Raw genomic sequence first — 267,265 nt, 5'->3', positions numbered from 1 at the left:
GAAAGCATTCTTTAGAAATGTTGGCCCATATTGATAGGATAGCATCTTGCAGTTGATGGAGATTTGTGGGATGCACATCCAGGGCACGAAGCTCCTGTTCCACCACATCCCAAAGATGCTCTATTGGGTTGAGATCTGGTGACTGTGGGGGCCATTTTAGTACAGTGAACTCATTGTCATGTTCAAGAAACCAATTTGAAATGATTCGAGCTTTGTGACATGGTGCATTATCCTGCTGGAAGTAGCCATCAGAGGATGGGTACATGGTGGTCATAAAGGGATGGACGTGGTCAGAAACAATGCTCAGGTAGGCCGTGGCATTTAAACGATGCCCAATTGGCACTAAGGGGCCTAAAGTGCGCCAAGAAAACATCCCCCACACCATTACACCACCACCACCAGCCTGCACAGTGGTAACAAGGCATGATGGATCCATGTTCTCATTCTGTTTACGCCAAATTCTGACTCTACCATCTGAATGTCTCAACAGAAATCGAGACTCATCAGACCAGGCAACATTTTTCCAGTCTTCAACAGTCCAATTTTGGTGAGCTCGTGCAAATTGTAGCCTCTTTTTCCTATTTGTAGTGGAGATGAGTGGTACCCGGTGGGGTCTTCTGCTGTTGTAGCCCATCCGCCTCAAGGTTGTGCATGTTGTGGCTTCACAAATGCTTTGCTGCATACCTCGGTTGTAAGGAGTGGTTATTTCAGTCAAAGTTGCTCTTCTATCAGCTTGAATCAGTCGGCCCATTCTCCTCTGACCTCTAGCATCAACAAGGCATTTTCGCCCACAGGACTGCCGCATACTGGATGTTTTTCCCTTTTCACACCATTCTTTGTAAACCCTAGAAATGGTTGTGCGTGAAAATCCCAGTAACTGAGCAGATTGTGAAATACTCAGACCGGCCCGTCTGGCACCAACAACCATGCCACGCTCAAAATTGCTTAAATCACCTTTCTTTCCCATTCTGACATTCAGTTTGGAGTTCAGGAGATTGTCTTGACCAGGACCACACCCCTAAATGCATTGAAGCAACTGCCATGTGATTGGTTGATTAGATAATTGCATTAATGAGAAATTGAACAGGTGTTCCTAATAATCCTTTAGGTGAGTGTATGTATATATATATATATACATAACAAGTGCTGTCAATCGATTAAAAAAAAAATAACTAATTGCCCATTTTTCTGAAATTAATAGCGATTAATCGTGATTATTCCCACCTAACATTAAAGTTTTTAAATATACTTTTATATTGCAAATAATTTCACATTCGATCTTCAAATTAATGTACAAACAAAGACAGCATATTTTTTTATATTTGTATAATGACATCTTTTTTTATGACTGAAGGCCAGCACCCCTTTGATATCTCTGGAATAGGTTTTTCCCCAGTAGCTATTTAATAATTGATTAGCCATTCAACATTAAAAAGCTTTCAATTTTAACATTAGACTTAAAAAGAACTTCTAATTTAAGTGAACTTAAAACAATCTTCACATGAACCCATAATAATAAATGTCATATTTACCTGTGCTCTTCAGCAGAAATATACAGAAATTGAAGTTATCAAACACATTTTAATTTAAATATAGAAGAATCCTTAAAGCTATGAAAGTTCTTTTTTCCTCTTTTTTTCTTTGTCCTTTGATTAATAAGACATCACAGCAGCTGGTTAGTATAGCTGGTTATTTAGCCAAATCCTAGATATTTCAGGCAATATAGAAATCCTGGCCAGAATGAGTCTTGGAAAACTGGCACGTATGATCACCCTATATAAAATATATTACATGCATGCACAGTTTTAAGGCTATAATCGTCTTTTTGGTAACTTCGTGACTTAACTGACCACGACATTGCATGAACGTAGTTTATTTCACGCTTTGATATGAAAGGATACAGGCTACAGTGCACGCCGGTGTCTTTGTGCGTGCAATTGAAGAGCACAGTACCGTTTCCGCGCTCGTTTGACTCGCACCTGGCGCTGAAGGGAAGTGGAGCGCGTGTCTGAAACGTCTCCCGTTTGATGTGGTCGTATTGTTTGAATAAATGCACTTCTTGTCAAGAGAAAAAGTGACAGAAACAGCAGTTGTGAGTGGGGACGCAACCTTAGAGTTCACGAAGTTTGAACTTTGGAACGCAGCGAAATGCGAAACTTTTCGCACGGGCTTGAGTTTCCGGTTTGACGCATGCGTATGACTGGAAGTCAATGGAATGAAAAGTGCAGTGTGACCGCCCCTTTAAACTAAAAAAATGAGTCGCATGCGTTAACGCGCTGTTGTTTTTGTGTACATTTACAAAATACAAACCATAGGCATGACCGAGGTCATTTTTCCTGTTAGTCTATTGATGGAACAGATCAGGATGACTCAATATGTCACTATGTGTCTCAAGTGCTCCTTGTTCATGATGAATTATTCCTGATATCTTCCTATGTTGAAGCCCTGGTTCATTAACTAGACACTTCTGGCACAGAGCCACTCTAATGATCCCCGAGTCCTTATCTTCAACCAGAAGTCATTCTGAGTCTGGAAGGAAACACTCAATGTCTTATTGACTAGACTGGATGAGTGACATCTGCGTGTGTGTGGACTGATAAATGCTTTTCAGATTTGATACTAGAAGTAGAACCTCGTTTTAAAGGTCAAAATGACTATGTCATTCTGCACCTTTCATTTCTCTAAAATGAATCACTGTTTGACTGAAAATCACAACTGGGCTGCGACTCACCAAGAGTTACAATTTTCTGCCTTTCAGTGTAGTGTTGACATGCAATCATTCACACTCTCATACAATCAACCACAGCGACAGACTGATAAAAGAACTGCAACGATGCATTGTGCTCTTTGAACTTACTTCAAACACAGATATATATATATATATTATTTATAAATGAGGAACTGGCCTCATTTAGAGGCCATAATGTTTATAATTAAAAATAAGTATGATTAATTCACATATGCATTGAAACACCTACTTCCCTCACAGTTGAGCGGGGCACGACTGTTCATACAATCTATCAACTTGTGAAATTGACAAGGAACCAGTGCAGTGTGATAATTCTGATGACTAAATCTGCTTTGGGCGGCAAGACTGAAGGATGGAGAGAGAAATCAAGACGGCACGCATGTCTGCTGTACCATTATTCATATTTATTACGACAACATTGGCAGAGAGAGAAAGAGAGAGAGAGGTCACAAAATTCAATGAAAGATCTAGTTACAATAGTCTTGCCAAACTAACAGTTAAAAAGTGTTTTTTTTTTTTTTTTGCATTTTAAGAATACAAGGGCATGCAAAGTCTGAATAAGCAGAAGTGAGAGGAAAACAAAAACAGGACAGAAAATCCCAAATCCAGATGCAGAACCCAGCATTGAGAAGGCACATTCACAGATTAAGATTAGTTCTCATTGGTCAAAGACACACTGTAGTCGGAATATAAAAGGAAAAAGCAACCAGAAACAAGGAAAAGTGATACAGAACATTTAAGCAAAGATCAAGGTGATGCTAATATTGGTTTTATGCAGCTTATTAAAACCCTTTGAGAACCTGGAGAGACTTGTTCTGAGATTTTGTAGAATATATTTGCAAGCCGACCAACAGCTCATCAAATCTTCAAACTAGGGCTGCACAATTAATCCAAAACATTATTATGAATAAACATCAATTAAAGTGTTAATTTGGGTCTACTATCACTGAACATTGTGACCAATCACAGATGGCATTAGTCACAATAAACACTGCAAACAAATGATGCAACAAAGCTAAACTGCAGTTAATCAATCAAATATTATTACATTAAATACATTATTAATTTAAAATAAATAAATTTAAGTAAACAGCTCTTATATGACATGCAGTTTCTCCACACAAAATAATTATTCATATTAAATTCTATCAATCAAAATTGATAATCGTGATCTCAATATTAAGGAAAATGATCGACAGTTATTTTTGTTATAATTGTGCAGCCTACTTCAATCCAATTCTTCTAAATCAACCAGGGTTTGCATCAGTCTATTAGGTGCTCAAAGGGTTAAAAGAAAACAGAGAAATCTATCCTAGAGCATTTATTGGTTTGAGTGACAGGTAAAGAACGACAAAAAGAGATAGTACCCTTTTTCTCTCGCCATCCTGTACATCTCGGTTGGAGCTATTTTTGACCCAGCCAAAAAGGTAACAATTTCATATTACGGCAAGCAGTATGCTCTTCATAAATACAAATAATATGCTTTCTGGCATAAATGCTTCAACACAATCAGCGGTACTAATCAAGACTATCTATATTCAAAATAAATAAGAGTTTATTTTCCTGTAATAAAAATACACTATTAAATTTGCATGTATACATTTCCATTGTTGATAAAAACAACCTATTTTGTAAGTCTGCCAGAAACATGGACTAATCCTACTAATTGTTTACTGCGTGTAAATACTTGTCAATTTCACAAATTGAATGCTGGCACATATTGGAGCATAGAAAAGCAAAGTCAGAGAGAGTTCCACCATCAAGTGTGGTCTACAAGAGCAGATGAACCGCGACAAAACTTGAAACAAAGTTACCTTCTCGTGGAAGGACCACAAGAAGAGGCTCTGGCCTGCAAAAAAGATACTCTAGGGTGGTTAGCTACACATTCAGGGGCGTAGTGCAAGTGTTAGGAAACCCAACACTCTCAACCCGCTACAATATTTATGCTTGGGCTCTAGAGGTGTCCAGTAACTGAACTAGAAGAATTTGATGTAACTAGAACAGTGTTTGACAAGATTTAGGTAATGTTAGTATTCACTGAAGCTACTATGGAAAGAAGACAAAAGGATTCCTATAGACCTCAATCGGAGCGGATAACATGTTTAGCATGATGTAAATGAAAATGAGACTGTGAGGGACAGAAGTACAGTTCATTCATGTTGTATTCTGATATCTGCTTGCTGAACTTTCAGAGAATGAGAGTGAAAACCGAGGACTAATGGGTCTTAAAATATGGGTTGTGAAATTTAGAAGGGATGCACCAATATTACAATTCTGGTTGATATGGTCATTGATGTGCTGACATGCTCACCAAAAGGGTCAAAAATGATTATTCAATAATAAAATTTGATATTTTTTTTATAAATAAATTTAAAATAAAATAATACAATCAGTTGTTTTAAATCCCATAAGTTAATTTATGCATGACAAAAGGTACAGAATTCATTGCTATTTCTAAGATTTTATAGTGTCACTAAATTAGTATTTTCTAAGACTGATATTAAAAGTATAGCTCATCCAAAAATTCTGTCATCATTTACTCACCCTCAAGTTGTCCCAAACCTAAATGACTTTCTTCTGTAGAGCACAAATGAAAATATTTTGAAGAAATGTTGGTAGCCAAACAGCTGACGGTAGCCAATGACTTCAACAGTATGAAAAAAATACCACGGAAGTCCATGGCTACTATCAAATATTTGGTTACAAAGGTTTAAAAATGTAAATTTTTGGGTGAACTATTCCTTTACGTGAGCAGTATATAACAACAAATGTAATTTAAACTAGACAATTAAATATCCAATGATTCCCGACTCGAAGTAAAAAAAAAAAAAAAGATAATATTGGATGATAACTGACATACTGTCATCTCTATTAGAGAACACAACATATTGATCAAACTACTTCCATTCCTCACAACCTTGTTTCATTCACATCACAACTAAATATGGCATCTACTCTTGCTTCACTCACGTCATGTTAGAATTAGCATCAATATTACCATATTTAACTATTAAATCTGCAGCCATTTCAGTGGTTTTCACATGATGGTACAACAGCCTAGAGTGAGAAGTCAAAGCTTTACATGTTTTTCACTAGTAAAAACTATTTCATTAAATTTAAAATTTAAAATTAATTTTAATCAAATGGTATTTACTAGTCAAAATGTGTAATCACTTGTGGGAAACAAGGCAATTCTGACAATACGTGATGGTAACAACAGGTCTGGTTGTTGGCTCTGGTGAGACCACACAAGTTTATGGGAACTCTTCCTACTGTGCTTCCTCAATGCCAACCAGTCTACGCACACGAGGGCTGATACGATGGCTGAAGCTGACTGGATGAAATACTGTGACTGTGTTCTCACCCTGATACATTATGAAGATGAATGATAAAGTGAACACAAGCACATACACACTTGCAAGATGCTTTTCATGCAGAACAGATAACATAAAAAGCAAAGAATGAGTGTAAATTAAGGGTGATTGACGTTTGGAAAAGACAGTTGATTCCAAACAGGCCAATCAGTCCTTTAAGGAGAAGATCTCACTAACTTGGAGCCCCAATGTGCTCTCAGATTTTCTCGGCATGGACTGGTATCTGATGCTTGTAGTATACAGCTCAAGTACAGGGCAGCCGGTTCATGCGTGTGTGATATGACTCGGGTTAAATAAGGTAGTGCTTTGTATTTTTTGCTCATGTATGCACTGAGGCACGGCATTGAGGATTCTCCATGCACATGCAACACGGATAACCATCACATGAACGGATGAACGCTTACATGCAAAACAAGTGTGACCAGAACGATATTAACTACAACACCTGCTGGCTATATCAAGAGAGGCCGTTTTATGACTTGATATGAAGGTGGAATTGTAGCTCAAATAAAGGACAGAAATGTCAAGATCATTTCTCATGCTTAGACAAATCTAGTCGCCTGCACTGGAAAAACAGCCAAGACTTCAGCGTTATTAGCATATTAATCTGGCTGTTTATATATCCCATTTGAAATTCTGATGAGCGCAAAATGGCTCTGAGTCAAATATCTGAACGAATGTAAAGTCAGATGTGTAGTGTTGGCAGAATTTAAATGAACATTGCCATTGGTCTAATCTCATAATAACAGATTTGAATGTGAACATTATCAAGTCAAATGTGATCATTATAAAATTTGGCTTTGCACCAAAAATACACTTTTTGGTACATCTGAGTCAAATCAGTTTAATTGTCTGTTGTCTGAAATAATGAAATCAGATTTTTACAAACCTGATTCAAAAAACATGAAATCTGATTAAAATCTAATTTTTTCAGAAATTAAATTCAGTCTAAATGGTCGGATCGGATTTAAAAGGGATAGTTCACCCAAAAATGAAAATTCTGTCATTGATTACTCACCCTTATGTCGGTCCAAACCCGTAAGACCCTCGTTCATCTTCAGAACACAAATTAAGATGTTTTTGATGAAATCTGAGAGCTTTCTGACCCTGCATACACAACTCAACTGACATGGCCCAGAAAGGTAGCAAGGAAATTGTTCAAATAGTCCATGTGACATCAGTGGTTCAACTTCTTATTATGAAGCTACAACAATACTTTTTGTGCACAAAGAAAACAAAAATAATGACTTTATTCCATTTTTTCTTCTCTTCCGTGTCAGTCTTTGACATGTTCACAACAGTACCACAATGTGTGTGCAGTCTGCTTGTAAACAAGGTGCAGCGCATCCAGGTTCTACGTCGGCTCCTGCATCAGCAGCACCACACGCATGCGTCATGGTACTGTCATGAACGTGTGTCAAAAACCCTATTCGCACGGGATTAGAATTATCTGGGGACCATGTGTGATTTTGAAATTACCCCCCACATCTGAATTTCGTGTGGTGCATTCCCACGGGATAAGCGAAGCCTGTGATTTTACTCGAAATTTACTGACTTATCTCCCGGATACCCGGATGTCAAGGCTTTGAGAGCAGCAGCATGCGTGCCGTCAGCACAGCTGAAGAGTTCTGCTTTCAAATACACGCAATAGGCTAAAATGGCTAAATTATTTACTAATAAACTAGTGTTTTCTGAGTCCGTGTCGCAAGGATGAAGTTGCTGATCCTGACTCGCCATCTCCTCATTAGATGCGCCTTTAGAGAAAAATGCATCTATATGGATTATGATTATAATAACAGTTTTTCTTTTCAATTTGTTTTAATTTCATTAAGTAGTAATTAATGCCGCTATGGCTAGGAACTATACTCTCATTTCTGTGTAATAATCAAGGAACTTTGCTGCAATGATATTACGCAGCGCCTGAAAGTAGTCACCAGCTATATCATAACTAGTTACCTAGCTGGGGACTACTTTCAGGCGCTGCATAATATCATTGCCCCCGCTGCACCCATGGTACGGCAGCAAAGTTCCTTGATTATTACGCCGGAATGAGAGCATAGTTCCTAGCCATATCGGCCAAGAAAATCGCAACTTTTCATTTTCCATCAGTCTTAGTACATGATGTAACTACAGAAGAGTCAAGTTTTAAATAGGAAAAATATTGAAACTCTTTGTTAATTTTTGAGCGAGATGCTAATGGTCTAATCAGATTCAATGATCTATGCTAAGCTAAGCTAAAAGTGCTACCGCCAGACCATGAGATCGGCTGAATGGATTCGAAAAACGGTAAAACTCAACTGTTTAACTTTTGGGGAGTTGTAAAATGAGGCTATTTCCAAAAAAAGTGGTGTTCCTTTAATAAAAAAACAAAATGAAAAATCATCACTTTGCCATTACATACAAAGAAAAAAGACGGGCTCGGGCCGGTAATTCTAAAATTCTAAAAGCTGTTGGACACGGGTCCGGCTAGGGCCTGAGCGTCTCGGGCCAGGGCCGGGCTAGGGCCTAAATTTGAGGCCCATGCAGGGCTCTATCAGAAAGCTTTCAGATTTCATAAAAAAATATCTTAATTTGTGTTTTGAAGATGAACGAAGGTCTTACGGGTTTGGAACGACATAAGGGTGAGTAATCAATGACAGAATTTTCATTTTCTGGTGAACTATACCTTTAAATGTTTTTTTTAGGCATTTGGGGAAGGTACATTGTCAATAAATTCGACAGCTGTGTCCAAATCATTTTCGCGGTTTTTTTTTTTCTTTCTACTTTTTTTAATATGTATTTTGTTTTTATATTTACTTTCAATTTTATATTCATTTCCCCATATTACAAATGACAGTATATGGCTCTGTAGTAAACAGTATGATTTCAGACAAAGCATACTATATGTATTCAAACTCATGTTTTAAGCACTACCTTAATGCCTTTGTGTTGAGTTAATTTGAGTTCAGTATGTCCCAATGTAAGTAATGGACATGAGAATCCAAATTCGGGAACTTCCGGTCCAAATTTCTTCTCTTTCCACATTATTTTTCCAGCTATTCTCATTCTTTTGGCACTATGCTGAATTAAGTCATTACTACAGCAAGCGATGTAGATATTACAGTGGTAACTGAAAAAATGGATCTGATTTTATCAGTTGCGAAATGTCAGTGTGGACAGTCAGTTCTAATAATCAGAGAAATGAATCAGGTGCAGTGTGAACAGCTTTTGTGCATTCCACCATTAATACGAGCTGCTTTGGTTTGTGTTCAAGATACATTGACATAATCAAAGCAAGGGAAACAGGGAAACCAATGAGAGATTACGTCAATGACAACATGAACAGACGGACGACAGGGGAGAAAACCAAGTCACAAGCTATTAGAATTAAATACTATATATAAATGTGCTTCCGTAACTGCCTGATCACCTGATAACACTAGGAGTTAATAATGCCAGTTATTGTGCTGTTAGCGATAATAATATCTTATGAGATTCAAATCCACAAGCACAAGTTTTGACTGGTAAAAAATAATAATACATAAGCTTAATAAATAAATATAAACAACAATAAATACTGTAGGTTTACAATTGTGCATGATTCAACTGGAAATGTATATAACTTGAACGGGAATGACTGCATGATATGATGTGTAGCAAGTTTTTGATATGTAACTAACTCAGCCACACTGAACACACATACTGTGTTCCAACTACGCGTCTGATAAGGCGGTTGTTCAGCCTTTGAGAGGCCCGAGTGGTCTGAGCATGTGTGAAAGAGAGAAAGTAGCGACAGACAGAGTCGGCCAGACTTCACCAGAGCAAGCGTACTAATTCCTCACCTGCAGCTGGGGGTTGATGGGATGACAAACCAGGGAGATCTAGGGAGCTATCAGACATCACATGCTTCAGGTCTCCACCAATGTCCGACAACTTCATGTCTAGCTGTACTGAGAGTGCATCCTCTGAGTCCTCCTTCCCTACGCTACTGCCCCCAATGGACGGGAGGTCTAAGGATTTCACGGACGCAGAGTCCTCTTTGGCCTGCTTGAAGGCGGCCACTTTGTCCATCAGGCTCTTGTCGGACGCACCCAGCGCCGTACAGAATTTGGAGGACTGGAAATCTGCAAAGTCGTCGTTGTCGCTCTTGAGAGATGAGAAGGAGCCCCCGCCGCTTTCTTTGTTATCGTCGTAGGCCAGGCCACCTTCTAGGGAAAGCTGCTTGAAGACATCGTACTTATCAGTGCTGATTTGCTGCCTCGGCTGGGACGTCTCCGCCTGGGCCTCTCCACCACCGTCTCCAGAGTTAGTCTCGTTTCTCTGATCTCTCGAGCTCCCGAATGCCATGAAGTCAGCAAAGTCGTCCTGAACTGTCGTCCCAGTTCCTCTCCCTACTGTAGAGGTGGTGGGAGCTACTTCGGAGGACGCTGAGGAGCCAAAAAGGGCAAAATCGCCAAAGTCATCACCCCCTACACTGGGAGGTTTTGCAACTGAGGGCAATACCAGGGATGGCGGCGCTGAAGGGAACAGGTTGAGTTTGGAGTCAACAGTGGTAGTGGGAGCAGGAGGAGCCATTGTCGTGAAGAGGTCCAGGTCTGCCATGTTGAGAGTATTTCTAGGTTGAGCCAGAGAAGTTGGCTGCGAATGGGACAGAGACTGAGAAGAAGAGAAAGGAGGAGGAAAAGTTGGCTGGAACTTGGCCTGGTCTGGTGGGTCTAGTGGAGAGACGGTGTCGGCTGTTTTAAAGTCTGTGAAGCCATCGTCGGCACTGACAGACTTGAAATCAGCAAATCCCTCCCCTGCAGAAAAACGAAAAGAAAACAATTGAAGGGCATGGAGAACTGCATTTCACACCAAAAAAATACGGCACGGCACAATACAGAGTTTGCCAATAAGTTGCCTAGAGCTAATCCAAGAGAAAAATGGATTAGCAATGCTTAACGCAAGCTGCTTTGACTGCTGAATTGAAATTAAAAAGGTGGCACAATGGAACTGAAGACTTTTAGTGTGAAGATATAAATCAACCTGACACAGCATATATAGCAAATTTACCAGCATATTTCAGTCTCAGCACACAATCACACACTCCGGTTTAGCCACAATCAATCCATTCTCATTTCACTTGTAGTGAAGTGACCAGTGGTTGACCAATTAATTGGACAAAATGTTGTTGATTTGAATTTCTTTTTATCATGTATATTGTGGTATGTAAATTTATCAGTGCAGTGTAGGACTGCTTAAAATCGCTGACATATTCACCTGACGCATGAAAAATGCATAGGGATGCACGATATTGGATTTTTGCCGATATCCGATATGCCAATATTATTCAACTCATTTTGGCCGATACGATATATTTCCTTTTGTTTGGAAACAACAGCAAGTCTCTCACCAAGAAATAAGCAAAATATTTTTAATTTTGGTTAGTTTTTAACAAGAAATTATTTGTTAGAATTAAATAAATAATGAAGGGTTTTTGACAGTGCATTGAAGCTTTGAAAATAACTATAAATAAACTATATCTCAATCGCTCCATTTTTCCCCCGGAAAGATGCAGTGTTAACCCTAACATTTTATTTTAAAATTTAACATTTATAGATGGTCTAAAGCAAAAGAGTTAGAGCTTATGATTTGCCTAAAAAATAAAACATTACACATTAATGAATAAATCAGTATATATAAAATTATTTAATTTACAAGTGTCATATTTTGTGATTATTTTTTTCATGTAAGCTATAGCTTCTGACCTTTAAATCAAAACGGGGCGGGGTTGGATCCACATCTAGGGGGTGGAGATTGGTAGGTTTAGGGGTGGGGATGGGTGGGTTTAGGAATCAGGGGGTGGAGACAGGTATAGGTATATGTAAGGTAGGATGAGTTGGATCTAGATCTAACCACACCCCCTTGGATCTTGTGTTCTGCAGTGAGGACCATCTCTACAGAGCGGGCATTAGGACCCGAGGGAGGCTGTCACTGCTGCCGCTGCACATGCTATTACTGTTACTCTATCACACACCGAACGTGTCATTTTGTATGCGTTCACAGATTAAATGCAGCGATCCAAAAGAGTCTAATCATCATTCAGACAAATTTTGCTTCAAGAATGAGCCACACTGCCGACGAGATGTAATCACTAGCACACCCTGAGCACATGCAAGTTAACGTATTCCTCTTATCGGCAAGACATATCTGCATAATTTTTCATATCAGACTGATGCCGATATTTAAAGCCATTATCGGCCGATTCCGATAATATCGTGCATCCCTAAAAATGCATGATTGAAAAAATAAAATGAGGGATGTGCTTGATGTTAAAAAACATTATTAAGTGCAATGAGCCATTAAAATAAATATTTGACAATTACGCAACAACATGCAATCACAGATTCAGTTTTTCTTCGCAGGATATTGCACTTGAACGCAAAAATACACACAAAGTTGTTAAAAATGTCCACCTTGGAAAGCATTCACGTAAACACAGTCAGTTATAATCAGTCTTAAGTAAACTAAATAGTTTTTTTTTTTTTCTGTCATATGTCCAACCTTTCTGACTTATAAATCAGCCACTAAATACTGTGAAATAAATATTAAATTGATTATTAAACATTGCGTGACAAATGTTTTTATTTTAATTTTTTTTTATTTTACGTTTCCAATTCAATTTTGCATTAACTAAATTGTATTATATCATAAATACCAGCAATATATCAACCATTAACCACTGTGCCATCTCAATATAGGCCAATAAAAAACCCATTTTGATGGACCACTAGAAGTGAATGACACACAGAAGACAAACTTTTTTTTTTTTTTTTTTCAGCTGCAGCCTATAGGAATATAGGAACAGAACTACAGGAGTTCTGGAGAAGAGATCACTGCAACCATTGACTTACTGGCTCTCTCTGAGCTGTCCCCACTGGATTCTGCTCTAGTGAGACAGGGACACGCATACATGCCTACATCAGTGTACGGAGCCCTTCAATAAACTTAACACACTATAGGCCGGTGCAATTGTATTAAATTTAATCTTGTAAAAAGCAGATCTAGGTTGTGTACTTGATGTGTTCATGCTGTGTCAGAAATGCATCTGCTTACCAACTGGTTTTCTGTCTGAAGGCTGCTCAAGCTCTCGGAAAACACTGTATTTGTCCCCTGAATCTGGAACAAAACAGTAAACAATGCCTGTGTGTAGAAGCAGTAACTATTAACTAGACCATAATAATGATAGAAGGAGCTGCAGGAATGTGATAAATAGCAGGATAAATTTATGCAAAACACATCTGCGGGCCACACAGCCTTATCGCAAATTCATTTAGACAAGAGAATCTTAAAAGTTAACCCGATATGACAGCAGTCTTTTGAGAGCTCTGCCTTCCTCAACGGGCTAATGAGGTGTATAGTGCTGAATGTGTGTGTGTGTTTTACCTGAGACAGGAGGTGTGGGCTCTGCAGGCTGCTCCACTGGCAACTGTTTAAACACTGCGTATTTATCAGAGGAGGAGGAGGATGAAGACCCTGACACTGGAGTTAGCATGGCAGCAACACTGCATGAAGCAGACAAAACATACAGCAGTCAGTCCAAACAGATCAAAGTGCTTTACAAGCTACGAAGAGTTTACAAAGAGAGTTCACAAGCCAAAACATTTTATTTAGTTTTGAGATACTTATTTTTGTTCTTTGATGCCCCTAAATGTAGACTAAACACACAAAGCCTGAGGCACAATCCTAATTTGCATACCATCCCTGCTATAAAGTTTGCAAGATTAGTATTTAGTAAGTCCCATTTTAAAACGAAATGAAAATAAAAATCCAAAGTTGGACAAATATATTGTACCCCATAGACTTTCAGAATTTCAGTTGTATAAGGATGGTAAGAAATGGGAAATGAGTTCAGTGATTTTTAAATTTTAACGTAAATTTTTTTAAATCATTAAAATTAAAAATCATTCCTTCAGAAATCATTCTAATATGTTGATTTGCTGTTCAAGAAACATTTCTTATTATTATCAATGCTGAAATCTGCTGTGCTGCTTGAAATAGAAATCTTTTGTAATGTTAGAAATGTCCTCACTGTCACTTTGGATCAATTTATTGTATCCGTGATGAATGAAAATATCAGTTTCTTTCAAAGAAAGCAATCTTAATGGCCACATTGGCAAAATGCATAATTTCAGTGTGTGGTTCAAATATAGTATACGATTTGAAATTCAGCTCAAGTTTTTCTCTAAACAAAAGTTTCTTTCTTCCCCTTCTCTCCGTCTTGGATCACTTCCCTCATAACAGCGATATTCCCAGCACAGAAGAAAACCTCTGCTCTCACCCTCACTTCCTGTATTATTCTCAACACTTCTCATTTTCACTGATTTAATTAGCGAGCAATCTGACACATTCAAGCACCAAAATATTCTTCTAAAACAAAGGATTCTTTGTGCTCAGTGAAGCTGATCGACCGGTAAAGGCCGTGGCACTCAGCAAATATCCTTTCCAACTTCTCACTCCTTGCTTTTCATAATTGCCTTTCACCATTTTTCCCTGGGAGCATAAAATCGTGCAGATGTGAATAGAAATAAAATGGAATGAGCTTATCAGCTGTCCATTGAAATGGGTTCATTAGAAAAGATGGCAGGGGTTTAATTGTTGCGCTGGGCAGGTTATTACAAGCCATTACAAAGCGGAGAGCGATTCCATGCTCCAGATGAGCAAACAGAGTCTAGAGGAATTAACAAAGCATAAAAACAATATCAGAAACTACTAATAATGAGCGATGACAGGATGCTGATTTACGATGAATTTCTCCAAGCAGTTTGCATTACATAAAAAATATGCTTTTGCCAGGCGTGCAACAATATGCCATGACGCATAGTCTGCGCTCGTACCCGCTTTGGGATGATGATGTCATGCTGGGAAACGCTCCTGCTGTTTCTCCTTGGAAATCTGTGAATGAGTCATCTCCAGCGCCGGCTTTGGGGGCTTCCTGGAAGTCCTGGAAATCGTCATCATCAGACTTGGTAGCCTAACGCAAGCCAACAAGATGAATCAGTTCAGCGATAACAGTTTAGTTATTATCCATAATAAAGTGTCTGATGTTTACCTGAACAGGAGGGAAGTTGGGGATGAAGCTAGCCGGTGGTTGTGCGGGTGGGTTTGGGTTCATGCTCATGACAGGTGGCGCGGTGACCGGCATGGCCATGGACACAGGTGGCTGGGTCATGATGGGCTGCTGGTGTTGAGGCAGGACAGCAGGAATAGCCATAGCGGGTAGATTGGGCACAGGCGAAGAGGGGAACTGACTCAGGATGTCCAAACTCATGACTGTAAGACCACTCTAGAGAATACAACCACAATATGCAACTTAGAGTGGTTTAGCTAAGGATAAGTCATTTAAAGGATTAGTTCACCCAAAAATGTAAATTCTGTCATTGATTACTCATCCTCATGTCGTTCCAAACCCGTAGGACCTTTGTTCGTCTTCGGAACACAAATTAAGATATTTCTGATGAAATCTGAGAGTTTTCTGGCCCTGCATAGACAGCAACGCAACTGACATGTTCAAGGCCCAGAAAGGCAATATGGACATCGATAAAATAGTCCATGTGACATCAGAAAGTTTTCAGATTTAATCAAAAACATATTAATTTGTGTTCTGAAGATGAACAAAGGTCTTACGGGTATGGAACAACATGAGGGTGGGTAATCAATGACAGAATTTTCATTTTTGGGTCAACTATCCCTTTAATGTGACTCAAACCAGATACTGGGAAACAAAAGGCTGGGGTAGTAACCGACCAAGCTATCAATGGAATGATAGAAGCAAAGTTTTATCTAGGATCTGTATCAAACAGTCTAATGTAACACTGTTGCTTTTTGTTCATTAAAAATTCCAAAGAAATCAAATCATAAAGTGGACAAGCAACATTCGTAAATAATCATAAAAGTCATACAGTATACACCTTGATGTATTTATGTCCTCATTGAGACGGCAGACGCTGAAATCACCGCGAGCGCCACATTAGTAAACACAACCGCAGGTGCAGCACATTCACACATAGACGCGCAGAACATGCAGGATTCATATTTAAATCGACTTTTGCAGCTTAATATTTACAGATACTAGTCCATATCGCGATTTGATTTAAGTGTAATGACCTACTTTTGATTAATTCATCCAAACTTTGACAAATTCCGTGACATTCCGCGTTAAACTGTAAATTCTGTGTTTATGACTGGATTCCGTGCGGGTTCTCTGCATCGCGGAGATCATAGATCCCTACAGATAGCGCTCCTGTTGTGTTCTTTAACAACCAGAGCAGTCATCTTTCTATTCACTTCACTTTTGCTATTTAACCAGAGCGAAGGAGACGAGTGCGGTCACGTGTGGTGCTTGTCCACGCGCCTTTGGAGAGAAGTGAAAGTGACAGCTCGACTAGTATCGGTGTATCGATACTTCGGGAAATTAATATTGGTAACGTTCAGATATTTCAGTATCGATATTTATCGAAATATCGATATTTTTGACAACACTAATATACATGAACAAACATTTCTAGCTATGCAATCTTGACTCGATGTGTCGTTGCATTCCAAATTGTGTTGTACAACAGGATCAAATGCTTGCAAGTTGCAACCTGTTGGCTCTCATAATTTGTACACTTAGATAGGGCTGGGTATCGAGTTCGATACTTTTTAGGCACCGACCGAATTGCCTCGATACCACAGAGTATCGAAAAACGTTTCGTCGTTCGGTACCAAATTTCGATACCTAAGGGGTTAATCTCATTAACGTCAGTGAGCCAATAAGCCTGCAGCACTAGGTGTGTTTGACTAGAAGTGACGCGGTGCTGGTTGATCAGTGTTTGACATCCGCGAGAGCGTTTCGAAAGCGCACGGAGCAGTCTGCTCTCTATATCGCGCAGTTTCGCTTACTTGACACAGACTGAAGCTCGCGTGACATTTCAGCGTCTGCCGTCTCACTAAATGAGGACATAAACACATGAACAACATCTCCAGAACTGCTGTGAGAGTCAATTAATGAGCATTTTACCGTTTGATTCGAGTAAAACTTGCGTCATATCATATACACACAGAACTGTAAAGGTATTCCTAGAAACCCGTCAAAATAAACGTTCGGTTTAACTTGGAAGACACTGCGGCAGAAATAAATTAATATTGTTCAGCAGACAGTACATACTGCTACTACTAGGCTACTATTAAAATTATTAAAACTATTATTTTTTAATTAATGATCACACAACATTTCTTCCATGTTTTAATTTTAATAGTAAAATTTTGTTTGCCAAAATAAATAAAGTTTTATTTTCAATAATTTAAAAGAAAAATGAAATTAATGTTTTATGCCTTCATTTAAAAACCAGATACAGAACACAGAATTTCTGAGGAAAAAGACAACAATTCATAAGGCTGTTTTAAAAATAAATTTGAATAAACTAAGTAGTTTTTATGCATTCAAATAATTAGACATACTACAACATATAATTTAATAACAATAAAACATATTGTGAAAGAAAATAAAACATCCACTTATGAAAGTGGATAAAGATTTTACATTTCTTGAAGTCTTTAACAACCTAGAATAAATGAATAGAAATGATGATTCTGTCTGAGCTATGGGTTTTAAAACGAGCATGCACTAGTGTAAACTGAAAACCATTTGAGCTTTATTAAAATTATTTGTACTGATTTATTATGTTGGCTATATTTTGTTCCTTTGTGCAGTGGCTCAGGAGATGAGTCTTTGAGTCTGTATACATGTCAACAAGCTGAAAAAAATAAAACCAAAGTTTTTTTAGATAATGTAATTTGTTAAAACTGTTTTCATAAAATTGGTATCGAAAAAAGTATCGTTCAGGAACCGGTATCGAACTCAAGGTATCGGTATCGATATCGAACATTTTTGAACGATACCCAGCCCTACACTTAGAGAGATAGTTCAACCAAAAATGAATTTACTCAACCTCATGTCATTCCTAACCCATAAGACTTCTCTTTCTAGCTTGGATTAAACAACTCAATTCATATGGATTAATTTTACGGTATCATTTGAACCTTTATGAATCTTTTACATATTGATTACCTGGACTTTCAATGGAGCGACAGAAACCACTCAGGTTTAATTTAAAGTGCCCCTATTATGGATTTTTGAAAATTATCTTTCATGCAGTGTGTAACACAGCTCTAAGTGAATGAAAACATCCTGCAAAGTTTTAAATCTGAAAGTGCACCCTGTATAAAGTTAGTGTCTCTCAAAAGAAAGAGTCGACTCTGAATCATTGAAACGAGTGCTTTTTTAAAACGAGCGCTGTACGCAAAGCAGCACTGTGCTCACAAACGCGGCTTTATCAGGCATTACAGGCATGAAGAAATGAAAAAGAGACCAATCATCGCAGATTAGTGTCAAAAAATTATTCGTTGAACAAATTGTTTGGGAGTCGTTGAGCAAGTAAGGTAAAAAATAAATGCATATTATAAGACAATGAAAGTGTTTTTTTGACCTTGCATGCATGTCAACCTGTTATTAGGGACTCCCAAAACCAAAATATAAACCTTTCATTACCCATAATAGGGGCACTTAAAAAACCTTATTTGTGTTTTGAAGATTAACCAAAGTCTCCTGGTACTGGAAAGACATAAGGGAGGGGTATATGACAACATTTTTATTTTTTGGGTGAACTATTCATTTAAGTAGATGGATCTAAAAGAAGCTATTAGAATACCAGTCCAGATCTTTAAACAGTACACCAGGACTCTTCAACTCAAGTCCTGGATGGCCAGTGGTCAGGTTAATTTGGGATTGATACATAACTCTGCAGGATACTAGCCCTCCAGGACTGGAGTTGTACACCATACCATCCCCTGTTAACCAAACATCTTTAAAGAGAAGCTATAAAAGTGAAGCATTAAAGCAGAATGATAACGTCGATGATAACAAGTAGCACAGATCTTTGAAAGCCGACTGATAAACGCTGATTACTGACAGTCATTAAGATGAGGCACTGCTATAAACATAAGACACAATTAAAACTGATATTCTTCCTACATATAACAATGATTTAGTGCTTGAGACTATTGAGTCAATAGTCCTTGAGCAGGAACATTGAATTTACGGCACGTCTTTCATCAGGGAAACAAAATTAAAAAGCAGGCCTGTCAAACAATAGACCTCCTTCTCCATCCAGATGTCTATTTCCCCCTCCACCAAGAGGGTGTCTGATTTGTTTGCCTAAAATATTCATTAAAGTCAACTTCCATTTTCAATGCCATTTCTGGCATTCTCCAGAGCTTTTCCTTTCTTTATTGCTCTACAAAACTGAAGCACTGGAAGAGTGGCTCCTCATTGAGCTTTTCAATTTGCATAACAAATGCGTTATTACTGAAAGGGTCCCATGAGTTGCTGAAAGAGCTACAGTTTCTACTCACAGGACTGCCAAGAGCAGCAAGGGCAGATGATAAGATCCTCACCCCTCTGGCCTAAAGATGCACCTAACTTCCCATCACTGCAAACCTACATACTCTTTAAAAGTTAATATGTGCGATTTTTGAAATTGTGAAATCTACCTGGGCGACTCCAATCAAAGCCAGTACGGTGTATAGCTCTTCCTTGGTCAGCTTGCCAGGTGTGGTGCGGTTGGCCAAGGCCCAGATCTGTCCGAGAGCTTCCCGTGGCAGACCAGATGATATCAGAATTGGGTAGAGTTTGGCTGTGTCAATACCTGTTGGTGTTATGGTGAACTCAAGGACCTTCTTGAATAACTCTGTGAAGAGCAAACATTTAGCATTAAATACTGTGGAATGCAGAACTATGAAATGATGCAAAAACCATTGTCGTCAAGAGCATTAACCTGGGATGAGCGCGTCATTGTACAACCAGGCTGGCACCATGGGTTGCATGTCTTGTTGGGGGTAGACACCCACACCTGTTTGTGATGGACATGAAAACAGTGAGATGTTGTTTGTGGACTCTTATGCTAAGAGTGCTTGCTCAAGCATATATCCCATGTGCCTACTGCACAGTCAGACAACCCCCACACCTGCTGTCGGCAAAGCCCAGCACGGATGTACTACTGACACAATGCACAGACACACTAAAGACTCCCACTGCTTCTGCCGTCAGCTCAGCTGTCTTCAGCCGAGAGCTGGTGGGTTTGTAGGACAAACAGTTTGACAACATACAGAGAAGAGAGTTTTGCTTTGTATTCGCACTGACACTCATCTCATTATATGCATTGCCAATGTGTACATTGAAATCTGTGCTAAAACTGTGAGTCCTGTGGAGAAGGAAATTAGGCAAATGATTAAAATGGGGCTACGGCGATTAAACCTCCAAATAAGCATCATCAGCAGTGAATCATGCAATTGATCCCCTCCTTTAATGACACCAATGTGCTCAGTTGACAGACTAAGCCAGGGGTGTCCAATCTTGATACAGGAGGGCCACCTTCTTACCAAGTTTGCTCCAAGCCTAAGTAAACACACTTGAACACTTGAAGTCTTCAGGATTACCAGAAAAAAAAAAAGGCAAGTGTGTTGGGTGATAAACCCTGAAGAAAGGTGGCCCTCCATGACAAGGACTGGACACCCCTGGACCTAAAAAATCCCAGAACCATAATTTCAGAGAAATTGGAAAATGTGCAAGAAATGCAAGAATTTATAGAGCACCACGTTAAGAAATCAAACCCAGTAAATACATGTTAAATCCCATACAGTCACATATTTTAGATCACGTGCACAATCAGTTAGATGTCCAGGACAGAAAATAAATGTTTCGGAGACAGTAGGCAGAAGATCTGAATTAGACATTTCTTTATGCAGTAGAGATTTTTATTAAGTTATCTTCATCTTAGTCAATTTTTCCATTCAACTTTGAACATTGTTCATGCTCAAGAGCACATTGTCTTCAAGGGTAAAGCTTCTAGGCCCATGCATTTTCTCCAGTTTAATGCCTTGTATCTGCTTTAGCAAAGACAGCTGAAGTAAGAGGACAGATTTGGTTACTTGGATATTCACTGAGAAGTGTTAGGTATAACAAGATTTGAAGATTTTTCAAACAAGCTCAAGATAAGAAATCAGCCCTTCTAAACCAAGCATATCTCATGATTAGCAAATACAGGCAGGGCAGGAAGTCTCGAGCTGAAAGTTTTGTTAATTTTGAGAAGATCGAAAAAGAGGCGGGATTGAAATCACAGATGTTTTCTTCTCACCGCTGGTGCTAGTGGGCTGGAAGGGCGGGTTGTCTGCTGCAGGGGGTGCCTGAGTTGCGGGTAGAGGCTCAGGTGCCATCTCTAGGATGAAGGCTGAATTGAAGTCATCTTGAGTTTGGGCCCAGTTTCGGGCTCTGGTGCTGCTGTGAAACTGAGCTGTGACCTGAACTCTGGGACTCAGCTCAGACAGAGCCTGGAGTGGCTTAAAACTAACCTGGGCTTTCTTATCAGCTGTCAAATCGCAAGATGTGAACATCTTCTCCTCCAGAGATGGGCCTGAATCAGTTAGGGACAGAGGCCATATTGAACTGTAGTAGTTCATATTTTAACTATGAGCAACAAACATGACTATGTGAATGTACAAGTCCAAAACCTACTGCATTTAACGCATTAAAATTGGGATGCAGATGCAAAAGCTTTTCCAAGAGGTAGGCAACATTATTCTGCCTTTAAAATAAGACATTGCTACACTTTTCCTTTGCGCAGAGTAGAAGACAGAATCCCAGAATATAGGGCGACAAAATTAACAAAAAAACTAAAACAAGATGTAGGACAAAGTCAAGAAAAATCTGAATATTAATACTTAAATGCCATTAAATAAAGTATAAATATAAAAAATTCTAATTAAATCTAATTTAAAAATGCATTAGTCATTTATGATATATTTAACTTTAGAGTATTAGGTTAACAAGATGCTCTGCAGGAGTACATAGTAAGTTGAGTCTTTTATGGCATGTTCGCCGTCCATGAAGTTGCTGACTATGTTGTAGGGTGTTCCAGTTCCAGTCAACAAGATATGTTATACTGTCTATTACATTTATTCATTTAGCTGACGCTTTTATCCAAAGCGACTTACAATTGCTATATATGTCAGAGGTCGCACGCCTCTGGAGCAACTAGGGGGTTAAGTGTCTTGCTCAGGGACACATTGGTGTCTCACAGTGGATTCGAACCCGGGTCTCTCACACCAAAGGCATGTGTCTTATCCACTGCCATCACCACCCCATATGCGCCACCCACCACCCCGTCTATACAGGGAACATACAGCAAGGCAGCTCACTAGCTTTTGGAACAGATATAAAGTCCTACGGTTTCTTTTCTGATAAAATCTCCAAAAGAGCCAGGTAAGAAACCGCTTCATTCTAACAATAAATTAACTTTTACAATGACTATTCTATTCACTGACCTCTTCACAGTACCAGAGGTGGAAAAGGAAATGTTTAGGCATGACATAATTGGCTGATAAATGTTGTACGAGTAGTTAAATGCCTTGAATTTTACTCCAGTGACAGTATGTTAACAGTACGAAATATGAGCCACAGTCAGTACTAGATGTCCCTCAGAGAACGTCATCTCTAAGTTTTAGTTCAAATCTTTTTATTTCTATGGTAAAAGTCACCATGGCATAAATTCTGTCCAAATGCTTTTAACTTAATCGGGAAAGCCGATTTGTCACCAGAAGAGACGGACTACAGCTGCGTAAGTGTTTTGAATAACTTGGTTGCAGTTCTGTTGTTTAAATAGTTTACTTGCTACTAGGAAGGAATAGTTCGTTTCCTACCTATTTCTACTCTGCCTTTTCGCTGTTTTTTCTGTTAATTGCACTTACTGGAAATTAGAATAATTTGCGCCTCAGGTGAGAACGAGCCTTTGTGTTTGTGCAAAGTGTTAGTTTCGTCTTGAGCTATTTAGCAGTCCTTTAACCTCATTGGCTGGGCTGATCAGAAGCCGACAACAGCGACTGTGAAAGTATTTAAACTGCTCGTCGCTGCTCTAAGGTTGGGAAAGCCGATTTGTCACCAGAAGAGACGGACTACAGCTGCGTAAGTGTTTTGAATAACTTGGTTGCAGTTCTGTTGTTTAAATAGTTTACTTGCTACTAGGAAGGAATAGTTTGTTTCCTACCTATTTCTACTCTGCCTTTTCACTGTTTTTTCTGTTAATTGCACTTACTGGAAATTAGAATAATTTGCGCCTCAGGTGAGAACGAGCCTTTGTGTTTGTGCAAAGTGTTAGTTTCGTCTTGAGCTATTTAGCAGTCCTCGTTTCCTACCTATTTCTACTCTGCCTTTTCACTGTTTTTTCTGTTAATTGCACTTACTGGAAATTAGAATAATTTGCGCCTCAGGTGAGAACGAGCCTTTGTGTTTGTGCAAAGTGTTAGTTTCGTCTTGAGCTATTTAGCAGTCCTTTAACCTCATTGGCTGGGCTGATCAGAAGCCGGCAACAGCTGTTTTCACTCTAGTTTCTTAGACTGTATTTAGTTGATGTCAGAGCGCTGACGCGGAACCGTTCAGCCTCCTCGTGTGAAGACCAACGAGTGTAAAGACAGACGACTTTTTCCTGCGCGACTTTGACCGAGCAACGACACAGAGCACACACTTAAGTATCCTTTATATCTTCCCTCACGCTTTCCTATCCTCTATCATGTGTTTCCAAACCATTCCGGTTCTCTCTCTACCTCGCTCTAAAAATACATGCAGAAGGTCACGTAACCCTGCTAACCTGCGCACTATCTCTACATCTTCCACTGCACCTCTTTCTTTCTCTGTAGGTCTTTGGAATTGCCAGTCAGCTGTCAACAAAGCCGACTTCATTTCTGCATTTTCCTTACATTCCACACTCAGCATCCTGGGCTTGACTGAGACCTGGATCCGTCCAGAAGACACGGCAACCCCAGCTGCTCTCTCTCACAATTTCTCTTTCTCTCACACCCCTAGGCAAGTTGGCCGGGGTGGGGGCACTGGCTTGCTCATTTCTAACAATTGGAAATACTCTACCCACTCTCCCCTAGGCAATCTCAACTCATTTGAATCGCATGCTGTTACTGTGACAGCTCCTATAAGACTCCAGATTGTGGTAATCTATCGTCCGCCGGGCCAAATACCACCAACCTTCCTAGACGAGCTGGACGGACTGCTGTCGTCTTTCATGGAGGATGGCACTCCACTCTTAGTCTTCGGCGATTTCAACATGCACCTAGACAGGCCTTATGCTACAGACTTCCAGTCACTCCTAGCTTCATTTGATCTCAAACGCCTCACCACTACTAGCACGCACAAATCTGGTAACCAACTCGACTTAATTTATACACGCAATTGTTCTACAGATAACATTCTGGTACAACCACTCCATATATCTGACCATTTCTTCATTACATTTACGTTACATTTTGCAACTCAGGTGCCACCATCTCCCTTACCGGTTACTTTCAGACGCAACCTACGCTCCCTTTCCCCCTCCCTTCTTTCCTCTGTAGTATCCTCCTCTCCTCCCTCGCCTACCCATTTCTCTTCTCTGGATGTAAATGCAGCCACTGACACTTTATACTCTACCTTAACCTCTTGTCTAGACGACATCTGTCCTCTCTCCTCTAGGCCAGCACGGGCTGCTCCTTCTAACCCCTGGTTATCCGATGTTCTTCGTGAGAATCGGACCAAACTCAGAGCGGCAGAGAGAAAATGGCGCAAATCAAACAATCCGTCGGACCCGAGTAGGTATCAGTCTTTGCTTTCATCTTTCTCTACTGAAGTCCACACTGCCAAATCCTCACATTTCCACAACAAGATCACCAGCGCTCCAGACATGCGTAATCTCTTCAGAACATTTAATTCTCTCCTCTGTCCCCCTCCTCCACCTCCCACCACTTTGATAACCGCTGATGACTTTGCCTCTTTTTTCACAGACAAAACTAGAACAATCAGCAACCAGTTCTCAACTCCGCAGGACCTCCGATCAACCACATCCACCGCTCCAGCTCCCATCTTCTCCTTCTGTCCCCTCACCGAGGCAGAAGTATCCAAACTTCTCCTCTCCAGCCATCCTACAACATGTCCTCTCGACCCGATCCCCTCACATCTTCTCCAAACAATCTCTCCCACACTCTTACCGGCACTCACACACATTATCAACACATCTCTCCTCACAGGCATTTTCCCCACAGCATTCAAGCAGGCTCGGGTAACCCCACTGATCAAAAAACCTACATTAAATGCTTCTCTTTTAGATAACTACAGACCTGTCTCTCTCCTTCCATTCATAGGGAAAACACTCGAACGAGCTGTCTTCAACCAGCTCTCGCGGTTTCTTTCACAGTACAACAAGCTGGATGCTAAACAGTCAGGTTTCAGGAGTGGCCATTCAACAGAGACTGCGCTACTCTCAGTCACTGAAGCCCTGCGAACTGCAAAGGCTGATTCCAAATCGTCAGTCCTCATTCTGCTGGATCTCTCTGCTGCTTTTGACACTGTCAATCATCAGATTCTCCTGTCTACACTCTCTTCACTGGGCATCACTGGAATTCCACTTCGCCGGTTTGAATCCTATCTCACCGGTAGATCCTTCAGGGTGACCTGGGGAGGGGAGGTATCCAAACCACATCATCTGATCACTGGAGTTCCTCAGGGATCGGTTCTTGGACCCCTCCTCTTCTCCACGTACACTACATCGCTGGGTCCCATCATACATGCACATGGCTTCTCCTATCACTGCTATGCCGATGACACGCAGCTCTATCTCTCTTTTCAACCAGATGACCCAACGGTAGCTGCACGGATGTCAGGCTGCCTGGCGGACATCTCGGCATGGATGAAAGAACATCACCTACAGCTCAACCTGGCAAAGACGGAACTTCTGGTCTTCCCTGCCACTCCGACTCTACGGCATGACTTCACGATTCAGTTCGGCTCATCAATGATTACCCCATCAACTTCGGTCAGAAATCTTGGTGTAATCTTTGATGACCAGCTGACCTTCAAAGAGCACATTGCAAAGACTGCTCGTTCCTGCAGGTTTGCACTACACAACATCAGAAAGATCAGGCCCTTTCTGACAGAGCATGCTGCGCAACTTCTTGTCCAGGCCCTGGTTGTTTCTAGACTGGACTACTGCAATGCTCTTCTGGCTGGTCTGCCATCAAACGCAATCAAACCTCTACAAATGATTCAGAATGCAGCGGCACGACTGATCTTCAACGAGCCCAAAAGAGCGCATGTTACACCTCTCTTCATCTCTTTGCACTGGCTACCAGTGGCAGCTCGCATCCAGTTCAAGTCACTGATGCTTGCGTACAGATCTACCACAGGCTCTGCACCCTCCTACTTCCACTCACTATTACGAACCTACATCCCCTCCAGAAGTTTGAGATCTGCTAGTGAGCGACGCCTTGTGGTACCATCACAGAGAGGCTCAAAATCACTCTCCAGAACATTCTCGTTCACCATTCCTGGCTGGTGGAATAATCTTCCCACTCCTATCCGGAACGCCGGATCTCTGGCAACCTTCAAGCAACAACTGAAAACTCATCTCTTTCGGCAGTACTTGACTTCATCCTAAACTCAAAAAAAAAAAAAAAAAAAAAAAAAACTTTCCCTCTATCTTTCTCTCCACCTACTAGTTTGTACTTATTTGAACAATGACTGAGACTTGGTGTTACGAGCACTTCCTCTGTCTGACTGCCTCTTCAAGATGAATCGCTTTTTGTATTCCCCAATTGTAAGTCGCTTTGGATAAAAGCGTCTGCCAAATGACTAAATGTAAATGTAATAAATGTAACTTGAACTGGTAACACTATCAATCACATGCTTCCATGCAGGCTTCACTCTGAGCTCCTTATCAGTACGCTATCACAATCGGCATAGTGTGCATGTGCTGGTGTGCTGATAGAACTCCAGTTTAAATTATAAGAGCATATGGGACGCCATCTGCAAGCCGACAAAACCGAAGGGAGGTGAAGGGTGATGGTTGAGTCAGAATCACTGTGCAAATCTCACAGATGGTGACCATCATATCTGAATCAGAAACCTCGACAGACTTTTGACTCTACGTCAAGAACACAGCAAGATAGCAGTTATGGGCAAAAAGGTTTAAAAGATCTGAAGAAACGTATCCATCACCATTCACATTCAAGTCAATGGGAGTTGCTTGGCTGGCACATACAACCCCAGACACGTGCTAGCTTTTTTTTCTTACATGAGCTGCAAATGCAACTCACTGTTCAATATTACAACTAGTTTGTGTAGTTTTTGCACACTAAGTAGTGTAGTTATGGCATCTAACCACTGATTATGGGTACTAACAAGTGATGGCAAGGCAAAGTGAGAAACTGTGAGAGGGTGTTACCTTGGAATGCAGATTGGGAGCTGGAGATGAAAGAAGAGTGTTGGATGGTAGGTGAGACAGGGAGAGATGTAGGGACAGAGTGAGGGAGAGGGGAGGAAGGGGGATGCTGGCCAGGCCCCGTCTCTAATGGCTGGCTAATGTGAGCGGCTCTCAGTGAAGAGGAGGATGGAGGGAGGGATGAAGAGGGGAATGAGGTGGAGGCATCGACGGGGCCCTGCACAAAGTCACTAAACTCATCGTCGTCATCAGGGAAAGCAGGAGGAAGGGTATGAGAGGTGACGGAGGAATGAGATGGCGATGAGTCTGCAAAAACCAAACAAGAGAGTGAGACAGACAAAACACACATTATGTGTTTGACCACACAGACAGACTGAAAAAATGAGAAACAGTTTTACAAGAACAACAGGAGGGTACTGAATTTCATTAGGTGTGGTGCTGCTGTTTTAATATACAAAAAAAAAAATGCAACCTTTAAATGAAAATGTCAATGGAAATGTACTTGTTTATACATTTTTTAATTTCTTACTATAATTACTAGCAGGGTTCAAAATTCAAGTCAACATGAAAACAAAATTGACCTTTTTTTGTTTACTTGACACTCTTTTCTGATCTGTCCATAAATGATTGACTAAGAAAATGTTTTTCTGCTAACATGACTTAACTATTCAAGTATTATTTTAGCAAAGTCACATTCTCATTCATCTGACTGCAGTCAGCTATGGAACCAAATCAGAGTTAAAATTGGCTTTGGTGAGTGAATAAACAAAGTTATTTGCCAATTGGCTGGTCTCAACAAACTGCAACATTACATGGTTTATGTCCAATTTTAAGAATGACAATCTGACCTCCGACTGATGACACATGCAATTCAAATCCAAAACCATTTTTTTTTTACATTGTACATTTCAAAAGGTACCATTAGAGGTTTGTATTAGATACAGAAAGTTTTCTTACATATATACTACCTTTTAGAAATTTGGCGTCAGTAATATTTTTTTAAAGAAACAAACCATTCAGCAAGGACACATTAAATTAATCAAAAGTGACAGTAAAGATATTTGTAATGCTACAAAATATTTCTATTTCAAATAAATGATGTTCTTTTGATTCATTCTGGAAAGAAAATGTATCGCAGTTTTCACTAAAAAAGAAAACTGTTTTCAACATTGATAATAATAAGATATGTTTCTCAAGCAGGAAATAAGCATATTAGAATGATTTCTGAAGGATCATGTGACTCAATTCACCTGCAACTGGCAGAGGTGGCAACAAATACATTTCGGACCCTGACTACTAGTTTTCTTTCCAAACTAAACAATTAGAGCAGAAACAGCTGCAGCAGTTGACTAAAAACAGTGAGTGAAATGAAGCTCTGCTGCAGGTGTGAGGGGTGAAAATGCGCTACATAGAGGATAAGGAAACAGCAAACACTCAGTGGAAATATCTGGAGGGCCTCCTGGTGGCTGCTGGGAATAAACCAGCTATTTGACTCAATGATAAAGATGTGGTGTGTTTTTATTGAAATAGAATAGAAACACTATAAAGGGATAGTTGACTGAAGAAGTAAAATTGTGTCATCATTCACTCACTCTCATGTCAGCCCAAACCTGTATGAAAATGCACAGAAAACAGCATCCAGTACAAATCTTCAAATCCTCATTCTGTGCTCCATGGGAAATTACATTCAGAGATGAGGGTGAGTAAATGACAGGATTTTTATTTTTGGGTGAACTATCCCTTTGATAATAAAGTGAGTGCACCCCTGGTAATGTCCTTCAGCACTCGACAGTTACTGTGGCCTTGTCAAAAGCTGTCTGGGCCACTGATGCGACCCTTGACGTCATGAGCAGGGGCTTGAAAAGCAAACGGCCTGAAGGCAGTCAGGCAGCTGGAACGTGTCACTGGATGTACCTGCTTTCTTAGACTGTGAAGATGGTGTTGGATGCATCTTGGCATCTCTGCTGAACCCATCTAGATTTCCTTTGATGGCCTCTAAGGCATCGTCACGACTCTTCTCCCCAGTCTGTACAAAAATAGCAATTTTGTTTTGAGTTTGGAGAAGCTCATATGCAAGAAGAAGTACATATTGCAAAGTTATTATAGTTAAGTCATACTAAACTAAAATTACAAAAAATATATATACTTTTGTTACTAGAAATATTTTAAGTAACAGAAGTTTTTATTGGTTTTAATTTTAGTATATATTTATAGTATATTTGTATATTATTTACACATATTTATACATTATATTTCAGTATACTAAAACTAAATTATAATTAATAAAAAAAAAAACATACAGATATTTAATGTTATTTAATATTACAACAAAAACACCAATAATAAAATTAAACTGAAATTAAAACAAAAACAGGAAATATAAAAATAAAAACTTATTTAAAATATTTATGAAAAACTATTATAGTATGTCTGATACTAAAATAGCACTTTGTAAGACAGACAGTGATATAGTAGCAATAATAATAATTCAATATTACTTTAATAAACCTCTCAAACATTTTGTTGCGTTTATATTCCCTTTCAAATACCTTATTTGGATGCCAATATATTCTTGGAAAATAAACTGCACAATAATCATGGTTAATCCAATCATATTCTGTTGTGATTATCCACTTTATAATCACATCAGGTCTATTATTTAGAAAGTAGAGTCATTTTTATATCACATTAACTTGCTCACTTTGGGTTTGACGCTGCTCAGTAGGCGTAGTTTCTGTTTCTGCTCCTCAAACTGTCTTCTCTTCCGGTCCTCCTCCAGCATCCGCTGCTGCTGCTCCAGACGTTTACTGTGGACACACTCTGATCAGAGACGAATTCTGGTGTACAAACAACTTTCCGGCAGTGTGAATATGTAAAGCCTTACTGATGCTCCTCCGCCATCTGCTTCTGTAGGTCTGCCGGGAACTGTGGCCCCGGGCCCCTCATGCCCATGAATTGAGGCTGACCCATGAACTGCATCCCGGGAGTCTGCATGCCCATCGCCATCCCACCCTAGAAGCACAAGATCAAGACAATGAGGACATCCCAATCATGAGAGATTAGTGATTCTGGTGTCCAAATTTTTGATGGCTAAGATATATATAAATCAAACCTGTATTGGCATGGTACCAGGCATCTGTGCTCCAAAATTCATTCCCATCATGCCTTGCATGTTGGGCTGCATGACTTGGACCATGGGGAAGCCCTGCTGCTGTTGCTGCTGCATGGGCATCATTCCTGCCATTAAAAAATGACAAGTTTAATAACAAATATTGTTTTTCCATTTAAATTTTATACTGGAGAAACGTTTCCAACAAAATTATCTAATGTAAAAAAAATAGGCAAAATATAGACAAAATGTCAGCTGCTTACCTTGCTGTGGTCCAATGCCCCCTCCTACAGTGTACATAAAACTAGAACAAAAAAGATAGACATATTCAATATTGTAGTCATTTACCAGGCTGCCCATTTTAAAGCCCTGAAGTTCATTTCAGTGTGAAGCTAATGTCTTTACACTATTGCCCTCCGCATTCAAAAGAAGGCAACCAATCAATCACACAACGGAGAAAACATTTATGAATCAGCCCAAGTCCATTATTCGAGAAGGTACTTCAAGTTATTGCGCCACAATGGAAATCAAAATCATTCCAATACTGGCAGTCCATTATGTTGCTTTCACAGGTAAGAAATAAAATAAATCAGATTCCTTATGGCGTGAAGCCATGAAGTATGACTTTACAAAAACACTTATGATCAGTGGGAGAACCTATAAAAACAACTTTAATAAATATTAGTGATACTTGCTAGGGGCCAAACGTTTCAAGCAAAAATTGGCAACAAAAATATTTAGCAAAAAAAGAAAAAAATAATAATTTTCAGTTTGGATTGACCAAAACAGTGATGTTAAATTAGCCCTTCTCTGAAGACGAGGTTTCTCCGATGACCTTGGATGGGCTACACCAACAGGTAAAAATGTCAGATATGTGGACACACAACAGGTAAAAATGTTGACCAAAAATTATCCTATAGAGTAGCAATATGTCAAATGTGGCATCTTGCTGCCAAAGAAATTTACTACAACTGGTTTAATTCGTCACCTGAGAGCACAGCATCCTGAAGAGCATTCAGAGTTGAATTACCCCAATTTTCTTTCAGAAAAAAAAAACACTCTGTAGTATCACTACTTTACCAGCAGGTTAAATAAACTTCCCATTCAATCCCATTCAATTTGAAAGAGGAACCAGACCAAAATCAAGTCTTTTTAAGTCAGCTAGCGACTGCCGAATTATTATAATAGTCATTTAAAAATACTTTAAACAATACCACAGAATTACTATGGTACATTTCACATGATAAATCGGTATTCCTTTTATTGAGGGGACAAAGTATTCAAAAAGCACTATTGAGAACTGAAAAAACATTCGAAATACAAAATATTTCTAACTCATCCAGAGTTAGCCTAGTTTTGTTTGCTTTGCCAATAGTCTGAAATGTGGGCTAACACTCCACTGAGGTTCTCTGGCTCAGAGCGATGTGTCTGTCTGTGTTGCATCTGTTCGCCTGCAGGCTCACGGCTTTGCAGCGCTCACAGAGACTGAGATACAACAGAGGGAGAAGAAAAAATAAAACACTGGATTAAGGCAGATTAACATTCAAAGAGAAATCGGCTGTGACATCAGGGTGGTGAGATCACGTAGCCACCATTTTAAACTGTTAATGCCAACATCCATCCATCCATCCATCCATCTATCCATGAGCAAACCTGGTTATAAAACCTGAGAATGAACTTTACTGACAGCACTTTGTCTTTGAGAAACACATGTAAAAAGCATATTTAATACAGAATATGAATGGCTCCAAAACACTTTATAATAGACTACACCAGCTGGACACTACAATATTTTTTTCTAAAAATCGAACAATATTATGTAGATTTACGATAAACTGGCATTAGCAGATAACAGGTAGATAAAAATATTATAAGGAATAAATTTGCAAACGAATATAAAAATCAACAATCAAGTAGCACCATTTAAATTAGTTCATCTCTGAACATATTTGAACAGTTATGAATCATTTCAGTTCAAAGAGCTGACTGCTTCAATATTGGTCATCTAATATCCAATAACATACACCAAACATCCCATCTCATCTTATTAATTCATAATAGTAAAGTGCTGATCATCATCATTAATAGGAAATCAAAAGTCTCTCCTAGTCCTTAATTCCCAAACATCTTTGATTCTTCAATTCCCAAATAATTATTTGTTTTTGTATCAAAAAAAGACTAACTCTCCATCACAGCTCTTAAATCTAATTATATTGCTTGTACATAATCAATTTTAATATATTATTATTAATTAATAAATATTAAGCCAATCCATTAGTGATAATGAACGCAATATTGTGTAGCTTCTCTGTGTATTAAATGCCACTCAATTTGAAAGCAGGTGATGGAGATTTACCACGAATCACGGAACCAGCTTTACTGACGAGATGCGCATGATAATCGTGTTCGATATATCACCCAGCCCTACTGAACTTTAAAAAAAGTTCCAAAAAACAAACAAACACAAAAAACATAATATGCATCAACAACAAAAGTGTTGGCAGAATTTTCATTTCAGGATGAACTATTCCTTAATTTTTTATTATTTTTTCAATTTTTCCCCCCCTTCACTTTCTCTGCAAAAAAAGACAAATGTGACTGATCACAAACCATAAATCATTCTATATATTTGAGTATTATAACTTGTGCCCGAGAGCTCCGTGTCGCAAGTGCAATGCTTTACCAGGTGAGGTATCGAGCAAGTTTACTATATCAGACGAGCCATACCAACGCCATCTCACAACCAATTTGTTTGTATTTTACGAGGTGGCTAATTCGTATGAATTCGAGCAACCTCACTCATACGATTGTGTCGAATTGCCTATTGGTTTAGGGGTGGGGTTGGGGTAGTTCATTCGAACAAATTCATATGAATTGGAGAACTCGTAAAAAGTACCACCTGCGCTGTCAAATTAGCAATGCTGGAACTGATATGTTTTGTGTGTGTGTGTGTGTGTGTGTGTGTGTGTGTACGCGCTCTGGCGCGATCACTTCAACCGTTTCCTTATACTAGCACAAAAATTAACTGAAACTAAGCATATATAGGCTACGTTACATGTCGCACTGTTTTTTTCCCTTGTTTCCCTAAAATTCATACGAGAGAGGTCGTATGCATTTGTACAAATTAGCCACCTCGTAAAATGTGTATAAATTGCCATGAAATCAAGTTGGCCCAGAGCTAGTTTTGTAATGCAATCATCAAAAAAAAAAAAAATCGAAGTCGTGCAAAGAAACGCAAAAAATAATCTTATGCCGTGATCAACATTTGTGTGAAAAAGAATTAAGGTTATTGGTGTTTTACTGCCTCTAGTGTTTATTTCAGCTGAAAAACTGCAGTAAATTGGATATATAGTTAGGTTTTTTTAATTTTGCTAAATTTAATGGTAGAGGCACATTTTTCCAATGAGCCTAGGTTGAATACTTAATATTCAGCTTTTTAACCAAACAAACCTCTAAATATAATATAAACCTCCAAAACGCAGGCGTCCCTAAACCCTTTTTACGCCGTCACAGATAATCAGCCGTTACCTTCCAGCACTCGATATGGGAATTTGAGAACTGTCAAAACCTTTGTGTTGGCTCCATGTGGGTGGGCGGGCTTATTTATTTAGTGACTTCCAAACAGAATAACAGATTGCATCTCTGACATTGCGGTCTTCAGTCCTTTTTTCAGAACTCTTAGACCTGATAAGCATCTTTTAGGGTGTTGGCAGCAACAATACAGTTACACCTGTTTCAATAAACTTCCTATGCCCTCCACTGCAGCTGTTTGAGAGACGCAACCATATGGAAGATGCCTATCATGACTTGAGCCACCAGACTAAATCTAACTTCGAGCTGTTTCTTCTGCAAACTGCTAAATTCTGTCATATAATTATTGAAAAACTGCACCAAAATCTAAAACTTATAAACAATTTGCAATTGTTCTCCTTTAATACACAGCTTTAGGAGCTAAACAGCATTCAATTTGTCACATTGACTTCACATGAGCATGTTCCTCATCATTTACAGAAGTGCCAAAAGACTTGAAAAGTCCTTCCACATAAATTCGGATTATGCTGTTGAACTTTTATTATAACGCCAAAATAAAGCAGCTCTATGTAGAACCCTGTGGTTATTTAGTTTCACGGCAGGTATCAGCATTACCTGGTGCTGCGCCGTTTGAAACTAGACATTCATTATTCAAGCAGTTCAGCAGAGACTAAAGCCCTTTAGGTAAATAAAACATGAAGTTGGCCTTTCGATCCTTTCTGACAGTTATGTGGTCTGCTTTATGAAAACTTTGGTACATTCAAAGTGATGATATCAAAATCTGTAAGCTCAGTGACACCCATGAGGGCGATACGATGTTGATCCGGTCAACTATAAGCTACAAGAAATGCAGCACTGCAGTTACAGTACAGTCATGAATATATTTAGGAGCTGTTAAGATCCACATCACAGTCAGGACCTGATGTCTCATCTGCATACATAAATCATGCTGGTCAAGGTGGCTCTGGTCTGGTCTACCCTTCCTTTTAACCTTGATATGAACCAAAAACAACGTGGAGAATCTGAGATGTTTTTCAGCTACCAAGAAACAATTTTAAACGTATGAATCTAATTTAATTGTTGTACCTCAACATTCAGATGCAAGTTTTTGGAAGCAAGGATTCATTGAAAAGTTGAATTTTCTGGATATCAACCATCAAATCAAATTTTGTCAGAATGGACACTTTCAAATGATCAAATTGAATATTTAGGCATGTTAGAACATTCCCAATGGTTCCTCAATTGCTTTGGGTGGCATGCAAAAACAAATATACTGCGCTAACTGTGAAGTCCAATTCATCAACAAATGACTCTTACAAACCAGGTTTTTTCTTTTTTGATTACTCTTTGAAAACACTCAAAGACTTCAAAGAAAATTAACTGAACCAACTCAATGAATCAACATTTGACTGACTGCAAATTCTCGGAAAATTTTGCATACTCAGGGTTTGTGAAACTTAAACCTGTATCCTTACTTGACTGGTTTTCATATGGAAATACGAAGTTAAAGATAACAGCAACGTTATTTGCAAAAGAAAAAAATATTAAAACACATGAATACATTTGTGTGCGTTTTTATATTGTATTATCAAAACATTTTGATATGGAAAAAACAGCGAGGAAGCAATGCGTTCGAATAAAACTGTCAGGCGTCATAAACGATTAGAACGTTCGAACAAACCTATAGACTCCAAAAGGCTGTCTAGGAAGACAGTACACTAGGTTTTGAGACACGGCCAACAAATGCTCATCTCTGGGTGCTAGTCAGTCCGTTGACAAGCGGTATAATAATAACAACGTTCCAGCATCAATATCGTTATGTATCCCCGTGTATGACAAAGGAAGGAAAGCAAAGGCAATATAAACGCGACGGCTGATCATTGCGATGCAGTATGACAAGCGTCACATCACCATCACAGCTGACGCTGCGCTAATTAAAGTCAAACTGTGCGCCACCAACGGCTGAATTTTCAAGCAGGCTCGTGAATTAACATATACTGACTTTAGCAGATGTAGACAACAACAGATAAGAGAGTGTTAAAGCGTTAAATCGAGTACCTGCCACCTCCTCCTGATCCGGGCCGAAGCGCCATCTTAAACAGCTCAGTGAAGTGACGTCATCCGAGAGGAGAGACCTGCGCCACTTCCGGGTCACTCCATCAGCTGCGTCACCTTTAGACGGTGGGCCGAGGGTCCGTATCTGCTTTACTTTTCGAAATGGATGATCCCCATGGAGGGAGAACCTGGATTTGTAAAGTTGGGACGGTTGTTTTATTCTCAACGATATGAAAAGTGTTGCCACTCCCATTTATTGCACATTTTCCCAGAAATCATAATGCACGAACCGTAAATTTGCAGGCAAACGCGGTTGCCTACTATATCAGTTGAGCCAATAGCGCGGCAAGATACTGACATGGGATTATTATTAACCAATCAGATGTAGTTTATTTAGAACAGCTGTTACACGTCACAGATGATTTAGCTATCAAACATGAGCAGCAGCAGCGCATTGATCATCGTCAAGGACATTCTTTGTGTGATTGTAAGTATTCATTTAATTATAATATATCTATATAAAATGTTTGTTTTGTACACCGTGTTGTTCAAACATGTGTAAGCGTCTCGTTAGTGTCGTTTTAAGTTGGGTAACGTTTCAGCTGGCGAACTAGTAGTAGCCAGAGCCGTCGTAGAATAACATATTTATCGGCTCTGGCAGTAGCTAGCATCATGCGATTACATATTTGATTTGGTGTAAACATTCCATTCTAACGGTAATACTTCGTCCAACTCACATAGACTACAGCTCCACTGTATGTTGGCGGATAATTACCTCAGACCGTTTTGCAAACGTTCGCCAAAAACTCAAGGCAAACATGAACCTGTTGATGTTTTAAGACAGTTAGAACTGTATGTAATAGAAATAAGATTATAACTATCAAATAACATAAACTGCATGTAAAAGACACAAGATTATAAGTATAACTATCAAAGAACATGGGCTATCAAAGAGAGCTGAGTTATAATGTACATAAACATGTCATACAGATTTACTTCTGCAGGAGTAGCCAACACACAAACACACCACTCCCCACATGTGTACATGCATACACGCATGTGCCCTAGTCATCTTCAAGTGACTTATTGTCACAGTTTACACACTGACAGAGGTTTGTACATGGCAGCTCATGCAGTTTACATGTGCATCTACCCTTAACACAATTAGTTTTTTTTTACATGAGCAGTGCACAAGTTCCAGTATGGCCTCTGGAGCTGGCGGAAGTGTCATCCAGTCCACTCCGTAGAAATCTCCTAACATCTTCCAGCCATGATTTACAGGAGGAGGAATGTCTGGCATGCAGGGGAAAACTTATGCTCCATATATTGGTTCCACCTATTCCCTTAACATGGGTAATAAACCAGTTTCACAGCGTTCAGGTGCCCGGCCTTGTTAATGATGCCATAATTCGAAGGGTAAATTTTTGCAGGGTGTTTTTATTATATTACTGTTAATTGTATTTATCTATATTAAGTTGGCTTGAAGTTTCTATATCTTTTCTAACTGGTTGGACTTAGTTTTCCTAAAAATGACGACTAAAACTCTGGAAAATCCCATTGACTTCCATCGCAGAATGTTCAAATTGAGCCAAGGCTACGGTGGCCCAGTAGTGCCCAACACAAACTCAAATCTAAACTCCCTGAGGTCTTACACTCAATTAAACTTCCTTCCTTCCTTCATATCTATCTTTTTTCTATCTATATTTCTTTCTAACCTTTCTTTCTATATTTCTTTCTAACCTTTATTTTTTATCTATTATTTTTTTCTTTCCACCTAATTTATTTTATTTTTATTTTTTTTGACCCATATATCGAACTGTATTGCCTTCACTTTCGGGCTAGGCCTTTTCAAGCCAACTTAAAAGTTTGCCAACAAATTTCATCTAGTTTTTTGTACTAATCTTATATTGTTACTGCAACTACACTGCGCACATCTGTATATGTTGTTCATACTGTATATCTATTCTGCTCTTATATATAATATATTTAATTTGTATTACTGTAACCTATACTACTTTCTTAACTGTATACTACTGTCCATACTGCACTGTACAGTACAGGTCAAAAGTTTGGAAACATTACTATTTTTAATGTTTTTGAAAGAAGTCTCTTCTGCTCATCAAGCCTGCATTTATTTGATCAAAAATACAGAACAAAAACAGTAATATTGTGAAATATTATTACAACTTAAAATAATGGTTTTCTATTTTTATAATATAAAAATAAAATATTTAAAATATCATTTATTTCTGTGATGCAAAGCTGAATTTTCAGCATCATTACTCCAGTCTTCAGTGTCACATGTGACATCCAGTCTATCACATGATCCTTTAGAAGTCATTCTAATATTCTGATTTATTGTGAGTGTTGGAAACAGTTCTGCTGCCTAATATATTTGATGAATAAAAGGTTAAAAAGAACTGCATTTGTTCAAAATAAAATATTTTCTTATAATATAAATCTTCTTTACTATCACTTTTTATCAATTTAACACATCCTTGCTGAATAAAAGTATTGATTTTATTTAAAAAAAGAAAAAAATTACTGACCAGTAGTGTATATTGTAGTTACAAAATATTTCTATTTTAAAAACATAGCTTCTTTTTTTTTTTTTTACTTTTTATTCATCAAAGTATCCTAAAAAAGTATCACGTTATGAAAAAATATTAAGCAGCAGAACTGTTTCCAACTTTGATAATGAATCATATTAGAATGATTTCTAAATGATCATGTGATAATGATCCTAAAAATTCAGCTTTGTGTCACAGAAATAAATGATAATTTAAAGTATAATAAATTGAAAATCAATTATTTTAAATTGTAACAATATATAACAATATTAAATTTTTTCTGTATTTTTGATCAATTATAACAATTTATTAAAAATAGTAATGTTTCCAAACTTTTGACCTGTACTGTATGTCTAATACTGCACCGCCTGTCTATACAATATAATACCAACCTTCCTTTGCAGTTTCTTCAACTAATACTGCCTTCTCTCTTCTCCTTTGTGCTCGTTTTATCTTCGTGATATTTGTGAAATGGCTGTAGCACTCCCTGTGTTAGCTGGTTTGACTAACTGGTTTGTAGGTTCCTGGCTTTGTAACTTGTATGCCTGTACTGCCTCTTCTGCAATGATACCTTCTCTGCCCTCAAGGTCTTTCCACAGAAACACTGATTTAATAAATTTCTCCCAACTTATGTCTGTGAAGGGAATGGTGGGTCCACCACTTCCCTCAAATAAATATATGCATACAGCACTTCATGTTTTGCCATTTCTTCCAAGTAAACATGGGCGGGAAAAAGAGTTGTCTGTCTCGTTTTTTCATGACGTTGTGTTTCCAAGCAAGCCATTATGTCAAATGTGTTAAATCAGAAGGGTATATTTATTAAAGATTACAAAGAAATGACAGGACATCGTCTGACAAAAGGTGGTTACATAAAATAAAAATAGTACAAATGGATAACGTTACTTCTACATTCTCATTTTGTCAAACTGAATATGTAGCAAAATTAGGTAAAATAGTTCTTATCTTAAATAGAATAATCTGAAATCCTGGGCGCGAAGCGCGCCAGTGTGTCGCGTCACCAACACCGACACTTTCCACGCACGCTATTGGATGAAGGCAACAAATACGTCATGCAGGTCGGACCCCGCACGTAGCTGCTTGCTCTATTCGCCGGGAAAATAACCTGGAAAAAGTTACCGATATTATAGTAATGGACAAGGTGTGTGAGTGGCAACAATTTTTATTTGCTTTGTTGAAAAGCGTAGCGGTTACATATAAAAAACTGGGTTATCCCTCACCACAGATCGTTTGAAAACACGAAATCTCCCCTCGGCCCACCGTCTACTTCATATGAACTATAATAATATATCAATGATACTAAAATAACACTTGTCATGTTCCACATTTAAAAAAAAATTAATTATGATTTGTGTGATTGTGTTATTTTAGTATCATTGATATACTATTATAGTTTTATTAATATTTCAAATCAGTTTTTATATTTTATATTTTCCGTGTCCATTTTAATTTTAGTAAAAAAAATGAAATTTGTATGTGCTTTGTAATGTTTTTAAAGTTTTTTGTATTATTATTAACATATCTATATGATCTAAAACAAAATAGGTTATTATATTTTATGTAATTTAATTTCTTTATTTTTAGTAAAAAATTTTAGACATTTTTATGTGCTTTGTAATTTTTTTTATTATTTTTAACATGTTGGAAGCATCTAAACTGATACATTTCAGTTCAATACATTTTATATTCATTTTACGTTTCGTCTTAACATTTAGAAAACGTTTTCCTAATATAATGATAACCGTTGACATTTTTGTACATTTCTTTAAGTTGTAAACATCAATTTGAGTCATTTACATGTTATTAATATTTGGATAGTTTATGAATGGCACAGTTTTTGCACTTGTTCCACCACCTGCGATCGTTGTAGTTCCTATATTGCACAGGCGATGGCGCCATTGTATAGTTTGTCCCACACATAGACATAATAAATAGTATTTGTTGTGTCTATGGTCCCACAGATCTTACAGTAACTGGGCTCTGGTTTGTCACTTTGAGCATCTTAAACAATTCCCACCAGCGGGCCTGAAAAGTTTTATCTTTGGGTTTCAACCAATAGTCAGTTGTATTTTTAATTTCCATTTCATTTTGTTTTCATTCTATATGCACTTGCAGCCCTGTTACTAAAATGTGGAACATGACAAAAAAATAATAATAATTATGATTTGTGTGATCAAGTGTTATTTTAGTATCATTGATATATCATTAAAGTTTTATTAATATTTAAAATCAGTTTTTATTTTATAAAACATTTTAATTTTAGTTAAAAAAACTGAAATTTATATGTGCTTTGTAATTTTTTTAAAGGTTTTTTATTATTTTTAACATGTCTATATGATCTAAAACAAAATAGGTTATTATATTTTATGTAATTTAATTGATTTATTTTTCTAACAAGTTTTAGTAATAACCATAATAATACTGATTTGATCTCTGTGTTTTCTAGCAATAAACTTTAAACAAATTAATGAATTACAAAAAATAAATAAATAGCCTATAATAAGAAATATAGCTATAAATAAACTAGGCTATAACTGAATAGGTAATATAGTTGCAAATTTTGACTAAATTAAGTTATCGCTCAGAGCTAGTTCATACCAAATTTCCAAATTTGATAAACACATATTTTGCATATTTATTAGATAGATAGATAGATAGATAGATAGATAGATAGATAGATAGATAGATAGATAGATAGACAGACAGACAGACAGACAGACAGACAGACAGACAGATGATAGATAGATAGATAGATAGATAGATAGATAGATAGATAGATAGATAGATAGATAGATAGATAGATAGATAGATAGATAGACAGACAGACAGACAGACAGACAGACAGACAGATGATAGATAGATAGATAGATAGATAGATAGATAGATAGATAGATAGATAGATAGATAGATAGATAGATAGATAGACAGACAGACAGACAGACAGACAGACAGACAGACAGACAGACAGACAGATGATAGATAGATAGATAGCTAGATAGATAGATAGATAGATAGATAGATAGATAGATAGATAGATAGATAGATAGACAGACAGACAGACAGACAGACAGACAGATGATAGATAGATAGATAGATAGATAGATAGATAGATAGATAGACAGACAGACAGACAGACAGACAGACAGACAGACAGACAGACAGACAGACAGACAGACGATAGATAGATAGATAGATAGATAGATAGATAGATAGATAGATAGATAGACAGACAGACAGACAGACAGACAGACAGACAGACAGACAGACAGATGATAGATAGATAGATAGATAGATAGATAGATAGATAGATAGATAGATAGACAGACAGACAGACAGACAGACAGACAGACAGACAGACAGACAGACAGACAGACAGACAGACAGACAGACAGACAGACAGACGATAGATAGATAGAACTCGAATATCAACAGTTTAAAGATTTTCCCTCCTTTTTTGTTGAAATAATTGTTTTTTGTGAACAAGTTGATAAAAAATAAACTACTATTAAAATTTAAAAACTGCTAATAATAAACACTATATATATTAATACAGTTAAAAAACATAATATTACATAATATATCACATAATATTACATTATATTACATTACATATTATATTATATTACGTTACATTATATTACATTACATGTTTTGTTTTGTTTTTGTACCATGGAAAGGGGAGGTGTACTGAGTTTAGCAGTATTAAAGCATTGGACAAGATTGATATTTCTCTTCCACCCGAGCCCATTCAGCTTTTTGAATAGCCACCTTACATAACCATTAGGATCCATTGAGGAGCTATGAAGGACGCTGTTTCCCCACTGAGAGTGGTGGGTTTAGCTTGAGGCCAGTCTCGTCAGAGGGCCTGATGTGAATACAGGCAGGTTCCAGCAGTGGCTCTGTGACCCAGGTGAACATTAACCCACAACTGACTCAGAGCATCCCACCAATCACCATAAATCACCAGATCCTGCAGCAGCAGCCACTGCTATCTGTCAGGACTGCCTTTTACTGTATGATCCGTCTCTGAGCTGAAAGGCCGAATGTATTCGCTCCCGTTTAGACACAAAGCCCGAATGGATCCATTCTCATTCCAAAATCCACTATGCGTGTCTGTGTAGAGAATCGATCATTAAACTACCAAAGCATCACAAAGGCAGGAATGATAAATTCCTTCATACAATTGTGGGGTCATGAAAATGTCTGTTAACACACAGTTTCTCATCTGTATTGATTTCATTTAAATGCAGTATGTTTCCCCTTACTAGATGCGGAGCAATGAGTGATTAATAATGACATTTTTATTCCTCTCTGCCACATTTGCCTCAAGTCTCCCAGATGCTGTCAAGCTGTCAATGCATTAGGCGGTTTATTGTTAATTTCACTGACTGTATGTTTTCGAATATTTATGAACTGTGTGAATTCAGAGGGATTTGTGAACTGTTTGACAGTGGAATTTAAGATTAATAGTTATGGATAAGAGATCTATCTATCTATCTATCTATCTATCTATCTATCTATCTATCTATCTATCTATCTATCTATCTATCTATCTATCTATCTATCTATTTAAAATCTGTTTAAAGAAATTATACAGTTTATATATGCAAAAATGAAAGTTTTGATATTATGAACTTCAAAGGTTAATTTTGATCTCAGTTTGAAACAGTGTTACCAATTAGCCCTGGCAGAGCTTGGCCTCCTGACCTCTGACCCCTGCTGTGTTCTTCTGCCCATTAAAACCCTTTGGGGCCCAGCTGGAGTTGATGTAGTGCCCATTCTCTTCTGACCACTAAACACACAGCTACATTCAGTTTGTAACTTCCATTTTCTGTCCCTTTGTCCTTTCTCTCTGTTCTCAGTGTGTCCATCTTGCTCTCATGTTGACCTCTGAGTCTTGTTCGGAAGTAAAGATCCAGTCCTTCCCTACTGTGTCTGTTGAATCATACAATATCAAGAAACGGCCACGGGAAGATAACAAAAAAATTTTTGTTTTTTTGTTCTCAAAATTGCGTATAAAATAGGGCTTAATAAATATATATGTTGAGATTGAAGTAAGATATATTTATCTCCATATAGTCACTGCAGTTGTGTTTATGTACTCATAATATTGACTGACAAAAAATTGACAAATCATCATGTGCTGAAAAACGTAATTAACAGCAGAATATTGGTAAATCATTTTGCCAGTTTTAGCACTTAATTGTGTTTATGCCAATAGCCTTGTTAAAATACAAGAATTACAGGCCTGCATTTACAGTGCTGTCCTTGAATTGAATTAAAACAATAGTTATAATCATTGTTGTTGCTGTATTGTTGTTGTTGCATTGTTAACTCAGCACCTCTTCAGAATGCTAATAAGCATTTGTGTGTCTCTCTCTCTCTCTCTCTCACTGCTCCTCTGCTCTTTTAAGGGCAGCGCAGTAAAAGAGAGCAGCAGTAAGATCTTTAGTGGCTCCCTGGGAGCAAAATCAAAGGCTTCATTGATAACCAAACAGGCCATCATTGGGTTACAAGTGTATACTCAGCAGGACGCTCTCTTTCATAACATATGAGTGTCTCTAATGCACATTCAAATGAAGACAAAAAAGCTCAGAACAAGGTTTTAAAGTCAGAATAAGTGTAACATGGCTAAGAGCTGCGATCAGCATTATTTTATTTATATACGACTGTCCCACATTTGTCTGGTCAAACTCTGAAAGGTTAGTAGACTTCATTAACAAGGAGACAGTTTAAGTGAGATGTGAAGTTTGAAGAGAAGAAACATCACAAAATATTATTTTATTTAATGAGCATAATTTACAGTATGAAAATATAAGAAAACACAAAATGCTAGCTATGAAATTACCTTTAGCAAGACGAAAGTGTCAAATTATTACAGAAATTTTCACCACCATCTTTTCTGCCAAAAACGGGTGATTAAACAAAATGCAGATGAGATGATTCCAGTGATGGAAATGAAATTTGTTAGTTCATTTAATTTGTTTGTTCATTCCATGAAGACCTATTCTCACAAACACCCACCCAAACTCCATCCTGGTGGCCAAACTGGAGTAATGTACATACACAGACAAAATGTGTAATTGTGAATGAGGAATTAATTAAATAAAAATAGAAGACTATCACTAAAATTACAATTCTGGATTTATTAAAAAGGCCCCTAAGTAAATGTTGTGTGTGTTTTGTTTGAACAGAATGAGGTAAATTCATCTAATTACAGCATCATATTTGTCTTGAGGGAGCCATGTTTTCCCAGCATACTCTTCCACCCTATGGCATTGGCATGAGTTTCATTCCCATCAACAATATGCGGCTCATCCTGCAAGTTTAGCCTTTGTGGGGAATTTTCAAAAATGTTGTTTCAGACCTGTAGGAGGAAAACAAAAAGCAACAGGGAGGTTTTCTTCCAGACATGCACTCGATCCTCACTTACGCTGATGGACAAAATACAACACAACATATTTGAAATATCCAACATTTTTCAACTAAATCTTAATGAAAAGCACCTGGACACACAATATTGTCCATTTTAATTCTTAAAATGGACTATTAATGTGATAGTTCACCCAAAAATGAAATATTGGCATCATTTACTCACCCTCACATTGCTTGTGTGACTTTCTTTTGTTGTACACAAAGAAGAATGTTACAGTTGACGGTAACCATTGACTTACAATGAAAAATACAATGAAAGTCAAAGGGTACTGACAACTTTTTCAAAGTTTGGTTGCCAACATTTTTTTAAATATCTTCTTTTGTGTTCAGCAAATTAATGTAAATGACAATTTTCATTTTTGGGTGAACTATGCCTTTAAGTTTGAGATCACCACAAGATCTTCATCCTTAGGTTTACATGATTTGAGAAGATATATTGTTGCAGGAAGGAGAGCTTGGTAACACCCATGTCGTAAAAATAAAATCGTCTTGAAAAGAAAAACTATGCAAGAAACAATAAAATTGCATAGTTGGGCAAACACTAGTATAATATTTAGCATGAGGAAATTCATACAATATGATTTACTTTTACATCTGAAATCAGAGACACACCACAGTTATCAATCTTGAGAAAAAAAAAACTTTACTTGAAACTTAAAAGCATAAATAATGATTTTAAAAGATTGATTTCATTTTATACAAAAATAATACAATGTGGACAGAATCACATTTTGTATAAATCCAGCATAAAACAGGAGAATAAACCAGCACTGTTACCTCAGGTCAACTGGCAGTGGGAGCATAGTCAACAACATTAAAAACAATCATTGAAGTGACCTTTTGACATGTATTCAAACTCTTAGACAGGGACATGTGCACTAGTTTCTTCAGTTTACCAAAATTACAATGTCAGTTTTGAAATTGTGGACATACATGCCAGCAAATGTGTAAAAAAAAAAAAAAAAAAAAAAAAAACTAAGTCAAGAGCCACAATAAATGCTATTTCACAACGCTTCCTGGTGGTTCAGAGTGGCGTGAGCAGGTAATACCGTTTAAAATGACGAATGGGCTCAATTTCCCAACTTTTAGGAAATTCCTATACAGCAAAATCCCCAGAATTAAATCAACTCTGCTCAGAGTACATATTGTCCCAATCTACAGAGTGTTAAAGTAACACTGAAGCAGAGTTAAAGTTAATGGGATAATTAAGTGATTAATTAAGTGATGAGTGAGCATTAGAAAAGAAAACCCGTTGTTAACAATGTTGAAGATGAACAACTACTGCTCTGGCTTTTAGACATGAAAACTTATCTCATAATCCTCAACAGTGGTAACTCTGCTTCAGTGTTACGTTAACACTCTGTAGATTGGGACAATATGTACTCTGAGCAGAGTTGATTTAACTCTGGGGATTTTGCTGTGCTGATAACCATTCTACCGTTGAATTCGACAGGACACTCTTTTCCCGTATCTCTTCACGATGACAATGACAGTTTGATTGTAAGTCAATATTTAGATTAGAAAGGCATGTCATGATTCATGGCCGTTCCTGTCGATTTCGCAAAGATGGTGAGCAGCTATGCGGATGGAGTTATCCGTCTCTCTGAATCGACTACTTCTGGCATACTGTGCTTTAACATTTATCTCACTTTTTAAGATTGGACGTCAACAAAGTAGTCAAAAAAAGTGTGAAATTGCATATTCCAATACGTCATACCTGTTCCATAGATTGTCACATCGTGTATCACAGTTTAGAGAGATAAAACAGCACACCACATGGACAACTGAATATGTACATCCTTCATACTAACTATATAATAATTGCTTGTATTTACATTCAACTGTACAGAAGCGTTGTCAGATCTCACGGAAGACATCTTTGCATCAGTTACACGTTACAGAAACTCCTACAGATGCTTCTAACATTGGCTGATTGTCATTATATCCACACAGTTCGATTATAATGTCTTCGCTGAGCACACTGCTCTTATTCCAGGTCTTTCTTCTCCTTGTATCCGTAGCTTCATCTTGTGTCTCCTATTGGTTTGTTCTTCAGGATCACCCATGTTCCTCGATACGTTTTGTCCATCACTGAGAAGTAAAATACTGTCACTAAAGTGTGTACCCTTGTTGATCGAACAACCTAACAGTGTTTGTTCTCGTCAGTCCTGCATCCCCTGGTTTATTGACTAACTCTCAACCGCTCAGCCGCACTTATTATGGGTTTCCACAGATACGGGCATGATGAGGGGGAATGGAGGTGGGGACAATGTTCTTGGCGTCAAGTAAGTCAGGTGCTCACCAGGCCTGAAGCGGACACTGCAAAATAAAGATAGAAAGAGGAAACGGTCACATAAGCATTCTGTAAGAGTGCGGAATTTCCTTATCAGCCACACCTGACCAAATATACACCTCATCCCTGAGCATTCTTTCCCATTGTACCCAAGATTTTCTCGTATTGTTTGGGTGTTTTTGCTCTTTCTTTGGAGAGGGAGAGGCAGGTGACCCTGTCGTGACCCACTGGCCGACAAACAGCATCACCTGATAAAGATGCCGGCCAGCTGCTCAGACTACACTCATTAGATGCAGGTCTCCAAATGGAGGTGAGTTTTTGTGGTGGAAAGCTCGGCAAACAGGAGGGTTATAAAGACTAAGCATGGTTTGTAATGTCCCCCTGAGTGCCAACTGCACCGCCCAGTCCAAATACAGCAGACTGATAAGAGTTTGAAATTGCTGTCTCAGTACTGGGGGGTTGAGGAACCACATACCCGAGATATCTAAATGCTGTGTTTCCAAAAAGTGTTTCCATATACCTCGCACAGGTGAAATGTTTAGGATTTTTGCAATTTATCCAGAATTAAAGACAAGATGTTTATAAGTGAAGCACATGCTGGTAGGAAGTTCAAGCCGTCAGGATTGGTGCTGCCAGTTATGTGGCAGCATGGGAAATCAGGCATGTGAAAGCGGTGACTGCAAACTGTATTTCAGGCTAGAGTGGTCAGAGAGCAGGGGAAAAGGGAAGGGGAGCCGAAGGAGCATGATGGCTTTGATTAACAGTGAGGATCATTTCCTGACCGCACTGCTAAACTGGACTCAGAAATGACTTTGCATTGAAAGTATGGTAAGCGTGAAAATATAAAGAAAAAGTGAAAAAAAGTAAAAATAAATTATAATAAATACATTAACACGTATCTAAATATAAAATAAAAAAATAATTAAAATACAAATAAACATACAAATAAATGCATAATAAATGTAATATTTAAAGAAAGAAAGAAAGAAAGAAAGAAAGAAAGAAAGAAAGAAAGAAAGAAAGAAAGAAAGAAAGAAAGAAAGAAAGAAAGAAAGAAAGAAAGAAAGAGAAATAACAAAGAAAGGGAAAGGCGGTTTCATCAATCATGCCATGCTCAGGCTGGGATCACGGGTGACTGATTGGTCAAGCTGTTCAAAGGAAATAGGAATTCTGAGGAGTATCCACATGTTGACTCGCTTCACTGATTGAGATGTGCAACAAGCCCAGCCAAACAAAAGACAGTGAAGCTGATTGGGTTTGTGCGAAGACTGAAACCATGTTGACTGAAAACTGTCATATTCAGCCCACTCTGGAAATATTACACTGATCACAGAAATGCTGATATAAATGTTGTTTAGTCTGGTGATCATTGCCTAAAAGCAATATTTTGAGTTACATCAAACTTACATTAATATTAAATTTACCGAGAGCATGTGTGATGCATGTCGATAACCTGAATATAATTTTGCCTTATTTCGTAAATATAAATTGTGCAATCCACAATAGGGTCTGCCCTAGTGGAAAATAAACTAAAATGTTTTTAAAATACATTTATATCATGTTAAATGCACTACAAATATATTTACATATCTGTGTGCTTAATAAAAAGTCTCTGCAATTGTACTTTTGGTATACTAAACTGGTATACTTAAAGTCTGCTAAATTGGAAAATGAAATAAAAGCAGTTAAAATGTGACCCTGGACCATAAAACCAGTCTTGAGTCGCTGGGGTATATTTGTAGCAATAGCCAAAAATACATTGTATGGGTCAAAATTATCGATTTTTCTTTTATGCCAAAAATCATTAGTATATTAAGTAAAGATCATGTTCCATGAAGATATTTGATAAATTTCTTACCGTAAAGATTTCAAAACTTTTGATTAGTAATATGCATTACTAATCGCTATTTGGACAACTTTAAAGGCGATTTTCTCAATGTTTTGCACCCTCAGATTCCAGATATTGTATATCGTAACATAGTTGTGTCTCGGCCAAATATTGTCCTATCACAACAAACCATACATCAATAGAAAGCTTATTTATTCAATTTTGAAAATTGACACTTAAGACTGGTTTTGTGGTCCAGGGTCACATATATTACTTTTTTATTAGGGTGTGCTAACTTGAGAACTGTGAAAATGTTTTCTAGGACCTGGTTTGAAACAAATCTAATGAAATATAATGTTATTGTTTTTCATGTGTGTTATTGTATTCACCGGTTTTATTTTGCCCTAGTGTTTCCAGCATAAACTGAAATAGATACATAGTAGACGGCTTAAAAGGTTTGTGGATTATGTGATTGCTATCTTTGGAGCATTAATGAAGCTCAGAGTTTACAATTTCATCCCACGTGGCTTTATTTCCCAATAAGAAGCATGCAGAAGCCTCACTTTCCATATGTAGGACATGCAGATAGACCTGAGAACCCACTGAATAAACCAATCAGCTCTGTTAGAGCGGATCCAAGAGACGTTAATGCATGTTGGTGAATGTTGTGGATGACTGACCTGTTTGCTGGAGGACATTGCGCTCAGGGTACTGAGGCTGTTGGCATCTGTCACCACCATGGCAGGGGGAAACCGAGACGAGTGAGAATACTGGGGCGGCTCCTGCTTGTGTGGGTACACTGTGAAGATAACAAATAGACGGTCATTTGAAAGTCTTGAAAATGAATTGATCTTGACAAGATGAATAGATAGTGGACAGAGGACGTGGACTGACTGTGTGAGTGTGAGACGGAGGCCATGAAGGGCTGCTGGCTCATGTGGCCAGATGACTGCTGCATGAGCTGCTGGTGCGAGACATTCAGCTGCTGCGAGAACTGCACCGGCTGCAATGCTGCCAAACTGCCTGCAACGCTGTTGATGACAGGTACTGTCTGTGCCTGCGACGTGTTCAAACCTGGAACAATGACGTGTCAAGTGAAGAATGCATGACAAATCTGAAATGGAAAGCAAGGTGGTTGGACACTCACTTTGTGCGATGGCCATGACTCCAGAAAGAGGCATTATGAGGTTGGGTGTCTGTTGGTGCATGTGGTGGGATGCATGGATGTTGGTCAGGGTGCTGACTGGAGGAAGACCTCCGCCTGATACCGAGATCTGTGAAGAAAATGCACCAATAGAATGACTCGAATGCTTCTGTCACAGCTATTTCAACTGTACTCTTATCTTAAGAAGGTATCGGATCCCTGACAGAGACACAGAGCTTTATTTGAATAAGCCGAGTTGAGGGGAGGCCATGCTCAGACAACCGTCTGACTGCTCAGATAAGCTGCTGTCATACTCGCTTCCTCCTATGCTGACTTCCGCCTCCCGTTGACATAAATGCACCCTAAACCATGATGAATTTGACCTGTAATGTAACGCCACAGCCTTGCCAGAAAAATTAATGCATAGAAAATTGTCCTGAAACAAAAAGCTACATGAACATCTCGCCCAACTCAAACATTAGTATTCAGATAAGCAACTCAATTGAGCGCCGGTGTCACTCAACCGACAGAGAACAAGCACAACTCCACCCTTCCCCTCCTCTGCAGGCCATTTAATCAATACAAACAGAATGTTTCTTTGTCAGGTTTGTTGGCACAGCCATGGCCGTGCCCCTTTCTCACTACCACCAGCTAACATTTGCTAAGATCGGCCCTGCGGAGCAATGTGGGCCAAGGCCTACCGTCTGCTTCTAGGTTTAGCACAATGCAGCGTTTGTAAGCCCACTTTGGGTGAAGGTAATATCTGTGTCAAGAGCAGATGTAGTGTTATCTTATCAGGACTCAGAAATGCTCACCATCTTGACGTCAGGTGACAGGAGGCTGTGGCTAGGGTCCAGAGCCCCCGGAGAGACCTGCTGTAACACTGAATGGCTGGTTGACATGGCATTGCTGCTATGGTGGTTGATCGTTGTGGAGGAACTGACTTCACCAGGACCTTGCTGGCTGTACCGGATACCTGTTGAGGGAGAAAGCATGAGAGAAAATGGTCAGATTTAGTCTCCTGACCTGTCTCCGGTCCGTATCTGTTGGTCGCAGACAAGTTAAGGCAGAGCAAACAAACTGGGGCCTCTGCACCTGGTCCCGGAATGGTCAAGGTCATTCGAATTTGTACATGTGGGTTGTCTGCAACTCTAAAAACTATGCCGTGCTGACCTTATACTAATATACGTCATGGTCCAAACCTTCTCCTGGAGGGTAACATTCCAGCACAGAAGAACCCACACATTAAGGTCTTCTGGATTACCAGAAACCTCCAGGGAGGTGTGTTGGCCCTCCAGGAGCACAACTGGACATACCTGATCTACGTGAAATAAAGCTTTGAGGAAATTATGCCTTAATTCTCTGTTTTATCTTCTGGGCCAAAGGAATCCAGCCTGTCTCCTATCGAATGGATGTTTACCAATCCAAAGCGCCACAGATATGAACAAGGTAAACATTACTCAATTAATGCTAATGTTAGACAGATTTTTCAGTCCTAAAGATCTTCACTCCTAGATTCAAATAGCAGAGTGACCAGCCAAGCAAGATGACGGCATGGCCAAATGAAATTCACCTTTATTTGTGACCTCTTTATTAGGGCCTCTTTCCCTGAATGATGCACCAATCAAAAAGCCAAATGACTAGCAAATGTCTTATAACAAATCAATTGATCCATCTGTTGTCTTTCATTGTGCAGGAGAACTCTGCAGACACAACTTTGTCCTCCTTTGCACACTTATGGCATTGCCAGCTCTCAACAGTGTCTTGTAAACACCAGCACAGGACAATAAAGCACTCCATTGGGCCTACAACCTGCTCAGCACACAATGGGCCAGAAACTATAAACAGTCTTTACTTTACTACCGCGCGCCCACTAAATGTGTCAAGGAGAGAGAAGGCTATTGTCTGACTCCGTCAGGCATTCACTCGGACTGCAGGGATCTCCTCTCACGCTCAGTCATTTAGGTCTGCGCTGTCTGGGCCATGCTGACCAGCAGGAGGGCTGTTTCTCAGGGAACCAGGAACCAAAATACAACCTCTGAGAATGTGACATAAAAGTTACATGGAATGGTATCATAAACTAAGCCTTAATTATGCTATTCAGAAAAGCAACCAATGCTGATTGCAATATATAGACAATGTACAAGGTTATCAGCTGGTGCGATATTCTCAAAACAGCTAAATATTGACCGATCAGTCACCCTGGGTTGTGATTCCTAAAAGCATTGTTTGCAAACTATGGTCGCAAGTTCCACTTAATGGCAGAATGAATCTATTTTCTTTTGTTTAACAATGCGCTTTGTAATTGCCTTTTGGTATAGCTAGATTGAAATGTAAAGCAAAAATTGCTACCTTGGTTAACCTTGGTTAAAGGGCAGAGGGCGGTGGGAAATCCTAAAGGGGGGTGGTAGCAGTAGACTTCAGCAGGTTTTAAAAGGTTCAATTCTCCCTGGGACGCATGTAATATCAAAGCCTTGCTCTTCATCCCCAGGCAGTGCTCATTATAGCATTGCCGCATATGAGAGGCCTCCTGGGTCTTAGCAGGACGTACGTGGCCTCTCAGCCTTTCCGTGTCCCCCAATAGACCAAGCAAGGACAGTTGAACTCTTCTGTCTTCTGCTTGTCCTTTGCCATTACATTCAGGGGAGGGGCCATATAACTTAAAGGCTAAATTTTCTGGTTTCCTTGCTCATGGGGTGACAGTCTCAAATGAAAGATTCTTTAGTTTCAAAGATTAATAGCTACAGTTTTATTGCTGATGACAACTGCTCCAACATATTTTCACAACACAAAACACAGGGAAGATCACAGCCAGCCCCCAAAAGCACATATCGGTTGACCTTCCAGCAGCGGCAAAATGGCCTGTCTGTTATCAACAGGCCAAACCAGTATCAATAAAAAAGTAGTCTCTCTCTGATGTGACCTAGTAACGACCTTTTTAACATAACTTGGGTTGCATAGTTTCCAAGAGGGGGGCTGAGACCGGGAATCACCCGGTACCCTCCATACCTTGAGCAGAAGGAGCTCATCAGTCCTGTCTGGCCCAAAAAGACCCAATAGTCCAGCGGACAGCTCCTGCTGTTCTGCTCAGAGCCCAGCCACTGCCTCTATAAAGGTGAGAGGGGCTTCGAGGTGTCCCTCCTCCTGGCCCAGCAGAGATAAATGAACCTCGGTTACAGTTACTACAATCTTCTAATATGCCACAAACAATAAGATTCCCTGCTGGGAGAGGTTAAAGAGATCAGGGAAGAGGGGAGTCCCTTATCAAAGGCCTGGGAGATGTAGTAGCAAAGGATTTTAATTGTCAATTAAGCATGCATAATACAGGCCGTGCCCTGGCAACGTGATGAGGGGTCCTGCTGTGCCATTCTTGTCAGGCCAGCTTCTGACACCAAAAAACAGCTGATGATGCTGGCAGGGACACCTTGTAAGTCCCTCGACTAGGAGCACGGAAGAGAAGACCGACCCCATTTCATTCCTCCCCCTTCCTATCCAAATGAACACACGAACCTGAGGTCACTGACTGGTCAGGTGTGCAGAGGGAAACACCACACGCAAACAGACAAGCCACTCATTGCCGTGCTACAGGCCCAGAAACAAGCAACACACCCACGGCAAGAGCACTCGGACTCAAACATGAAGGAGCAACAATAGATTATAAACTGGTTGAGTCAAAGAGTGTGTTGCTTTTACTGCCCAAGTCTTGCCATATCAAACTAAGTCAATAAATCTTTCTGGGAATACAATTCATTAGATAACAGAGGAGTGGGGCCTGCAGTAAACCGCAGTGACTCTACAGGTAAAACTAGGCCTCGAGAGTGAGCTGAGCCGCATGACCCAAGGATGACCCTGAGTCCTATCCAAGGGTGGATGCTCTTTGTGTCTGACTCTTGCCTGCTGACTTCAGTAGAGCTGAGATTGCAGGTACAATGCAGATTGTTCTTGGTGTGTGTTTCAAAGCTGGGAATAACAATGCCATTTGCTCAGCTCACGCTGTCACTCTCATTGATCACTGCCGCTTTCCCTCTGATCTCATCAACTACGCCATCTCTTCTTCAACCACTGGAATGATGATGATGAAGATTGTCCTAATTATAATAGCCGGACTATACCGTCAAAATTGTATTGTATTTTCAAACCTTTAGCCACATTCGCAGGCTAACAGGAATATCAAATAATATATGCAAGATTACAATGAATGTGTCAGTACCTTGCATCTTACTTGGTGGGGAGTTGCTGGTTTGTGGGTGATGCGGGGAACTGTGTATAAGAAGGGAGTTCAGATTGTGCGTTGGCCCACTATAGGCATCCATAGCCAGTTTTTGTCTAAAGGCCTCTTCTTTTCTCCTGTTGGCAAACCAGTTGTAGACTCGCACCTCCGTGACCAGGTTGGAGCCAAGCCCGTGAGCTTTAGAAGGCGATACTCCTCTCTGGAGGCATTCAGCTCTAAATATAGTCAAGAGAAACATATTAGCATAACTGGGATGAAAGTGAGCAAGTAGTTTGGACATTCATAATCCATCCGTACCGGTTGCACTCCTCCACCAGTGCCTCCCTCTCCTCTTTGCTGGGGTTCTTCTGTCGTTCGTAAGCCTGATAAAGGATCTGTTGGGATGCAGGCCCCCATTTGAAGCGGTTGCGTCTCAATTTTTTACATGCAGGTTCAATGCCAGCATCATCCCCTGACTGCCCCATGCCCTGCCCCATGCCCTGCCCCATGCCCTGCCCGGACTGACTGAATTCGGAGAAAAAAAGTAGCACCTGATCCTGGTTGGCTTTGTCGGACATGTTGCATGAGGCTTGCGAGACCTGGTTGAATTCTGAAACATAAAAGTGAGGGATTTTGGTGTCATTTGCAGAATTTTCAATAAACATTCAGGGTGTGATGTTACACCACACAACCATGTGTGATAACCTTTGACCCTTGGTCATAATTTTATATGACTGTACTCTTTATAAGTCATTGTGCTTTTATGACAACATAAAAAATGGGTGACAAAGGGGATGCAATAAGAAAAAAAAAAAAAAAAAATATATATATATATATATATATATATATATATATATATATATATATATATATATATATATATATATATATATATATATATATATATATATATATATATATATATATATATATTAGTATATTAGCAACACTTTAGCAAAAAACAAAAAACAATATATATATATATATATATAGTAGGCATCTCTAGAAATCTAAAATTGCATAATTTTGAAAAAAAGGAATGGATTTTTTTTTTATTCTACCTAAAGTGGTGCTTGATACGGTTCATTTTCATTTAGTTGAAATAGTAAGTTTAATATTATTCAAACTATAAAATAGAACACATGAAGCAAGAAACACAAATATTAACTTACGCCGCAAGATCTCCCGCTGTTTCCTGACGTACCAGGTGTAGAGCGCCGCGCGTTTCTGCGTTTTCATGGGCGTGCCTTTATTCAGGTGCTGCGACAGGTGCGACTGATTGAGGCCTGTCACATCCACCACCTCGCGCTGAGGGATATTGTGCTGCTGCATGTAGCTTTTGATCATGCGGGCCGCGCGCCACGGGTCCTCCCTGAAAAGATAGGAAACACAAAACATAACACACTCTTTTTATATCATCTTATTAGTCAGCTTTTAATTGCTGGTCTCGCTTATTTCACATTTATGATAGCGTATTTATAATCTGTTTAACATGTTAAATTCTGTAAGTGCGGTCAATTGTTCCCAGCGCTAATAAACAATCGTTCATCAATGTATTCAGTAGGCTGTAAATAATACCAAAGGTTAAAGACTTCGTTGCGTGCGCGCAATTCAACCACTAATATAATTACAACAGGACAGAGACAAGCGAAGGACTTAACGGCAACTGTATATTGTTCACCACGAACATTATAAAGCCATTTCAAAACAAAATAGCCAACTCGATCCTAAAGTGTTGCTTTAGAGAATGAGAAAATAGCCTATTGCATCAGTCGAAAATGGTTGGTTTAAATTAGAAAACGAATTTGATATTTCTAGGCTAAATGTAGCTTCATAAAAATGTAAATATGGTATTATGATATTAGCTTCAAAATAATGTTTTACTCATCAATAGCCTACAAAGGTGCTGGATACTAATAACTTTATTCATAATACGTAATGAATAAAAAAAAAATAACATACAGCTATTTATCTGGTGAATTTGAGGCTAATAAAAAGAAAATAGGCTATAAGAAAGAAAGCAAGAAAGATCTGAGTGCGTAAAGGCTATGGATGAGATTGCTGTTAATTCAACAAACAGAATTAGCCTATATTACGGATAGTTTATTATATAAAGCGGTGTAATGTTTGCTATTAGTTAAGTAAAAATCAGACTCAAACGGTAGCCTATTAAAACGAAGAAAAGCGAGCAAAGCATTGTCGAAAAGCGGCTATTGCCTATTTAGGTATAAAACGAAATAAAGCTCTTACCATTTTGTAGGTTCGGCTAAACTTCTGCTCCTGAAATCTGTCCAAACGGTTTGATTTGCAGACTGACAAGAACTTGGTTTATAACTTTCGACAATGAATAACTAGATCTCATTCACGCTAATCACTCGGTAATGTGTGTCTTTCAGTTGATGATTTATAGGTTTAAAATTAATAACAACTCCACGTGCTTTAGTTTTGATTTTCAACTTTATTTCGTGACGTTGATACTTCTGTAAATAATATAGAAATATGCTTAAGTATAAAAAGTGTAGGCTATTAGGCTTATGCAATTAGATTTTCATTCATAGCCGGTGTGATATTTTTCAAAGTATTGTTCTTAAATAAACCACATTAAAATAATTATAGTGACAAATAGGCTAATAGTAATATAGTAATTTTTGCATGGCCTAAAATAGGCTAAATGTAGGCCTAATAGCTATTCTAGTGAAATCAGACGACAGTGTGCGCTTTTATTTTCTTTCGAGAGTGCAGAGGTGGTTAATAATAAATAGATCTTCTTTAGTTGATATATCTCTAAGCTAAAGAAATAACTCAGGTAGATAATTAGTAACCAGATGAATGTGAAAAGAGGAAACACTGGCGCGTGCTTTTAAATTTGTAAACACAGGTAACCGAGGCTTAGAACTTCGTTTCCTTGATTTCAGGCAAATGTTAGGAACTACATTGATTCCATCTATTTAACCTGTCTCAATAATTTCTGTTATTTATAGGCCTGCTAAATGTTAAGGGTTTCCAAAACTTCAGTCAGTATAATTGGCCTAAATTAAAAATGGTAGGCTATATAAAAAAAGGGTTGATTTTCGGAGGCAGCAAGTAGGCTAAACTTTTCTATTTTAGTGGATTTTACAGCGTGAATTATATTCTTAATTATATTAGCACATTTTTAGTGAATGTGGATTTTCTCATGATATTAGTCAAACGGCAAAAAGTTGACAGTAGTCGGCCTTTTACTGCATTACAGTGCAATGTCAGTTCAGCTACTCCTTGCTTGTTTTTTAACATGTATTTCTTTCATTTGTGTATAAAGCAAGCCGAAGTAGAAACTTACGCCAAAATTCGCTCTATTTCTGCCCTCTGCTCCGCTGCTTCCTCTGTGTTTTGGGACTGCAGCTCTTTCAGTATCGGCGGTGTATCGTAATCATCCCCGTCCTCTGAGCCCTCATCCCCTGATAACTTCTCTTTGCCGTGTCCATTGGTCAGCGTGATAAGCACCGGCTTTGTATCCGTGTCACTGAGTTTGGAGCCGGAGGGGGACATCTGCAGACTGTCCAGTTTAACTCCAAAAGCGCTCGGACTCGGGTCCAGGTCTTCCAACGCTTGCAGAAGCACATCTTTAGTAACTCCAGAGTCCAACAATGCGCTCAGAAGCTCCTGTTGCAGAGATGTCAACTTAGAAACCATTTTTGCAAACATCTAAAAGTTTATTACGCAAGGGGGTATAATGAGGGAAATGCAGTAGGCTACCCTCCTCACGCCTCCAGTGAGATCCTAGAAAGACACCTGCTCCGAGAAGTTAGGCCACTTCCCTGTCGGACTGAACGATATAACTTGCCATGATGCTTCCAGAGGGCAGGCGATATAAAATATGGTAATGAGTGGGAGGCTGCTCAGGGCCTTTATTCAAATGAGCTGTCCTGGGCCATATTGACTGTTTACACACTGCCTGTTATCAGCACAGCTCTGAAGAACTTTGGACTCTGTCGACTTTGGTTAATGCACACTATAATAATAATAATAATAATAATAATAACAAGTTTAGAACTATAAGAATATATAGCTGTATAAACCCATAGGTGCCACTGGGATCAGATGACGAACATCAAGTGATGTTTCAGTAATCAACCAAATTATTTTTTACATATGTTTAATAACATTTAATCAAAATGATAAATTAATCAATTGCTTGATTACGTCTCAGCTCATGAAATTATATCTGTTCTCAATCAATCTGGGATTTTGTCTTAACATATAGGGATAATGACAAAGTATCTATCACCAAAACTCAAGGCAAAAGTTAAAAGCTTGCAAAGTAATGTATGTAGTTTAATGTCACTGAGCAAAGCACTGTGCACTTTTCACTTCTAAAAACAATCAAGTGTTTCTTAGAAAATGTGATTAATTTGTTTTAGCTATATTTCTTTTTATTTAAAGATGCAAATTCTGTCACCTGCAAATATGATAAAACTTAGTTTATTTTGTTCTATCAGTTGCCTGCTGAAGTGAATGGAAATGAAACAAGCTTTTATATATATAATCAGAGCACTTTCAAACAATAGATACAAATTAGGATTACAGTTTTTTGTTTGTTAAGATTTTGTTATTCAGGCAATTTATTTTTGCTCATTAATCATCATTCATTTACTTAATCAAACCTCCCAAAACATATTTTAATCCACATAAAGATTGGACAAGTAATTGTCTATGGCTCATGCCTTCTTTAACCATTAGCTAATAACAAATCATTTCAAACAACAAAAACTATTCGTCAAAAAAGAAGAAGAAGCTTAATCAGTGTTACAGGTAGCAAAGAATGTCAAGAGAGAAGATTGACCTAGACCATATTAACACCACAAAACGCTAAAATGCTTGCCATGCTGAAAAGAAAAGAAAAAAAATCTAATTGGTCTTAATTGGTCTCTTGATCTGGGCTGCGTTTGCCAAAAGAATTGTAAGCTTATCGTAGACCCATTGAAAGCCCTGGTCAGTTAGCTGGATTTAAATGTGTTTTGGACACTTTTCTCCTGGTAAATTGTTTCTTAATTGGTTTAAGATGATTATTCATTAGAAAGAACTGAGAAAAAACATAATGCGTCTCTAACCATTTGCACTATTAAACATTCAGATAAAAAGCACAAAATTGTCATACATGCATGCGCCAGCAGGGACAGTTTGAATATGTGCGTTGTGGAGGCTTGTGGAGCAGCTGGAAGGGCAGTAACTGTGCATGCAAATACTCATTTACAGCCTGACTGCTGCCAGGTGCCTGAGACTCACTCCATAACTGACATTCATGATCACAGGAACACATGATCTTAGAGACATCCGATGATCAGTAATTCTGAAAGTTTGGAGAAAGAGAGCGGAACAACAAAGTTTCTCTACTCCTAACAGTTCCTATGAAGAGGCTGATATTTGAATATAGATTTGATATTTGTTAATGAAAATGATGTGGTAAAGGAATAGCAATAGCTGGCCGATCATTTTCTTTTGTATTATAGTTATAGGCTGTGTGTTTATACTTTCCGTGATTTGTGTTTTATTGTTTACTCTTAAAAATAAAGTCTCTTTATTGGCATTGATGTTGAAGAACCTTTCCATGAAGAACCTTTAACATCCATGGAACCTCATTGCACAAAAGGTTCTACATAGTGGAACTTTAGATTTTTCAAATGTGTTTCACACTAAGAAAAAGAACGGTTCAACGAAAGGTTCTTTTAGGAACCAGAAATGGTTCTTATGGTGTCGCTGCATTGTTTTGGAACATTTATTTTTAGGACTGCAAGTCACTTTAAGAAGAAACTGTTTGGTAAAAATGAAAATGTAAAGAAAAAAAATGTGATTTCTAAAAATCTGCCGATTTCAAAAGCAGGTTGAATCCAGTTTAAGTCAGTTGTTGGTGGTTTCAGTGTGAATGGAATGAAGCAAGAGGTTTTAGGTTAACTATGAGCATTGCAGGTTGACCCAAACTGTGCTTGGCAGCCATTTGGATATGTGACCCTCCTCCACCCTCAGCCTCCCTCCATCACAGTCTGGGGCACAGAGCGGAACGCTTGGAAACTTTTTGGGCGAAAAGGGCAGAGAAGGTATGGTGTGTGTGTGAGATTCAGCAGCCGTTGATCATGTCTCGTTCCACACAGTAACCCGGACCTTACCCCCAGCATGCACCCTCCAACCGTTCCACTCTGAAGAGCTTGTTTTTCTTATGAAACAACTAATGTGTTGTCTCATTCTGGTTTTGTGGTTGATTATGCAATTAAAAAGGTAAATTTGGCCATTTTATTTAATCGAATATACAGTAAATATTGTGAAATAGTATCACAATTTAAAATAAAATTTTCTATTTTAATATAATACAACTGTAATTTATTCCTGTGATGCAAAGCTACATTTTCAGCCGTCATTACTCCAGTCTTCAGTGTCACGTGTTAAAAAGAACAGCATTTATTTGAAATAAAAACCTTGCACGTTTTTATTGCCACTTTTCATTTTATTATATTTTGTTTTATGTTGTATTTGTCCTTGCTGAATAAAAGCATTAAGTTTTACAAATAAATAAATTAAGAAGAAGAAGAAAATGATTCCCAAACTGAATTTTTCAGAATATCTTTCAGTATATCTTCATAAACTTGATGAATATGCAATTTAAAAATGGCTTATATGCACTGGAAGAACAAAAATGAGTAAAAAGCATATTTGACCAAAAATCTAAAATTGTCAGTTCAGTGTAAAACACTTCAGCAAGCTATTATTGGGCATGGCAAACATTCTGATATGAGAATCATCAGCTGATTTAATACCTGGGAACAGTTGATGGAGATGCTGTTACTGTGAAACGTTCAGTGAAGCATGAGTGCTGCTGATTAAGACCCCAGATGATCTGATTGGATCAGAGTTTCCACTGAAAGCAAATGAAGCTTTGATCTGTCCCATGCAGAGGAAACTTGGCTGCCCTCGGTTGTGTTTCGTTTAAGGATCAATTTTGTATTTGATGTTTCTCCTAAAATTGCAGAAATAAAAACAGACACAAATCAAACAATAGCTGTCATAACATAACAGTGAAAAGCTATAAATTCAATCTATATAGCAGATAATTTGGTAGTGAAGCAATGTCAGGGTTCATACTGAATCTGACTTTAGGGAAGTCTTAAATCTGAAACTTTCCAGAGACTCTAAAATAGTTGTGAAATCAGTCTAAAAAGTGAGTTGAAGCTGAAGCCTAATATAACGTAGTTCAGATTGCAGGTTCTCCTCCCTCTGCACAAACACAGCCTGTGATTGGCCGTATTGCTGTTCAGCGAGGCTCTCTCAGTCTCGGGCCTTGACCGACTGACTGACACACTGTTGGCTCAGTCAACACACACTAGAGAGTAAGTGTGTACACTTTTCTTGAATGGTGCCAAAGACATGAAAGTCTCTGTTGTGTTTATTCTTACAAGTACTAGACGTGTGTGTAGAGCCAGTGAATCAAATGCCTTTATTTGTTAAGACCTGTCCAGTCGCACTGGCTTTGAGCTTGCTTGCTGAATTATTGGCAAGGCAAACCACTTGTCGCCTTTTCTGCCTCCTATAGTGTTTCTTTAAATTCTTAATATGCTGTACTGATTCAAATACTGATTCGCTAAAGTGATTCATGACTGTGAGACTGATTCTTTCTTGTGGCACACAGGAATTACAACAGGTGTTAGGAATCAAATCCTTTCCAACAGATGAAAGCTCACGTATCTCTGAGACAATAAGGGGAATTACTCTGAAGATAAATAAATGAAGTTGGGTTGGGAGGCATCTATGGGGAAACCTGGTCTCAGTTCAGGGTCAGGATGGCCTCTTTAGCTCCTCATCAGGGCTCCATGACCCCATGCGTACACCTCCCTTTCCTTTTTGCCTGTCCCACTGCAATTCTGAATCATTACATCAGCTTTAGAGTACCGTTCACAAGGTTTTACTAAAACAAGCTTGTAATTCCCTGCAGTTTGTGCTATTAAACATGCTCTACTCTTGATGAACATTCAGGTTTGGCTTCAAAATAGCCTATAATTCTTAAAGGGATAGTGCGCTGTAAATAAATGAATGAATGAATTTCTATTATAAAGCGGTTCCAGACCTGTATGAACTGATGTCTTCTGCCTCTGTGTTGTTGGGGGGGGGGGGGGGGGGGGGTTCCATTCAGTGAAAATCAATAATAATAATAATAATAAACTAATAAATGGAAATAAAAATATCGATATAAAGTCAAATGAAATATAAAATGAAATTATCTGAGTGATCAATCCAATCACACATCAGAAGAGAAGAGAAACAATAAAACCCTGATTCAATAGTAAAGATTCCTCAATTTTGATAATTTTATGATTTAATCTGAAAACATGTCTCCTCATATATTTGACGCGTATCAGTTTCATCAAACAGCATTTAATCTCTTTAACCCTCATGTTCTGAAGAGACTGGCTTGCTGTTGTTATGTTTGGGGCCAAGAGACTCCAATTATGTTAAAAAATATATATATAATTCCAAATTATCCTCTTATTTGCCCTTCAAATTGAAATTTAATAATGTATTTTGACCTAGTAGGCAGATATTTTCTCAATTTTAACTCTGTTTTACCACAAAGTCGTCATACACTTTTCAGGATTTTGAAGTCTGGAAACTTCTTCCAACTATCTGTTTGGAGTCAGTGGGACCCCTTTTAAAACCAAATTGTAGAAAAATACGGTAAGACTTTAAAATCAGGTCTCATTAGTTAGCATTAGTTAATGCATAAACTACCATTAACTTGCATAAGCAGTACATTTGTTATAAAAAGTAAAGTAAAGTTGTGACGTATTGTCAAGTATGGTGACCCATACTCAAAATTGGTGCTCTGCGTTTAACCCATCCAAGTGCACACACACAGCAGTGAGTAGTGAACAAATGCACACACACACACCCGGAGCAGTGGGCAGCCATGCTGCGGCGCCCGGGGAGCAGTTGGGGGTTCGGTGCCTTGCTCAAGGGCACCTCAGTCGTGGTACAGAGAGAGCGCTGGACATTCCCTCCCCCCCACCTACAATTCCTGCCGGCCGGGGGCTCGAACTCGCAACCTTTCAATTACGAGTCCAACTCTCTAACCATTAGGCCACAACTGTTGGCCCTGTTGTTATGTTTGGGGAATAGTTTATCAAATAAAAATACAACTATTCAGGCCATTAAATAAAATTAACAAATACAATATTTGATTTTATTAATGTATTAGTAAATGTTGAAATAAATATTAAGATTAATAAATGCTTTATAAATGTTTTTCATCGTTAGTTTGTCAACTAATGTAGGTAACAAATATAACCGTTAGTGTAACCAAAAATTCAAACTTGCAAAGAGAATGTGTTTATAATACATAAAACATTTGATGTGAAATTGATAATCAAGATTAGAAAAATGATTAATAAACCTAGACACTTCAAAACACGTGGGTTCAATAGACCCTACTCACAGACTGTGATGATGTGTTTCCATTAAACCTAGTAAATGTTTTATATTTTAATTTATAAAAAATTGAATGTGCATTTATAATTCTATAGTTTGTGTTTCAGAAATCTAGTTGAGTGTTTCCAACACAACGGCTGAGGGAGTGATAGCAAATTTGACTTCTTTCTTACTTCTGACTATACCGTTATCTATCTCTTTATGCTTTTTGGGAACAGAATTGTGGATTTTTCTTTTGCTTTTGGGGAACCGGGAACAAAAAAAAAAAGATGTTTGTTGTAGTTTCTGTTTCCCACTATAAAAGTTTCCCCAACTCTGACGACTTTCGCTTCTGATAAATCCCTGGAAATGTGAAAAGGCTACATTGTTTTGTTTTTTTTATCTTTTAACCAACCCTGGACGTCTGTGTAGTCAGGCACTTTGCAACGGATAGTTCAAACTGGCTGGAAACTAATCGGCACCATTGAAGCTCAGCAGTTTTGGCGGTGGAGAAAGAGGTGTGAATGTTGAGTCCTGTCCACCTGACTAGAGCTGGGCAATTCATCAGACAGCTGGCGCTCAGGTTAATAGCTCGCACATATTCAAACGGAATGACTCCGACAAAACAAATGACCCAAAAACACACATGCAGACACAGTGAGGCATGAAAGCAAGGAAAAAAGACGCCAACCAAATCCCATTTCGTCCTCCAGCCTAGAGGTGCACATCAATGATAGCGAAAGGTCACACGAGACAAATGTGTTAGCTTGGCTTTTGTTTGCTGTGAGTGGTTGGAAGTGGAGGACATTCACTTTCCAGATTGCAACCTTATCCACTTGCAGCTTCCGCAATGTTCTTTGGTGGTTGGAATGAGGATGGTAGTATAAATCAGGTTTGTGTGTCATAAATGAAACTCAAACTGAAAGAAAAGGATATATGTTTAGTCTGCCAACACCCTGCCACTCCTAAACATTCCAGCCGTAAGAAGGCCAAGGCCTCCGTACCTGCCACAAGCCACAAGACTGCGTGTGTGTGTGTGTGTGTGTGTTAGGTAGTCATTAGTGTTCCCTGTGTGCTGCGTTTGGTGGCGATTTGCATGTTCTGCGGCTGTTTTAAGAGTTTCAGTAGTCTGGTGGAGTTTCAGAGCTTTTTACTCACTGGCCTGTTGTGTGGAGCAGTCTGTTAAAGTTTCACTCACTAGTGCCTCCCAGAGGTCAGAGAGAGAATTAACAACATATAATACACATATTATGTAAATAGGGTTATTGCTTATTTTTGATGTTGTACTAGTTTAAATATATTCTCTATATTTATTTTGTTAAACAAATAAAACTATCTTTTTGGGGACAATTATATTTTTAGATGTGTATCCCAGTGTTATTTTAGTATTATTTATATACTATTATAGTATTTATTATTATTTTGAGTTAGTATTTAGTTTTATGTTTTCAGTTTGTATTTTAATTTTAGTTAATATTTTAGTAATTTTGTTATGCAATGTTGTCACTTTTATAAGTTTTGGAGCTTTTTAAAAAATGTATTCTACAGCTTTAATTAATTTGTATTTAAAGTAATTTTTGCACTGCAGCTTAAACATTTTATTTCAGCTACACTGAAAAAATAAAAATGATGTAGAAACTATTTTCACTCAGAAATTGCAAGTAATTTTCACAAATAATTACCAAGAATAGACAAGTAACACATTCAAATAAATGTGAAGTTTTCAAGACTGAAATAGTATATATTTATTTATTGATCATACTCCAATAATCTTTATTTACAACTTAAAAACAAAACAAAAACAAATTTACCATGTAGTTGCCCAGGCAACATTTCAAATGTTTCATGGATTTTTGAAGTTTATGTTTTATTCATCTAATATTTATATTTTATTTTAGATTTATTTAAAATACCTATTTTAAGATATAAAGAAATTCACTCAGGAATTGCAAGGAAATTTCACAAAGAATCAACAATCAACACATTGAATGTGAAAATGTGTGTTTGTTTTTGTTTTTTGTAAAATGTACTTTTAATTATCTCCAGTTACAACTTTGAATCATCATTTTTACAGCATATTTTAGCTAACAATATTTATAAATCTATACAAAAATGCATTAAAATGCAGTTCAGTCAAACATTGGCCGAAATTTACCTCTTCTATGATCAGCATGTTTTTATTTCTGATTTAAGGCATCATTCTGTCTATCTGTGGGACAAGTTATTGGATTCACCTTAAATCCTGAATTCAGGCCTAATTTTTCCTGCGACTGGATCTCCAGATCTTTTCGGAAACATACTGAAACCAGGTGCTTGTGATTTTGATCCCAAATTCACTCAATGTCTCCACCTCCCAGCAGCCACCCAACATGCACACACAATTAAACATTCAAAGGCAATTACCTGCATGGGTTCCTCTGCGATGAAGGCTCGGTTTGGAGCTGCTTCATTAATGCAGCGGCATGCAGGACGGCCATGAGAAGTGGAACGCTCTTACCAAAAGCCTGCAAAGCAAACACAATGTTTTCACAAAAATACGCTTCAGGGCATTTAAATTAGGCTCATTTGAGGGATGCTAATTAAAAATTATCTGATTTATTACTTCATTTCTTAAGTGTTAATGCAATCTATACAAAATCATATGATTAAAAGATAAAAAAAATATCAAGTTTAGATACTGATCAAAACTGTTTAACCCATTTATTCAAATTAAATCCAATCAAATATACCATCGGGATGTGAGAAGTCTAAGTCTGAAGGCTGACAGGCCTTTATGAAAAGTTCAGAAAGATGCTTTTACAGCCTCCTCCAACAAAAGGCATTCGACCATCAAATGTACAGTCTTCTGTCGTTTATAGGCAATAATGTCATAGCCTACTTTTATGACCATGTAAAAGACAGCAATGTTTAGTATGCAGCATGCAACTTTTATGTCTTTTCACCTTCAAGATCTGTTCAAGGACACCCAGCATTTTTACACCACCAACTCAAACACATTTGACTATATGATTTTTCCAAAGATAGAACCATTGTTTGTATTCCTATAAATCTAAACTGAATATTTGACTTTGGTTTGGTTTTCCGGTTTACACACACATAGTTTTTCTCTGATGATATAAACCTACTGATCCTAAACAGGGTCTCGTGGGTTGATTCTTATTGCACCTATTAACTGCGCAGGTAGGCCAAAACGTCACAGAAGTGTCGAGATGTTTTTTTCTGTCAGCAAATTGTCATCCTGTTCTGATGGCAGCAGTAGCAAGTTATCTATTTCCTCTTTATTTCATTTTTTTGCCTGCTGTTAATGAATAACAGATATAAGGTGAGGAATCAGCACATTTCCCTCTAGCTCAGACACTAATCACTGTTGTCGTGGCCAGTGTAAGACAGATCTAAATGGAGATATTGTTTTATGCGCTTCACTGTAAACTGTCCTACAACTCACACAGTATTATCTGAAACACAGTATATTGTATAAAACTAATGAGGAGGGTTAAGGTGCTGTTTAATAGTAGTACATATTTTTGAACATGGCTTCCAGTAAAAGTTCAGAGGAAAATAATGTAATAATAATAATAATTTAAAATTAACCTAACTGAAATACATTTAAATAAAAATGTATTTTAATAATAAAATAATAACATTAAACAAATAATTATTAATAAAAATGTAAAATAAATTAAAATGAATGAACAAACTAATCACAAATATTTTGTTCTATTGAAAGTCATTTTACAGTACACTTAATGGTGAGATCAGCAGAAAAAGCTAATTAAATAAATATTTTACAAATAATACTTTGATTACATTTATATTCTGAAAAAAAAGTTAAAAAAAAAAAAAAGTTATAAATATTTTTTAAATGTTTTTTTACAATATAAATGTCTGTATACTTATAAATTTATTTATAATACTTATACAGTTGCCTCTAAATATTAGAAATAGAAAGGTCAATTTTGACATGAAGTTTGTGGCATCAAAAAAGACTGAAAATACCTTGTTTAGGACATCTCAGATGTTTATCCTAAAAACTTACAAATGAACACAAATGAGATTCGCAGGACTCAAAAAACAAGAAATTGCTCACAGTAAAAGTACAATTGTTGCACAGTAAAAGTATAAACCTATACACACACAAAAGTAGTTCTTCAGAGGTTCTTTGGGGTGATTGAGGTATGTATAAAGAACCTGTTAAGACCAGTGAGGTTCTTCATCAGTTCTTTGTGTTGGTTAAGGTGCTTTATAGCAACACTGTTAAGTCAAAGTCGTGACGTATTGTCAAGTATGGTGACCCATACTCGAAATTGGTGCTCTGCGTTTAACCCATCCAAGTGCACACACACAGCAGTGAGTAGTGAACAAATGCACACACACACACACACACCGTGAACACACACCCGGAGCAGTGGGCAGCCATTTATGCTGCAGCGCCCGGGGAGCAGTTGGGGGTTCGGTGCCTTGCTCAAGGGCACCTCAGTCGTGGTATTGAGGGTGGAGAGAGCGCTGGACATTCCCTCCCCCCACCTACAATTCCTGCCGGCCGGAGACTCGAACCCGCAACCTTTCGATTACGAGTCCGACTCTCTAACCATTAGGCCACGACTTCCCCACGGCCACGACTTCCCACGAAAGCCCCAGTTCTTTAAAGGTTCTCTAACTCTCTCTTAGTCTCTTAGTTTAATTGGAGAAATGATTAAAAAAAGACATTAAAATACAGTGCATTTCCTGAAGATAAGGTGGTTCTCAACCATTTTGCTCCCAAGGAAATATTCCAGGGCCCCCACACTGGACTTTTTGACCTCAGAAAAGCATAAAAGTGGTTCAAAACAGCTTTTGCCATTGTAGTAAATTCTCATTCATAGCAAACTGTGAGAGTGGAGTAACATATCTAAAATCTAAGGAGAATGGGGCTCCAATTATGGTTCATAGCACCATTTGACAAAGGTGCTGTAGAGCATAGTTCACCCAAAAATCTAAATTTTGGCAATTTCCTCACCGTCATGTCATTCCAAACCTGTATAAGTTTCTTTCTTGTGTTAAACATAAAATAATATATTTTGAAGAATGCTGGTAATCAAACAGTTGATGATCCCCATTGACTTCCATAGGGAAAGAAATACTATGGAAGTCCCCATGGTATCTTCTTTTGTGTTCAACATAAGAAAGAAACTTATACAGGTTTGGAACAACTTGAAGGTGAGTAAATGATGACCAAATTTTCATTTGAGTGAATTATTCTTTTAAAGATAGGTTTTATATAGCATTTTAAAGTGGTTCCCCTATGATTATAAGCCAATGAATAACTTCTAGTGCTATTTAGCACCATTTGTGTTTAGAGTATGTAAAATTACTATGGAAAGCAGGTCAGAAAGTCTTGGAGAATTTGTTAAAAAGCACAAGCTGACATTGAGATATCTGACTCGAGTTTGCACATATTTGCCAAGATACCATATTTGAGATGAATCTCTTTCCTGAGGAATCTGGAGAGCTGAACACAGAGGCAGACAGTATTGAAGTATTTTTATTTACTCAAGTACATTTTAAAAGTATCTGTAGTTTATCAGTGTTTTTCTTTGGAAAACTTTACTTCACTACATTCCAAAGCATAATGTCATACTTTTTACTGCACTACATTTCATAAATAAAAGTTGTTTGTTTTACATTAAAAATGTAGGACTTTCTTGTACTCAAGTGAATCTTTGAATTACTTTTACTTGAGTAAAATTAATAGATTTCTAATGTAATTAAGTATTAAATGATATTTAATATGAAACGTAGTGCAGTAAAAAGTACAATATTATGCTTTGGAATGTTGTGAAGTAAAGCTTTCTAAAGAAAAACACTGATAAAGTACAGACACTTGAAAAGTACTTTTAAAGCAGAGTAATATAAATATAAATATACATTTTGAGACATGTCTATGTATTCCAGAGGGGCTATGGAATCACCTATTTACTTTTTATGTGTCCAAAAAACACATCTGATCTCAGACAACACAACCAGGTTGCATTACCGGTGTCAAGATGTTGAGTGTATCTGTTTGGCATGTTCTTTCGATGCCCCCCTGAGATCTCAATCTTGTGCAAATACCTGGCAAAATGCCACCTAATGTTAAACCCAAAGTTATCCATTATTTCATGAGTAAAGAGAAAAACTTCACACTCAATCAACCATGGCGTCTGTCCTGACATCTCGAAACACCTTCGCCATCATCACACATGTATTCATGTGCTTAATGTGCTGTCACGTAAAAACCAAAAAAGTGATTAAAACAGAGGGGTGTTTGCACGACAGCACCTACAGTGAGAATGAATCGATCGGATCTTATCAAAGTGAGAATATTTGGACAGTCTTGTTGTGTTTTATGTTGTCACTATGGTGCTGGTGGGCCCAAACCGGCCCCCCCCCCTTTTTCAGAGTGGACTCTGCCTTTTGTCCCTTTGCCTGTCCGTCTCCACGGTCCTCTGCTCCTCCGCTAATGAATTCATCTACACATCTCCTTGCCTCAGCCAGCACATTAACCCCGACCACTGGAGCCATCCTCATGGAAAAACGGTCCCTCTCCAAGCATGGAGAGGAGCATCGGATTGACCTTTCCACCTCAGCCCCCCTCTCGACCCCTGACTCTGAGTCTCAGCCCATCTGCATTTCAACACAGTACCAGCGCATACTCAACCTCCTGCCCCTCACTCACTCACTCACTCTTGCCAACCATGACACATTGTCAACAGCCCACGGGGTGCTCAAAAACTGCCCTCCTGGGTGCCCCGACTGCATGCCATCATATCGTTCACTACATTTAGGAATGAAGTTGTGGACATGCTTGGATGATTTCTGTGTTTAAGAATGAGGGAATGAAATTGAGAGCCACTGACTTGTTCACCTCCCGCTTCCCAAACCCCCTGCTGAGATGGTCTACCACAGTTAATATGAGTTCAGTGATGTGATAACAGATGATTCATGAAATCATAAATTACTCTAATGATGCCAATTTTTCAGTAAATCATAAACAAACAGCACAATCAATGCGATTGCCAAATGAATGACTCTTCTGAGTCGAATCTTTTAGTGAATCATAGACAAAGCGCAATAGGTGCAATCCAATTGCCAAATGAGTGCAAGTGCAGACTTTTAATGATTCATATACAAAGTACATCACGTGGAGTTTTATTCCTAAATTAATGACTCTTATGAGCCCGATCTTTCGGTGAATCGTAAATATAAAGCACAACCAGGAGTCAGATTTCCAAACGAATGACTCTTATGAACCAGATCATTCAGTGAATCATAAACGAAAGCAATAAGTGCAGTCAGATTCCTGGATGAATTACTTCTCTGAGACAGATCTTTTAGTGAATTACACACAAAATGTGACAGGCACAGTCAAATCTACAAATGAATGACTATTACGAGTCCAATCTTTTAACGAATCATAAAGAAAAAAAATTATATACTGCAACAAGTACAATATCAGCCTGATTTTGAATAAATGATTCTTTAGAGTCGGTTCATTTTAGTGAATCAAAACCATACAGTGCAGACAGTGTAGCTCAAACAATTATCTAAATGAATGGCTGCTACGAACCACTAATTTTAATTAATCAAATAACTGTGACTCTTTCTGGTTGCTGAATGGTTGTTTACATGACAAAATGTAGTTAAAAACTGTAAAATTGTATTTATATTGTTATATAGTGCAGTATAAGCCAATTATTGGATTACATTTATCTCACTTCAAAAAAACTATTTTAGATATTTTCATATATTAAGTAATAATATTTTTTCTCAATAATACTAGAAAAAAATCAAGATCCCTCACACTTTACTCAAGTTTGATTTTCTAGTTTATATTGTAATTTCATCCAGTGCACTTACGGTTGAGTCAGGTGTGCGATGCACTATACAGGTACATCTCCAAAAATTTGAATATCGTGAAAAAGTTCATTTTTTCTTGTAACTTATTTCAAAAAGTGAAACTTGCATATTTTAGATTCATTACATGTAAAGTAAAACATTTCAAAAGTTTTTTGTTTTAATTTTGATGATTAGAGCTTACAGCTCATGAAAGTCAAAAATCAGTATCTCAAAATATTAGAATATTTACATTTGAGTTTCAATTAATGACCATCCCTACAGTATAAATTCAGAGTATCTCTTGTTCTTTGAAACCACAATAATGGGGAAGACTGCTGACTTGGCAATGATCCAGAAGATGAACATTGACTCCCTCCACAAAGAGGGTAAGTCACAGAGGGTCATTACTGAAAGGGGTGGCTGTTTACAGAGTGCTGTATCAAAGCATATTAAATGCAAAGTTGACTGGAAGGAAGAATTTGGGTAGGAAAATGTGCACAAGCAACAGGGATGACCGCAAGCTTGAGAATACTGTCAAGAAAAGCTGATTCAAACACTTGAGAGAGCTTCACAAGGAGTGGACTGAAGCTGGAGTCAGTGCATCAAGAGTCACCACGCTCAGACGTCTTCAGGAAAAGGGCTACCAAGCCACTTCTGAACCAGAGACAACGTCAGAAGCGTCTTACCTGGGCTGTGCAGAAAAAGACCTGGGCCCGTATTCATGAAAAAATTTAGTGCTAAGAGTTGCTCCTAGTAACAAAATTCTAAGAAAATTCTTATAAATGTGGGTGTTTCCTCTTTAAATTAAAGAAAAGACCCTAGTAAAGAAAAAAAGTAATTCAGAAAGCATTCCTAACCTTTTAAAAGAGGTCTTAAGGTTCAAAATTGTTAGGAGTATGGACGAGGACTTTTAAGGGGCTTAAGAGTTTCTTTAGCAGTGGAGAAAATGGACGAAACATGAAGAGGGAGAAGAAATACGTTGCACACAATGCATGACAGTGAGTTAATAAGACGCTACACATTAGATCGTGCAGGGATCGTGTTTGTGACTGATCTTATTAGAGACACGCTAACAACTCCGACACAGAATTTTGGGTTTTCATTATCTGTAAACCATAATCATCAAAATGTCAAGAAATAAATACTTGAAATATTTCACTCTATGTGTAATGACTCTATATAATATATGGGTTTCACTTTCTGAAATGAGTGACAGAAAATATTTACCTTTTTCACGATATTCATATTTTTTGAGATGTACCTGTATGTATTTTTGGGCTTCTTAAAAATAAAAAGTCAAGTCAAGTCACCTTTATTTATATAGCGCTTTTAACAATGTAAATTGTGTCAAAGCAACTGCACAATATCAAAAAAGGAAAATAGTGTGTCAATAATGTAAAATGAAAAGATTAAAAAAGATTTTCAGTTAAAGGCATTTCATTATTGAATTCAGTGATGTCATCATCCAGCTCAGTTCAGTTTAAATAGTGTCTTTGAAATCAGGTCGACGATATCGCTGGAAATGAAGTGTCCCCAACTAAGCAAGCCAGAGGCGACAGCGGCAAGGAACCAAAACTCCATCGGTGACAGAATGGAGAAAAAAACCTTGGGAGAAACCAGGCTCAGTTCTCCTCTGGCCAAACGAACCAGCACTTCAATTCCAACTGCAGCAAAGTCAGATTGTAAGGGCTCAACTGGTTCCAGTGGACTTTCCCGATGGCTGTCTAAGTGGCGGGGTCCTCACTGGGGATCTGTCTCTGGCGCTCATCTTGGTGTCCTGGTCTCCACTGATGTTCAGGGCTGTAGAGGTCGTCTCTGGGTGCTGATCCACCATCTGATCTGGATACGGACTGGATCTGGTGACTGCAGTGACCATCTGGGCTGGATACGGACCGGATCGGGTGGCTACGGTGACTGGGGATATGTCTCCGGGGCTCATCCAGGTGTCCGGCCTCCGCCGACGATCAGGGCCACATACATCATCTCCCGGCGCGGATCCACCATCTGATCTGGACACGGACTGAGAAACAGAATAGAAATATACAAATATTAGCGTAGATGACATTCTTCTTATGATGTAACGAGTACATCATGTGTTATGGGGAGTGTTCCCGGTTCCGGTTGATCTAATTAATGCAGTCTAACAATCCTTTAACGGATTTGAATAATAGAAGTGTATTAGTGTGTTATGTGTAAGCCAGGTTAAAGAAATGTGTCTTTAATCTATATTTAAACTGACAGAGTGTTTCTGCCTCCCGAACAGTATTAGGTAGATTGTTCCAGAGTTTGGGTGCTAAATAGGAAAAGGATCTGCCGCCCGCAGTCGATTTTGATATTCTAGGTATTATCAAATGGCCACAGTTTTGAGAACGCAGCAGACGTGGAGACCTATAATGTGATAAGAGCTTGCTCAAGTACTGAGGAGCTAAGTCATTTAGGGCTTTATAAATAAACTTTAATCATTTAATAGAAATGGAATTGTTTGATTCAGTCACAAAAAAAAACAATTTTTTTAATATTTCAAAATATTTCTAGACACAACTTATATATCTCGTTCCTCAGATTCACTATAATGTTCTTCTTGGATTAAACCTTAACCAATTCATCCGTCTCTAGATCGGCGCAGTGCAAACATGAGCGAATGACTTAGCAATGTCTGGGGACAGAGAGAGAAGGAGGCCCTGCGGCCAAGTGCTCAATGAGCGTGGAACGAAGCCTAAGTTTCTCAGGAACACTCATAAAGCGTTGCACCGCTTTACAACCCCATTGCTCAACATCACATGCCTTGAGAGAAGGGATATTACCTGAGATAAGGCGAAAGAGGGATTCAAGCTTGGCACCAATCTGACCTCTCCCTCTATCCCTCCTCGTGCACACAAACTCAGGGAGTGGGACATTTTCATAGGGGGGTTTCAGACCTCCCGGGGCTTTCTGAATGACATTAAAAGTCAGGCACTGATGCACAGTAGCTATGTGACGTAATTGCTACAACGAGCTCCTTCTCTCTCTGAACCACTGAGGACTATAATACGTCTTGCTGGAAAGCAGTCGAGAGCAAGATGTTTTGCCGAAATCAAAGAGGATCAGTGCGGCACCGCAAGGACTGTGTCACTTGTAGATTCTATAAATCATGTCTCGGTGATAAGCTAATTGCCTTATCCTTGACAGCAGCTCACTGAGAAAGCAATAAAGGGGCAGGATTACAAGACGTAGAACCATAAAGAGCAGGCCGGCGGTGAAGAAAGAGGGAAGGAGAATGATGAAAGACTGGGAATTAAGAGACAAGCACACAAGGAAGAGTGAAGAGTTAAGACTTAAGAGTGAAAGAACAGAAGAAGATCTTCAAGCCAGATGAAAATGAATGAGTGAAGGCATTAAGTATGCTATCAGGATAGTCTAGGAGATTCAGGAAGTAACTATTCTTTCCTGGTTGAGTGTGGAATAAAGGTCAAGAGGACAACAACTTTCCATCAAGAGTGTTGCGGCCTCATAAAAGACTGTGTGCAGCACCTTTACCCTGTTTCCTGTATAGTATCACTGACACTGATCAAAAAGATCTCAATAAACTTCATTTCTTCAAAGGTTTGGGGTCTATAGGATTTTTTTTAAATGTTTTCGATGTCTCATACTCAGCAAGACTGCATTTATTTGATCAAAAATACAGTAAAACCAGTAATACTGCGATTTTTACCATGATAAGCTTCTATTTTGATACATTAAAATGTCATTTATTTCCGTGATGGTTAAACTTAAATTGCTGCTCATAAGATTTTCCCGTTTATCATAAATGAGTCTTATTATTTTGGAATGTGGAGTGAAAATGAGGAAAAATTACTTGAAATGAATTTCTTCTCTCCACGTGAACCACAAAATGGGACCAAATAACTATTAACACATTTGAAAAAACAATATGTTGCATTATGGGTATAAGAGGATCTCTCCTCTGTTTAGTGGCGTTTACAGGTCCGGTGTGTTCAGCCTGACTGCCTCAGACATTTCCTGCATTGCTTTGTTAGGCCCCATGGCTGCCACTCAATTTAGAGCAAAGCTATTAGAACAAACTGCTCTTGGGGGCACAAAGGTAGATTGGGCATGACGTTAAGAAGCTAATCGTCTAAATGCCCCCTGTGCAAGGACAAACTTTGAAGAACAGGGACAATTGATCCAAAATGGAAAGAGGATCTTAAGGAGTTCATGAATGTGTCATTTATTTTAATCTAAATAAACCTTAATTTTTATTTCAAATGAAAGCTGTTCTTTTGAACTTTCTATTTTACATTTTAAAAAAAATCTTTATTAATTATTAATAATTATTTTAAACTGTAAACATATATCAAATCATCTTAATTGCATTTCTGATCAAGTAAATGCTGCCTTTGAGTATGATAGATTTTCAAAAAAAAATAAAAAATCTTGAAGACCCCAAGGTAGTGTAAATAAAAAGATGTCATCCAATTTGACACATTTAAAAATAAATAAATCAGTTCTGTATGATGTCATTAAAAGTCTGTAGGATGATCTTATTCACTTTCTCTTCTGCCTCAAACAGCATAATTAGCCCCTTTTAATAAAAGTGAGAAAATCATTAACTTAAAATCCTGTCTGTCTTATCCTTTCCAGCCTACAAATAATCACAGGTCCTTCTTGACATCACCATGAAAACTATGTGATCTTAATAAGGACCATGGGGAGTTTTATTAAAAGAGACTTCTTCACTTCTTTTGTGGTTTGCAGTACTGGATATCAGAAAATGGGAATCTTCCGGCATGGTGCAGAACTTTCACACCTTCAGTGGAAAAAAATCCATATAGGATAAACCACGTCCATCATCATATTACAGTATGTCTGTTCCCTTTTTAAATGATATGTGCCAAAATATATATCTTATTGCTCTAGCAAAAACAACAACCTGGGACCAAAGACCTGCCCTTCCAAAGCACTTTATCCGGCTACGAATAAACTTGCAAAACTGCCACAGCCATAAAAACAGAATGTGGAGAAAAACAAAGAGCCACGCTCCAGCACGTCTTATCACATATAAAGGGCTGTAAAATAAACCGAAAGACTCTTGAGCTCCTCAGGTGTGATTGGTATCTGAATTCACATGATTACCTTCAGCCGGTTAATGGTGTCACACCAAATCTGCTCAGGACCAGTGCAAAACTACCAAAATACCCTACCAGCAAAGCACTCTCAGAACAATATACAGATGTTAGCCTACCAACATGACAAGTATCGTTATGTCAATGAAACATATGATATCCTCTTATTTTAAACATAAGAACGAGTGCAGCCAGTCGTAACTTGACTCACTTTTGTATTTCAAAATAAGGTGGCTATCAAGCGATAAAAATAATTTGGCTTTGCCTTGTTGTTTGCCATTAAGGAATCTCTTATGATCCATATGGATCTGAAAATAAAGATGCCATTAAGTAAGCTGTGTTGACAAAGCCAACAACATACTGTTATTTTACAAACTTAAAACCAAAATTTCAAAATGCATCGTCTGATTAGACATCCCTATTGTTCCCACTTGGTTATTTTGGGGGAACCAAATAAGAACATTCTGGAAACATTAGGGGAACGTTCTATTTATAGAAAGCAAACTTTCCTGGCCAAACAGCAGAGAATGTTAGAACGTCAAGAAATTAACGTTGGCAGAATGTTTTGGGAAACAAAAATTGTTGCTGGGACACAGTTAAATATAACATACCGTTCAACCAGCTTTAAGATGCTATCTTACAAGCTTTTAAAATTAACAAGGTTTAGTCATCAAGACAGCATTTAGAGTTTCTACTGTCAAGCTTTCCAAAGTTTAACATGGTCTTCACAAAATTTGTATGCGTTTAAGCCACTAGCAGTTTCTTAAATGACGTTATACTCCCTCATAAGGTTTTATAGAACTTCAGGCGTGTTAAAATATCGACGCTCACTATTGTAAACCAATGTTTCCAATCCAGAGACTGTAGGCCGCACAGAGGCGTTGCTCGATGAGAGGGAGTCCTCTAGTGTTTAGGCACTGAAGTAGCAGACAACACGCTGTTAATGGCTGCTGCAGGCCCTGGCAGAACATCAATCCAGGCCCACATGAGAAATATACACAATGAACAAACAAAATCTTTCAGTCACACATTTTAATGAATCTGACAGGCCGCTTTTGTCATGGGCGGTACCTGAGTGGGCATATGACATATGCTATGTGCAAACTATACAGTCATATGATTGTGCACAGATCAGAACTGTAAAAATAAGGCAAAAACAAACATGCAAATTAATTCTACTCATCTGGAACAGCAGACAGGAAGATGGCAAAGACATTTGCTGTGCGCTGAAACCTTAACTACTTACATTCAGAAACCTGTTCTGCAGAAATTACATTAAAAGACTAGCTTGATGGAGTTAGCATGTTGTAATATGAATTACATATGTGTTTTGCTTTTAAACTTTATTATATGTGCACTTCAATTACATCTAGTCTGTTGTATACTCAGACATTTCAAATAGTCAATATGGATTCTCTCAAACGCAATACCTCTCAAGCATCAAATGAAAAGAAAATATACATTTACTGCAGAAGTATTCAGGCACAAACATTCTATAACAACAGAATGATTTAAATCAAACCAGCCTACCAAATGTGCTTCTATCCGTTACCCAAATACCCCAAAAATGACATACAGCGCATGGCGTTCAATGTATTACAGCACTAAGTCACCAAAAATATATCCATTGATTTATAGCAGACATGTGTGCTGGTCAGTGCTTCACATTTTCTGACTTTCTTTATTATACTTTTTTTTGGTTCGTTTTTTTAATTTTTACAACATATGTGTTAGGAAAAACCTGCAAGGACCATTAACAAAAACTCAGGCCTCTAATGAAAAGCAATTTAACTGCAACATGTACACAAGTAGTATAGGACATGATCCGTGCAGTTGTGCACAGTCAGCCTAGTCATGGTATGGTCTTGTTTAATATTCGTAGATGACATTAGCCACCAGTGCATCACAGTCTTCATTGGAGATACATTCTACAGTCTGGTCTGACCTGGACTCAGCCAGACTTGAAGAGGAGAATGGCCACCTGGCCCAAGTAGAAGTAGATGAAGTGTTTCGTCTCATGGGTCACGTAGCTGCCGAAGTTCCTTCCCACAATGCAATGCCACGTAGGATTGTATTTCTTATCGAACTCCTGTAACACAAGACAATGTGGTTTAAGCACGGGAGAAAATGCAAGCGTGACAAATACAAGTTATGGGTCTAAAATAATAGTACGGCTCAAATCTCGGCACGACTCACCTTTTTGATGTATGCGGCAATGTCCTTCTCTATGTTATATTTCTCCATGGCCTGCGTGGCACAGTCCACTGCATCCTGCTGCATGTCTTCAGACATGTCAGCGTTCTTGATCACTGCCTTCCTGTCGGTCATGGTTCTTGAAAATGTAGAAACGAACAAAGATCAGTCTCCACTGAGAGTCAAACAGTGGGGCCATTCATGGGTGCTTCTTCCCTGACAATGCCAGGCAAATTCCTGACAGAATGCCATCAACGGAGAGGATCTGATTTGTTTAGGCAATTCAAAATGACACTAGATACTTTCACGAGAACCAAGCAGGTCTTTCAGTCAGCACTAGCATTTGAGGCTAGTCAATAAAAGGCGTATTTACATACTACTATTAACGCTGGACCCAGAAAACGAACTCAAACTGTTCTCAAATGACATTTATTGGAGAGAAATCCACTATAAAAGTACTTTATTTATCCCAGTATTGGTATTGCTAGTTAACTATAGTCCAAATGCACAGAAAACACATTTGCAGCTAATCAATAAAGGACATATCTGCATATAGGCCCCAAGAACCTAATCAAATAGTGGACAAACTCAAATTTTTTGGCGTTAAATCCAGCATAAAAGTACTTTAGTTAACAAGCAGCACAATTACTGGGATAAATATAGTCATATGTACACATTTGAGATGTGCATCTCCATAACTGAGGCCGATGCGATACGCATCTCGATGCATAGCCAACGATACGATACATTGAAGATACATATGAAGCAGCTAGCGATGCGATTCACCCCTATTACGATGCAGTGTGACTCGATTTCGATTCGATTCAACGCAATGCGATTCGATACAATGGAAAAAATATGATTGCTTTTATTTCTTTGGTTTCCGACAGACAGCAAATCATAAATTAACTTGTGTCTTCTGACTTCTAATGCCTCGAGGCCGGTTTCAAAAAACAAGTTTACCAAATAGGCCAGGCTTATTTCAGTTAGTCTGACTCACTGTCAAATGATTTGGTTCCATAAAGCAAATTTAACAAAGATCGACCTCAGTCACTGTGGCTACTTATGCTGGAAAGCTAACCTGGTCCAGGGCAGGCAAACTGTCAAGCTAAGCTGAGCTAAGTGACCAATAGGAATGCAATGGAATCTTCCCATCCATAGTACACAGATACATTAGGACCAAATGCATGGACATAGACAGCACTATCATTTGCAGCTAGTCAACAGATCAAGTTTGCATACTGTTAATGCTGAGCCCATAAAACCAGATGTCAAAATGTGCTCAAACTACTTTTTTTAAGTAAAATCTAAACTAAAAGTAGGCCACTTCAAACCAGTTAACTAGCAACACTAATATTGGGGGTGCATGGACATTGCGCAACACACATGTGTTTGCTGGGCAAATGCATTAAACATTGACAGCACTGCCATATACAGGTATTCAATAAAGGCCATATATGCGTTCTACTAAAGCTAGGCCCATAAAAATCAAGTCAAAATGCACTAAAATTATATTTTTTGGAATTAAATCAAGTATGAAGTTGGTTAAAAAAACCACATATTTGCATACTATTAATCCTGAGACAAGAAAACCAAGTCAAATTGGGCTAAAATTACATTTTGATGTCAAATCCAGTACTTTAAACTAGTTAACCAGCGATATTAATACTGGGATTCATATGGTCCAAATGCATACAGGCAAACTGGTATAGAAAACCCCTAATAGATCATACACAGCTGATATCAGCACTTCACACCACGTTGATTTGGAAGTTGAACTCAATTATATGGTGGCATTCAACTGATTCAGGTCTGGATTCATCTATCAAGTCACTGACAGGTCAGGATGGAGGAATATGCTACCTCACACCACCTCCATTCACAGCGCGCGCGGTTGATGTTCCAGCAAATCAATGAAACTCAGGCGCACGCGGCGTTCTCACTGTAGCGTCTGAATTTCAAAGTCACGATTTACTGAAGCGATTTAAATGTTACAATTTTTTTTTTTTTTAAATCGCCATTTATATATTTGAAACGATGGCATCAGCCTCAAAATGCATGCAAGATCATTCTTATAGATCACCTAAGATGGCAAACTATTCAACTCACCTGTCAGCAATATTTGGCAAGAGGAATTAGCAAGTGAAACCAATCGCGCTTTCGTCGTTTTGGATGTCCCTTTGACTCTATGAGAAGAACATAAGGATCAAGTCAAACGCCGACTGGTGCGCGCGCTAAAATCCCTGGCTCTCCACAATGCCGTCCTACACAGCGCTCGCCATTGGCTGCAGCCCAGCCGCTCCCTGCGCCCCTCTGCCAGCATCTTATTTCATCCCACAATGCATCTTCAACCGGAGACCAGAGGGAAATGTGCTTGTTTGGTTATAAACTGCAGGATTGTGTGGGCCAGAAAATAGCTGAAATTAGACTCGGTGGACCTTCACAATGAAAACACTTCACAATCAGTGAAGGACACTTATTGCAAGGTTAGAGGTATTAATCTGTTGTTCCTCTCATGGTCGGTCCCACGCAGTTTAATGCAACTAGAAATGTCTTGATTCTGGTTACAGTTCCGGTTCCTCGACGATTTTCTTAGAATTTAATAGAAATATGTGGAAAAATGAATTGGATTTAACAGTCTGCTATCAAATTATGATATTATTCCAGGTTTCAACAGAATGTAGTTATATATTTAATACAATTGTGCAAAAGGTGCGCTTACATAATTTTAAAGGCTGTATAAATGCTATCCAAAAATGGCTTTCTGTCGTTCATAAATTACCACTGACTACAATGAAACGCAGAAATGTGTATCTTTACACGTTATCGTGAAAACCAGTCTATTTCTCACAACATAACAGTTCTAGTTTATTTCATTGGACTTGACTAAATAACTATTGTAGTTCAGTAAATGATTCAGGTTCATTTATAAAAAGAACCGGCTCAAACGAGTCATTCTTCTGAGAGTCGGGATACACCGATTTGTAGCGTTGCACGTTTTTCATTTACTATAAAGAACCTACTTATCTATTGCAATAAACTTATTTTCCCAAACCGATTCTTCCTAATATAATTATCCTAACAGTATACGGTTTTCAGTTACTAAGCGCATTAATACAGAATTCAACTTTTGGGCGGCCTCCAAAATTAAAGGGACAGCTAACTTTATTTTTTTATATAAATAGCAGTAGTCCTGAAACTCTCATAGCAGAGCATGGTGTGAATTAGGCAATATGTTCAATTCCCAGATAATGTATCAACTGATCAAATGTGTACCTTAAATACAATATAAATTAATAAACATAGGCACGGTTTCACAAACAGGGCTTATCTTAAGCCAGGACTAGGCCTTGGTTAAATTAAGATATTTAAGCAACTTTTACAAAAACGCCTTACAAGAAAACATTACATGTGTGCATCTTGACACAGAACAATGACACTGACATATTTTAAGACAAGTCGGAACAAGATATTTTGAGTTGAGACAGCTCAAACATGCATTTTAGTCTGGGACTAGCTTAAGCCTGGTCTGTGAAACGGGGATAAATAGCGGTCATAATTTACTCAACCTTCACGTCTTTCCAAAACTGCACAACTTACTTTCTTCTGTAGAACATAATTTTGATATTTTGAAAAATGTGCAGGATTGTGCAACACTGTATGAACAAAAACGGTTTAAACATTCACCCCCGGTTTCACAGACCAAGCTTAAGCCTAGTTCCGGACTAAAGTGTAAGTCTGAGCTGTTTTAACTTAAAGAAACGCGCACTGATTGATCTTAAAATATATCATTGCATTTGTTTTGTTTCAAGATGCACACCAGTAATGTTTTTTCTAATGCGTGTTAATGAAAATGACTTAAATGTCCTAATTGAACTATGGAATAATTGTGGCATAGTCTAAGCCCTGTCTGTGAAACTAGGCCTCAAAATATTTTGTAAAATATTTATAGTTCCACCAGTCAAACAGCTTGAAATGCTACGACTGAGTAAATTTCAGGAGATCTATCCATTAGAGTTGTAATTTAATCATACGGTATTCAACAACTCAAAAGCATTAAAAAAAGCAAAGGAACACACTTATTTTGTACCAATGAAACCTTTATTTAGGCAAAAACTTCACTAAAAAGAAAAATGCTAGCGATGTTAAAGCATCTACCATCCACATTGGGACAGTGTAAATCTAAAAATGCCCGAGTAAACCCCTCCCCATCCCAAATGCACTTTCAGTTTACCATACAGTTCCTGTCGATTCCATCCCCAAAGACTGCTCCAGCATCTGCTCCGCCAATGTATTAAAAAAAAAAAAAAAAAGGTGAAGGGCCAAAACGTCTACATTTTCCTCTGAGGTATTGAGAGAATAAAGGGGGTAGGGAAGTACTTTAAAATTGCGGTCTTATAATTCCTATGATCCTGGGAGCAATTGATCCTGTTCCATGTATCCAGCATTCCCTATCCTATCTTCATTATGTACTGATCCCAGTGATCCGGCATCCACTGAACCTCTCCTCCAATCCAAACCTTAAGATACCAGCAAAATCAAAACAAAGGAGGCAAAGAGTTAGAATCAAATCCACTCAAACCTGCCTTCTTTGATGCATGCATACAGCATTAAGGCCAAGACAGGCTAATAACCTAACACTAAGACTGAATCAAACATGTTGATAAAAACATGAAAGCTGCAATCTGTCTTTGGACAAAAAAACCCAACTAGACGTTTGACCAGTACATCTTTACAATACACCTAAAGATACCACCTCATTTGAAAGTGACTTAAAATGGGTTCAGTTACTCAAATCATGCCCTAAGGGCCAACAAGTCTTTTTGTTTTGATGCTATAGAGGTTTGTTCTAGAGTTCAAATTCACCCTTTTACGCAACAGATTAGATTTAGCAATCCTTTATTACAAAGCATCAGTTCGGTGTCACGTCTAGAGGAAGACAGCATAAAACAATTGAAGAACCCACTTTTCCATGAATAACTTTCATACATGGCATTTACAAAAATATTGGGAGCCATTACATAACCCTTTGTTTGGTCTATGAAAAAAAGACTTCCACTTTGTATTTAAAAAAAAAAAAGGGGGAAGAAATCAAAAAGTTAGTTAAAAATGCATGTTTAAACATAACCAATGCAGGAAGAGAAAAACAAAAATAAAGGACAAAGACATTCATAAGATGATCATTGTCTCATGAAACAAGAAGGGTGGAATTAAAACATGGAGTTTGTGTAAAGACTTAAAAACAAATGGTTTAACGGCTTCTAGAGGGTTGGTTTAGGAGCGAGAGCGGGAGCGGCTATGGCGCGGCGAGTACTGCGGGGATCCTCGGCTGCGGCGTGGGGAGTAGCTTCGGCTACGGTTGTTGCTGCGGCTGCGACTCCTGCTGCGACTGCGGCTCCTTGATCTTGATCTTCCATAGCTCGGACTGCGGGGACCATCCACCCTCACACGGATGTATGCAGTTTCTCCCTGGCAGAGACAGAACTTTCCATTGAGCAAGTGTAGAATACAAGCATGCTAACATTGTCACTATACTTACCAGACTTCCTGCAATGAAACACTGCTCTTTGGGTGTATACCAGTATTCAACCAGTAAGAATTGACTACACAAAACTTCCAGTTTGACAAGGTTTAGCTTAGGTATGCACAAGGAAGGGTCAGCCAATACTGGATTTTGACAATGCAATTAATTAGCCAGTAACTGCTCAGAAAAACTAATGCTGAACTGTTACAAAATTAAAAGTGACTTAATGTTCAGTAATTATAAAAAAATACACAATTCAAAATTTATTTTTAATTTTGTCATGAAATAAGGTACAAGAAAGGGAGAGAGATCTTTCTTTTAAATCAAGCTGCCATGTACAATGTATATTATTTTTTAGTTTATTCTTACCTTTTTGCACTAAAATGTTTTCATTAGCACAAAGAAAAACTTGCAGAACATGCATGTGTGTATATAGCTACAGCTCTGTCTTATGAAGCAGGCGATTAGAAGAGTTAGAAATCTGGGCAGCATTTCCACAATAACAAGGTTAATATTAAAAAGAAATTGATTTAACAATACCTATTTAAGATATGACTGCAGAGAAACTGATTGCTCCCAGTAACTCATAGTTCCAAGATGCAGCTATTGATGCCAATTAATTGGCAAAATTTCTACGTCAATATACTATCACTAAGACGAATTCACTTAAAACAGAACCTCTTAGCACAACATTAGGATTTGCTTACCTTAGGAATATTCCAATGCTAAGCATATCCAAAAATTCAGATTAAAATCTCAAACCTACCTCATGAGACCGGAATTTTGTGTTATCCAGTTTGCGGACGGCGTAGGTCATGTCTTCTTTGCGAACAAACTCCACCACACCAGTTCCATCTCGGAAAACGTCAGCATAACATACATCACCTGCTTCACGCATGTGATCCTTCAGATCCTGCCAGCTGCCGCTCTGTGGTAGCCCTGGAATCAAATCCAACGGTCAATACAACTTCAAACATCTCTTGAATTAGTTAGAGCTGTGATGCTAACGTACCCGATACGATTACTCTGTACTCTGAACGTCTGGAGGGGGGTCCATATCTACCCCTAGGAGCCCCACCACCACCACCACCACCACCTCCTCCTCCTCCACCGCCGCCTCCTCCTCCGCCGCCACCAAAACCTCCTCTCCCGCTCCTGGGAAACTCCACTCGAAGACGATAGCCATCATAGTCATAGCCATCACGGGCATAAACAGCATCTTCTGCATCTCTAAAGGAAATAGAGCGGGAAAAGCATGTAAATACCAACCCGGCATGGAAAACCTGTCACTGCGGTCGCACTGAGTTAAACGAATATAACCAGCTAGTTAAGTGAATTAACACTTAAGTAACACAAAATTGCCTAAAAAAAAAAAAACAGAAGAGGTCCGTGCTAAACAGTCATTTGTAGCAAAAACTCACCGACACTACAGTAGCCAACATTTGAAAAGTATTAAAAAAAAAAAAAAAGTTAATGAAAGTTGTCATTAGACAAGAACGCATTTTGGTTTTAGGACAACTTTGAAAGGTTGAGATCTATTTCAAATGTTGACTACTATAAGTCAAGCACAAGAAATCATTTGTCTCGTTTCAAAGCTAATTTCCATATCCAAGCCTAAGGCAGGTATTAAAGCTTAAAGACCAAATGAAACTTCGTTTACACATTAAACAAACATTTTAGGGCAAAACGAATAATTAAAAGTTGCAAAGCCTACTTTCATTGACGACAAACATTACGTTATATAAACAGACGAAGCTCTGGAAACATGGTGAGCACGGCTAAGCTAATTAGCATGTTAGCACAACGCAAAAGTAAAACACTTTTTTTACAAAAAATATACACTTGCTTCTATATAGATTGAGAAACCCGTTCAGGTAACAGTTTATTTTTATTTTTCAGTTTAATAAGTGAAGCCGACAACGTTGAAACAAACAGATTAACGTTAACGTTAGCCTTTAAGCTAAAGGCTCAAGGTTCAGTTGCACCCACCTTGGGTCTTCAAACTCGACAAAGGCGAACGGAGGTCCACCTCGTCGGTTTTTCAGATCGATGTCTCGAATGGCCCCGTACTTATAAAACACATCTTCGACATCTTTCGTGCGGATATCAGGGGGCAGATTCCCCACATAGATGCGGCAGTCGTTGTTTCCAGCAGGGCCGCGGATCACACTACTACCAGACATCTCTGCACTGATATACCTTCACCTTCCTACTGGGCAGACAAATAAATTACACTTTTCGAGTGTGATATATAACAGCTGTTCGTTTAACTAGCAAAATACGTTTAACAAACAGCAACACTAGTCAGATACAAAACAAAGAGACTTACTATTGTTTGAAGCGCTGCTTGCACGCGCACGATGAGAGCGTGTTCCTCTGGAGAAGCGCGGGCCGCTTCCTCTTCAAGCGCGCTTTACCCACCGCGAATGGATCTGGAGAAACAGTCTGAGGGGCGGGTAATGGAGTAGCTACATCCGCGACGCGAAATAGTTCGGATAGTGATGTCTAATACAATACAAATATTTGATATGGGTGGGCAATTAGTATGGATAAGGAGCGAAAGGTTATGTCAAGATTTTATTATATATAGTAGCGCTGATCTGTTTGGTCCTCGGGTGAAATCAATACCTGCTGCTGAGGTAAACTGTAGCTTACCGATTGACTTGCATGGAAACAAAGAATAAACCATTTACAATTATCAGTATGCCTTGCGATTTTAGGCATATGAACTTATTCCGTTATTAAAATAATAGTAGCAATAGCCTAATATACATACTACTATAATAACAAGCTACTAGTGTGTATTAAAAGAGTCCAGACGCATCTTCTATCTTCACAATTTTATTGCAGCATTTTCAGTTTGTACTCAGGTTGTCAATAATTTAGTTTCACTTTTGTTTTGTCAATAGCCTAATGCATCAAGCCAGAGAAATTCAGAATAATCAGATACTCATAAACTTGCAATCCATGCTGTTATTAAAGGCTTTATTAAAGCTTTAGATGACAAAAGGGTAGATTACAGAAGCATATCCTTATCTATCCTAAGAAACTCTTAAATGTTGACAGTAAGTGATAAGGATCAACATAACACAGTCAACTGTAACTTTATTAATACTCCATTACTTTCCTAAAGAATTATCTTGGCAACAATAGCTATAATTTTACAATGTTTTTTAAGACAAGCAGAGGACACCACAAAATTTCACATCCTCAGAAACTTACTTAGCAATCACTTTCATGTGCAGTTTTACTGTATATCAATATCACATTTAGGAGTAAATAATCTACCTATGTTTGAGTGTTTTATATGGAGGGGGCAGTGATATCTGCTAGCTTTCAGCTAATGCTGGATTACGGGAATCAGCGGCATTTCAATACGAGTAGCTGGAAAGGTAATGGGAAAGACCAGTGGCTCCGCTGCTGTCACCACAAAGAGTGTACTTCCCTTGAGAGGCCAGACTGTTGATCTGAGGGGAAAAGAAGTAGAGAAGCAATTAGAAAGAAGATCTATTTATCTATATCTATCTGTCGGTCTGTTTATGTAGACTATAGATTTGGTTGGCATGCCTCTGCTCGTTTGATGAATTCCTCGGTTGCGGTGGCTTCGTTCTCTCTCTGTCCGCGCCAGGTCTTCAGAGCTGAGGCCTGCAGAGCTCGGCCGAATGAGAAGGTGAGAGCCCAGGGTTTCACAAGTGGACAGTTATTGATGGCATTTAGGTTAATGGAGGCCTCCTCCTCACTTTGACCTCCTGAGAGAAAGGTCACCCCTGAAAGTGCAGGAAGTCTGTAATCACGCAGTGTCCAGACTCGTCACTGATTTAGAGTTAGTAATGCATCCTCACCTGTCACTGCGGGCGGGACAGTACGCCGCAGAGCAGTGACCGTTGCCATTGCAACCTCCTCTGCACTGTATTTGGTTGGGCAGCCGTGTCCAGGGGTCACCATGTTGGGCTTGAGTAGTGTGCCTTCCAGATACACATGATGATCAAACATGGCTTTGTAGACTTCTGCAAGCACCTGAATAAATGACAGTGAATGTGTACAGCATAAGTTCACTCAGAAACTAAAAATACTCATTTACTTGCTCTCATGTTGTTCCAAAACTGTGTAACTTGATGTTGATTTATTTATCTATGGTCATTTGTTGTTTTGGAGTCCATTAACTTTCATTGTATGAACAAAACAGTTGCAAAGAGAAGAAAGAAAGGCACACAGGTTTGGAATGACATGAGGGTGAATAAATAATGACAAAATGTTTGGATATTATATCCTTTTAAGAAGTAGAGTATAACCAACCCTCTCTGTAACGAACTGGCAACGCTTCAAATTGTGGTCTCCATCAGGTAGGATCTCAGGCTCCACTATGGGTACAATCCCATGCTGCAAGTACAGATGGGACAAAAACTTGAGCTTTAACAAATCTCCATTTGCATCTTCTACAAATGAATTTATCAAAATGAACATTTTACCTGCTGACAAATACTAGCATAGCGAGCAAGGACTTTAGCATTTTCTTTAATGCACAGGTTTGATGGGGTGGTGTCACTGATTTTCATCACACAACGCCACTTCGCAAAGTCAGCTCCATCCTTTTTATACTGAGCGCAGCGTTCTGAGAGCCCATCCAGACCTGTTGTTGAGAAAGTCGAGCAGTTCAATTGAGACAATCATTATGTTCTGGGTCAAACTGACCCTAACTGGATTCAAGACAATTTACAAAAGAAAAAAAAAAAAATTACACTATGGAAAATAACCTTTAACATGAACACTTCTCTAACATTACAAAAAAGCAAACATAAGAATATATTTTTAAAACTGTATTGATTTTTTTTTAAACTGCAATATATATGTATACACTGCTACTCAAAAGTTTGGGATCAGTAGGATTTGTAATGTTTTTTAAAGAAGTTTCTTCTGCTCATCAAGGCTGTATCTATTTGATCAAAAATACAGAAAAAATACAGTTATTTTGTGAAATATTATTGCAATTTAAAATAACAGTTTTCTATTTTAATATACTTTAAAATATAATTTATTCCTGTTATCAAAGCTGAATTTTCAGCATCATAACTCCAGTTTTCAGTGTCACATGATCCTTCAGAAATCTGTCTAATATACTGATTTATAATCAATGTTGGAAACCGTTGTGCTGCTTCATATTTTTTCGGGGACCTGTGATATTTTTTTTTTAGGAATCTTTGATTAAAAAAAAAGTTTAAAAGAACAGCATTTACTTAAAAAAGAAATGGTGTGTTACAATATATATGCTATTTAAAAAAAGAAAAGAAAAATAAATTAATACTTTTATTTAGGAGAGATGTGTTAAATGAATAAAAAGTCATAGACTTCTATTGTTAGAAAAGATTTCTATTGTGAACAAATGCTGCTCTTTTTAACTTTGTATTCATCAAAGAATCAAAGAAAAAAGTATCACATGTTCCAAAAAACAACATGAAGCAGCACAACAGTTTCAACACTCATAATAAAACAGCATAGCAGAATGATTTCTGAAGGATCACGTGACACTGAAGACTGGAGTAATGATGCTGAAAATACAGCGCTGCATCACAGAAATAAATTCTATTTTAAAATATATTAAAATAGGAAACCAATATTAGAAATTGCAATAAGATTTCACAATATTACTGTTTTTTCTGTATTTTTGATCAGCCTTGATGAGCAGAAGAGACTCACTTAAAAAACATTAAACTATTAACATTAAACTATCATTAAACAGTATAATTACTGATCCCAAACTTTTGAGTAGCAGTGTGTGTGTGTGTGTGTGTGTATCAAACAACATATTGTTAACAACGGCAAAATCATTTGTTCGTTTTCCAGCAAAATTCACATGCATGAACTGATAAAAAAATTGACATCTTCAACGCAGTATATATATTTTTTAATAAAGGCATCTGCCAAATGCATAAATGTGAATACTTTCAGAGAGTAGCTGTGAAACTTACATAACAAAATACTTTACAAATATTTGGGGCCTTTAAAGAAATATGTGACAACACAATCATAATAAAAGTTTTGTACGCTTGTTCCACAACACATTAAAATGTCAAAACTTTTCAAAAGGCATTTTCACAACACTACATGGGAAATGGTCAATTTCAAGGAAAAAAAAAAACACTAGTATTTCCAAAAATGTTTCGCTGGCTAGATTGACCCAGAACTTAATATAATAAGGGTTAAACACCTCAAAACTAACTGAAAAAAAGAACCAAGGAACTAATTTGAAATGAGTCTTCCAAGAAAATAAATCAACAGTGAATTAAAATTGATTTATCAAATATTCAGATCCAGAGAACGGACATATACCTTGTGTAGTGGTTTCTCCATTAGTCCCTGGCAAGGGGACTACACCTTTGTCAACCTGTGAAGAAAGGGCTAAATGTATTAGAAATGAAATATAATTTTAATTCAGCTCTTGACTTAAACACCCTGTCAGAAAAAAAGATGCAAAAATCATACCTTAATCAGTACAGTAGGTGCATATTAGTACCCTTAAGATTTCCAACTTTTTAGGGGTAAATAGAGTACAAAGTTGCCTCTTTAAGGGTACTGCCCTAGTGACAAGCTGTTGTAGCCCTAAAGGTATCATTTTTGTACAATTAAGTACAAAATGCAAATACAGTGTTTCCCAAAAACAGGTTTTATTAACACTCCCCATATCTGCGATTATTTGGACAAACAGATAGATCTGTCCCAAAAGTATCCCACTGATTGAACTGCACTTGAAATGCTTTTTCTAATGAGACATGAAAGGAATTTATGGATTAAATTGGATTGAGAAATGTTGCAAGCCAGGTTCAAACTCACAGTACCTGCATGAGCACCAGGGTTCAACATGTCAAAACAAATACTCCTGCATTTATGCTAGTGAGACTTTATACCTTGATTCCGATAGTGATGCCCTTGTCCTTTATCATCTTGACGAATGGGACGCCATCATCAGAGTTCTGGTAGAGTGTTTCGTGGAAGAAGATCACTCCACCGATGCAGTTATCAATGCGGTCATCAGCGGTGAAGAGCACCTGACGGTAGAGACGGCGGTTCTCCTCATTGTTCTCTACCCCTATCTGGTTCAAACGCTTCCCCATGCTACCTGTTAAAGCATCCACAGGATCAAAGTGAGTGCTTGCGGATTTCTTTCACAATGTAATTTATGACAACTAACTGGAGGAAGCCACACTAACCTATGGACTCGTCTGCAGCTAGGATGCCTTTCCCTGGTGACACTATGCGCAGAGCTATCTCATGGAGCTCCTTCTTTTGCTCAGTGGTGAGGGGAGGAAACTGATGGGTCATCCTAAATGTCCAGCACAACCTGAGGATAGGGTAGAAAGAGTATGAACATTGTAATGATATAATCATAATCATGAGTACATTACATGATCAAGATGGAATTTCAAAGACATTACCATATATTACTTTTCTGCCAAAGTAATTTATGCATATAACAGGGTCTGTATGGTTCATATACAACGTAAGAAAAAATGTAAAATGTTGAAATTTAAAATCTATAGGAAAATTACTAGTAACTTTATTTTTAAGTTTGCAAAAATGTCCTAAAACATAATGTGTAACTCGAAACACGGGTAAAAATTAATGTGGAAAATTCCTTCGTATTAACAGTACATTGGGCTCTATAGCCTACTTTATCTATTCTAGTATATGCACAACATATTTGGTTAGAAATTGGTTTCTGTGAGTTTAATCTCTATAAAATCTAATAAACATTAACATATTCTGATATACATTGAAGTATATTTTACAAGAAAATACTATTTTAGTCTTTCTACTAAAATGTCATGTTTAATTCAGTGTTACTTGTTGTTTCTTTGTAATTATCTGTGAAATGTACAAGCATTTCTGAGTTAATTTTGTTTTTCAGCGTATCCAGTGTAGAATCGATGCAAAGTTCTTTTTTTTTTTTTACTGAAATAGCCATGAAAAACAAAGTTAAATAGATAAATCCAGCACAGCAGGCACAGCAGCTCTTCGACTAAATGTTGTTCAGTTCAGAAATGCCAAGCATTCACTTTCACAAAAGCTTAAGAAAGATTTTACAAGCCTTATCCATGTATAATTTACTCTCTTTATGAATAACTAAATCGCCAAAGTACTACAAAATATGTTCTCAACTTCTTGAAAACCTTTTGAACCTTTAGCAGCATTTAAACACGTCTATCCAGAAATCTGATCATGCATATATGACTCTCAGCATTAAAAACGATCTATACATTTTCTATATGGTAACTTGCTGGTGCAAACATAACTTTTTAGTAATAAAAACCTTTCAAAGTTGTCTCTCCACTGCATATTTCACAAAACAATTGTAATCCAAAATGGTGATGGCAGATAATTCAACAGATGGAATTACTCACCAGACCAGAGCGGACCGACTGATTCAGACTGAAGGGGCTTTTTCCTACAGACGAGATGAGATGTGACTGATTCTTTAACAGTGCCAGTGTCCCAGTTCTTTATGAAGGTGATATCCCAGAGGATGCTGACACTTGTAGGGCGGAGCTTAACTTCATGCCCTCATTAAGTTATTGGAGGAGGTGTTAAAGGCCATCAAAGGTTGCCCACCTGATCCCATTTCTCTAGCAGCATGGATTCTCATTATTTTTCCCAATGCAATGCAACCAAATGAGATTTTTCACATTTTCTATACTGCAAAACATGGTGGGGTAGAGTGGATGGTTGCCAGGTTCTTGCTATACAGCTGTTCTGGGTGGTTGTTAGGATAGTTACGTAATCAAAATGAATTTGAATCCCTTGTTCAGTGTAAGTCAATGGGATTTTTGTTGCAGTTTTATCTGCCAAGTGGCCAAAAAGCCACATTATTTGAGGTATCAATTTTAACCTGTTGGGTCTTTCAGGTCACATCCGCTGTATTCCCGTCAACAATATAATTAGATCATACATGCCTCAGGCGAATCCTCAAATCTTCAGTCAACTGAGACTCGCATCATACCCTTAGGAAAATGTTGGCAGTCACAGAGCGGCTCAGATTCAAGTATATGTGTGGTAAAAAATGAGGTGGGGTCATGGCATAATTTCTAGTTCTACACAGGTGAGTAGAATTTTTAGATGACTTTATGATCTAGTTTGCAAGGACAAAAAAAGGGTCAAAGTTTGGAGATTCAGTTTACCAGGGCATCGATCTATAGAGAAATTGTGTGATCAATGACCTAAAAGTGGCTTTAAGTGTAATTTATTCATATCACATGTAATATGCATAGAAATAGCCAGACGTTTTTAGGAGCATGTTGTCAAATTCTTAATATGAAACCAATAAGGTACTGTAGATAAAAATGGCAGGTTTAGAGGGATACCCAATGTTTCATTATACATAAAGGACTGAACCCATTGGAAGTAGACTCTCAGGAGAACTGTTAAGAGTTACGGATATTTTAAGCCATCTCTACTGGGGCTGTGATTTTTTTCCTGATACCTAATTAAAAACATTAATAATGATGCTTTATCTGGTGTTCAATTTTCAGCCCTATTAAGGCTGCTCCCATTTGGGTTTGTCATTGCTCTCACAAATAGGTCACACCAAAGTCTCAAAGTTGGAGAAATGTCTCCACGTATCATTCACAGATATAAATTTTACCATTCTATCTTTTGAATTGTAATGACATGAAAATCTACTTTCGTCCTCCACATCAATTGATGAACGAGTTCTATTTTAGGGACATATGTACTGCTGAAAACGGATTAATTAAATCACAGATAATCAAATAATGGCATAAAATATTCAGATACTTAGAACCATAATAACTGCATACTACTTAATATAAACGAAACTGTATTGCGATGCATTGTATTAATAAGCACAGCACCATACATTCCATTGTACATTACACTTCTGTATATTTCACAGTATATTTATTCTCTGAATCAATATATTAATCAACATATTTCATATATTGGTAATAGTAAAGTTGTAGCATATTAGCCTTATATATTGTATCCAACAATTGGAAATTTTCACCATTTGTGTTTCTCTTTCTGCAGGTTACACTGATACACAAATAGATGGTGATAGGTGGGTCTCAAATTATGTTCAAAACAGATTCATTTAGGAGTGAAACAAGTGTTCTTTAAAGAATATAAAGTTCTATAAAGAATATTTATAAGTGAGTTATTGAATTATTCACTGAACTGTTCTGTTTAAAACAATTCATTCAGGAGCGAAACAAGTGATACATATTTAACTGAATAATTCAGTCAACCCTTTTGTTAAAAAAACATTGATTAATTTAGGAGCGAAACAAGTGACTCGTCTCTGAGCGAATCATTGAATCGTTTACTCAACCGTTTCATTCAAAAACTGATTTATTCATTTGCAAAACAAGTGATATATCTTTATGAGCAAATCATTGAATCATTTACTCAACTGTTTCATTCAAAAACTGATTTATTCATTAGCAAAACAAGTGAAACGTCTTTATGAGAAAGTCATTGAATCACTCACTCAACAAATTTGTTCAAAAACAGATTAATTTCTAAACAAAATACTATTCGCACAGAAATTGATTCTGCTTTGGCTTCATTTGGAACTATTATTTCCAAAAAGTAACTGGGAATATTGTGTCCAAAATGTTCAATATTAAAGCTGTAGTCCGCAAGTTTTGCCTCTTTGTCGCCATCTCTGTTTGAAAACCTGCAATTGCAGCTATTTGCAGAATTACCTTCCTTGCGTGGGTTGTGCACGGCTTCAGACCAGATGAATGTTTTAAGTAGTATGCGTGGCTGTCAGTTACTGCACTGGTGTGGATACTGTACTTCGGAATCACAGATTCTAGACTACGTCTTGGAATATGCACACATGGTCAGAATTGTTTGTACCCTTGGTAAATATGAGCAAAGGCTGTGAAAATGTATCTGCATTGTTAATCCTTTTGATCTTTTATTTAAAAAAATTCACAAAAATCTAACCTTTCATTGGAGAATAAGAATTTAAAATGGGGGGAAATATCATTATGAAATGTTTTTCTCTAATACACATTGGCCACAATTAACGGCACCCTTTTATTCAACACATTTTGAAACCTCCATTTGTTTAACAGCTCTAAATGTTCACCTATAATGCCTGATGAGGTTAGAGAACACCTGACAAGAGATCAGAGACAATTTCTTCATCCAGAGTCACTCCAGACCCTTTAGATTCCCAGCTCCATGTTGCTTCTTCTCTTCAGTTCACCTCACTCATTTTTTACAGGGTTCAGGTCAAAGGACTGGAATGGCCAGCAGAAGCTTGGTTTTGTGCTCAGTGACCTATTTTTGTGTTGTTTTTGAGGTTTGTGTTTGGATTATTGTACGGTTTGAAGATCCAAACATGGCCCATTATAAGATTTCTAACACAGTCAGCCACTTATTGATTTTTTTATCTGTTGGTATTTGATAGAATCCATGATGCCATGTGTCTAAACAAGATGTCCAGGACCTCCAGCAGAAATATAGGCCCACAACATCAAAAATACAGCAGTATATTTCATTGTTCAAGTTCAAGTTGAGCTTTATTGTCATTCCGCTACATGTGGGGACATGCAGTGGAACGAAATGTCGTGTCTCGCAGGACCACGGTGCTACATAAATACAGACATTACAACAATGAAGTAAGAAAAAACACTATAAACCTATACACTACTAACAGATTTAACTATATATATATATATATATATATATTTATATTTATATTTACCCTATACAAACTAAAAGGATAAAAAAATACTATACGAATGCTTCACATAAATATTACCCTATACAAACTAAAAAATAGAAGATAAAAAATACAAACTATACGAATGCTTCACAAATACTGTACATACTGTACATTGTACACATGGGGTACTTTTATCCCTGTGTTCACCAAACCCATCTTGAGTGTTTGCTGCTAAAAAGCTAATTTTTTTTAGTTTCATATGACCATAAAAGCCAGTGCCATTTGAAGTTCCAGTCATTGAATTTACTGGAGTTTGTTTTTGGATGAGCTAGGAGGATTTTTCTTGAAACCCTCCCATGTTGTGATGTAGGTGCTGTTTGACAATTTGTTTTAAGGTTTTCTGACCCTGAGACTCAACTATTTTCTGCAATTCTCCGGCTGTGGTCCTTGAGTCTTTAGGCACTCAAACTCTCCTCCTCACCGTGCATTAGGACGATATAGACACACGTCCTCTTCCAGGCAGATTCATAACATTTTGTGTTGATTGGAAATTCTCTAGCTCTTTTCTTAAAGCCACTTCACTAATTTGTGACGCTCAATTATCTTTTGCTGCACATCAGAAATATATTCTTTGGCTTTCTCACTTAGTGCGTTTACATGGACCCTCTTAATGTGATAATGAGATTGACAATATTGCGATTAATTTTTACCTCATGTAAATGCAATATTTCAATCTAAATAATGCGATTAAGCTCATAATCGCAGCAAGCATAATCGTACTAACATAGGTGGTGCGCACCAATTTTAATCGAAATGTACAGGCATGTAAACACCTTAAATCGCAGTATTGCTGCTCTGACCAAAGTGCGCATACGCTTGTGACATACATGAATAACGTGACACACACCTGTAATACAGAGATTATGCTGCATTCACGTGCTATCGGAATTATCGTAAATATCGTTTCCTAGTTGGAAATTGGCCATAGGCCTCTCTAAGGCTGTCCATGTCCAATTTCCGACTAGGACGCTCATATTTATGATAATTAGCACATGAATGCAGAATAAGAAATGATAGCGGGGAAGAAAGCATCGCATTTTGGGGAAAACAACTAGCTGCCACCAGTCTCCGTTCCTTACCCTCATATTACCTTCATAAAAAGAAATTCTTTTGATCCAAAAAGCTAATTATTCTTCCAAAAGTGGCCCGCAATAATATCTGTGAAATAACAAATGTGGCTTTTTGTTAATGACTGTCGCAGGATTTTACACAGAGTAACAGCTCACTACCAGTTACAAAATACATTGTAATAGTCTGTCATCAATTAATATCTTAAATTATCCTTTGACTATGTTCTGGCCCACCATCTAGTGGTGAAATTTTAGTTTGGCCCGATGCCAAAATTACTTGCCGACCCCTGCTATGAACGATCCTCCACCTGCAGCATCCTCACATGCGATAGCCTACTACCTGTGACAACTTTGTTTACGGACATAACGTAATGACGCGGCAGCATGCTCGAATTTCCCACAATTTGTACCAGTGTACCCCTCAAATTAGAAAACATTGTTATAAGTTAACCGTTGTGAGTTTGGCAAAAGGCAATAGTTTTGAACACTGGCTGGTTATGTGCTTGCTCAAATATTGATTTTGGATAATTTTTAACCCAAAAAAGTTAATATCCCGATATACTTGTGTAAGCATGATGAGTTTTATTTGTCACAGATTATCACTCTTATGGTGCCATAGTAAACAGGGCATCATTGTAACCGGTATGAATATAAAAATAAATTTAATAACAAGGTTAATTTAAATTATATACTCCTTTCCTTTATACACAAGAAATAAATAAAAACCCAACAGTTCATATACTAAGACAAATATTGCCTTATAGTAAGGCAAAACTTAACTTTCAAAACAGAGGTAACTATCAAAAATCTAATACACTTTCTGCATATTCAGATGAAAAGAAATATGATTATTAAATAAGACTAAAATAACTCTAGTAATACATGTTATTGACTGGCTGTTCACAGATTGATTTGTTTGTGCTTTATGTGGGTGAACTATTAAAAAAAATACGGTGGCATTTTATCTTGTCTTTGGCAAAACATTGAATGTTTCAGAGAGAAGAAATTAGTTTGTTTATGTTTTCTGTTTTCATGGAAAATTGGTTCCGATAGCTTTTGTTTTAGCCCCTGCCGTGTCTTCATTTACCTTAATCTTCATCGAGGTAGGAGACAAATCTGCAGGGGTGGATGGAGAGTTCAGTAGGTCACACTCAAAATTCTGAAGCAGGTCTAATGATAAACCTCGCATCGACCTTTCTGGTCGGTCAGGATGATTCTTCAGCTCTAGGATTGGCTCAATGGGACTTTTCTGCAGCAGCTGGGAGTAAAAAGACATGCCGTGGAAAAACTTCTGGCTTTGGAAGAGCTCCAGGCAGCGTAAGCGACGTGTGGGGATCTTGCACAGAAGCTATTCAAACATGATCAGAGTTTTAGGAAGACTTTGTTTTAATATTTCCATAAACAATGTGAAGTTGTTACAACAGGGTTATACGCCATTCATATTTGAAGGAGGTAGAAATTAAAATGTAAAGAAATGCTGAAAACTTAATTTAAATGAGGTGTATTTAAATTAAACATTGATAATATGCATTACTTCTAAAATGATATCTTACACATAAAATATGGGGTATTTCAATAAACATTAAAATGAATGAATACAATATTATATATATATATATTTAACTACATTTCAGTGTGGAATAAAATGAAATCTTTCACATAAAATATTGGGTATCAATAAGATACATCAAATACAAATGCATTAATGTTTTAATCATACATTATAGAACTTACATCCATAAATAATAAATGTAATGCTAGAATATATAATTTATGAATGTATAATAAGAATATTATTATGATATATTGTTAATACTCATAAACCGTATATTATATTCATAATATATATATATTTAAAAAAATATTAAATGCTTTCTACATGCATTTATATTTTAAATATACGTAAAACAAATATATATGTAATATATTATTGTATTTTATTTTATGTGTATGAATATCAACCATAGTCAAAACCTATATGCATGTAAACATGTTTTTTTTTAATTGTGTTATGTATAAGTACATAAAACATAATTAGTCTGAATAAATGAATGCAGATCATGTATAGCAGCTCACCTCTAGGAGCAGGAAGGCCAGTGCCGGACTGAGGCTTGCAGGCATGTCATATGGACACTCACTGACACTGGTCAGCATATCACAGTGATCTGCTTCCGCAGGCAGAGGAAACTACAAGTCAAAATAATCAAGAAAAGACTCAAAGTCTGTATAAGCAGCCCGTAGCATTTTCTACACATCACTGAGATCTGCACATTGAGACTGACATATCCATCAAGCATATGCTCATCTTGCAGTATAGCCTCTAGATATGTCTCACCCCTCCAGTGGCTAGAGCATAGAGAAGAATACCAAGAGACCACCAGTCTGCAGCGTGGCTGTAAGGACCGCCGCTCAGGACCTCAGGAGCTGTTTAATGACCACATCATGTAATTAAATATCCATTTTTACAGAAATAGCTCATTTGCTTAGAGCTGTAAGTGTCTTTAGTTACTGCCAGATGGTAAACACAGTCTTACTACAGAAATCCTTTCCCGTTTAAAAAGAGTGCAGTTCAGATTTCAGCCTCACCCATGTACTGTATTGTGCCGCAGATAGTAAAAGCTCTATCCCCACGCTCAAGATGGCGAGACAGACCGAAATCAGTCAAGCGGAGGTGACCTAAATGAGACCGCATTAATATGTCTATTCCACAATTCCCTTTACCAAAAGCTAAATGAGTGCTTCACAGTTGACATGGACATTTGAAAACAATGCAGACACAAAAGATATGGTCCTCGTCTTGGTATATGTAAAAAAAAAAAAAAAAATTCAAATTTGTGGTTTCTGTACATGTTTGCTTTTTTAAAATATGATATGAATTAGTTTGATACATGCAGATAGTTCATCCATGTTACTACTGTATGTGTTCATATTATACAATGTGAAGTTGCTACAAATGTTTTATTTCCCATTTAAGCACATATTTTTATATATTCCTGACTGCATAATAAATGTCTAGACCACACAATGACAGCAGTGATATTTCTCTGGTTGACAAAATAGGTATAATTATGTCTTCTGATAAGGAAATTGTATAGAAAATTGTGGGATAAATTTGGAATTAATGATTATTTAAAAAAACTAAAATCTTTAAATACAGCTCTTTCTGAATTATTACACTTTATCAGGGTTTTTTTTATATATATATATATATATATATATATATATATATATATATATATATATATATATATATATATATATATATATATATATATATATATATATATATAAAATTAACTTTACATTCTCAAAATCACTCAGAATTTATGAACTTTCTATAATACTTTACTGATACCTTTATCAGTCAGAAGTATGTTCTCCATCTGTTTAAGAAAACAAAAATTCAGATAATTTAAATAGGATGGATACAAACTTATTAACATATTTATGTTTAATTATATTTTTAAACATAGTAAAAAAAACATTTGAGTATTCCTTTAAAATTAATGTGTGCAAGCTTTTACCTTCACATCCCTATGTATTATTCCAAAGTCATGCAAAAAGCCTGGAAATTAAAAAAAAGCTTGTCACACATACAAATTTACAACACCCGTTTGTGAAAATTACTCTAGGCTAAATATATTAAATTATTCAAATACAAAATAAGCATGTAAAGTGTTATACGTCCATATACATAATGAATGTAACAACACTCACCCAAAGCGGAGCCCAACTCGGCAGCAAACACTCGAACATCTATCTCATCAAAGCAGCCCTTCAGGGTCCAGTAAGTAAAGAGATCCCCAGTGCTGCAGTAATCACACACTGAACACAAACACGTGCCAGATATGAGAGACAAGAAAGACAATGTCACAGCAGCGTGAGTGGCCTGACCTTGAGGCCAGCTTCTCACAGATCAAACTCTAAGGGACTTCATTCAAGCACAGTATGATCTGGAGCAGTATTTTTGAGTATAATCACAAGCCGGTGACAATTTCAGTCTGTCACAGGGTCACGGAGGGAGACTTTGGAAAGGAAGAAGACATAACACAATGATTAAGTCTCATAGCTTGCCCTGGCTAATGGATGTGGAGAGAAAAATACATGGGAGGAAAGGTTTAGCAACAAAAACACATTGAACGAAACATAAAACGCATGGAAAAGGTCCAAATCAAATAAGAGTAAAGCATTGAGCAGATCTTTCAAGAAATGTACTTTATGCTCTCTTGACAGATATATGCAGTCTAGTAAAACCAGTAATTTTCACATGAGATCCATGCAAGAATTCAAGGAAAACAGCATAGCAACATTACATTTGTTTGTCTGGCCAGTGTGGGCAGATGGGGAAGTGTTTTTAAAAAAAAGTCAAACTAGCAATGTAGTTAGTACAGTAAACATTTCACCTTTCACTTCAAATGTTACTTTAAAGCAGGGCTTTTCAAACTTTATATTATATATTTTTTTTTTTTTTTTTTTTTTCCCAGATCAAATTTATACAGTATCTCACAGAAGTGAGCACACCCCTCACATTTTTGAAAATATTTTTATATCTTTTCATGTGGCAACACTGAAGAAATGACACTTTGCTACAATGTAAAGTGAGTGTACAGCTTGTATAACAGTGTAAATTTATTTGCTGTCCCCTCAAAATAACAACATACAGCCATTAATGTCTAAACCGCTGGCCACAAAAGTGAGTACACCCCTAAGTGAAAATGTCCAAATTGGGCCCAAAGTGTCAATATTTTGTGTGGCCACCATTATTTTCCAGCACTGCCTTAACCCTCTTGGGCATTGAGTTCACCAGAGCTTCACAGCTTGCCACTGGAGTCCTCTTCCACTCCTCCATGATGACATCACGGAGCTGGTGGATGTTAGAGACCTTGCGCTCCTCCACCTTCCATTTCAGGATGCCCTACAGATACTCAATAGGGTTTAGGTATGGAGACATGCTTGGCCAGTCCATCACCTTTACCCTCAGCTTCTTTAACAAGGCAGTGTTCGTCTTGGAGGTGTGTTTGGGGTCGTTATCATGTTGGAATACTGCCCTGCGGCCCAGTCTCTGCTTCAGTATGTCACAGTACATGTTGGCATTCGTGTTTCCCTGAATAAACTGTAGCTCCCCAGTGTGTAATGAAAATTCAGTAAGTGTGTTATAAATGTATTATAATACATTACATTTATATATTTCATTATATATTTCTTTAACGTTGTAAAAATACCTTACAAAATACATTTAACTTTTGTAATGTTTATTCTCTCAAAAGAGAAATAAACATTTCTGTTTGAAGCCCCCTGCTTTAAAGTAAAGGAAAATAAGGAGCGGGACAGTGGGTATGTATGTGGCGTGACTCACTGATGAAGAGATTGCTCTGGCTCTGCCAACAGTCCCGGAGACTGAGGAGGAAAGGATGTCTGACTTGTCGCTACAATGTAACAGTTGACAACACAACATGAGATGGACGTGAGTGTAGGCGCTGAGAGGAAGTGGGAAGAAATCATAATGGCATGAGCAAAACTATTGAAGTATGAAATGTGTGCATGCTTATAGGGTATTGACTGAGAGGAAGTCAGCCTTGTCCATGTCTCACTGGCCCGGTTAGAACCAGATCAGACGAGCCATAGCCGACACAGAGTGCCGAGAGCGGCGCAGTGCGACTCACTTGAATTATCACCTCCTCTTTGGACTGCTGGAGGACTCCATGTCTCAAAACCTCAGCTTTGGGTAAAACCTAACCAACAGTGACAGAGGAAATTCTGGAATGAAGATGGTGCAGTGTACCAAACATAACACATTTTGGAAAAGGCACTAACATGACAGAGAATTCAGAACAAGGCAGAATAAGTCACCTTAATAGCATAGGTCTCATCTTTAGACATGTCCTTCACCTTCAGGATTGGACCAAACGAGCCTTTAGCTACAAAACCGAGAATCTGAGAAAAGAATCATTGATTAAAATAGACAAACTAGTTTTAAATCACAGTATTTAAAGGGATCCCAATCGAAAAAGAAGTGATTAATGGTATTGAATGTCCACTTGTAGTGTACTTCAAAATCTTAAAAGTAGTGCTGTCAAACTATTAATCGCATCCAAAATAAAAGTTTGTTTACATAATGTGTGTGTGCTGTGTATATGTATATATAAATACACACACGCATGTATATATTTAAGAAATTTTTTTATATTTTAAATATATTTATATACAATATAAATTATATGAATATACATAGAGATGTAAATGAATGTAAATATTTTTGAAAATATATACTGCGTGTGTGTGTGTGTATTTATATATACGTAATAAATATTCACAGTACACAAATTTCGCCTAAAAATGAAAACTGTTATCATTTACATTCCCTCATATTGTTCCAAACCTGCATATCTTTTTTTTTTTGTGGAACACAAAAGGTACATTCTTCAAAATGTATCTTTTTGTGTTCCACCGAAGAAAGAAAATCATGCAGGTTTGACATGTAAATGATGACAATTTACATTTTTGGGTGATTTATGTGAGGATTTTATGACTTGTAGTAAAGAACTACCTGTAAATGCTTATGCCCAGTAAACCTGTGAGGAAATTCCGGCAGGAAAATGGAAATGAAGCCTGGCAGTGTCCACTCTAGACGAGGCCCCTCAGGGTTTGAGTCTGAGGGCCGAGATTGCTCAGAGACGGGGTATTCTCTGTGCTGGGCACTGCGTCTAAATAGACTGTGATGAACAAGCTGAGCCGGGAGAGACAGGAAGCCCTGATGACATGACAGGGATCTCCTCTTCACCAGTGATGCTGATTCCTGCAGCAAAGACCACATCATTGATAAATTGCTATATAAATCACAAACACTTATGATAACATATAGGCTAATGCTTAACAGATCACTAGCTAGTGTGCGATCAAATGCAAATATGCAATGGTCCCAAAAGACCACTAAAAGTTCACAAAAAAAAAAAAATTAATGTCATCGACAATAACTGTATGTCCCCACATGTAGCGGAATGACAATAAATCTCAACTTGAACTTGATCATTTACTCACACCCAAGCTGTTCCAAACATGTACGAGTTTCTTTCTTCTGTTGAACATAAGACATTTTGAAGCAGTGTTGGGGGTAACTCATTACAAGTAACGCGACTTACGTAATATTACTTTTTTCAAGTAACTAGTAAAGTAACGCATTACTTTTTAATTTACAAGAAAATATTCGAGTTACTTTTTTCCCATTTATTGACTGACAGTGCTCTGTGTGAACATGCTGTTACTGTAGTTCTAGACTAAATGTGCATTAATTCATCTCACTCGCAAAAACAGATTTAGTATTCATCAAAATGAATTAAAACAGTGAAATGCAAACTCAGAATATGATGCAAACTGCAATAATTAAAATGTAAATTGTATCTAATCCCATTTTATTAATCAAGGTCTTTGCTGCTGACCTCCAGTTCAACCATACTAATCAGCAAAAATGACTTTAGATAAACTAACAATCGTGCTTCATTGTTTTTTATCCTGAGTTCTACCTCACAGACATGAATTTACTCTTCCTTCAGCCTGAGGTTTATTCATTACAGTTTTTGGTGTGAAAGGGCTTTTGCTATAAATAGAACTACTTATATTAAAAACAAACAATCAAGCCCTGCTCATATTTAAAAAGTAACGCAACATTACTTTCCATAAAAAAGTAGCCAAGTAACGTAATTAGTTACTTTTTTAGGGAGTAACGCAATATTGTAATGCATTACTTTTAAAAGTAACTTTCCCCAACACTTTCGAAGAATGCGGTTGAAGAACAAACAGTCGATGGAACCCAAAAAACAATACTATGGAAGTCAATGGGCCATCAGTTGTTTGTTTGGTTACACACTTTCTTCAAAATATCCTCTTTTATGTACAAAAGAAAAACTCATACAGGCTTGGAACAGCTGGAGTGTGAGTAAATGGCAGAATGATAATTTTGTGTGTAAATTTTCGCTTTAATTTACATTTAAAATGGTCACACTTTATTTTAAGGTCCAATTCTCGTGTTAACTACGACTTTTGCCTCAAACTACTAATTTGTTGCTTATTAATAGTAAGTTAGGGTGTTGTTTAATTTAGGTATGTGATGTTATGCAGGCTAATTTTTTGTGTAGTTGTTTAACGTCTGTAAATATCAATATCAACCAGTATTTAAACAATTGTTAAAACAGTAACACATTTGACTAAATAACACAGGAACATCTCACGTGTCAATATAATCTGAATTTAATCATGAAATTGATATAGCCTCTGTTTTAGTCTAATGAACCTGCAATGCACAATCAATATTTCAATCAGACCTACTCTGAATAAACTCGTATTCATCAGTGTGAGGTGTTAGTAGAACAGTTAACACTTTTACCTTATTTTTACTCCCGTCGCCGCCCATCGCATTTTATCAACAACAAATGAACGACACGCGATTTTCTTTGAAAACAAATCTACTCTCCCACAGAAGTCCGTCAATAAAAAATTAATCCCACGTTACTTAGACCAGCTTTGCATTTCAGCAAGCACATCAGTCAGTGTGCAAACCTTTGATACACATGCAGGAGCTCGAGACTCTGCCCCGCCTGCTCATTAATAAAGATCACGTTACAGCAATGTCCTGCATGCATCAGAAACGTCATAATTGATTGATTATGTAACTCTCATGCTCACAGCCGTGACCTTCTTTTGTCTAGGCTTCTGTGGAGAATCAATGCAGATTTGTAATAATGCACTGAAGGATAAAATACACGATTTCAAATTTTGTTAGCTACACGTGACTATATTTTATACTCGTATATTATGCACATCTTTATACTTAAGTCTAAAGTTTTCAGTAAAATTATTAATTGCTTTAAAAAGTATTTGAAAACAATGCATCTAATTACATTTTTTTTTCTGACATCCTTATGAGTGATTATTGATGATTTGCATAAGGTTGGAAAATAACTGAATTTCAAGGGCTCTTTGGGGCCTGCTTTTATTTTATTGACAAATATTAATTTACATGCTTGGTGACATTTAATACCTCCCATTATTTGTATAAAGAACAATACTAGGCACATTGCCTGATACAGTGGGGTGGGGGGGGGGGGATCTAAATAGTGTTCGTTTTTAAACATTCAAGCTGAAATAACATCTTTCAGTTTTGAAGCTGACAAGCAAAAATCAGCAGCATCTCAGACATTATTGAAATGATACAGAAGATAACCACAGATACAAAAATATCAGAAAATACTTTGTGTAAAAAGTGCCATAGTGTTAATATTACAAAGCATGAATCAGACAGGCTGCAAAAATGGCATAAAACAAGATGCTTCCCATGATATCCAACTGCTCCACAGGCAGAAGATCCTCAGTCCATTCGCTTTTGTATTGCACTATGTAGTTAGTAAAGTAAAACAGTGGTCAGCTAACTAATATCATGAACAATTTAACATTGAGCTCAAATGGGGACAAATTCTTGTTTTATTTTCAGTGATTTTTCCACTAATTGTGGGATAATATGGGTTTCCAATATATGTGAATTTCAGATTCTTCTAGCTTTTCCATTCTGGCCTACTAGAATCTCCTGATCCAGCAGGAGAGGTGTCACAATGCTCCAAATACAAAGTATAGATAAACTGTTGAATTGTAGGACACTGTCTTGAGCTGCAAGGATGTTATATTACTTGAAGAGGTAGTTCAACCAAAAATGAAAATTCTGTTATTAATCACTCATGTCGTTCCAAACCTGTAAGACCTTCGTTCATCTTCTGAACACAGATTAAGATAATTTTGATGAAATCCAAGAGCTCTCGGACCCTGCCATAGACAGCAAGCATACTACCACAGTCAAGGTCCAGAAACGTAGCAAGGACATCGCTAAAATAATCCATGTGACATCAGAGGTTCAACCGTAATTTTACAAAGCTACGAGAATACCTTTTTGTGCTCAGAAAACAAAAATAACGACTTAATTCAACAATTCGTCTCCTCCGCGTCACCCTGACACAGAACAGCATACATTGAATGTAAACAATGTATGCTGTTCTGTGTCAGGGTGACGCGGAGGAGACGAATTGTTGAATAAAGTCGTTATTTTTGTTTTCTTTGTGCACAAATAGTATTCTTGTAGCTTTGTAAAATTGTGGTTGAACCCCTGATGTCACATGGATTATTTTAACGATGTCCGTGCTACGTTTCTATGCCTTGATCACGGTAGTATCTTTGCTGTCTATGGAAGGGTCAGAGAGCTCTCGGATTTAATCAAAAATATCTTAATTTATGCTCCAAAGATGAACGAAGGTCTAACGGGTTTGGAATGACACGGGGTGAGTAATTAATGACAGAATTTTCATTTTTGGGGGAACTATCCCTTTAATAAAGATGATTTAATGCTGCATGTAGTTAATTTGAATATACTGAAATGATTTATGGCAAAACAGGAACACATAAAAACAATGTTAGGTGTACAGTACTCATATTAGACAGCAGAATGACAATCCCTTCTCCCATAGCAGGAGCAGCGCCTGCAGTCATGGCTTGACCATGGTGCTGGTTCCTGTGTCCACACCCAGCGCGGACGTTTAAAGGCACCACTGGTGTAGATGAGAGGGACCTCGGACTTGGTTTGGTTATCATCGTCTGTCCCTTCTCCTGTGGACTGGGACTTGGTAAAGTACAGCAGCGCTTCTTCAAGACCAGCATCTCTGTGAAGGAGCTTCACTTGCGGCGACTGAAGATGCTCTTTTTGCTGGAGCTCTTGTCGGCAGTGCTTAAGCCAATCAGAAGTCTTGCTTTCTCGTCCTCCACCTGCTGCTGGAGGCTGCTGTCCGTTTTCCCATCCGTCGCTTTACCTCGAGACTCTGAGCCTGAGGCAGGTTTCAACCGCAGCTTCTCCTTTATCACCTATTTATTTGGGACAAAAGTTTAATGAAATTTGAACAGAGGCCTATTACTGCATTCTTATATGTAGTTAAAGTTGAGTTTGGGACTGAGGGGTTTGCAAGTGATTACCTGTGCGACCAGAGCCTTACGACTGTCTCTCTTCACAGCCATAGCAAAGTCCAGCCAAGTCCAGGTGTTGTTATGATACTCCAGACAGGGCAGAACCAGGTTCAGATCCTTCCAGTCTACACTGCTCTTCTCTCCCTACAGATACACCACAAGAAAATGTCACAAGAGAGTCCCACCAGGGCATGCAATGAATATTAACAACATATATTTGCAAAGACTTTGTTGTAAAACTTGAAGGTAAAACTTTACAAAAACATTACAATGATTTTAACGTGCTTCTAACTTTTAGGCTTTCTAAAGGCAGTGTCATTTTATGATTACTCCTCATCGTTTAACTCCGATCTCTGAAATGTTGTTTGATTTGCTAATGCATTTTCTTTAAAACATGATGAATAAAAATGACTTTTGTTTATTTAGTGAATAATAAAATAGTAAAAAACAGACTTTTACTGTATTTAAAAAACTTAAAACGTTTTTTCTATTATATATATATATATATATATATATATATATATATATATATATATATATATATATATATATATATATATATATATATATATATATATATATATACACATACATACACATGATGTGTCGATTAATCAAATTAATCGCAAAATAAATTTGACTTAAAATACCCACAAAAGATTATTTAAAGCTATTTTTTGTCAAATGAGAAAATATCAAGTAGACATTACAAATTGTAGCTTTAGAAAGAAATAGCCAATGAAGGGATGCTAATACTGGTGTTATACTTACAATTATATTATAATTATAATATATAATATAAATTTATGTGCATTCAATTAGTCAACTGACAGTAAATGCATTTATGATGTTGACAAAAGGTTGCTATTTCACATAAATGCTGTTCTTTTAAACTCTATTCATCAAAGAATAACGAAAAAATGAAAGAAATCACATTTTTGACAAAACGATTATGAAGCACAACTGTTTTCAAATGTTAAGACATGTTTATAGAACAGCATATTAGAATGATTTCTGACAGATCATGTGGCGAGTACTAACTGCTGAAAATTCAGCTTTGCTATAACAAGAATAAATGATAATATTTCACATTATTGCTGTTTTACTGTAACTTTGTATTTTAATTTGATAAATAAATGCTGCCATGGTGAGCATAAGATGCGTCTTTTAGACTTTGAGCCTTTGCCAGGACCAACCTTGTAACTGACGCAGAGGGGAACCTGAGGAATCTTGATGTAGATGAAAGAATTATTCATGGCTGCTCTTTCTTTCATCTTATCAATGTCATCAACGGGATGCTAAAGGGGAAGACATTTAGAGGTCAAAAAACTCAATTAATGACTTACATCAACAATATTACAATCATTCCAGAATGCAAATAATGATCTGTAATTAATAAACAAAAAAAAACAACAAAAAAAGAAGAGGCAATACATATAAGTAGCCTAGACGTTTTTATTGTAATAATATAATACCTCAGGTGGTTTGCGAAATGACCTCCTGACACCAGCGGTTCGATTTAACCCTTGCGCCACCCCTTTCCCAGGTCCAAGCCCTCCTATGGAGTCTTCAGAGAGCTGCCTGGGTTTCACGACACCTGTGATTTAAGAAAACAAGCCTTAGACACTCCACAACAAACATGAAAGTCACCCTGAAGCCATACCAGACACAAAACCCTCCAATGTCAAAGGAGCGATGAGCTTTTAATAGCTCAGGATGGGCCATCAATGTGACCTAACATCAGCAGACAGCAATCTAATACCCACAAAGGGAAAAAATCAATGTAAACTGATATTGATCAGCATGGTCTGCACTATGGATGTCAGTAAAGCGAGTTCAAACAGTGGTTAAAACAGGAAGAGGAACAGCATTTTTTTCACTTCTAGTACTTTATAATTATTTTGAATTATGTGCATATGATGCGATTGTGAACAAAGTTGAATATCCCAGTTGTGGTGGGGGAAGGTCATGCTCATGACAAGAAAGAAAATTTCACAAACCTGTAGTAACCAATCTGAACTTGTCTTCTTCATCCCCAACTTCCTCTTCTTCCACATTTCGTCCAGGGAAGAAAAATCCCATCATTCTCTTGAAGAACTGGTACATGAGCTGAATGGTGATTGGTACCACATTTACCTACAAATAAAAACAGAAAGAAAAGGACAGCTGTATGTGTGAATAGGATCCTCCAGTGCTATGATATAAACAAGAATGGATTTCATGATACTGACCTCAAAGTGCTCTTTGACGGAAATCCCTCCCACCGGGGGGCGGACCTTACTGAAGATACGGAGGGCGAGCTGGCGTCCTGATTGGCAGGGGCTCTGAGGGCGCAAAACCACCTACAACACAGAACATGAGCACAGTTTCACCCAACTGACTGAAGTCCTTGTGTTTGCTTAGATGCAAACCACGAAACAAAGGAAAACATGGACATGGCTGCATATCCTGCTGGTCAAAGCCAACTGAAAATGATTGGACAGATGTAAAAAAATAAATAAAAACAAACAAAAAAACAGACAAAAGACGTAAAAGTGGAAGGCAATGCAACTAGCCTGCGATATCAATCTACAAGTGAGAATGCAGGTGAATTTTGTCCAAACAGGAACATAAACTTTCTGAGCAGGCATTTGTCTAGATGAGGACGAAGGTGTCAACTAACAAACATAGGATTTTACCCACTCCATACATACCCTTACATGCTGCACAGGAGAAACCAAGAGTCATAGGATTAACAAATAGTAGAGATTTGCAAAACACGAAAATGTTCAAAATTAACTAGTTGTGGGTTGTCTGAATGACTAGTTGGAAGTCCTGTATAAATAGGCTGGTTTAGGGTCATGTTCACAAGACAATGGTCTAACTTTATTGTGAAATTTATTGTAAAGCAGTGAATTTGCTAGTAAAGCAGAATTATGATGGCTGATAATAATCCATAATAATACTGATTATATCTGTAATTATGATGAAAATGTTTCAAATTAAAATAACCATAATTTCAATATCATTGACATGTACATTTACCTTAGATGTAAATATTAGAGTTAAATAAACCAACTAGATGACCCCTAACTAATCAACTAGTTGGTTGTTTGACAACTAGCAAACTAAGCGACCATCAGAGGACACCATGGTTTACAAGCCCACTAACTGTCACACGAAAATAATGTTCACGTTACTTTAAATATTACAGGCAAAATGCAAACTAATTGTCTAGTTGACCTCCAACTAGGTAACTAACCAACCAGTTGGCTGCTGGACAACTAGTAAACTAGATGATCATCAGGGGACAGGACTGTCGAGTCTACTGGTTGTCAAACTGGAATACTGTCAACATTTAACTCTAAATTTCAAAGCTAAAATATTAACTACTTGTTTTGTTGACACCTGATTCATTGACTACTTGTATATATTAGTGACAGTAACTGATGAAAAGTGACAGGATGGTTAACTGGTTGTCAAACCAGAATTCAGTTAACATGTTACCTTAAATATTCCAGCTAAAATGAGAACTACTCATTTAGTCGACCCCTAATTAATTGACTAGTTGGTTGTTAGACAAATTGACCATGAAGGGACAGCACAGTTTACAACATTTTACTCTAAATTTCACAGCTAAAACATTAACTACTCGGTTTGTTGACACCTGATTAATTGACTAGTTGGTTGTTAGATAAATTAGTAAACTAGGTGACTGCCAAGGAACAAGACGGTTGACAAGTCTTCTAGTTGTCAAATTAGAATGCTGTCAACATGTTACCTTAAAAATAACAGTTAAAATACTAACTGTGTCTATTTTTTGTATATTATGTTTATTGTAGTATTTTCAAGTTCAATTGTCTAGTTGACCTCTAGTTAACTAATTGTTTGTTGGACAATTGTTGGACAAGATCATCCTGCTCCCTCTCTAACAAATGGAATCAAAAACCATCTACACACACTAAACCAGCCCCCAACGCAGGCTTCAGTTCAGACTGTTTAAACGTGTAAACAACCACACAAAGACATTTGCAGAAGTCAGAGATCAATAACAGCAGATTTTCAATGACACATCTCAACTGTCACATGGTTTAATTATTTTCCCGACTTGGACATCCAGTTTGAATCATTAAGCAACAGTACCTTGTACGCAGCATTGGGAAGCAGGTTATTCATGGTGAACCAGCCCAATTCCAGGAGATGTTCTGCTGTGTCATCAGACTTATTCAACTGTGAAACAGAACATCATAGCATGGTCATATACACAGTAGCTAACGTTTTACCAATGATTAGCAAAGAACATTCAGCAACTTCGACCAAAACCTCTGTCCTTGCAGACTCACCTTGCTGTACATGAACCTCTGCAGTTCAAGTTCAGCTATACCCAGCTGTCCATCTTCTTCTGTGAGACACCAGCGCGCCTGAGCAAAGTAGAATTCGGTACGACGCACAACGCTAACATCTTCTGGGGGTTTATGCAGCTCCAGTTTGTTTGCTCTTTGCAGTTGGAAGTCCTTAAAACACCTGAGAGGAGGCAAAGAACTTTGATATATCCAACCATTTTGAACTAATATTGCCAATGAACGATCAACTGCTAGAATTGTGCTAGTGACCAACCGGATGAGGATGTTGAGCTCCTCACTCTTCATCTGCATGTCCGTCTTCTCTTGGTTGAGCTGATTCTGTAGGCGCAGGTTGATGTCCGACAGCTCGTCTCCTCTGAACTCTTCTGACTGGGACTGTAAAAGTCAGATAAAAGGTCATTATGAAGGAATCTGAAAGTAGTCTGGAGGACATGCCCTCATATGAAAAGCTATGCAGACGGCTGATAGTTCAGGTGAACTAAACCGCAGATGTGCACTAACCCTCATATTGGAGTAGATCTGTTTCTCCAGGCAACGGATCTGAGCCAAATGCTGGCGTACCGCTTCCTGAAGGTGCAAGATACTGCTACGCTGCTCCTCAGGGTTGCTGGAGATGTCTAGCTGGAAACGCACACGCTGCTTCCTCTCGCTGTGCTCCTAAACAAAGCAAAAGATCTGGGTGATCAGCAGGAACTCATTTTAAAACTGGTGTCTAGACCAATTACAGTCCGTTCAAACCTTGCGCCGGGGCTCCACGTGGAGCAGCAGGTTATTGACTATGTCCAGGATCATGGAGTACTGCACTGGATTGGTGGAAATCTCCAGGTCATTGTGGATGAGGGTGAAAGTGTCAACTGCACCTGATATGACCAGAACAAAACAATAATCTCTCTCTGACAGAACAACTACAAGTATCAATAGTCAGTTCCTGTTTCGCTTGAGGTCGCATACCAGCCTGTTTCTTTAAAAGGTCCTCCTTCTCATGGCGGTCATGGATCTCTGGCGGTTTGATGGAGGTGGCCAGTTCAGGGTCGATGTCGTGGCTGTACCCGATGTAGTACATTCGACAGCTACAGCGAGAGATGATACGCTGGACCTGCTGGGTCTCCTGCACTTGGGACGGCTGGTTCCAATCTAAATCAGAGCAAGAAGAAACAGGTCAGATAAACTAGACTGTGGCTGCTGATTGGACACGAAAAAAGTTGCTGCCACAATGCTATATGGAAGAGAGATGGGCCACTTGTAGGAAAATGAATGGAAGAAATCAAAACTCAATGGCATTGTCCCATATACATATTGTGACATAAAAGTGCTGTGAAGCTCATCTCAGTGCGGGCTTGGCAGTAGATTGTAACAAGGGCACATAGTGGTCTCAAAGTAGGCACCTTTCTGAGGCCTAAAATGACAAATGGGACACCCTATGTTCTTGTGGACTTAACATGGACAAGCAGTGGCTTTTGCAAGTCTGAAAATGGATGTGTCATTTGGTACAGGGCCAATATGGCAGCTGTAGGAACTGAAGTCCAGGAGGCGTTACCAAGATGTCTGTCGAGTGACTTGCTTTGCTTTGCTTTGAAACAAGGGTGCCAAACTCCGTTCCTAGAGGTCACAGTCCTGCAGAGTTTTGCTTCAACCCTTATCAAATGCATCTGATCCAGCAAAACAAGTCCGTCTGGCAGGGTTGAAACTCAACTCTGAAGGACTGTGGCCCTCCAGGAGATGAGTTTAGCGCCCCTGCTTTAAAGGGTCTTTGGGTGTTCTAAGCACTTTTAACAAGCTGCTATGCAGTTGCCAGGATATTCTGTGGAGATGCTTTACAAGGTGGTCCATCCCAAGAACTAAATGCAGTTATGAACTCGAGAGTTAAAATGTCACACCTGTGGTGGTGCTGACCATGCCTCCGACAGCCTGACCACTCTCCATCAGCTCCTGGACAGAGTCCAGGTTCCTCTGCCTGTGTTCCTCAATGTTCTTTACCTGTAGGTCCACAAAATGAGAACTGATTGCTATAATACAATCTTTCATTGGTTATAAATGCATGATAACTCTACTTCTGAACCCACCTCCAGCCACAGCTGCCAGTCCTCTTGTTCAGAGGGGTTTTGCTCCATGGTGGCGAAGTACTGCATACCATCAAGCAGGCACGTCCAAGTGGTCTTCTGCTTAAGTGTGTCGCTGTACCAAGCAGGATGGTGTTCACACTGCAGTAGTTGTGCCTTGGCGGCAGACACCAGCACGCAGCCGGCAGTCTCAGTACCTCGCAGCATCATCTGAACACCATGCACATGGGAGGATGTTTAGATCTGCTAAATTAGTACCTTGCACTACCGGTTACTGCTCTCAATGCGGAATTCATACCTGACCGTTGACGAGCTCTATGAACCAGTTGCGGTTGTAAACGTCATCCGTCTGGCACGCGGCAATTCCACAGAGCTGGTCGCTCACGCCTGCGTCCTCTTCAGTGAAGACCACAAACTTATCAGTCTCCTCGATAAGCTTCTGTAGCATGGAGGTTCCTAAAAAGGACCACAAAAACACATCAACTGGGGCAAAGAAAGCCTGGGTACACTGAAGACTGACCATTTCCAAAGAGCAAAACTTTATTATTAGTCAGGGACAAAAAAATTTAAAAAAACTGGCACGAGCTACAAATATGCACCAGATTTTTAGGCTGACAGTCACAAGTAAAGCCTACCTTCATTCTGACTCTTCTCTGGGCGAGTGGTTGTGGTGATGACTGGTGTAGCGGGAGCTGTGTTGGAGGAGAAGCTGGACATGGAGCGCTTCAGCTTTTTCATCTGCATCTGGGTGTCTATCCGCAGACCCTTCAGAGCCTCGGTGGAGAGGTTTCTCTTCAGCACGGCTGCTTTCTTATAGCCATCATACAAACCAAAGGCAATATTCCGGTTGGTGGTGGTCCAAGAAGCCCTAAGGTCCACCAAACACAACTTGTGCGTGTAGGAAGCATTGCTCTCGTCTTTTGAGTTTACCTCCTGAGACAATTTAAGCAGTGATATTGTTGGTGTGTCTATTAGTAAAGGTGTTAATTTTTGTATTAAATAATATATAGCAAAATATTATTTCTTGTATATAAATGAAATTTGAGTGTCTTACCTCCTCTATGCGGTTGCTCTGTCTCTGGTAGCTGAGTGAGGATAGGCTGAGCAGGTGGGTCTTCTTCACCTGGGCATTGATCTGGTGGTCGGCTGTCTCGTCCCATGTGGAGGCCATGAGGTGCACGGTGACCAGAGAAAGCTCGCTCACCATCTGAGTAACGTTCCACTCGGAGATCAGTCGTCTCATCACAGTGCCAGCTGTAAAACATGCATCGATCATTTCAGCAGAACATTTCAATAGTATGTCAAGTGGAGAGGGTGACTGAGGCTGTTTGCTCTCTCACCCTGTGGGATGAGCCTCTGTGCTCCTCTGGTGAAGACATGACCTTTACTGCACTCCACCTGAATGCCCCTCTGCTGAGCAAATGATGCCCAGTAAAGGACCTGCACAGGAACATTAAGACAGGTTTAACCTTGCATATATTTCATCACAATTACAAATAAATCTTTCCAATATGACAAAAGATCCTTTGAATGATAAGAATACACTATTTTATGAGGGTGAATGATCTATATAGATACACAAGCTTATAAAATATAAATTTAATTATATTTAATTATAAAATAATTAAACATACATGAAATAAAATAAAACTATGCATAAATACAAAATTATTAAAATGATTATTAATATTAAATAAGCAACAGTTTTGCTTCAGCTATATATCATTGAGCATTAGCTAAAAGACGAGTTAGAAAGTAACTAACTAAATTAATTGTATTTAACAAAATGAGGCAGGCCAAAAGTACGGTGTATCACCTGTAGCTGTGGAAAAGATGCTGTATAGGACATCTGTTTGTAGTGCTGGCCGAGCTTCCTGCGGATGGGTCTGAGGCTGTGGAAGAGCTTGCCTCTGCAGATGGGCCGGGACACGCTGGTCCACGTGGCCCAGAAGTTCTGCATCCAGCGCAGGGTGCTGCTGTAGAGGAGAATTCTTGGCTGACTGGGCTCTGAGAGAAAACACAAACACAAGCCTTTAAAACCAGAGCTGAAATGACCTTCAAGCCTGGAATACACTACATGACTTTTGCCCCGATTTTCAGTCTGGACGACGCTAGTTACTGCTCAGATTTTAAAAGTTGAGCAGCCTTTATCAGGATTTAGAAAAAAGGCTATAGTTCTAACCTTTGCCACAGTGCTGATCGAGGACCATGGTAATGGAGAGGTTGAGGTTTTCAGAGCGGAAGGCCCTGTAGGAGTCGTGCGGCTGGCCTGAGGTGATATCCGCAACGCTCTCCACAGCACAGAGCACTACGGCATGGTGGTCATGTGGATTACCATGGCATAACCATTGGAGGTCAAGGGTCATGCAAAGGCTCGGTAGGTGCAGGAAGCAGATATCATCATACCTGTAGAAAAACAGATCAGACAGATTTAAATAATCAAACTCAAATCAAAACGTAGTAACGTTGTAATGCAATGCAACTACTAGTCACGTACTTGGAGGCTGTTCTAACATTGACGTCCAGGTCACCCTTGAAGACAAACTGCCCAGGATTCCAGTCAAAGTTCAGCTTGATCCACTCCCAGTGTAGGTTCTCTGTGGTGTTGTAAGGGTCCTAACGCAAATGAAACATTATAGTTAACATTAGATATTTAAAAGTATAAGAGTTTTTTAGCAAGGAGCCTGGGTGTGTTTGTTAGTACCTCAGTAGCGAGCTGATGCAGGTTGGCCTGTTCGATGTCCATCACCCAGCGGCCGTGCAGAAGAAGTCTGCTTTTATCCCACCAGGTCAGAAGGGGGGATGGGTCAGCTGTGGGTTTGGTCAGTAAATCAACAGCCTGGCCAATCAGCGTCCAAGCAGGATCCCAGCACGGCCCCCACACAATGGTGTAGAGGGAAATATTCGCTATACGAACAATTAGACCGGTTGAGTCACATTGTTGCAATATCACATTACAGACTTAAAAGATCAAGAGAGTGTTGTGACTCACAATGGACATCGTAGTAGAACTTCAGTGGTGGCATATTTCTGTAAACGGTCACATCACCCCATGGCTGGCCGAGTTGGACCACCTGTTTGCGCTTTGCTCTCAGCTGCCCGACCTGCTCGGTGCCCATCAGACGCCCCGACAGCGACCAATCTCTGATCTCAAACAGGTAACGAGGATAGTCCCGGATTCGCACTGAACAACACAGGAAACAAGAATGCTAGTCATCATGGATTCTCATAAGTGACTAAAAATAGCACTTTCTGCATGTAGACCGCAGCAAACAACACTTAAAATTGATTCTAATAGAGTTTGATATTAGCATGTTGCTATGCTAATAGCTAGATACTCTAAAGAGTATAAAAAATACAAGGGCACAAAAATTGAGTCAATTCTGAATTAAACTGAAGCAATTTTAACAACACCTTTCATTCATTACCTTTCAGTAATGAATGAATTTATTTTGTCGGCCATCTTGAATTTCCTTTTATTTATAGAGCAAGTAGTGCTGTTATTGTTAACTAAACAACAATTATTAAAAAACTAATTTTTAGATTGAAATAAAGGTGAAATAAAATATACTAAACTAAAAAGTAGATTAATAATGTTGTCAGGACAACTAACTGAAATAAGTTTAAAGTTAAAGCACTAAAATTACTAAGTGAAATAAACAAACAAAATTTTCTTAGAAATATAAAAAACAATAAAACTAATAACAGTAATGAAAGCACATACAATTCATAAGAATTTAACAAATGAAAACAAAAAAGCTTACTCAATTATAAATAAATGATAAAAGATACTAAAATAACACTATAGGCTTGTAGTATTAGCATAAGCATAATCTGTTAACAGTGATATCTAGGTAAAAAGTTAACTGTGTTTGGAATAAGTGTCAGATTACTGACAGTAGGCATTCACTAACTAACTAGCAAAACAAGCATCACTCAGGGCCACGGTCCTTCAGAGTTTAGTCCCAACCCCAAATAAACACACCAAAACCAGCTAATCAAAGTCTTCCAGACTACTAGAAACGTCCTTTATATTTATACATTACATTTCTCCAAAGAAACTTGCATTGCATTTTTAAGGTATACATTTGATCAGTTTGTGCGTTCCATGGAAATCGAACCTTGGCGTCGCTGTTAGAGCTAAAGTAAAGGTGAGTTGTGGCAAGCTGGAGCAAACCTCTGCAGGATACTGGGCATCCCTGTATTTAAGTGCACTTGACTTACCCAGAAATGCATTAAGCTTGAATTTAAAAGCACGGCACCACTGGATCACCAGCTGCAGGCCGTCTCTAGGGAAGGGACTGATGCCATCGATGTCCCGCAGCTGCTCCCGGATCCGCTCAGGCCCGTGCAACGACTGATCTGCAAGCGCCACCAGCTCAAACTCTGACACCGTCCAGGTGAGCAGGGACTTGCGCATGGGTGTGTTGGCGTACAGCCGCTTGGACCGCTGAATGTAGATCTCAATGTGCTTGCGCTCAAGGGAGGTGTAGAGCTCCTCGATCTTACGGGCCGGCAGGAGCTCGCCATGCTGCTTGCGTAGGTCGGCCACTTTCTTGTCCAGCAGCTGCAGGCGCTTGGTGCTTTCCTTGCATTCATCCTTCATTAGCTCGTAATTGTCGCGTAGTTTGATCTCAAAGACGTCGTCCAGGAACACAAAGGAGAACTGGTTGATGCGGACCAGCAGGTCCTGCGGAAGGCGACAAGGTTCTGTCGACGGGGGAGCACTGCTGTGTAGGGTCTTCAGCCACTTCTGCACGCTGATGGCCTTATCGAAAGTGTCGGAGAAGTCGTACTGGTAAGGGAACTCAATGGCAAGGTTGGGTGCAGTGAAGAGCCAAGTGCGATTGCGAGATGTTTGGAGGAAAGGGAATTGAGATCTGTGCTGTTGCATCACCTCAAGCTCATCCAGCATCTGCACCTCGGCTTCAGAAAAGGAGAAGATGTCGTTGCCGTCAAAGTTGAACACCAAATGAGGAGTTTTCATGAGCACGGCTCCAGGCCGTTTGGAGATCGACAGTGCTTCTGCACAGAAGGTGATGAAGTTTGTCTCGGCCACATGGGCGGTGAGCCGTGTGCTTGCCAACTCGACACAAACTAACATGCCAGATGAAGAGGCTGCAGACTCGGTTCCATCCTTCTGTCGTAGCTTTAGAGATTCAGACAGCGCCTTCCAATAGCTTTGGCTCTCTGTGACGTGCTGATACAAAAACATGTGATCCGATGGGGTCCACTGCACTGTTAAAGCGTTTTCACTCCGCACCTGATCAGATGAAGATGGGAGGAAAGAAATCAAGATGTGGTTAAACTTGGCATGAAATGGAAACTATCATCATGTTTTCACAGTATTAAGAAACAAGCGTGTGTAAACTTTTTAACAGGGTCATTTTAAAAATGCAACTATTATTTCCTCTTGTGGACTATGTAAAATATCTTATTCAGGTCAGTGCTAAATAAAAAAAATAACATGCATTTTGTATGGTCCCTCTTATTTTGATATAATAATGAACATTTTGCAGATACTGCAAAGTGTATGTAAAATTTTGACCACAACTGTATATTCCAAAGTGACTTTTATAATCCAATTAAAATCAAGCGTGCAAAACATGTGCAAAGCACAGATATTTGGATTCATCGAATCGAATGAGAAAGGTACAGGATTTAATTTGTATAGTATATTTCCCACATGCCAATACTTTTTCTTTTGTTTTGTTTCAGAATTTGTTTAGGCTTGTTCTTTATAATAAATGCCACAATAATTTAGGTTTGTTTTATACTTTTATTTAAAATCCCTGTTACATTCTAAATACCATTAAATTTAAAGGATTTTTTTGTGGATTATGGGGAACTAAAATACACGTTTAAAAAGTTTAGAAAATTTTAGTTTTATTGTTCTCTCAAAAATGCATTTTGATCTGGTATGACTTACAGATAAACACCACAAAAACACTTTCAAATTTTTTTTTTAATTTGGCCAGAGGAGAACTGGTCCCCCAACTGAGCCTGGTTTCTCCCAAGGTTTTTTTTCCCCTCCATTCTGTCACAGAGGGAGTTTTGGTTCCTTGCCGCTGTCGCCCCTGGCTTGCTCAGTTGGGGACACTTAATTTCTAGTCAATTTGATTTAGCAGATCCTATATAAACTAAACTGATCTAGACAATAACATCTCTGAACTCAATAATGAAATGCCTTAACTGAGTGTTTAATCTTATTTTTTATACATTACTGACACTCTATCCTCCAATTTGATACTGCTAACTGCTTTGACACGATCTGTATTGTTAAAAGCGCTATATAAATAAAGGTGACTTGACTTGATTTCTTGGTGACTTAAAAAGGAATGTTCATTCTGCCTTCTGTTACTACGTTTTGATCCATTTAGTTGTGCTCAGTATTCCGTTGTTTTTCAGAAAGAATGCATCTTGTGTTGAGCACTGTTGCAGTATTGGACTGAAAGTCATGATTGTAGTGTTGACAAATTACTGTCCTCTTCTAAGCAACTGGATCACAAGTTATGACCCAATTCCACCATAACAAATCAAAATTCAAAACAAGGCCTCATTTTGACCAGACTGCAGTAAAACATGCAAAGTCCAAAACCCTTTAGATTTCCAGTTTTCAATTTTAATCTTAGTTTTGGACCCTGCTATAATTGTTCATGGAATTCGATATGAAGTGATCAATCACTTACAACCACACCTAGTGGTCACAGCCTGTAATAAGTGATCCTAGGTGATGGAAGTCATGACAGCTGTGTGTAGGAGCAGTGTAGTACCTCCAGACTGCGGCCGCTGATGTGGTAGGAGACAGTAAATGCAGTTAGGGTCAGGATGGGGTTGGGAGTTTGGGTAGCTGGGCAGCAGGTCTCCATACTCTCAGTGAGGGCCTTCACCACAGCCAAAGAAACACCTTGGACAGAAACATTCGACTTCTCCCCCGATCCTTCAGCTAGCACCGTGTCCACCCTCACTGCAACAGCCCCTTTAATGCAACACAGAAAAACTAACTCTCATGTACTGAAACAAACTAACATGTACTGAGTAACTTTTTGGATACAAGGAAGAAAAACAAGAGTGTGACTGGTATTTTAAGGGCTTCTTTTAGTTCCCACCTGCCACATTGGAGAGTGTGAATGTGTTTACATCCTCAAGATTGAGTTTAAACCTAAGACGGGTTGGAGGCTTTTCTGGAGTGGAATGTAAGGAGACGTTCTCTGCTTTATCCAGTTTGAGAACGGAGAACAGACGTGACAGACACAGAGTGCAGGTCTCGGACACTTCCAGCTGCAGGCCTTTCAGACTGGACTCCATACAAGCGCTCCCAGAAGGGCTGGAGTTCACCGTCCTCAACTTACTATAGCTGCCCTGTGGGCGAATTAATTAAAAAGGACATAGTGTAAAGCCAAATGGTTATTATTTCAATAGTCCATCTTTCATAATAAAATGATAACTTCCTACATAAATGCATTTTGATTTTACCTGCAGTGTGAGAGAGTCTATGATAAGGGCTTCCCCCCAGACATGTTTTCCAGCTGGGTGAGGAGCCTGCTGGATATGAGAACCCTGGCCCACACGCCACCAGAAATGATCCAGGGACAGAGAGGCTTTCTCAGTCACAGTCAGACTCGTCACGTCATCGTCTTCTGGGCCCAACAAGTGCTGCAGTTCTGTGAAACACACCGGATTCAGTCACACATCACAGCAGAGACACCTTTGAACTGAAGTGTTCAATAAATTCTACTTTACTAGAAGTTGACCAAAAAAGGACACTACACTTTATTCATTTTGAAAAGAGAATTTAATTATTGTGACTCCATTCAGTGTTGATATTATTAACTAAAACAATTAAACTAGTTTTTGTATAATTGAAAAAGTTTCAATTAAATAGATATTACAAGATATATTGAAAAAAAAAAAAACTCAATGAAATGTTGGCTTGGTGACGAAGTAAAAAATTGTTACAGCTGGAGCACTAAAATTATTAAAACTAAAACTGAAATAAGTTAAAGCTAAAATTATTAAAATCAATAGCTAAAAGATACAATTAGCTTTTAAACAATTAAAATTAAAAAAACAAACAACAAATGTAATTCAAAATATTACAAATACTATAATGGTATATAAATAACACTACAATAGCACTGCCTACAGTACCTTGACAAGGCAAAGTGACAATTTTAGATAATTAAATTATTATAATAACATTTTTAGGTCCCACTTTATATTAAGTGACCTTAACTGCTATGTACTTAAATGAAACAATATATTTAGTGTTCATATAATATTGCAAAACACGTTTGCTGCTATTGAGGTGGGATACGGGTGAGGTTAGGAACAGGATTGGTGGCATGGGTAGGTTTAAGGGTGGGTTAAAGTGTAAGGGATGGGTCAACAGTGTAATTATAAATGTAATTACACAATAAGTGCATTGTATCAAATGATTAGTTTAAATGCAAGTACATCGTAGTTAAGGCCACCTAATATAAAGTGGGACCAATATTACATTATAAATTGTGTATTTTTAATAATATAAGGTGCTAATTATATATCAATGTAATTAAAGAAATGAATTAGATTTAAAAATGACACAATCAATGTGATTTTCCTGTGCAGATCAGTATCACAATATATTTTTTGGCCTTTGAAATTGTGCTTTTCAAAATATATATCTTCTATAAAGCTAATCTACATAATCTCAACATGAAAATACTTTCTCTCATTCATCTCTAACTGGTAGAGAACAAAACCTGCTGTTATTTTATAGTAATTCCTATCTAATCTGAATGGGTTGTTCAACTGTCTATTGTTTTTAACAGCATTCAATAGCCACACTTCTCTATTTACCGGTGCTGGCTGAGATGAAGCCCAGGGCAAAGGGTGGCGTATCTCCCAACTGCACTGACACATTGACATTAGACACGGAGGAGCTTATCATCACGGGAGCGTCCAGCTGAGGGAAACGCCTGGGAGACAAAAGGACACTTACGAGAGGACAATAAACAAGACCTCCGTTACTGCCCAATCTGGGACGCTCAGAAAGCGAGCGGGGATTAATACCTTGCTGTTTTTTTATGCGAGAGCTGGTCCCATGACAACATGTCCAGCCAATGGGAGAACTCTTGATGACGGTAGTGGATGATACAAGTGTTGATGGTGACCGTGCTAGAGATGTCAACAGATGTCACCTTAAGAGAGGGTGAAGCCAGAAACAAACATGAAGCTGCAAAACATACATCAAAGAAGGATTTTGATTTGCATAAAGAAATCGTATAGAAAGCTCACCTGCAGTATCGTTCTGAGTGTGTTCAGACATATAATTCTCTGTCGACTTTGTGACAGTAAAAGACCATCTGAAAAACACCCAGTACCCACCATATACGTAGCTTTAAGTGTGTGTTCAGATCCCTATCTCTAAGCAAAAATAACAAGTGTGTTCTTGTGTACTTTACCCTCCAGCAGAAGCTCCAGGCAGCTCTGTGGGAAACTGAGCTCAGGGGAGAAACTCTTCAGAGGAAGCTGCTCATCATCACGATCATAACCCAGCTTCAGAGATTTTAGAGTCCAGTTCAAATGTCTGCGAAACAAACATAGTTTGTTAGAGCACAAAAATAACATTCAAGATTGAGCACAATAACTGTAACATCACTGCTCACCTCTTCTGACTGTGCATGGAGAGAGTGATATTAGTGTTTTCAAAATCCACATTGACCTTCTGTGGAATCAGGTTGTGAAGACACTCAATTGCTTCAGTTTGGATGTAAGAGTCTTCTTTGTCATCTTAAAGAGGCACAAACATCAAAAAGCTTTAACATTTATATTTACAGCAAGGTAAATTCAGTGTTTCCCATACATTGATTTATTTGTGGCGGCCGGCCACAATATCAAAACTGACCGCCACAAATAGATTTTTCAAAAAGCTTTGACTTCGTTGAGTACTTAAATAAGTATTAAATAAAGCACGAGCACTGCACGTTTCAAACTCAGTGTGGGTGTTTTTATATCACTGCATTTCTGAAGGAAACCGACTGTCTTCAAGAAAATTTAACTGAAATAACAAACTAATTTTATTTCTAATATGTGCCAAGGCAACATTTGCAGACGAACATAAATTACTCGTAAAACCAAAAGCCATAAAACTATTAAAAATCATTTATAATGGCAAACCATATTTAAAATAAATAAAAACCATAAAACAAAACTAAAACTTTGACTGAAATTAAAATGGAAAATATATATTTCACAAAACATATAACACATTCCAAAATGTTTTATAAAAACTATAATATCAATCATTCGAAAATGTGTGCGTGTGTAACTATTATTATTACAGATATATTATAATTATTTATAGAAATATTTAACAAAATAAGTATGCTCTAATGTAATATTTCACTGTAAAGAAAAATAATAAAATAATTTTATTTTGAAGAACTGTAAAATTATAATACTAATATTTATTGCATCATAATTAAACTATCAGGTTTTTATTTTGATGGAAAACAGCAGGATGTTAAAAGCTTCTCTTTTGTTAACGACATCCAGTTTACATTTACATTTAGTCATTTTGCAGATGCTTTTATCCAAAACTACTTATAATTGGTGAATACAAAGCGATTCATCTTAAAGATGCAAACAGTCACAGGAAGTGCTTGTAATTCCAAGTTTCAGGCATTGTTCCAAACAAGTACAAGCTAGAAAGGGAAGGAATAAATAAAGAGAAAGACAGAATGTCTTAAAATACATTTTTAAGTTGAAATCACAGTGTTGAAAGAGATGAGTTTTCAGCTGTCAGGGAATCAGCATTCCGGATAGTGGTGGGAAGATCTTTCCACCAGCCAGGAACAGTGAATGAAAATGTTCTGGAAAGTGATTTTGAGCCTCTCTGTGATAGAACCACGAGGTGTCACTCGCTAGCGGATCTCAGACTTCTGGAGGGGTTGTAGATTCGTAATAGTGAGTGGAAGTAGGCGGGTGCTGAGCCTTTGGTTGTTCTATATGCAAGCATCAATGTCTTGAACTTGATGCGAGCCGCAACCACTAGCCAGTGCAAGGAGATAAAGAGAGGTGTAACATGGGATATTTTGAGCTCATGGAAGACCAGTCGTGCCGCTGCATTCTGAATCATTTGTAGAGGTTTGATTGGGCTTGTTGGAAGTCCAGCCAGAAGAGCATTGCAGTAGTCCAGCTTAGAAATGACAAGGGCCTGGACAAGAAGTTGTGCAGCATGCTCTGTCAGAAAGGGCCTGATCTTTCTGATGTTGTGCAATGCAAACCTGCAAGACCGAGCAGTCTTTGCAATGTGGTCTTTGAAGGTCAGCTGGTCATCAAAGATTACACCAAGATTTCTGACCGAAGTTCATGGGGTAATTGTAGAAGAACCTAGCTGGATGGTGAAATCATGCTGTAGAGTTGGAGTGGCAGGGAAGACAAGGAGCTCAGTCTTCACCAGTTTAAAGGTGCCATAGAATGCACTGATACAATATTTTAAATTGTTCTCTGATATCTACATAGAAGGTATGTGGCTTAGGTAAGGGCAAAAAATCTCCAGAAACGGTTTTACATGTCGATTTACAACCCTAGGATTTGTCCCTAGAATGAAATGGTCTGTTATTACCTTATTTGGAAGGGTCATGAATTATAATGTTGAGCTCTGCTCTGATTGGCTGTTTCACAGTGCGGCTCATTTCAGTAGCTCACACAGCAGGAAGGAAAGACAGGGAAAATATATATTTCAACACTTTCTCGCTCAGTTATATCGTTGGGTAATTATACTGTAAATAAAATGCAGGCATCAAGGAGCCGCTATTAATATGCGGGGCATTGAAACTGCTTTGGAATGCACGATCGCTTTAGTTTCACTTTCGAGAATCGCACAAACTCTGTTTATACTATGGAGCGGCAGTACTTACCACACATTTTACAAGATCAGATGCTTGTCAGTGGTGTAATCTGTAAATCATTCACCATCATTCTCAGTCATCTCTCCTTACTCTGTTTATGTGCTAAGTGAAATCTTATGTCCTGCAGTGTAACAGGCTACCGCTAGCAAGAAGCTAACCATGTCCCTTTAGTGGCTCGAGTTATTTTATTTGAACACGTTATTTGCTTTCCGTGCCTTTCTGAATAAAGACACCAACCCATCCCTGCACTTCACATCCCCTGCACTGCCTAGAACATAACATTTATTTCCATGATTTGCCATTTTTGCTGTTGTCCTCGCTTGTCTCTTCACAATACCTGCAGAACTTCTGATTAGGCTGTGCAGGTTTGGCTGGCCAAGAACATGGGCGTGTATATGCAAATGTTGGGGGTGTAACTATTAGTGATCCCGACTGTAACATCGCAGTCGGTGTCATGTTCTCATTCGCCTATTTTTCAGTGGTCTTTTGCATTCACAAGATTTACATAAGGAGGAGGAAACAATGGTGTTTGAGGCTCACGGTATGTCATTTCCATGTACAGAACTGTAATTATTCAACTATGCCCAGGTAAATACAGTTTTCCATTCTGTGGCACCTTTAAATATTTTTTATTAAATTGCAGCCTTTGCCATTTGATAATTGCACTAAGCTACATTACGATTTCGGGTGTATTATGACTAACTGCATAGCTTTAATGTAAGGTGTGTAGCTTAAATGTCAAACCTGCAGTATGAGCGGAGCAGGCAGCAGGAGCAGCTCCAGGAGGTTTGGGGAACTGGCTGAGGAACAGGCCCTCGTGAAGCTCAGCCAGCAGTGTTCTCACACACAGTCCCAGATGACCTGGCCTGAGACCAGGCAGACTCACGTCACCATTCAGGGCCAGACTCAGCGATATCTCAGCCAGACACGTGTCCTGCTAATGAGAGTACAGGCATTCAGTTAACACCTTGTAACCATTTAACCCAAACATTTGTGTTTTGTACACAACACAACAAAGTGAATTACCACCTTAACACATGAATGTTTGTTGTACATACCAGTCTGCTGCTCTTCAGAACTTTACTGCTAAGTTGTCCCACTGAGAAATCCCAGGCCAACCTGACAACATACCAGTAAGCTGTCATTTTAATAGGCATTTGGGTAACTTGTTTCTCTTGTTATTATTATTTGTTTTAATTCATATTTTAATTTAGCAAGGATGCATTTAATTGATTAAAAAGTGACAGTACAATGTTGTCAAATATTTCCTGTTCCTTTAAACTTTTTATTTAGAAAAGAATCCTGAATAACAAAATGTAAACTGAAATCTGGAGTAATGGCTGCTGAAAATACAGCTTTATCAGAATAAATTACATTTTAAAAAGTAAAAATAGAAAACAGTTATTTTAAATTGTAACCATTTTTCAAGTTATTACTGTTTTTATTGTATTTTTGGTCAAATAAATGCAGCCTGGGTGAGCATAAGAAACTTTTTTTTAAAACATTAAAAAAAGAAAATCAATCAATCAATCAATAAATCAAACTTAAAAACAAAAAAAAATCCCAAACCTTTTTTAATTTTATTGTACCTTTTTCTCACTTAAAGCTAATTTTTTTTTAATAAATAAAACACTTAAATAAATATTCTGTGCATTATAATATTATGATGCCTAAATTGTACTTGTAACATTTAAAGTTGTTCTGACTGTTGACTGATTGTTGTTTATTTTTTTTATTTAATTATTATTATTTATTCAAACAAAATATCATAGACTTTAGATATTGACCATTTATTGCCATGGTCAATCATAGCCATTTGTTAATTTATATAGGTCACAACATGAAAATAAGTACAGGCTTAATGGTTTTAAAACTTCAGTCAGGTTGGTGAAGTGAGCTTTACGCGCTATGCACACAGCTATCAGTCACACAACTCCATGCAGAAGTCTTTTTTAAAAAGAAGTTCTTCTTTTTCACAGGTTAATTACCTTTTACTTTGATGATCCAGCAGCAAAGTGATTGCAGAGGATGTCATGTGCCAGAGGGACTCAGGCAGGGCCAGATTCAACACCATCACATTTATAGAGTCAATGTGGAATGACAGCAGCTGCAAAACAGACACCATTGGAAACTTAAAGGAACTCTGCAATTGTATCTACAGTATTGAACTTGCAGTGAAAGTCCATGGAGAACGGAATTCCAAAGGTTTTAAAAGCACTTCTTTCATACAAAATTATGAGTTAAAAGGTTGGATATAATTTGGCACAGACCACCTGAGTATTGATATTTTTAAATAGCATGGACTTTCTGTCTTGCCCCATTGAATTTCCTTGCAAGTATATTACTATAACACCCTTTTCTTTTCTTCAGAACAATATATATTGCTCTTCTGTGGTAATCAACAGCAAGTCAGCTTTGCGTTGAGCTTAACTTATACTGAACCTGGGATTCACCAAAACAACAGTCAAGCTGATTACCTGAGAGAGGAAGTGCAGGGTAGAGGGACTCGGAGGAGGTCTTTTTGAATTCTCCTCATTCCTTTTGGGAGCCCGGGGCCTAAATGGCTCCTGTAGGTCAAAGCGGACCCGAGCCTCACCCACACACAACGCCAAAAACCTCCTAACAAATACAACACAATCACAATGACTGATCTCCAACAGACAATATTTACACTAACTATGTCTTATAATTATACTTACGGCAAGTCGGGGTTAGCTATTTTGCAAGAAATCCATATCCTGTCAATTTCCTACAAAACAGAAAAAGGCTTTATAATGCTAGAATACATATTAAACATCACTGCACCACATCAGTTGCAGCTCTTAACTACATAAAGCCTGCTGTATCATTTGATATGCAAATTTCTAAGGCCTTTATATTATCAACATGATCAAACTATTGCTGAAAAACCTGTTGTACATAATCTACTACATGCCTTCTGTAATCTGACTGATAGTTTATACGTTTTAGCAAGTGAATGGCCTTTCAGTAGGATTGTAAAAAAAAAAAAGGTAGTGACAAATGTGTCTTTTCGACGTTTCGCTGTGAAATCTTTACTGATTTTTATAAAGTAAACAAAAATAACTTTTATATGTAGTAATATTTCAAGATGAACATTTACTGGACTGAAGCAAGCTTTACTTCATTCTCAGTTTATTACTTAAAAATCACTTTAAAATGAGAGCATCAAATATGATACATCATGCTTTTGAGGAGCATTTATTTGTCCATGTCTCAATCATCATTGCACTGTACTGCATATATCTTTTGCACCCCACAATAAAAACTAGAGCTTTAATTAAAAAACTTAGCAATTAAAAATCATCTTACTAAGACAAAAAATGTGAAAGATAGGGTGAATACTGATATGTATTAGTGCTGTCAAATGATTAATCGCGATTAATCACATCCAAAATAAAAGTTTTTGTTTACATAATGTGTGTATTGTGTATATTTATTATGTATATAAATACACACGCATACAGCATATATTTAGAAAATATTTACATGTATATATATTGATATAATTTATATTATATACAAATATTTAATTTATAAACTTAACATTTTTCTTAACTATATACATGCATATGTGTGTATTTATACATAAATATACACAATACACACAAATTAAACAAAAGCTTTTATTTTGAATGTGATTAATCGTTTAACAGAACTAATATATATATATATATATATATATATATATATTTTATGCAAGCAGTCTGATTTAATTGATTTACGAGAAATCTCTCATTCTTTTTGCCCATATAAATATTAGCAATGCACCAGTTTCATATTTTTGGGCCTCTGAATAAAATTAAGGTGTTTATTCCTCCTCAGATATGACCTCTAGATTCTCACCATGTCATACTACATGAGCCATAAAAGGCTGATGCATTAAAAATGATACTCAAAGCACATAATATGCAACCTTTTTAAAATATTTTGTCTAAAAGTTCAATAAACACTTCCAAATAGATAGATAGATATATGTTTTGACTATTAATTCATGTGTTAAACTTTACAGGGTTATGAGGACTGTAATAGAGCTGATATTAGATACAGTGTGTGTGACGTATGTTTTATTGATGCAGAAACCAAACCCACCAGAGTGTGTTGAGGTTGAAACTGAACACTGATTCCTCGCACTGAGAAAAGACCCACAGATCTGATCTTGAGCTCTGCATTCAGGACATCGTGGAAAAAACGGACAGCCAAACTGCAAGCAAACCATCTAATAAAACACAAAGTGGGCAGATTTAATATTGCATTTTCAATATCTGTACATATTAAAGCAAGCTGGCTTCTTACCTAAAGATCAAAATGAATACAACTGCCAAGATGAGAAATACTGAGATGGCAATCAGCAGGGCAGACATTGTGCTGCAAATGTTTCTTCACATTCAGCCTACAACCATGGCACCTGACTTCAGACCACCTGTCAAACACTCACTCACATTAATATCTGTTGAATTCTCTCAAAACATGTTAGGTATATTAGTGAACAGAGAAAAAAAGGAATGGGAATGCAAGTGCATTAACATTTTAAGCAGCCCAATGAGTGCATTTACATTACATTAAACACAGAAGCATAATTTGTTGCAATAATTATCATTTTACAAGCCAAATTAACGACTAAGAGCTCTGTGCAATAAATACTATAACAATAATACTGCACAGATTTTTATTCTCGAAACAATCTAATCATTTGATCGTCAGTCTCGTTGTTGTGCCACTCTTACAACTTACAATGTTCAGCAAAGCAACATTAGCCTCCAAGCAAGAATTATTTAACTTCCTAATTAAGGTGTTGACTGTAATTAGCAGCTTTTAAGTCGGGTTACCCACCTGAAAGGGTTTGTAATGCAGACCAGTGGATCTCATGCTAGGCTAACGGAGCTAGCAGCGGGATCATGACAGTTCTCTGTCAATAAACAGACATGCTAATCATGTTTATCCGCTTCCTTAAACACATAGCATTATAATTACATCCGCTGGTAGCTGATAAACCACATTTCATTCTTATTTAGGATTTAAGTAATGGGCTTTCCTCTTGTAATGCTTCTGTTTCAAGTGTGAAGGCAGAAAAACTCACTTTTCATAAATTGAGGCTATGTGAGTCTTTCATAATAAAAGTCATATGAGCTGAGCACAGAAAAAAAAGAAGATATGTTTGTTAACTTACTTGTTTTTTAAACTAAAGGGGCACAAAGGTTTAACGAGTCTTCCCATTTTATAGTCTGCAATTCTCAGTCTTATTTGAACTATTACATATTACAGTATGTAAATTGACAGTTTTATGATTTGGACAGTCAGCTGACAGTCATCTTTAGGTGCGTTCGACTTGAAGCACGGCTGCAGACGGTGGTCAACGAGAGTAGCCGCTTGCAGTCAGGGGCGGAGTTGAAAACGGAGTCGTCAAGTCGGACACTTCGGGGCTCTCGTAGTTTGCTGCATCTACCTCAGTCATGGCATATCACGTGGCGTTTGCTTGCTTTATTGCAGACGAACTGGAAGCTATAGAATTGCCGTTATTGTTGTATGAAATTGAGCACAATGAGCAACGAAAGTGAGTAAAGGTTCAATGTAATAAGTATTGTTTTTATATATCCAAAGGGACATGGGACCATACCCAACACCAGTGTGACTCGTTATTTCTAATACTAACCAATCAATGCAATTATACTTAACAATTTTCATTAGAAGTGATTCTTTTTTTATTACTATGTTGGTTTATGTTTTAATAAACCTTTAAGATGTATGTAATATTTTGAAAGGGTGTCATCACGACAGAAACAAGTTTTAAGTAAATAAATAGAACATATTGAAAATTTGACTTGTGCAGTATGATTCATTATGTGTGTTTTTGCTACTGCAACTTAATAAAAATAATCTATGAAGATAATAATTGTATGTACTAAATGTGGTTTTCATTACAGATAAAAGAATTAGGATGTTACATATTTGTTTACTTATTTTACTATTTCTCCAGTTAGGTAAGCACATTTTAGTAAGACAAAACACCATGAACATACGTGAACACCATGAACAGGCCTACGGATAAGCCCAATTTATTTGCCTTTCTATTATGATTTATACCAGCTTATGAAAGTGGTCTGAATGTTGTATTAAGTTGACATCCAGCCAGAGTTGTTGGTAGTAATCACATGCAAGTGAAGATGGATGAACCCAGCAACTAGACAATTAGTATCAATCAGAATCCATGATGACCACATTATATTAAAAGTCTGTAAGATTGACACTTGATTTATTCCATAAAAAAAGTATCTAAATAGGTTATGCAGCTTAATACTGTAAAGGGTCTGTATGAAAAAGGTCTAAAATAAACCTATGCACAAAACCTATATAAACGAATTAACAAAAAAGTGATTGCAGTAAAAATAATTGTAATCTTTTAATAAACATGATTTACGAGATGAAGATGACATGAAAAGTTAATTTATTTATTTTTTTTTGAAAGTCCGTATATGAGCATTAGTGGGACTGAAGTTGTCAGAATAAACCCGAAATACACGTCCTTGTTGTCATGTGATGAATTTGGCCAATCGTGAAACAGCTGTGTCGTCATCAGCGCTCCCGCAGTCGCTCTGGAGAAATTGCGCCGGCTGAGTCAGCCGGCTGCTCTCGAAACGCTATCGCGGTACTTTGATGCCACACGTGACAGTGACGTGTGGTCGGCGCCGGTTCAAGTCGGACTAAATTTCTAACCGGCATGCACTGCTTCAAGTCAGCCGCCGATCGGTCTGCTAAGTGCTGCATGAAGTCGAACGCACCTAGTATCTCAGACAGTGTCACCTGACCATAGGTCACCTTGCAGCAGTGGTTCTCAACCTTTCTGGCCACATTTTGGTTAGACTGTTTCCTCTTGTATTTCTGCAGTGAAATGACAATGCAGCTTGATTTCTTTCTCTTTTTTAAATGATTTATACTTTCATTTTTTTAATTAAATTTAGAATTTTAGGGTGTTGATATATTAAATTAAACATGATTTATTTTGTGAGTATATAAGATTCAAGATTCTGTGTTTTTCAATGAAAATAACAGTTATTGAGGAGGAAAATATATGTGATTTCAGTTCACGTCTTTTTAGTTTTTTTTATTATTTACAGTCGTGGTCAGAATTATTGGCACCTTTGGTAAATAAGATCATAGAAGGCTCTGAAAATAAGCCTGCATTATTAATCCTTTTGATCTTTTATTTTGAAAAATCACAAAAATCTAACCTTTCATTGAACTAAAACAATTGAAAATGAGGGGAAATATCATTATGAAATAAATGTTTTTCTCAAATACACAAGTATTGGTACCCCTAGAAATTGTTATGAGTAAAATATCTCTGAATTATATTCCCATTCATATTTACAATTTTGAGCACTCCATGGTGATTATGAACATGAAATTATCCAAATTCCCTTAATCATCCATCACAATGATTAAAAACGAAAGAATATATTTCTGATGTGCAGAAAAAGATAATTGAGCTTCACAAATTAGTGAAGTGGCTTTAAGAAAAGAGCTAGAGCAGTGGAAATTCCCATTTCCACCATCAGGGCTATAATTAAGAATTTCCAATCAACAGAAAATGTTATGAATCTGCCTGGAAGAGGACGTGTGTCTATATCGTCCTAATGCACGGTGGGAAGGAGCGTTTGAGTGGCTAAAGACTCTTCAAGGACCACAGCTGGAGAATTGACTCTGTTAGAAATCTTATAATGGGCCATGTTTGGATCTTCAAACCGTATAATAATCCAAACACAAACCTCAAAAACAACACAAAAATGGGTCACTGAGCACAAAACCAAGCTTCTGCTGGCCATTCCAGTCCTCTGACCTGAACCCTGTAGAAAATGAGTGAGGTGAACTGAAGAGAAGAAGCACCATCATGGAGCTGGGAATCTAAAGGATCTGGAGAGATTCTGGATGAAGGAATGGTCTCTGATCTCTTGTCAGGTGTTCTCTAACCTCATCAGGCTTTATAGGAGAAAATTGAGAGCTGTTAAACTGGCAAATGGAGGTTTCAAAAAGTATTGAATAAAAGGGTGCCGGTAATTGCAGCCAATGTGTATTAGAGAAAAACATTTATTTCATGTTATTTCGCACCATTTTAGATTCTTATTATCCAATGAAAGGTTATATTTTTGTGATTTTTTTTAAATAAAAAATCAAAAGGATTAACAATGCAGATTAATTTTCACAGCCTTCTTTGATCATATTTACCAAGGGAGCCAATAATTCTGACCACGACTGTATTTATTAATATGTTTTGGCCTTTTAATTTCATTTAAAAAAATTAAAAAAGTCATTCTGTGGCCCCCTGGTTAAGAACCACTGCCCTTCATTCAGTAAGCATTTAGTAAACAATTTATTTAAATCAAATGTATTTATTATTTATTTAAAGCTAATGTAATAATTTATTACTTCATTAAAAAGAAAGTTTGAATTTATTTATTTAATTATTTAATTTTCCCCCCTCCATTTTTACACTGCTTTTCTCTAAACTTTTCCACAGATCCCCTAAGCACTCCCTTGCGGCCCCCTGGAGGTCCCCGGATACCAGTTTGAAAACCCCTGGACGGCTAGTAGACAGCACACCGTTTCTGTCCAATTTACATCTATAATAACTCATACTATAATGTAGTAGAAGCATTACAATACTGATCTCTGCTGGTCAGCAGAATGAAAGCTTTCCATCTTTCTTTTTCTGCACTTTGATGTACTGTACACCATAATGCTAGTAATAATTGCAAGCACCAAAGGCAGGAAATGTTTATTTTAACATCCACTGAATATTTATAACATTACACTTCCTGATTATCTTCTTTAGTTATCAAACCTATTTACACTTTCAAGAGAATAACAACATAATCATGAAGATTTACTTTTTATAATTACACAAATATACATATTTTTCACCATGTCTAAAAGTCAATAGATGCAGTTTTTGGGGTTCTTGATAAAGTTAATGTTATTTTCATGAAATAAAATAGAATTTTGATCATCATTTCCAAACTACTGAAATGTATAATAACAAAAATCTGGTTGAACGAACATCCTGGATCTTTTCAAGCAGTTTCAGTAAAGCCAGACGGTGTTTATGCTGAAGCCTTCTGCTTGTTGTGTTTGGCAAACCACTCGTCACTCTTATCTGCAGCCATGGCCTGTGAAAGCAACCAAACAGAAAACACATGAATGCGGTTTGAAAGTGGATGACAGGATTTACTTAATACTATATATTGTGCTGAGATTGATTACCTCATCCAGTAATTCATTCCCCTTTGGGTCCACAGCAGAAAGCTGCCTGAATGCCTCATCGCCCACAAAGCAGATCTCATGGCAGTCCTACATTAAGCAGAATCTGACTCAGCCAAGAAAATACTCAGTAACATTAGACTATAAAGACTCACAGGATCTGCAAGAATGACGACTTCCACTGTGGCTTTTCCAGGTGTGTCCAGACTCACAAGAGGGGTTAGGATTTTCTGCTTTTCTTTTTTCATTAGCGCTTCAATGTCTGGTAACTGCAAAACAAATACATTTCTTTAAAATGACACCAAGTAGAATGGATATTGCTGGCTGATGTTGGAATAGCTGACCTGATTCCGAGGGCAAGCGAATGCGATGCTTCCAAAAGCAGTTCCATGATCCACAGCGCCTCCAATGTCCTGTAACTCCAGCTTACACTACAAAAGCACATCACTTATTAAAACGACACATAAACTACCGCTACAAAGTTTGGGGTTGGTAAGATCTTTTAATGCTTTTAAAACAAGTCTCTTATGCTCACCAAGGCAGCATTTATTTGATGAAAGTACAGTAAAAACAATAATATTGTGAAATATTATCAAAACTAAAATGTTTTCTATTTTAAAATGTGTTAAAATGTAAATTATTCCTGTGATACAAAGCTGAATTGTCAGCATCATTACTCCAGCCTTCAGTGTCACATGATCCTTCAGAAATAGTGTGTATTTATAAATATACATAATAAATATATACAGTACACACATATATTACGTAAACAAAAACTTTTATTTTGGATGCGATTAATCATTTGACAGCACTAATATCTAGTAATGTATAAATTAATTTTCTTCCGTAAAGGGCCTGTTATGAGTTTTATAAAAAGAGGATAACCAAACCCAAGGCATGAATTCATTAGGTCTTGGTGAGTGGCATGCCCTCATAAATTAATTATTGCCAAAAATATAATAAATGGATTATTTTCAGTCAAACCTGATTATCTGAGAATCCCATTAAGTCAATCTTTTTGTCCTCATTTTTCTCAATAACCTTCATTCCCAGCAGAGCAGACCAATAATGAATAGAACGCTGTAGATCAGACACTGCCAGGGAGACTTTCTGGACAGGATCTATTACCAGAACCAGAAACAATCAGTTAGGAGTCAGTATGCAATGTTGCACTTAACTAAAAGAGTTACCACATATATTTACTTCCATATTTCATAAACAAAGTTCTCACATCCCTATTATAACACACAATTAGTGCAAATACCCACCACAGTTCGGCAGTTCCTTGTCTATAAGGTAGAAGCGGTATCCTCCTGGAGCTTCAGTCATGTAGAGAGACTCTTCGACTTGTGTTAGAGGCCAGTTTAACATGTTTAGATCCTTCTTTGTGTGTGGTTTCAAGTTATGAATGTTTTATATAAATGTCATTTACCAGAAAGTTATTGCCAAGGCGATATTCAACCACTCCATAATTATAGGTCAACTCTGTAACAAAGTGATCCTCTTCTGGTCCAAAGCCTACCATGGTTTTACTCCATTTTCCATCATATGGACTAAAAACAAGTTATATGCATAAGCTAATATTAAGAATTTGATACAGGTTATACAGGCAACTAAGCTTTAGTCAAATAAAAATAAAGCATGACTAACCCATTGCAGCTTGCTTTGCAGCCCTCCTCAAATTCTTCATGATGCAGAATCTGTAGATTAGAATGATTTATTATTGATTATAAATTTAGGTTTTGAGTCCATGCATAGAGAACGTGCCAACCTGTTTAGCTTATCAACATTATTAAGAGGCAAAGTTCCCACTTTATGATTTACATAATATCATTTTATAATAAGATCAGTAGACAGCTCTTCTACCTTCATTCCTAAGACATCCCTGTAAAAAGTGGCTGTTTTGGTCCTGTCTCCTACTTTAAAAACAAAATGCAGTGCTCTTCTTAGTGCCATCACTTCTGAGAGTCTCCTGCCATCGACAGCCCACAGACGTCTGATGTATTAGTACTAAAGCAGTACTAAACCAAAATAATTGAGCACCAAAATAATTAGTTTAATTTCTACGCGCATTCGCAATGCCATTATAAACGAGGGCATATTACGTCAATATTTTTTATATACTGTAATGCAAAATAACATGTTACAACATGTTCAATTGAATCTTAATTACACTCTTGGTGAATTCTTATATGGTACAGTCCATTCTAGCGCTGGGAACTGAGTCAACCACGCGAATCGGTTCCAATGAACAGTTCATTCCAAAGAATCGATTCAAATATCGCTTTGTAAAAATATCGAACTGTTCTTTTTATTATTATTAAATAGTATTTACTATTTAATGTGCATGTACTTTTTTTTCTCTTACTTAGAGGAAGAGAAAAGTGCATGCCCAGCCAGATAAAAACAACAACAAAGTAATACATTTACATATTAAGACACAAAGGATGAATAAAGAAATAGTTTTATTGCTTTGGATAGTTTGTCTAAATCAACAAAGAGGGTTGGAGCCAGTCAATTTTTGTTTGTGTGTATGAAATTTGACTAACAGGAAACATAAATTAATTATGTAATATTTTCCTATATCTTCTTTTAAAAAAAGTCACTTACAAATTAAAATTGGACATAAAAAATTCAGACCAAACATTTTTCTGTATAACACATGAATGACAAAAACTGCAATTCTGACTCAATCATGATTCACTATAGTAAGAAGCAAGTATACGCATATTTTAGAACAATGTCGTTTGTGTGTAATTAGTTAATGAGAGACCCGACTTCTTATTCAATCAACTCTTGAAAAAGATCCGACTCAGAAGAATGATTCGCGAATCGGACATATGTAGTTCATTTCCTGTGACGCAGACGATTGGGCGGTCAACAAACATGGCAGCGCTCATGTATAACGTGAGTCGTGGATTTGTTATTTTCAGGGAACATAGTTTATTACTCCGAGGATATAATAACCACCGGATCGTGGTGAATTCGAGGCGATATGTCCGAGCCCTCCGGCGGAGACCCGTGGCGGTCCTGTATCCTGATGGTGAACGAGAGAAATTAATTAAATCAAAAGAAGCAGCAGCTGATAAAATGAACCAGAAGCTGTTCACACAGAAGGACAAACATAGAGAGAAAGTCTCCAGCCAGCAGTGGAGTGGACATGAAAGTGCAGAAGAGTCTCCTCAGATGAGGGGCAAACTCGCTGGGCTGCGCTTCGAGAAGGCTCCTGCTGGAGACAACAGACTCGCGTGAGTCCAAATCACACCAATGCATGCTTGAAAAATACATCAACTCAGTTTTAAATGAGTACACATTTCCATGAGTACAAATCTTAATGTTTAAGCATATAATGATATTCTAAGGAATTGTGTGCTTCCAATTATATAGCAAGAGTTTGGACAGGACCCTTTTCTAGTCTAACATGACAAAAGCTGAACACCTCTGGTGTGACTTTAAATGCAGACCTTGAGCCAAAAACTCAACAAACACCAATGATTTGTTCATTCACTATCAGTATTGGGACACCCCCATCTTTAGAACAGATATATATATATATATATATATATATATATATGTATTTTTCTTTCATATGCAGACTAATGGTGTAGTTGAACAATTTTGCAGTAAATAGGTAAAAAAAGTAAATAATTATTATTATTATTATTAGTAGTTAATAATAATAATAATAATAGACATATCATTTGTATTATTAAAAATTAATATTTTTTATGTAGTCGCTTTGTAAATGTGTGGAGGTCAGGAAAAAAAAGTTTTTGTTGTGCTTCGGCTCTGCTCAAATAAATGTACACATACATCCAGGACACATCTTATAATATCTTTGGAGGGTTTGTTGTTTTGAATGATCCATGGTCATTGTCATCAATTTGAATGATCTATGTCCGTCCCGACAAGTCTAAAATATTCATCATTTTTATTGGTTTATCAAAGTGTATTAGGGTAAAGTAAAGAAATGGTTTGGAAGATGGATTGTTTTACACTCTCTCATTAACATTTAGTTATTCTATCAAAGAAAAAGTTGCACCGTGTATTTTTAAGAGATCTATCTTTCTGCCCTCAGGAAGGTGGCCAGTGTTGCCCGGTCCAGAGCGTTTCGGGATAAGGAAGGTAAGGTGCTGCTGGAGGGGAGGCGTCTGATCTGTGACGCTCTGTCTGCTGGAGCGTCTCCTCAGATGCTCTTCTTCAGTGCAGTGGAGCGACTGCAGGAGCTTCCTCTAGACAAACTACAGCAGGCCAAGCTCATCAAGGTCAGATATGAAGACATGAAGACCTGGTCTGACCTGGTCACTCCTCAGGGGGTTATAGGTGTGTTGCCGACTCTTTTATAAACCTAGTTCACATCTAAATGTTTATAACACAACTCAAATCACATTGTTTCCTTCAAATCACAGCTATATTCTCAAAACCGAATGCCTCCTGCCTGGTGTTTCCAAAAGACGCGCGTCTTCAGACGGTTCCTTTGTTTCTGTTATGCGACAATATACGTGATGCTGGGAACCTAGGGACTATTTTACGCTGTGCGGCAGCTGCTGGCTGTGAGCGTGTTCTCCTAACCAAAGGTGTGTAATACATTTATATAGAAACATGTCTTTGTTGAAAAGGAGCACATAACACTAAAACCTATTTTCAGCCTATTTTCACATTCTGGGTCAGTATGTAAACTTTTTAAACAGTCATAACTTAATAATTTTCAGCAAAAAGACATTGTATTTAATGAAGAACTTCTCATTAGAAAAAAAACTGTATTTTAATATTACTGACACATTTTCAACTTGGTTTACTATACTAAAATCATGTTTTGTTTTTTTAGAAATATCTTCCAAGTCAAAAATGACCGGAATGCATTACAATAAACTCTAATCACTGGCTGTTTTTTTTCAGGTTGTGTGGACGCCTGGGAGCCCAAGGTTCTACGTGCAGCAATGGGAGCTCATTTCCGCCTGCCAGTCTTTCCTAATTTAGACTGGGATGAAATTTCCAAGCACTTACCAAAGGACGCGGTTGTCCATGTAGCAGATAACCGTATAAAAGCTCCAGTTCCAGGACAAATAGAAAAAGGAACTTTGGATGACTTCAGTGAAAGTGACTCTGATGAAGAGTCCGATGATGAACTTTCACTGCCGCGTCTGAAGCCTCAGGTGTACTATGAGAGTTGGGCTCAGAGGAGCACGGCACTGGTGATTGGTGGAGAGACGCATGGACTGAGTCTGGAGGCTTGGCGATTGGCTGTGGAAACAGAGGGCAAAAGGCTCTTTGTGCCCATGGCTCCAGGAGTGGAGAGCCTGAACTCTGCAATGGCTGCTAGTATACTTCTGTTTGAAGGCAGACGGCAGCTTCTGCAGTTGTTGGACAAAACACGGCGAAGAACAAGATCTAAATGATGTTTCACCAGTACTGTCCATTTTCACTTTATTTAGCATTGTGGCTTTTGACTGCTTTTAACAGTTTGTCTCATATTGTGTGTTTTGATGTACTTTTCCTCAGACCATCCAAGATATAGATGAGTTGGTTTCTTGAATTGAACGAATTTGAAGAAATGTTACATTACATCACTTACTCACCAATGGGTCTTCTGCAGTGAATGGGTGCCGTCAGAATGAGAGTCCAAACAGCTGATAAAAACATCACAGTAATCCACACAACTCCAGTCCATCAAATAATTGGTGTTGTGAAGCGAAAAGCTGCGTGTTCGTAACTTTAAATAATCACCTCTGGCCAAAATATGAGTTCATAATCCATAATTTTGCTTTATCCAATGAAAAAGTTGTCAAACTCCTGTTTTGGATTGTTTTCGCTCTCTCATATCTCTCTCCTGATTCAGACGTGGTGACTTTTTCTCTGCACTATTTTAGCTGGAAGCAATGGTTTGAAGATAAAAATGTCTTAATGATGAATTTGCTTCTTATAAACATTCAGCTTTTCATTTCAAACAATCGGACTGGAGTCATGTGGATTTTTGTGATGTTTTTATCTGTTTAAACTAAACTCTCATTCTGACGGCACCCATTCACTGCAGAGCATCCATTGGTGAGCAAGGGATGTAATGCTTAATTTCTCTAAACCTGTACCACGATGGTAGCTGAACAAATTCCAAGTTACATGATTAGTTTCGAGTTGACAAAACCAAAGCACTCCAATCTGGCTTTGTTGGTACAATGGTGCTGATCATCAGCTTTCTTTATCAACTCTTTGATCCTGAGTTTGTGGAGCGCATGCACATGAATGTGTGACATCAGCGGCGAACAGCCAATCACATGCCTCGCACACAGAGCAAATGTGATTCACTTCTCGCGACAGAGCCAGCGAGATTCAAAACTCTTTTGCTAAAGGTTAAGAGATTGAAGAACATAAGTAATTTAAATGCATTTACACGGAAGAAAGTACTTGTCCATGAAAGAGGACAAATAAAGAAATTGTCTTGCTCTATCAGTGCAGCCACAAGTGAAACTTGTTTATATTTGATAATATATAGCGATAGAGGCTCAAACATATAAGATCAAATGTAGTCATTTTTAAAGTGTTAACTATTGATTTAGCTTATTTATGATTATCATTAAAGCCAGACAATTTTGTTTTCATTTTATATTGTTTTTTACTAATTTGAGTTTGAGCTCTCTAACTCGGAACATAACCTGCCCTGAAGCAGGTTAGCCGTGGAGTGTAAGTTACTATGGCAATAAACGCCGCTAAAAGCCAAGCCACTTTCATGGTACCTAAAACTAAAACTTACCTGGCTAGCCAGCAAATCCGGCTTCATGGTACAGGCCCCTGTTCTGTTTAAGAGACAAACTCAGCTACATCTTGGATGGCCTGAGGGTGAGTAAATTCATTTGAGGGAACTATTTAAGTATGTCGAACAATATGAAACAAACATTTCAAACAGTATCAGGCTATTGCTACACTGTGGCATAACCTCACTGCATTACATGTTTAGCTAAGATAGTGGCATATGGTTTTTCTGGCAAGAATTCCAGATTTCTGTGGAAATATTAGATGTTAAAATTCTGGTTGATACTGATGATTATGGCCATTATTAAAATTACTTAATATTTTGTCTAAATGAATTAAAAACAAAACACTGAAAACTAAAATGAGTGATAATGTTAACACTACAAATCACAACATTATAATGTACAGTATGAAAAATAGAAACTGTACATATGTATAATGTACTGTAAGTGGAAATGGAAGGATATTTCAGTATTTCTGGTTGGATATTGCATGATCTGGCTAATTTAAAAGGTTGATTTATGAGATTATTATCAGAAAATCTGCATAATGCACACTGTACACACTATGCATACTACAAAAACTGAGTAGTAGGGCAATATGAACTGCAAATATAGTCCCAAGTATAAAGAGAAGAGAGACATTTTAAACAGTGAATTTTAATGGCTATGACATTTCAAACACAACCAAGAACAGACTGTGCTTTTATTGGCTACATTTCATAAAGAAGCTTGCAATTAGATGCAGTTTATTGTGCCTTCAAAAAACAAAACAAAAAACGCTTTAATACAGGGGACCTTCACAGAAAATCCACTTAAATGTCATGTTTGAGATGGGAACAGATCGGTCATTCAACATCAAATTTCAACAAGAAGGTGGGTGAAGACCTTTAAACTATCAACTACAGATAACTGCATAAAAAATGAACAGCGGCAGCTACACAAAGAATAGATAGTGCCTTCAATACAAGGATATCAACATCAGTTCATGTATGCATATTTATCAGCACCCATAAGTAGAGAATCACAGCCGTACAGAACATATGGCCACGTAAAATGTGCAGTGTCTGTGGAAAAATAAAAAGTATGATAATACATCTACCAAGCTATATTTATTCTAAGCTCTTGATTCTTGAAACAATATCCAAGGATAGAAGGAAATACTTGATAAAATCTCAAAAGCAAATCAGAACAAAGTCGTGTTTACTTGCAGCTGCAGGGGTCAATCTAAATGTAACGGCAAAAGACAATCAACGTTAAAATCTGCATTTAACCATCAGCGCTGTAGTAAATGCAAGGCACCACAGGAGGAGGCGGCTGCTTCGAGATGGAGGGGCACGTATTAAAAGAAGTAAAATGCCAATACAAAGTACGCTTCTGTTGGAACAGTCTGATAGGAAGAGAGGAGAGAGCACGCCTGGAGGTCAAGGGCCAAATGGAGGTTCAAGGTAACAGGGTGCAGGGAGTTCAAGGACATCAAATGGGCTCCGGTTTGAGCTTCTCAGCCAGAAAGTCACTAACAAACTGTTCTACCACGGCAGGTGTGATTTCCTCCACGTCTTTAACGTATTTGGCGCGGGCCGACATGTCCAGGATGGTGAGGAGAGGTGCGGCCTCAGGCAGGTTGGTGTAGTCCCTCAGGGAATCGCTCATATCATCCTGTCAGGAGATGAAAACATCAGCTGAAGTGATTATTATTGTCTGTGAAGAGCAAAATGACTACAAAAAAAACAAAAAAAAAAAGTGAAGAAATGAACTGGAAATAACCACCATGAAGACACAGGGAAACAAAAAAAGTGCAGTATAAAGCTCTCGCTCTCTCAAAATCAGCATGATGCCACAGACAGGGGGAAGTCTCTTTCTACCCTATCCGGAGCAGAGCTGAGAGCTCCTTTCACTCCCCACAGAGAGGAGGTCTCTGCTACAGCAGGGGAGGACCAGGAGGGGGCACAAAAACATCGCTTCACACACCTTGTTGCTTTTGAGGCACTACAACCCCAGGAAACTTTAGAGAGATGAATTGCACTGTGTGAGTGTGGAATAAAAATTCCCATTATTCCAGATGGGGGGCCCTAAATATGTGTTTGTGGGTTAACAAAAGGCAGGCGGAGTGATTTTATTTTCCAAATCTCTTCTGCAGTCTTTCTTTAAGATGTGGTTTGATCTTAATACCCCAGAAACCCTACGGCTTCATAAATGCTACACATCACAATATACAAAAAAACTAATTTAACATATCCTACATGAATAAACTGGATGTTTATGGTTTGGCAAGAATGCCTTTGTTCATTTGTTGTCAGGGGCAAGTATCCTTCAAGAGCTGCTTCTTTTGTTTGTGGACAGTGCATTATGATTTATTGACAATTACATTTGTTCATTTAGCAGACATTTTTATCCAAAATGATTACAAATGAGGAAAAACAGAACAAGCACATTAAAAACAACCATATTATAACCATAAATGTCTACTGTATCATACTTAATACATGAATTTCTAAAAACGGCCACCTTCAGGTAGTGATTCACTTGTCCTTTTTGCTGTTAACTATTTATTTTTTTAATATTTACTGTGTATTTATGTATACATAAATATACACAGAACACACATACTGTATATTATGCAAACAAAAACTTATTTTGGATGCGATTAATCGTTTGACATTGTATATTGTTAATATTTCAAGATGAACACTTTCTTGACTAAAACACCTCGAGTTTCCTTGATTATGCACTTTTTTTGTGTTTATATTGAAATGTGAGCATCAAATATGACAAATGGAATTTTTCATCATCATCGGTTTGCATTGCATCATATGTTTTGCTCCCCACTATAAATCTGATACTTGTATGCATTTTATGCAAGTAGTTTGCTATATTATTAAAAATCATATTGATTTACATTACAAACTATCAGAATGTTATCTTACCTTTTAGCCATATAAATATTAGCAGCTGCACAAAATTGCATATTTTTCGCTCAGTTTGAACCAAGTAATTTTATTTTATTTATTTTAATTTTATTTAAATTAAAATTAATTTAAGTAATTTTTTCCCTTGAGTTTGAGCTTCATGTTCTCACTATATGTGACCCTGGAGCACAAAACCAGTCATAAGCATCACGGGTATATTTGTAGCAATACCCAAAAATACATTGTATGGGTCAAAATGATTGATTTTTCTTTTATGCCAAAAAACAATCATTAGGATAATAAATAAAGATCATGTTCCGTGAAAATATTTTGTAAATTTCCCACCTTAAATATCTCAAAACTTCATTTTTGATTAGTAATATGCATCACTAAGAACTTCATTTGGACAACTTTAAAAACATTGATTTTCTCAATATTTAGATTTTTTTGCACCCTCAGATTCCAGATTTTTAAATAGTTGTATCTCGGCCAAATACTGTCCGATCCTGACAAACCATACATTAATAGAAAGCTTATTTATTCAGCTTTCAGAAGACGTATAAATCTCAATTTAAATAATTGACACTTACGACTGGTTTTCAGTGTTGGGAGTAACGCATTACAAAAGTAATGCATTACAGTAACGAGTAAGAGTAAGATTACTTTTTGCTGTAACGCAGTAGTGTAAGGCATTACAACTCAATTTTCAGTAATATTTTACATGTTCAGTAACGCTTGCGTTACAACACACTTTTAGCCCAAAATGTATTTATTTTTAAAATTTAATTTAAAGTCGGATCAGACTTTACATCCCTAGGACCGGGCTTCAGGCCAATATTCGCATCATAGTTCAGACGCGGGCCGGGCCTGTTTTAGGCTTCTCCTTATCTTTATATTTTAGACATCCATCAATTATTAATGAAAAAAATTGCCGTGCTGGTGGAAACACTAGTCCGTGCTGCCGCGACTGTCAAGAGCGGCTCGACGGTGTTTAGTGTCCCGCAGCAGCAGAGTGCCGTCAGCGCAGATGAAGAGTTCTGCATCAAATACATGCAATAAAGCTTGTATTAAGTAAAGCCCCAGCAAAAGTAATTACCATGAATGTGTCTGGGGGAAATGGTAACGCATTAGAGATTATCTTGTGCATTAGAGAGAAGTGCATCTTCACAGATAACGATAATTAAAGAGTTTTTGTTTTTATTTATTTCGTTAAGTAGTAATTTAAAGCGTTCTATAGATATATTTATCATGTCGGTGAAGCATGTATTTGCTGACTTTCGGTTCATTTTTGTGAAGCACTCCTGTTCAAGATAAAAGCACAACGTTTTGTTAATATTGTGAGTGCACACAAATAAAAGTAGACCCTTTACAGTTCAGAATGATGTATTACTCTTACCTTTATGAGCAAAAATTACGGCGTAAGTTGTTTCCATTGAAAACAAATTGCAATTGATTGCGCTGGTGCCTCCATGTCCTGCACTTTAGCTTCCACTCTCCACACAAACTACTGGATGCAGCACACATTTATCTAGGTTTAACGTTTAAACATTGTTATATGCTTCAACTGTTTTAGTATATCTATAGATTTTATTTTAGGCAAGTCGTGATGATTTGAGAAGGCTAAATTGATCAAACATGCCTGCCGGTCTGCTGCTGGCAGCTTGGTCGTTACTTTAAGAAAAAAAAAAAACACTTATTTAAATGAACAAAAAATGCTCCAAATGTTTTTCTAAATGAACGAAACAAAAACGAAACGAGATATAAAACTGAACTATTTTAATAGCTGAAACATGAGCAGTTTTTGGAGAAGGGGGGCTCAGGAGTAAGACGGGCTCGGCTCTGTAATTCTGATAAGCTGTCGGACACGGGCCGGGCCGGGCTAGGGCTTCAGCGTCTCGGGCTAGGGCCTAAATTTAAGGCCCGTGCAGGGCTCTAGTACATTTTGTCATTTTAGAATGTTAAGTTCTACTTCTGTAGATATTTTGGTGAAAGTAACTCAAAAGTAATACAGGAGTCATGCAACGCATTACAATTCTGAGACAGTAATATTGTAAGGTAAAGAATTACTTTTAAATAACAGTAACAAGTCATCTGTAATGCATTAGTTTGGAAGTAACTTGCACAACACTGCTGGTTTTGTGGTCCAGGGTCACATATTATACTATATGAGCCATAAAAGCCTGACCTATCAAATATTATACAAAACGTAAAACACGGATGCAAACTTTATTTTATTTCCTATTATATCTCACTTGAATGCTTGCTTAAAAAATGGTTTCAACAAATTATATATCTTGCCTAAAAACCCTTTAAACAATTTGATTAATATTAATCTCTTGTTTATTCTATTAATCTATTATCTATTCTATAATCTATTATTTATATTTATTTCATGTCATGTCAAGCTTTACAGAGCTGAAAGTGCCTGCTTTCTCCACTAAAAACAACTAATATCTTTCTAGAAGTAACGGGCCATCTCTTACTTCTCTGATTCAAACTGATTATCCTTCTCTCTGTAAAGTCATCAAAATGAGTGTGTCTTGGAAAGAACGGCACAGTAATTTCACATGGAAGACATTATAACACAAGACATGGTTGCGCATTTGAGCACAAGAGGGCAGTACAACAGTTTCAAAGAGATTTGGGTTCGTTTATTTCATCTCTGACTGGCTCTCAGTGAAACTATGAGCTATTCCACAGCAGTCCATGGATTAAACCACACAATCAGATCTTGGGCCCGTAAGAGAGTCATCGTGCCGTTTTTGCTACCTAAAAAGGACATGTAGGGCAACAAAGTTTGTGACCTCGACTTCAAACAAAACTACTAAGAGATGTAACGGCAGTATTGTTACTATTTAGAAAAACTAAGCATTTTGCAAGTGGCTTTTTGAAATTTGAAGTCTAACATCATTGTTACAAACCTAAAAATGGGGAATCAACCTTAGATGACTACAGATTTCCTGTTTTATGGAGCAGGAAAAGTAGATCACATGGGGTCACTGGTGGTTTTACCCATAATCACTTCCTTTTCCACGTTCCAGATGCATTCCACTGTCCGATGTGAACCCACAACACACTGCATCGGATTAACTCGGAATGATCAACGAGAAAATCACTGCATCAGGCGAGACGATGCGAAAAGCTTGTTTCTGAGATTTGTACTAAATGCTCTCTTGTAAAGATTGCGGACGGATAAAGATCAGTGAAAGCCATCCATCAGCAGACGCAAATATATAGAGAAATGGAGTCTGTCAATGTAACCCTTCCAGGCTTTTAGATATGAAAAGATTACATCTCTCAGGCTGTCTGCTTGTCTATGGTAAGCAGTGCATCTTCTTTTGTGGAGCAGCTAACCTTGTGTAAACTGTTCTTCAACCCCGGCAGCACTTTGGCGCACACACATACTCCCTCGCCGCCTCCAGCGCTAAGCTCTCCGTGTGGAGACAAAGGGTCAGCCTGTGGCTGCCTCCAGCTGCTAGCGTGATAAGGGCCAGTGTGTTTACCAAATTGCACCGGCCCTACAACATGAAGTTTATTCTGCCTATTGTGGGCCTGTAGCATTCCATAAGCATTAGCCATCTGCTCATGCAAGCAGAGATATGGCTGTCTGATTGGCCAGTTCACTACGAACAGCCTGTGCCGATTGGTTATCTGAGAGCTCTGATCTGAACCAAACAGTGTTGTAGCTGTGCGCTGCATCAGACATTAGGTTCAAATAATTGCACATTGGAAATAAATAAAAGACATCAGTGAAAGAATGTGTCTCGTTGCCAAGCTCTGATCGGGCATTGCGTCACTGATTAAAGGATTGTTCTCAATTAAATATGAATTATGGTCTATCGACAGCATCTGAGGTAGCCTATGTTGGTTTATAAAACAAAGAAAACACTGGTGGAAAATCCTTTAAAGATGATGTTCTGGTTTAAACCAATTTAGGTTAAACCCAAACATAAATCATAAAATAAAATATAAAATTAAAAAATATTGTGGGTTTTATTAGAATTGTTTTTTAAAACATATAAACTAGTGTTTAAAACTGTGTTGTTATTTAATTTTACTGTTTTTTTTTTAAAAGTCTCTGCTTATCAAGGCTGAATTTATTTGACCACAAATACAGTAAAAATTGTAAAGGATTATTACAATTTAACAAATGTTTTCTATGTTAGTGTTGAATTTTCAGCATCATTACTCCAGTCTTCAGTGTCACATGACCATTCAGAAATCTGTCTAATATGCTGATTTGCTGCTCAAGAAATATTTAATATTATTATCAATGTTGGAAACAGTTGTGCTGCTTGCTTAATATTTTTGTGGAAATTAGGATGTGGAAAGGATTGTTTGATGAATTGAAGTTCAAAAGAACATTTATTCAAACAGTAATAAATTACAGTCATTTATCATCAATTTTATGCATCCTTGCTGAATAAAAGTTAATTACTTAAAACAAATAATTTACCAATCCCAAACTTTTGAACAGTAGTGACCATACACATAATTTTGCGTTAATTATCTTAATATTTATTGATGTTCAACATACTTGATTTAGTTTGCTTGTGAAGGAATTCCACATGCTTTTCTTCTAAATAGCTGCTCAATGCAACAAGAAGTTCAGCATAACAGGGCGTTTTCAACCTCTGAACACACACTTACTTTCATATAGACTGAGATCCTACAGCTGGTCTGGGCCTCAGCAGGCTACAGTCTTAAACTGCATCTAATTTTACTAAACTATCTGCTCTAATTTGACTATACTGGCCCGTACACGAAGTTAATCTTAGATACTTATTTGCAGTTGATTTCTGGACCATGTTAAAAGTGAAATAATATGTTAAGAAATGAAGAAAAATGAATAAACAAAGACCTGTTGAAAATGTGTTCCATATAATGGCTAAAGGAATGTCTTCAATAGAGATTAAATTAAATCAACAGCATTAGTGACTTGCTGTCAGATACCACAGGAAATAATTTTTGCCCCCAGTTTGAATAAAACAAACAGAATTTACAGGAATGAACCTAAAAATAAATGGGCAAAGGCATTGTACTAGGATAAACTTTAAAGTGTTAACATGAGACTAGTGTGATATAATTGCAAAGTATCATTGTCTATACAGTCATAACTTGTATATTAATAAGTATTATCAAATTAACATACAATAAAAACAAGACAAAAAAAAAAACAACAACAAAAAGGCAAGACAAGACAAAAAAAAAACACCACAGCAAAACAAAGCAAACAAACAAAAATAACATAACAAAACAAGACAAAATACAACCAAAAACAAAACAGAAAATAAACTAAACAAAAGACCACAACAAAACACAGCAAACAAAAGCTACATAAAAAACAAACAAAAAAAAACAAACAAAAAAAACAAAAACAAATCAAAAGTAAAAACAAGACCAAACAAACCTAACAAGCAAAACACAACAACAATACAGCAAAACAAACATAGTAGTGTAAAGAACTACATTGGGCAAGACGCTCTGAAGGTTTAAAATGTCAGACGTTGGTAAATGTGTAGCGTAGAGCTCGGTTAAACATGCACAGCTTAATAACGTGCGGCGAATGCCTGAAACTCAAACCATGGCATAGACAAATGCCATCCTGAGGATCTGCCATTTCAGGGTGTACCACACACAGAAAGACTGAACAGTGCCAAGTTAAAGTGAGAAGGGGAAAGGAAAGAAAGGGGCTGCTAATCGTCTATTAATTACAGCTGCCCTTGCTCTCTACATGACTTCCATAAAGGTCACAAAGAGAAAAAAGGAGATAAGAGTTATGAAAATGTTGGCTTTCCTCCCTCTTGGCGTGCAAGCTTGAAAGACGAAAAGGTGATCATGGAGATGAAAAAAAAAAAAAAAAGAAAAAAAAAAAAAAAAACAATCGAGGGAGGGGGATAAAGAAAGAAGGGCACAGCTGTCTTGGCACCCTCTGGGATTGAGGCTTGTGCTACATGTGCTTGCCATTCAAATGTAGCTCCTTTTATTTACTGCATGTACATGTTGGTGATTACAGGCCACCCTCCCGAAGGATTGTTTTACACAAATATACAGAAACAGATGGCATATCACACTTGTGTGTAAAAGCAAGCAAGCATTCTGATTGTTGTGGCAGAGAAAAAAGAAAACATTTTCAAAATCTCACTCAAAGTCTGGAAGAAATAGTTCAAAGAATAGTTCAAAGAATTTACTCAATTTAATTTTGTTGCAAACCTGTATGACCTTTTTATTTTCGAAAGGTTGAATTTTGAATAATGTACTGTTCACTCTTGAGTTTATAACATTAGACTCAGTGATGAAGGAAATGATGCAAAGCACCATAAATTCATCATAAACGTAGTCTATACAACTTGTGCACTATATTCCAAGTCTTCTAAAGTGAAATGTTAGATTCATTTGACAGGCCTAAACATGGTCGCAGGATACTGAAGAAAAAGGTGTTGTGCGATAATGCATTATGCGTAATTCCATACGCAATACGATAATGTAAAATAATTTAAAATTATATTTACTTTTATTTCAAATCTGAAAATAATGTGACCAACATACATTATTATTATCACGCTAAATTGTTGGCAGCAGCTGCGAGTACTTTGGGTTGACAATGTCTTATCTCAACTCTACTTGAAACATACAACTGTTGCATATAAAATATCTGGGGGGGGGTTCAAACCTCAGTGAGGTTTGCCTGTGGATAGCTCAGAATCTGAACCCTTCAGAGCGAAGCCTGCCGCCAAATATAAAGTTCAGGACCTCTACAATATTCTGACTCAGAGTGGTCCTGTCTGAACTCAAATTTAAGTTGTTATTCACTGATAATCTTCATATACATATCCAGTGAACCACTGCAGATTGAGTCAGTCTGGATCATTTTAATTCATGAACGAATCATTCAGACCGAAACGGATTCAAAAGAACGATCTGAACCACTGTTTACAGTGAAGTACATGAGGTAAATAAATAAATGACAAACTTTCATTTTTGGGCGAACTTCACCTAATTTTTGAATACACACATAAATGGACAAACATACCTCTCCAGCGACAAAAAAGAGCAGTGGCGTCTCCTCCTCCTTTGCCTTGTATTTGGCCATGATCTTCTCTGCGATTGGCTGGATGAGCTCCTTGGCCGGCTCCAGCTCTCCCTCTTCCTCAGCATCTAAATGAGAGGTTAAAAACAGTGAGATAAGAGAGGAAGATGATGAATGAGCATAGTAGTTAGAAAAGGTAAGTGAAGAGTTAATAGGCTTCGAGTGCTCCTCTGCAATGATCTCAAAAACAGCTTCATCTCACCTACGAACAGAACCAGGCAGGGCCCTTCATGCAGCTGCACGGCGTTGGATTCGCTGAGATCCAGCACGGGTCTCGGGTGCCATGGAAAGAGCCGACAGTCGGGGTCATTGAGAATCTCCACCCGCCCTTGTCGCGTGATCATGTGACCCTCTGTGTCCAGTACAATCAGTGTGGGGATACCTGGAAAAGGTAAAAAAAATAAATAAAATAAAAATAAAAGTATAAATATATTCTTTAATATTCTTTATACTTATTTAATGTAAAGATATGATTTAATAGTGCCACAAGCAAAAAATTACTTTAAACTTGAATTCGTCACATTTATGACACCACTAGGTTATAATTGGTTGCAATTTAGTGTAATTATAGGATTCAAGCCTGCGATGTTAAATCTAATCAAATTTAATAATTATCCATTGCCATTCAAAATATCTAAATAAATGGATTATATTATTCAGCAAATATGCATTAAATTGATCAAAAGTGACCGTACAGACACTTGTAATGTTACAAAAATTGTTTTTTTTCAAATAAATACAGCAAATCAGAATGATTTCTGAAGATTCATGATACTGAAATCTCAGCGTTGCATTAAAGGAATAAATTACATTTTAAAATGTATTCAAATAGAAAACAGCCATTTTAAAGTGTAATAATATTTCACAATATTACTGTTTTTACAGTATTTTTATTAAATAAATTAAGCCTTGGTGATCACTAGAGATATTTACAAAAATATGAATTTATTTACATTAATATTCTTTCAAAAATCCTTTAAACAGTAGTGTACTATCGTTCATGTTAGTTCATTATGAATAATGTTACCATACTACTTTTAAAAATTAAGTGTCAGACTTACTGTAAAATTACTGTAAACTTATTGTAAAATGTTCATAATGTTACTGTGTTTATGTTCTGATGCTTGAAAAATGTTTTGACATTTTATTGAAAAGCTGTTGAAGTTTTGTTAATGTGCCACTTTTTTTGTCGACTAGTGACAAAATGGTGATTTAATTAAAGGACAACTTTATTATTGTTTTTGACATTCCTTATGTTTAAAGGGTTAGTTCACCCCAAAATTTAAATTATGTAATTAATTCCTCACCCTCATGTCAACGAAGGTCTTATGGGTTTGGAACGACATGAGGGTGAGTAATTAATGACATAATATTCATTTTAGGGTGAACTAACCCTTTAATGGTACAGTAAGTGCATGGAGCTGAACTGCTTTAAGCTACAGAAAGGTCCTCCACACCTCAAGCACACAAAGGCACAGTCAGACGGCCTGTGGTCACGCCGATCTCTCTGTACGGCCGGTGAAATCCTCTTTGAGATAGAAATCTGACTACAGTATTAGTGGCCTTATCACTCACACAGCGACTTCAGGCTGGAAGGTGGAGGAGCGGGGGAGTCAGTATCAACTCATCCAACATGAATTCCACACATTCCAGACCGGATAGGCATGAATCCAGTACTTTCCCTCTCAATGCATCCACTCCCAATGGAGAAAAGACGACAGCAAAACCAACTTTTTTTTGACTCTTAAATGGGTCATATGATACCTGGTCCAGAGTTTTTGGGCACACTGTTTTACACACTGTCACAGCTAGTTACAGCAAAAAGATTTATATTAAAGATTTAAATTCTGTCATTATTTATTAGCCCGGATGCCATTCAAAGCACACAGGAAGACAATATTATGAAGAACGTCTTCATAATGTGTTTTTTGTCCATACAGTGAAAGTCGATGTTGGTCCAGTTTCGGACCCCATTGACTTCAATTATATGTATAGAAACAGTTAAAATACTCTTCAGAATGCTTCTTTTGTGTTTTTTTAGAATAGTTTTTTTATCCCAAGCGAGAGCCAGAGAGAGCAAGAGGTGTGGAACCGTAATAGTAAAGTAAACTTGATTAGCCGCCCACATTCCTGAGGTCCTACAGCTCAGTTTGCAGTTCCTGGCAGGGTCAGCTGTATCCAGCGACGGCTAACGTGACATCCAACCACACGCTGTTACATCAAACAAACGCACTTCCACCTGAGCCAGAGTTAGTGTCCACAGACATACCTTGGATCCCATAGAGTCTGTTGAGTCGTGACCGTCTGGCCTCGTCTGTGTACGGCACTGCCAACCACGGCATCTCGCTAAAATACTGCGTAAACGACTCCTCTGACCTGCATCACAAAACACAAGGCGTTTCAATCTTCATTGTGTGTTTAAAGTGTCCTCCAACTTTAAAATGATCAAACAATTATTGGAAATAAGCAGCAACTATGTACGATTTTATGTGTGGAAGTTAAGAATGCACAATATATTGGTGTGAGTTAATGGCCAATATTAGGGATTTTAATTTATTGCTATCAGTTGATATCGTATATCTGTATATAGACTGATACTGGATATTTAATTGTGCTCATATTCCCTATTTTCGATTAGATAATCCCCACTGCGATCATCAAAACCTCACAAAATACACTTAATTTAATAACAAACACACTGTTAAATCCATTTTCATGCTGTACATTTTTATATTAATACACACAGAAAATCTGGAATTCAAATTTAAACCTTGAAATGCTGAGAATTTTTTGGGATTTTGAAGAAACTGTGTGTGTGTGTGTAAACAATATAATTTGTAATTAGTGTTTTTTTAGTGTTTTGAGAAAACAACGTAGTTGTAATTTTACTGTAATTTTTGTAAATGCTTGTAAATTTTTAATTTTGCCCATTTATCAGTTATCATAACATGACAATCATGAATCTCAGTATTTTAATAATTAGTGCATCCCTAGTGAAAGTATAAAAATTGTCCAAAATGTGAGACCACACCGACTATTTGGGAAATTTAATTACATTTAAACCTGGAAATAAACTAAGGATTTTTAAGAAATGAAAAATAGAAAATGACAAGACAAAATTAATCCACTGAAAATGTTTAGTGTGTAATGTGTCTGTTAATATAATTTGTGATTAAATAAAAATGACTGAATTAGAATTTTTTTTTTTTTATAATATATACATATATCTCTCAAATAATTTATCCTTTTGCCCCACCCCCCGTTTGACTGGAAGAGGTGGAGGTACTGGTCTGCTTTATTGCTAGAAGTAGATTTATTGCTCTCAACCTTTCCTGAGGATGGTACTCCCTTAGTCTTTCTTGGAGACTTCAGCATCCACCTAGATAAACCTCAGGCTGCAGACTTCCACACTCTGCTTGCGTCTTTTCTCAAGAGAGTGCTAACTACAGCTACTCACAAATCAGGCAACCAACTGGACCTCATTTACACACGACACTGCTACACTGATCATGTGCTGGTTACTCCACTGCACACCTCAGATCACTTCCTCCTCACTCTTAACCTCAACATGATTCCTGACACATCACATACCCCTCCACATGTCACTTTTCTACGTAACTTGCGTTCACTCTCACCCTCTCCGCTATCGGCTATGGTTTCATCTTCGCTTCCTCCGCCTAAACAGTTATCCTCTCTTGATTTCTGTTCCACTCTGACGTCTTGTTTAAATACTTTCTGCCCCTTATCTTCCAAGCCTGCCCGTACCACCCCTTCTGCCCCTTGGCTATCTGATGTTCTCCAAAAACATTGTTCTAAACTCAGGGCTGCGGAAAGGGTATGGCGCAAATCACAAAATCCTACTGACCTTAATTTATATCGATCACTCCTCTCTGACTTCTCTGCTAACGTTTCCATTGCTAAAAGGACATACTATCATGAAAAAATTAACAATTCGCCTAACTCTCGCATGCTCTTTAAAACATTTTCCTCCCTCCTTTGTCCTCCTCCTCCCCCTCCATTATCATCTCTAACAGCTGACGACTTTGCCACATTCTTCATTAATAAAATTACAAACCTCACTGCACAATTTTCCACACAATCTATCAAACACATCTTACCAGAAAACATACACTTGTTCACATCCTTCTCTCCACTCTCTGAGGCAGAAGTCTTTAAACTCATCCTTTCCAGTCATCCTACTACCTGTCCGCTTGATCCTATTCCATCATCTCCTTCAAGCCATTTCTCCTGCAGTTGTACCTGCACTCACTCACATCGTTAATACATCCCTTCACACTGGATTTTTTCCCTCAGCATTTTAACAGCATTTATGGTGACCCATAATCGGAATTTGTGCTCTGCATTTAACCAATCCAAGTATACACACAGTAGTGAACATGCCTTGCTCAAGGGTCTCACCTCAGTCATTGTATTGAAGGTGGAGAGAGTGTTGGTTATTCACTCCCCCCACCTACAATCCCTGCCGGACCAGAGACTCGAACCCACGACCTTCGGGTTACAAGTCCAACTCTCTATCCATTAGGCCACGACTGCCCCTACGAGTTGTTTTCAACCAAGTCTCTGTCTTTCTCACACAGAACAACCTCCTGGACAGTAACCAATCTGGCTTCAGAAGTGGACATTCGACCGAAACTGCCTTGCTTTCTGTTGTTGAAGCCCTAAGACTTGAAAGAGTGGCTTCCAAATCTTCATTACTTATCTTGCTGGATATGTCTGCTGCTTTTGATACAGTCAACCATCAGATCCTCTTGTCAACCCTATTGAGAAAGGGCATCTCAGGAACCGCACTCCAGGGGTTTGAGTCTTACCTCTCTGATAGGTCCTTGAAAGTATCTTGGAGATGTGAGGTATCCAAGTCGCAACATCTAGCTACTGGGGTGCCTCAGGGCTCAGTTCTTGCACCACTTCTCTTTTCTGTCTACATGGCATCACTAGGTTCTGTCATTCAGAAACATGGCTTTTCATATCACTGCTATGCTGATGACACTCAACTCTACCTCTCATTCCATCCTGATAATCCGACGATAGCTGCTCGCATCTCAGCATGTCTAACAGACATTTCTTGCTGGATGATGGACCATCACCTTCAACTCAACCTAGCTAAGACAGAACTGCTTGTAGTTTCAGCTAACCCATCGCTTCATCACAATCTCACCTTCCAGTTAGGCTCATCTACCATAACTCCTTCAAACACAGCCAGAAACCTTGGAGTTGTGATTGATGATAAGCTGAATTTCTCAGACCACATTGCTAAAACTGCCTATAATTTGCATTATACAATATTAAGAAGATCAGGCCCTTTCTCTCAGAACATGCAACACAACTCCTTGCTCAGGCTCTTGTTCTGTCCAGACTTGACTATTGCAATGCTCTCTTGGCAGGTCTTCCAGCCAATTCTATTAAACCTCTGCAATTAATAAAAAATGCCGCTGCAAGATTAATCTTTATTGAGCTGAAAAGAACACACGTCACGCCTCTGTTCATCAATTTGCACTAGCTACCAATAGCTGCTCGCATTAAATTCAAGGCATTAATGTTTGCCTACAGAAACAGTTCTGTCTTCAATTCTCTCCTCTGTCCCCCTCCTCAACCTCCCACCACTTCGATAACAACTGACGACTTTGCCACTTTTTTCACAGACAAAACTAGAACAATCAGTAACCAGTTCTGTATGCATGCATGTATGTATGTATGTATGTGTGTGTATGTATGTATGTATGTATGTATGTATGTATATATATATATATATATATATATATATATATATATATGTGTGTGTGTGTGTGTTTCTTGCCTATCAGCACTGACGAACACAATCTCAAATTTGTGCCCTGATTCTTTCACTTTCCGGTACGATTCCACCAGCACTCGGGTTAGACTGCGGCAAGGAGGACACTGTGAAAGAAAACACACATAAACACATACATAAGTTATGGCGAGATCTCCTGAAGGGTTTCTGAAAATAAACAGCACTTAGTGGCCTTGTGAGCGCCCAGAGCACTTAATATTACTCTCCCTGCAGTTCAGCACTCCTTCAAGAAAAAAAAACTAACAAAACAATTGTGACTAGGTCCTGGAAGAGCTTTTAAACTCATCCTGTCTTTTATGGCTTGGAGGCATTTTGTGCTGCATGATTTTCTCTTTTCACAAGAGTGCTACATACCGCCTGACATGCTTCACTCAGCTCTCTTCAAGAGCTCTCCAGCCCCACGTAGACTTTGACTACCGGCAGGCCCACACTGAACGAAAGCTCAGCAGATTTACACTGAACTCAAACGCCTGTCATTCACAAAGTTTAAACATCCTCCGGCCCTTCTGGCTTTCTCTATCAAATATTTAGGTGGATCTGATTAATGCTTCCAGCTACTAGTATGTGTGTAGCACTCATTTGCCATATTTAAATCCTTTCCACAGATTTTCCTCATTTTTGTAACATTATAAACATCTTTATTATCACTTCTGATCAAGTTCATGCATCCTTGCTGAAAACACTAAACATCTTACTGACATATATGGTTTCATAGAATATAAATGAAACAAAAATTATTTGTAGAGTAATTAATAAATATAATGTAATTTAATAGTAAAAGTAACCGTGATTGATAGTTAAATAAAACAATTGATAATTCGATAGAATTTACCAGCACCACACAAATCACAAACTGAAATGTGCAGCGAATTTATAAACATTTCAGAATGCTGCAACCAAAAATGTTGACCTTTCAAAGATGATGTAAAGTGAGATCATCAGCCAAATGTGGCATTAAAAGGATGGTTCACCCAAAAAATTAAAACTGCGCACAGAAAAATAGGGGTATCGTTTCTGTACCTAAAGGTACATTTGCCACGAAAGTACCCTGTAAGGTACAGCATATGGTCCTTAGGTGACAACTATGGACCTTTGTTTTTATTTAAAAGGTACAAAATCAGTTCTGACAGAAAAGGGTACATAACTGTACTTAACAAGCTTGAGGTACAGGCAAATCATGCAGCAAATCACAAAATCGTGTGTGTTTATTGAATAAAAAAAAGGCTACTGGTAAATTTCCATCTAATTCTTGGTCAGTATGACCTATAAGTTCCATTATAAACTTAGCTGGGGTTTCAGATATACATTACATGATTTCTAATAAGGTTTTTTTTTTTTTCGAGAAGTCACATTTGTATAACATAGGGCTCTAGGTTATTATGCTTTATATCTTCTATAACTAATTAAATAGCCTAACTGTAATATATTACCTTTCATAACTAAATAACTAAGTTATAATATAATAAATACAAATCTATTTCATATTAAGTCTACATTAATCCTTTTAAAAGTAATTACTTTTACTCGAGGCAAAATATTATCCGGGTATTTCAAAAACTGCGCAAATTTTTCAGTCAGTCACGTCCGCTCCGCACGGCACATCCCCCGCTGCTCACTCACGGGATCACAGGACAGCTCGCGGCGTGGTCACAGGAAATAATGTAAGCATTTTGAACTTCTTTATTCCTATAAAAGCACTTTTGAATGTTTTGTGTTTTATTGTCAACTTTATCTGAGGATTAACCAGCTCAGTTATCCTAATGCGTGTAGCATTAGCTAGCAAAGAAGTGTGGAGCTAACGCGCCATTGCATCAAAGTTATCGGCAAGTGTTAAATATGCAGTGTTATACACAACAGTTTGTCAATAAATTAAATTAATAAAGTTTTTCACTGCCGGACACAAACGAGTCCAGCAAATTGTATTTGGAGAGACGGCTGACAGACCATCTTCCTCATCTCTAACCGTCACTCGCGCCACAGTTCCCAAGCAAGGTAAAGCAAACACACATTCCCGATATTAACTTACAATACATTTAAACTTTTTGTTAATCATTATTTATTATCCGCTTTTTCAGTATCATCTATTGATTCTGATGAAGCTTACTAATTCTGCTGAAGCCCCGGTGAGTAAAGGGGCTGAGGAGGGTTTATAACTTTAGTTAACATTTCAGGCTGTTATTTACTCCTCACGTTGTCTTGTTTAAAATTCATTCGAACAAATTGTTGTCATGCTTTTGAGATCAATCTTCTCAGAGCAAAGGCAGCGAGGGGTGGTGTGACGACATTGGCAACAGGACGGCTGCAAAACTAATATGTGCCTAAAATGAAGTGGAAATCACATTAAACAAATGGATGGGCTTTTGTGTTGTTCTAGATGTAATTGGTCACGTTATAAACATTTATTTAAACACTTTGTTCTTCAGTTTTAATTTTTTTGATGAATTGCTATTAATACAAATGCAGTGATGACCAGAAATGACCAGCAGCACAAATGTTAAGTCTTCTGAAGCTATGCTATACTTTGTGAATATTAGATTGAAATTTAAACAATGATCAAACCGCACCAATGAAAAATAAACCCCAACAATCATCCCACAAGAATGACATCTAAGGACCAATCATGTTTGGTGCAATGTAGTGTGCCACCATTTTGATTCAGACTGAATTGGAGTGCATAACATCTTATATTTCACTTTGCCTATCATTCTGTCAAAGTATTTTTGCATTTTGTGTTGTTTCAGAAGAAAACCACTGAAGTCTTTAAGTTCTGATTATAGTTTATATAGTTAAAGTTATATACTTTAATATAGGGGCAGGGGGTGATGTTGGTGGAGAAAAAAAAAAAAAAAAAAAAAAAAGTCAGTTTTGGTCAAATTTGAGGTTCACACAAAAATGAGTTCATTAAGCTCTCTTCTAGCGATCCCAATGCTCCAAATAGTAATTAAACATCTAAAATGTCTATCGTTGCAAAGCGCAGCATTTCAGCTTTGTTAATATTCATATCGAATTCTCGATGACATGAGTCCAAACCAGTGAAATATGATTTTCAAACCCATGCTGATGACGATCGTGCTGACTGACATTTGCATAGCATAAGTGCATAACATCGCCTTTCCGCGAGCGCCCGATCTCCCTTATAAAGTACATTGCGAAATACGTATTGGCGAGATTCACATCATAATCTGTTATGACTGACATGAACGTTTAGTTAATAGTTGGGGGAAAATCTGATGTGTAACATTATATTTGATCCATGCATTACAGTAGGTCTTAATATAGATCTGTTACATTAAATGTTTTAATGTTACATTAAAAGAAAAGACGGAATCACTCGCTGCTCTTGATTAAATACTGTTTATTTGCATCTTTGTTCTTGTTTTGAATAAAAATAGCTATATTGTGATTAATATAGTAATTATTATTAAGAAAATAAATGGAGGAAAATATGCAACGTTGCTTGGTGATTTTGCTTTGGAATTTTTCTTAAAATCAGATCTGCTGCTTCTATTGCCTTCAAACGTCATTTTTTATCAGATTCCAACAAGTAATATATCATTTTGAAGGTATTTTAATGGTGAATGAAAATAAAATAACTCATTTTTGAAAATTTGCACATTCTGACTCACTTTGCCAGCACATTTACTTTGCAACATTTTAACCTTTTAGCTGAGATCAGCATAAATGACTAAATAGTTGAACAATTGAGTTGTCCTAAATGGATATTACATTGTTCAATTTACTTTGTGTGTGTTGGCTAATCAATTATTAGAGTAAATTCAATGCATATGAGTTTATAGTACTCATATCTTAAATGGTTTAAGGCAATCGTTTCCTCAAATGGTTTGAGTTACCATAATTTATCGGGTTATACATTGAATATTAGATAAACATGGACTGCCTCTGTGTTTTGCATTTAAAAATGGTTAAAAAAATGCTCACAAAGCCTAATGCTTCTGAAGCAATTAAATCACCCCATGCAATTGTACTTTTTCACTCAGAAATATTACGTTTTTTAGGACAAATCAGTTCAGCAGAACATGAGTGAAATGCTATGGAAAAATATCAGTGTAATTTTAAACCATACCAGGACACAAAAGGTACATTTCTATCACTAGGGGTGCATAAATGTTTTTTTAGGAGGTACAAACAAGAAGGTACAAAAATATACCAACGTTCTGAGGTACATTACTGTACCCTACAGCTGGAGCGACAAAGCATTTATACCTTTTTAGTAGGGCTGGGCGATATATCGCATGCAATATTCATGCGCATCTTGTAAGTAAAGCCGGTTCCTTGATTAGCGCTAAATCTCCATCACCTGTTTTCAAATGGAGCGGCATTTAATACACTGAGCCGTAGTTCACTAACAAGCTAGGCAATAACGCTTTCATTATCGCTGATATAATCGCCTTTGATAATGAACGCAATATTACGTAGCTTGTACATTCGTGTACCTTGATTTTTCTGCGTGCGCGCCATCATTTACTCACTCCTTTGATGTTACAAGCCCGTAATGTTGTTATTTTACTGTAGTATGAAACATAAAAGCAGATATTCTAAAGACTGTTTTGGTTGCCATTGACTTCCATTGTATTTTTGTCCATACAAATTCAATGGGAACTGAAACCTTTTGGCTATTAACATGCTTCTTTTATGTTCCACAGAAGTTAGAAAGATGAGGTTTGGAACGACATGAGGGTGAGTTATTGATGACAGAATTTCATGTTTGGGTGAACTATCCCTTTAAGTTATTCATATTCATGAGCCAGCCAATCAGACTTCGTAGACAATTTCAGTCTGTAGAAAATCAAAAATCACTCCTATTAAGCAAATTCTTCCTCGGTTTCCTTGAGGTTATTTGAGGTCATTTTCAAATGAAGAAAAAAAAGTAAGGCATTAGTATAGCAACAGAAACAATACATCCAGGCACACTTAGTGTTATAAAAGTCACATTAATAGATGTTCACTTTACGCTGGTTAGGAACGAGGAATGCGGTGCTGGAATAATGCCTGGTTTTGTGGCTCATCTTCACAATTTGTCTGGGTTTGGAAAAGTGGGGAACTGGAAAAACAAGGTCCCGTTACTGTGGCTGCAGCTCTGTGGACTGGCACAAGCAGTGCCCGTGTTTGCCGAGACCCAGAGAAACGCTGTCAGTCAGGAGACCGCTCCTCTGTGAATGTGAATGAGTGCATCACGTACTGGCCTTAGAGTCAGGAGTGAGTTTTACAGTGGGAAATAACAGGGTTTCTGTGGAAAAGGTTTCAGATGGTGGGAAACCCAAGAGGAACAGTAACACCACTCAACTTTGATATCCAATTCATGAAAAAACTGACTCTTACGAAATTATTCTTTTGAAAGAGTCAACCAAAAGATTCATGAAAAAGCCTCAAACTTGCACATGAGTTATTAGAGTCATTTTTTGGTTATTTTCAATTTAAAATGTTTTTGTAATTTATACTAATAACTTACCCTTTGTTATTTTAGTATCAGTGAGATATTATAGTTTTTATTCATATTTTTAATTAGGTTTTAATTTAATTTTATATTCCATTTTCATTTTAAATTTTAAGCTTTAGTTATTTTGTCATTTGCAGTAGTTTTAACATGTCTATATAGTTTATATTCATTTAAATTTTTAGTTAAAATAAATTAAAATGAGAAATGTTGCCTTCGCATCTATCTGAGAGAAAAATGTTTCATTAATATATTTTAAATTTTATTTCATTTTTATGGTTTTATTTTTTGTTAAACTAAATTAAAAATAAAAATGCTACACACACACTTGTTTTAGTTACCTACAGTATAATAACCCTGTTACTAACATAACTTGGCTATTGCTATCAATTTAGAATGATATTCTTTTAAAAACATACAAGTATTTAACAAAAATACTTGTTTAACATGTGAGATCTGATTGTACAGGTTGAATCGACTGTGATTTTGTCTCCAAAGTAGAGCTTGGTTAGAAAGACTAACACCGAGCACTCACCCAGTGTGCAGAGAAGTAAACCCCCACATAGGATCCCTCCAGGGCACTGCTGTCTGTCGTCTGTCGGTTGTTCCTGAGCAAGGGCCCGGCCACCACCTCTGCAAAGGGCTTCGGTCCCCAGGGGAACTCCAGGCCTGCAGGACGGGTGGGAGCAGAGCAGAGGAAGGACTCTGATTACTGTCACACAATCCTCCTTTCACTGCCAGAGCAGCACATGCATATGTAATTCATATATTTATAACACACAAGTCTCTCCTCTGGAACCTGACGGCGCATGGATATCAAACGCTGCGACAGAGGCGATGGGAGATGATTCAAATATCAGGTCTTAAAGTGAGATGGAAGGTACATTTCCCATACTGCACCAGAAATTTAAGTTGGGGCGCTCGTTCTCCATTTCTCCTAAATATTACATAACTAATTAAAAATGTATACCATCATTAGCAACCAAATCAGTCAATCGGTCATTCACTCAAATTCATAATCAGTCAGAATCAATCAGATTCCTGAATTAATCAGACTGATTTGCAAACAGAATCAGGATCTCTTCACGGAACAGAACTGAAACGGTCATAATTCCAATCAGAATGATTCATTCACTCCTCTCACATTCAACTCACTGAATCAATCACTAAGAATTATGAATAAATCAGTCTGATTTGCATCAATATGTTTACTGAAACGACCCAGAATTTGGATCATAATGATCAAAACCAGTGACAGTGAGTGATTCATTTAATAAGAAGTTAATAAGATCTTGAGCTCAACTCATTGAATCAATCACTCAATTTCATAAAAGAATCAGTCTGATTTGCAAATAGAACCGAACATGAAAAGAACTGAAATAATCAGAATTCAGATCAGAACGGTCACAATCAGTGAATGATTAATTTACTGATCTGGTTCTCAAGTTCAACTCACAACCAACCTGTTTTCTGAAAAGAAACAGAACTACCACAATTCAGATCAGGATGATCAAAATCAGTAAATAATTCATTCACTGATCTAATTTTATGAAGCTACGAGAATACTTTTTTGCACAAAGAAAACAAAAATAACTTTATTCAACAATTCGTCTCCTCCGCATCACCCTGGCGTCATTTTAGAGAGTATCCACTGAACATAAACAACGTATGCTGTTCTGTGTCAGCTGTGCCACACGGATACGTTGTCTATGTTGTTTAAGCTTTGTTCTGAATAAAAACAATGTATCCGCGTGATGCTGCATACGTTGTTTATGTTCAGTGGATGCTCTCTAAAATGGAGCAATTGTTGAATAGTCATTTTTGTTTTCTTTGCACACAAAAAGTAAAGTATTCTCGTAGCTTCGTAAAATTACAGTTGAACCCCTGATGTCACATGGATTATTTTACCGATCTCCTTGCTACGATTCTGGACCTTAATCTATGGGAGGGTCAGAGAGCTCTTGGATTTCATCAAAAACATCTTCATTTGTGTTCTGAAGACGACTGAAGGTTTTATGGGTTTGGAACGGCATGAGGGTGAGAAATTGACAGAATTTAAATTTTTGGGTGAACCAACCCTTTTAACAACATGGTCACAGGACAAAAGTGTATTTTTTCTTTGTTTACGGGCTTTATTAGTCAGAAAGGACAAAAGCGCTGGGCTGCGGCTGCGCTTTGAAACTCCCACACATTCAGCCGGGGCCTTTTGTTATGTCAAGGGCCCCTTCCAACCCTCTGCCCTCTGAACCTGCTCCAGTACTGGCTACTGTGCACATGTTCACACAGTCACACTGTACAAACACACCGGATATTCCTCATCCACACATGCTTTCAAACAAAAGCTCTTGACTGTGTCATCACATAGAGAGCAGAGTCATCAATCCTGCGTGCCGGTGTTTGAGAACGGCACCGAGCTTCATGAATCGCAGAGTTCATTTTTCACTCTTACTGCTGGTAAGTGCTGGAGCCGAGGCTCATTAAGCCAAGGAGGTGAATCTGTCATGTTGATCACCTGACAAAATCCACCATGAGAATGTTTTTACGAAAACACTCACTGCCTTTCCAGGCAAATAAAATAGAAAATATATAAAATGGAAGACTTTGAATATATAGTTTATGGACCACATTTTACGGTGCTTTTTGGTCAGACAACAACAGTTCATAGTGACAAGCTCCAAAAATGACTCAACATCATAAAAGCAGTCCATTCAACTTGTACATTATATTTTTCCAAAAACATCAAATAGCCTAGTTTTAAGTTGTCAAGCTATAAATGTAAGAACTACTGTGACCAGATCAATGTGTCCTTGAATCGATAAAAAAAAAAAAAAAAAAAAAAAAAAAAAAAAACTTAGATTGGCAAACAAATTTTTGTCTTGTGCGCATTTTTAGAATATATGCGCATCTCGGCGTTTCCATCCAGTGTGTTTTATGCGATATTCCAAAATGCATGTAAAAATAGGTATGAAAACCACTATTAGCAATTTGACTGAAAAAAAAGGGTTTGCGCACACTATCAAATAGAGTCAAATTTGAAAGGCTACATGTCCTACTGAGGTATACGCTAAGAGTTTACGTTAAAACTGAACTTTGGCCTTAACGACAAAGAAACATAAGGAGACAGAACAACAAAAACTGTTGAAGGCACAACAACGATAGATGCCTGCACTGACACGTGCTTGTGTGAGGAGGGAGTTAAGAGAAACACAACTGTAGTTTAAATGAGTACAAACTAGTTGTTTTAAACGATTAATCCTATCCAAAATAAGTTTTTTTTACATAATATGTGCGTGTGTACTGTGTGTGTATACACACACACATATACATATATATACATATATAAAAAAAATCTATACATATAAAAAAAATCTATACACCCATATATACATATATATACACACATACATATATATACACACATACATATATATACACACATACATATATATACACATATATATATACATATATACACATATATATATATACATATATACACATATATATATACATATATATATCCATCCATATCCGAACCATCACGGTACGGGCATCTCGGTTCGGTGGATGAGGCCTTACAACGAATACAGGCAATTGACCCCCAATCCAGAAGGGGACACCCGCAGTAATGCATTGCTGTTTGATAACCGCCAGCAGAAGAACAGCGAATGCCGTGAGTTGCGAACTTGAAAACAAAGCCCAGACAGTGACCATGTGCTGATTCTGAATGAGTCTCTCACATAGACTGACAAAGGAGTATACTTTAAAGGCTTGTACACTCAGCTGTTTGCGAAATGGAGCTTTGTGGTCGTGTATCATACCTCTCTCATTCGGTACAAATCCAAATATTCCATAATATTTCCATATTTGCGATGTAACGTATCTGAATGCTAAACCATTATTTATATAAATTACAGGCTTTGTTTTTGAGTCGTGTTCCAACGGTGACACAGGCGGCGCGCTGATGTTTGTATTTTATTTTGATAAAGTACCAACTTTTGCAAAGCTGGAACTGATGTGTGTGTGTGTGTGCGCGTGTGACGCGATCACTTCAACTGTTTCCTTATACCAGCAGAATCACCTTTAAACACTTATCGTCTTAATGCATCACTGTATAAAGGTCGGCTTTTATTTGTGTACACTCACAATGAAAACAAAACCATTCGAGTCTCCTTTCTGTGAGCAAATTAAGCCCGTCACAAAAATGAACTGAAACTCTGCATATATAGGCTACGTTACATGTTGCACTGTTTTTTTCCTTGTCTATCTGTAAACTAAATCAAATATAGTTCAAGAATTTATTCCTTGTATGTACTGCAGATCGTAGAGTGGTGGAACTATGATGTCACTTTGTAGGCGAAAACTAGTTAGCATTTTAGCACTTCCGGTTCCATCATCCCAGAGTCAATGGGGTTTTTTTTAAATGGGATTTTGATTAAATCCTTTAAATAAGGTCCGTGGTTCACACAGGCTCAAGATACTTTCACGTTTTATTCTACGACAAACCCCACCAGTTACAACACACTCGTGATTTTTTTTTAAGCTGTTACGTTTCTTAAAAAAGACAGTTGCTAACAAGTTGCTAAATGGGACTACATGCGCTGTCGGAGATATTCAACGTCATCACGCCGAACAGTTTATCAATTTACAGTATTTTCCAGTTGAAGTATAATTTGTAATACAATAAATTTTAGAATAGTTTCCCACATTTTATAATTGTTGTTAAATTTTTTTGCTTTGCCCCGAAATGCGACATATCTTCAGATGGAAGATGCTCGTTTTATCGCTTACTGAAGCGGACTCTGGGTTCGTACCATACGGTAAACTAATATTACAATTACTACATGTAAACACCACATTTACTGGCTTTACTTGGTGAAAGTGAAACTTTAAATGATGCATAGTGATTAAAGTCACGTTAAAATTAAATGTTTACGGCCACATGAAACTGCTAGAAAGCATAGGAGATTGAGGATTTCCTAGAAGCAAGGATAAAATAACATTGTGTAATCACCAAAATGATAGCTGAAATGTGGTACTGTGTTCACTAAAATAAGTTTAATCTTACCATATCCAAAAACTTGAGCACTCTGCTGTTATTTAAAAGATTAAATACGTAAGGATACTTTAATTAAAAAAATTCATAAAGGATTTATTGACTTAACACACCTTATTTCGAAATATACAGAAATACGTGCTTTAAATGTCCTTTAGTTATGATTCATTTATTCACTATACTATTTATAATGTCATTTCAGTTTGGCTCTAGTTTTGTATTTATTCCAGTTTATATGAAAAGGTTTATGTAGCGTGGATTAAAATTCATATACAGAGTAAATGCCTTTCACTGAATGTTAAAAATAAGTTTGGAAAAGTTGTCGGGAGCGCGGTGGTGGTGACGTTGAAGGCGAGCGACCGTGGTGCAGTATTCCGTTTATAGCCCAAGTTTAGCTTTTCAGTTCTGGCACTTTTATTTAGGCTTCAAAATTCGTCAAAGTTATATTATTTAGTGAAGATTATCTTGATGGGCAAAACGTGTAACTTTCATGAACTATGATTGAACAGCTTATTTTTTGCGATAATCCAAAAGCCTATGGAAAAATCCTATTGGCTTTTGTCGAGGGAACCAGTTTCATGCTAACAGCCGATCCTCCTACAAAGTGACGTCATAGTTCCCACACTCTATATACTGCTGTATTTTTGATGTTGTGGGCCTATATTTCTGCTGGAGGTCCTGGACATCTTGTTCAGACACATGGCATCATGGATTCTTTCAAATACCAACAGATAAACAACACAAAAATGGGTCACTGAGCACAAAACCAAGCTTCTGCTGGCCATTCCAGTCCTCTGACCTGAACCCTGTAGAAAATGAGTGAGGTGAACTGAAGAGAAGAAGCACCGTCATGGAGCTGGGAATCTAAAGGATCTGGAGTGATTCTGGATGAAGAAATGGTCTCTGATCTCTTGTCAGGTGTTCTCTAACCTCATCAGGCATTATAGGAGAACATTTAGAGCTGTTAAACAAATGGAGGTTTCAAAAAGTGTTGAATAAAAGGGTGCCGTTAATTGTGGCCAATGTGTATTAGAGAAAAACATTTCATAATGATATTTCCCTCTTTTTTAAATTCATATTTCCCAATGAAAGCTTAAATTTGTGAATTTTTTAAATAAAAAGATCAAAAGGATAAACAATGCAGATTCATTTTCACAGCCTTCTTTGATCATATTTACCAAGGGTGCCAATATTTTTTGCCATGACTGTACATATACACATACGCGTAATGGTTTTTATACTGAACAAACTGTGTGTGCTATTGCCCTACATCTAAACTTAGCCCTCACAGGAGACTTTGTGCATTTTTAGATTTTCAAAAAATTTAGATTTTCAAAAACTTTAGATTTTCAAAAAATTTAATTGGATATGAATTGAGCAAGAGTTTTGCTATATTAATTTTAGTATCAATGATATGAAGGGAATGTTTCTGACGCGCTGCTGATCGCTAATATGAAGCAAATGAGAGAGTGATATTTATATTCAATGCTTTTTCTTTGGTTGAGTCTGAAATCTGAAAACAATCTGAGAGAGAGAAATAATAACATGACTTTGAATATTACTTTGACTGTTAGAATAACACTTTACAATAAAGCAACATTTGTTGCATCAATTGCACAACTTCAGTGCTATTTTTATTCTTCAAAATGAAACCTGTGTTTCCGGTAGGTTTTTTTTTTTTTTTTTTTTTTTTGGGAGACATTTAGTTTGCACTGAAAAGATAAGATTTGAATATATTTTCATCTTATTACTTCAGTTAGCCTATTTATTAATTTTTTCTCCAACATCAAAATGTAACCTCTGTTCCCTTTAGGTTTTTTGTTACAGTTTGATACAAAGGTATTAACATATGAATCTGTTTTTATTATTATTATTATTATTATTATTAATAATAGTTTTTTTTAAAATTCACTTATCTTTTGAGGCTGGTTATTTGTCACCTATGGTATCGATACCGAGGTACTACATTCTGGTATCGTACCGAAGCCAGAATTATGGTATCGAGCCATCCCTAGTACACATCATCATTCCTCTGTACGCTTAAACCATACTTTTGCGTCAGAACTTAAGTATACTTTTGGTTTTACATTATATTGCATACAAGTTGTATGGACATTTTTTATGGAGGAGCATTTCTAGTTTTCTGTGTCATTTCTGGAGCTTAAACTATAAACCACAGAGCTCTGAAGTTTCTTCAAATAATTCTCTATTTGCATACAACAAGTGTTTGGAACAACATGCAAAAAGCAACCGAGTATTCATTTTTGGGTGAACTTCCCTTTAAAGCTTAAACCCCTGTAAAGAATGAGTGGGTGAAAAATGAAGCCTGGTACTCACCTTTTGGATCATCTCTAACTACAAGCAAGCCATTCCGACACACCACCTTCCCTGTGGCAGCATCGACGAACACCAGAGAAGGAATACTAGTCACCTTGTACTTGTTCCAAAGCTTCATCTACAAAAAGAAAAGACACATTGAGACGAGAGACTGGAAATCAAAAGATATTCAAAAGGAAAATGATTAAAAGAATAAGGAGGACTGGGAATGTTTGTGGCGAAGAGAGAGATGATGATTCATCTCACACTCAAAAAAATGATTCTTGCCAGTAATTGAAATGAAGCAAACAATTTAAATAAAATATATTTAAAAAAGTATAAAATAACTATTATGATAACGAATTACGCTTTCTCAACATGAACATAATGAATCCGAAACCAACCTGATCAAATTACATAAACTATACCTAATTTGTTGCAGTAAATCGCGGATGCAGATGTTGCGCATGCGCAGATTTAAAAAAACAAAAAACAAAAAAACACTGAAGGCGGCAAATTGACGTTGACTCAACGGTAGCAAGGAAGATTAATGAAGAACAGACGAGGAGATTATACAAGGTAAGATATTTTCTTCATTTATTATTGATGTAGACTTAAACATAAACTAGTTTATGATGTGATCGATCCTGGTTTACTGCCCTAACTGCACTTTTTTTGGATATTAAACTATAGATATTTTCGGCCATCCTGGTAACTTAACGTTATCTTGATCATTTTAAAATGTATTATCGTTTGAGTAATTTATGTGCATAATTTTTGCATATAAGCAGATTACGCATGTATGTTTTTTTAAACAGTGTCATGCCGATTTATATTCACTTTGCAAACATGTAACGTCAACGCTAAACGTTAGGATTTCATGTAAAAACAAATCTGTTATCAAATATATGCAACCGGATCATTATAAGATATATATGGTCGACTATGTGCATCTTTTTAGGCAGATTAGGCCTGTATTACTTTTATTTTAATGCTGAAGTGTTGTACAAACACGCTCGACAGTATATTAAAGTTGCATATAAAAGCTTGTAGGATGTAACTTACTGTTAAAACAAATCGTGTTCATGGAAGTGGAACATGTATTCTTTTGAGTTGTAATGTCATTACAAAAATCAAATCATATGTCATTTTTAATATTCCAGGAGACATCGTTGTGACATCATTCCACACTGAATCTGAGTAAGGTCACTCAGATTCACTTAAGGTATGTATAGTTTATATATATATATATATATATATATATATATATATAACTAAACTTTACTCATTTCATTTTTTTTGTAAAGTGTTGATCTTTTCTCTGTTTTGTGACATTTATTTATGTGAGTATATGAAAGGTACATGGAAAAGTTTATAGGATTTCAATTTAAAACAAATTGTGTACATTAAGTTGAACATGCATTCTTTTATTGCATAGTTGTAATTTCATAACAAAACTCAAATTATATGTCATCTTCACTTTTTCAGAGACCTCAGCATTGTGACATCATTCCACATTGTCTCCAGTTTGGGGCAATCACTCAAGTAAATGTTGTTGTTGTTTTATAAATATATAACTAAACTTTACATGTTTAATTACTTTGTAAAAATTCTCACACTCATTTTTGATTTTTAGATATGTGAGTCTTGGGGATGTGGCAATGTAAAGTGTGTGGCACAGAAGTATCCACTAGGTATGAGTTATTGAAACATTCTAAGCTCAAACATGGACATTTTGTGGCAAGGTTCAGGCATCCCTGTGCATACAGTAATTGTCCTTGCACCTTTAAATCATGGAATAACCTCCTAAGTCATATATACCGTGCCCACTGTGATCAGTCATATTCAAAACAAGATCAAAAATTGTATTACTGATTTATGTCATTTTCTGCTTCATTCTCTCTCTTTTAGAAAAGAAAAGAAAAATGTCGGGTCCGGTCATTCTGAGGATTGTTTTTGGTGGGGAAGACGATGCAAGAAAGCTTACACTTAAGACAGGAATCCCAAAGTCTATGGATGACCTTTTCCTTGAAATAATGACAGTTTTTGGAGTGAACCAAAAGTTCAGGCTCCAGTACAAAGATAAGGACTTTGGAAATGAATACATGAATCTCATGTCAACCAGTCAAATTGAAGACAGGGATACCCTGAAAGTGATTTTTCTATCAACTGATGACTGTAACCCCTGCATGCAAGAGACTGCACCTGATGCACCTTCCTGCTCCAGCATTCTTGTGGCTTCACCCAGCTCAACTTGTAGCTCTGACACTTTTGGCACAAGAGATGTTAGCCCTTGTGCCATTGACTCGGTCCAGGAAGTCAACTTGTCTGATGAATCGTTTTCCAGCAGCGCTGAGACTGTCTTATTTACGTCTCCGGAGTCTAGGACGAGTTCTTGGCCTCAGGTTTTTGGAGTTCCTCGTTTTTCATGTTCTGCTGAAATTCAGCTTCAGAGAGCTGACACAGAGTTCAACAAAAGTGGAATGCTACTTATTCCACCACCCAAACTAAGATCTGACATTCTTGAAGGCATGGCTGAGGAGATATTTAGGTATGCAGCATACCCCACTGATAGTCAGCTTGATCAGGCAGCTGAAGCCTTGATAAATGCCCACTCTTGCTTGAGGGAAAAAGGAACTCGCACTGGCCATGAAGGATGGAAACACTACCTAAAGATTAAGATGGCTAATTTTCGCACTAAACTCAGCAAGATTGGACACCCCGAAATCGCTGTGAACTCTCTTAGGAACAAGCGCAAAGGTCAGGGCAAAGCAGCATCAAACATCAAAAAGCCAAAAAAAGCTGAGGTGAATTTCCTTCCTTGCCTTCCAAAAGGAGAAACAGCAGAAAGCATGGAGAAGGAAAGAATAGCTCTCTTAACTGAAGTGAAAAAGAAAAATAATGAGGCAGTCATTAAGGAAAAAATGCACTTGACCTTCTCCTATAGGCGGCAAGAGTTGGTTGAAGACTTGCCAATGGTTTCTGATTTACAAAGCAGGTGGCCTGCGCTGTTCTCAGTAAATGAAGTAAGTGTTATTTATATGTACACAAGAAATATTTTGTAAATTTCAATGAATTCCTCCACAATACGCCTTTATTTCATTATCTTCATTTCACTTTTTTTCTCTCAGATAAACGCAGAATTCATGCGGATAACAACTGTGCCACTTCTGTCAAAGTTCTTGGCGCAGCTGGACAAATACACTGCTGCTCTACAGAAGGTCTTCAACAGCAAAGGAGGTGCTTCTGGACAGAAGATATCACGCATTATGGCAGTTGCAGACAAGGTGTGGTAAATTGCATTTCATTTCTTTAGACGTAATAACAAATATCAAACTATAATCAGTTTTTATTATTGTGCCATTTCTGATATTGTTTAATTTTGTGTCAAATTTTCAGTGTGGCGACATACACATTAAACGAGACTGTGTCATACAGAGTCTGTGTGTGTACCTCAATGAGGACATGACAACAGTCATCAAAGAATTCCAGGTTTGTATACGTATGCCCTTTTTAAAGGACCTAATATAAAATTCCAGCCTGTATGTTGCCAATATTTCAGTGAAACTGAAAATGCATTATTTATTTGTTTATTTATTATTCAATTATTTAATATGTATTTTATTATTTTGGCCTTAGGACTGCAACCCTGAAGAAGCAGAAATAGGAATATCAGAGACCACTCTGGGGCTTTTTGTGATTCGCAAAGAAGGTGCTTGTGCTGAGGATGAGCCGGTTGATGTTGGAGTTGTGATAGAGGGTGTAAAGCTGCTACAACACTTAAAGAGTATTTCCTTTGGATTAGTAATGCTCGTCGGACTGATCTACGCTCTCAACTTAAGCTACCCTCAAAGTCTCAAGTTCACATTTGAATTCTTCCAGAAGGTACTGATGAATTTAGATGGCAGAAAGCTTTCCCCAAAGGTTCAAGCGCTTAAAATTAAAATGTTTCAGTGAATATGACATTCACTGTTTGCCTACATGTTTCCAACAAATGGAGGGACATTGAAAACTTTTAAACAAGAATGCCCTGAAAGATATATTTTTACAAACTGATGACACTAACTCCAGCATGCAAGAGACTGCACTTTCCTGCTTCCTGTAACTCTGAAACTTTTGATACAGATTGAGTCCAGGAAGTCAACTTATCTGATCACTCATTTTCCAGTAGCATTAAGACTGTTTTGGGTTACTTCTCCAGTTCTTTGCCTTGTTATAGTAGTTTCTCTTTTTTCATGTTCTGCTGAAATTCAGCTTCAGAGAGCTGACACAGAGTTCAACAAAAGTGTATTGCCACTTATTCCACCACCCAAACAAAGGTCTGACAAAGGCTGAGGAGTTCTTTAGGTATACAACATACCCCCTCTGCAGTGAGTAGGACATGTTTTGCTGGCCTAAATGCTGAAATGTGAAAAACTGTTATGTATTAAAAAAGTGTTGAAAACTTGATACATGTAAAGTAAAATAATTGCTTTTAATTTTTCACCTTTATTTTTATTTTATTGTATTTTTCTCTTAGGGTCCTGGTAATTTAATTGTTTTAACAAATATTTAGGAAGAGAAGGGACCATTTACATTTGTGTTTTGTGTTATAGATCAGGAGAAGGCACATTGTTTACTACAGTATTGTAATATTGTACAATTATATGACAGTGTTACCATGAAAATGTTAAATTCATGGTTGATTTTGAAGTATGGTTCCTTGTTGATCCCTGTTACTTGTAGGCGCACAAAGTAAAAAGTCAAGCATGAGTCATAACCACTGGAAGGTTCAGTTTAGAAGGATTCATGAAACTGCAGAAAACAGTTGCCTTTATTTTGTTAAGTACTGCATTACAGTATGTCTTGATTTCATGCTGTTTTTTTTTTCTTTTTGGTAAGATTGGATGTTACTTTTGACTCATGGGGCAATTACAACACAATAAATGTTTGAAAATGTAACATGTTTTGACCATTTATTTAATAGGATTAAGAAAATTTAAGGTGGTTATATAAAGCAAGTAACAATAAATTATTGGAAATGAGTAAAGTTTATGTATTATACAAGCATAAATGACAGTTCATCAGTTATCATAAAATTAATTTAATTCATTCATGTTAACTGAACATGAAGGGGTGAAGCTTAAATAAATGTTAACTTTTGCATTGGATTTATGTGATTAAATTGGATGGAAAATTGACATCTAATTGAATTACATAAGTTTTAACTTTTGGGGTTAAATATTTTTTTGAGTGCAGCTCATTCCTCAATTTCCAAAGCTATTTTAGCTTTTTAACCATTAGAGATGCAAGCAAAACTTTCCCATCTTATACGGTCCACGTGAGGCTTAAAAATAGGCTAAGAAATAAGCGGCTGAGTTTAAACGTCTCCCTACCGCTCTGAAGTATAAAGAGACTCAGAAATGTCCGCAGCCAAGGCGAGCCGGCGAAGAATTAGCTAAGGGCCAGAATCAAACATCTATAGGGCTGATTCAACTTTAAAGAGACTGTCATCTAAGGAAATTCGAAGGGAGTGCTTTTTCTTTCTGTAGTCTCCGTAAAAGCATGGTACACAGGCTAAAATGCCAGAGATTAAACCTTGCTCAACAGAGCCGTTTGCTTGTGTAGTCTCACGGCTGTGGGCGCCGCTGGCGTCTTCATCCTTTGCTGGTGAGAACAAACCTGGTAAATTATTCAGGATGTGCGAAGGTCTAATAGATGAAGAACGCCTATGAAAGTAAACTACAGTAACTTCAGCACACTGATGCGAAACATGTAGCACTTGAAACGCAGGTGCTATGGACATGAATAATTTATCAAAACGCTAGACACATGCAAAGACTAGGGCTGTTAGTTGATTAAATGCTTAAATTAACTATGTGATATGATAAAAAAAAAAATTATGAAATTAGATAATTTAGGTTGAAAAGCCCCTTAAAAAAAAAAAAAAAAGAATATTACTGTTGTAGTTTTACAAACTGGTCAAATTCCTTATCGAATTTACATACAGATCAGAGGGCATTGCTAATTGTAAAACAAATGACTTTTTAAATAATTAAATTGATTAAACTGACAGCACAAGCAAAGAATCGGGCTGGGGATTGATGTAGGTATAGATTCCCATTCATTTTGATGCAATTATGATTCACAAGCTGTCAATTTAATTCAATACAATTTTTTTCTATTTAGGCATAATTTGAGTTTAATGTCTATTTTGCTTACATATTCTTATTTATGAATTAAATTTTCTCTGCTAGTGCTATAAATAGTACAGGGTATCAAAGTGGTAAATCATCTTTTGAAACTTCTCTATAAAGAACCAACTCTTAACAGTAAATGGTTTTGTGAATCAGACTACACGGATCACGTTATGTTTTTGATTTACTAAAAAGAATCGGCTCATAAGAATCATTTGCATGTTGACTTGTGAACTACTTCGGTCACAACTAAGTTCAAATATGATTTTTCACAGCCACTAAAAATACTGTAGGCACAGAGCAAAAGATTGGGATCTGTAGAATCAGTAACCGGATCAATCAAATGAAGATGACTAAAAGATTGAAATTAAATGACAGCCTTACTGTAGTTTCAGTTAACAATATACATTGAGTGCGAGACCGAATGTTAAACGTGGAGGAATAAAGCAGTGGAGGTTCAAATTACTTCAATCTTGCGCTGCTTGATCAAACTCTTTGATGCATAGCTGATGAAATGTTTTCACCGGAGGAGAGTTTAGATGTGAACAGGCAGTCAAAGTGTGTTACTCTGTTTCTCTAAGCCTGAGGGATTGTGTCCAGACAATCACTCCAACACAAACCTGCAGCACTGCCATAGACAACAGCGCTCACTCACTGGCTCGTCTGCACCCAAATCTCTCACTCCAGCCTGAAGCATACATGGCTTACGCTGCAAAATCAGTGAGGTTACAGGGCACTGACTGTGAGCGTCTCAAGTATCAACACCACTGCTTAGCTTACACACACCTGTGAATCTGACACAGCTGAGAGTTCGGGCTCAGAGATCTACAGTGAGTCACGAGAGGAGCCGTGAGGGAACAAAGCTCGCCCGCAGGCTGTGAGACAGCTGTATGAGCGACTGGATGAGGGAGACGGGTTATATGAAATGAAAGACAGCTCCATGATCAGCCATGTCAACAACTGCCCATCAGTTCAGTAAAGGCTAAAAAAAAAAAAAAAAAAAAAAAAAAAAAACACCCTCATAGCCTGAACCTGATGAAAACAGCCAATTAAGGAAGGACATGGACAGTGATGTATGCTGACATGTTTTAAAGGTCAAAGACTCTTTAAAAATGGGCAGATAAGCCAGTATGTTTCGAATCAGAGAGAAAAAAAAAAAAAAAAACTTTAAATGATGGTTGAGAAAAAAAATAAAAATACAATTTAAAATAAACAAAATAAAATAAATGAATCTAAAGAAAATAAATTTAAAAAATACAAAATTACATTTTAAATAAACTAAATACACAAAACAAATGTATAAAAACATAAAAAATAAAATAAGATACATACAAACTAAATAACAAAATATAATTTAAAACAAATAAAAATAAAACAAAATAAAAATATAAAATGAATATACATTTAAAAACAAAATGTTTATTTAAATAAATAAAAAAATTCAAATAAAATAATCAACAGTACAAATAAATAGTGGTCAACAAATTGGTCGATAAAATTACCTGAAGGGATTAAAGTGATGAAAAAAAAAAAAAAAACCTTTAAAAAAGGGGTCATGATGCGATTTCATATTTTCCTTTGTCTTTGGAGTGTTACAAGCTGTTTGTGCATATATAAGATCTGTAAAGTTGCAAAGATTAAAGTCACAAAACCAAAGAGATATTCTTTATAGAAGTTAAGACTCGACCACACCCTCCTAAAACAGCTCATTCAACACGCCCCCACGTCTACGTCACGGTGTGAGAAGATTTGCATAACACCACCCAAACGTATACACAATGAAAGAAGGCATAACTGTGGTATTGTTGTTGGCGCCACCATGTTGTGGAGAGGCTGTGTGTTTCGTTGTGAAAGCAAAGTACTTTGTTTGGCCTTCCAAATGAGTACACAACCAGAAATCAGCGGTCAAGTTGTATTTACAACACGGTTCCAGAACAGTACAACGCAAATATTAGAGTGTGTGCAGCGCATTTTATGGTGGACTATTTCCTGAACCTGGAAGAGTAGCCTACAATGTGAACACTATGAATGGCTGTGAACACTATAAAGTGGGGCAATTCCAACGTTGCAAGGACAGTCTGGTGCTTCTGACTCTACCTGTAAGTAGGTTTCAATATTTAAAGAATTCGCTACTGACTATTCAAATGTAGTGTAATGTAGTGCTTGTTTGGCGTTTCTACGATTACAAACGCAGACATGGTGTTATGTTTACGCAGCGTGGCACAACGCATAAAAAGACCGTATGAGTCATTAGAATAAGTAATTATGTCCTCACTGGATGCAACAAATGCCTCGCTTATAGCGGGTTTTATTGTTTTAGTCTTGTCGCGACAGGACACGGCATCACAACATGGTAAGGGGCGTAACATTTCAGTCCCATGCTTGACATATTGGCCAATCACAACGCACTGGATAGTTGACCAATCAGAGCACACCTCGCTTCTCAGAACGATGAGCTTTGTAAAAATCGTAGAGTTTCAGAAAGGCAGGGCATAGAGGAGCAACAATAATGTACAGTATGTGGAAAAAAATTGTGTTTTTTTTTAACCTCGAACCACGTAAACACATTGCATTACACCAAATAAAGTAAATAATGTTCTTCTTAGCAACATCATATGACCCCTTTAATCCTACATCACATTTTGTCCAAACAAAATGATTTTGAAATAATCTTGGTTAAATTAAAGCTGCACAGATCATGACAGATGTTTATTAGTAACACCAGCCCAGCAGTTATTTGTAACAAACACGTACACAAAATACACTTGCTACTCTGTTACTGTTAGTGCTGGGAGGTGTGACCAAAAATTTATATCACAGTATTTTTCTAAATTTTACCGGTTTCATGGTATGTGAAGGTATTTTTATTTTATTTTTTTCATGCATGACTGGGTGTTTACCACATTTTCTGCTGACTGAGAGAGGAAATACTGCAGTAGATTGACTTAAAATGCCCTGTTTTACTGTCACGATGAGTGAATATTGTAGAAATATTCCACACTAAATAGTGACTAAACACGACCCATTAATAGCCTACATGTTAACCAGAATCACTCATTTATAAATCGCGACATCGTCTGATAAAATCAACATGCATCTAAACTAAAGAGTGGCTATGCGGTGGTTTTGGCGATATTGCTTTTTTACTCATGCAATGTGGATATTGTGGATGAGTTCTTCTGTCATCACGTTCTACAGCTTCAGTTTTAGAACTTTCACACTTAGGAACAACACATACGGCTGTTCCCTCACCATAGTGCAACAGTGAAAAGAAACCCCTTTCAAACAGTGACGCGTTCCGAACGTTGTTTAAACGACATACACTGGTATCGCGGTATTTTAAAAATTCAAATCATAAGAAAAATAAACACCGGTATTCGGTATGAACCGGTATACCGCCCAGCACTAGTTACTGTAGGTATTATTTTGAAGTAAAATTGTAAAAATCTATAGGCCACATTTGTGCATTTCCATACAGCTTTACTGCATTTCTCCAAAAGTAACATTTCCTTTGTGTGCACTTGCATATGCACAAAATATCACAGACACACCTACACACCGCAGCATGAAAAGAAGCACAGCGCAAGGAAATACTGAAAATAAGCAAAGAAACCAATGGCATCCAGCCTTCCCTAGCAAAAGACGACTTAAAGCATTTCCGACGTCTACAGCCAGCATTTGGATCTGTTTCACAACGGCGCAGCCTGGCAAACCAAGATCCTCAAGCTACAGAGTATCACAATTCATCCATTTGCATAATCCTGCAGGGGATGATAATCCGTAATCACAGCGGCTGCATCACTTGCATTCATCAGCCACCGTTACCCTTCTCGAATAATGATGATTTACGGCAAATTACTTCCAATTTCCTTTTATTTTGCGCTGGTGCAATTCGAGTTTCCATTGCAAGTGATGCAGAAAGAATAGCACGATTGTTCTCATGACATTGTGATGATGAGCTGTCGGGGAACACGATTCCCTCATTTAAAAATCTCAGCTAGTCTGCATATTTTCAAAGTGTGGGCTTTTCTTTAAAGGACCTTGCTTGTTATTAATTTTTTCATTTCTATGTAATGGCAACATTTACACAGACTCTCTGGAGGGCTAAAGACTCATTTGGAAACCTCCGAGCTGTGTTTCTGAAAACTCATGCTGTACGCATGATGAAATACAGCAGATTTCATTTCACACCAGCAACATTAATTGCCTAAGAGATGAGCCCTTGGCAAAAACAACAAACATTAGTGACAGCCGTCATTAATAACCTTCGTCTACGGCCGTTCTAGTTGTTTCTCTGCTTTACTCCGAGCAGGGCCTTCGATGTTCCAATATTCCCTGCTGTGACCATTTAACAACCACAGTGGACATTAACTATATATTACATTCACTCAAACAAAACAGGCCAAGCGCAGGCCATTTGTTCAACCACAAATGGATCAGACATGCTTGAGTAGCAATGAAAGAAGCTCTCTCTTCTTTGAGAAAGTGAGTGTAAACGGTTGAAGAGAAATAATTATATATATTGAAGAAAATAAAGCTTATTTTTAGAACCTTTTTTTTGTGTGAGAAATAATTATGACAGTTAAGCACAGGCCCTATTAGCCTACTGAATGTGAAACTGGATGCATTTTGGGAGGAAATTATGCAATTTGTTAAAAAGACACTGTCATTATGCAAAAACCCTGCTTTGTTTATGTTGGGTATTGTACCAGAAAAATATGCATATGTCTGAACAACAGATGTTACGGTGCTATGATCTAGCTATGATTTGTGGATGTTATTCGAAGACATTGGAAGTCAGATTTGCCCTCTTTATATGACTAATGGGTAGAACTTGTTGAATATGTGATCATGTTCAACGTGTGATATTTTCAGGACCTCATCATCTGTTTATGAAAATGTAGGGTCTCGTTCTCGTCCTAATTGAGAATGCATCATGAAACAAGAAATACTCTTAACTCTGGCCTATAAAAAGGCATTTAAAAAAAAATAGATATATTATTAAACAACTCAGCTGTTTATTCAATTTTGTATTCATGCAATTATTTTTATAGATACTTCCTTTATATTGTAGAATTGACTATTTATTTATGGGGTGGGGCAATGGAAAAATGTAACTATAAAACCCTGTTGTTGATTGATGCGGTTCATTACTGTAATGAGGGAATACATTTTGAAGGGCTGTCAATCGATTAAAATATTTAATAGCAACTTAAATTGCACATTTTATCTGTTCTAAATGTACCTTAAATTAATACTTTAAGTTTTTAATACTCTAATCAACATGGGCATGGACAAATATGGATGCTTTATGCAAATGTATGTTTATTATTAGTGAAACCATAATCAAAACATGAAGACTAGACATGTTTCAAAAGGTCATAAATGTTTTTCCAAAGAACTTTGTGTCTATTAGACATGAAAAAAAGCACAAAACAGGTTCCTATTACTTCTTTCTTTGCACTGAGCAATTTACTTACACAAGCCTATTTACATTATTTACAGGACAGGGCAGCTCACTTCTGAACATGCAAAATATACATTTATCTATCATTACATTTGTTTGCCTCTGTGCCACATACTGTATTTTTTTGATGCAGCCAAATTCTCAAAAATGTTTATTTATATATTTTACTGTTTCTGTTGTCAGACAACAGAATGAATATGAAATAGTGACTGAAACGTGACCCATTAAGACTACATAACCAGCTCTCCCTTCCAAGATGTTAAATCTGCACAATAATCCAGATTTATAAAATCGAGTCATCGTCTGATGATATAAAATAAGATAAAGACAATAGCTGTGCTGTGATTTTGGCTATACTTGCATGTAAAATTTAGAGAAGCAATATAATCTCAGTTTTAAATGAAAGCGCTGCTCCTCTGTGCCGCTCGCTGAACAGAGCAGATGCAGATAGAGGTATGTGCATGCTGGGAAAGCAAGACCTCGTGCTTGAGTGGCAGTACCAGAGTGTCTCAGAAACTGAATTTGGTTTGTCCAAGAAGTCTCCAGATTTGCAGCTAGGCGCTTTTTGGGGAAAAAGTCGCTAAATTGGCAACACTGTGCAGCTCCATTTCTACTACGGGCTAGGTCATGAGCCTATTCCTTTTTTTTTCCCTTTTACATTTTCATCTCTAAAAATCTTACTGTGTGCCACAGCATTTAGCTTGGACTTTAGGCAGGTAAACATATAAATGTATATTTTTTAGTATTCAAGTATTAAATAATTGTACTTTTTATGGTTTAATTCATTATTAGCTTCTTAACTTCCAAACTCACTGTAGTTCTTACATTAAGCTCAAATTGGGAAACTCTGTTGTAATGTAATGTCTAATGCATTGTATGATGTTGACAAAGAAAAATTAATATTTTCTCTCTCTTCTTTTTTTATACCAATATGGTTTGTTTAATTGTAAGTTTAAAACAAGTTACATAAAAAGTAATCTAAAAGTAACCTAAAAAGTAGTCAGGATACATTACCTTAAAAGAGTAACCTAGATTACGTTACCAACTACAATCTTCATCATGTAATCGGTAATCAGTAACAGACTACAATTTGTATATACACATTTTCATGAGAATAATTTATAAAATCTTAAAGGGGTCATCGGATGCTCATTTTAAGTTGATATGATTCTTTAGGGCAGGGGTCGGCAAGTAAGTTTGGCATCGGGCCAAAAACAATTGCCACTAGATGGCGGGCCAGAACAGAGAATTTAAGAAATTAATTGATGAAAAATGCAACAAAATACCACACTTGTGTGGTGGTGACAGGCAGAGTAGGCTATGTGAGCGGAGTGGAGCGTCAACAATTTCCCCTCTGCGCTCCAGGCATTTAATAACTCCGCTCCGGGTTCACCATTTCCCACTCCACTCCACGAATCAGAAACACCGCTCTGCCTTCGCTCCGCGGCTAAAGTATTTCAGTATCACAGTTCTGTTCATAGGCCTATAATAAAAAATAAAATCAAAGATTGTTTCAACGTGGCTTATTGGAACACTAGTGTGCAAATTTTTTTTTCCTACCACATGACAAGCAAATTACATGGTTGTCAGCATTAAAAAGGCAATTTTAATATATTTTTTGATGAAAATATCAGTACGTTTTCGTCAGTTATTTTTACCTACGGATCGATGCATTTCTTCCAGATTTCTGCTCATTCGAAATCGGACACAGATGAAAGATTACATTTGTTTGAATGCATTATTGAGAGAGCGATTGCGTGTGAATAAGTGTTGCAAGTAAGTAGTTGTTTAAATCATGCTTTCAGCTCAAAATATTCAGTATCTAGAAGGAACAAACTAATTCCTTGAGAACTATTATAACTTCTCGCTCATGTCCATTGCCGTCATTCACATTCTTTCTGATTCAAGTGATCCTTCTCTATATCAAGCTAGCTAAATATTTTAAACTTGTGAATTCTTGCTAAATATGCAGTTATATTACTGCCGGGTTGTTGGCATGAATTGTACTCGTGATGGAGTGTTGGTGGAGCGCTCTCTATGAGCGAGTGAAAACCACGCCGCTCCGACTTTTAAAAAATCCACACCTCGCTCCATTCAAAATCACACCGCTCCACTCGCGCTCCGCTCACATAGCCTACTCTGGTTGTGAGTAGGCTAACTGTTGCAGTCATGACAGATATGTTTCAGAACCAGCGGCTATCAAAATAATCTGGCTGTGGGCGTGGGCCAGATATTTTTGCTGGCGGGCCACTTTTGGCCCGCGGGCTGCCTGTTGCCGACCACTGCTTTAGGGGTCTTAATGAAAAGTCCATAACATACTTTGGTTAAAATGTCTCAATGGTAGTGTAAAAAACACCTTTACACTGTCAAAATCAGCTCTGTTTTTAGCACACTGTTCTAGTCCATGTTACTTTAAATGCTAGTGAGCTCAGATGTCCGGAGTAAATGACGACTGCTATATTCATCATTACATCCAACAACAAAACGCCTCAATCGCTTAATTGGAGACATCTAGTCTTCCCCTGCACCGAAGGCAGACAGCTCTCAGCTCAGGGCGGGTCTAAGGTAAGACGTCATGTCAATCAACTATCGTGGGAGGGGCCTGTACAGAACTACATTCTGACAGGAATCTCAGAACAGCCCGATATGAGAAAGGGGATTTTAAAATACTGATTTTAAAAAAAATAAACACTGGGTGGATTTTTATCATTATAGGATCGATGTGTACACACACTTCCGACACACATTTATGTTCAAACAACTTAAAGTGAATTTTGCATCCGATGACCCCTTTAAATGGGCCAGTAAAAGTCTTTTTGTGGTAAAAAAAATAAAAAATGACCCACACATTCTCAAGATTCAACAGTCGATAGTCCGGAAAACGTGTGTAAAAAAATAAATAGTCATATATATATATATATATTCACAATTTCATTCAATGCTAATGGCTTCTTTTAAAAAAAAAAACTAATTTAGTTGCTAGTTTTGCTAACATTTACTAAAATAAAAGATTACCATAAAATAATGCAATGCGGGGCAAAATCAATACTTTCTTGAACATTTTTAACCTAACTGATAGAAGGCAGAAAACCAAATGTTCAAGTATACAAGACATTTGATAAACAAGATGCAGTGAAAATGCAGAATTGCTCCATCAACTGTCCCAAAATGGTTACACTGACCTTACGGAGACGTGCCAACACAAAACTTGTGATGCTAAAAATACTTCAACTTTCAAACCCAAAACCTGTGACACTGATGCTTGTACCAACATGATTGCGAGGCAGACTCTTTTCTCTATGGAGTGCCAATCCTGTGTCAAGTGTTTTTCACTTCCTGTAGCTACCAAACTCCCTCTCCACCATCAGCCTTCTGTGGCTTCACACTGGGCTTCAACAGCAATGCACGTGACTCCTACACCAGAGTCCTGTTGAGCCCGTTCGACTAGAAGATATTCCCGCAGTCATCGTTCCATTCACCTCCCGTCGTTAGATCTGTGACTCGGAGCGGATCTGCTTTCATCGGAGGGGGAGAACGAGGGGCGTGTGCCAAGTAGCATCGCCACAGTTTCAGAAAAAAACAACAACTACACAATGCGGGCAAGAAAAGAAACCCATGTACAGCGATCAGCCTGTCGTTGAGAGAAAGACAACGCTTCAAAGGAAAAGGCATAGGCGTTTTTGGCAAACACTTAAAAGGATGCACTGGAGCACTACAGTGTCAGATAATAAAGCTTGCATTGTGGACACCGTGACTGAGACGACGGAATTCATAGATCGAGGCCAAAGATTTGTCAAGTTTCTGGCAGGATGCCTTCGGACATGCAGACACCCATCCTTTAATCCTCAATAATCTGCATCAAATAAAGAGATCACCAAGACAGACATCAGCTGCAAACCAGTGAAAATGGGCTGTCAATAATCACGCTATTTACAATATGATTTATTGCTGCTGTAACCTCAGAAAAAAGGCTATTAGCAGACTCCATTAAAGCTGATAATGTGTACCATCTAGAAGACTGTTTTTAAGTGGAATCATAAGCCTCAGGCCCAAAGATTAAAACTCAGGAGTATGTCTACTCCAAATATCATTATCACCTAGTAACTAAATTGGAGGCATGTTAAGGCATGCCCACTCTATAAATGACTGTAGAGTAGATATGCTCTTTCATTGTTCTCTGGATCTGAATGTGTTCACAGGTCTACCAAAGAGGATCTCACTGTCTCCTCTATCAAATGAATCATGCTTTCAATGGTTTTTATTGTAGAGCACGCCGGCAGACAGCTGAATCTCTTAAGAAATAAAATTAAAATGTGTTGTTTAAAATCACATTTGCACTCATGGCATTCATGACAAAAACAGTAGGCCTACTCGTGTGATATTGCTCTCACTGCTCGTTTGATATCACTTATATGATATAAATGAGAGAAACTCATACAGGGGCATTTTTGCCCCAGTATCTTGAAGGACAAAATTGCATTTAATGGAGTTGTTGCCCTGCGTCTTATTTGTCAGTCAACTGTATGAAATGTAAGATGACGTACAGGTCTGGGGGCGTCGTCAGTGCGTTAACTGCATTAAAATATTTTATCACGTTATTTTTTCATAACTAATTATTTGAAGTTAACGTGTTAAACTGACAGCTCTAATACAAATATCATTTATTTTAATTGTAATGATATAATATTAATACATTTACCGCTTGCATTATTATGGTAGGTTTCAGTACAAAGCAGATTTTGGTCATTTAAGTAGGCAAGTACATTAAAATAAATCCGTTAATGTAATAGATTTAAGAAGTATAAAATATATGGCCACGATAAATAAATCTCATAATGCCTGAAAATCTACCGTAAATTTAACCAAATAGTTTTTTACAATGCAGGATGGTGCACTGAGACCAGAAACCTGTCTCTTCCCATCTGAAGGGGACTAAGAGATATTTCCTCTGGCCTCAAACCTCTGCATGCACAAAGTGAAATAACATGTTGCATTTCATTTAAGCAAAGCAGCGTCAATCTGATGGCAGAAGATGAGTAAAATACGAGCCTGGACGGGGTCCGTTTCGTACTTTGAGAAAAGAGCGAGAGCGAGAGAAAGACACTTTGGAACAGTATGTACATTTCACGTCTCGCCCGTGCTTCCTCTCTGATGAGCAAAGCAGGCCTCGCTCGCCGGCATTCACTTCATCACAAAAGCAGCGACGCCTTTATGACCTCCATCGTGAGGGACGAATCACAATTCTAGGAAACTGATTCCTCACACAAAGCCATTTACCCCACTGCTGGAGTAAAATGCAGCGTGATATTGCTGCATCATATTTACAAGCTAAAATATTCATTGACCCATCCCGTTAGAGAGTACAGCCATTGTACACGCCAACACGCCGGCTAAATTGCTTTTGGATAAAGGGGTTCGGTTGCCATGGAAACTGCCCAGTCAGGACATGTCAGAGTGGCAGGCACATTGTGGGATCTCGGGTAATAATTCAGTGATAAATTAATGCTTTAGTGAGGAAAACAGGTGGCGGGGTGTCACGAGGGAGTTTAGAAGAGGGGAACAAAAAAAGAAAAACGAAAAAGAGAGACATGCTCATTCAGACGGAGGGGAAAAAGTGAGACGGAGTGACACAGATGGAGATGGAGAAAGAAAAAAAAGTGCAGGGTGTTCTTCCAGCTTTAGCCCTGGCCGTACAAAAGCCATTTTCTGACAGCAGGATTAATCCTGACTTGCGCTCTCAATGGCAGGGGTCTTTAGTGCAACATTTTACTTAGTAACAAATGCCAGCTAAAAGCAGGGGATTGTAGGAGCATAAAAAGCAAGGCTTTAAGCGATACGGAGCATTGTCTATGACAAATCCCGTTTGCTATAGGCCTCAGAGGAACGGGGTTAGAAGTCAGGACCCTGTTGGGGTGCTTTCTGTCCCCTGTGCCATCACCAGGACAGAAATTAATAGATGACCTAGCACCGAATTGAACACTAGCTAAGTTTTTTGGTAGGAATATGCACAGAATTGTTGCTGTTCTTACACTAGGGTGAAGTATTGGCAGCTAAGTTTCATGATTCAAAACACTGCAATGACGATGGCATATAAAAAAAGTATCATTTCAATCTGGTTATACAAAACAAAAAATTTCTACTGTTCATAGTAAACAAATCATTTTATCCGAGTTAAGAATGTGAATTTGCAGTTGAGTTTCTATTGAATTGTCCTTTCCACGCAAGCTGCATCCAAAAACCAGTATACTGTGCAAACAGTGCAGTCCGATTCATGAATAAACGACTCGTTATATGAAACTAATCTTTAACTGAATGAACCCAGTGAATCAGTCAGAGTGAATCAACTTGTAAACTTTGGAATGATTACTATTTTTGATTTGTTATTTCGTTAGCTACAGCTCAAGGAAAATTATTCATAATTATTAATTATATTAACACAAATGATATATGAATTGTAATTATAAAATGTTAATATATTTAACACTTGAATTATTATGGTAGTTATCAGTACAAAGCAGATTTCAGTCATTTAAGTAGGGGAGTATATTAAAATGAAAGAGTTATAAAATGTAAAATATATGGGCAGTATAAATGCATCCCATAATGCCTGAGAATCTGCCATAAATGCAGTGTGGTGCACCGAGACCAGAAACAAGTCTCTTCCCATCTGAAGGGGACAGAGATATTTTCTGTAAACAGTGCAGTCCGATTCATAAATAAGTGAAGTGACATTCAGCCAAGTATTGTGACCCATACTCGGAATTCGTGCTCTGCATTTAACCCATCCAACGTGCACACACACAGCAGTGAACACACACACACACACCGTGAACACACACCCGGAGCAGTGGGCAGCCATTTTATGCTGCGGCGCCCGGGGAGCAGTTGGGGGTTCGGTGCCTTGCTCAAGGGCACCTCAGTCATGGTATTGAGGGTGGAGAGAGCACTGGACATTCACTCCCCCCACCTACAATTCCTGCCGGCCCAAGACTCGAACCCGCGACCTTTGGATTACGAGTCTAACTCTCTGACCATTAGGCCACGACTTCCCCGTCGGGGAAGTGACTCATTTGAAACAGCTGCTAATGATTCATTCAAAAAGACTCACTAAATTAAGAGTCACTGGTGTGTTTCATTAAAATGTTCGCTCAAATAAAATAAAACATTTCTTATGGGTCTACCATTACTTATGTCATAAAATAATTTGATCTTTTCACAGTGTTTAAAAACCACAATTTACATAAAGTGTATATTGTAATTGTGCAGCATTTTTAAATATACCGCGATATTATAAAATAAACTATTATAATATAATAATTTTTGCTCTTCTAAATCACTTAAATCATATACAATATACAATAAATCATGCTATTACACAGCTCTTCGAAATGTTTGATTCTGAAGTTTGTTATTTCCCAATCATGGATTATAACAATCAGGTAAGATTATAAAACAGTTTTAACTCAAATCAATATTTTACATCAATTTAATTATTTATTTGGTGAAAAACCATATATAAGTGGTATGACTGTACATTATCCCATAAAATCCTCATCTTGTTTGAACTTGTATATTCGTCTTGGGTCAAAGCCACTTGCAAGGAATGCTTTTTCCCTCGTGGATGTTTTGAGTTTTCCGCTAATAAAATATTTAAACTCAAATTAATATTCATGACCATTTATCTATCTATCAAGAAGTATCCATGTCATAAACGGGATTGATGAAGAAGTAGATCACAGAATAAACAGTGATACAAGATCCAGACCACCCGGAGTTTATTCTGCAATAAGCAGCTGGATATAAATTATCCCATAGATATCATAACTGATTTGCAACGGAAACCAATTGCAATTGAGCGCTTTCATCATTCTGCCATGAATGTAGAAGATGCAGAGAATGTGAGCACAGTCATCAATCGCAGTAAACCAGGCCAGATTGTTTTCATACCGATTGTGAAACATCCTGGAGTCCAGATGGATCATTCTCCAGTTTTCAAACAAACTTGGTGCGGTTCCTTGGTGCTCACTCAAATTCTGAAAGCCATCAAATGGACCGTAAGGTAACAATGCAGTAACAATGCCGTGTCAGCAGTGGCCCTTCTTTTCGGCTCTCAGTACTTTGGGACCTGAAGGGTTTCTGGCAGCATAAACTGGCACAGCACCAACCGGACCAGGCTGAGGTACAGGGCACGGCAGACTGATCACAATGGCCCCACTCACAGCGAGGAGGGGTTCACTTTTTTATAGCTCCTGCTTCCTGCCAACAGTAATCCACATCACACGCTGCAGAAAAGGAAAGGCAATACTGTATGCTGAGGTGGGTGGCAAAGACCCACAGAAACAAGAGCTTAAGCCTCCTACACATTCATCCCCTTCAAAAACCAAGGAATCTGGTAGCTTCGCAGATGCCAAGTATGATACTTTAGGTTTGTGAGGGGGGCGGGATCATTCATTCTCTTCCCTCATTTCGACACCCCATCCTGACCTTTCATTGAACACCCACCCACTCACTCACTCTGGGAGGAAGAAAAGGACGAGAGAGGCAGCGATTATGCACTTAAGCATTGCTACACCACAAAGAATTCTCATCAGCGACCCGCAATGCGATCACTCAGTGGAAACATCAGGTCTAATATCCTGCAGCAGAGCCACTGAAGAACATCCCACTCGGACCGCCTGATGGGTATTAGGAAATTACAACCACAAGAGCCATTGACACTGATTCGGGGTATTTTGCTACAAAATATATGGGTTCCCATGTCAGGAAAGTTCCAAAATAATAAACTACTTCCAAAAATGACATATAGGAAGCGATACATGACAGCTGGCAGAAAAACATCATATTGTTGGCATTCAAAATAAAAGTAAAAATCTTTTTAAAATCTAGTTTAAAAAAAATAAAATCTTGATGTACTTTGCATTAAATGTTGGTTTTTAAACTATTCAACATAATTTTGAACTTAATGACTAAGAATATTATGTTGTCTAACCATCAATAAATCATAAAAAAAAACTAAAATAAGAGTACGCGAGTGAACATGGCTGAAAAAAAAGTGCAAATAAATTTGAATACAAAAAGTACAAATATGTACATCATTTTTTTTTTTTTATGCACTTATTTAAATTTCTAAATCAAAGCATCAGTTCAATAAAAAAAAAAAAAAAAAAAATCCCATTTTTTAAATCTTTAAATTTTTAAGTAAACAGATTAAGAAGTGTCATGTCATTGACCCATCTCCTTATAGTAGCACATAGTTCTTAACAAAACCCAAGTACCTATCCATCTTAAAGAGACAGTTTTATTTTTAGGTTCCTCCCTAAATTCACCAAAGCTGAACTTCTTCACCATATGGGCTGTCTCAGACTCCCCAGGGCATTGTAAATCTCAGGAGTTGTTCGGTGGGCTGCACAGTTTCATAAAGCTACTATAGAGGCCTGATAGCAGGACGGCTCCGAACCTTTGGCTCCAAGTGCTAGCTACTTCAGAGGAAGCTCCAGGAACTTTATACATCAACAAATGCTATTTGCAGACAACTTAGAAGTGTTTCACACATCATATTTCTGAAAATGTCATAAACTACATCTTTATAATATAAGACGATGATTTGCTTATGTTTTTTATGAGAGCAGGGATGGTAACCGTGTGGCACTGGATTTCACTGTGACGTTTTATATCTGTCTATTAACCCATTTCCTCTTCTCTTCTTTCGCTCATTAAAAAGCACATCTGTTTTCTGCAGCCGCAGGGTAACATTGCTGATTCTGACCAGACTTTGTCTTATTTAATGTGCACAAATGCACCAGTGCTCTCTCACTCACTGATCCCAGAACGGTGTAAAATGCTGTTAAATCAGATTTTCAGAGAGCCGATTATACCGACATCTTTCATCGGGTTATTGGCTTACAGCACAACGAATTTCCAAATCATTAAAACCCTCAACCTCTTGACCTAGTTTTGACTCTGCTTGGACTGCCACATGCAAACGGACGTCTGCGTTGGGTAAGCAATGCCAAAAAAGTACCAAAGCAATGCTAAACGCCCCTCAGAGAGATTTACGAGTGTCAGTTGGTGTGTAAAGAAGGGGAGTGTTATAAGGAGAAGGATGTAGACAGCTGAGCGTCAGGCTTTCAGGGTCACTTCAGCACATGGGACAGCTGTTGGCCGGGCAGCACGGTGGGCAAGGGGTCAAAGGTCATGGCTCAAAACATGGTCACACGGACGGTATGGCCTTGGAACATACACACCACCTTCACACAACCCCTGCACTCCAGTGACCCACGAGTCCCCTGTGAATCTGTAATTGAAGGCATTTTTAAATAAACAGCAGCCGTCCCATACAGCGCTCTGATGCCGCACACAGCTGTAAGAAGATCTACTGGTGAAGTACATAGTCTTCATCACAGTAAAATGAGCAGCACTGAAATGTGCTTGAAAAGGAGTAGATCAAATGCAGCGTGGCATGGTGAAGACATGCTCTTAGCATGATGGACTTCTCGTCACCTACGGCAGGGGTCAGAGAACAGAGGCCTAGGGATGCCTAGGGTCTCTTTGTGGTAACATCTGTAGTTCAACAGAGAGATCGTGCACTGTAGGGCTATTACAATCATGAAAGTTTGGTTGATTTGGCTAATTGTGATTATAAATTATATTTAACAAAACAAATGAAACCCAAAACTATGAAAGCCCGTTTCCGCAACTGAATAATAATAAATCAAAAATTAATAGGGACTCACAAAACATTTTCTCTTCTGTTACTGAATTTAAAATCACTTCTAGTGATAAGAAGGTGCCATTAAACAAGGCTGCGGTGTAGTTTTTATAGCCAATGGCCATGTGAAACCAGATACTCACAACAGGAGCTTTTTCCTCGATTTCATGGGAGAGCCAAAGTTACTCTTGAAGTTTCCTCTTGAGTCCTTAGTTGACTTACTGGCCCTTTTCCCTATAAATCACCTTTGCTCTCAACTCAAGACGGAACAGTTCAGTAGAAAAGCAGTTCTTGATGGAGTTGTGTTCGTTACATCGCTCCATATATCTGGATAGCTGATGTAACCTCTGCCTGCTAGCTGCCCAACGGCCAAACATGTAGTAACTGACACGTATGGGACGCACAAATTATTTATAATACTAATAATTATAATAATAATAATAATGTTTAATAAACAAATTTATATAACCAAAAAAAAAAAAAAAGTATAAATTTACCGGTTCATTCATTTAATTAATTTTATTTAGTAAATACATAACTATTTATTCCAATAATAGAGCATTATAACCATTTATAAAAGCAATAATGATTGCTCACACCCTGAATTCACTTTTCAAAATAAGGTTCCGAAAAGAGATTTTCTCAGCGATGTCACATTTCAGCATGTGTCCAAGAAACATTTGGTGAGCAGGCTATTATGTGAAGCAATAGGTTCCCTGGATGTTAAATGTTATTCACAAAACTACAGATGCCATAGAACCTTTTATTTTTAAGAGTGTATGTAGATTTGTAATCTGTGAATTTCCACGGAGCAAAGGCTGTGGGAAATCTGACCCAGTGACCCAATCAAAGTGAAGGGAATCATGGGAAGAATGAATCATGCAGTGTGGCTGAGCGAAAGAGGTCAGCATTCGGTGTTTATTATCCTTCAGAAGTGGATTGGAAGTAGTTTCATTGAAGTAGTGTAGCCGAGTACCGGTTCCTTTAATGTGAGCAAATAGGCACAGATAAACATGCTTAATTGTATTGCCTCCTTGTTCCTTCAGGCATTGTGTATTTGCTCAGTGAACCTTGTAGAGCAGTACACTATTAAGACAGGAAGGAAGGGGAGCGTCGTGTGCTCCGGTCCAACTTGGTCTAGAATTCCTTCCATAAGAGCTGGAGCTAAAAACTACATGCCAGCTATTACCTGAATGCACGAACATAACCCTTTTTACAGTGCTTTTCCCCTTTCAGAAACAATAATAGTGTTTTATGATGTCTTGTTCACTGCTTAGAGTAATTAAACCATAAACCATGATCTCACTCGCCAATTGTTTACACAAGGTTCTTTTTTCCTGTGCATAATCTGCATGGCTGGAAGATGTGTGTGTAGCAGTTAAGCAGTGCAGGGTACGACTGCAACACAGGGCCTAAACCCTCATCAGAAAGGTGTGATTAATGTTTTCCACTGATGGAGATAAAGGACGCCCTGGAGAGAGAAATGAAAGGGAAAAGAAAACAAGGGAGGAAGTTAAAAGAGAGAGAAGGATATTGTGGCTTTTGGCCAGCGAGATGTGTAACGGACATAAAAAGTAGATTTGAATTTCTGGCTGTGGTGCCAAAACCTCTGCTGTAGACATGTTTGAAAGTCACAATTCAAGGTGACCACAAGTGGTACTTGTAAAACTGCAATAAAGCGTACAAATTTCAGGAAGCTAAAGCGGTCTTTAACTGTATGGACAAAGTTGCAATTATGAACACCAGTGCCTTGACTAGGGAGGCCCATGTTCTCCATGGATACATTCAAGGGGGACAATCAAAAATCTAAAGTTAATTTATCAAAATATGCTTATTTAAAATTACTTATAAAATAATTTGTATGTATACATTTAACTAAAGTGTATTAATTGAATGTAAATTAATTTATACATATATTTGATTATAATAAAGTAAAAATACATGTATAATTTAATTGATCACACAATAAATTAATTTAAATACACAAATTTATAAAATAATTTATACATATATTTGATTATAATAAAGTAAAAATACATGTATAATTTAATTGATCACACAATAAATTAATTTAAATACACAAATTTATAAAATAACCTATTTAAATAAATTATAAAATATATTGAATATATAATATTTAATACTTTATAATTAATATTATATTGTATTATATTATATTAAAATTAGTGTTGTATTATAACACGATGTGAAAACAAACTGATGTATATAAAAAAAAAAAAAAAAACATTTTTGTGGCTGCTAAATCGCCTCGTTTTTTTCATTCAATGAGTTACATTTGTCAAAATGTAAAATTAAAAATAAGTCAAAAATGACTCAAAAATAACTCCCCAGAAAGACCCTAGGTGTTCCTGACCAGAACAACCTGTTCTGTATTATATCTGTTTTTACTGAAGTCTTTATTTGTGGGACAGTCAATCATAACTTTGAATTTGGAGATGGCCAATCAAATTTTAGACTGAATAGATTGAGGCCCTTGATAAACACTCCAATACCTCACACTTTACCCCAAATAAGTTATTTGTTTGCCAAAAAGCAATAAATAAAAACCAAGCAATGAATGAGAGATGCAATCAAACAACAGTTAACCCCTGTGCTACTGTGACAGACCTTTAATAATCCACTTTCAGGACTAAAAATGGGTTTCACAGCTGGAGTCCCCAGAGGAACCATGTCAGGCACAAAAGCAGCACACATCAGCGAGGCAAAGCTCTGTCAGAGAAGGCCTGGAATGCACTGCAGGTTGACAATTTATAAATAACCAACAGAAAGACTCAGACACAAAAGCCAGTGCTGTTCAGCCCCTCCACCGAGCAAAGCAGCTTCGGTCTTGCCATACAGCCTTTAACTTGGCTAGTGCCAGCAGCTGGCGGTGCCAACAAATCAGAGAATGTCAAGGCAGCCTTGCTGCCAACAAAAGGCTGTGCGTATATGTGCTGAGAGAGAAAGAGTGAGAGAGAAAGAAAGAGGCAGAGGGCCTTGCCTGCAGCAACTGAAAACGATTTATGAAATAAAGCATAAAATAAAAGCACAAATACATGAAATCGCTAGCTTCAAATGATCTTGTTTTCCCTTATTGTGATTGAACAATATCATAGTGGGGGGTAAAAAGATGACGGAGCAGAAAACTGTTTTGTTTTTTAGGTGAACATTCCATATATTTTTTATATAAAAGAATCAGAGCTAAATAGTGTAGTAAAATAATACTATTTTTTATACTATTACTACGATTATTGAAAGGCTACAAATAATGTTTAGTGAAGTTTTGTTCATGCATCTGAACTGCATATTGCACTGACTAAAAGATCAGTTTATCATAATGAAAATCGATTAAAACTGACATACTACATACCAACAAAGTCAAAAAGAGCCATCTGAGAAGCGCTAATAAATTTAATTTCAGTTAAAACATAAATTTTCGGTTGCTGAAATTTTGGTGCATCACAAATAAATAAAATCTAAATATTATAAATAAATACTATTATTATATATAATATATAGCAAAAATGAAAAAAAAGAACACAACATGCCCCTCCAGAACAGTGTATGAAACATGGCGTCTGATTGCCAGAGAGAAATCTGTTGAATAAAGCTTTGATTCAGATACGAATCACTGCCGCCTGCCTCTCCACGAACACCACATACACTTTAATCTGCTAAACCACACTGTGACCAGACAGTGAAACACTTTTGGATTGGGGGAATGATAGTACGGTGTAGCAGATTGCAGTGTTGGATCAGCAAGAAACATGCTTCAATTTGCCAAAACCGCTGCAAAGAAACCAGCCAGAGATGAAAGACAAATCAATGAGACTGTGACCTGCAGACAGAAAACACTAAGTGTAGTCTCAATCGCAAATAATACTTTGTAATGAATCAATTAAAAATAATAAATTCATACATTGGGTCAGAATTGTTCTTTTGGAATGAATCGTTTAGAGGGAATTATTTTTTGACTGAACCACAATAACTACATGGACCTTTTTTTTCCCTCTTAAAGCAACAGTTCACCCAAATTTGAAAATTTGTTGAGTGAGTATTACTCACCCTCAGGCCATCCAAGATGTAGATAAGCTTGTTTTTTTCATCAGAACAGATTTGGAGAAATTCAGCATTACATCACTTGCTCACCAATGGATCCTCTGCAGTGAATGGGTGCCGTCAGAATGAGGGTTCAAACAGCTGATGCAAACATCACAGTAATCTAGAATTAATCCACATGACTCCAGTCCATCAATTAATGTCTTGTAAAGTGAAAAGGTGTGTGTTTGTAAAAGACAAAACCATCATTAAGGCACTTTAACTGTAAACATTGCTTCTGGCCAAAACACGAGTCCATAATCCAGAACTTCCTCCAGTGAAAAAGTCCATCCCCTGTTGTCCTCTCACATCAAAATCCACCATATATTTACAATGGTTTGAAGTTAAAAATGTTTTAAAGATGAATGTGTTAATTACAATGTTGTGATGTATTTATCAGCTGTTTGGACTCTCATTCTGACGGCACCCATTCACTGCAGAGGATCCATTGGTGAGCAAGTGATGTAATGCTAAATTTCTCCAAATCAGTTTTTTTTTTTTTTTTTTTTTTTTATTTATGGGCTTTTTATGCCTTTAATTGGACAGGACAGTGTAGAGTAGACAGGAAAGCTTTGGGTGAAGAGAGCGGGCAGCGGGATCGGCAAAGGACCACGAGACGGGATTCGAACTCGGGTCGCCATGAGTGCAGTTGCATTGTACAACTTGGATAGCATTTTTGTCACCTATTTCTTTTATCTGCTAAATGCAACTGGATTATCAGTTCAACAATTTATAATGATTTAAATTCATGTAAACATTTACAAACAGCCGATCAGGACAGTCATGAAAGTAAAACAGATCAGCTTCCCATTTAAAGTTTCATAAAATCTGTCATGTCTTGTGTCGTGTGCAACAAATCCAGGTCCCATTTAACTAGATGTGTCAGCCTCATCTGCTTCAAGCGGATCTAATTAAATGCAGTTCCACATTAACAGGATTGAGTCAACTTACAGTTTCCTGTGTGCTGCCCCCAACAAGCTTTTGAATGGCATTGACCGTAATGCACACGAGCAGCCGCAGGATGAAACATTTCCTTCTATACATGTGCCGCCAGACAGAAGTGAAACCGACATCTGTACGTACACGGAGACTGGCTCTATATTGTTCCCAGGGGATTGTGGGACATGCTGGAGTAAGAGGGGGAAGGGACTGCTGTTACACCAACACAAAAGCAGGAACGATTACATTTCAAGCAGTCTTGAGCCTCGAGGTGAGTGTGAACCTGCTTCAGATGCTTTTATTTGTTCAGTTTAAGGAACATCCTGTGCAAACCTACAACACAGACTATAATAAGTACCTCAGCTCACTTCTGTTTATGCTACAGTTCAACTAGACTTCCATGAGGAATTTGGCCTTGGACTTGAAGGGTGAGCGGGAATGTCTTTGCTAAACTATATTAACCATTATTTGCAGAAAGGAAACCTCAAGCAAACCACATTTCCTGGTGAGTAGTACATTAAAGGGACAGTTCACCCAAAAATGAAAATTACCCCCATGATATACTCACCCTCAAGCCATCCTAGTTGTATATGACTTTTTCTTTCAGACGAATACAGTTAGAGTTACATTAAAAATGTCCTGGCTCTTCCAAGCTTTATAATGGCAGTGAATGGGGGTTGAGATTTTGAAGCCCAAAAAAGTACATCCATCCATCATGAAAAGTGCTCCATACAGTTCCAGGGGGATGAATAAAGAAGAAAGCCTTTTGAAGAAAACTGATGCATTTGTGTAAGATATTTAAATATGAATATAAAATATTCATATTTAAAACTTTATAAACCATAATCTCTAGCTTCCGCAAACGGTCATACTCGCATTCACGAAAAAGTGGTGTCCAGCGGATGATGTAGGCGCAGTGTAAGCTCTGGTAAAAAAAAAAATAAAAAAAAATAAAAATAAAAAAAAGCACAGAGGAGAGAGCAAAACAAAACACCAGTTATGAATTAGAAGTACAAAACGAGGATTTGTAAAGAAAAATGTCAGAGGATTTCAATATAAGCCAAGAGGCGACTGGTTTTCCTATGCTGTAAATAAAACTTGGTTCTCGCGAGACGATCATATTCTCACCTGAGCTTGCACTAAGCTCACGTCATCTACATTATAAAGCATGGAAGAGCCCGGACATTTAATACAACTCATTTTGAATGTATTCGTCTGAAAGAAGTCAGTCATAAAAACCTAGGATGGCATGAGGGTAATTTTCCTTTTTGGGTGAACTATCCCTTTAAAATACCACTGATGGTCCTCTCTGACACACATTTGGATAGAAATGCTAATCTAGAAAGTAAAGATGCAAAGGACAAATCATTGAAAAACTTGGGCCAATATACTTATTTAGGGATTCATTTCGTTTTGTAGTTAACTGACAATTAATCACTAAAAGTAATGTTTAATGCAGTTAAAAGTATGACAGTTATGAAAAGTTAGCATGTTAACTTTGGCAGCCCTAAAACCCATCAAACATATTGATCCGGTTTAATTTTATTCATCCAGCCCAGCAACTGCCGCCATTGGGCATCCAATTGTCATCTTCTGCTCTCTAGTGTGTATATGGTTTTATCACAGCCAACAAGACAGCTGAAAAGCATGTGGCATTACAATGTGAGCAGTACAATGTTCACTTGTGTGACATTGTTCTCTCAAATTAATCTGGGTGGTCTTATTCTATGCAGTGGCAGCAGCTAATGGGTCGATCTGGACTGGTTCAGTTCAAACCGGATTCACAAGGGACTCTTTAGGGGTTTTGCTTCCATCTGCCAAGTTTCCTTGAAAAGAAAAAGCCCTCACTGCAAAACAAAGCACAGTGTATTCCTGTAATGAGCTCATAGACAATACATATGGCCTGGCAGTTTAATTGAGAAAGTCAGCCGACTGCACAAGCCCAACAACAAAAACAAAACTCACAAAGGACCTTTGCAGGCACGTACGGAAGACATGCTCGCTCTATCTTCATGATGTCTGATTGAGCTTTCCCTCACATGAACGGCTCGCTGGCTCGGGTCCATCAATGCTCATTTGTGTTCTTTGTCTGTCTGCAAGTCAACAGTTCTTCCACGATTCCCTTCACCTGAACACCAATCTCTCATCCTAAATATCTCCTTATGGTTCCTATCGAAAATCTTGCCCCATTGTTGAATCTACACCATCCAATAAACCACTGATTTCCTCAGAGAGCACACACTCAAGCATCACAGAACAGCTGAGTCTTATTTTTATTAAAACACCCCACAAAAATGGTTTTGTATCTATCATTCAAAATTATCCTCTCACAACCATGCCTCATATGTTTGCCTGGTCAGACAGCTTAATGAATCCGAACAAAGAAAAGGGGGCAGACCAACCTCAAACTGATGGAGGTAATTTTTTTTGGTCTCCAGGGATAACTCGACAGGATGTTTGCTCACTGGCGTCATCCCCTGTAAATCCTTTGTGCTTTCATGAACAGTGATAGCAAGAGGCATTGGTCAGACCATAAAACATGTCTTTTAACCCATTACAACCAGTTCAGATTTATTTAAACAATCATTTTTATCCATCTGTGCTATGCTAAGTGAGCATACAGTACAAAAGTTACATGTTAAAACTAAAAGGCAGGATATCCTGCTTTCAGAGTTTTCCCCCTCCACTAATTTTTCACTAGCAAATGTGCAGCAGAATAAAATCATTTTCTATCTGTCCAAATTACAACCATATGAGACCCGATTCATATTCTCAGAGAGTTTGTGATTAACATAAGGGAGATTAGCCCTGTACTCAGATAACCCAAGACTTCTTTCCCCCACCCTTCACAAATAGACACCAAGCCAACACACAATCCTCTCCAAATTAAAACCGTAGCTATTCACTAGCAGCTTTTGCTTACCATACAAGAGAGATCTGCTCCTTTCCTGGGCCTTTTAGTATCCCTGTGGCTTTATATCAGAGAGACGAGCCAAAGAGAAAGACAGAGCAGTTGTAATGCAATTATTTTAGTCTTTAATAACCAGCATTCCTGCAGTGAAGTCTGAGGGATCGTGGTTTATGTTAGATGGACACTGTGGGCTATTGTACGCCTTAAAAGCAAGGACGAGAAACAATACACTGCTGCTTAGGCTAGGGAAACCTTATAAATGGTGGTACTTTGTCTAAAAGTTTCAAATACCCTGAATTATCTTGCCAGGTAACAATTTCATCATATACCCACAGGCTAACATCACATCACTTCCCAGCCAGAAGAAAACCAACACTGCAAGTACCCAAAATGCCTTCTTATTCAGATTGCACGACCACATTCCTTGAGGCAGTCCAACATCAGCTCGGCAAGCAATCAATAGCATGTAATTATGATGACAGGCTCTCGCTCTCCTACGCTGTCAACAGATCAGCCTGTTGTAAATTACTTTGTTTGATGTAGATTAATACAAGAACAACCTCTCAAACATGCGAGCATACACAGTCACACACATTTATACCAGAAAAATGTGCTGTTGTGGGCCAGAATCAAGTCCTATAAGGCTTGTTCATACCGCCATGACCTGACACAACAATGCGAGCTGCCAATACAAAATGGCATATTTACTTGAAAGGCACTGCAAAAGATAATAAAACTTGTCGGAGAATGTCTCTTTACGAGTGTAGGCTATTTTATCTTAAAACGAGGGACAAAATCAGGATGTGCAGGAAGACAAATACTTATATTCATAGGAAAATAAGTCTCCATTTATGTTGTAGTTTATGGTCTCTAGATATATTACATGTAGGGCTGCCACTAACGACCATTTTTATTTCGATTAATCTATCTACTAATTTTGATTTATCGATTAATCTAAACGATTAATTTTCCGCAAAAAAATTCACTTTAAAAATATTTTATTAAACCAAATGAAATCCAAATTTCTATGAAATCTATGAAAAAGTAAAGTGCAACAGAGTGCAAGAAGCAAGTGTCCATCTCATAGTCCAAGTGAGAATGACAACATATCCACGTGTTTTAGTCTACAAATAACAAAATTAAAATAAAAAAAACACTTATTAAAAGGAGTATTTACCAGAATTTATTTAGGTGAAAAATGTAAATCTGAAAAAATAATTTTATAAAATCAATTAATTGGAGATGCTTTTTATTATTAAAATTTAAAAATGGAACAATTAAAATGGAATCCAGAAAATAAATGGAAAACAGAATTTGGTACAGATAAAACTGTAAAACTCAATTAATCAGACAGGCTTTTTGATTAATCAAATTTTAAAAACTGAATTTGGAAATAAAACTGATTTCATAGAATAAATAATTTTTTTTTTTATGGTAATAAAAATGGATTTAAGTGAACAATAGCTTTTAAAATGACTTAAAGTTCATATATAATAGCAATGATGTAATAATAATTAGTTCAAATAAAGTATCAAAAGCAAGAAATCATATGGTTTTATTGAACAAAACTGTTAAAATACATAATGTATTATAAACAATAGAAATAATGTAGATTACGCGTTACAACAAAGGCCTGCAGGGGGCGTCGCCGGCCTGACGATTATTTTTACACATTACTGTTTAATATTGACCAAGCACCATTTAATGGTTACACTTAATCTTTAATATTTGGCCCTTTCTTTAGGACAGAAATGCTACAGCCACTGTAATTAAATGAATGTGGACATCAAACCGTGTAAACTCAGAGTGAGGGTTTGAGCTTTTATTTTGAAATCTCGATGTATTCTGTGTTTGTGTAGATTTATAAATGATTTACCTTACAAATCTGATGAAACGGCGCGTGTTGCGTTCCCAGATGAACGTTATAATAAACACAAACTCACAATAACATGCAGAGATGGAGTATGAGACACTCCACAGATGTAAATGATAACAGTTTCTGTGGAGCTACTGTGAACGGAGCCGCTGTGAGACACACAAACTTAACCTACACTCATGTTAATAATTAAAGCGCTTATACGGTGTTAGAACTACATTGCATATAATTATTTAATTAAATCATACCATTTGTGAATTCACAATTATGCTTAATTATGGGTTAATGGCTTAATTATGCTTAATTTTTAAATGGGTTTAATATATCATGCAGCCTTGGAAAATAGTCTAAAAATGTGTTTTATGGATTCTTGTCCGTGAAATGCGCCACTTCCGGTATTTTGCCGGTTAGCAGACGCGAGCAAAATGAAGTCGACGATTTTTAAAATGCCGTCAAGCAAAGCTGATTCAAACACTTGGGAGAGCTTCACAAGGAGTGGACTGAAGCTGGAGTCAGTGCATCAAGAGTCACCACACTCAGACGTCTTCAGGAAAAGAGCTACCAAGCCACTTCTGAACCAGACACAACGTTAGAAGCGTCTTACCTGGACTGTGGAGAAAAAGAACTGGACTGTTGCTCAGTGGTCCAAAGTCCTCTTTTCAGATGAAAGTATATTTTGCATTTCATTTGGAAATCAAGGTCCAAGAGTCTGGAGGAAGAGTGGAGAGGCACTGAATCCAAGCTGCTTGAAGTCCAGTGTGAAGTTTCCACAGTCAGTGATGATTTGGGCTGCCATGTCATCTGCTGGTGTTGGTCCACTGTGTTTTCTGAAGTCCACAGTCAACACAGCCATCTAACAGGAATGTTAGAGCACTTCATGCTTCCTTCTGCTGGCAAGCTTTATGGAGATGCTGATTTCATTTTCCAGCAGGACTTGGCACCTGCCCACACTGCCAAAGGTACCAAAAACTGGTTCAATGACCATGGTGTTACTGTGCTTGATTGGCCAGCAAACTCCCCTGACCTGAACCCCACAGAGAATCTATGGGGTATTGTCAAGAGGAAGATGAGAGACACCAGACCCAACAATGCAGATGACCTGAAGGCCGCTATCAAAGCAACCTGGGCTTACATTACACCTGAGCAGTGCCACAGGCTGATTGCCTCCATGCCACGCCGCCTATATATGGGTTTCACTTTCTGAAATGAGTGACAAAAAATAAATTGACCTTTTTCACGATATTCAATTTTTTTTAGATGTACCTGTAGTAATATGTACCCTTAAAAGGATAGTTCACCCAAAAATGAAAATTCTGTCATTAATTACTCAACTCATCCTCAAGTCATTCCAAACCTGTAATACCTTCATTCATCTTCAGAACACAAATTAAGTTAAAGCTTTCTGACCCTGCATAGACAGCAACGCAATTGAAAGGTTCAAGGCCCAGAAAGGTAGTAAGGGCATCTTTAAAATAGTCCATGTGACCTCAGTGGAATGTTTTCTTTGCACACAAAAAGTAGCATCCTTGTAGCCTCATAAAATTACCACCACTGATGTCACATGGACATTTTAACAGTGTCCTCACTACCTTTATGGGCCTTGAACATGGTAGTTTCATAATGAACGAAGGTCGTACGGGTTTTGAAAGGCCTGAGGGTGGGTAATTAATGACAGTATTTTCATTTTAGGATGAACTATCCTTTTGAGTATACTACTAAGAACCATTTCCAAGGGTAGACCAGGTACAAATGTGTCCCTTTAGGCACCTGCACCATTGACAAGCTGTTATACCACTAAAAAGGTACAATATTTGCAAATTTGCAGTGGGAACAGCCTTTTATCCCTTAATTTTAATTTTATCAGGATGGAAATTAATTTAGGTGTTAATATGGAATAACAATCTAGTGGCATTACAGAAACTAAAACTAGAAATGCCTACTAGCGACCAATTAGCTCAGTGACTGGCAACATGCAGTGAAATATTCCCTGGCAGTATGAATGTGAATTCAAACCTGCTGGTCTCAAACCAGGAACCATTAACAGCAAGCCAATAATTTCCTCACCACAAAGTTTTCAAAACAGTGACGCAATTTGGTTAGACAAAAAAACAACTAGACGGCAAACAGCTAGTTCGCTCCCAAATCAAGTAAGCTGTGGCACGTTGTGATGGGCATCCAGTTGACGGACAGCCCATTCCCAGATATTGGAAAAGAGCATACAGCATTCTTCTATTGATTGACAGTTATGCCAGCTTCACTGTCCAGCACACAATGTTCTACCAGCGAGAATGTTGTCATGACATTGCCACTTCCACAGTGGGCACAAGACACTGTCTTCATCTTCACTGCGTTCTTTTACCAGACAACCAATCATTCCTGAAGCCAATCAGGATAGTGCATCCCACTCCTTTATTCAACCCTCCAATTCCCATAACCCCCTGCCCCTGGCCTTGATCTACAATTATCAGCGCTAACTCTCCATTTTCACAGAAAAAAGGCAATTTAACGCTTAGAAAGGTTAATGAGTGAATAATTAAATTTTTAATGAAGTCTGAAAGCAGCCTGACTGGGAGGAAAACACAGAGAATGGAAAAAGTGAGAGAGCAATCTGCCCGTGTCCAGAAGGCGAGTTTAATCCTTGACACCTGTCAAAGTGCTCAGATGGTGCAGAGCCCCATGGTTCATTAAAGACTGCAGTTGCACAGAAAGGCTTAACCCAAGAGCCTCTGTTTTGAGATGGACCTCTCAACCCAGGGGGGAGGTAATCCACACAAAACTGAAGATACACTCCTTTCGTTCAATAACACATCTGTCTGAGGTGCACTCAGACCACACCTCACATTTACCGCTCTTTCGCAGACTCTGCAGGGTGCTCAGTCAAACAGTAACCAGGAGCTTAAGCAAAGCATTTTAATGCAGGACATGTCAGCCATAGCAAAGCATTCAATAATGATATTTAAGAGTTTATTTATGCACAGTAGAGGGTGCACTGAAAATTTAACGTGCATAAACGTGCGCACGTGCCAGTGGGATGCATCATGCTCAAAGATGTAGTCTCCCACCGAGAGTTGGCGTGGAATACAGTTGGCATTCTGCCCAACGCTCTCCTCGAGCATCCATCCCCCAAAACTGCAAACCAACAGACCAACCGGCTTGCTGCTTGGATCAATAAACTGGCAAGGAGACTTAATCGTTTCCACACACCAGATTTTCACTTCCAGTCAATCGTGCACCTTCCCTGGCTTTGAACTTGACATGCAGCCAAATGTGCAGAACGGAGCAGCCAAAATGTGAAATCAAGATCACTTCGACTGGTTTCAAACACCGGTATCCACTGGGGTTGATGGGACTGCAGGGGGCCTGGCCTTTAGAGGGGTTTCAGTGGTGGATGCATGAGACCGAAGAAGAGGGGATTATGGGGGCCGGCCGTAAGGGTCTATTGTTCGGGCCTGAGAAAGTGTGTAATGGTTGCATGTATGCATTCAGAGCATAAGAGAGCATCAGCTTCTCAGAGCGATAGGGAACCTTCCAGCAATGAAGGGGCGGGTTAGTAGAGTCTTGCAGAGCTCTCTCAATGGTCTATTAAAAGTCCAGGACACTTGTCTTTCAAAGGAATTAGGCCATTGTGGCGAAGCGATGACTTTGTGTTGGAAAAGTTGGCCTCGGTTTTGAGTTTCTGGCTACTATAGGCTAGGTTCTAGAAGGCAGATTTGATGTATACTGTCTAGCAGGCTTGCGGTGGCCACTGCAAAGACCACAAGCGTATCCCATGTGTCATTTTATGATTCTGAAGTGTGCTCAGGGTGCAGCCACTATGGCCCTTTTGCAATGCCAAAACTGATGCAGGCTTTCACCAGAGTCTATGTGGCATTACATCACCAAAGTATAGAGGACCACAAGGGCTTAGGGCAACATTTGGGACAGGGCCCTGGACCAGAGAGTAGCAATGTTAAACTGCTTCTCAAAGGGAAACTGCTGCATGGAGCTACTAAGAAGCAAATCCTTCCAGTCTGTGAATGCAATTATCTCACAGGCCTTGAGTTCCTTCCACCAACAGCAAATATATGTTGTCATCATAATCATACCAGTGTTTTTACAAGGAAAGACAGCTAATCTATCTTGTCATTCTGGAATGAATCTGGACCAGCAGGAAGGTGGGAACTAGACTGGTTAATTACTTAAATTCATTTTCATAAAAATTGCTGCAAAAGAATTTGGAAATATTAAACAAAAATGGGAAAAACAGCAAAGAGTGGAAATAGGAGAAGTTCAAAAGAAACCATTAGGAAAAGCAAAAAACTAGTACTCTTTTGTGCCTATGCTAAAGGAGACACTCTTGTGAGACTGAACAGTGGGCAAGCGAGGAGACAAAGCGTGTGTTCAGGTCTCCCCCTTTGGCCTTTTCACCTCACTCTGGCATAGTAGTTTTTAAGTGTCTCTCTCCACACTTAAGTCTCTTTTCTCACTCTTGGATAATCACCCTTGCAGATCATTAAACTTTAAAAGTATTTGTGTTTCAAAAGGCACAGACCCTCAGGAACACCACCGAGAATGAGAGCCTCAGACCTCTATCTTTGCAAAACAAAATGCACACAGAACAGAAACAGATACAAAAATGCACCAGAACGAATTTCCTTCATAACCCAATCTAGAACAAAAAAATTAAAGTGACTGTTCTTTTACTCACTCTTACATGACGTACCCAGTTCTGGTACGTTCATGCTGCTTTTCCCCATATGATGAAAACAATGGGTAACCAATGGTGTCTGGCGCCAGTGACATGAAACCTTGAGTGACGCATGTTTATATTGAGCCTAAATGAGATTTTAAAGCCAAGGTGGAAAGGGAAATTAACAGCTTCACCTTTAAGCTTTCTTCAAGTCTAAAGTCCTTCACTTCACTGTTGATTTTGTTGCCATTCTTCCTGTAGTTCACACACAATGCAAACCCAGACCACAAGAACCTGAACCCACAACCCAAATTCCACCACTTAGTGTAAACCTCAAACCAAAAGCCAATCTACTCATTTGAGAGAGCCCTGCCCTGCCTGCCTCACTGTTTTCTTCTTACTCTATCCAACCAGAGAAGAGGCTAGTGCGGTTTAACTGAAAATAATCTTCGGAATAACACAGCTGCTTATTCCCAAGCAAATCAAAAGATAAGCCATCAGCACAAACCACTAAGACGACATATTTCATGTAGTAATTACAATCATGGCTAACAACAGAATGTTAATTGGCGGAATTAACATGGTATATTACGACATGCAGTGACTGCAATTTAAAGATCAAAGTCTGAGACAGTTCTTTGGAAAGGCCTTTGAATCGCTTGCAAAATCGCTAGCCCAACGTCCCAGGGCTATTGTGTTTCAGTCGGGCTACCAAAATGCATCACTGCCCTGCCCGACGGGTTACCTTAAATACAGGGCTCCCAAGCAATGTTCTTAAGCTGTGCTCTTCTAAACCGCGCTCTTCTTCCACTGCGGCCGCGCAGAAGAAATAATGTGCTTCGCGCACACAAAATTGAGTTGGGAAGCCATTTGATTGAATGCCACCAGTAAAAGGGAAAGAATAGCAATGCTCGGGCAAACCGCTATAGAGCTTATTTCACGACAGAGTTAGAACCAGTGAATGCGGATTACAGGTTTCATAGAAAGAGAACGATATGCACCAAATGAGTCGCTGTAGAAACTGAATACTTCAATGGTTGAGGTGTGCTCAACACAAGAGACAACACAAACGCAATGACATGTGAAATAAAACGTCCTCATGTATTAAAGAAGAGTGGCTTGATTAAGTGCTGGAAATAGCGGAGGATGGGCAAAGAACGTAACAAAACTCTGAAACATGTTCAGTCACACACAAGTATATTGTACAAACTGTACTTCATCATGATGTTTAGACCGCTATAGAAGAATTCATGTGTTCACGTTTTTTATATATTTAACTTACAGATCTCATCTTAAGTTTTGCTTCAGTTTCTATTCTATTCTATTCTATCAGTTTAAATAGTTTGTTTTGATAATATATTATGTTAGGGCTATTATAAACCTGATAAATAATTGACCTTGTTTTTGAGTCTGACTTTGAGTCTCTTGCTCAAGGCTGTATTCATTTCAAAAATACAGATAAAACAGTGATATAGTGAAACATTATTGCAATTTCTAATATCGGTTTCCTATTTTAATACCTATACTTTGATCACAGGTATAAATGCTATTTTAAATCTGAATTTTCAGCATCCTTACTCCAGTCTTCAGTGTCCCATGAGCCTTCAGAAATCTTTCTAATATGCTGATTTATTATCAGTGTTGAAACTGGTGTGCTGCTTAATATTGTTTTTTTGGAACGTGCTACTTTTTTCTTTGATTCTTTGATTAATAAAACGTTTAAAAGAACAGCATTTATTCAAAATAGAAATATTTTCTAACAATAGAAGTATCTTTAAAAAAAAAAAAAAAAAAAAGAAAAAAAAAAAATTTCTGACCCCAAACTTTTGAATAGTTTATATTGTAACAAAATCTCTATTTTGACTAAACACTGTTCTTTAGCTTTTTTTTTAAATAAATATCACAGGTCCCAGTATAATAAAAAAAATACAGTATAATAAAAAAATTAAAAAGCAGTACAACTGTTTCCAACATTGATTAAAAATCAGCATATTAGAATGATTTCTAAAGGATCATGTGACAGAAAATACTGCTTTGCTTCACAGGAATTAATTACATTTTAAAGTATATTAAAATAGAAAATATTTATTTGAAACTGCAATAAATTTCACAATATTGTTTTGTAAAACACAGTATTTATCAAATAGATACAGCCTTGATGAGCATAAGAAACTTCTTATAAAAAAAAAAAAAGTTTTGATCCAAACTTTTGAACTGCAGTGTATTGTACAGTAAAAAATGTTCTCTCAGGTAACCTAAAATGTACATCATTTAGTTACATCAAGGGTCAAATCAAATATAAAATAGCACATTAAAGTTAGGTTACACACTTTTTTGTGCGCGTGCTGTACAGGTCTGGTATAAAGAATGCTTTTGCTCAGGTGCCCGAAATGTCCGCCCAATAGAGAAAAGTTTTGCTTAGCAAGAAAAAAAAAAAATTAGAGGGAACATTGCTCCCACGGGTCCTTAAATTTGATACAACTAAATTGAAGAGTTGTTGAGGCCTTAAGATAGTTTTAAATGCGTTAAATGGTATAAGAAATAATTTTTCAAATTGCCTTAAATAGATTAAGAATTCTGCAGATACCTTGTAAATGGTAAAATAAAACTTTCCTTGATATTCGTTGATATTTGTGCATTGAAAATGTTTTTGATTGACATTTATGGTCTTTATTTTATTTGGGCTAGTTAAATAAATTTTCGGGCTACCAAAATCTGAAGAGTACCTGCCCGAAGGGCTACCAGGGATTTAGAAATTTTGCGAGCCCTAGCCCGCCCTTCAAGCTGCGATGACTTGAGACTTCCTCAGTCAGTCGACACCGATTTTAATTTTCCCATATATGACTGCATAAACTGGAGTTATGGCAGCCCAATTAAAATACTATTCCAGGTTAGCTGGCTCGCCTTTCAAGGCCAATTCCACTCACGGGTATCTCTTCAAAAAAGTCGGAAAGAAACGAATGGGAACAGGGTACAGAGAGAAAGGAAATGGCACAGCAAGAGCCTGGAAACCAAAACAGTACCACATAAACTTTTATTGTTGAGTTCACCGCCGGAGGAAACAGAACGGGCAACACCTGCAGTTTGTGGTGTGAAAGATCAAACTGATGCACAAATGTTTTGTTCTCGGTGTGTGACATACTTACAGAATTGTGATATTTTACATATACACATTAAAATAATCTGATTAGGCCTAATCGTTCTTTTTTTTTTTTTTTTTTTCTTCATTGTTTTGTACAGATGCCAGACTGATTTGTTAAGGAGAACTTGTTAAAAATATTAAAAAAAAAAAAAAAAAATCACCAGATTATTAAACATAGACATGGATATACCATCACTGCAACGTAAAGAACTCATACCATGGTATTCTGGTCATTCCACCTATGAAATGAAAACTATTTAAGTCATTCTCAAAAAAAACACAGATGCACCAAGCAACATTTCACTGTTTAATATCCACAAAAGGCAGTTTATTGCATATATATATATATCCATCCCAGCACTTCCATAAACTGCTTTGCTTTTTCCCTTTAGAAATATTCCATGTACTGAGGCCAAGCCAGATATTTAGTTTGGCTGCGCTCACAGCTGGGGGACAACAGACAGAATAAAATGAATCTAGGCAGGATGAAGAATGGCTGGTCATTCACTCGAGGGGGTGCCTTTGTTTTCAACTACACACTGCCTTCTACACCCTCCTCAGTGGACTACAGACTCTCCCTCTCATACACACATTAGCACAAAAGATACCATTGAACAACTGCATGCATTAAAACATGACAGCAAGCTTTTCATATGGAGAATTCTTTTTTTTCCTGTTCAAATGCATTTTTAAATGTTTTTTAAAGAAGTCTCTAAAGCTCACCAAGGCTGCATTTATTTAATCAAAAATGCAGTAAGAATAGTAATTTGTGAAATATTACTACAATTTAACAACACTATCTTCTATTTAAAAATATTTTTAAGTGTAATTTATTTCTGTGATGGGAAAGATGAATTTTCAGTGTCACATGACCCTTCAGAAATAATCTGAATTAGTGGTCGACCAATATATCGCCAAGGCCGATATTTGGCACTTTTCAAATATCGGCATTGGCCGATAAGTTTTTCTGTTTGGCCGATGCGTTTGAGGCGGGACTTTTATTTTGACGGCGCAACTGAGAACGGCAGTGCCTGAGCACAGTGCTCACATTCTCGCTTTTGTTTGCCGTCATCATTAACAGTTCTGTCTAATATGGATAGAAATCGGTCTAATAATCAGAACTGTTAAACAAAGGGATTAAAATGTATACAAAAAAGTATTATAACTGTTGCTTTTATATTAGTAGTAATAGAAATGCAAACATAATATTCTCTCGTTTGCCGTCAGCATTCATCAAATACGCATTTATATAATTTAAACAAATCTTTAAATGGCTAATGAACATTTAATTTCACAAACCTTGTGAACTTAGTCAAATCCAGTTGTGAGATCTTGTGAAGTGTGCATGTGTATCCTGCATGATCGCGTGTTCTCTGCAGGATTTTTAGTGCGAATTGAAAGCTTTAAACATTAAATTCGTGATTTCAAATTGTGTTGCGTTTTATGCATTTGCCCACTGTCATATTAATGTCATTTTCACGGTGTGCTGCATGTAATGACTGTTCCCAATGCACAAAAACACACAAACCAGAATACTGAGTGCTCTGTTGGTTACAGCGTTTACTTCCTTTTAAATTATATTTTTATTAAATATTTATTTGTGAAAAATGCTTTGTCATCTAAAGTATGCTTATTTTACAGATTTATTTTTTTAATCCATTTTCAAATTATTTCAAATTTCGTAAATATTACTTAAAATAAATACAATTATATCAGCCATCGGCCACCCTGCTTCCCAAGATATCGGCAGTCCAAAAAAAAAAAAAAAAAAAAAAAAAAAAACAATATCGGTCGACCACTAATCTGAATATGCTGATTTGGTGCTGTTACCAATATACTGCTTAACCTTTTTGTAGAACAGTGATTTTTTTTCCTCTCCAATTCTTTAATAAATAGGCTAGTAAGCTCAAAAGAGCAGTATTTATTTTGGGGGGAGGGGGGGTTGTAACTTTTGTGTCTTAACTAACTTTTGATTCATTTAATGCGTCTGTTGAAATATAAAAAAAAAAAAAGTAAATTATAGAACAGAGAAGTAAACTATTTTAAAGTAAGGAAAGTAAAAGCTGTACAATAAGAAAAAGAAAAATGAAGATTAAATAAAAATACAAAAACATTTTAAACATTAATTCTACATTTGTGCAAAAAAAAAAAAAAAAAAAAAAAAAAAAAACACAAAGTGGGGAAGTGCAAATGTTTACAATTGACCATCCTGATCCATTTCTGGAAGAAACTATAATGTTCAGAATAACAAGATCCCACTTTTTAATCGACAGTTATCTATATAAATGTGTGACCCTGGACTACAAAACCAGTCATAAGGGTAAATTTTTCAAAATTTAGATTTATGCATCATATGAAAGCTGAATAAATAAGCTTTCCATTGATGTATGGTTTGATAGGACAATATTTATCTGGAATCTGAGGGTGCAAAAAAAAATCGAAATACTGAGAAAATCGCCTTTAAAAGTTGTCCAAATAAAGTTCTTAGCAATGCATATTACTAATTAAAAATTACGTTTTGATATATTTACGGTAAGAAATTTACAAAATATCTTCATGGATAAAAATATCTTTACTTACCGTCCTAATGATTTTTGGCATAAAAAAAAATAAAAAAAAAATCCCATAAAATGTATTTTTGGCTATTGCTACAAATATACCTCAGCGACTTAAGACTGGTTTTGTGGTCTAGGGTCACATATATGGTTAGCTTACAAAATCAAAAAGAAATATGGTTGGCTTTCCCGGAGCTCTGTATTTCCAGGAGGACTCAAAACAATAGTTACACATCCGTCACAGCAGACTTGAGCAATTCAGGTCAGTCTTCAGCTGTACAGTTTGACGCCTTGTTCCCATTTGAGAGGATTTCTGCAGTATTTATACTACTCTGCAGCAGAGGAACGTAAACAGACACCGATTAGTGTATTAAGCTGTAATTAGTGTTAAGGGGCTTATGGATTATTAAAGTAAGGATTTGAGGCATGTTACTAATACCCGTCCACCCTCCCCCACATAGCGCCACCCACGCAGTTAAGCAGCACTGGTTGTAGTCTCTATTTGATGCAACCTTCTGAGAGCAGCGATTACGCAGAGATCTTCTAGAAGAGCTCAAGTCACTGCAGGTCATTTGAGGTTAATAGGCCTCGCTCAGTAATAAGGACGTGGTTTGTAGAGGATGCCACATTTCGGTAACCCGTACTCTCTTGGCAGCCAGCGTCCTCCACGGGACATCCCTGACTAAATCTCCATCACAGAAAATGGTGAAATGGTTTGGTCTGCAGAGCCCTCAGAGGCTTGGCCTTAATGGAAGGACAGTAATTCAAGGTTATGTGCTGGGAAACCTTCTCTTTTTAAGCAGATGCAAGCAGGGAATTAAGAACCACATCCAACATAATATTCTGACTTAGTGATATTTTGAATTAGCTTTTATTTTTATAGTTTCAGTTTTCGGATTTAAAGAGAGTCTTCATTTTAGGTTAAGTTTTAGAAATTTTGTTATGTACGTTTGTGATTTTCATTAGTTTTTTATATTTAATATTCATATATTTTTGTCATTTTAGTGCTGATTTTGTTTGTTATTTGCCAACTAAAACAATATTTCTAATCTTCACTTATTCATTGAATTTACAGACCATCTTAAAAATGTTACATACAAAAATTAAAAGCTTTCATCATTCCTGTAATTCCAAAAAAAAATTTAAAAATAAAATTTGCTGGAGATTTATGCTTTCTCTGCATGTAAAAAAGCAGCAAAACCATTCATTTTTGAGTGAACTATCATTTTACACCAAACAATTATCTCTATACCGCCCCTTCAGAAATAACACTTTCCTTATGAACATCCGTTTCTAGCTGGTTTTCAATCCTGCAAGCAGCTATTGCTCATATTATACTGTTACGGCCTCAAAGCAAACCCTCCCATGTCCTATTGGAGGCAGAAGAGGCAAAGCAGCACTTGGCAGTTGAACAGGCGGTCCTTACACATGGCCTCTCTTTCTATAAACAAACAAACTGCACATTCACCCCATCCAGAGCCGAACCTCCGCTCCATCAGCAGCTAGTGATGCATACAGAAACAGAACGGCAGAGGGAATGAGGCACCCAAGGCAGAGAGGCAGAACCCACATCCAGGGCCAAACCGCCTGGTCTGAGAAGGATTTTAAAGCTGCTGGAGGAATGAACAGGTGGTGAAGGACACACTCACCTGCGCTGGGTGGAGGAGCCGCAGGGTTAATGAGAGGCCTGCTGCCACCCCGGATTTACTCGCAATTCTGACGTTCACAAGAGAACAATAGCAGGCTCTAAATTTTCCACAAATTCTAGATAGACAGACAGGCAAACAGATAGATAATCAGATTCAGACAAACAGATCTAGATAGACAACAAGACAGACAGGCAGGCAAGCAGCAAACCAACAATGAGACAAACAGTTAAATCTAGACAAAGATCTGGTTAACGTTCAAGACAAGGAGGCAGATAGACTCATTTTTTGTATAGACAAGCAGTAGGGATGGCTCGATGCCATAATTTTGGCTTCGGTACGATACCAGAATGTAGTACCTCGGTATCGATACTAAATCGATACCATAGGTGACAAATAACCAGCCTCGAAAGATAAGTGAATTAAAAAAAAAAATATTATTAATAATAATAATAAAAACAGATTCATATGTTAATACCTTTGTATCAAACTGTAACAAAAAACCTAAAGGGAACAGAGGTTACATTTTGATGTTGGAGAAAAAATAAATAAATAGGCTAACTGAAGTAATAAGATGAAAATATATTCAAATGTTATTATTTCTCTCTCTCAGATTGTTTTCAGATTTCAGACTCAACCAAAGAAAAAGCATTAAATATAAATCTCACTTGCTTCATATTAGCGGTCGGCAGCGCGTCAGAAACATTCCCTTCAGATCATTGATACTAAAATTAATAGCAAAACTCTTGCTCAATTCATATCCAATTAAAATTTGATTGTATGAAATGCAAGTGCATGTATTACGTGACCAAAACTTCATTGGTTCTAGCGTGTCTCACATGCACATTTGCGCTTACTGTATTACATCTGAATGTGCGTTGATCAGATGTAAATAAAAGGTCAAATCAAATCTGAATTTATGAATGATGCACTCACCTGTCGATCTCTTAATTGTTTGAAAAGATCAGGATGAGCAAGCGACAAATGCTTAAAAAGATTTGATGTGTTCCTGTGGCAACATGATTTAGGCCTATAGCAACGCTTGCATACAGGTGCAGTAAGGTCAGTTCCTTCACCTTTGTCATCTGTTTTTTTTATCCAAAGTAATGCCATATTTCACTTCTACTGTTCTCTTTATTTATTAATTTTGGGTGCGCTGAGTTTCATCTGTTTGATCCATCGTTCTGTTGTCACATTTACCAGTTGCGCAGCAATTTGGGAAGCACTGCCACCTACAGGTGCATTTTGCAACAGCAGCGTATGAAATACCGAATTGAGCAAAATTATGATATCGTACCGTTTGAAATATAATATATACCGGTATTTTTCCAGTATCGGTATACCGCGCATCCCTAACAAGCAGACAAATGGAGATGGACAGACCGATATTTAGTATCGACAGACATACGGAAAGATTTTGTAAAGGAAGGCAGGAAGACGTAGAAAGATAGAAATATAAATATTATACAGACAGAAAAAGAAGACAGACAGATATTTTGTAGACAGACGAAATCTGATATTTTGTTCAGACAGACGGACAGATGAAGACCGATATTTTGTTCAGACAGACGGACAGATGAAGACCGATATTTTGTACAGACAGACAAAGAGAAAGACAGACGAAGACCAACATTTTCTATTGAGAGAGAGAGAGAGAGACACAGACAATATTTTACACAGACGGACAGACAAACAGATAGAGACCAATATTTTGTATCGGCAGATAAACTGACAGAGGCTGATATTTTGTATAGACAGATAGACGGACGAAGACCGATATTTTGTATAGAAAGGTAGACCGACAACTCTAGATAGACAAACTGATTAGAGAAACAAACAGATAGATAAGGATTATATAGACAGATTTAGATAAATACAGATTAGACAGACAAATACATCTTAAACAGATCTAGATAGATGAATAGATACAGATTATACAGACAGGCAAACCAAAAGACCAATATTTTGTATAGAAAGGTAGGCAGACAGACAGATCTACATAGATAAATATATATATGCTTTCTAAAATAGAGAAACAAATATTTTGCAAATAAGAATATAATGTTGCTAAAATTTGATGTACTTTACGAAGGAGAGAGAAAATCTTTAATAAACTAGGCAAATAAATAAGTTCAAAGTTTAACAATGACAAACTGTATAACTTCCACTTTCAGCATATCTGCTTGTGAACTACACACATTAAACACAAGCATCGACATCTGGCTTAATGTTTAACCTGCACCAACAATGCTAAACAGAAATGGGACACGCTACGCTTTTCCACAGCAGTAATCTCACAGACGTATGAAGCGTCTCTAATTGCCCGGACACATCTATCCAGAACGCTCTCAAAAGATGCAACCTCTCGTGCTCGCCTTAACAAGCGCCTTAAGCTGATAAACCCTTTCATTTCATCTGGCCTCGGGATCAATTCCCCCTCAGTTTCAAAGGCTGCAGAGAAAATGATTAATCAAAACAGCGATTACGGCCATCCACAAAGTCACACAGACTCCCCACCGTTCACTCTCAACGGGAGGCGACCGCCGACTGTTGCCACAGCTCTCATGGAAAAAGCTCTGCTTCATTAACTACAGAAACTATTACACAAAATTCACGCAAAATTATTTCTGAAATACCAGATTAATCCATTCTCCAGAGTACCCATACCACAAACCAGAAATGCTGAATAAATGATAATATATATAATATAAATAAATACACATTTTTCTTTTTGAATGATTCATGAGTAAAAACTCATGATCAGCTACTTATCTGAATATCAGTGGCATGTGAATCTAGTGGTTTTAGACCTGAAATTATTTAGTGTGTAGAAAGAGACTACAAACATGTTTTTTTTAATGTTCATCCCAGCTGTGTTTTTCAACAATCATTTCTTAGTGTCACTTCATGATCCTCAACCAAGCAACTTCTCAATAGACCAACAGCTGGAAGGAGACAATTCATCTCCTGCAGCCCATTATTTCAGGTCTCAAAGCAACAAGCTTGTGAAACATTTTGTAGTGAAACTTCAAAAGCCGTTAACACCCACAGTAGTTTACGTCGATTTATTTAAATGAAAATCGGTTCTCTCTTTAACATCCGCCGACGCTCCCTTCTGGGCTCCCGTAATTCCTAATGAGCTCAGTCCTCCCCCGCGTGTTTAGGGTTTGGCCGATAAACGATGCTACCCTCCTTCGCCAATGGCTGATAGATAGACATCATGATGTTAAAGGCCTAATGTTACTTCGTTTTTGTACGCGTACGCTAGCGTATGCGTACAGTCAAACACGCAGGTGAGTGTGTCCTTCACTCACCAACGGATCCTCTGCAGTGAATGGGTGCCGTCAGAATAAACAGAATGAAAAAAAACAATCACAATAATCAAAAAAAAATAATCCATGCGAGTCCACTACATTAATGTCTTGTGAGATGAAAAGCTATGCACTTGTAATCAACAAATTCATCAAGACATTTTTAACTTTGCTGAAGCTAAAATATGAATCTATGATCCATAAGAACACTTCCTTCAGTGAAAAGGACATATCATCTGAATCAGGAGAGAAATATACACAGATCAGGCACTGATTAGTCGAAAACAGTCAAAATGGTTTTTAACAAATATGCCAGTGGATTTTGATGGGAGGACAACAGGGATGGACTTTTTTTGGAGGTGTTATAATGGCCAAAATGTCAAACTTAAACATTTTAATGGATTTGTTTCTTACAAACACACAGTTCTTAACTTCACAAGGTGTTAATTAATGGACTGGAGTCGTGTGGATTACTGTGATGTTTTGATCAGCTGTTTGAACCCTCATTCTGACGGCACCCATTCACTGCATTGATGAGAAAGTCATGTACTGCTACATTTCTCCAAATCTGTTCCAATGAAGAAACAAACTAATCTGCATCTTCGATGGCTTGGTGGGGAGTAAATATTCAGCAAATGCTCATTTTTGGGTAACTATTCCTTTAATGCCTTGAAAAAATATTTCATTGACGTTCATTTCCATAAAGTCAAACTTTTCTCAACTTTTTGAAAACTCGCAGCTAATGTCGGTGGAAATCGGCAACTGTCATTGAAAAATGAACAACTTCCTGTCATTCACTGTGAATGCCACTTTGGCCTACCCAGAATACCCTTAAATAACCTTCTACTAAAAGTCTCTGTTCTTTTCATTTTAGCACACACTTACTGCCCTGCATTCTGGAAATTCTCCGTTGTTTCCCACAATTCAATCACAAGACACCAATTGTGAAGTACTTAAGTCTCACAGTTGTCGGAGCAGCAGTTCGGTCTGCTGTGAGTCCAAACCACACTGCAAGAAAACTCAATTATGAGGCTTGTCCTACTTGCTTGGCTGTGCCAACACACACTAACGATAGCCCTGCATTCATGTGCAATTTGATAACATCCATCCCAAAGAAACGAGATGCATTACACAAGGATTTGCATGGTTTTCTTTCTCTTTAAAAATAAAGAGGATTTCCCAAAGAAAGCTCAGGACAGTGGATTTTCGAGTGCATACTGGGCACATAAGCCAAGAGGATTGTATGACATCCTTTGTCGAAACACCAGACGTATAATAAAGGTCAATAAAAAGCAGACTGAATTTTATTTGACACCATACAACAAAAGCAGCCAGCAGGAAATACTTCCAGGTTCCAGAGGCCGCAAGCACTTTCGGCACAAATGTTAAAAACACATTTGCAGATGATATACTAATAAAAAGAAAAGCAATGACAGACTGTGGAAACGTCCTTTAATGTTTTCGTTTATTGGAAAGTTTTGCATTCTGACACATTGAGACGTTATAAAACGGAGCTAATTTCAGGGTCAGCGGCATGATGTCCTGTTTCCTCCACACTTCACATCTGTTAAAGCTAATATACATGCTGTAGGGCAGAACCTAGGTCCTGTTATTAGCCACACCTGCACCTTTAGTCAATCAACAGCTTTGGGTCTGCATGCGCATAAAGCCCCTCTAACCGTTAAAGCTGAAACAGGAGAAGCGTGCAAGACCAGCAATAACCTCTGGCAAATAAAAACCACACAAACAGACATATAGCCTTCAGAAGCTAGCACTCAATATCTTTGGTTTATTGGCCGAGGTTCAATAGCACATGCCCGTAAGGAACATTTGGATATTATGCTAAAGAGGTATGACGGACAACTTAATCGGATTCCTTTAGATACAGTCACACTATTACATGATCAGATTGGAGAATTAACTAACTTTACCATCAGCATGCCCATTAGCTGGTGAATACAGACATTTTCAGCTGTTTTTAATTTTTCTACTGACAGGCTTTATTTACCATCCCTCCATATAGACTAATGCATAAAAAAATTGCATAATTTTTTTCCAAGAAACGCATACATACTGTATAGATAAACTACTCTGCCTCACTAAATAGCCCAAGTGATTTTTGGATGACTAGTCAATAAATTTACAACTGTGAGCAATCCTAATCCTGACAGGTTTTATAACTGTATTGTCTTTGCATTCACACCGTCTCTTGCCGTAAGTGGATTCAAACCGGATTATGAGCCTCAGTTCACTGTTTTTGGAACACAGTACAAACAAACAACACACATTTAATTGAAATAAGAGTCGTTAAGTGACTCAAAAGGGACAAATATTTTGTACCATTATAAAGATTTCATATATATATATATATATATATATATATATAAAAAAAAAATAAAAAAAATAAAAAATAAAAAAACACTGGAAAAATATCATAATTTCCACAAAAATATTAAGCAGCACAGATGGATAATGTGACAATGAAGACTGGAGTAGTTACTCCAGCTTTCCCATTATAGCAATAAAATACATTAAAACATTCAGAAAGAAAGACGTTACTTTAAATTGTAACAGTATTTCACAATATTACAGTTTTGCTGTATTTTTGATCAAATAAATAAAGCCTTGGTGGGCTAAAACTTTAACATAAGCTACCATTTCAGCTCTGAGAAACTGCTGACAGCCACAAACACCACAGAAGATTGAGACGAACATTCAAACAAGCTTCTAAATGTGTTACTTCAACAGGAGGACAACACTGTTCCGATACAACAGCTATTTTTTGTCAAAGGAATATGAGAAACACGTCGCCCACAAAATTACCCGCCACTGTGAAAACAAAATTGCATTTAGCTGGTGTTAATTTCCCACCCTTTACATGAGTCAGCGACTGGAGCTTAGCAGCTTCCCTCCAAATCTAACATCTGTCTAAGTCACCAAGAGCAAAGGAGACTGACTGACACAGAGGACTCACTTCAGGTCAGAGCGGGTCTCGTCCCTCAGAGGTGAGGGGACAAGCAAAGCCATCCAGATCGAGGGGTTGCTCTGGTGACTTCAGAGGAGCTAATCGGCTGTAATCCGCTTGAGACGAAGTGATTAGAAGGATTTGGCCAGGCCCCAGATCTTCCCACTTACTGCAGGAGAAACGCGCTCCCGGTTCATTCCCCAGGCTGTGTGGCAGAGTTCATGCACTAGGGTTATATAACATTTCATCAACCCCCATGACTCATTCAATTTGGTTCTTGTTAATCACAAATGCACTCCGGTTTTTATAGTTTTGGGCAATTCTGACAAGAAAAAGGCCGACTGTATTAATACTTTGAGGGAATTTAGCAGAGGGTAAACTATAATAAAACCCTTAATTGCATATTTCCACTGTGGGGCCGTTTGATCTCAAGGCCAAAAAATGAAGATCTTCATCCCAGGCATCAAGACCCTTAATTAAGACGTCAGTGGTTTTGGAGTTCTAAGATATTCACTCTCTTTTGCCTCAACTTCCATTTCCTCCAGCAGAATGCTGCTGGGAACAGACAATATTATTTGTATATTAAAACAACACATGAAAGCTCTTCACGTCTCAATTGACTGGGTTGCGCAGAGACATGTTTAAATGTGTTTAAATAAATGTATAAACAAATAAAATGTTTAACAAGATTGTTAGAAATATAAATACATAAAAGCTAATATTTCAACTTAAATGTTTAGCAAAATAATAGGTAATATTTACTTAAATGTTTAACAATATGCAAAATTGTATACAAAACAAAAGTTAAAATTAAAAATAAGTTGTTAAACATTACACTTAGATATGTTCGAATAAAGTTAATGTTTACTTAAAGGTTTAACAAAATAATTATGTAAAAGCTAAATGTTAACTTAAATGTTTAAAATAAAAAGTTGTTTACTCAATATTAACTTATACGTTCAAATAAATTAATGTTAATGTGATATTAAATGTTAAAATTAAATATTGTGTTTACTTCAGATGTTAACTTCTGTATTTATCTTGTTAAACTTCACAGTTTGTGTTCAAATAAATAAATGTTTACTTAAATGTTTAACAAAATAATTATGTAAAAGTTCATATTAAATGTTTAAATTAATCAATTACAAATAAATAAAAAAGTTATGTTTACCTAAAATATTAGCTTATGCAATTATTATTTCGGTAAATATTTAACTTCAAACTAAATAAATATCTATAATAAAAATATCTTCTAATGAAAATATTTAGCTGTCTTCATACCTCATGGTGGTGTGAATAGAATATTTTGGGGTCCTAAAATTTCCCTGGTATAGACTAATGGACTACATTTTTAATAAATCACCATTTACTTTAGTTTTGGAAAATATAAGCCTCAGGTTTTTCAAAAATATCTTTTGTGTTTCACCGAAGAAAGATAATACTAATAACAAACTAAAACCAAGAAGAAAGTAATTCTAGTAAATGTTAGTGACTGATACCACAGCAACAATGTGGCAGGATTCTCTCTCACTTTGTGGTAAGACAAGACAAAAAAAAACTGTTCATTTCTCTCCACGCACACTCAAGTCAACAGCAGATTCAAAGCAGGGTCGGCGCCAGTTTGTGAAGGTGCCAGACTGCAAGGAGAGACAGTCGACATGTTTGTGCAGCGCTTCAACACTAAACCATCGGGCACCCAGCCACCACACACCATCACTGAATCAACGACAGCATTGTTAAGAACATATCTGTGGGAGCACAGCTACAGGGACGGATGACAAAGCTCTGCGGGACGATGCCACTATGGGACAGAGATCAAAACGCCTCTGTACAGCATTAATAAATCCAAAATAATTTTAAGCTGTCCTCAAAGATGCTGGGATGGGGGTCTCTGGTTCAGTTGGTTCATCTGATACTTATTTTGTCCACATGAACGAGTCATTTGTGCATCCTTTCAACAATCCTCTGCGATGATAGCATGCGCACTTCTGAGGAACAAAAAAAGTGAAAGTCGGCACAAGTATCACTCAAAAAAAAAAAAAAAAAAAAAAAAGGAAGGAAATAAGATCCAATTGCTGCAAAAGTTTCCAGACAGTTATAACATGACAAAATGAAAGATGAGCCGAGGAGACGTGTTAAAGACCATGCACCGTCTACCAAATTAAACTTACCCATGGTGTTTTTTTTTTTTTTGGCAAACTGAGCACAGTATGACTCCACGGCTCTATTGTACCGAAGCTTAGAAGTTAACTCATAAATAATAAATATATTCCTCAGTTTTTTCCTCACAAGCTGCTCATTCTGTGCAAATACACAAAGAATGAAGCCGTATTCTCTGCATTGCTACAAGGGGCGCCATATTAAGCATTATTAGCATAAATGTGACCCTGGACCACAAAACCAGTCTCTTCTATGATTTTCTTGGCAAGACCAACGACTGCCATGCTGCCAAATGATCAAAAGTGACAGTAAAGATATTTTCAAATAAAAGCTGTTATTTGGAACTTTCTATTCAAAGAATCATAGTTTTGCACAAAAATATGCCATCAAATATTAAGCAGCACACTGATATTAATAAGAAATGTTTATTGAGCATCAAATCAGCATATTAGAATGATTTCTGAAGGATCATGTGACACTGAAGACTGGAGTAATGATGCTGAAAAATCAGCTTTGCATCACAGGAATAAATACATTTTTTAATAAACATTCAAATAGAAAACAGATCTTTTAAATTTTAATAATACTTCACAATTAGTTTTTACTGCATTTTTAACCTAATAAACAGTGCATGCTCTCACTGCACTAAAGTCAGAAGAAATTATTAAAGGGATAGTTCAGCCAAAAATTAAAATGAGCATCATTTACTCACCCTCGAGTTGTTTCAACCCTGTGTTTATTTCTTCTGTTGAAAACAAAAGGAGATATTTTGGAAGAAAGGAAAAAAAAAAAAAAAAAAAAAAAAAAAAAAGTCCCCATAAATGACAGAATTTAAATTTTTGGGTGAACTATTCCTTTAAAATATTATCTGGAAAATACTTTATTTTAAGCAGACAGTGTGTGTGTTTTTCAACCTACTACTAGAGTACAGTTAGATAACTCTGAAGATAAATATTTGCAGTTTAATAATACACAATATATTTTATTATATATTCATTTATTTCTTACACTTACACTGTTGAATAAAGTAAATTGGCCAATTTAATAAAATAAAAATCACAGTTAGTCTCATGTTTTCCAAACAGGCATTAGCTTCAGAAAGCAAAATAATATATTTTTATATTTTAAAATCCAGTGCATTGCTTTTAAATTTTTCGGACCCCTAGAAGCCCCAGAAACCATTGACATTCAGCATGTTTCTGGCTTCAGTCTTCCTATATGAAATAATGTGACCGCAGTGTTTACTCAGACTTGCTCAGTAATGGTGGACTAGACATTCCTAAAATGACTGCAGACTCTAAATTAACCCCCGGAAATAAATCTGGCCCACCGAATCATTACAGACTCAGATCTGATGTCGTGTTGAAGATGAAATCTCTGCACGTTTCTGTGTGGTTTGTTTTCGATTTCCTTGCACATTTTGTACCCCTGCCACAAGGTGATAAACGGACAGAAAGGCCTGTTTCAGTCAAGCTAGACTATCATCTGAAACTTGTACTTGGACGACAAACTTGTCCAGGGTCACAGCCCGACAACTATAGTTTTATTTTCCCTCTACAGACTGCTGGGAAGAGGACGCTCTCACGTTGCCTGAGATTAAGCCCTTTCCCCTGGTTGTCTTTTCATCTAGTCTCAATAGGTAACTAAAAACCTAAGAAACAGTCTTCCACTAGGATTCACCACGTCCACACTCCCATTGTAACCATTCACAGCATTACAGTGCTTCCAGTGAGAAAGACACAATGGGGACTGAAAGGAGGTGTAAATCTAGTCTGCCGTAAAGAGTTAAATTTGGCAAGTGCTGTTCATAAAGCTCTGCAAAATCTCGCTAGCAACTACACACACACACACACACTTCTTACATGATCTATTGTCATACAATTGTGAGAATATAGGTTCAACAGGGTCACAGACAGACATACACACTTCTCTGTGTGGAACAGCCGCTGTAGCTTTAGTCAATATATTTGGGAAAACAGGATTTTCTTTGATCTACTGCAATAAGAGTGTGTTGAACGATGTTGACAAAAACACATTATTCAAAAATAGTCATGATGATTAAGACATGTTGACCATGCGCTCATTAGCATAAGACCACCCAGAGAAATTACATTTACATAAAATATACTCAAGTCACTCCAAACCTGTATGAATTTCTTTCTTCTGTTGAGCACAAGAGATAATATTTTGAAGAACGTTGGAAACCAAACAGTTGACGGTCGCATTGACATACTATGGAAGTCAATAACTACCTTTTTAACTTACATTTTTGGGTGAACTGCATCTTTAATGACAGTGTGAACATCATGTTTGAAGAGGTTAACTAGAGTGTTATATTTACATGTCTTAAAAGAAAATTGTGGAATAAATTTTTTTTTAAATTAAATTAAATAACAATTGACAACTTCATACCATTTCTGTTCGACATTCTTGATCAAATGTTGATATGTGATCGTGGGTGGTCTTATGTTAATAAGCATGAATTCTTGGAACCATATCAGTAAAAAAAAATGGATATTTAATTGTTCATGCTATTTTACATTTACATGACCTTTGCTGTCATCCAAGGCAAATATATAAAGCAAAACTTTATAAAAGGATTGCTAGATAAAAAAAACTACTAAATATAGAGATTTAGATTAAAATATCTATTAAAGTGCCCCTATTATGGGTAATAAAAGGTTCATATTTTGGTTTTGGGAGTCCCCAACAACAGGTTGACATGCATGCAAGGCCAAAAAACACTTTCATTGTCTTGTAATACGCAATTATTTTTACCGTATTTGCTTAACGACTCCAAAACTATTTGCTCAATTCATTTTTCCAAACCCCTCCTTTGCGTGACGTTAATCCGCGGTGACTGGTCGATTTTGTTTCCATTTCATAATAAAAGCCATGTTTGTGAGAGCAGTGCTGCTTTGTGTACAGCATTACTGGGGAAACTATTTTTACTGCTCCAAAAGCGGCACCTAGTGTCAAAGAACGAATTTGCATTTTCATTCAGACCAACTCCAAAAGACCCAAGTGGGCAGGCAATATGCTAATGCTTCATGTTGAAGTCAACATGAAACGGTTTGGGATTCAGAGTCGACAACTTTATACACTGTGCACTTTCAGATTTAAAACTTTGCAGGATGTTTTCATTCACTTAGAGCTGCGTTACATACTGCAAGAAAGGTCATTTTCAAAAATCCATAATCGGGGCACTTTAAAATATCTATTTTTCATACTGAATATCCAAAACGAATAATGTTGCGATACTAAAATTCACTTAATTGACTAATCAGCTATAAATATGAAAATAATTATTTATTTTTTTAAACAACCTTGACTAGGGTTTAAAAAAAAAAAAAAAAAAAAACTACATAAAGTAAATATGACACCCGTTTCAGAAACCAAGGGCCTTATGATCACACCAACTGCTTACAAATTTCATGCAATAAAAAGCACAATCTTTGTAAACTGAAATGAATTTGGTGTCATTCACAGGTCCATCTCAATTAACCAGAGCTCAGTGTTTCCCACCGAGCAGCATTATCAGCACACAGCGTCACTCAGCAGAGAGAAAATCTGTGTTCGTCACACTGAGCCAAATGTACCATTCACTGATAGCGAAGCCGGTATTACCACCTGCAGAGAAGCCAGTCTTTCTCTAGCTGCCAGCCCTGAAATCAAAGCCTCACGGAGGGGTGCGGCTCTAGGATATGTGATGAACGGGGAGCGCCGGGTTTTTCATCAGATCACTGACACCCTGATGACAGCAGCCCTTAGCAATCTCAAAAGCTTCGAGCAGCTGTCTCTGAATCTGCAGAGACGGTGGCATAGCCGAGCTCCAGAAGGCCTCCTCCTCTTTCTCTCGGATGCGAGACCACCGGCTCTCCATTTACTTTTTACGATGCTGGCAGATCTGGGCTTTGGCAGTAACTGGGCCAAACCCGTAATTGATTTACGAGCAGTTTTCCCCACTCCGCCTGACATGAGTGTCCTTATAAGGCAGTGCCAGCACTAACTTCCCTTGATACCCTGCAGACGCCCACCACGACTCCTCTGACCCTTTCACAAGAAAACATGACTGGAAAAAACACTAAATATATACGATATGGCTCAGCGGCTGCGAACATTAAGTGCACCGATGATGGTTGCGAACACTGGGTCCAGTCAGAGGTGAAAACAGAAGCCATTTTGGGTAACTATATCCACTTGTTTCAGTTTATTTTCAAAAGAACAAGTGTCAGATTGGTCCATCCAAAAATGTATTTCTCAAACACATTCCTTGACGTTACCTTTCTTTTTTCCCCGTAGAACAAAAAAAGCAGATATTTACAAGAATGTTAAGCTACTCTTTTCCATACAAATCAAATTAACTGAAAAAAAAAAAAAAAAAAAAAAAACTGAAAACATAAAAGCACCATAAATGTAGTGTAACCTCCTTTTGCACTATATTTCAAGTCTTTCTTGAAAAACAGCCATATAATAAAGGGGAAGAGAACACAATGTACACAGTTATTTGCCGAACATTCATGAGCCGTCGCAAATAATTTCTGAATTTTCAATTCTGGTGAACCACTCCAGTTAAAAACAAAAAAACAAAACCCCACATGAAACAGTATTTACAGTAACTTTAACTTCTACATTGTGGCACTTCTTAAATATTCAGGGACATAAAGTAATGCAGACTTGATTTTTATCCATATCTTGTAAAACACTGTGCCATGACATTAGTAGCTAATGTTTTCCAGTCCTGGTTACATCAACAGCAAATATTTTTTTTAGAGGTGAAAATGGCAAAGTATTAAGAAAAAAAAGTGTTTTTGTAAATCGCTCATTAACCAGAACAACTACATGCTTGAGTTTACATTTTAAAGAGTTAAAATGTCAACTAGAATAGCTGCAGTATGGCAAAAAACAAACGATATGTAAAAACAACACGACAAGTGTAGCATGTCCGGATTAGATTCATGCTACACGCAATCATTCTATATACAACACACTGTTTTAATGATGGCAGATTACTTATTCAGAAGAGCTACTTACTCAGAAAGTGTGCAATTTCAGACATAGCCCGGGTCAGAGAGACAAGTCAAGTGCTTATAGAAATCCAATCACTTCAGCTTCAAACTAACTTGGTTATTAAAATACATTTTGCTTCCATATGGCTTGGAGATGTGCTGTGGGTTATCGTATCTCACACTTGCCTTCATGCTGCAGATGTTACAGAGTCAATTCTGAATCCACAGCTTGTAAAAGTCATAACATGGTTAGGGGCTTTGTTTTGGTGTGGAGGGCTTATCTCTGCATGACTGGGTAAGCAAATCTCTGGCTGATGGGAAGCAGGACAGACGGAGTGAGTGAAAGAGGACGAGACAGACCAGGTGATGGAGCAGACTGAAAAGAACAGGGAAAGTACTACTTACTATTTCTGCAGTATATAGCATGCATATAGTGCACAGTGTTTTCTATAAGAGTAAAACACATGGATGACCAACTACAAAGTCTAAAATAAGCTGAAGAGTAATTATGAGGAATACGGTATCCCACAATGCAAAGCTTTCGACTCAACCTTCCATTTCTGAACTAAACAAGTAACATTAGGTTGTGACAAACATAATGAGGTCATGTGATAATGCTATTAAAAAAAGTAGTATCCAGTATGTATTAAGCTAGTATTTCATTCCAAACACAGCCATGGTCTCACCAGAGACGAGTCCTGCAGCGATACACAGAGCCGCCTCTCTTTTGCCCTAGGAGAGAGGGGGAAATGAACCACTTAATACCCCGCGGTACCACAACCTCAGCTCTGCTTTGCAGCAGGCCAACATCGCACAGCAATTAAAGCCTTCAAAGAACACAAACACAAAAGAGCCACTATATTCACTCTCCCATGAAGAGAGGAAGGACGATTCATCCTCATGCTGGGGCTGCGAATAAGAACGTGACTTTGGTCGGTCAAAGTCTTTACGACTCAGACGCTCTGCAGGACGCCAGAAGTTATTACTTCAAAACAAACACTCTTATCTGGACTGGCCCCGAGTCATTTACATCTCCCATTAAGAGCAAACTAAATAAGCCTCAAGAACAAATCAAAGATGTGTGATCCACATAATAGCAACCTACAATGGGTTTGGATTATTTATGGCTCATTATTATGTTATGGCTTAGTCTGTCTTGCTAACGGCAAAAGCATTTTGGCCTGCAAATGTAAAAGCATTGCTAATAAGCAGAAAAATGCAAGCATACAAAAGGACAAAATTGTATGAATGAGAGTAAGAATAAGTTCATACAGCAAATATTTAGATTTTTTTTATTATATAAGAGAGAGAGAGAGAGAGAGAGAGAGAGAGAGAGAGAGAGAGAGAGAGAGAGAGAGAGAGAGAATTATTATTATTAACATATATAGGCAAGGCTATATAGTGCGTGTATGTATATGCATATATATTTATACATGCATTCATATGTATATAGTTATTATATACATCTTACTATTCTGAACATTTTTATACACAATTAATTTTAATATTTACTATAATATTTATTAATTAATAATTATTTTTCATACAAAGACAATTACATTTACAATATACAGATTTTTTGATTAGATGCTTTTATACAGACTTAATGTAGAAAAACAAGCAATTTAACAAAAGGACCCAAAACCAAACATTTTAGTTTTGAAAGGAGTGGATTAAAAACATAAATAGGCCTAAATAAAATACTGGCATGAGATCTTAATTTAGAACAGAGATGTGGAAATATCTGTAGTTGGACTTAGTTTGAGTTAAATTATTAATATTATTATTATTTATATTAGTTTTTGCTTTGTGGCATATTTGCTTACAACAAGGCATAATTGTAACCTTAAAACACAAAAGAAAATGTTAAATAAAACACCAAATATGCCACACAAAAAAAACAAGATTCAAAGCGTATGAATATACCCTCTGCATAGTTTGCACACCATGTCAGAAAAAGGCCAAGGCCTATGAAATAATGGCAACAGTAAGTTACTAGATCCATTTTTTACTTAACAGCTACACAACACCAAAAACAAGAATCTAAATTGAATTATCCTTGCTTAAAACACACACACACACACAACTACAATATTCTCTTCTCACCACACACAGCATTTCTCAGTGTGTATTATTAAAACACTGCATGGAGTACAATCAGCATTTTGCATGGTGGCAGATTTTATCTTAAATATTTATATGGCTGTCACCGTTGCCACTGTAAACCGGTATGAGCCATTAAACGCACATCATTTGCTCGTCAGTGAGACGTGCCAAGGCATGCTGCAGGAGGTGGTGCAGTGGACCAAAATGGATACCAGCACACAGGGGCAAATCTGAGCATGATCCAAATTGTATTATCCATTAAAACAAACACTCAAACCCAAGATAAAATACTGCACAACATCATCAACCTAACGATACAGCAGTAAACACACAGGGAAAAATCCCCACAGTAACACACATCATTATTTACAAAGCAAATCATGCAAAGCTGAATTTGTGTTCAGAATGACAATCAAAATGATAAATTAATTAACGTTTCTGATGGTAATCCAAATTAAATAAAGGTTGTTTCTCATCACTGGTATACCAGAACTGAAATATTCACAACCACAGAATCGCATTTGAATAAGCAAGAGGATAACTCAATTAAAAGTACACGGAGATGCAGTAATAATTTCCAGATTTGTTTTAATAGATGACAAAACAGGCTTATTAAAAACCTAAACAGCAAATGTGCTTTCAATAATGAAATGCTTTAGAAACAAGTTCGTTTAGGTCTTAGCAAAAACATTTAAACTCATTGCTACACCCTTATTTAAAATAATAATAATAATAATAATAATAATAATAATAAGACAACAGAAATAAATCTAGATATATTATAACGTTGTGTTATCGTACAACCTGAGCATTTACTTTTAACAAATACAAAAAAAAGCTATTGTATTCACCTTGTAAAGATGCATTTAGCAACTAACTGTTTTTACAGTTGTCTTTAATAGCTTATAGTTTGGTTCTGCAATTAATGACGACTGTAATTTTCGTAATTAGGGTTTTCCTGAACAACACTTTTTTCCCACACTGGATGTGCCTTAAAAACGAAAAAACTAGTCTGCAGTTTTGACTGTATAGGCAAACGGGAAAAGTTGAAGTTGGCAGTAACTGAGACAGTCATTGAGTAATGGTTTAGGGTTAGTATGTGTATATTGTGGTTTGTAAAGGATGTGTTTCCACCTTCACAGCTCCCAGCGGCATACAGCTAGCCTCCAGCTGTAATAAAGACACCTGCCTACAACGAATGCTTTATTTCCTGGGATTACAGGTAATTCATATACTGTTAGGTGGGAGGCATATTATAAAATTCAAATGTGGCTGCTTTCCTTTGTGTATTTCATAATGAAAATATTCCAGGATTTTTCCCAAATTGCATCCATAAAATCCAAAACTCTGTTTTGCAACAAGAACGAAGAAGATAAAACGGAGTGATGAATAAAAATGCATTAGGTGGACGCTGGAAATGTCTTGCTACCTTTAAAAAAAGCTCAGTTCTGAAAGCAAGACTACAGTTTTATACTACTAAAAAAGCTAATTTAATTAGTTCCCAACCACTGAGGAGAATAAAGTGATGAAACTGATCATCTGACAATAAGAGCTCAAAGGGTTTAAAACAGAATAGCAGACTTCTTTTTTTATATCCTTACACCTGCACACGTTTGTTGTTTTTTTAAAAAAAAGGTAATTATATAATTTAATAAATTTCCAGTCTTATGTCATCTATTAAATTTACTGGCTCATCTTACCTTTTTGTGTCTGTCTTTAAAAGGCAACGCCGGCCATTGCATCTCCTGCAAGAAGTCCTGCCACTGTTTCTGGTCCTGATCCGAAGAGATGAAGACGATTTCCAATTTGTCCTTGTGCTCCGAGGATTTTTTAAACTTGCTGTAAAACTCGCACAGACTCGCGTTGAACTGCTTGCAGGGACCGTTTAAACTGCAGCCGAAGTAGAGCCCGAGCAGAGACAGCTTGCTGCCCAGCGCGTGAACATCCACCTCGGCTTTCTCTCCGTTGACGAGCCGCTCTCCGAGCAGATTCACCAGAAACTCCGACATCGCTGCTGAAGCCTCGAAGCGGACTGCGCTCGGCTTTCTCGGCTTATTCGGGCGGTTTTCAGATAAACCAAAAGTGCTCGATGGATATCCGCAGGCCCTGGTGCCCGGTTCGAGAGACAGCGGCCGTCGTGTGCCTCCACTGCGCGCGGTGTTGAGGAATGCGCTCCTGTTATAAACCGGCCCTCAGCAACAGCGCCGGCCGACTCCCGCTGCGAGACTGTCGCGACATCTAGTGGCGAGATGCTGTAATTGCACCTTGATGTACTCGGTCCATAGGGATGCCCAGCGAATCACAGTCCTACCTTGTTTCTATCTGCATAAATCAGGGGTGGGGAACGTTGATCCTGGAGGGCCGGTGTCCCTGCAGAGTTTAGCTCCAACTCTAATCAAACACACCTGAACCAGTTAATCAAGGTCTTCAAGATGCAATTAGGTATTTTTTTCCCCCAGGGTTTTAGCTAAACTCTCCAGGATCAACGTTCCCCACCCCTGGCATAAATTATCCTTTTTTTGTATAGATGAATGTATAGACAGATTCTCAGAGTAACAGTATCAGTACATGTCATGTTTTAGCTAAGTATTCACTCCTTTAAGCAGAAAGCGGTGTCTCAGAGTTACAGTGATTACCTCATGCATCCCCTGTTCATTTCAATTACCACTAAAAACAACAGAACCGTAAAAACTGCACTCCTTAAAATAAAATAATGGTGCACAGGAAAACTGCAAACAGATTCTGTATGATAAACACCCATAACTGTATTGCTTGATAATAGGTTAGCTGAAGTTAGGAATAAAAACAAAAACCCACAACTGCTTGGTGCACAATAATTTACCATCGTATTTACTTGGAAAGCACAAAAAATGCACAGTTACATTTGCAGATAGATTTTTCAAAACATTTTAATTTTGTTCTGAATATAAACAATCAATGGCAACAGCCATAATCATATCCCATAGGTTAGGATTATAAAACAAATGTATATGTTTACTGTATTTTAATGATTCAGTTCTTCAGTCATAAGGAGACAGTTCACTCAAAATGAAGAATGTGCTCCACTTGTTCCAAACCTGTCCTGTAGTTTCTTTCTTCTGCTGAACACAAAATAAGTATTTTTCTTCATACTATGGAAGTCAATGGCTACCGTCAACTGTTTGGTTACAAACATTCTTCAAAATATCTTCTTTTGCATCCAGCAGCTGAAAGAAATTCATACAGGTTTGGAACAAATTGAGGGTGAGAAAATGATGACAGAATTTTCATTTTTGGGTGAACTTTCCCTTTATTATAGTTGACTTGAAAGTGTAGTCAAAGTCCCTTTTTTGAATATCATTTGAAAATAAGCTTGAAATGTCTGATGATATTACAAATGAAATCTTCCAGTATACACAGTTTTATTTGCACAAATGCTTTACAGGTACCACAGCATAATTCCAAGCCACAATTTGTTTAGCTGAACATTGCAGAGCAGGAGGATAGATTACAAATGACAAAAGTAATAGCAGAAAAACCGTTGTCAATCATTCAGAGAGAATGTTTAAAATGTGGTTGTCATCGAGCAGTAGGCTACATCACAGGACATTAATCCTCTGTGAACAACATTCGAACCAGATCTGCTTTAAAACACTCCTCTTCAACCAGCTTCTGGGGCTGAAAACAGACAAACATAGTACATTTGCAAGACGCACACAAAAATTCATTTATCAAGGAACATTTACTGCTCTTTACCGTGCCATAGCGCAGTAGTGTGGGTACTCCGGTCAGCTTCAGATTCTTCTTAAAGTCATTGTTTGGGTCCTTCCAGCTGGCAAGAACAACAGTGATGATAAAACAAATTAGATGTCAACACTTAATCAAACCAAACAAATCAAAAATTAAACTGCGGATGAGTTTGTTTGATCATCAGAGCAGATTTAGAGAAATTTAGCAATACATCACTTACTTAGCAATGGATCCTCTGCAGTGAATGGGTGCCGTCAGAATAAAAGTCCAAACAGCTGTTAAAAACATCACAGTAATCCATGCCACTAAATCTATAACACTTCCTCCATGCAGTGAAAAAGTCCATGCTACTTGTTCTCTCACATATTTATGACTGATTTGATCTCTGTATATTTCTCTCCCGATTCAAGGGGATGACTTTTTCACAGGAGGAAGCAATATTATGGACAGAGGACTCATATTTTTAGTAAGAAGCAATGGTATGAACATAAAAACATCTTAATGATGAATTAGTTTCTTAATAAACATGCAGGTTTCGCGTCACAAGATTTTAACTTACAGACTGGAGTCGTGTCGATTACTTGTATTTGTTTTTATCAGCTGTTTGGACTCTCATCCTGACGGCACCCATTCACTACAAAAGATCCACTGGTGAACTACTGACATCATGCTAAATTTTTCCAAATCTGTTCAGATAAAGAAACAAACTCATCTACAGCTTGGATGGCATGACAGTGAGTTCATTTTCAGCTCATTTTAATTTTGAGTGAACTATAACTTTAATCTTGTATACTATATACTGCAACATACATTAATTATTTCTGTTTCAATGTAATTGGAAGAATGTTTTGTAAACCTACTAAGGTCTATCTCCCACTTGGCAGTAAATGAAGACAGATCCCTCCGGCAGATAAGACAGCTCTCCTCTGACCACTGGCTCTCCTGCATGAGTGAAAAGGGAAGAAGAAAAACTCTTTTAGTTTGAATTTTAGTACCAGCACAGCTGCTGTATAATGTTAATGTACCTTTCACGCAGTCCGGACACCAGCTCTTGCCCTGGTCATCTTTATCTCCAGAGAAGTAAGCGAATATGTCTTTTCCTTTTCTTTCAGACACAGCTTTACAAAATTCCTCGTAGCCGTGAACAGCAACGTCCTCGTATTTAGTCATGATTTATTTACTATTTAGTGTTTACCGAGAATCAGTCGTTCAGTGACAAAGTCCACCTCTAGCTGCAGAGACTGATCTCTGTATGAAGTCAGCTGACTGTACGCTAACAGCAGTGAGTGAAGTGTGAAGAAATGCCCTTCTGCCAAAATAAGAGTGGACTATTTTAAAATAAAAGTTTTTAAATATTTTTTTAAATGCAGTAGTTGCACCACAACTGAGCATTTGAACACATATATTACAATTGAAATTTATTTATAACATATTGTTTGCTGATTTTGTGCTGATTACAGTCAGCTTGGTATCCTGTCTCTGTCATGTTCCATTCAGGCCATTACCAGTGTAAGAGCGTGTGAGAGCACTGTGTTATTTGTATGAACTGATATTGAAACACTACAGTGCTTTTACTTTCCCATTATCAGGCAGATTTGATTGTGCTTGCTGGTTTATGTGTCGATTTCCATACCACCATTTTTTTATGTGTTGTGACTCTCAGGGGCCATTCATATAGAAAGAGTTTTTGTGTTTAAAAACATAAGACACAGGGCATTTAGAGACAGAACTACAGAACTAACTGGGTGCTGATAGAGAGGCACACACACAAATTTTTAATTGTATATAATTTTATAAACGTTTGTTATTTTAAAATTATTTATACATAGCAATGCACATTTATAGTTTTTACAGTGATATGTAATTTAATCTCATATGAAAATGTCTTATATTAAATGTCTGCTGCTAAAAAGGGTTAGTTCACCCAAAAATTATCCCATGATTTACTCACCCTCAAGGCATCCTAGGTGTATATGACTTTCTTCTTTCGGATGAATCCAATCGGAGTTATATTAAAAATTGTCCTTTGTCTTCCAAGCTTTACAATGGCAGTGGGCGGGTGTTTTTTTTTTTTAACAGTCTGAAAGAAGTCAAATAAACTGCAAGCATCCATAAAAAAGTGCTCCACACAGGATGTGAATAAAGACCTCCTGTAGCAAATCGATGCGTTTTTGTAAGAAAAATATCCATATTTAAAACGTCTGATTCGTCAAAAACAGGGGTGACAAACTCAGTTCCTGGAGGGCCGCAAGTTCCGCAACCCTGCAGAGTTTAGAAGCAAATCTAAACTGATCCTGATAATCAAGTCCTTCAGGCTTATTTGAAAACTAGAACTAAACTCTGCAGGGCTGCGGCCCTCCAGGAACTGAGTTTGACACCCCTGGTCTAGGAGAAGAAAGTCATGTCTTAAGGGTAAGTAAAGCATGGGCTCATTTTCATTTTTGGGTGAACTAAGCCTTTAAAGGGGTGGTCTACTGGCTTTTTCGAAGGCTTGATTGTGTTTTATGGGCTGCACCGTAATTCCGAGATGACAACACGTGACATTTTACATTTTACTCATAGCTTTCCATGTTCTTGTTCATGTGATTTTCCATGTTCATGCCCCGATTTTCAGTCGCTGACAGGTTTCGCAAAATCGCCGACAAATGCTCGAAATTGGAGGCAAATTGGTGCTTGTTCTCGTGCTCGTTGAGTGACAATCACACAGTGTGAATTATCAAAAAACGCAATCTGAGAGAATCACCAACACCCATGAAATATTTGGCATACTAAATATCTGGACCTCTCAGGGATTCAAAATCCTGCTGTGTGAAATGAGTTCTGACTGAAATATATGTCGTCGATGACCTACAGCCAATAAGAGAGCAAGATGCAGGGCAGCGGGAAGTTCAGGGAGGAGTTATATGAAAAGTAGTTTGCGGACCAGACAGAGTTGTCAGCGATACTTCCTATTGTAAAGTCATGCAGTGAGTAACCTCCTGTCGCCGATCCATCTTGCAGTGTGAACACAGTTTTCAGGACGTGTGAGGCACACCCGGTGTAGCCAAATATCTGTCGTCAGAACTAGAGCCCATTACAAAGACTAACCATGGCTTTACTACAGTGGCAAAATCAAACACAGAAACATATTTAGCGTGCATGTAGCTAAACAAGCATGAATGCTATAATCCAGGAATAATTTACACTGATCACATAAACGCCAACAAACACCAACATTCGGAGCTCGCTGGTGGGATAAAAAAATAACTTTTTGATGTGTTTGTATGCATTAGATGGATGAATTAGCATTTTGATAAATGGCTAGCGGAGCTAACAACACTCTACTACAACAACTCTTCCAAAATGTGATGACATTGCCATTGTGCACATTGTCACTTTTTGGGGGGGCTTAGGCATGTATAGAAATCAAAATCTCTTAGCAGAGGATGGTTTCGATCCATCGACCTCTGGGTTATGGGCCCAGCACGCTTCCGCTGCGCCACTCTGCTGTAAACTACCCCAGATGGGATTCGAACCCACAATCCCTGGCTTAGGAGGCCAGTGCCTTATCCATTAGGCCACTGGGGCTGTTGTGGAGTAGCTGACTTGCCCTATTAATTCTCTCTCTCATTTAGGCGGCCATTGAAAAAAAAATGGTTTGGGCATGTATAGAAGTTAAAATCTCTTAGCAGAGGGTGGTTTCTATCCATCGACCTCTGGGTTATGTGCCCAGCACACTTCCACTGCACCACTCTGCTGTAAGCCAGATGGGACTTAAACCCACAATCCCTGGTTGAGGAGGCCAGTTGTTTATCCATTAGGCCACTGGGGCTGTTGTGGAGCAGCTGAGTTGCCCTATTAATTCTGCCTCTCATTTAACCATCCAAATAGAAGTATTAATTCTCCCTCTCATTTAGGTGCCCATTAAAAAAAAAGTCATATAGAGTCTTCTAGATGAACGCCTGCTAAAAGAGCTCCAAGTGGCCGTAGGTTTTCACTCCCACGCTGTGCACATTGTCACTTTTTGGGGGGCGATTAGGCATGTGTAGAAGTTAAAATATCTTAGCAGAGGATGGTTTCAATCCATCGACCTCTGGGTTACGGGCCCAGCACGCTTCAGCTGCCCCACTCTGCTGTAAACCACCCCAGATGGGACTCAAACCCACAATCCCTGGCTTAGGAGGAAGTGCCTTATCCAGTAGGCCACTGGGGCTGTTGTGGAGTAGCTGACTTGCCCTATTAATTCTACCTCTCCAAAAAATCAGCTGGGTTGTTTTGGTCTTCATGTCATTGCTTTGTTTTGGTTACACTTAGCAGGCCGATAAGAGAGGCAGAGCACCATCCCTGCCTCCACTCAAACAGTCTCGCCCTCCTTCTGTGCAAATGATCTTTTGACATTCTCACCAAACTTTAATTTAGACAGACTATAATATTAAATTCATTACAATATATAACCCTTCATCTTTCACCAAAGTTCCAGATGTCAAAGTTTCTATCTCAAATCTCAATTTAGACTTTCAAAATAAAATGATGATAGAATAATTTCTTAAAAGCAGTCTTCATCTTTAGTAACTACCATGTCTTGTAATTATCCTATGCCTAAGGACCTGCATGAGTAAAAACTATGATATAGACATATTAGTTCAATATCATCTCAGCCTCATAGATTCAGGGATTCATAATAACTCTGCATATGAGACTTTTTTTATACAGATCTTGCCAGTAACTTAGCCAACTTCATGATACTGATATAAATTAAGAAATTTGGTCTCAAAATAATGGCTGTCACATGGTCTCAGATGGTTCTTGAAAGCCCATTGCCATTAACTCTTTATAAATAAGCTCCTTTTCCTCAGGGTGTTATCCCCTGGCATATTTGCATCAAGTAGTGGACACTTGTCACAATGAAAAACAAGCCATCAAGGAATGCAGTTGCTGGTGATCAGGTCTGGAGGAGCTCACATTTTTGAGGCAGATTGCTGTACTTCCTACAGTTCCCCCCTTAACGATGCTTTTAGGCCTATCAAGCATCCGCTCAACTCCACTACCATCTCACATATAACACCTCCCTTCTGGGCAGGTGCCCAGTGGCGGTGACCCCCTGCCTTAGGTTGTCCTTCCCTGGCCAAAGATGATTTCATTGAGAAATCACCTCATGCACACTGGTAACCGCTCTTTCCCGTTGCAACATCCTCAACGGTTTTCTTCCAGAATTCTGTATTTTCTGCAGCTTAGGAAAGGTGCACTCAAGAACCACGAGAGCCATTGACACAACCTAGTAGTGTTAAAACATTGAGACAGGTTAATCAGAGCAGTATTTTATTTATTAAATTCAATTGGATATCTGCCAACCATCATGCTGAGATTACTCAGTGAATTTAGATATCACACCCATCCATTCAGTGTTAGGTTCTGCTACTTCTGTAGCCGGAGCCATCGGGCCCTGTATGATGGTGGAGACTAAAAATAAGACAGATAAGTTTCTGGTCATAGAACAAGCAGCAATACAACTGTTTAACCATTCAAAAATCATTACTTCTATAGCTCAGGGTCTGTATTATGATTTTAAAGACCTTGTGTGTCTTCAACAATAGCTCCTATATTGTTATTCATTATTTTTACAATCTCTTATTTCTTAAATGCATTGGGCAGTTGAAACTTTTAACTACCAATTGCCCTCTTAATGCATTAAATCTGAAATGTAGAATTTTTGAACATGTCATTTAACATCTCAGTGTCTATAATTAGACTGAAACACTGTGCTTTACTATAAATAGCTTGTTATCACTTATGACACAGGCTCAGATAACAGCATTTAACTGACTTTGAATGAGAGAGGGATTCAGGTAGCAATGCATTTTTGTTAAATTTAACATAATTTCATCGTACTGGGCTAGTGTAAAACGATAGTCAGAAAGGACATGCATTTTCAAATAAACATATTTATTTTTGTCTTTTTATTTGTATTTTTTTTGCATTTCAAAGGTTTCTTAACGTTAGTTCTTTTGCTGTACTTGTCAGTACATTTACATCAACTTGTACTTAGCCATTCACTTAGTTCTGGCCATGGCTTTGGAATTTCAACAATGGTTTTAAATCAGTCAGGGGTTATCTGACCCAGATTTGTTACTTCGGGTCGTGCTAGCTGTGCTTTCTTCAAATTAACTTTGAAACCCCCGTTTATGTTACTTGCTTACAACATTATAAGCTCATATGCAAACAATATTTTTTCACTGCAGTCAAACACAATCTTATCTTCTAAAACAAAACATAAGCTTCTAAAGTTTTCCAAAATGCTACTACCAATTTTTGTGCCTGCAACAGTCTTTTCACCCACCCAGAATTCTGTTCAATATGCCTTGTTAGGGCTTGCAACAACTATATAGGGACTAAAACAGATATCATTCTTTGTCATTTAAACCTTCAATGCACAAAGAATCAGATTAAATTATCAATCGGTTACTTCTGGGATTATTTTTAACAAATAGCCACTTTACACATCTGAAAATAGGCATACGTTTAGAAATTTGTATCTTTCTGGTTCTTTCTTTGTAGCCAATCAAGTTTTTGTTTTAACTTTCCAATCAGAATCAAAGCCCAGACTGACCATTCTTTCAATGAATTCAGAGAATATCTTTATGGTCAGAGCCGAGCTGTTAACAGCATTTGCTCTCTTCTGTTTCATTATTTCTATCAGGACTAAGCAATTTACCAAATTTGTCAGTCATATTTCTAGCACAGTTGAAAACCAAAAGGGATGATAGCAGCAAGAGATTGAGGCGGCGATCTTACCAATAGCACTTGACTTCTGCATGATGAAACTGCATAGTATATTCCAGAATTTACATATACTGGTCCAATCCAAATAGGCTCATAAAAACTCAATTTCAGCTCTTTCGGGGTTGTTCCTGATGCATCCCAGATCAATCAGTCCTTTCCCTTAACCTATATATCTATCTATCTATCTGTATATGCGCATATAGATTATTACTGTTTATTTTTAACACTAATTTTTGGGTACTCTGTTCCCTAACCACTGACCTGACCTATTCACTAAAACTCGGGGCGCACCCCTGTCTGTAATGGTGGGAGTCGAAAATTGACAAAGAAATTCCATTAAAAAGAATGCCTGAAGAGAAAATACAGTGTATGAAAATTACAATAACAGTAATGAGGAAAGTGACATACACATTAAAAAAAGTGGTAACACTTTATTTTAGGGTCTCTTAACTAGTTGCTTATTAGCATGCATATGACTAGAATATTAGCCATTTATTAGTAGTAATTAAGCACATATTAATGCCTTATTCTACATCCCTAATCCTACCCAATACCTAAACTCATATTCAGATTTATGTTTGTGTTGGGCTTTCTGATGTTGTGTCTGAAGGACCTGTGGAAATGTAAAGCATATTTATCAATCAGCTGGAATTTGTAAATGTCTTGCTTTTCATCACCTCTGTGGAAATATCTCAATGACAAGTTTGCACCATGAGATGTGATTCTGCCATGTATTGCAAATGAGGGAATTGCTGGTTCTTAACCACTTATTTTAGGCTAATGCGTAGTCTGGATACATGGACTTCAGACAGAAATCATATAAGACTGAAATGAAATGAATCAACACATGCATTGAATTAACTTAATAGTCAATTATATTAGTAAATATATGATTTTAGACATTAAACTGATTCAATGAATTTTTTTATTTTATGTCTCTCCTTTTTTTAACTAAAAATATATTTTCTATACTACAATGATTTTGTTGCTGTATGATGATAGGGCTTTCCTAACCACTACACCAGATTTAATTCAATTCCTGCTAAAATGTCCTGTGTAAAAACATTGAAAGTATGAGTTAGTTGTAGCCACACAAATTTACCAGAAGAGGTCATCATAGTAACACAAAACAGTGTAGATCGTGTGATTACAATTAATTTAAAATGATCAATTTAAAATATTTTCCCTGAACATTTAAAGATCTGCGCTAAAGTACGTGATAAAACAGAATACATTTGCAACGAGACAAAATTTGAGATCCTGATAAAACATGAAGCATTTGTGCAATCCATCCGTCCATTCACGCTCAATTTGTCACATTTCATTCTATATACAACAATATAGTGTATGTTTTATTATATTTCATTATCAGAACCTGTCGGGACTGAAAGCCTTAGTGGCCCCAAATGCTGGAGAGTTTGGCAAAATATGTTTTGAGTATCCTGAGTTAACTCCTGTGTTTTCTGAAGATGCATCAGGGCACAGTTTTGTACAAAGCCAATTAGAGCTGTGTCACATAAATGCCCTGAGGTTAACTGAGCTCCGACGCAAGTGCCAAATCTGTCAAGATCCTGTGGGTGGTAATACATGTAAAAATAAAGTGTTTTTTTGTTGTTGTTTTTTTCAGTAGACACTTCTAAACCCCTTTGACAAGATTATTATTGAGCCCCCAAGAACACTAAATAACACACTGATGTAGGCTAGCTGCACTTACACATGTCTTAACAAACACCACTGGAAATTAATGTCAGATCGAGTGTTTAGATATGCAGGTGCAATTTATCTTCATCTTATACTTGAGGAAAAGTGAAATCACTGATTCTTGAGATATGGGACAAACATTTTATCCTCGTTATTCTGTCAAAATTATTGCATGATCATGCTGAAAAAAGAAAACAATAGAAACCATCACAGAAATTGTAATGGTTTCCACTACAAATACCTTTAAATGATTTCCTGTTGTGTTTTGGGACATATTCCATTAGGATTAATGAATTAAACAAGCCACCAAAGGCGATCGCAACCAATGGGCACCATTCCAGTTTCCGTTAAAACCAGAACAATTCCCACTGTAACCAGGAAAACCATTACAAATTCTGTGATGGTTTCTATTGTTTTGCTGTTGTTGTTTTCAGCAGGGGACATTGTCCTGACCCTTACCAACCCTAAAACCACCTGTAGGCCTACTCAGTATTTCTCAACAGTGCGTCGCTAGGAATTCTGGGCCCTGTGGCCTGAAATTGCTATGGGGACCCTCCAAATCACGATCGCTGGGGCCCCACTAACATCTGTCACACTTTCCCCCCCACAAGCGACGCCCCTGTTCTTCAATACTTTATATAGCCTATAATTTATTTATCTGCATTGCCGTAATCACAGCCTTGTATTCATTTAGACCAACAGCAGTTCAAAACAGAGCCATACGAGTGAACATCTTTGAGCAACACAATTATTTTGAACCAATCGTTTGAGTGAAAGATTTATTGAATACAGGCGTTTGCCTCAACAGTGGAACTAAATTATTTGTTGATTATTCAGAGATACAGTCACTTTTTTCCACTTACTTAGCATGTCGATGATATTGACCTCAGAAAGAGTCACGTAAGTGAAAATACTAATTCATCGACTGACAGTCTGTCTGAAATACGCAATCACAGATTGCGCAGTGATACAATTAGTGAAATGTCCCAGAGCTGATGAACTAACACCGCTCAGCCAATCAAATCCGAGGACCGGAACTTCCTGTTAATCCTTGGCAAGTATTTATATAAAAAAAACGTTTAAAAAATCTCGTATGATTTAAATTACTCACCATTCTCAAACGTAATATTTGATACTATAATGACTGACATTATTACTGATTAAAAGTTAATGAAACACATGTTAAGAAATGCAAAAAATGAAAGTAGGAGAGTGCACTCAAATAAAGATGAAAGGGTCATTCCACGCAATCGGTGCCTTTTCAAAAAATTAAGTAAAATAAGTTTAATCAATATTGTTTAAATACCCATGAAATGAAGACACCGTAAAATGACAAGAAATTGTATCGTACCATCTCAGGCTATGGAATAATTGATTATTTTATGACTATTTTTCTATACCTCGTGTTTTGGTATTTTTTCCTGCTACCGAAACAAACGTTACTAGATACTATCGTTTAAATAGAACTCATATGCCACTGAATGATACAGGCATTAGCTCAATAATATACCTAGGGTGACCTCTAAAATGTTTGAATTTTACACAGACAATCTTTAAAAACAGGGTCAAACCTAATCAGTCAAAACCTGTTACTCTAAAAAGACAGATTGACAGGTTTGACAATTTCAAACAAATCAAACAAAAACAAAAGCACATTGTCCACGTTGAAAGGATTTTAATTGTAGATATTGATTATATTAAATATAGGAAATGTTTAAATTTACATTTGAAAAATGTTAACAGTATTGACATCGCATGACGTTATTTTACAAGGGCTTTTTGATAAGGGTAACAGGGCTGACATGAAATCAGGGGACAACAATAAAATGATTTATATTTTATAGAAAAAAAATGCATACTTATGCCAAAACATTGCTTAACAATGATACTATATTTGGAACAATGTGCAGATGTGATTTTTATATCATTTTGCTAATTAAATGTCCAAAAACCTTACCCATACCAAATATTTAATTGACTTTTTTTGATGTAATATTGATGAAAGCATACATACTGTAAATTTATTTGTTATATTAGATCTATGTTTGATTATTTCTTAGGGACGCAAAAGGCACAGATTCTGCGGTTGACCCGAACATGTTTGAACAGGTCTTATTAATCCAAAATAATTACTTGGCAAATAAAATTTTGCAACCAGTTCTATTCCAGTACTCAATAATCAGTGAAATATTCAACTATGCAAGAAAACAAAAACCGACAAGACACAATTTGCAAATGCAAGTCAAACTTTATTTTGGTTAAGAGGGGAATGTTTGTGCAACACGTTCCTGAAAAAAATGTGTATCTGGAATGACAGTTTTCGGTTACACAAAACAGGTGCGCACTGCTACCATTCAAGTGACATTTTGTTCTTTGGTGGAACAAGATGAGACACACTCAACTCCTAACACACACTCCTGCAGTCCAAAACTGCCATTGTGTTGTTTTGGGAAGGGTGGCGGGGAGGGAGGGGGGTGATGGGGCAGGAGTGCATGTGCTCCAAAAGACAAAGAACTTTCCAGAGCATTCCTTCGAATGTTTCAAGGACACTAGGGAGTTCAGCAGCGTAGCTCTCGCCACCTAAACTAGTGATTAAGCAGCAACCATTCACATCCGAACAGATCTTGCACCTGCAGCAGCACATGGTGTTAATTTTTTTTTTTTCTGAACGATATCAGTAGTTTTTAAAAGTAGCTCGGTCCCCCGTTCTTGAGCAGTGCACTACATCTACGGAATGTGCACTAGCACCAGTCCATTTTCCATCCCAACGGTCACATACACACCGTCCACATCAGCCCAGAGGAGGCACTTCACATAGAGATAGTAACTATTAAAAGAGTAACCTGACTTTGTACTCTTGAGCTGTAACAAGGCATGAAAAGAGGATTGAAAAACAAATACAGGAAGTCTAAGTGTTCAAGCTTTACAAATGACATTGTCGACAGGCAAATGGAATAACTTATTACGCCTACCGACGCTCAACCTATTAACAATATTGCATTGCAAAAAAAAGGCATAATATAAATTAGATCTTAACTATCCTCACATTTATAAGAAATAACTTTGTAGTCAGAATAAAATAGCAGCTTAATGGGCAAGGTATCCTGACGTGAAAGCTTAAATTAGGCCTGCTGTTATTGAAAAACATCAGCCTGGATGCAAACCTTTTAGTTGAGCTTGCGTTTCCGATGAATGCGTTCGCCCATTACGGGAAAGGACTGGAACAGGTTTTCTGCAATGGTAAACGGCGCAAATAAAGATGCTAGTGTGGGAAACATAACATGATGTGGTGTGAATGCAACAACTGTTACAGCCCAGTACTACACATACATTGCTAAATACAAAAGAAACCTCTTCCTTTCGGGAGTTCGCTCCCCCGATTAACGGTTTCACAAAAACAAATTTAGCTAAATATCATTAATTTATATTCTACATCATGCCTATTGTCAAGGACAGTTCAAGGATCAAATATTTAAGGCTTCTGAGGGGCAAACAGGGAGGTTATGATACTGGGTGTCACAGCTCCACCCATTCGCTCATCTGCAGTTGCTCCACCAAAGTCTGACAACACCCATGCTCCACTGCCAGATGGCCTGCCCTGATAAAGGTGGAGAATGTGAGAAGAGGCACAGGTAGACCTGAGAAAGAGAGAAACTCTCCATGGGAGTTAAACCGTGGAGCATGGGATGGATCAGTTACCGAATTCACAGAACAACTCAACTAAAATGTGTCTTTTGTTTAGGTTCTTTCCTGTCGAACAGACCTAGACTGTCACCGGCGGTGCATTTCAGCTATTTTAGATAAGACCGACATGACATATCAAGTGCCTAAGGTGGGTGGAAAATGCAATGGCAGGCTTCAGCTGACACAACAGCGTGTGACGGAGATGGAAGTGATCCCGCCAGGGAAGAGCGGTATGGTGTTAATGATGGAGCAAAAGCAGGGAGCCAATCCACCCAGACACACAGCATTCACACCGGCTAATCACACCTCTCAGTTACAGTAGCACAGCAGTAAAGCCACAGGCTAGCCCGTGGTGCTCATTTATATTGCGCTTACATCAACACACTTTCATCATCCAATTACGGTCAAGGACGTCTTTCCTTTAACGACGAACTAACGCACGAGAGGATGATGACACTCTTCCCAAAGGTAGCTTTGGGTCAGCTGCTAAACGTCGGCCCTGTAGTTAGTCAAAGCCTGCCGTCACTGTCTCTTTCCAATGAAATTCAAGTAGCAACAATTAAGTTGAGACAAAATAAAACCCTAAGCTATGCAATTAGGGCACAGCACAAGTCCCGAAGCAATTTCAGTCTACAGCAGTCTCCATTTAAACTAAAATCTAATAGGATACTCAAAAAAAAAAAAAAAGGGGAAATAAAAAGGATAGTGCATTAGCTGACACTTCAAGGGAAGGATTAACATCGTACACAATGTGGCTTGACTCAGCCCTAGTGTAACATCTCCATCTAAGACTTTAACCTGATTCATGTTCAACAGTCTGGAAAAGAAACAGTCTTGTCATATGTGCATATCCCAGTATCAGTTTGCACTTTCATATCGATTCAGAATTAGTTACAAAAAGCACAATATGTAAACATTGAGAGGAACAAAAATAAAATCAACCTCTATACATTGTACAAGCTGTTAGCTTAGATGGAACAGCCAAATATTTCAGTATCATGGCACCCCTTATATGTCTTCATTGTGTTAGTACTTCAAATCTCAAGTAGGCCTAAACTACATACAAATGGCATTTGCTGGGAATTTCTTCTCCGCTTTTTAAATGGACATTTGCCAATCAAAAGGAGAAAGCGAATATATGCATGTTGTGTGGTACATTTTTCATTTATATAACACAGACCAGATAGGAATGAAAAAAAAAAAAAAGTGCTGATCTCATAAACTGAAGCTGTTATGGCTGTTTTCTGGAAAAAAAAAAAACTAAACAAATAAATATGCCTACAGTGTTTTCCAAAAGCTACTTAAGAAATCTAAACTACTAAAATGAAAAGAAAAGTGGCACATGGGGGTTCAGCTTTGTGGTAGCCACATAAATCATTGTACTGGAGACATTCAGTAGATCACTTGCAAGACTGAGAACGAAACGGGAAGAGGGGGAATTTTTTCCTTGCGCTCAGACTAACATTGACTAGTGTCAACTGGCCGCAGCTCATCTGTACCCTGGGTGGTGGATGTGCACATTTCTACGATCACCTGAATCTGTGGCCCTGCTGACTGACGCTCTATGCATCTTTGCCATTGTGCCAGGATTCTGCGCTCGGAAGCAAGGTGCCTGGAAGTCACCACCCATGTACTCCATGGTCTGCATCAGGTTCGTCTGGCTGGAAATGGCTGCCCCGGTCCTGTACTGTGCTCCGGGGGTGCAGTCTATGGAGGCTCCTGAGAGGCCCCCGTGGAATGGCCCCACCAGGTCTTGAGACCCTGAGCTGTCACTGTTTGGCGTGGGTAGGATGTTGTTCCAGGGAGGCTGCATGTAGTGGCCGTTACTATAACTCATGGGCATCCCATTGACCGGAGAAGATGGCGTTGGTTTATCAGTCGAGGGCTTCAAGTTGAAGGGTTGCGCCATGCACACCTCCTGCGGGTAGCCCATGTTCTTGGTGAGGAACCCTGGTCCAACTAGGGGCTCTCTAGGGAAATTATTGCCCTGGTGAGCTGCTCCCTCCGGAAGGTGCTGAAGGTGCGCCAACGGGTGTTGCCCCCAAGGGCCCTGCTGACGTTGTTGCTGGGGTAACTGTGGCTGGGAATGATGCTGCTTCATCTCGTTGTGGTAAAGAGGCATCCTGTTCATGGCAGCGATGTCAGGCAGTGGCAGAGCGGGAGCAGGAGCGCCTTTGTCAGGGTTACCAAGAACGCAAGAAGGCGGAGGACCCACACCGGGATGGGTGCACACCCGAGAGCTCGCATTGATGAGCTGGTTGCGGCTGATGGGACTGGGGTTGGCGATCCGTCCTTCGCACATGGAGGTAGAGCCCATGCCGGCCCGAGCCTGGCAGAACTGGTTGATCTGATTGACGATGCTGCTCAGGTCACTGGGCCGGTTCTGGTGCAGGCTAGCAGCCATGGAAAGAGGGATGGTTGAGGTAGACACAGTCACATTGGGAGGGGCATCGGCGTCTGGCAGCTTGCGTGGCATCTGTAAGCCTGCCAGGGGGGGCTGTAAGACCCCGGGGGCCGGAGGGCCAGCGCAAGAGGCCTGTGGCATGGGCTGGGATTGAGAGAAGCCCTGGGAGTGCTGCAGGTTCACCGACTGTGCCATATCGGGCAGATGCCGGAGTCCTTGCGGACCAGGCAATTTTGGCTGCTGCTGCATGAGAGTCTGTTGGTGGTTTAGGGTGTGGTGCGGTACTGGCGGTTGGTGAGCCTGGCTCTGATGTAAAGCCTCCTGGTGGGCCAGGCTCTGCTGTGGTTGTAAACTGCTCTTCTGCTGCAGGGACTGCGGATGGGCCTGCAAGGCCTGAGAGTGAGCGAGACCCTTCTGGCCTAAAGGAGTCTGAAGGTGTGGAACAGTGTGAGGAACATTTAAAGTGCTGGGATTGGCGTAAAGCCCACTGTGCGGGTTCATGATGAGCTTAGGGAGAAAACGGGCTCGGCCGCCTTCGATGTCCTTGAGGATCCCTTTGACGGGGACTTTGACGATGGCCAAGAGGCCCGTCCGGGTGTTGACCTGAGGTGGGTAGGGGCTGTAGCGCTGGCTGGAGGTGTCGAGACCGTTGATGGTGCGGCGAATATGCTTCCTCTGAGGTACTTTCACGCTATTGGGGAAGATTTTTATAGTCAGTGGGTTATTGGCAACTTTCTTAGCATAGGCATCCAATTCCGCTGGGGTAGGATAGTGTGCTGATCTCATCCTCTGTGTAGTGTCCCCTGTGAGCAAGAGAAGGCCAAACGTGAAGGGTAATGCAAGAAATGTGGCGCTCATATGATAGCATATAACTGCTTATCAGGGCTCAGACGGAGCAGGGTCAAGAGGCAGAGCAAACAAAGGGACAAACTAGGTCAGACGTACATGCAGTCTAATCAGAACAAAGCTCATTTCGGTTAGCGGCCATTTCTTACATTTCTGAAGTCCAGTGTTCATCTGCATGTGCGAGAGAAGCTGGAGGGAGGGGTTTGATACCGGATTCAGTACCGGCAGACAGGCCAGCATGTCACAATGAGACTAATGCAACATTGGACTCTCACTCCTCATCACACTGCAAAGGAAACAGTCACGTCAGGAACAAAAACGGATTCACATCATTCGTCTCTTAAAATACATGGTGTAAAAAAAGAAACATTGGCTATTTTCTCCTCTGAGGGCGTCATTAAAGAGATCCAATTTTACGTGTAGATGTAGGTTTAATGGAACACACTGTGCAATGGGACTTAATGAGTGTAATAAATTATTAGGAGGAAATTTCTAGTTTAATTAGTGGCGGTTTGCTGCAACAGCAGCAGCAGAAGCAATAATCAGAATGCCTTAGATTAAAAGACTTGCAGACTGAAAACCAGCACACAGTGAATATCCCAACAAGCTAAGTAAGTAATATTGAGAAGAGAGTGCTAGTCAACAAATGACATGATTTACAGCCGGCCGCAAAAAAACGGCAATCGCAGAAGTGTACAAAGGCCCTACCCATACTAATTCACCTGAACATCCATCAAACACTGTAGCTATAGATCTCTGTAATTGCCTCATTGTAGCCATTTATTTAAATATCATGCATTCAAGCATGACCTTTTTAAATAGCTCTCTGAAACAGCTGGTGTCAGGGCCCACGGTGCACACCCTGCAGTTTGAGTGTCAGGAGTGCGATGCAAACGCATTCTCCCGTCTGCCTGGCAGGTGCCCAGGGGCACGGCAGGGGATGCGGCAACACGACCACAGGCCACACGCTCCCAGCTGACTCCTCCAATCTGAGATGTGCAGGTGTCAAAAGTGCAGTCAAGACAGAGCCTGACATGTTCTGCACACCCAACCCCCAGCTATTATCATCAGGGAGCTGCTCTTAATTTTACACTGAGGGAGGTGTTATCAGCTAAAGCTGAGATCCAAACTGCCTTAAACATCCTGGGTTTGTTTAGAATCAAAGATGACCCATGCACGTCCTGTTATATCATCCCCAAAATGGACCAATGGATGGGGGGAGTTGTTTATTTAGATGGTGCTCTACAAAAAACAACAACTTTGAACTGGGTTCAATATCTAAACGAACTCACAGTTCACAGCGCTTACAACCAAATACTGTACAGTCAAGCTGTATTTTTGGCTTGCATTTAAGCTGACACACATTTACAGTCTTAATTAAAAACAACAGGAGCTTTGGAAGAGCTGAGCTACATTGTGAAATCTCAAACACAATTAGCCAATCCTAAAACCAAACCACTTTGAGTTTAAAGTACAATTTGTGGTTGCCAATTCATCCACCCTATAATAAATCTGCTAGCCACCAAAGTTTTCTTCGCCACAAGCTACATACATTACATTTATCTCAAATCAACACAGACACACTTACGCAATTTAGGGTCACTGTAACACACATCTGCCCTGTAGATAAGACGTATCCGGTTGGCTGAGGGTTTGTCGTGCTCATTTAACGCCCAGCTAACTACCAACCAATCTAAAAGGTGATCAGCGTGAGATCTCAGCCTGTCTTGGTACCTCTGTCTATACACTTGCTGCAACCACTAGCATATAGCCTGTGTCTTCTTCTTTGTGCGAGCCACTGCCCGGCTTACATCTCACAGTTTCTTAAAACCGCATTAAAATGATTGGATGGGAGGTGTCGAAAGCGAAACTTACTCTCTGGCATCGGGATGAGACGTGCGATAGTTTAAAAGAGCATTTTGCTGGCTAATTCGGCACCTGTGCTCTGCCTGTGTCGATAAAGCGCTTGTCTAGTCACTGCTGCTGCCCAGTGCCCACTGCTGCAGCTTATATACGCGCATGCGCAGTAAGCTTTTCCCACGTGTCTTCCTCGCTGAGGTCGAGGAAACGCGAAGGTAACTTGAGTTCAACGCGCCACCTACTGAATGGGAATTACACTGGTTATTATATTATATTATATTATATTATATTATATTATATTATATTATATTATATTATATTATATTATATTATATATAAACAAAACAAAGAAACCCTTAAGTTTTTTTTTTTTTTTCATTTTTGTAATGAGTCCAGACTCCTAATTCAATATTTTACACAGTTGCATTAAAAATGGCTGTAACACAAATATTTTATTTTATGTTTTTGTGTCAAATGATTTTTTAAAAAGCCAATTAATTTTAGGACCCTCAATATTTTTAGGTACCCTGACTCAATATTTGTCTCTATTGCATTAAAAATAGCTGTATTACAAATATTTTTTATTTTATTTTTATGTCACAATGGACAAAAACTTAATTGTACAAATAAAAGTATTTGTAAAAATTATTTTTAAAAGCCTATTTTTAAGACCCTCAATATTTTATGTACCATTATATTTGTCTCTACGGCATTACAAATTACTGTAATACAAATATTTTGAATGAATTATATATATATATATATATATATATATATATATATATATATATATATATAAAACCAATATGTCATTTGGATTTCTGTTGTTTTATGTCTCAATGCAAAAAAAAAAAAAAAAAATCCTAGTAGTCCACAGCCTTTTTCATCATCAGGGTCATCATGGTATACATATAAAAAAGTTTAATGGTACCATTTGATACCATCTGGGCACTACTACCACAGTAAGTCTTTCTTTCTCAATGTAAAAATGTATAAAAGCATAAAATCCACTCCTGAGGCCACTAAAATTACAACATAAATGGCGACAGAATGGGAATCAACATTTAAAATCCAATAAAACACAATATCACATGTGCAACACATAAAGTATATCCATGCAGCTCATCAATAAAAGCACGTACAGCGCAGACATGAATACAGTCAGCATTTACAGTAATCATGACAGCACACGGCGTGGCCAAAACCTACTGAGCTGCCTACCTAGACAGCATCTTTGGCCATCACGAGCGCTTTAGAACGCTTATGAAAAGTGCTGTCTAGGTAGGGGACTCGCTAGGTTTGACCTCACAGCCATACAGTATCCTGTGGTGGTGGTGGGCAGGGTCGCCTGTGTTGACAAACATTTATTCTCTCACAAAGGCGGAGATTTTTCCATTTTGCGAGTGAAAAATCTGCTAAATTAACGCTTTATTAAATATATAGGAATACACACGGAAGGATTATTGCTTGGTATTAAATGCAATATGGGTTGCTGCCTGACTGTTGGACCAAATGAAGCGCTCGTTGTGTCAGGTATCGTGATATATGTGTTTTACTATAGCTTATATTATTACGAGTTTAATATTAGTATGCAATTATTGCATTCATTCGTTAATAAAGCGTGCATGTAAATGTAAACGTTAGCGTTACTATGAACTGTGTGGTGTATTAGCTAGCTACAGCTAACGTTACTATGTTAGCTCACAGCTCTTCCGAGTCATTCATAACTGTTTAAAATATTTTTGTCATTTTGACTTATCATTTTTTAAACGTATGATAAATTCGAGCGTAAACATATTCAATCCGTTAATTTCCCTTTTGTATTTTATGTTTGCTAGGTGTATCCCGTTACCCTTTAATAGTGATGCACTATTAGCTCTTTACATTCATTCATATCTATTCTTATGGATGATTAATAGTGCTGTGGTGACGCTACATTGTGCTGATATCTTTAAAAGGTTGAGAAATGTCAACGTGAAGTAACGCTACTATGTTTATTTGACCCATCATTTAGATGGTATCAGAAAACAATACCATATTTACATGGTACTCCAGGGTATCTCCAAGTATATTATAATAACTACCATGGTACATTTGGTCCAAAAGACCACATTTATACTGTGAAAAATGTATATTTAAATATGCATAAATTTGCACATGCATACATTTTATTTCTATAATGTTATGTTTTACTCACTATAGTACTGTACTGCCAGATGCATTATTTATAAATATTTTTTTTTTTTATTTAAATACTTTATAAACTTTTTTAATTATTCTATTCAAATTATTTATTTATTTAGTATTTTATATATATATATATATATATATATATATATATATATATATTCAGTTTTTGTGTATAATTTTCCACAAACCCCATAGCACTCCTTAGAGCCCAGTTAAAAAAAAATCAAGTAAAATAAACTTAAACATAATTTTTATTTCAGCTAGTTGCCAAGGCAAAATGTCTAATTTTCATTTAGTTTAACTTGATATTAAAATGACACTAAAACTAAAGCTGAAATAAAAATGACTAAAACTTTATACATATTTAAAAAAACAAAAATAATAAAAATGACAAAACACAACAAAATTACTAAAAACTTTCAAAATATATACAAATAAAAAACAATAATAAAATGAATTAAATCTATAATAGTATCTCTATGATATTAAAACAACACTAATGGTAGTCAGAGTACCATGATGTGACTTTTTTATAAGGCATCTTTCATAGCATCTTCTAGTTCACTTCATGTATGAATCACCATTGAATTCAGTTCACATAGATCCTTTGAGATTATCACTGCAATCACAAGTGTTTTTTTTCCTCTTCTAGGTGCCTGTTGTGGGTCAGACACAAAGACATATGTGGTGGGAGGCTGGGCATGGGCCTGGTGGCTTATATCAGACACACAGAGGTAATGCCAGTCAAATAAATGAGGATCACATTTCACTCTGCAGTGCAGTAAATGTAGTGAAAGTTCACTAAAACAACACACAGTCAATGTTTAGCTGTAAATATAATGCCTGACCTTAAACTAAAAGGCACACCTGGTCAGGTGTGTTTGTCAAACCAGTTTGGCTGTATAGAGTTCTTCAGAGATTGCTTTAAGCGATAACGACATCTGTCGTTAGATATTGATGTGGTACTATTTCTGTTTACTTCTTAAATTTCCATGATTGGCTGAATTAGTTGATTTATGAGCTGATCTGATGCTTTTCTATCGAGCGTTTGCTTCATGCTTTCCCATGAACATCTCTCTGATTGCAATCTGAACTTCCTGTCAGCCACTGCCATTGTCTTTGCACTCTTGTCCCATTTTTTGAATTCTACAACGCTAACAAGCTTTGGAAAATCAGGTTTTTCTTGCCTTAGGCATTCTTTAGTTATACTTAAAGGTTGTGTTTAACTTTTGGTATTTTTCCCCCAGAATTACACTAGAGATTATGACACTACAGCCTAAGTGTGAAGACGTAGAAACAGCGGAGGGAGTCGCTATTACAGTTACAGGAGTTGCGCAAGTAAACACTCAGAGCTCATTTACTGTTTTATTACATTTATTTTTAGATTTTCCATCATTAGATTTCCATCATTTGCATCATTATTGCAGTCATTATTGCAGCTTAGTATCAGTACATTGTTTTTGGGTCTTGAAAGTTATGGTATAGACCAGGGATCCTCAAATCTGTCCCACGAGATCCACTTTCCTGCAGAGTTTAGCTGTAACCCTATTCAAACACACCTGTACATGCTAATCAATGTCTTCAGGATCACTAGAAAATCACAGACAGTCAAACTCTGCAGTGGATTGGCCCTCCAGGGTAAGATTTGAGGAACCCTGGTATAGACCAGTGGTTCTCAAACCTGCCCTGAGGACCCCCAACCGCCTGGGTGTGGCCTATGAGAGAGAAATACAAAATATGTGGTGGCTGGAGGTCCACAGGACAGGTTTGAGAACCACTTGTATAGACTACCGTTCAAAAGTTTGGCTTTTTTTTTTTTTTTAAGAAATTAATATTTTTATTGAGTAAGGATGCATTAAATTGATAAAAAAAATGACAGTAAATACATTAATAATGTGACAGAAGATTAATAATTTAAATAAATGCTGTTATTTTGAACTTTCTATTCATCAAAAATTCCTGAAAAAAAAGTATCACATTAGCACAGATATAATAAGCAGCACAACTGTTTTCATTATTGATAATAATAAGTAATATTTTGTGAGCATATTGGAAGAATACTAGAATGATTTCTGAAGGATCATGTGACACTGCAGCAATGCTATTTTAGTGCCATTGAGATACTATTATAGTTTTAATTAATATTTTGAATTAGTTTTTTTTTTTTTTTTAGCATTTTTTGTTGTTGTCATTTTCATTAGTTTATGTTGTTTAAAAATAAATGTTTGTATAGTTTTTATTTCAGTTGTAGTTATTTTAGTACAATTTTAGTACCAAGTTGAATACAAAAAAAGAGAAATGTTGCCTTGGAAAGTAGCTGAATAAGTTAAAGTTTTGTTTTTATATTTAAATTTTAGTTCATAAGGTTTTTATGGTTTTAGTTAATTATAGTAACCCTACACTGAACACTGGAGTAATGGCTGCCTAAAATTTTGTAATGGCTCTAAACCTTTGAATGGTAGTCTTTTTTTTTTACTTTTCTTTCAAATTATTTTTGAAGAATTCAAAAAGCAAAATGAAAGGCTGGTTCTTGGTTTGTGTTTTCATCAGGTCAAGGTTATGACTGACGAAGACTTGCTGGCGGTTGCCTGTGAGCAGTTTCTGGGAAAGTCTGTCATGGAAATCAAGGCTGTGGTCCTGCAAACCCTGGAGGGACATTTGCGTTCTATCTTAGGTTAATAGATTACTAACAAAATACAGTAGCCTCATTAAAATACAAAGCTTACGTGAGTGATTCTATGAAGCTGATGTTCTGTTGCTGTTCTTACGACAGGGACATTGACAGTGGAGCAGATCTACCAGGACAGAGATGAGTTCGCTCGGCTGGTGAGGGAGGTGGCAGCTCCTGATGTGGGCCGGATGGGCATTGAGATCCTCAGCTTCACTATAAAAGTAAGATGTGTGTGTTTCTTAATGCAAAATCATAAATCATACTCATGGACAGGGTGTAGAAGTGACCCACCTCCATTCTAGACCTCAATATGACACCTTCAACCAGGATACATGTAAAATAAATATTAAATCAAGGGGTGACCTATAGATGTCTTTTATAATAATAATACTATAAAATACTGTTATAGTTAGTGCTGTCAAATCGATTAATCGTTTCCAGTTAACAACCCACACAAGATTTCACATAATTTTATGATATATTTCATATAATTTTAAGTCATAATCAAATATTGTAGTTACAATAATAATAAATAATCGTTAAAATGTAATAAAAATATACAATAAAAAAGTGATACTTGTTTTTTCGTTACAGGATGTCTATGATAAGCTGGACTACCTGAGCTCTCTTGGAAAAACTCAGACAGCGGCTGTACAAAGGGACGCTGACATCGGAGTGGCCGAGGCAGAGAGGGATGCTGGGATTAGAGTAAGAGACTTCAGGCTTCACTGGTTTTATTGCTAATGGATTATCCATTAGATGTGTGGCATTCATTAGCTTCTGTTTTCTCCCACCTCCCTGATCAGGAAGCTGAGTGCAAGAAAGAAATGATGGATGTGAAGTTCTTGGCTGACACTAAAATGGCCGACTCCAAGCGAGAGCTGGAGCTGCAGAAAGCTGCTTTCAATCAAGAAGTGAACACTAAGGTTGGATTAAATTTCATTTCAATCCAGGGCCATAATCTTAAATCACAGTCATCTTGCTAGCTGGCCAGATGTGAGTTTATATATTCATTTATCAGTCTCAGATGAGAGTGATAGTAATCATGTGATATGTGTCTCTCTTCTACACAGAAAGCCGAGTCTCAGCTGGCCTATGAACTACAGGCAGCTAAAGAGCAGCAGAAGATCAGATTGGAAGAGATCGAAATTGAGGTTGTGCAGAGGAAAAAGCAGATCTCTATTGAGGAGAAAGAGATTGAGAGGATGGAGATGGAGCTGATAGCGACGGTCAAGCGTCCTGCTGAAGCAGAGGCTTACAAGATGCAGCAGCTGGCTGAAGGACACAAGTGAGTGTATCTATCTGTCTATCTATCTATCTATACTGCTCAAAATAATTAAAGGAACACTTTGAAAACACATCAGATCTCAATGGAGAAAATATCATGCTGGATATCTATACTAGATTATATCCCGGCCGATATATCGTTTTGCCGATTTAATCAGCCGATATGAGTAGGGTTGGGTACCGAACTCTGTATTTTTAAGGGTACATACCGAATTGTGTCGGTATTACCGAGTACCGATTCACATTAAATCATTCGGTACCAAATTTCGGTACCTGAGAACGCATTTTGGCGCACACGAGAGAAAGAGAGAGAGACAGAGAGAGACCCTGTGACATGATGTCCCTGCAACTCCGTAAAACGTAACACACAGGGCAAACCGAAATGTTCTGAAGTGTGAAGTGTGGTCCCGTCCAGCTCTCCTTAGTCTCCGCTGGTCCCGTCCAGCCCTCCTGCGTCTCCGCTGGTCCCGTCCAGCCTTCCTGCGTCTCCGCTGGTCCCGTCCAGCCCTCCTGCGTCTCTGCTGGTCCAGTCCAGCCCTCCTGCGTCTCCGCTGGTCCTGTCCAGTTGACTTCGCCATCAGAGCACCCTCTAGTGCCCACTCCTCCAGAACGCCCCACAGAGCCCACTCCTCCTCAATGGCTCCCAGAGGGAAACTTCCCCAAGAAAATTTAGGGGGGGGGGGGGGGGGGCATATACCCTCTGCCTGTGTGGCCGGGCCGAGAGCCAAGGCCACAGAACCCCTTGATCCGCCTTGGCTGCCCGAAAAAATAAGGCCATGGCCTCCCGAGTCCCTGGATCCGCCATGGCCGTCCAAGCTCCCAGTCCCGCCATGGCTCACCGAGTCTCCTGTCCCGCCATGGCTTCCAGAATCCCCTGATCCGCCCTGGAGGCTTCCCGTGTCTCCTCCCTATCCTGGCCCTGCTCTGGCCTCCAGGGCGTTTGCACCTTCCGGGAGGGGGGGCGATATCTGTCACGTGTCGGTTTCTTTTCAGTTCTGTTTTGCCCTTATTTGGTAGTTCCTGTCCTAGTTTAGTTAATGATTCATCCTATTCACCTGTTTTGTGTTCATTATCTCTTTTACTCCTTTGTTCCTGTTCCTTAATAAGCATTCGGTTTTGTTCTAGCCTTCGTCGAGTCTTATACAAAGTAAAGTTATGTTTATGCTGCTATTTCTGTTGTTAATTCATCTGCATGATTAAAAGAAACTGTTTATTCTTCATCCCTCGTCGTCCTGCATTCCTTCCTCAGCAACTCATAACAATAAACTAGTGTATGCGAATATTAAAACGCAAAAAGACGGTTTAAATGTGAATCCTGCATGTTCCGCTAGCCTCGGTATGTATGAACGGCGGAGACGCGGTTTTGTTTAATTCACAAATACTGAAGCACACGTAAACTCGTTGTGATTTTCGGCCTCTGCATCTCACTACATGACAACATGATCTTACAGGCTGTGAGAGTCACTTCATGAGAATTTTACCGTTTCATTTGAGAAAACTAGCATCATATCATACTGTATACACAGAAACTTCATGGCAACCTGTCAAAATAAAAGTGCGGTTTAACAGTAACAAAGTTTAATGTACGTCTTTATATATTCTATTTACTGTCAAATTTAAATAAAACAATTAAATGATAAAAATAATTATTACAACTACATTAACCACTTAATTGTAGAAAAAATACAATTATTATTAAAAACAATTTTAAGGAATATTCACACAATTTGTTCTTACCATGTTTTAACAATAAACCTTTTTTTGTTTGAAAGGGTTTCATTTTCATTTGATTAAAAATAAATAAATGTTTCATGCCTTCATTTAATTATCAGAAAAAATAAAACACACAAGAATTTCTGGAAGAAAAAAAAGGAAAGAAATTGTAGGGCCTTATTATTCAAAATGTTGAAATTGAGAGTTTTGGACTTATTTTTTCACTGAAATAAATGTTTTTGTTATTACACAGAGACTAAAGTACCAGAAAAAGGTACTGTCGAATTTCAGGTACAGATACCGGTACCGTACCGGTTCAAATGTGAACGGTACCCAACCCTAGATATGAGTCTGTTGCAGATATATTGGTATCAGCGAATGTGCCGATACATTCACAGAACATATAGACCTTTACATATAGCACATTACATTTACATTTATGCATTTAGCAGACGCTTTTATCCAAAGCGACTTACATTGCATTCAAGTTACAGTTTTTACATTTTATCAGTTTATTACTTTCATCTCCCATTACGCAGATGAAATGCTTCTAAATGGTGTAATTACTTAGTTTGTCCATCAGAGCGCGCTCCATTGTTTGCTACTGGCGACCCAGGTCAGTGTAGTGTAGAGATGCACGGGCCGTGAATGAGCTCAAACTTCACGCGAGTCTGCTGCTTCAAATTATCCATCCGTCACTCACCCGCACCTGATATGGACTGAGTAATGTGTTAGGAATGAAAGGATGCCACATCATTTGATAGAAATGAAATTATCAACCTACAGAGAGCTGCATTCAAAGACACCCGAAATTCAAAGGGATAAAAATTATGCAGCAGGCTAGTCCATTTTGCTGAAATTTTATTGCAGCAACTCAAAATGGTACTCGGTAGTTTGTATGGCCCCCACGTGCTCCTAATGAGACGACGGATGGTGTCCTGGGGTATTTTCTCCCAGATCTGGACCATGGCATCACTGAGCTCCTGGACCGTTTGAGGGACAACCTGGCGGCGTCGGATGGACCGAAACATAATGTCCCAGAGGTGTTCTATTGGATTTAGGTCAGGCGAGTGTAGGGGCCATTCAGTGGTATCAATTCCTTCATCCTCTACGAACTGCCTGCATACTCTCGCCACATGAGATGCACCAGGAGGAACCGAGGGTCTGGACCAACATAGGGTCTGACAATCCCGATACCTAATGACAGTCAGAGTGCCATTGTCTAGCCTGTAGAGGTCTGTGCGTCCCTCCATGGATATGCCTCCCCAGACCATCACTGACCCACCACCAAACCGATCATGCTGAACGATGTTACAGGCAGCATAACGTTCTCCACGGCTTCTCCAGACCCTTTCACGTCTGTCACGTGTGCTCAGGGTGAACCTGCTGTCATCTGTGAAAAGCACAGGGCGCAAGTGGCAGACCTGCCAATTCTGGTGTTCAATGGTAAATGCCAATCAAGTTCCACAGTGCCGGGCAGTGAGCACAGGGCCCACTAGAGGACGTCTGGCCCTCAGGCCACCCTCGTGAAGTTTGTTTCTGATTGTTTGGTCCGAGACATTCAGTGGCCTGCTCGAGGTCATTTTGTAGGGCTCTGGCAGTGCTCATCCCGTTCCTCCTTGCACAAAGGAGCAGATACCGGTCCTGGTGATGGGTTAAGGACCTTCTACCGTCCTGTCTAGCTAGCTCTCCTAGAGTAACTGCGTGTCTCCTGGAATCTCCTCCATGCTCTTGAGACCTTCTGGCAATGGCACGTATTGATGTGCCATCCTGGAGGAGTTGGACTGCCTGTGCAACCTCTGTAGGGTCCAGGTATCGCCTCATGCTACCAGTAGTGACACTGACCCTAGCCAAATGCAAAACTAGTGAAAAACAGTCAGTAAAGATGAGTAAGGAAAAAAATCTCAGTGGCCTCCTGTTTTGGGGGTCGTCTCATTTGTCTGTCTGTCTGTCTATCCTATCTTATCTTATCATCAAAATATATGGATATTTTAATACATTACAATAACGTTTTATTATAATGTTATATGTATTAATTATTTTTAAGTTATTAATAATAAAATAATACGTTTATTAAAACAATAAAATCAGAAAATAGACATTATAAATAAAATAAAAATGATAAACTAAATATATATTTAACATTTGTAATATAACAAATATAGTATATATATATATAAATAAAGAAAACATATATAATAAATAATAATAATAATAATTAATTATTATATATAATAATAATTGTGTATATATAAATAAATATATAAAAATACAATGTGCTTGAAAAAAAGGAATCCTTTTTGTGCAAAAACGTTCACTGAAATATTGCGGCACTGCACTTTTAAAGAGAAAACATATTTAACACCACTGAGGTTAACGGAAAGTACAGAACACTCAGGAGACAATATGATCATGAGAATTTGGGTGGGAATATACTTAAAAGTATTTTAAAAATATAATTGCTTTTTTATTGCTTGATTTTGAGGTGAAATATGACCTCAGCATGTTGTTGTGTAACTGTGATAAAGTGCCTTGCTAAATGATGGATTGTCCCCTGTGGGATTTGAACCTGCAATCTTTTAGTGTCCATCTGTGCTTCTCTTCTACTTTTGGAATAATGTTTCACAGATGTTGCATCAAACCCAAATAGGATGTCTGATTAATCATGTATCCATTATATATTTGAGGAACTGATCTGCGACACACACCAAGATTAATTGTGCTATATTCGTGACAATGAACAGGTTGAAGAAAGTGCTGACTGCTCAGGCCGAGGCAGAGAAGATCAGGAAGGTCGGAGAGGCGGAGGCCATCTCTATCTCATCTATAGGGAAGGCCGAGGCTGAGAGAATGAGGCTGAAGGCAGAGGCCTACCAGCAGTACGGAGATGCCGCCAAGATTGCGCTCGTCCTGGAAGCACTTCCCAAGGTGAATGAACGTTTCTCTTACGTTATTTGGAATTCCTTGATAGAGATCACCACTGGAATTGTGCATGGGTATTGTAGGATGGGCCTGGATTTCATATTTAGATTTTCTAATGTCCGTCACCCACAGATCGCTGGAAAGGTAGCAGCTCCTCTGGCCAGGACCAATGAGATTGTTATTCTGAGTGGGGACGGCAGCCGCGTGACCGGGGAGGTGAACCGTCTCCTCGCTGAGCTGCCTGTGTCTGTTAATGCACTCACGGGTGTGGACCTGTCCAAGGTGAGACTGGGCATTAAATCACATGATTAGGACATAAAACAGTGAAGTTAATCAGGCATTTGTGGAGTGAGACATTTTTGGTTTAAAGTGTTTTACAGTGTTAGATGGACAATTCATGCAAAATATACATTAAAATGCACAATAATAAATCAGTGGTTAATTAAATATTTATTTATTTATTAATTAATTAATCGGTCACACTTTATTTTAAGGTCTAATTCTCACTATTAACAAACCATTAACCCTGACTTGTGCCTCAATAAACTCCTAATTTGCTGCTTATTAATAGTTAATAAGGGAGTTGTTAAATTTTGGTGTTGGGTGGGATTAGGGATGCAGAATATGTGCTTTATAAGTACTAATAAACAGCCAATATGTTAATATTAAGCATGCTAATAAGCAACTAGTTAATTAGTGAGAATTGGTCCCTATACTGAAGTGTTACTGGCACTCTAATACTCTAATCTAATACTTCCTGTATCCTGAGTTGATAAATAACCCACAAAAAGTAACATTTTTCATACTTTTAAAAAAAAATTATAATAGACAACTATTGTAAATTTTTATAATAATTTAGCTTTTCAAGCCCAGATTAGTAAAGATTGCACATGTCTGATTTTGATGTTCTTATATTATTTTGACTACATAAATAATAAAACAAAACACTAAAAGCTACAAGTGTATTTAGGCATCACAAATTCTAATGTACAGCAAGAAAAATGAATAATCATTTTGAGATTCTATTATTATAATATTATAATTTTAATTTTGATATGATGATTAAATTTAACAATTATTAGTGTTTAAGACTTTAAGTGAACATTACGTAATGGCAAAAGTAATGTAAATGTAAAAATAAAGGAAATCAGCATGCACAATTAAATATCTAATTTAAATATTTAAGATTAATAGCTTTGTTTTATATCTTTGGGTAAAAGTGTCTGATAAATAAATGAATAAATATCCATTATCAATACTGATCAAATTTCTGAACAAGAAATATTAATAAACCGAATAAAAAATCTCTAGTATGATGATATATTTTGCAAATCAGGATAAAAATGCAGTTTCATTCCTACAGCTACCGTATATAGCATATTTTTCCATGATATGTCATATTAAATAATTATCTACTTGATGTGTCTCTACTTTCACAGATCCCTCTGTTGCAGAAGATGACAGGTGCTCAAGTATGAAGTCAATCAGTTGCGTCTCCCCCATGATATGTTGTATGCACTCACAGAAACTGCCTTTAGAAGACTTGGAAATCTTTTTTTTTTTTTTTTTATTAAAAAAAAAAAAAAAAAAAGTAGATTTTTGATACCTCTGGTGCCTTAATGTTTCATAGGACCAGAATACCTGCATGCACTGCTGCTCCCACATTCCGCAGTTCACTTCATTGTACATCACACACGTCAGAGACCATTAGAACAATCAGTGTTGGTTTTTGTTTTGTTACATATTTTTGTAGTGTCAGCATACAAAATTCAACCTATCACACTTTTCCTTTACTAATTTATACACTTTCATCTCTACACTACACAGACACTTTAACACTCAATGGTGAGTCAGCTTTAGATTACAATCAAGTCTTTGTATCCATCCAAAGCACTACATCTTCATTCATATTAAATCATATTTCTGGCTACAAAGAGGCGACGTTACCTTACAGATCCTGCCATGATTTCTAACATTCAGGAAGACTGCCACTGATGCGAATAGCGAGTAGCATTCAGTATACTAAGCTCTTGGGCAAAAGCATTGCCTTACAGGTCAGTATCAGTGTCATCTTAGGTAGAATCAAGCCAAGTGCTTCTCTTCTTTTTAAATATTGCTGACACATAAATAGATATGGCCTTTAAAACCCATCCATCTAACTTACATCAGTAGTTCAGTTCAATCTTTTTGCTTGTACATTAAGATCGTTGGATTGTATGTGTGCTTTGCTTTGTTTAATTTATATCATTGGACACAATTTGTTTTTAAAAGAAATTTAGTTCTGGAGAGATTTATCATATGTTGTTAGCAAACTCTGAAACATGTCTGGATATCCAACCAATCCAATGCTGTTAATATAGTTTCATGACAACAGAGTTGAGCCATTTTTAAGATAGTTTTGTATAGTTGTATGACAGCCATGCCTAACAAAATCTTTTTAAATATTAACACGAATTAGGTACTGTAAAATCTGTTATGAGACAATATTTATGGACAATAATGTTCTGTTTTGTAGTGGTTTATCTAGATGATGTATTCTTTTGTCACTGTGAAAGTTATATTACCTCGTTTTCCTCATTCGGTTCAGAGCGAGTGGTGGTTTGCAGTAGAGTTTGACATGTTTTTACATTCATTCTGCTGTGTTTAGTAGTGCTGTGAAGGGACAAAGTCACATTTATTTGACATGCTAATGAAAACACCAAACGGTAAAGCCAAGAGATCACACTCCTCTTTGTGATATATAAATTTATATCTGCTTGCCATCCATTTTAATTCAATCTTTATAAAACTGATTTATTTATTTAGTTTTAGGATGGGTAATAGCCCCCTGAAACCTTTGTATTCTCATAGAAACAGATTCAATGTTTTTTGTGTGTGAAGCACTCAATGTTTGATTAATTCAGAACTATTAAAGCCATGTCAGGTTTAGCCATTTAGCATTAGCGCATCATAGACTGTTTATGTGCTTTGTATGGCATTGGTAATGTACTATACTGTGTATTGGACAAATATTATAGGAACTGTTTGACAGGACAAAGCTCAGATGTGCTTTTCATTTAGTGGGTCAATTGATACACAAACTAACCCTAATATGCCATGAAGATACGGGGAGAATTTGGTAGTTTTATACATGCTCTTTACACAGATTTAACTCAGCATGTTAATGGTGCATGTATGTATTTCCAAATGTAATAAATGTAATGTGACGCTGTCTCAGTCTTGTTCTTTCATTCCATTAAAATGCTCATAAACTGTCAACTTTATGTAATTAAAGTATCCTTTTTCAAATAAGAATGATTGAAGTCACAAATCACTGACACCGTGTGGTTAAGATGTGTAGTGCAGGATTGCTCTTATCAAACAACCTGAAATCACAACTGGCCTCTTTTAGCTTAAAAAAAGACTCTTTCTCAGCTTTATATCTGAGTACAAAAGAAAAGCATCCAAAAAGAGTGTGAATCAGACAGCGCTGCTCCTAAAAGTCCAATTTCACAGGTAGGATCGTTCAAACTAGTAATTCTGAGAGGAAAAAGTCATGCAAAGTGCACATTCCTACATATAGCTTAATGTTTGAGTCATACCCACAAGCACATACTCCTTGGCCTGTAGAAAATCTTTTTTTTATTTCAATATAAAGCACTATTTAAAATGCATGGCATAATTTTTATGTCACCATCCGTCATTTAATGCATTCAAATAATGGATTAAAAACAAATCTAATTTACTATTCTTTGTGGCCTACTTTCTAAAATGTTTTATACCTTGAAAAAAAGACAGAACATGTCTTTGGCTGGTTTTAGGTGGGTTTTGGGAGACCGGCTAAAACAGCAAAGACCAACTTTAAAATGTGTTTAGAGATTAGCAGTTAATCTTAATACATGCATTTCAAATGCCTCTAAATTATCAACATGGTCAAAACGTATACAGTGGAAAGAAAAAGTAAGTGAAATAGGGTTTCCTGGTCATGAAATGTGATCTGATCTTCACCAAAGTCACAAATATCAACAAACACAATATATTTAAGCTGATAAAGCACAAACACTCATGATATTTCATGTCTTTATTGAACACAGCCATTAAACACACAAAATGATGGTGGAAAATTTAAGTGAAACGGTGCTTGAATAACTAGTTGAACCACCATTGGCAGCAAAAACCTCAAGCAATCACCTCATGTAGCTATTAGACCTGCACAACATCCAGGAGTAATTTTGGACCATTCTTCTTCAGCTCCCACATATTT

General features: G+C 37.7%; 13 protein-coding genes across 27 annotated transcripts in view; 2 read left to right on the top strand and 11 right to left on the bottom strand.

Moving 5' to 3' along the window:
- LOC306854494 (synergin gamma-like) overlaps positions 1 to 36,206 on the bottom strand; it is a 59,129-nt gene extending 22,923 nt beyond the window's left edge. For 3 of the 11 annotated variants that reach the window (XM_079392574.1, XM_079392575.1, XM_079392571.1), the window contains exons 1-15: positions 36,133 to 36,203; positions 30,807 to 30,847; positions 30,547 to 30,671; positions 30,319 to 30,446; positions 30,136 to 30,241; positions 29,349 to 29,460; positions 27,438 to 27,740; positions 21,318 to 21,593; positions 19,959 to 20,033; positions 19,675 to 19,871; positions 15,194 to 15,427; positions 14,979 to 15,115; positions 13,528 to 13,646; positions 13,198 to 13,260; positions 9,945 to 10,901 (exon numbers count right to left, since the gene is read on the bottom strand). In XM_079392574.1, coding sequence (XP_079248700.1) covers positions 9,945 to 10,901; positions 13,198 to 13,260; positions 13,528 to 13,646; positions 14,979 to 15,115; positions 15,194 to 15,427; positions 19,675 to 19,871; positions 19,959 to 20,033; positions 21,318 to 21,593; positions 27,438 to 27,740; positions 29,349 to 29,460; positions 30,136 to 30,241; positions 30,319 to 30,446; positions 30,547 to 30,671; positions 30,807 to 30,847; positions 36,133 to 36,167 — 2,908 coding nt within the window. In that variant the 5' untranslated portion in view covers positions 36,168 to 36,203. Of the gene's footprint in view, positions 1 to 9,944; positions 10,902 to 13,197; positions 13,261 to 13,527; positions 13,647 to 14,978; positions 15,116 to 15,193; positions 15,428 to 19,674; positions 19,872 to 19,958; positions 20,034 to 21,317; positions 21,594 to 27,437; positions 27,741 to 29,348; positions 29,461 to 30,135; positions 30,242 to 30,318; positions 30,447 to 30,546; positions 30,672 to 30,806; positions 30,848 to 36,132 lie in introns of all 11 variants that reach the window. The other 8 variants (XM_079392572.1, XM_079392573.1, XM_079392581.1 and 5 more) reach the window with 4 other exon arrangements.
- A 9,729-nt stretch (positions 36,207 to 45,935) lies between these two features.
- On the bottom strand, positions 45,936 to 58,362 carry LOC306854114 (hepatocyte nuclear factor 1-beta-A-like). Of its 2 annotated transcripts, none has more exons than XM_079391944.1 (9): positions 57,947 to 58,362; positions 55,800 to 55,999; positions 54,946 to 55,237; positions 54,628 to 54,863; positions 51,233 to 51,393; positions 50,421 to 50,547; positions 50,168 to 50,347; positions 49,954 to 50,072; positions 45,936 to 47,471 (listed from the first exon to the last, which is right to left on the bottom strand). In XM_079391944.1, exons 1-9 carry the CDS (start codon positions 58,309 to 58,311, stop codon positions 47,451 to 47,453), a joined length of 1,701 nt encoding a protein of 566 aa, XP_079248070.1. In that variant the 5' UTR covers positions 58,312 to 58,362; the 3' UTR covers positions 45,936 to 47,450. The 2 variants fall into 2 exon arrangements, with proteins under 2 accessions (XP_079248070.1, XP_079248071.1); XM_079391945.1 differs by having other exon boundaries at positions 54,640 to 54,863.
- A 19,662-nt stretch (positions 58,363 to 78,024) lies between these two features.
- LOC306854492 (dynein light chain 2, cytoplasmic) lies at positions 78,025 to 81,708 on the bottom strand. Its single transcript, XM_079392562.1, has 3 exons — positions 81,315 to 81,708; positions 79,209 to 79,344; positions 78,025 to 79,101 (listed from the first exon to the last, which is right to left on the bottom strand). The coding sequence occupies exons 2-3, from the start codon at positions 79,338 to 79,340 to the stop codon at positions 78,964 to 78,966; spliced, it is 270 nt and encodes an 89-aa protein (XP_079248688.1). The 5' UTR covers positions 79,341 to 79,344; positions 81,315 to 81,708; the 3' UTR covers positions 78,025 to 78,963.
- Positions 81,709 to 83,296: 1,588 nt separating this feature from the next.
- Positions 83,297 to 87,148, bottom strand: LOC306854491 (serine/arginine-rich splicing factor 1A-like). 2 transcript variants are annotated; one of them, XM_079392560.1, is made up of 5 exons: positions 87,059 to 87,148; positions 86,719 to 86,941; positions 85,742 to 85,959; positions 85,496 to 85,668; positions 83,297 to 84,674 (listed from the first exon to the last, which is right to left on the bottom strand). In XM_079392560.1, exons 2-5 carry the CDS (start codon positions 86,910 to 86,912, stop codon positions 84,480 to 84,482), a joined length of 780 nt encoding a protein of 259 aa, XP_079248686.1. In that variant the 5' UTR covers positions 86,913 to 86,941; positions 87,059 to 87,148; the 3' UTR covers positions 83,297 to 84,479. The 2 variants fall into 2 exon arrangements, with proteins under 2 accessions (XP_079248686.1, XP_079248687.1); XM_079392561.1 differs by having other exon boundaries at positions 86,719 to 86,938; positions 87,059 to 87,147.
- Positions 87,149 to 88,100: 952 nt separating this feature from the next.
- LOC306854490 (fructose-bisphosphate aldolase C-A) lies at positions 88,101 to 92,046 on the bottom strand (the record flags this gene model as incomplete). The annotated part of the gene is made up of 8 exons (XM_079392559.1): positions 88,101 to 88,196; positions 88,297 to 88,496; positions 88,572 to 88,746; positions 89,026 to 89,109; positions 89,199 to 89,359; positions 91,057 to 91,111; positions 91,632 to 91,839; positions 91,931 to 92,046. 8 exons carry the CDS (start codon positions 92,044 to 92,046, stop codon positions 88,101 to 88,103), a joined length of 1,095 nt encoding a protein of 364 aa, XP_079248685.1.
- Positions 92,047 to 98,108: 6,062 nt separating this feature from the next.
- LOC306853857 (ribosomal protein S6 kinase-related protein-like) lies at positions 98,109 to 106,097 on the bottom strand. Its single transcript, XM_079391509.1, has 12 exons — positions 105,929 to 106,097; positions 104,096 to 104,344; positions 103,399 to 103,482; positions 103,212 to 103,280; positions 102,905 to 102,974; positions 101,266 to 101,373; positions 101,073 to 101,113; positions 100,904 to 100,931; positions 100,135 to 100,224; positions 99,884 to 99,972; positions 99,625 to 99,735; positions 98,109 to 98,896 (listed from the first exon to the last, which is right to left on the bottom strand). The coding sequence occupies exons 1-12, from the start codon at positions 105,953 to 105,955 to the stop codon at positions 98,579 to 98,581; spliced, it is 1,284 nt and encodes a 427-aa protein (XP_079247635.1). The 5' UTR covers positions 105,956 to 106,097; the 3' UTR covers positions 98,109 to 98,578.
- A 423-nt stretch (positions 106,098 to 106,520) lies between these two features.
- LOC306854202 (bridge-like lipid transfer protein family member 2) lies at positions 106,521 to 131,929 on the bottom strand. The gene is made up of 41 exons (XM_079392030.1): positions 131,695 to 131,929; positions 131,158 to 131,284; positions 130,954 to 131,080; positions 129,543 to 129,592; positions 129,321 to 129,462; positions 128,832 to 128,950; positions 127,902 to 127,962; positions 127,588 to 127,780; positions 124,597 to 124,720; positions 124,393 to 124,517; positions 124,226 to 124,293; positions 124,001 to 124,128; positions 123,788 to 123,906; positions 122,423 to 122,610; positions 122,056 to 122,308; positions 121,720 to 121,925; positions 119,171 to 120,209; positions 117,939 to 118,130; positions 117,651 to 117,853; positions 117,444 to 117,562; positions 117,129 to 117,352; positions 116,763 to 116,953; positions 116,287 to 116,386; positions 116,001 to 116,200; positions 115,582 to 115,879; positions 115,245 to 115,402; positions 114,950 to 115,156; positions 114,764 to 114,863; positions 113,838 to 114,020; positions 113,625 to 113,746; positions 113,388 to 113,543; positions 113,140 to 113,261; positions 112,866 to 113,046; positions 112,666 to 112,752; positions 110,775 to 110,885; positions 110,544 to 110,679; positions 110,019 to 110,140; positions 109,740 to 109,841; positions 108,553 to 108,687; positions 107,791 to 108,444; positions 106,521 to 107,350 (listed from the first exon to the last, which is right to left on the bottom strand). Exons 2-40 carry the CDS (start codon positions 131,223 to 131,225, stop codon positions 108,259 to 108,261), a joined length of 6,645 nt encoding a protein of 2,214 aa, XP_079248156.1. The 5' UTR covers positions 131,226 to 131,284; positions 131,695 to 131,929; the 3' UTR covers positions 106,521 to 107,350; positions 107,791 to 108,258.
- Positions 131,930 to 135,959: 4,030 nt separating this feature from the next.
- LOC306853832 (glyoxalase domain-containing protein 4-like) lies at positions 135,960 to 138,072 on the bottom strand (the record flags this gene model as incomplete). Its single annotated transcript, XM_079391476.1, has 9 exons — positions 135,960 to 136,025; positions 136,120 to 136,206; positions 136,272 to 136,385; positions 136,461 to 136,547; positions 137,101 to 137,237; positions 137,348 to 137,351; positions 137,549 to 137,669; positions 137,767 to 137,816; positions 137,983 to 138,072. 9 exons carry the CDS (start codon positions 138,070 to 138,072, stop codon positions 135,960 to 135,962), a joined length of 756 nt encoding a protein of 251 aa, XP_079247602.1.
- Positions 138,073 to 138,986: 914 nt separating this feature from the next.
- On the top strand, positions 138,987 to 143,618 carry LOC306853911 (rRNA methyltransferase 3A, mitochondrial-like). Of its 3 annotated transcripts, none has more exons than XR_013782786.1 (5): positions 138,987 to 139,364; positions 140,195 to 140,439; positions 140,526 to 140,693; positions 141,016 to 141,711; positions 142,151 to 143,200. XR_013782786.1 is itself a non-coding variant. In XM_079391603.1 (4 exons), exons 1-4 carry the CDS (start codon positions 139,003 to 139,005, stop codon positions 141,513 to 141,515), a joined length of 1,275 nt encoding a protein of 424 aa, XP_079247729.1. In that variant the 5' UTR covers positions 138,987 to 139,002; the 3' UTR covers positions 141,516 to 143,618. The 3 variants fall into 3 exon arrangements, 1 of the variants encoding a protein (XP_079247729.1); XR_013782787.1 differs by having other exon boundaries at positions 138,990 to 139,364; positions 141,016 to 141,736; positions 142,079 to 143,200; XM_079391603.1 differs by having other exon boundaries at positions 141,016 to 143,618.
- On the bottom strand, positions 143,503 to 233,487 carry LOC306853912 (nucleoredoxin). Its single transcript, XM_079391604.1, has 8 exons — positions 232,957 to 233,487; positions 171,540 to 171,657; positions 164,682 to 164,815; positions 158,677 to 158,777; positions 155,131 to 155,237; positions 153,064 to 153,243; positions 152,805 to 152,929; positions 143,503 to 144,521 (listed from the first exon to the last, which is right to left on the bottom strand). The coding sequence occupies exons 1-8, from the start codon at positions 233,263 to 233,265 to the stop codon at positions 144,339 to 144,341; spliced, it is 1,257 nt and encodes a 418-aa protein (XP_079247730.1). The 5' UTR covers positions 233,266 to 233,487; the 3' UTR covers positions 143,503 to 144,338.
- Positions 233,488 to 234,081: 594 nt separating this feature from the next.
- Positions 234,082 to 236,269, bottom strand: LOC306854033 (thioredoxin domain-containing protein 17). Its single transcript, XM_079391817.1, has 4 exons — positions 236,011 to 236,269; positions 235,846 to 235,927; positions 234,992 to 235,067; positions 234,082 to 234,913 (listed from the first exon to the last, which is right to left on the bottom strand). The coding sequence occupies exons 1-4, from the start codon at positions 236,153 to 236,155 to the stop codon at positions 234,845 to 234,847; spliced, it is 372 nt and encodes a 123-aa protein (XP_079247943.1). The 5' UTR covers positions 236,156 to 236,269; the 3' UTR covers positions 234,082 to 234,844.
- Positions 236,270 to 245,675: 9,406 nt separating this feature from the next.
- Positions 245,676 to 252,418, bottom strand: LOC306854183 (protein FAM222B-like). The gene is made up of 3 exons (XM_079392005.1): positions 252,255 to 252,418; positions 250,529 to 250,665; positions 245,676 to 250,336 (listed from the first exon to the last, which is right to left on the bottom strand). The coding sequence occupies exons 2-3, from the start codon at positions 250,617 to 250,619 to the stop codon at positions 248,619 to 248,621; spliced, it is 1,809 nt and encodes a 602-aa protein (XP_079248131.1). The 5' UTR covers positions 250,620 to 250,665; positions 252,255 to 252,418; the 3' UTR covers positions 245,676 to 248,618.
- Positions 252,419 to 253,546: 1,128 nt separating this feature from the next.
- On the top strand, positions 253,547 to 266,307 carry LOC306854609 (flotillin-2-like). The gene is made up of 11 exons (XM_079392772.1): positions 253,547 to 253,772; positions 255,082 to 255,163; positions 255,677 to 255,767; positions 256,980 to 257,103; positions 257,203 to 257,321; positions 257,695 to 257,808; positions 257,907 to 258,026; positions 258,174 to 258,388; positions 262,845 to 263,028; positions 263,155 to 263,304; positions 264,462 to 266,307. Exons 1-11 carry the CDS (start codon positions 253,724 to 253,726, stop codon positions 264,498 to 264,500), a joined length of 1,287 nt encoding a protein of 428 aa, XP_079248898.1. The 5' UTR covers positions 253,547 to 253,723; the 3' UTR covers positions 264,501 to 266,307.
- Positions 266,308 to 267,265: the final 958 nt, after the last annotated feature.

This window comes from Barbus barbus, assembly GCF_936440315.1.
Source record: "Barbus barbus genome assembly, chromosome: 34".
NCBI classification, from domain to species: Eukaryota; Metazoa; Chordata; class Actinopteri; order Cypriniformes; family Cyprinidae; genus Barbus; species Barbus barbus.
Note: the sequence above shows the minus strand (reverse complement) of the source record. Positions and strands in the feature narration are given on the sequence as shown.

What these genes read in the sequence shown, in the direction of transcription:
- LOC306854033 (XM_079391817.1), bottom strand. Translation starts at nt 236,155, where the DNA reads ATGACTAAATACGAGGACGTTGCTGTTCACGGCTACGAGGAATTTTGT. An exon ending in GTGTCCGGACTGCGTGAAAG is followed by an intron (nt 235,928 to 236,010) that starts GTACATTAACAT and finishes TCACTCATGCAG; the next exon opens with GAGAGCCAGTGGTCAGAGGA. An exon ending in CAAGTGGGAGATAGACCTTA is followed by an intron (nt 235,068 to 235,845) that starts GTAGGTTTACAA and finishes TGTTCTTGCCAG; the next exon opens with CTGGAAGGACCCAAACAATG.
- LOC306854202 (XM_079392030.1), bottom strand. Translation starts at nt 131,225, where the DNA reads ATGTCTGCCCTGCTGATTGCCATCTCAGTATTTCTCATCTTGGCAGTT. An exon ending in TCCATGCACAGTCAGAAGAG is followed by an intron (nt 124,518 to 124,596) that starts GTGAGCAGTGAT and finishes TTTGTTTCGCAG; the next exon opens with ACATTTGAACTGGACTCTAA. An exon ending in AGAGGTTCATGTACAGCAAG is followed by an intron (nt 112,753 to 112,865) that starts GTGAGTCTGCAA and finishes TCTGTTTCACAG; the next exon opens with TTGAATAAGTCTGATGACAC.
- LOC306853857 (XM_079391509.1), bottom strand. Translation starts at nt 105,955, where the DNA reads ATGGGCGGCGACGGGAGTAAAAATAAG. An exon ending in CATACTTCTGACTGATAAAG is followed by an intron (nt 100,225 to 100,903) that starts GTATCAGTAAAG and finishes GGTCTCATTTAG; the next exon opens with GTCACCTCCGCTTGACTGAT. An exon ending in TGGCCTTCCTGCTCCTAGAG is followed by an intron (nt 98,897 to 99,624) that starts GTGAGCTGCTAT and finishes ATGTTTGAATAG; the next exon opens with CTTCTGTGCAAGATCCCCAC.
- LOC306853911 (XM_079391603.1), top strand. Translation starts at nt 139,003, where the DNA reads ATGGCAGCGCTCATGTATAACGTGAGTCGTGGATTTGTTATTTTCAGG. An exon ending in GCTGGAGACAACAGACTCGC is followed by an intron (nt 139,365 to 140,194) that starts GTGAGTCCAAAT and finishes TTCTGCCCTCAG; the next exon opens with GAAGGTGGCCAGTGTTGCCC. An exon ending in GCGTGTTCTCCTAACCAAAG is followed by an intron (nt 140,694 to 141,015) that starts GTGTGTAATACA and finishes GTTTTTTTTCAG; the next exon opens with GTTGTGTGGACGCCTGGGAG.
- LOC306854609 (XM_079392772.1), top strand. Translation starts at nt 253,724, where the DNA reads ATGGGTTGCTGCCTGACTGTTGGACCAAATGAAGCGCTCGTTGTGTCA. An exon ending in CAGCTGGCTGAAGGACACAA is followed by an intron (nt 258,389 to 262,844) that starts GTGAGTGTATCT and finishes GACAATGAACAG; the next exon opens with GTTGAAGAAAGTGCTGACTG. An exon ending in TCCTGGAAGCACTTCCCAAG is followed by an intron (nt 263,029 to 263,154) that starts GTGAATGAACGT and finishes CGTCACCCACAG; the next exon opens with ATCGCTGGAAAGGTAGCAGC.
- LOC306854492 (XM_079392562.1), bottom strand. Translation starts at nt 79,340, where the DNA reads ATGACCGACAGGAAGGCAGTGATCAAGAACGCTGACATGTCTGAAGAC. An exon ending in TTGCCGCATACATCAAAAAG is followed by an intron (nt 79,102 to 79,208) that starts GTGAGTCGTGCC and finishes CTTGTGTTACAG; the next exon opens with GAGTTCGATAAGAAATACAA.
- LOC306853912 (XM_079391604.1), bottom strand. Translation starts at nt 233,265, where the DNA reads ATGTCGGAGTTTCTGGTGAATCTGCTCGGAGAGCGGCTCGTCAACGGA. An exon ending in GTGTTCGTCAGTGCTGATAG is followed by an intron (nt 155,238 to 158,676) that starts GCAAGAAACACA and finishes TTTGTGATGCAG; the next exon opens with GTCAGAGGAGTCGTTTACGC. An exon ending in CAGACTCTATGGGATCCAAG is followed by an intron (nt 153,244 to 155,130) that starts GTATGTCTGTGG and finishes TACCTTTTCCAG; the next exon opens with GTATCCCCACACTGATTGTA.
- LOC306854183 (XM_079392005.1), bottom strand. Translation starts at nt 250,619, where the DNA reads ATGCTGGCCTGTCTGCCGGTACTGAATCCGGTATCAAACCCCTCCCTC. An exon ending in GAACACTGGACTTCAGAAAT is followed by an intron (nt 250,337 to 250,528) that starts GTAAGAAATGGC and finishes TCTTGCTCACAG; the next exon opens with GGGACACTACACAGAGGATG.
- LOC306854491 (XM_079392560.1), bottom strand. Translation starts at nt 86,912, where the DNA reads ATGTCTGGTAGTAGTGTGATCCGCGGCCCTGCTGGAAACAACGACTGC. An exon ending in GTCGAGTTTGAAGACCCAAG is followed by an intron (nt 85,960 to 86,718) that starts GTGGGTGCAACT and finishes TATTTCCTTTAG; the next exon opens with AGATGCAGAAGATGCTGTTT. An exon ending in GTACAGAGTAATCGTATCGG is followed by an intron (nt 85,669 to 85,741) that starts GTACGTTAGCAT and finishes ATTTGATTCCAG; the next exon opens with GGCTACCACAGAGCGGCAGC.
- LOC306854114 (XM_079391944.1), bottom strand. Translation starts at nt 58,311, where the DNA reads ATGTTTGCAAAAATGGTTTCTAAGTTGACATCTCTGCAACAGGAGCTT. An exon ending in CCCACCAAGTAAGATGCAAG is followed by an intron (nt 51,394 to 54,627) that starts GTACTGACACAT and finishes CTCCCTCAACAG; the next exon opens with GTATCCGGTACAGCCAGCAA. An exon ending in TGTCACCTGACGTCAAGATG is followed by an intron (nt 50,548 to 51,232) that starts GTGAGCATTTCT and finishes TTTTCTTCACAG; the next exon opens with ATCTCGGTATCAGGCGGAGG.